This window comes from Ranitomeya imitator, chromosome 3, assembly GCF_032444005.1.
Source record: "Ranitomeya imitator isolate aRanImi1 chromosome 3, aRanImi1.pri, whole genome shotgun sequence".
NCBI classification, from domain to species: Eukaryota; Metazoa; Chordata; class Amphibia; order Anura; family Dendrobatidae; genus Ranitomeya; species Ranitomeya imitator.
Genome location: NC_091284.1, coordinates 707,521,784 through 707,810,141, shown reverse-complemented (window position 1 = coordinate 707,810,141; position 288,358 = coordinate 707,521,784). Strand labels below are relative to the sequence as shown.

The following is a 288,358-nucleotide window of genomic DNA, read 5'->3' as shown; positions in this document are numbered from 1 at the left end:
TCAAAAGGTTACAAATATTAAAAGCCAGGAATAAATTTATAATCAGAACAATACAGATGTTGATTATCAGACAATTCAGTGGATTTACAGCTTTAAAGAGTTATTTCAATCTTCACAAGGGTGTGGCCATTTAGGCAACTCAAAGACAATGAATAGAGGTGTGGAGTCCATATGGGGCTACCCTTCCATTCTAACACGGCATTTCAGAGCCCAATTCTTAGGATTAGTGAGTGTCCCAGCAGTCAGACCTCCAGCAATCAGCAAGTTGTCACCTATCCTACAGATATGTGTAGAGATGAACAGATCTTTTAAAGTTTGAACTCTCCAACTTCACCAAATTTTACCCCCAAATTTGATTTGGGACACATATCTGCATGAATTTCAATGCTGGAAATACAGGTGAGGGAGGGAAGAGAGAGAAAACCCCACTTATTATAAGATCTTACACTCTGCAGAAGAGAAAAGAAGGACCCTGCTGACCATAAGAGCTTACACTCTACAAGCAAGAGAGGACCTCACTGATCATAAAGTGTTTACACTCCACAGGAGAGAGAAAGAACCCCCATGACCATAAGAGCTTAAACTGTACAAAAGAGAAGACCCTGGTGACCAGGGCCGGACCCTAACAGCTTGGGGCCCTTGTGCAAGAAATGTGTCTGGGGCCCCCTCCTTCTATGGTGACAAAGCTATAGATATATATGGATATATATATATATATTGCTAGATAGATAGATATAGATAGAGTCTCCTTTATTATGTATATTGCCATCCCATATTACACAATGCCCTCTCTTGTTATGTACAGCTCTGTCTCTTACATATCGGATTACATAGAGCCCTATTTTTTTATTACAAGCTGTCCTCTCTTGTTAGATATATAATGCAATGGCTGCTGATGGAGCAGGGGAAAGCTTCTTTTCTAATGGAGGAGCTGATGAATAGGTCTTCTGGTCTATATTTTAAGATAGGGGACTATGTAATAAGAGAGGGCTCTGTGAATAACAAAAATAACAAGAATACGCTATGTAAGAGACAGTGGTGTACATAAAAGCAGAAGAAGCTATATAATAAAGAATGTCATCATATATAACTAGAGAGGATGGTACTTAATAAGGGATGGTGTTATGCATAATAAAAGAGGAAACTATGCAACTAAGGACTGTGCTATACATAATAAGTGAGTACACTATATACTAAGGGACTGTGCTATACATAATATGTGAGTACACTATATACTATCGGACTGTGCTATACATAATAAGGCTACATTCCTGTATCAGTGTGCAGTGTCGGTGTGCTGTCCACTTTTACTGACGCAATGAGAATGTCCTATTCTGATCCTCAAAATTGGATCACGACAGCACATTCTCTGACCCTCACGGATCTCATTCTCAGATCTATGATTTTCACGGATGTGTGAATGGACCTATAAAACTTTACAAGTTGATGTGCCGTCCGATAAAAAAATCTGGAAGCACACAGACATTTCACACAAATGTGAGCATGTAGAATAAGGGATTATACAGATAACATTATTACTCCAAGTCACAAAGTGCAGATACAGAGTAATATTTACATCCAGGCACTTACCGCTGATGTCTCGTCTGATTGGAGCCGTTTTCTGCTGTTTCTTCTCCATATGGGAAAGAAAGGAGAGGTTTGTGAATGATTTCCACACTTGCTGATCAATGATGAGACGTATATGCCAGATTGTTAAATGGATAGTGGTTTATTCTACGTGTTTCAAAGTACAAAAGACTTCTTCATCAGGAAAGACCATAAGACCGCCTTGATCAGCAAGCACGGAAATCATCCACAAACCTTTCCTTTCATTCCTGGATATCATTTGGTCATTTACTGACCCATGGATATGCTGCAGCTGATGTGCTTTATTACATGCTTTATAGATACTCATAATAGGGGAGTGAAATTTTGATTTTATCACCTGCTATACTCTTCGGATAAGACCCTATGTTGCGATGATCTCTCCTACAGCTCTGCGACGATCTTCTTCATCTGGTCAGACCTTCATGTCGACATCTCCCAGCCACGTCTTGTCTTGTCACAATGATTGCTGCAGCCCTGAAAATAACAAGGTCACATATAATGTATACATACTTGTGTCTCCACTCTGAATACAGATATGTACCCCACCATTAAAAATATAAAGTGATAAGCAGCACTGTGTCCCCCATTAACTATAATGTCTGCCTCTGACTTTTAAATAGTTTGTAGCATCTAGTGTGTTATAGAGGCCTGATACAGAGGTCACCAAAAATTATTCTGTGCCTTGTGTCATACAGTAGGGGACCTGACATTAAAATAGTTTGTAGCATCTAGTGTGTTATAGAGGCCTGATCCAAAGGCACAAAAAATTATTCTGTGCCTTGTGTCATACAGTAGAGTGTTGTGAATTCTGTGGCAGAGCTCCCTCCTATGGTCACAAGTGGTACTTCGGCTGATTCTCTCTATGAGCTTCCGTTGGTGGAGGAGAGTGGTACTGCGGCTTCTGAGTTTCCTTCCTCAGGTAATGTGGTGAAGTCGTTAGGTGCTGCTCTATTTAACTCCACCTAGTGTTTTGATCCTGGCCTCCAGTCAATGTTCTAGTATTGGACTTGTTTCCTCCTGGATCGTTCCTGTGGCCTGCTGCTCTGCATAGCTAAGTTCTGCTTTTGTTATTTTGTTTGCTGTTTTTTTCTGTCCAGCTTGCTTATTTGTTTTTTCTTGCTTGCTGGAAGCTCTGGGACGCAGAGGGTGTACCTCCGTGCCGTTAGTCAGTACGGAGGGTCTTTTTGCCCCCTTTGCGTGGTTGTTTGTAGGGTTTTGTGTTGACCGCAAAGTTACCTTTCCTATCCTCGCTCTGTTCAGAAAGTCGGGCCTCACTTTGCTAAATCTATTTCATCTCTACGTTTGTCTTTTCATCTTAACTCACAGTCATTATATGTGGGGGCTGCCTTTTCCTTTGGGGTATTTCTCTGAGGCAAGGTAGGCTTATTTTCTATCTTCAGGTTAGCTAGTTTCTCAGGCTGTGCCGAGTTGCATAGGGAGCGTTAGGCGCAATCCACGGCTGCCTCTAGTGTGGTTGGAGAGGATTAGGGATTGCGGTCAGCAGAGTTCCCACGTCTCAGAGCTCGTTCTATGTTTTTGGGTTATTGTCAGGTCACTGTATGTGCTCTGACTTCTATGTTCATTGTGGTACTGAATTACCTAATCATAACAGTACTGGAGGCCCAAAGTACTAATGATTCTCAATAGAGGGAAAAAAGAAGTTCTGAGACCATTTTTTTCTTCTCTGCACTGTGTTTTGCTTTTTTTTTCCCCTAGACATTTGGGTGGTTCAGGACACAGGTGTAGCAATGGACATTAAAGGTCTGTCTTCATGTGTGGATCAGCTCACGGCAAGAGTACAAAATATTCAAGACTTTGTGGTTCAGAATTCTATGTTAGAACCAAGAATTCCTATTCCTGATTTGTTTTTTGGAGATAGAACTAAATTTCTGAGTTTCAAAAATAATTGTAAACTATTTCTGGCTTTGAAACCTCGCTCCTCTGGTGACCCAGTTCAACAAGTTAGGATCATTATTTCTTTTTTACGTGGCGACCCTCAGGACTGGGCATTTTCTCTTGCGCCAGGAGATCCTGCATTAAGTAATATCGATGCGTTTTTCCTGGCGCTCGGATTGCTGTACGATGAACCTAATTCAGTGGATCAGGCAGAGAAAAATTTGCTGGCTCTGTGTCAGGGTCAGGATGAGATAGAGGTATATTGTCAGAAATTTAGAAAGTGGTCCGTACTCACTCAGTGGAATGAAGGTGCGCTCGCAGCTATTTTCAGAAAGGGTCTCTCTGAAGCCCTTAAGGATGTCATGGTGGGATTTCCTATGCCTGCTGGTCTGAATGAGTCTATGTCTTTGGCCATTCAGATCGGTCGACGCTTGCGTGAGCGTAAATCTGTGGACCATTTGGCGGTATTATCTGAGCGTAAACCTGAGCCTATGCAGTGCGATAGGACTTTGACCAGAGTTGAACGGCAAGAACACAGACGTCAGAATGGGCTGTGTTTCTACTGTGGTGATTCCACTCATGCTATCTTTGATTGTCCTAAGCGCACTAAGCGGTTCGCTAGGTCTGCCACCATTGGTACGGTACAGTCAAAATTTCTTTTGTCCGTTACCTTGATCTGCTCTTTGTCATCTTATTCTGTCATGGCATTTGTGGATTCAGGCGCTGCCCTGAATTTGATGGACTTGGAGTATGCTAGGCGTTGTGGGTTTTTCTTGGAGCCCTTGCAGTGTCCTATTCCATTGAGAGGAATTGATGCTACGCCTTTGGCCAAGAATAAGCCTCAGTACTGGACCCAGCTGACCATGTGCATGGCTCCTGCACATCAGGAGGTTATTCGCTTTCTGGTGTTGCATAATCTGCATGATGTGATCGTGTTGGGGTTGCCATGGCTACAAGTCCATAATCCAGTATTAGATTGGAAATCCATGTCTGTGTCCAGCTGGGGTTGTCAGGGGGTACATGGTAATGTTCCATTTCTGTCTATTTTGTCATCCACCCCTTCTGAGGTTCCAGAGTTCTTGTCTGATTACCGGGATGTATTTGATGAGCCCAAGTCCGATACCCTACCTCCGCATAGGGATTGTGATTGTGCTATCGATTTGATTCCTGGTAGTAAATTCCCAAAAGGTCAACTGTTTAATTTATCTGTGCCTGAGCACGCCGCTATGCGGAGTTACGTGAAGGAGTCCTTGGAGAAGGGGCATATTCGCCCGTCATCGTCGCCATTAGGAGCAGGGTTCTTTTTTGTGGCCAAGAAGGATGGTTCACTGAGACCTTGTATAGATTACCGCCTTCTAAATAAGATCACGGTTAAATTTCAGTACCCCTTGCCGTTGTTATCTGATTTGTTTGCTCGGATTAAGGGGGCTAGTTGGTTCACCAAGATAGATCTTCGTGGTGCGTATAATCTTGTGCGTATTAAGCGAGGCGATGAATGGAAAACTGCATTTAATACGCCCGAGGGCCATTTTGAGTATCTAGTAATGCCATTCGGACTTGCCAATGCTCCATCAGTGTTTCAGTCCTTTATGCATGACATCTTCCGAGAGTACCTGGATAAATTCCTGATTGTATACTTGGATGATATATTGATCTTCTCGGATGATTGGGAGTCTCATGTGAAGCAGATCAGAACGGTGTTTCAGGTCCTGCGTGCTAATTCTTTGTTTGTGAAGGGATCAAAGTGTCTCTTTGGTGTTCAGAAGGTTTCATTTTTGGGGTTCATTTTTTCCCCTTCTACTATAGAGATGGACCCTGTTAAGGTCCAAGCCATCCATGATTGGACTCAGCCGACATCTCTGAAAAGTCTGCAAAAGTTCCTGGGCTTTGCTAATTTTTATCGTCGCTTCATCTGCAATTTTTCTAGTATTGCTAAACCATTTACCGATTTGACCAAGAAGGGTGCTGATGTGGTCAATTGGTCTTCTGCTGCTGTGGAAGCTTTTCTAGAGTTGAAGTGTCGTTTTTCTTCTGCCCCTGTGTTGTGTCAACCAGATGTTTCGCTTCCATTCCAGGTCGAGGTTGATGCTTCTGAGATTGGAGCAGGGGCTGTTTTGTCGCAGAGAAGTTCTGATTGCTCGGTGATGAAACCATGCGCCTTCTTTTCCAGGAAGTTTTCGCCTGCTGAGCGAAATTATGATGTTGGCAATCGAGAGTTGCTGGCCATGAAGTGGGCATTCGAGGAGTGGCGTCATTGGCTTGAAGGAGCTAAGCATCGCGTGGTGGTCTTGACTGATCATAAGAACTTGACTTATCTCGAGTCTGCCAAGTGGTTGAATCCTAGACAGGCTCATTGGTCGCTGTTTTTTGCCCGTTTTGACTTTGTGGTTTCGTACCTTCCGGGCTCTAAAAATGTGAAGGCGGATGCCCTGTCTAGGAGTTTTGTGCCCGACTCTCCGGGTTTATCTGAGCCGGCGGGTATTCTCAAAGAGGGAGTAATTGTGTCTGTCATCTCCCCTGATTTGCGGCGGGTGCTGCAAAAATTTCAGGCTAATAAACCTGATCGTTGCCCAGCGGAGAGACTGTTTGTCTCTGATAGGTGGACGAATAAAGTTATCTCTGAGGTTCATTGTTCGGTGTTGCCTTGTCATCCTGGAATCTTTGGTACCAGAGAGTTGGTGGCTAGATCCTTTTGGTGGCTGTCTCTGTCGCGGAATGTGCGTTCTTTGTGCAGTCCTGTGGGATTTGTGCTCGGGCTAAGCCCTGCTGTTCTCGTGCAAGTGGGTTGCTTTTGCCCTTGCCGGTCCCGAAGAGGCCTTGGACACATATCTCTATGGATTTTATTTCAGATCTTCCCGTCTCTCAAAAAATGTCAGTCATTTGGGTGGTTTGTGATTGTTTCTCTAAGATGGTCCATTTGGTACCCTTTTCTAAATTACCTTCCTCCTCTGATTTGGTGCCATTGTTCTTCCAGCATGTGGTTCGTTTACATGGCATTCCAGAGAATATCGTTTCTGACAGAGGTTCCCAGTTTGTTTCGAGGTTTTGGCGAGCGTTTTGTACAAGGATGGGCATTGACTTGTCTTTTTCCTCGGCTTTCCATCCTCAGACTAATGGCCAGACCGATCGAACCAATCAGACCTTGGAAACATATCTGAGATGCTTTGTTTCTGCTGATCAGGATGACTGGGTGTCCTTTTTGCCTTTGGCTGAGTTCGCCCTTAATAATCGGGCCAGCTCGGCTACCTTGGTTTCGCCGTTTTTCTGCAACTCTGGGTTCCATCCTCGTTTCTCTTCAGGGCAGGTTGAGTCTTCGGACTGTCCTGGTGTGGATACTGTGGTGGACAGGTTGCAGCAGATTTGGACTCATGTAGTGGACAATTTGACCTTGTCCCAGGAGAAGGCTCAACGTTTCGCTAATCGCAGACGCTGTGTGGGTCCCCGACTTCGTGTTGGGGATTTGGTTTGGTTGTCTTCTCGTCATATTCCTATGAAGGTTTCCTCTCCTAAGCTTAAACCTCGTTTCATTGGTCCGTATAGGATTTCTGAGGTTGTTAATCCTGTGTCTTTTCGTCTGACCCTTCCAGATTCTTTTTCCATTCATAACGTATTCCATAGGTCATTGTTGCGGAGATACGTGGCACCTATGGTTCCATCTGTTGATCCTCCTGCCCCGGTTTTGGTGGAGGGGGAGTTGGAGTATATTGTGGAGAAGATTTTGGATTCTCGTGTTTCAAGACGGAAACTCCAGTATCTGGTTAAGTGGAAGGGTTATGCTCAGGAAGATAATTCCTGGGTCTTTGCCTCTGATGTCCATGCTCCCGATCTTGTTCGTGCCTTTCATATGTCTCATCCTGGTCGTCCTGGGGGCTCTGGTGAGGGTTCGGTGACCCCTCCTCAAGGGGGGGGTACTGTTGTGAATTCTGTGGCAGAGCTCCCTCCTGTGGTCACAAGTGGTACTTCGGCTGATTCTCTCTATGAGCTTCCGTTGGTGGAGGAGAGTGGTACTGCGGCTTCTGAGTTTCCTTCCTCAGGTAATGTGGTGAAGTCGTTAGGTGCTGCTCTATTTAACTCCACCTAGTGTTTTGATCCTGGCCTCCAGTCAATGTTCTAGTATTGGACTTGTTTCCTCCTGGATCGTTCCTGTGGCCTGCTGCTCTGCATAGCTAAGTTCTGCTTTTGTTATTTTGTTTGCTGTTTTTTTCTGTCCAGCTTGCTTATTTGTTTTTTCTTGCTTGCTGGAAGCTCTGGGACGCAGAGGGTGTACCTCCGTGCCGTTAGTCAGTACGGAGGGTCTTTTTGCCCCCTTTGCGTGGTTGTTTGTAGGGTTTTGTGTTGACCGCAAAGTTACCTTTCCTATCCTCGCTCTGTTCAGAAAGTCGGGCCTCACTTTGCTAAATCTATTTCATCTCTACGTTTGTCTTTTCATCTTAACTCACAGTCATTATATGTGGGGGCTGCCTTTTCCTTTGGGGTATTTCTCTGAGGCAAGGTAGGCTTATTTTCTATCTTCAGGCTAGCTAGTTTCTCAGGCTGTGCCGAGTTGCATAGGGAGCGTTAGGCGCAATCCACGGCTGCGTCTAGTGTGGTTGGAGAGGATTAGGGATTGCGGTCAGCAGAGTTCCCTCGTCTCAGAGCTCGTTCTATGTTTTTGGGTTATTGTCAGGTCACTGTATGTGCTCTGACTTCTATGTCCATTGTGGTACTGAATTACCTAATCATAACAGTAGAGGGCCTGGCATTAAAATAGTTTGTAGCGTCTAGTGTGCTATAGAGGCCTGATCCAGAGGCCACAAAACAATTAATCTGTTCCTACTGTCATATAGTAGGGGACCTGACATTACAATAGTTTGTAGCATCTAGGGTTTTATAGAGGCTTGATCCAAAGGCCACAAAAAAAAATTATTTCTGTTCCTAGTTTCATACAGCAGGGGACCTGACTTTAAAATAGTTTGTAGCATCTAGTGTGTTAAAGAGGCTTGATCCAAAGGCTACCCAAAATTCATCTGTTTCTAGTGTCATACAGTAGGAAAACTGATTTTAAAATAGTTTGTAGCACCTAGTGTGTTATAGAGGCCTGATCCAGAGGCCACAAAAAAATTCTTCTGTTCTTAGTGTCATACAGTAGGGAAACTGATTTTAAAATAGTTTGTAGCATCTAGTGTGTTTTAGAAGCCTGATCCAGAAGCCACAAAAAATCTTGCATTTCTAACATCACACAGTAGGGGACCTGACTTTAAAATAGTTTGTAGCGTCTAGTGTGCTATAGAGGCCTGATCCAGAGGCCACAAAACAATTAATCTGTTCCTACTGTCATATAGTAGGGGACCTGACATTACAATAGTTTGTAGCATCTAGGGTTTTATAGAGGCTTGATCCAAAGGCCACAAAAAAAAATTATTTCTGTTCCTAGTTTCATACAGCAGGGGACCTGACTTTAAAATAGTTTGTAGCATCTAGTGTGTTAAAGAGGCTTGATCCAAAGGCTACCCAAAATTCATCTGTTTCTAGTGTCATACAGTAGGAAAACTGATTTTAAAATAGTTTGTAGCACCTAGTGTGTTATAGAGGCCTGATCCAGAGGCCACAAAAAAATTCTTCTGTTCTTAGTGTCATACAGTAGGGAAACTGATTTTAAAATAGTTTGTAGCATCTAGTGTGTTTTAGAAGCCTGATCCAGAAGCCACAAAAAATCTTGCATTTCTAACATCACACAGTAGGGGACCTGACTTTAAAATAGTTTGTAGCGTCTAGTGTGCTATAGAGGCCTGATCCAGAGGCCACTAAAATTCTTCTGTTCCTACTGTCATACAGTAGGGGGCCTGACATTACAATAGTTTGTAGCATCTAGTGTGTTATAGAGGCCTGATCCAGAGGCCACCAAAAATGTCTTCTGTTCCTAGTGTCATACAGTAGGGGACCTGATGTAAAAATAGTTTGTAGCATCTAGTGAATTATAGAAGGCTGATCCAGAGGCCACTAAAACTCTTCTGTTCCTAGGGTCATACAGTAGGGGGCCTGACATTACAATAGTTTGTAGCATCTAGTGTGTTATAGAGGCCTGATCCAGAGGCCAAAAAAAATTAATCTGTTCCTACTGTCATACAGTAAGGGACCTAACTTTAAAATAGTTTAAAGCATCTAGTATTTTATAGAGACTTGATCCAAAGGCCACAAAAAATCTTCTATTCCTAGTTTCATACAGTAGGGGACCTGACATTAAAATAGGTTGTAGCATCTAGTGTGTACTCAAAAGCTTCACAGAGTCAAAAGGAGGAAATCTGCACTGATGCCCAAAAATTTTTTAGCTTGGATCTGGGCAGGACGAAGTAGGGCCTGAACAGCATCCTGACCTTTGTCATCAGATTATAACCTCTTGGGGGAGATGATCCTGATGAGACTCAGATTTCTGAGGCTCATGCAGACTGTACGGTGCTGTCAAGGCAGAAAGAGTAGGAGGGTGACTCAAAGGGTGAAGAATGTGATAACACAGAGGATGAAGATGATGAAGTGGCAGATCCCAGTTGGCGTTAATATTGAGGCACACAGCTGAGTAGGTCATCTGATGAGGTAGATGAGGAGGTTATGTTACGCTGTATGTTGCAGACACATAGTGATGCAGCAAAGAAGAGCAATGCATCAGCCACAACTATGGCTGTGACCAGCAGCGTCTGCGGGGCTGCAGCTCACAGGGATGGCAAAGGTTGCCTAGCTTGGGCCTTTTTTGATGCTGCATAGGATGAGCCAACTCATGTAATCTGCCAACATTGCAAAAAAAACTGAGTAGAGGTAAAATGTACAATAATTTGACTACTACATGTATGAACCTTCACATGTGCAATCAACATGCATTACTGTGGGAATCCCACTGTGCAAAAATGGGGACCAACGGACCTCAACAACCATCAGCCATGCCATCAATCACATCTGCTGCTTCTTTCTCCTCCTCTATTACCGTGCCAACCGTTGAAAAGCAGGTCTTCAACCGCAGAACCTCAAGCTATTTATCTGCTCCAGTTACGCTGACAGAGAGACCGCCGTCAGCTGTAATGGAAGCGGACATGCCTGCTGTTTTTGACCGATCTCAGAGAACAAGGACACCCCAACTTTCTCAATCCACCATAACATCTCTGCCTGCACGTCTCTCACGGTCCAGCAGTTTGTCCGATTCACCATACTTCGCCCTATCACAGCACTGCAGCCAATCCACGGTACCGCAGTTGTGGTCACATAAAAGATTTTTTCCTCCTACGCATGACAAAGCTAAGAGGTTGAACTCTAACATCTCCAATCTGCTGGCCACAGAAATGCTGCTTTTCGCCCTGGTAGATATACATGGTTTCTAAAAGCTGATAGCCGTTGCAGTCCCCCAGTACCAATTGCCCCGTCGCCATTACTTTTTTAAGAAAGCTGTGCCTGCACTACACCAGCATGTCGCAGACAACGTCACCCATTCCTTGACTAAATCTATGTCTGCCAGGATGCATTTTACCACAAACACTTGGATAAGTAAGCATGGCTAAGGGCGTTAGACTTCACTGACTGAGCACTGGGTGACCCTGGTGGCTGTGGGGGCAGGCGCTGCTCCACAAGTCTTGTAATCCCCAAGGCTTGCAGGACAAATCTCTACATTTAACACTTTCTCCACTGATTCTGCCTCCTCCTCTATCTCCTCTAGGGCCTCCACCTGCGCCCTCAACCTCTGCCTTAACCCCTCTGTGACCTTAGACGTACTATCCCGTCGAGGTGCCCTGGGCTTATCTGACCCTGGACGGGATAGTACGTCATAGCCGATCGGCCGCGCTCACGGGGGGAGCGCGGCCGATCGCGGCCGGGTGTCAGCTGCTTATCGCAGCTGACATCCGGCACTATGTGCCAGGAGCGGTCACGGACCGCCCCCGGCACATTAACCCCTGGCACACCGCGATCAAAGATGACCGCGATGTGCCGGCGGTGCAGGGAAGCACCGCGCAGGGAGGGGGCTCCCTGCGGGCTTCCCTGAGACCCCCGGAGCAACGCGATGTGATCGCGTTGCTGCGAGGGTCTCACCTCCCTCCCTGCTCCCTCCAGCCCCGGATCCAAGATGGCCGCGGATCCGGGTCCTGCAGGGAGGGAGGTGGCTTCACAGAGCCTGCTCAGAGCAGGCACTGTGAAGCCTGCAGCGCTGCATGTCAGATCAGTGATCTGACAGAGTGCTGTGCAAACTGTCAGATCACTGATCTGTGATGTCCCCCCCTGGGACAAAGTAAAAAAGTAAAAAAAAATTTTTCCAAATGTGTAAAAAAAATAAAAAAAAATATTCCAAAATAATGAAAATAAAAAAAAATATTATTCCTATAAATACATTTCTTCATCTAAATAAAAAAAAAAACCAATAAAAGTACACATATTTAGTATCGCCGCGTCCGTAACGACCCGACCTATAAAACTGTCCCACTAGTTAACCCCTTCAGTAAACACCGTAAGAAAAAAAAAAAAAAAACGAGGCAAAATACAACGCTTTATTATCATACCGCCGAACAAAAAGTGGAATAACACGCGATCAAAAGGACAGATATAAATAACCATGGTACCGCTGAAAGTGTCATATTGTCCCGCAAAAAAAGAGCCGCCATACAGCATCATCAGCAAAAAAATAAAAAAGTTATAGTCCTGAGAATAAAGCGATGCAAAAATAATTATTTTTTCTGTAAAATAGTTTTTATCGTATAAAAGCACCAAACCATAAAAAAATGATATAAATGAGGTATCGCTGTAATCGTACTGACCCGAAGAATAAAACTGATTTATCAATTTTACCAAATGCGGAACGGTATAAACGCCTCCCCCAATAGAAATTCATGAATAGCTGGCTTTTGGTCATTCTTCCTCACAAAAATCGGAATAAAAAGCGATAAAAAAATGTCAAGTGCCCAAAAATGTTTTCAATAAAAACGTCAACTCGTCCCGCAAAAAACAAGACCTCACATGACTCTGTGGGCCAAAATATGGAAAAATTATAGCTCTCAAAATGTGGTATTGCAAAAAATATTTTTTGCAATAAAAAGGGTCTTTCAGTGTGTGACGGCTGCCAATCATAAAAATCCGCTAAAAAACTCGCTATAAAAGTAAATCAAACCCCCCTTCATCACCCCCTTAGTTAGGGAAAAATAAAAAAAAATGTATTTATTTCCATTTTCCCATTAGGGCTAGGGTTAGGGCTAGGGTTAGGGCTAGGGCTAGGGCTAGGGTTAGGGCTAGGGTTAGGGCTAGGGTTAGGGCTAGGGCTAGGGTTAGGGCTAGGGTTAGGGCTAGGGCTAGGGTTAGGGCTAGGGTTAGGGCTAGGGTTAGGGCTAGGGTTAGGGCTAGGGTTAGGGTTAGGGTTGGGGCTACAGTTAGGGTTGGGGCTAAAGTTAGGGTTAGGGTTTAGATTACATTTACAGTTGGGAATAGGGTTAGGGGTGTGTCAGGGTTAGAGGTGTGGTTAGGGTTACCGTTGGAATTAGGGTTAGGGGTGTGTTTAGATTAGGGTTTCAGTTATAATTGGGGGGTTTCCACTGTTTCGGCACATCAGGGGCTCTCCAAACACGACATGGCGTCCGATCTCAATTCCAGCCAATTCTGCGTTGAAAAAGTAAAACAGTGCTCCTTCCCTTCCGAGCTCTCCTGTGTGCCCAAACAGGGGTTTACCCCAACATATGGGGTATCAGCATACTCAGGACAAATTGGACAACAACTTTTGTGGACCAATTTCTCCTGTTACCCTTGGAAAAATACAAAACTGGGGGCTAAAATATAATTTTTTGTGGAAAAAAAAATATTTTTTATTTTCACGGCTCTGCGTTATAAACTGTAGTGAAATACTTGGGGGTTCAAAGTTCTCACAACACATCTAGATAAGTTCATTGAGGGGTCTAGTTTCCAATATGGGGTCACTTGTGGGGGGTTTCTACTGTTTAGGTACATTAGGGGCTCTGCAAACGCAATGTGACGCCTGCAGACCAATCCATCTAAGTCTGCATTCCAAATGATGCTCCTTCCCTTCCGAGCCCTCCCATGCGCCCAAACGGTGGTTCCCCCCCACATATCGGGTATCAGCGTACTCAGGACAAATTGGACAACAACATTTAGGGTCCAATTTCTCCTGTTACCCTAGGGAAAATACAAAACTGGGGGCTAAAAAATAATTTTTGTGGGAAAAACATTTTGTTTTATTTTTATGGCTCTGCATTATAAACTTCTGTGAAGCCCTTGGTGGGTCAAAGTGCTCACCACACATCCAGATAAGTTCCTTAGGGGGTCTACTTTCCAAAATGGTGTCACTTGTGGGGGGTTTCAATGTTTAGGCACATCAGTGGCTCTCCAAACGCAACATGGCGTCCCATCTCAATTCCTGTCAATTTTGCATTGAAAAGTCAAACGGCGCTCCTTCCCTTCCGAGCTCTCCCATGCGCCCAAACAGTGGTTTACTGCCACATATGGGGTATCAGCGTACTCGGGACAAATTGGACAACAACTTTTGAGGTCCAATTTCTTCTCTTACCCTTGGAAAAATAAAAAATTGGGGGCAAAAATATAATTTTTGTGAAAAAATATGATTTTTTATTTTTACGGTTCTGCATTATAAACTTCTGTGAAGCACTTGGTGGGTCAAAGTGCTCTCCACACCTCTAGATAAGTTCCTTAGGGGGTCTACTTTCCAAAATGGTGTCACTTGTGGGGGGTTTCAATGTTTAGGCACATCAGTGGCTCTCCAAACGCAACATGGCGTCCCATCTCAATTCCTGTCAATTTTGCATTGAAAAGTCAAATAGCGCTCCTTCCCTTCCGAGCTCTCCCATGCGCCCAAACAGTGGTTTACTGCCACATATGGGGTATCAGCGTACTCAGGACAAATTGGACAACAACTTTTTGGGTCCAATTTCTCCTGTTACCCTTGGTAAAATAAAACAAATTGGAGCTGAAGTAAATTTTTTGTGTAAAAAAGTTAAATGTTCATTTTTATTTAAACATTCCAAAAATTCCTATTAAACACCTGAAGGGTTAATAAACTTCTTGAATGTGGTTTTGAGCACCTTGAGGGGTGTAGTTTTTAGAATGGTGTCACACTTGGGCATTTTCTATCATATAGACCCCTCAAAATGACTTCAAATGAGACGTGGTCCCTAAAAAAAAATGGTGTTGTAAAAATGAGAAATTGCTGGTCAACTTTTAACCCTTATAACTCCCTAACAAAAAAAAAAATTGGTTCCAAAATTATGCTGATGTAAAGGAGACATGTGGGAAATGTTACTTATTAAGTATTTTGTGTGACATATCTCTGTGATTTAATTGCATAAAAATTCAAAGTTTGAAAATTGCGAAATTTTCAAAATTTTCGCCAAATTTCCGTTTTTTTCACAAATAAACGCAGGTACTATCAAAGAAATTTTACCACTATCATGAAGTACAATATGTCACGAGAAAACAATGTCAGAATCACCAGGATCCGTTGAAGCGTTTCGGAGTTATAACCTCATAAAGGGACAGTGGTCAGAATTGTAAAAATTGGCCTGGTCATTAAGGTGCAAACCACCCTTGGGGGTAAAGGGGTTAATGAGGCACGCCTTCCAACAGTGAAGAGCGAATCCCCACCACCTCAATACTGTACGCCCAGGGCTCACTGCAATCAGGAAGGACAGCTCTGCAGGCTGAGTTTGATCAATGGCTGAACCTGCATCTAGAAAAGGCTGTCTGATAACGGTGCAAACCTGGTGGCAACCCTACGGTGAGGCAAGCTCACACACGTGCCTTGCATGCCTCACGTCCTCTACCTGGTGGTACAGCATTTTCTTTGCTACTGTCCTGGTCTTGGTCAGGTGCTCTAGAAATCACGTAAGCTGTGTGCTCATTTCGCACCCCTCAGGTCATCAACTTGCATCGATACAGAGGTATTTGTCCATGCAAGTTAACAAGTTGTTTTGTGATGTGCTGACATGGTGGAATTCCATTCGTTCCAGCAACTGTGGCAGCAGCAACAAGCCATGACACAGTATGTCATGTCGTATAGCCTGGGCCAACGCAGTACAGACGTGGAACATATAATGTTTACGGAGTGGGAGATGGTGGTCTGTTATGACCTGGTGGTAAGGACAATAATGGACCTGGTGGTTAAGAGCACACGGAATGACCTGATAGTTACTAATAATATAGGACGAGCTCTGAGACGTGGGAACTCTGCTGACCGCAATCCCTAATCCTATCACACACACTAGAAATAGCCGTGGATTGCTCCTAACGCTCCCTATGCAACTCGACACAGCCTAAGAAACTAGCTAGCCCTAAAGATAGAAAAATAAAGCCTACCTTGCCTCAGAGAAATTCCCCAAAGGAAAAGGCAGCCCCCCACATATAATGACTGTGAGTAAAGATGAAAATTACAAACACAGAGATGAAATAGATTTAGCAAAGTGAGGCCCGACTTACTTCCAATACTGGAACATTGACAGGTGGCATGGAGCAATGATCTAAGTGGAGTTAAATAAAGCAGCCAGCTAACTAATTAACCTCGTCACCTGTGGAAGGAAACTCAGAAGTAGCAGCTCCACTCACAACCACCAGAGGAAGCCCATGGACAGAACCAGCCGAAGTACCATTCATGACCACAGGAGTTAGCTTGACAACAGAATTCACAACAGTACCCCCTACTTGAGGAGGGGTCACCGAACCCTCACCAGAGCCCCCAGGCCGACCAGGACGAGACAAATGAAAGGCACGAACCAGATCGGCAGCATGAACATCGGAGGCAAAGACCCAGGAATTATCTTCCTGACCATAAAGTTCGTTCGGTTTGGCCATTTGTCTGAGGATGGAAAGCCGAGGAAAAAGACAAATCAATGCCCATCCTAGCACAAAAGGCTCGCCAAAACCTCGAAACAAACTGGGAATCTCTGTCCGAAACGATGTTCTCCGGAATGCCATGTAAACGAACCACATGCTGGAAAAACAATGGCACCAAATCAGAGGAGGAAGGCAATTTAGACAAGGGTACCAAATGGACCATCTTAGAGAAGCGATCACAAACCACCCAAATGACCGACATCTTTTGAGAGTCAGGGAGATCCGAAATAAAATCCATAGAGATATGCGTCCAGGGCCTCTTCGGGACCGGCAAGGGCAAAAGCAACCCACTGGCACGAGAACAGCAGGGCTTAGCCCGAGCACAAGTCCCACAGGACTGCACAAAAGAACACACATCCCGCGACAAAGACGGCCACCAAAAGGATCTAGCCACCAAATCTCTGGTACCAAAGATTCCAGGATGACCAGCCAACACCGAACAATGAACCTCAGAGATAACTCTACTAGTCCATTTATCAGGGACAAACAGTTTCTCCGCTGGGCAACGGTCAGGTCTATCAGCCTGAAATTTTTGCAGCACCCACCGCAAATCAGGGGAGATGGCAGACAAAATTACCCCCTTTTTGAGAATACCCGCCGGCTCAGGAAAACCCGGAGAGTCGGGCACAAAACTCCTTGACAGGGCATCAGCCTTCACATTCTTAGAGCCTGGAAGGTACGAAACCACAAAATCAAAACGGGAGAAAAATAGCGACCAACGAGCCTGTCTAGGATTCAACCGTTTGGCAGACTCGAGATAAGTCAAATTCTTGTGATCTGTCAAGACCACCACGCGATGCTTGGCTCCTTCAAGCCAATGACGCCACTCCTCGAATGCCCACTTCATGGCCAACAACTCTCGATTGCCAACATCATAATTGCGCTCAGCAGGCGAAAACTTTCTAGAAAAGAAGGCACATGGTTTCATCACTGAGCCATCAGAACTTCTTTGCGACAAAACAGCCCCTGCTCCAATCTCAGAAGCATCAACCTCGACCTGAAACGGAAGCGAAATATCTGGCTGGCACAACACAGGGGCAGAAGAAAAACGACGCTTCAACTCCTGAAAAGCCTCTACAGCCGCAGAAGACCAATTGACCACATCAGCACCCTTCTTGGTCAAATCAGTCAACGGTTTAGCAACAGTAGAAAAATTATTGATGAAGCGACGATAAAAATTAGCAAAGCCCAGGAACTTTTGCAGACTCTTCACAGATGTCGGCTGAGTCCAATCATAAATAGCCTGGACTTTAACAGGGTCCATCTCGATAGTAGAAGGGGAAAAAATGAAACCCAAAAATGAAACCTTCTGAACTCCAAAGAGACACTTTGACCCCTTCACAAACAAAGAATTCACATGAAGGACCTGTAACACCATTCTGACCTGCTTCATGTGAGACTCCCAATCATCCGAGAAGACCAAAATATCATCCAAATATACAATCAGGAATTTATCCAGGTACTCTCGGAAGATGTCATGCATAAAGGACTGAAATACTGATGGAGCATTGGAAAGCCCAAATGGCATAACCAGGTACTCAAAATGGCCCTCGGGCATATTAAATGCTGTTTTCCATTCATCGCCCTGTTTAATACGCACAAGATTATACGCACCACGAAGATCTATCTTGGTGAACCAACTAGCCCCCTTAATCCGAGCAAACAAATCAAACAGCAGCGGCAAAGGGTACTGAAATTTGACTGTGATCTTATTAAGAAGGCAGTAATCAATACAAGGTCTCAAAGAATCATCCTTCTTGGCAACAAAAAAGAACCCTGCTCCCAATGGTGACGACGACGGGCGAATATGACCCTTCTCCAAGGATTCCTTTACATAACTCCGCATAGCGGCGTGCTCTGGCACAGATAAATTAAACAGACGGCCCTTAGGAAACTTACTACCAGGAATCAAATTGATAGCACAATCGCTATCCCTATGAGGAGGTAGGGCACTGGATTTGGGCTCATCAAATACATCCCGGTAATCCGACAAAAACTCCGGGACTTCAGAAGGGGTGAATGACAAAATAGATAAAAATGGAACATCACCATGTACCCCCTGACAACCCCAGCTGGACACAGACATAGATTTCCAATCCAATACTGGATTATGGACCTGTAGCCATGGCAACCCCAAAACGACCACATCATGCAGATTATGCAACACCAAAAGCGAATATCCTCCTGATGTGCAGGAGCCATACACATGGTCAATTGGGTCCAGTACTGAGGCTTATTCTTGGCCAAAGGCGTAGCATCAATTCCTCTCAATGGAATAGGATACTGCAAGGGCTCCAAGAAAAAACCACAGCGCCTGGCAAACTCCAAGTCCATCAAATTCAGGGCAGCGCCTGAATCCACAAATGCCATAACAGAATAGGATGACAAAGAGCAAATCAGAGTAACGGACAAAAGAAATTTCGACTGTACCATACCAATGGTAGCAGACCTAGCGAACCGCTTAGTGCGCTTAGGACAATCGGAGATAGCATGAGTGGAATCACCACAGTAAAAACACAGCTCATTCCGACGTCTGTGTTCTTGCCGTTCAGCTCTGGTCAAAGTCCTATCACATTGCATAGGCTCAGGTCTATGCTCAGATAATACCGCCAAATGGTGCACAGCTTTACGCTCACGCAAGCGTCGATCGATCTGAATGGCCAAAGACATAGACTCATTCAGACCAGCAGGCATGGTAAATCCCACCATGACATCCTTAAGGGCTTCAGAGAGACCCTTTCTGAAAATTGCTGCCAGGGCACATTCATTCCACTGAGTGAGGACAGACCACTTCCTAAACTTCTGACAATATATTTCTACCTCATCCTGACCCTGACACGGAGCCAGCAACATTTTCTCTGCCTGATCCACTGAATTAGGTTCATCATAAAGTAATCCGAGCGCCAGAAAAAACGCATCAACATCACGCAATGCCGGATCTCCTGGCGCAAGGGAAAATGCCCAGTCTTGAGGGTCGCCACGTAACAAAGAAATAATGATTTTCACTTGTTGAACAGGGTCACCTGAGGAGCGAGGTTTCAAAGCAAGAAACAATTTACAATTATTTTTGAAATTCAGAAACTTAGATCTATCCCCAAAAAACAAATCAGGAATAGGAATCCTAGGCTCTAACATCGGATTCTGAACCACAAAATCTTGAATGTTTTGTACCCTTGCAGTGAGATTATCCATACAAGAGGACAGACCTTGAATGTCCATATCTACCCCTGTATCCTGAACCACCCAGAGGTAAAGGGGAAAAGAGAGACAAAACACACTGCAAAGAAAAAAAAATGGTCTCAGAACTTCTCTTATCCCTCTATTGAGATGCATTAATACTTTGGGCCACCTGTACTGTTATGACCTGGTGGTAAGGACAATAATGGACCTGGTGGTTAAGAGCACACGGAATGACCTGATAGTTACTAATAATATAGGACGAGCTTTGAGACGTGGGAACTCTGCTGACCGCAATCCCTAATCCTATCACACACACTAGAAATAGCCGTGGATTGCTCCTAACGCTCCCTATGCAACTCGACACAGCCTAAGAAACTAGCTAGCCCTAAAGATAGAAAAATAAAGCCTACCTTGCCTCAGAGAAATTCCCCAAAGGAAAAGGCAGCCCCCCACATATAATGACTGTGAGTAAAGATGAAAATTACAAACACAGAGATGAAATAGATTTAGCAAAGTGAGGCCCGACTTACTGAACAGACAGAGGATAGGAAAGGTAACTTTGCGGTCAACACAAAAAACTACAAAAAGACCACGCAGAGGGCGCAAGAAGACCCTCCGCACCGACTCACGGTGCGGAGGCGCTCCCTCTGCGTCCCAGAGCTTCCAGCAAGCAAGACAAAAATCAAAATAGCAAGCTGGACAGAAAAATAGCAAAACAGAGAAAAACAAGCAGGAACTTAGCTTCTGCTGGGAAGACAGGTCACAAGAACGATCCAGGAGAGAACTGTTGTGAATTCTGTTGTCGGGCTCCCTCCTGTGGTCATGAATGGTACTTCGGCTGGTTCTGTCCATGGACTTCCTCTGGTGGGTGTTTCTGAGTTTCCTTCCACAGGTGACGACGAGGTTAATTCGTTAGCAGGCTGCTCTATTTAACTCCACTTAGATCTTTGCTCCATGCCACCTGTCAATGTTCCAGTATTGGTCTAGTTCACTTCTGGATCGTTCTTGTGACCTGTCTTCCCAGCAGAAGCTAAGTTCCAGCTTGTATTTCTTTGGTTTGCTATTTTTCTGTCCAGCTTGCTATTTTTATTGTTGTCTTGCTTGCTGGAAGCTCTGGGACGCAGAGGGAGCGCCTCCGCACCGTGAGTCGGTGCGGAGGGTCTTTTTGCGCCCTCTGCGTGGTCTTTTTGTAGGTTTTTGTGCTGACCGCAAAGTAACATTTCCTATCCTCGGTCTGTTCAGTAAGTCGGGCCTCACTTTGCTAAATCTATTTCATCTCTGTGTTTGTATTTTCATCTTTACTCACAGTCATTATATGTGGGGGGCTGCCTTTTCCTTTGGGGAATTTCTCTGAGGCAAGGTAGGCTTTATTTTTCTTTCTTCAGGGCTTGCTAGTTCCTTAGGCTGTGCCGAGTTGCATAGGGAGCGTTAGGCGCAATCCACGGCTATTTCTAGTGTGTTTGATAGGATTAGGGATTGCGGTCAGCAGAGTTCCCACGTCCCAGAGCTCGTCCTTTATTATCAGTAACTATCAGGTCATTCCGTGTGCTCTTAACCACCAGGTCCATTATTGTCCTGACCACCAGGTCATAACAGAGAACTAGACCAATACTGGAACATTGACAGGTGGCATGGAGCAATGATCTAAGTGGAGTTAAATAGAGCAGCCAGCTAACGAATTAACCTCGTCACCTGTGGAAGGAAACTCAGAAGCAGCAGCTCCACTCACAACCACCAGAGGAAGCCCATGGACAGAACCAGCCGAAGTACCATTCATGACCACAGGAGGGAGCTTGACAACAGAATTCACAACAGTGGTCGCAGAAAAAGAGGAGGAAGCAGAGGAGGATGCGGAAGGGATTTGTCTATAAGTTCCATACTGTCGTCACACATGCATGTGCCAATGGATGGTGGATTACTGCAAACTAGGTGGGCTGGTGATAAAAGACAAACTGTTATCGAAGGCGCAAGATACGTGGAACAAGAGGTGATGGGTGAGCAACTGTCAGATGACAAGGATTATCCTCCCTTCTCTGTTGCTTGTGGCTGGCGGGAGGGGACGGAGGAAACAAGCATCATTGTTACCCAGCCACCAATACAGCATGGGCTTGGAACTCATGGTAGAGCAAGCATATAAGTGCCTTCTTGCTGCATTATCTGCAACATGATCCCCGTATAGTTATGATTAGTAATACTGCTGACTACTGGATTGCCACTCTGTTAGATCCATGCTATAAAACCAAATTTTGCCAGATGCTTCCTGCCCTGGAAAGGGACCCACAAATGCTGGAGTATCGAAACATGCTTTTACACAACCTTAAGAGAGCTTTTCCCCAAGACAAAAGTGAAGCACACAGTTCGCATCGCAGCTCTAGACTTCCAACCTCCGGCACATCAATTCGTTAATGCCAAAACATTAGCAGCAGTAATGTAAGTGGAAGAAGCAATTTCTGTCCTTTCACACTTTTTTTAGACCAGCTCATGCACCAGCACAACAGAGTCCAAGTCTTACAAGTGGTAAATGAATGGAGAGGATGGTGCAGGAGTATCTATAACTGAATATCAATACCATCAGGGAGGGCTTGAACCCTTTCACATTTTGGTCTTCCAAAATGGATGAGTGGCCTGAGGTCGCTTCACATGCCTTGGAGGTTTTATCATGCCCAGAGCCAGCGTTCTCTCAGAATGTGTCTTCAGCGCTGCTGGTGGTGTCCTGATGGATAAGCGCAGCTGTCTGTCCCCTGAAAGTGTACACCACCTAACTTTCATCAAGATGAACAAGTCATCGATCTCCAAGGACTTTTGCACCCCGATTGCAGATCGTATAGACTAGGTGATGTTGCCATTTTTAATGTGCTGCATTAATGTCACGTACCTGCACTCTGTGATATCTTTAGTTTGGTTTCTGTATCTGCTGTGGCTGCTGCGGCTGCTGATTTTAACACAAATTTGTGGAAATGTGAACAGTCATGGTTGGTCTCCATCTGCTGGGTTGGCTGTAATGGAAGACTTGTCGGTCCCTATTATACTATTTCTACCCTCATGAAATGTATGTATGTATGTGGTATAAGGCCCTCATTTGTTTAAATGTGAATACTCCTGGTTGGGTTTCCATCTGCTGGATTGGGTGTAGTGTAAGACACTTTGGTAGTGTCTACCATTAATTTTTGAAAAAGTGTAGACTACTGGTTGGGTCTCCTTCATGTGTGTTGCCTGTAGCAGTATACCTCTGAGACAGTCAGGCCTTCACTACCTTGGACTCAACTACCCATGTTACTATCCTTACATTTTTCTGTCAATGGTAATCTACGAAACTGATATTTGTGCCACCTGAGCATGGCTCATCATGAAAGCAGGTAGAGGTGTTGCATGTGTTATCAGGGCTCACAGCAAAGGAGGCCTACACTGATCCCACACCCACCTTGTTTTATTTACTGTGAGGTTCAATTGAAAGCTGTAAATGCTGTCCCAGACCCCGATACCTCATGCCTGGCTGATTGCTGCAGTGACATGCTACAATTTGTACTATGGGTGAATTGAGGCCACTTTCCTGGTGTCTGTCCCTCATTTGATGTGTTTTAGCAGTCTTTCGGGCCATTATAAGGTGTTGTGCATGCGTTTGTTTTTGCCTCCAATTGACATGAATGGCATTCAGTTATGTTCGACGAATATTCATCGAATTAATCAGCGAATATTGCAAATTTGGCGATCGTAATCCGAACAGAACATTGAAATATTCACACATCTCTAGTCCTGGGTTCAAATCCATCCAAGAACAACATCTCCAAGTAGTCTGTATGTTCTTCCCGCTTTTGCGTTGGTTTCCTCTGGGTTCTCCAGTTTCCTCCCACACTCCAAAGACATACTGATAGGAAATTTAGATTGTGAGACCCATTGGAAACAGTGAAAATAATGTCTGTAAAGCGCTGTGGAATTAATGCAGGAAAGAAATATATCTTGGTACCGTGTTAGCCAGTGGATAGAAAAATATTTAGAATTGAGAGTCCTCAGTGGTTAATACCTTTTAATGGCTAACTGAAAAGATGGTAACAAATTGCAAGCTTTCGAGACTACACAGGTCTCTTCATCAGGCAAAGACTAAAACAAATTCTGAAGAATCACATATTTATGCACAACATAGTATAGGGAAAAAAAAAAAAATGGAATTAATGGTGATGTATAAGTGAGTAAAATAAACAAATAATAAATATAAATCAGATGGGAAAATGAATAAATACAGCAAATTATAGAAGTCAACTTGAATTTACATGATCTGCAATTATTTTAGCATGTAAGAAGTATAGACCTTTTTCGATGTGATTTTAATTTTATTTTTTTACTGACATTTCCCAACTAAAAACCATGAAGTCTTCACCACTATAACTTCAATTCAAGAAATTACTTACATCTCTTTATTTACATAAGTAACATAAATCCATTTGCACAGATTTATGTATAGGATACAAAGTCGTGGTTATTTTTATATATATCTATATTTTTAATTGGGTAAATCAGATTGGAGAAGCTCGTTGAACTCTATATGACCTCCTAAATTGCAGGTCAAGGATTTAGCAGAGCAGTCTTTTCTTTTCCTTATCTAGTAAAATAGTCCATCTGAATAACCCTCTTGGAGAAGATTTGGCTCCCCTGAACTGTGCAGATGTCTGAATGATTTTCTATTACTTGAAGCTGGTAAAATATGATGGTTATTCCAGGGTCTGCACAGAAACAGAGACAATTTATGGGGTTTGTTGTCCGGACTATATGTTCACAGGTTCTTTCTTTCATCGAGGCTCCGCTCTGCGTTTATTACATATTCTCTTCTATCAGTCTCCAGAGACAATTACATTAATGCTCCTTCTGCTAACCCCCAGGACTAGAGGTTTAAGGGTTTTTTTTCAAGATGCAATAAAGAAAACATAAAAAAGAACATAAATGCACACAGAAGGTTGGACGTGAGGGAAACTTACAATTTCTGGCTTTTGTATATTTATAGGGCACTTATTGCACAGAAGAAATAAATATTTTGTGCAATATCGTAAACCAACCAATTTATGTAAAATAAGCCTTACCAAAATTTTAGTAACCACCATGAATATTTCTTTTTCTAGAACATAAAAGTGCAGAATACTACAAAAAGTGAAAATGTTTTAAATATTTTTAAATTGCAATTTCCCTTTTTACAGACAATTTAAACTGATTTGTACTTAGACTGAAAATTAAATATACTGATATTTTATATTCAGTCTGCAGTCATTTGCACATGATCTCAACATCTAACTGGCTACAAGATTCTAAGGCTATGTTCTCATGATGAGCTTTTGGTGACTTTTTGATATTGCAGATTTTTTGCGCCATTTCTGCACCTTGTAAGTATAATAGGTTACCAAAAACTCATTGTGTGAACATATCCTAATAATATGATAATAGTAATATGACTACAGGTTATCTGTATAGTTTACATAAAGGGTTTATTCTTCTTATTTATTATTAGTATGCTTTTCTTATATAACGCTATTGTATTTCATGGCCCTTTACAAATATTGTTGCCATTGAGGAGCACAATCTAAATTCCCTTTCACTATGTCTTTTTAATGTGGGAGAAAACTGGAGCAAACCCACGGAGAAAACACAAACTCCTTGCATATATTGTCCTTGGTGGGATTTGAACCCACCACAGCAGTGCTGCAAAGCAACAGAGTTAACAACTGAGCCCCCGTGTTGCCCTAAATTCAACATTCATGAGATATAAGATATCCACAAGATACACCAAAATGTCTGATATATGAGGGTCCAAATTCTGGGACCTGCCTGTCACGGTTCCACCCCTCAGTGTGTCTGGGATGCAGTTACTGACAGCTCGGCCATCCAATCTGGTATAGGGGTGAGCTGAAGCTGTCAGAACTTTGATTTACAGCTTGGCAATTCAATCTGGTACAGAGGCGTGCTGAGCTGTCAGTGTGTTGATTGACAGCTTGACTATCCAATCTGAGACTGTGAGGTATCGGCTGTCTCCAAGTGTTCATTATTCCAGGTAATTGCCATGCTACTTAACTGAGCTGTGTTTCCCAGAATTCTGCTAGACTTACATTCAGCTTGTGAGGTTTGTTCTCCTGTGCCTTGAGTTCTGAATCCTTGATCTTTGCTTGACCTTGGACTTTGTTCTAACCATCCGCCTGTTTAACACCTTCAGCTCTGATCTGTTATCCTCCCGGTATTCTGACCTTGGAACGTTATCTGACTATGCCTTTGTCTCTTCCTTCTGTTTATGACATACCCTCCAGGCTTCTGACCTTGGATTCCTTCACCATTCTGACTCACGACTTGGCCATGAGAAGTGACTAGCGTCACACTGCACCTATCTCTAGAATTAGGGTCTCCAACCAGCGCCTTGTGATTGCTGTGAATATGCAATTCTCCATTCATTCCCATGAAACTTCTGAGAATGGTTAGAGACACACACTCATGGCCAATTCTCCAATTATAGTGGCCATGAGATTGGGATCTAAGGTTTGAAAGATAAATGAGGGTCCCAGATTTAGGATGCACATCTAACAGATAGTTATTGCATATTTCGTGGATACACTACAAATGTCTAATAGGGGAAAACCCTTTAAACAGTATCAGTCACATGACAAAACTTGTGACGCTAAGGCATGTAAACATGTATAAGTCTAGGTAACATGTAGGCTCTGAATTTGCAGCATACATTGGGAAATTAACCCAATACAGCTTTGTATTGACTGTATAAAAACTGTTGTGAATTCTGCTTTTTGGCTCCCTCCGGTGGTTGTAGATGGTAATGCAGTTGTGCCTGGACTGCAGGATTGGACAGGTGTAACTGCTAATTGCAAGGCTGACTGGGGTATTTAGCTTTGCAGGACTCTTTAGTCCCTGCCAGTTGTCAATGTTCCTTGTTAAGTGTTGGATCACTTTCTGGCTTCTCCTGCTCGCTGCCAATTTCAGCAAAGATAAGTGTTTGTTTTTTTTTGTTTCTGTGGCACACTGCCGGTGTGCTTGTTTCGGTTTTATTCCTGCTCTGATTGTAGGATTCACTGGAGTTGCAGATATACGCTCCTGCATCTTTTAGTAGATGTAGGAAGTTTTGGTATATTCTGCTGTGGATGTTTTGAAGGGTTTTATACTGACCGCACAGAACTCTGTCCTATCCTGTCCTATCTAGCTAGAGTGGCCTCCTGTGCTAATCCTGTTTTTCTGCCTGTGTATGTTTTTTCCTCTCCGACTCACCGCCAATATTTGTGGAGGACTGTCTATCCTTTGGGGATTTTCTCTGAGGTAAGATAGTATTCCTATTTCCATCTTTAGGGGTATTTAGTTCTCCGGCTGTGACGAGGTGTCTAGGTGTGTTAGGTACACTCCACGGCTACTTCTAGTGCGGTGTTAAGTTCAGGATTGCAGTCAGTACAGTGGCCACTTTCTCCAGTGAAAGTTCTCATGCAGTTCCTAGGTCACCGGATCATAACAAAAAACATATACTGCATTGCCTTTTCAGTGTCAGATATATGCAATTTTGTAGGTACACACATGGACAAAATTGTTGTTACACTTCTGTTAAAGTGAGAAGAACCAACAATGGTCACTTAAATGATAATTTTCAATTTAAGTTCTCTGAATATTAACTGATGAGAATCAGACATTGCTTTTCAGTCATGGTTCAACAGAAAAATGTTGAAAATGTCTAGGGTATATGCTCAGTGGCAACAGTTCCACCAAAGATAGAGTGAGAATGTGAAGTTAACGAGTGCCGATGAACCCACTGAAAGGCCAAATGTGTTTAAAGGCAACTTTGACCTACGTAAAGTTATCTATAATGGGTAACCATTTTATTTTTAAGGAATTCCATTGATGTACTAAAATAACAAAATCTCTCATGTCAAAATTGTTTTGTAAATACAGCTCTCTTATAATGAAAAAAAACCTCAAAACCTAAATGAACAGCAGAGGAGAGCATTAGTTCTTGCCCCATTTATACCAGTGAATACTATCCTGTTTTCTGATTCTCTCTAGCGACCTACCTAGTTATCCATCCTGTCTGACCTCTCCGCTCCTGACCACAGCTATTCATACTGATCATGTGATGTCTGCCCTGACCTCGGACCGTTTGATTATGCTTTGTCTTTGCCCCCTGTACCATGCCTCTGACCCTCTGGTCAGGTTTTGCAGACCCAGGGACTGCCCTTGAGTGGTACCTGGTGACTACGTGTGGCCAAGCCTAAGCCTAAACTCACCACCACTGGTGTTTTCTAATTTTCTAGTGAATGCCAGGTAGTCACATAGTCACTTAGTCACTCCTCCCCTTCAGGGTAAATCCAGCCCGTGGCACAGTGGGTCCACACCCATCAGTGTTACACAGTAAGGCCGGTGTCCCACTTGCAACTGCAATGCGAGAAACTCCCGCGAGTCTCTCGCCTCAATACCTGGCATTGCCGCCAGCAGTTCGGACCAGAACGTTTAGCTGCATAGAAATACATGAACCTGCACACTTCGGTCACCAGTATTGAAGCGAGAGACTGGCATTGCAGTTGCAAGTGGGACACTGGCTTAAGGGCTCATATTCATCTGCGAGGAAAATAGATGAGTGCAATCTAACCAATGTTAAGCTATGAAAATCACAGCATGCTGAGATTGTCCTCGGAATACCCCGATCATCCGCTCCTGCTTTTACTGTTATTAGCAGCAGCAAGTGTCGGATGAATAGAGTAATAGTCCCAAAAGGCCCCACCTGCTGTCATCATTCTGACTCAAATATAAGCCCATTCTCTTCTGCTTGCGCTGATCACCGGCAGAGCAGGGGAGAATGATGAGAGCCGTCTTCAGCACCGACTGCAGGGGAACAGCGCTTACTGTAGCGCTTCTTCCCCTGCACCGTCCGTGTGGTACTGATTCGGCACACAGGCGGCGTACGGTTGCCACACATGTGCCGTAAGTATTACATACAAGGACACATATCTCCTGTACTGGTTTTTCCAGTAACGGAAATATCAGGACATGTGAAAGGGGCCTTACTGAGAGAGTTTTAATATCACAAATTTTGGATCTGGGATTTAGGAGTGACCAAAAGAGCCTGGGTGGGAAATGTCGATCCCATACTCCAATCCGGGTCTTACAGACTTAATAATTGCAGCTGGGTTAGCTCAACAGAGTGGAATTGTGCTAAAAGTGAACAGAGGTGTGTTTGTTTTGAGAACATGTTTAAAATTGCTTGAACTGCTACTGCTTGGAATACCAAGATTGATGAGGCTACTACATTTACTTAGTTTCATTGTGAGTCAAGAAAGGACGGTTTATGTTACTCATTTGTACTTGAGATGAGCTGTTTTAATTTTGGAACTGTAAAGTTTATGATGAACAATAAACTTTATGCTGTTTTGAAACCCTGTGCCGGTCTGTATCCAAGCAGTTACCAGAGGGCTGAAACGCTACAGGAGCCATGGCATATTGTGTGACTTTTGCTAGAAAGTCTAGTCTTTAGGGACTATTATGATTTTTTTTTTTTAACAAAGGCTTGTTCACATGCTGTGTTTTTTTCTTAGCATTTTTCAAGAGTAAAACCCTTCTCTTTACATACCAGCAAAGTGAGTGAGATTTCTGATTTCAAATCTGCATGCAAGTTGTCAATTCTTTCAGTGTTTTTGCAATGTTTTTCACCCATTCAAATGAATATGAAAAACGCATAAAAATCTACCAAAAAAAGTGTTTTACATAGCATTTTTCCTGCCAAAACTCATTTTTTTTATAAAAACAATCTGCTGCAACTACTGAACGTGTGTACAATCCCTAAATACTATTTAGCAAAATCAGCTGCCACTGCTTTCTTAAATACAAAGGACAGCCTGACAGACATAGATAGGTACTCCTTTAATGTGTAATTTCATGTGGAATTGTTCCTGTAATATATTCTGGTAGGAATATATTCTTGTTCTGCTTGGTGCCTCTAAGGCTATATATCCTCCCTCAACCCCATAAAACCATTGATTCATAAAGCAACACCAGTAGCAGCATTTTAGCATACTCCGCTTTTTGTTTTGGAAAAATAATGGACATAATGCTAGAATCCAGTTAGACCCCATGGTCTAGCAAAGAGTGAGGTTCTTTTGGGTCCATTTGCATCAGTTATGTAAAGAATTTGCACTGCAAATGGAACAGGGTAAATCAAAAACACACATCATCTATATATATATAATTGTCTAAGGGTCTGTTTGTCTGTAACCAAAATCCCACGTCACTGATTGGTCGCGCCCGGCCGGCCTTGACCAATCATCGTTCATAAATAAACTACATACATATACTAGAACGAGAATAACATGAAGGACAGTCTGTGAGGGCGAGAATAACATGAAGGACAGTCTGTGAGGGAGAGAATAACATGGAGGACAGTCTGTGAGGGAGAGAATAACATGGAGGACAGTCTGTGAGGGAGAAAATAACATGGAGGACAGTCTGTGAGGGAGAGAATAACATGGAGGACAGTCTGTGAGGGACAGAATAACATGGAGGACATTCTGTGTGGGAGAGAATAACATGGAGGACAGTCTGTGAAGGATAGAATAATATGGAGGACAGTCTGTGAGGGAAAGAATAACATGGAGGACAGTGTGTGAGGGAGAGAATAACATGGAGGACAGTCTTTGAGGGAGAGAACAACCTGGAGGACAGTGTGTAAGGGAGAGAATAAAACCTTTCCCCGTTTTTAAGTTTATCATATGGTAAAATAAATGGTGTCTTTGAAAACTATAAGTCATCCTGTAGAAAACAAGCTGTCATACAGTGATAGATGACTAATAAAGTTTTGACTCTTAAAATGAAGACTATATAATCGTCTAATTCTGTCTGTCTGTACCGGAAATCCCGCGTCGCTGATTGGTCTCGCCAGCTGCCCGCGACCAATCAGAGACAGGCGCAGTCCGGCCGCGAATTGGCGCAGGATTTGAACCATGCTTCGCTGATTGGTCGTGCCCGGCTGGCCGCGACCAATCAGCGATATTGGCTCGAGATTTAAACCCAATTAGTGATATTGGCATGGGATTTAAACACTGCTTCACTGATAATGTATATATTTTACCTGGAAAATCCTGTGTATTCATTGCATTATTCTTAAATTTTCATAAATAAACTACATACATATTCTAGAATACCCGATGCGTTAGAATCGAGCCACCATCTAGTGTTATTAAAAGCACCTAATGTTGTACCAGCAAATCAATTAAGACCTGGATAGTCATTGACTCAACAATTCCACTGAAGGGGCTCTTTGGTGTTTGACACTTAGATGTTAGCACAAAAAGAAAAAAAAGAGCATGAACCGCACATCCCAAAATCATACGTTGATCTAAAGCCGCTAGGCAAAAATTTATATACTGAACATGAGGTTTTCAGTTTAACAGTCTGATCAGACTGTATGAAGCCCACTGCCACTTCACGGCAAACCCCGTAGTGGGTCCTACCGCCCTAACGGAGCGGACCTGTGCGGCGACCACCGTCACAGCGGCCATGCACCAGCAGGTCGGACAGCCTGTTGCCCCACAGCACCCATGCTGCGAGACTGAGCCCCCATGACTTAGATGTTAGCAGCAGATGTTTACATCTTATAAATTGTGAGTTGGAGCCTCCATAGACTAAACTTACATTTATCAGCACATCCCATTAAAATTGTGATTTTGGATCCCAAGTCCACATCTTGAATTTGTAATCATGTTTCTCAAACTATTCCTGAAGTTTACAGTGTGGGAGGGTGCATAGTGCTGAAGAAAGAGGCCACTGCCATTAGGAAATTACATTGCCATGAATGGTGTACTTGACCTGCAGCAATGTTTAGGTAGGAACACACCACAAGACCTGCTGTTTTAGAGATGTTCTGGTCCAATCATCAAGCCATCATAAATTGGTTCTTATCTAAGCTGCCAAATTTTTTGGATGCTTAATACATCCAATCCTTCTTCTTGGTAGATGATTTACTTTACCTGTCCCATTAGTGGGCCTCTGGGTAGAAGGATTCAGATGATCACAGTGCGACTGTCCTTTTCTGTCCAGGTCTGCTCAGTTCACCATAGAGAACAGAGCGATATATATGAATTCAAACCACTATGACATCTCACAAGTTTTCTTTTTAATTACTCGTACCCTATGATATGACTCACTTCTGTATGTATGACACCTATTTTTAAGTTGATCCTTACTATTGTTTAGCATACTTCATATGCAGTCTACTACTTTTATGCTACACATATCTATCTATTTACTGACTATAAAGCCGTTTCATGCATTTTCTCTTACACTATTTCCCATTGCACTGCATGGATGTATAAAATATGGCCTTATAAAATAGCTGTTTTTATCTGTAGGGTGATTTTCCTTTTTAATTAAATCAGATATTTCAGAACTTTATTTGCATGCTTAGTAATCAATGCAAGCTTTACGTGATGCAATAGTCAATAGTATTGATTCCTTTTTTTCAATTGTCTTGATTATGTGCACAAAATCCACCATAAATATACCACATGGCAATTGCCAATTAACTAGAGTGTTGGGTTTTTTGTTTCCTTGCAAAGTCCAGTACAGGTTTCTCATGTCCTTTTTAAGATACATTTGTTGATTCGGTATCTTATATCTTTCCTTGATGTGATAATTGGCATTGTGAATTGTTCAAATTTGTTATGGTTGCTTTATTTTCTTGGGATGCCCATGAAGTGGAACTATATGAGGTACAGGGATTCCATGTGACAAGACCAAAACTGTTATAGAACCATGATAACTGATGGCCCTGAAGTAGATTTTGCATTGAAGCCCAAGGACTTCCTGTAAGGCTACATTCACACTTCTGTGTGACATGTCCTGTCCTAGTGATTTCCATTTTTTTTCTCGGACAGTCCACTGACCCATATTTTCAATGAGCCATGCACACATCAGTTTTAAAGACTGGTCCATGTCTCCATCCAGGAGACTCATAGCCTGTACTATTTTCATCAAATTTTGTGGCTCAGACTCGGCCGCTAAAGTCTAAAGGAATCTGTGAAATATAAAGTTGGCTTGAGGCACATTTCAGAATCAGTTGCTTAAAGCAGCTGTCCACTTCTAGGACAACCCTTTCTCATTCCTCATGTTTGGCTCCGTTAAAACAAAAAACACTTATATTCACCTCCAGCATCGGTGCCTTTCCAGCCATGAGTCTGCATTTGCATTCCGGGGGCTCTTGTGAGGTTGTTCTGTCACGTGAGCCCTGTGCCCAAACAGCGCTGGCGTCACTGTCCTTGCCTACCGATGTATTGAACATCAACAGGAATCCAGGTCTGCGGCTACTCTCTGACTTCCTCTTGTTGTTTGATTTGTCATGGCATGAGCCTGGGGAACACAAGTGCCAACTCTGCCGGAATGGCACCAGAGGTGAGTATAGGTATTTTTATTTTAATGGGGTCAAACATGGCGAATGAGAAAGAATTGTCCAACGCCTTTAATACTTTATTTGATTAAATGCTCCTCAACACTTTACCAATTTGTTTGAAAAATAAATAAATAAACACACATCCATGGTAGTGCAGTAATGTTACTGACATCACCATTCTTCAAAGTTGCCGGTTACAGAGATGATAATAATAGTATTTTTATTTGTATGGGAACTAGTTATCCCAGAACTCCAGAAGAAGGTCATCGGCTATTCATACTCGTATATTTTCAAAAATATTTTTCCAATATTGATTCCTTCCGCATATTGGCCAAGTTATGAAGAGTTTTGGTCTATTATTATTATTATTATTATTTATATAGTACCATTGATTCCATGGTTCTGTACATGAGAAGGGGTTACGTACAAATTACAGATATCACTTACAGTAAGCAAACTAGCAATTACAGACTGATACAGAGGAGAGAGGACCTTGCCCTTGCGGACTTACATTCTACAGGATGGTGGGGAAGGAGACAATAGGTTGAGGATTGCAGGAGCTCCGGTGTTGGTGAGGCGGTAGCTTTGGTAGTGGTGAGGAGGCACTGGGGTCAGTGAAGGCTGTAGGCTTTCCTGAAGAGGTGGGTTTTCAAGTTCTGTCTGAAGGATCTGAATGTGGTTGATAGTTGGACATGTTGGGGCAAAGAATTCCAGAAGATGGGGGATATTCAGAAGAAGTCTTGGAGGCGGATGGGTGAGGAGCGAATAAGTGAGGAGTGAAGGAGGTCTTGGGAGGACCAGAGATTACCTGTGGGAAGATATCGGGAGATTAGTTCAGACATATATGGAGGACACAGGTTATGGATGCCTTTGTAGGTTAATATGAGCAATCTGAACTGGATACGCTGAGGGAATGGGAGCTAGTGAAGAGATTTGCAGATGGGGAAGCAGAGGAGTAGCGATGAGGAAGATGAATTAGTTGGGCAGCAGAGTTAAGGATGGACTGGAGAGGTGCAAGGGTGATAGCAGGGAGGCTACAGAAAAGGATGTTGCAGTAGTCAAGGCTGGAGATGATGAGGGCATGCACAAGCATTTTAGTAGATTGACGGTTGAGGAAAGGATGGATTCTGGAGATATTTTTGAGCTGGAGGTGAAAGGAGGAGGAGAGAGCTTGGATGTGCGGTTTCAAGGACAGGGTAGAGTCAAGGGTTACTCCAAGGCAGCGGACTTCCGGTACTGGGGAAAGCGTGATGTCGTTAATTGAGATAGATAGGTCAGGTAAGGAAGATCTATGAGATGGAGGAAAAATGATGAGTTCAGCTTTGTCCACATTGAGTTTGAGGAAGCGAGAGGAGAAGAAGGAGGATATGGCTGATAGACCCTCCAGGATTCTCGACAGCAGAGAGCTGACGTCTGGTCCAGAAAAGTATATCTGAGTGTCATCAGCATAAAGGTGGTACTGGAATCCATGAGACTTTATGAGTTTTCCCAGGCCAAGTGTATAGATTGAGAAGAGTAGGGGTCCTAGAACAGAGCCTTTATGGATTCCAACAGAGAGAGGGTGAGATGAGGAGGTAGTGTGGGACTGGGAGACGCTGAATGTGCGGTTGGAAAGGTATGAGGAGATACAGGATAGGCCGAGGTCTATGATGACAAAGGAGGAGAGGATCTGTAGTAGGAGGCAGTGATCAACTGTGTCGAAATCAGAGGACAGGTCTAGAAGGAGAAGTACAGAGTATTGTCCATTAGCTTTGGCTGTAAGTAGGTCCAGTACAAACCAGATTGTAGATTGTCAAAGAGCAAGTTAGATGAGAGGTGGGAGGAAAGTTCAGCATGGACGTGCTGCTCCAGGAGTATGAAAGTGAATGGGAGCAGCGATATTGGGCGATAGATGGACATAGCAGTTGGATCAACGGTTCGCTTTTTAAGGATAGGCGTGATTGTGGCATGTTTGAAAGAAGAAGGGAAGGTGCCAGAAGTTAGTGATAGGTTGAAGAGGTGGGTTATGGATGGGATAAGAGTGGTGGTGAGGTTGGGAAGGAGGTGGGATGGGATCGAGCACACAGGTGGTGAAGTGCGATTTGGAGAGGAGACAATTAAGCCCCCTTCAGTGATGTTGAAAAGGGAGGTTATGGGGTTTGCGCATTGGTCTGGTATACAAAGGGGTTGTGGTGGTTGAACAATGAAGACCTGCCTTGTCTGGTCGATCTTATTTTTAAAGTGTGTGGCAAAGTCCTCAGCAAAGATGAGGGAGGTTGGAGGGGGCAGTAGGGGGCGGAGGAGGGAGTTAAAGGTTTTAAATAACTGTTTGGGGTTGTAGGATAGGGAAGATACAAGGGTTGTGAAGTAGCCCTGTTTAGCAGAGGTGAGAGCAGATTTAAAAGCGAGTGTTGCCTGTTTGAATGCAGTGAAGTCATCTTGCAAATGTGTTTTCTTCCAATGCCGCTCTGCAACCCTGGACACTTGAAGACACAAAAGAGAATAGTAAAACCAAAAACACTCAGTTTGAAAAAATGTTGCAGTAATCCGCAAGTGCTAGTAAAAGATGTAAAAAACAGGGTATTTGGTTGATACGTTTTTTGCAAAAAATGTATACTAAGCTGCTCTACCAATCTTCACGGTATACCCTTATCAGAGCAGTCCTAACTAATGTATGCAATCCCTATCTGATGTATTTAAAAACCTGATCATCTGTATATAACCTGTGTGAACAGGGTTCAGAGAGGAAAAATCCATGTGTGCATACAGGGTAGAACAGCTTTTGTGCAGATAGCCCAAGAGGAGTGGTGGAACTCCCCAGTCTTGTAGACACAAGAGAACAATTATGGAAACAGGAACACATGGGCTACTTGCACAGTGAACAAGTCTGTATGATCATGTTCACACACCACCAAGAAACCTGAAGACACAAAAGAGAATAGTAAAACCAAAAACACTCAGTTTGAAAAAATGTTGCAGTAATCCGTAAGTGCTAGTAAAAGATGTAAAAAACAGGGTATTTGGTTGATACGTTTTTTGCAAAAAATGTATACTAAGCTGCTCTACCAATCTTCACGGTATACCCTTATCAGAGCAGTCCTAACTAATGTATGCAATCCCTATCTGATGTATTTAAAAACCTGATCATCTGTATATAACCTGTGTGAACAGGGTTCAGAGAGGAAAAATCCATGTGTGCATACAGGGTAGAACAGCTTTTGTGCAGATAGCCCAAGAGGAGTGGTGGAACTCCCCAGTCTTGTAGACACAAGAGAACAATTATGGAAACAGGAACACATGGGCTACTTGCACAGTGAACAAGTCTGTATGATCATGTTCACACACCACCAAGAAACCTGAAGACACAAAAGAGAATAGTAAAACCAAAAACACTCAGTTTGAAAAAATGTTGCAGTAATCCGCAAGTGCTAGTAAAAGATGTAAAAAACAGGGTATTTGGTTGATACGTTTTTTGCAAAAAATGTATACTAAGCTGCTCTACCAATCTTCACGGTATACCCTTATCAGAGCAGTCCTAACTAATGTATGCAATCCCTATCTGATGTATTTAAAAACCTGATCATCTGTATATAACCTGTGTGAACAGGGTTCAGAGAGGAAAAATCCATGTGTGCATACAGGGTAGAACAGCTTTTGTGCAGATAGCCCAAGAGGAGTGGTGGAACTCCCCAGTCTTGTAGACACAAGAGAACAATTATGGAAACAGGAACACATGGGCTACTTGCACAGTGAACAAGTCTGTATGATCATGTTCACACACCACCAAGAAACCTGAAGACACAAAAGAGAATAGTAAAACCAAAAACACTCAGTTTGAAAAAATGTTGCAGTAATCCGCAAGTGCTAGTAAAAGATGTAAAAAACAGGGTATTTGGTTGATACGTTTTTTGCAAAAAATGTATACTAAGCTGCTCTACCAATCTTCACGGTATACCCTTATCAGAGCAGTCCTAACTAATGTATGCAATCCCTATCTGATGTATTTAAAAACCTGATCATCTGTATATAACCTGTGTGAACAGGGTTCAGAGAGGAAAAATCCATGTGTGCATACAGGGTAGAACAGCTTTTGTGCAGATAGCCCAAGAGGAGTGGTGGAACTCCCCAGTCTTGTAGACACAAGAGAACAATTATGGAAACAGGAACACATGGGCTACTTGCACAGTGAACAAGTCTGTATGATCATGTTCACACACCACCAAGAAACCTGAAGACACAAAAGAGAATAGTAAAACCAAAAACACTCAGTTTGAAAAAATGTTGCAGTAATCCGCAAGTGCTAGTAAAAGATGTAAAAAACAGGGTATTTGGTTGATACGTTTTTTGCAAAAAATGTATACTAAGCTGCTCTACCAATCTTCACGGTATACCCTTATCAGAGCAGTCCTAACTAATGTATGCAATCCCTATCTGATGTATTTAAAAACCTGATCATCTGTATATAACCTGTGTGAACAGGGTTCAGAGAGGAAAAATCCATGTGTGCATACAGGGTAGAATAGCTTTTGTGCAGATAGCCCAAGAGGAGTGGTGGAACTCCCCAGTCTTGTAGACACAAGAGAACAATTATGGAAACAGGAACACATGGGCTACTTGCACAGTGAACAAGTCTGTATGATCATGTTCACACACCACCAAGAAACCTGAAGACACAAAAGAGAATAGTAAAACCAAAAACACTCAGTTTGAAAAAATGTTGCAGTAATCCGCAAGTGCTAGTAAAAGATGTAAAAAACAGGGTATTTGGTTGATACGTTTTTTGCAAAAAATGTATACTAAGCTGCTCTACCAATCTTCACGGTATACCCTTATCAGAGCAGTCCTAACTAATGTATGCAATCCCTATCTGATGTATTTAAAAACCTGATCATCTGTATATAACCTGTGTGAACAGGGTTCAGAGAGGAAAAATCCATGTGTGCATACAGGGTAGAACAGCTTTTGTGCAGATAGCCCAAGAGGAGTGGTGGAACTCCCCAGTCTTGTAGACACAAGAGAACAATTATGGAAACAGGAACACATGGGCTACTTGCACAGTGAACAAGTCTGTATGATCATGTTCACACACCACCAAGAAACCTGAAGACACAAAAGAGAATAGTAAAACCAAAAACACTCAGTTTGAAAAAATGTTGCAGTAATCCGCAAGTGCTAGTAAAAGATGTAAAAAACAGGGTATTTGGTTGATACGTTTTTTGCAAAAAATGTATACTAAGCTGCTCTACCAATCTTCACGGTATACCCTTATCAGAGCAGTCCTAACTAATGTATGCAATCCCTATCTGATGTATTTAAAAACCTGATCATCTGTATATAACCTGTGTGAACAGGGTTCAGAGAGGAAAAATCCATGTGTGCATACAGGGTAGAACAGCTTTTGTGCAGATAGCCCAAGAGGAGTGGTGGAACTCCCCAGTCTTGTAGACACAAGAGAACAATTATGGAAACAGGAACACATGGGCTACTTGCACAGTGAACAAGTCTGTATGATCATGTTCACACACCACCAAGAAACCTGAAGACACAAAAGAGAATAGTAAAACCAAAAACACTCAGTTTGAAAAAATGTTGCAGTAATCCGCAAGTGCTAGTAAAAGATGTAAAAAACAGGGTATTTGGTTGATACGTTTTTTGCAAAAAATGTATACTAAGCTGCTCTACCAATCTTCACGGTATACCCTTATCAGAGCAGTCCTAACTAATGTATGCAATCCCTATCTGATGTATTTAAAAACCTGATCATCTGTATATAACCTGTGTGAACAGGGTTCAGAGAGGAAAAATCCATGTGTGCATACAGGGTAGAACAGCTTTTGTGCAGATAGCCCAAGAGGAGTGGTGGAACTCCCCAGTCTTGTAGACACAAGAGAACAATTATGGAAACAGGAACACATGGGCTACTTGCACAGTGAACAAGTCTGTATGATCATGTTCACACACCACCAAGAAACCTGAAGACACAAAAGAGAATAGTAAAACCAAAAACACTCAGTTTGAAAAAATGTTGCAGTAATCCGCAAGTGCTAGTAAAAGATGTAAAAAACAGGGTATTTGGTTGATACGTTTTTTGCAAAAAATGTATACTAAGCTGCTCTACCAATCTTCACGGTATACCCTTATCAGAGCAGTCCTAACTAATGTATGCAATCCCTATCTGATGTATTTAAAAACCTGATCATCTGTATATAACCTGTGTGAACAGGGTTCAGAGAGGAAAAATCCATGTGTGCATACAGGGTAGAACAGCTTTTGTGCAGATAGCCCAAGAGGAGTGGTGGAACTCCCCAGTCTTGTAGACACAAGAGAACAATTATGGAAACAGGAACACATGGGCTACTTGCACAGTGAACAAGTCTGTATGATCATGTTCACACACCACCAAGAAACCTGAAGACACAAAAGAGAATAGTAAAACCAAAAACACTCAGTTTGAAAAAATGTTGCAGTAATCCGCAAGTGCTAGTAAAAGATGTAAAAAACAGGGTATTTGGTTGATACGTTTTTTGCAAAAAATGTATACTAAGCTGCTCTACCAATCTTCACGGTATACCCTTATCAGAGCAGTCCTAACTAATGTATGCAATCCCTATCTGATGTATTTAAAAACCTGATCATCTGTATATAACCTGTGTGAACAGGGTTCAGAGAGGAAAAATCCATGTGTGCATACAGGGTAGAACAGCTTTTGTGCAGATAGCCCAAGAGGAGTGGTGGAACTCCCCAGTCTTGTAGACACAAGAGAACAATTATGGAAACAGGAACACATGGGCTACTTGCACAGTGAACAAGTCTGTATGATCATGTTCACACACCACCAAGAAACCTGAAGACACAAAAGAGAATAGTAAAACCAAAAACACTCAGTTTGAAAAAATGTTGCAGTAATCCGCAAGTGCTAGTAAAAGATGTAAAAAACAGGGTATTTGGTTGATACGTTTTTTGCAAAAAATGTATACTAAGCTGCTCTACCAATCTTCACGGTATACCCTTATCAGAGCAGTCCTAACTAATGTATGCAATCCCTATCTGATGTATTTAAAAACCTGATCATCTGTATATAACCTGTGTGAACAGGGTTCAGAGAGGAAAAATCCATGTGTGCATACAGGGTAGAACAGCTTTTGTGCAGATAGCCCAAGAGGAGTGGTGGAACTCCCCAGTCTTGTAGACACAAGAGAACAATTATGGAAACAGGAACACATGGGCTACTTGCACAGTGAACAAGTCTGTATGATCATGTTCACACACCACCAAGAAACCTGAAGACACAAAAGAGAATAGTAAAACCAAAAACACTCAGTTTGAAAAAATGTTGCAGTAATCCGCAAGTGCTAGTAAAAGATGTAAAAAACAGGGTATTTGGTTGATACGTTTTTTGCAAAAAATGTATACTAAGCTGCTCTACCAATCTTCACGGTATACCCTTATCAGAGCAGTCCTAACTAATGTATGCAATCCCTATCTGATGTATTTAAAAACCTGATCATCTGTATATAACCTGTGTGAACAGGGTTCAGAGAGGAAAAATCCATGTGTGCATACAGGGTAGAACAGCTTTTGTGCAGATAGCCCAAGAGGAGTGGTGGAACTCCCCAGTCTTGTAGACACAAGAGAACAATTATGGAAACAGGAACACATGGGCTACTTGCACAGTGAACAAGTCTGTATGATCATGTTCACACACCACCAAGAAACCTGAAGACACAAAAGAGAATAGTAAAACCAAAAACACTCAGTTTGAAAAAATGTTGCAGTAATCCGCAAGTGCTAGTAAAAGATGTAAAAAACAGGGTATTTGGTTGATACGTTTTTTGCAAAAAATGTATACTAAGCTGCTCTACCAATCTTCACGGTATACCCTTATCAGAGCAGTCCTAACTAATGTATGCAATCCCTATCTGATGTATTTAAAAACCTGATCATCTGTATATAACCTGTGTGAACAGGGTTCAGAGAGGAAAAATCCATGTGTGCATACAGGGTAGAACAGCTTTTGTGCAGATAGCCCAAGAGGAGTGGTGGAACTCCCCAGTCTTGTAGACACCCTGGACACTTGCCTGAACTTTTTAGTGGTGTTATTGTACCAGGATTGTCTATTGATATGTCGCACTCTGCCATGAATAAGAATGGCAGCCGTGTCAATAGCTGATGCGAGAGTGGCATTGTCGAAACTAGTGGCAGTGTCTGTGTCATGGAGTGAGGATATGGATGCCAGTGGTAGGATAGAGTCAGAGAGTGTGTAGGTGTCTAGGTGTGCAAGAATTCTGTGGGGGTGCACATGTTGCTGGACATGGGTGACCGGTGAGGAGGACAGGGATGTGAAAGTGAGCAGATGGTGGTCTGATAGAGGGAGAGGGGAGGTGGTGAAGTTGGATAGAGAGCAGAGACGGTTGAAGACCAGGTCTAGTGTATGTCCGTGTGTGTGGGTGGCTGCAGAGGACCACTGAGTAAGTCCAAAAGATGAAGTAAGGGACAGAAGTTTGGAGGCTGTTGACTGAAGTGTATCAGTGGGGATGTTGAAGTCACCCATGATGATGGTGAGAATGTCAGCAGAGAGAAAGTGAAGAAGCCAGGTGGAGATTTGTCAATAAAGGCAGTGGCCGGGCCCAGAGGTCGGTATATGACGGCCACTAGGAGGTTGGAGGGAGAGTAGATGCGGACAGAGTGGACTTCAAAAGAGGGGAGGATAAGAGAGGGTAGAGGTGGGATTGGGTTAAATGTGCAGTTTGAAGAAAGGAGAAGACCCACTCCTCCACCATGTCTGTTGCCGGGGCGAGTGGTGTGGGTGAAGTGGAAGCCACCGTAACACAGCGCAGCAGGGGAGACGGTGTCAGAGGGTGTTAGCCATGTTTCTGTGAGGCCGAGGAAGGCAAGCTTGTGTGAGAGAAAAAGGTTATGAATCACATGAAGCTTATTGCAGATTGACCGGGCATTCCAGAGTGCTCCAGAGAGAGTGAGCAGGGGTTGGGCATCACGGGCACTGGTTTTATGTTGGAAAGATTGTGGTAGTTCATATTAGATAGGGAGCAGTAGGAGGGGGTAGTAATGGGAGGTGATCACACCGAAACGCGCGTCGGGGTGGGTGCACTCGGCGGATACGCTCCTTTCCAGCTTTACTCAGGTATAGTGTCTGTTGCATTCTACTCTGCCATTATTTATTACTAGTTTGATATAGTGACTATGATATTCATTTTATGGCGGATTATGTGGGATGGGTACACGTTATATATATATGTCTATGATTGTATTTACTGGTAATGGGTATTTTCCCAATACTTTATGGACATTGCCTTTATATATTGTATCCTCAGTAGTGCCCCCTTGCGTTTCCTACGTGCACATTGTTACTTACAATCCTCCACTCCTCATTGGTCTCTTGGCCAAATATCCTGGTATTATTGTATTTAATTAATAAAATTATATTTATATATTTTTGAATATATGTATTCTGAGATATGTCACCAGCAGTGAGGAGAAGCAGAGAAAGGAGGAGCAGGTGGGAGAAGGAGAGTGGCCGGCTTGTTTTATGTTTTATTAGGACAGATTTGAGGTTGAGGAGCAGGTCAGCAGAGGAGGACAGGTGGGTAGGTAAGAGGGAACGGGTGATGATAATTTGGTTAGAGGGTGCTGGAGTTTGTGGATATCGAAGGAGAGAGAGGATTAGTGGAGCAAACACTGTAAGGGCACATGTAAACATGGTGAAGGAGTCAGATGGGTTAATAGAAAAGCTAGATACATGTAATTAGAAGTGCTTATTCAGCAGACATACCCAAAAGAGACAGATACATAGAGTGGGGTCCTGACTCCTGCCGTGACTAACTGCCGTTGAAATAACTGCACTTCATCCTCCCTCCTTATGTACCCGTGTGCCTGTTATCTGCTCATGTTTAATGTATTTGTCTATATTTGCCTCGTATTCACATGTAAAGCGCCATGGAATAAATGGCGCTATAAAAATGTATAATAATAATAATAATGATACTTAGCTGCCGTGATACTTTGCTTCTGGGAGACGCGTGCCTGACCCACACGCGTGCCCCCCTAGAATGCTACTTATTTTATAGGACTAAGTAGAGGATCAGGTGAGAGGGATTGTGGGACCTTATTTGGGATGAATTAGCAATTGGCCAACACACCAGGGGAGGTTACATGATGAAAGGCACTGGGCCTGGCTACAACCATGTGCTGTAACACCTTGCACCAGATAAAATCTCCTGTGACCCAAGCATGGATGTACAGCAGTAAGTATTGTATACAAAGCAACAAATGAATTTAGCAAACATTCAGCAGGCACATTAAAGGAATTGTTGCAGAATGATAAGCAGCAGATGAGAGCAAGCAGAGATTGTACCTGTGTGAAGAGAGGAGATGGATGGATGTATAAGCCAACATGTACACCTTTATTCCAAAGAGAACAACACAAAATCAATTAGCGAGTGAAAAGCTGTGGCATGAATGCTAAATTCCATAGTATAAATATCAAGCATTGTATTCCACAGGAATGCAGCATCCTGGAGTCTAAAATTAAAGAGAAGAGCTGATTCTCAGATTACCAGAAACAAGACGCCATTGTGACTCCCAGTGGACATTGGAGTGTTGGAGTGAAATGTTACTTTTTGGGATGGTTAGATCTTGTGGAAAGATTTACTCACTAAAAGCAAAATTAATAGATGTAACATTGTGTACTGTTTGTTATTTATGTTTCTATCCATATAGATTTTCAGAGCTTCTTTTGTACATTGACCACATGTGAAAGGCTTGTCCTATTATAAAATAATGGAACAGTGTCCTCAATGGTCAAATCACTACAATGGCAGCACAGATCCATTCAAATTTAGGAGATTATTATTCTGGTTATAGTTAGAAGGACAACTTCAGAACATATGAGCTTTGCTATATGCAATTAATATGTAACATGCTTACTGCTCTTGAGTGCAAGTTGATTATTAGGGAGCCACCTCTATTGAGCTCATGTTTTAGCCCTGACTAATCAGAATTTTTTTTCTGCAGAGTAATACAATTTGCTTTTGTAACATTTATTTGCTTTACCGTAGCATGGTGATTTGGAGGACACCAGAAGTTGCTCATGTAAGATCACCAACAGGAGAATGGCATCGATTTGAAAGCCATATTCCCCAAATGGTCAAGATCAGGGAAAATTAACCCTTTTCCAATGTTGGGCATAATAGTACGCCCACATTGGAATGCTTCTCTCATATCAATAAAAATGTCAGCCCAGCGCACAAAAAATAAGCCCTCACCCATCCCCAAATCATGAAAAAACTCTCACAGTGCTAGTGGGGATCTCACCGCGGTCACGGCAGTTCAGCCTAGCTTGGAACGCAGCCTCAGTGACTGGAGGTAACCTCGATGACGTCACCGCTGGTCACTGATGCTCCGCTCGCAGCAGCTTATTCACCAGTGGTTCTCAGTGTGGATAGTCGCATCTTGGCACCGTCCAGGTTAAAAACTGTTTATTCCTCAGACATGGATTACGGCGTGGGACAGAATGACAAAGTAGTGAGGGATATTGTTGTTTTTTTATTTTAGTTTTATTACAGGAGATGAGTGATTCAGTGGAATTAGGCGTTAGGTAAGTACAGTATAATTGTGTTTGTTATTTTTAAATACAAAAGTAAAAGTGTGTTTTATTTTATTTCAAATAAAATACTTTATTCTGGGTGTGTGTTTATTTACCTTACAACTATAGGATTAGTAATGAATAGGTGTCTTATAGACACCTCTCCATCAGTAATCCGTGAGCTTGATGTCACCGGACAATACAAGGGTGACATCAACCCCATAAATATTAATCCCACTTGCCACAGTTACAGGACAAGTGGGAAGAGCCGGGCAAAGCACCAGAATTGGCGCATCTAATAGATGTGCCTTTTCTGGGCAGCTGCGGGCTGCTATTTTTAGACTGGTGGGGGCCAATATCCATGGCCCCTTACCATCCTGAGAATACCAGCCCCCAGCTGTCTGATATAGCAAGGCTGGTTGTCAAAAATGGGGTGACCCCACGCTGTTTTTTTAAAAATTTATTTAAATAATTAAAAAACACAATGTGGGGACCCCTCTATCTATATATATAATTGTCTAAGGGTCACTTCCGTCTGTCTGTCTGTCCTTCTGTCACGGTTATTCATTCGCTGATTGGTCTTGGCAGCTGCCTGTCATGGCTGCCGCGACCAATCAGCAACGGGCACAGTCTGATTAGTCCCTCCCCACTCACTGCCCGGCGCCCGCTCCGTAATCCCCTCCACTCACCGCTCACACAGGGTTAATGGCAGTGGTAACGGCCCGCGGTGTAACGCACTCCTTTACCGCTGCTATTAACCCTGTGTGTCCCCAACTATTTACTATTGATGCTGCCTACGCAGCATCAATAGTAAAAATATGTCATGTTAAAAATAATATTAAAAAAAAAAAAAAACCTGCTATACTCACCCTCCGCCGCCTTTCCCGCTGCTCGCCACGCTCCCGGGACCGCTCCATTGCAAGCAGCAGCTTCCGGTCCCAGGGCTGGTGTGCGACAAGGACCTGCCGTGATGTCACGGTCATCATAGGTCCTGCTCACACCAGCCCTGGGACCGGAAGCTGCCGCTTGCAATGGAGCGGTCCCGGGAGCGTGGCGAGGAGCGGCAAAGGCGGCGGATGGTGAGTATAGCAGGACTTCCAACGTCTCTATACTATGTGGCTCTGTGCTGGGCAATATACTACGTGCCTGGGCAATATACTACGTGGCTCTGCTATATACTATGTGGCTGGCCAATATACTACGTGACTGGGCAATATACCATACTACATGGCTCTGCTATATACTACGTGGCTGGGCAATATACTACGTCACTGGGCAATATACTACGTGGCTGGGCAATATACTAGGTGACTGGGCAATATACTATGTGACTGGGCAATATACTACATGGCAGGGCAATATACTACGTGACTGGGCAATATATTATGTGACTGGGCAATATACTATGTAGCTGGGCAATATACTACGTGGCTGGGCAATATACTACATCACTGGGCAATATACTATGTGGCTGGGCAATATACTACATCACTGGGCAATATACTACGTGACTGGCCAATATACTATGTCACTGGGCAATATACTACGTGACTGGGAAATATACTATGCGACTGGGCAACATACTACGTGACTGGGCAACATACTACGTGACTGGGCAATATACTACGTGGCTGGGCAATATACTACGTCACTGGGCAATATACTACGTGGACATGCATATTCTAGAATACCCGATGCGTTAGAATCGGGCCACCATCTAGTTCTTGATAATCAGCCTTGCTGAAGCTGACAGCTGAGGGTTGCAGCCCCCAGCTGTGAGTTTTGCCAGTCTGGTTATCAAAAAAAAATGGGGAACCAAGATTTATTTTTATTATTAGCAGTGCAGGACCCGGCGGATGAATACTCCCATCAGCCGCTCCTGCTCTCGTTGTTAACAGCTGCAGTAGGCTTCGAATGATGGAAGCAGTAGTCCCATCAGATGACACCAGTGATTGGAAGTAAACTTTATACCTCCGATTGCAACTGAGTGCTCACACTGTTTTTTGACAGTGAGGGAACTGTGGCTGTCTGACCAGCGGGGATGACTTCACCATCTATCAGAATCAGTATTTGCCATGCTGTCATGCAGTGGATGTTTGGGCCTCCCATTCAAGTGAATGGGGTCCAGGTACTGTTCTGGTATCCAAACCCGAACTTTTTGTAACTTTTCGACTGAATCCAAACATCCCGGTGTCCGCTCTTCTCTAGTCTTGGGCCATAAAGATTGTCCTGTGATAGGTCTTCAGTCCTGACACACAAACTAAAGGTAACATGTTATGATTGGCAAATAATCAAGTAAAAATTAATAAACTATGGCAAAATTGCTTCTCGTATTCCCTTTTTTAAAAAAAAAAAAAAATGGTGGAAACTAAACACAAACTTACTTGTACACAAAATAATAATAAAAAAAAATTAAAAACAGATGTAATTTAGTTGTGTGGTCATTCAAGACCACTGTTTGAATGATAGAGAAGGTGAAAGGTTCCCAGCAGCCTTACATTTTATCGATGATATATTACTTTTTTTGGACATACCCTTGTAAAATCAAATATGGCTTGGTGATCTAGGATTCAAAGGGATCGTCCTTAATTAGTTATAATCAATGTTTTCCATATTGCTCTAATAAAAGTCAAGAGTACTACTAATACTCTAAAGTTGTTTCTCTCTTATTTCTGAACTGCATTTTTTTCTTTTTGTATTTTTTTTTAGTTTAAAGGGTGTTTCTTAGAGAAGAGCATACATATTCAAATGAATTGAATTGTACTTGAATATTACAAAATTCCAAAGATGTGTTTTTTCTTCTTTTTTTTAATTTGCTTTAGCGCTGATTCAGCAAGATTGCGGCCAACGGCTGCTATGTTGCTGAGCTATAAATGGCCATCAAAAGGTTCAAAAGTAAAAAAAAAAAAAACATTTATACTTACCTTGCCACTCATCTTTCTGGTTCCCCTGCTCCACAGTCACCCATCTGGTTCTCATCGCATGTTCTTATTACTGCCACGAGCACCAGGACATTTTTTCTCGGACGGAATATCACAGCGCTTGTCATGACATCATAAGTTAAGTGACGAGTATGTTTATTCACAATTGCACAGAACAATCCTGGGCTTCATCAGAGCTGGAAATTCCAGCCTATAGAGAAAAAAGGATTCAGCACTCATGGTGGGGATAAGATGTGCTGAGGACAAGACGGGAGATGGTGAAGAGTGGAGGTTCAAGAGGAGTGAACAGTAAGTATGAGTAGTTATCTTATATTTTGCATATTGCATACATTAGGTTCTGGGGTGTATAGAAACCCCAGGTCAATTTTCAATTTGCAGAGAATAACTTCTCTGGAAATTGAATTTACCGGGAAAATCTGGGCAAACAGGTGAACTCGAATTTTGCCTGATCGTCTAACCTCTAGTGTTTCTAAATCATTTGAAAAGCATTTCTTAACATTAATAAGTATGGTTTATACATATACATTATTGACCCGTAAATAACACAGGCTCCCATTGTTATCTGTCTGCTTACACCAGCAATATACTCTGGGTAAACAATGCTTCAATAAATGGAAAGCAATCGATAATGCCTCTGAAACATAATACTTCTCTGTAGTTCCTCTGTAGTTAATTAGTACATAATAAACTTCAGGAAAACGACAGGAAGCCGCTAAAATATCCTGTTGTGTGACACTCGATCATGCGTCTTTATTATTATTTTTGCATGTGTGGAGTGTGCGGGACTGATATTAAGTGATGATGTATTTGTGCGGAGGATCTGTGCATTGTTAAAGTGTGCCATGTATTTCCATTCTGTTAGACTCCTTTCCTTTTCCTGTCTGCCTTAGTACAACTGTTTTAAATCTTTCCTTGGATCATATGACAAAGGCTGAACTTCAATTGAAAGCCATAGAGTACTAGAGATTTCATCCCACTTTGTTCATTTTATTTCCTGTTATTTTCATAACACTAATATATTCCATAGCATTATACATGTATATTTATACCCTGGTACAGTCACTACCAACCCCATAATAACAAAAAGAACCACTAGCTGCTACCACCAATTGTATAAAAAAAGGCCAATTGCACGCCCGTTACAGGTCATGGCTTCAGGGGTGCAATTTACAGAGCAAGAGGAGCAGAGTTATTTATTTTAATATATTTAATCCGGAAAGGTACAGTAGGCAGTGTTTATGAAAAAAATATTCAAAGATGATACAAATTTGGGAAAAAACAATACGCTATATAGAATTACACATTGTGCATGCCCGCACGTCAATAGTTAACAGCCGCCAGCCAATTGGAAGCTGGCAGCTTAAGTTTTTTATTGTAAACGGCAGTTGGGGGGCTCGGGCCAGAATGCTGGACACACTGGCCAGAATGCTGTACACACTGGGGGCAGAGATGCTGGACTCACTGGGGGCAATATGCTGGACATACTGGGGGCAATATGCTGGACACACTGGGGGCAATATGCTGGACACACTGTGGGCAATATGCTGGACACACTGGGAGCAGGATGCTGGACACAGTGGGGGAAGGATGCTGGACACACTGGGGGCAGAATGCTTCACAAACTGGGGGCAATATGCTGGACACACTGGGGCAGAATGCTGGACACACTGGGGACAATATGCTGGAGACACTGGGGCAGATTGCTGGACACACTAGGGGCAATATGCTGGACACACTGGGGCAGGATGCTGGACACACGGGGGCAGTATGCTGAAGACACTGGGGCAGATTGCTGGATACACTGGGGGCAATATGCTGGACACACTGGGGGCAGGATGCTGGACACATTGGGGCAGAGATGCTGGACACTGGGGGCAGAGATGCTGGACAGTGGGGGCAGAGATGCTGGACACTGGGGGCAGAGATGCTGGACACTGGGGGCAGAGATGCTGGACACTGGGGTGTTATGATCTGGTGGCCTAGGAGCAGCATGAGACGGACTCTGGAGAAGGTGGTCACTGTACTGACCGCAAACCCTGAACCTAGCAGCGCAACTAGAAGTAGCCTTGGGGGGTACCTAACACTCCCTAGACCCCTCGGCACAGCCTAAGATCTAACTACCCCTAAAGACAGAAACAGGAAACCTATCTTGCCTCAGAGAAAATCCCCAAAGGATAGATAGCCCCCCACAAATATTGACTGTGAGAGGAGAGGGAAATAACATACGCAGATATGAAATCAGATTTTAGCATAGGAGACCATACTAGCTAAAAAGAAAGAAAAGAACAGAGTACTATGCGGTCAGTATAAAAACACTAGAAAATATCCACCACAGAAAATATGAATCACCACATCTGACTAAAGACATGGGGGGTATATCTGTATCTCCAGAGAAATAGCTAGGCTGCAAAAAAATCCTTCACAGACTAAGCTGGACAAGACAAAAGCATGAAAATGCACAGAACTATAAGGTCCACAGCAGGTGGACAGCAAAAACAAAGCCAGGACTTATCTTTGTAGAAAAGCACAGCAAACTGGAGAGACCAGCAGGGAAGTGAATCCTTCAAAAACAATGGACAACTGGCACTGACTAAAGGATCCTGCAAAGCTATATACCCCAGTCAGTTTTGCAATTAGTAGATACACCTGTCCACTCCTGCAGTCCAGGAACAACTGCATTACCCTCTACAACCACCGGAGGGAGCCCAAAAGCTGAGTTCACAACAGTAACCCCCCCTTGAGGAGGGGTCACCGAACCCTCACCAGAGCCCCCAGGCCGATCAGGATGAGCCCGATGAAAGGCACGAACCAAATCAACGGCATGGACATCAGAGGCAGAAACCCAAGAATTATTCTCCTGGCCATAACCCTTCCACTTGACAAGGTACTGACGCTTCCGCCTGGAAAAATGAGAATCCAAAATCTTCTGAACAACATATTCCAACTCCCCATCGACCAATACAGGGGCCGGAGGATCAACAGAGGGAACAACGGGCTCCACATATTTCCGCAACAAAGATCTATGGAAGACATTATGAATAGCAAAAGAGGCCGGAAGCGCCAGGCGAAAGGACACCGGATTAATAATCTCAGAAATCCTATAAGGACCAATAAATCGAAGCTTAAACTTAGGGGAAGAAACCTTCATAGGAACATGACGGGAAGATAACCAAACCAGATCACCAACCCGAAGCCGGGAACCAACACACCGACGACGATTAGCAAAACGCTGAGCCTCCTCCTGAGACAGCACCAAATTGTCCACCACATAAGCCCAAATCTGCTGCAACCTGTCGACCACAGAATCCACACCAGGAAGGTCAGAAGGCTCAACCTGCCCAGAAGAAAAACGAGGATGAAAAACAAAATTACAAAAAAAAGGCGAAACCAAAGTAGCCGAACTAGCCCGATTATTAAGGGCAAACTCGGCCAATGGCAAAAAAGCCACCCAATCATCCTGATCAGCAGACACAAAGCATCTCAAATAGGTCTCCAAGGTCTGATTAGTTCGCTCAGTCTGGCCATTTGTCTGAGGATGAAATGCAGAGGAAAAAGACAAATCAATGCCCAGCTTGGCACAAAAGGCCCGCCAAAACCTAGAAACAAACTGGGAACCTCTGTCGGACACAATATTCTCCGGAATACCATGCAAACGTACCACATGCTGAAAAAACAACGGAACCAAATCAGAAGAAGGCAATTTAGGCAAAGGCACCAAATGAACCATCTTAGAAAATCGGTCACACACAACCCAGATAACCGACATTCTTTGGGAAACAGGAAGATCGGAAATAAAATCCATATAAATATGCGTCCAAGGTCTCTCAGGGACCGGCAATGGCAAAAGCAACCCACTAGCGCGGGAACAGCAAGGCTTAGCCCACGCACAAATCCCACAGGACTGCACAAAAGAACGCACATCCCGTGACAAAGAACGCCACCAAAAGGACCTACTAACCAAGTCTCTGGTACCAAAAATCCCAGGATGGCCAGCCAACACAGAACAATGAACCTCTGAAATCACTTTACTAGTCCATCTATCAGGAACAAACAGTTTCCCCACAGGACAGCGGTCAGGCTTATCAGCCTGAAATTCCTGAAGAACCCGTCGCAAATCAGGGGAGATGGCAGAAAGAATCACCCCTTCCTTCAAAATGCCAACCGGCTCAAGAACCCCAGGGGAATCAGGAAAAAAACTCCTAGAGAGGGCATCGGCCTTAACATTCTTAGTACCAGGAATGTACGAGACCACAAAATCAAAACGGGAGAAAAACAGGGACCATCGAGCCTGTCTAGGATTCAGCCGTTTGGCAGACTCGAGGTAAATCAGATTCTTATGATCGGTCAGGACCACAATACGGTGCTTGACCCCCTCAAGCCAATGTCGCCACTCCTCAAATGCCCACTTCATAGCCAACAACTCCCAATTGCCGACATCATAATTGCGTTCCGCAGGCGAAAACTTCCGAGAAAAGAAGGCACACGGTTTCATCAAGGAACCATCAGAATTCCTCTGAGACAAAACGGCCCCTGCCCTAATCTCAGACACGTCAACCTCAACCTGAAATGGAAGAGAAACATCTGGCTGACGCAACACAGGGGCAGAAGTAAATCGGCGTTTAAGCTCCTGAAAGGCAGAAACAGCCGCGGAGGACCAATTCGTCACATCAGCGCCTTTCTTGGTCAAATCGGTTAGAGGTTTAACCACACTGGAGAAGTTGGCAATGAAACGACGATAAAATTTAGCAAAGCCCAAGAATTTCTGAAGGCTCTTCACAGATGTGGGCTGAATCCAATCATGAATGGCCTGAACCTTAACCGGATCCATTTCTATAGATGAGGGAGAAAAAAATGAAACCCAAAAAAGAAACCTTCTGCACTCCAAAGAGGCACTTTGACCCCTTCACAAATAAAGCATTATTACAGAGGATCTGAAATACCATCCTGACCTGTTTCACATGAGACTCCCAATCATTGGAAAAAATCAAAATATCATCCAAATATACAACCATGAATTTATCAAGATAACTCCGAAAGATATCATGCATGAAGGATTGGAACACAGATGGGGCATTAGAGAGTCCAAATGGCATCACAAGGTATTCAAAATGGCCTTTGGGCGTATTAAATGCAGTTTTCCATTCGTCACCCTGCTTGATACGAATAAGATTATATGCCCCTCGAAGGTCAATCTTAGTAAACCAGCTAGCCCCCTTAATCCTTGCAAACAAATCAGTAAGCAAAGGCAAGGGGTATTGAAATTTAACCGTGATCTTATTCAAGAGGCGATAATCAATACAGGGTCTCAAGGAGCCATCCTTCTTGGCAACAAAAAAGAACCCCGCTCCCAATGGTGAAGAAGATGGCCGAATATGCCCTTTCTCCAAAGACTCCTTAATATAGCTCCGCATGGCGGTATGTTCAGGCACAGACAGGTTGAAAAGTCGGCCCTTAGGGAACTTACAACCTGGAATCAAGTCAATAGCACAATCACAGTCCCTATGCGGTGGAAGGGAACTAGATTTGGGCTCATCGAATACATCCTGGAAGTCAGACAAAAACTCAGGAACTTCAGAAGAGGGGGAAGAGGAAATTGACATCAAAGGAACCTGATCATGAACCCCCTGACAACCTCAACTAGTCACAGACATGGATTTCCAATCTAACACCGGATTATGTAGCTGCAACCATGGAAAACCCAGCACAATATCATCATGCAAATTATGCAACACCAGAAAACGACAATCTTCCTGATGGGCTGGCGCCATGCGCATGGTCAGCTGTGTCCAAAACTGAGGTTTATTTTTAGCCAACGGTGTAGCATCAATGCCCCTCAAAGGAATAGGGTTCTGCAAAGGCTGCAAGGGAAAACCACAACGTCTGGCAAATTCTAAGTCCATTAAGTTCAGAGCGGCGCCTGAATCCACAAATGCCATGACAGAAAATGATGATAATGAGCAGATCAAGGTCACAGATAACAGAAATTTAGGTTGTATAGTACTGATGGCAACAGAACTAGCGATTCTCTTTGTACGCTTAGGGCAATCAGAAATAACATGAGCAGAATCGCCGCAGTAAAAACACAACCTATTCTGATGCCTGAATGTTTGACGTTCAGCTCTGGACAAAATCCTATCACACTGCATAGGCTCAGGGCTCTGCTCAGAGGACAACGCCACAGTGTGCACAACTCTGCGCTCACGCAAGCGCCGATCAATCTGAATGGCCAGAGACATAGAATCACTCAGACCAGCAGGCGTGGGGAACCCCACCATAACATCTTTAACGGATTCAGAAAGACCCTTTCTGAAAATTACCGCCAAGGCATCCTCATTCCATTTAGTCAGTACAGACCATTTTCTAAATTTCTGGCAATACGATTCTGCCGCTTCTTGACCTTGACCTTCTTGCCAGGGCTAACAAGATTTTCTCAGCCTGATCCACAGAATTAGGCTCATCATACAACAACCCCAATGCCTGAAAGAACGAATCAACATTAAGCAAAGCAGGATTGCCAGATTCCAGGGAAAATGCCCAATCCTGTGGGTCACCACGCAGCAGAGATATGATGACTTTAACCTGCTAAATAGGATCACCAGAAGATCGGGGTCTTAATGCAAAAAACAGTTTACAGTTATTTTTGAAACTCAAAAATTTGGATCTGTCACCAAAGAATAAATCAGGAGTGGGAATCTTAGGTTCTAAGGCAGGAGTCTGAAATACCCTGTACCCTAGCAGCAAGCTGATCTACCCGAGAAAATAACTCCTGAACATTCATGTTAATACTAGATTCCGTAGCCACCCAGAGGTAAAGAGGGAGGAAAATACCAAACAGGCAAAGGAAAAAAAATGGCTCAAAAGCTTCCCTCCCTTCTTCTGAGATTCAATTAACTCATTGTTGGCCAGTTGTACTGTTATGATCTGGTGGCCTAGGAGCAGCATGAGACAGACTCTGGAGAAGGTGGTCCCTGTACTGACCGCAAACCCTGAACCTAGCAGCACAACTAGAAGTAGCCGTGGGGGGTACCTGTTATGAAAGGTAATTCAGTACCACAATGGACATAGAGGTCAGCGCACATACAGTGACCTGGCAATAACCCAAAAAACAAGAACGAGCTCTGAGACGTGGGAACTCTGTTGACCGCAATCCCTAATCCTCTCCAACCACACTAAAGGCAGCCGTGGATTGCGCCTAACGCTCCCTATGCAACTCGGCACGGCCTGAGAAACTAGCTAGCCTGAAGATAGAAAATAAGCCTACCTTGCCTCAGAGAAATACCCCAAAGGAAAAGGCAGCCCCCACATATAATGACTGTGAGTTAAGATGAAAAGACAAACGTAGAGATGAAATAGATTTAGCAAAGTGAGGCCCAACTTTCTGAACAGAGCGAGGATAGGAAAGGTAACTTTGCGGTCAACACAAAACCCTACAAAAACCACGCAAAGGGGGCAAAAAGACCCTACGTACCGAACTAACGGCACGGAGGTACACCCTCTGCGTCCCAGAGCTTCCAGCAAGCAGTAAAAAACAAATTGACAAGCTGGACAGAAAAAAACAGCAAACAAATAGCAAAGAGGAACTTAGCTATGCAGAGCAGCAGGCCACAGGAACGATCCAGGAGGAAACAGGTCCAATACTAGAACATTGACTGGAGGCCAGGATCAAAGCACTAGGTGGAGTTAAATAGAGCAGCACCTAACGACTTCACCACATCACCTGAGGAAGGAAACTCAGAAGCCGCAGTACCACTTTCCTCCACCAACGGAAGCTCACAGAGAGAACCAGTCGAAGTACCACTTGTGACCACAGGAGGGAGCTCTGCCACAGAATTCACAACAGGTACCTAACACTCCCTAGACCCCTCGGCACAGCCTAAGATCTAACTAACCCTAAAGACAGAAACAGGAAACCTATCTTGCCTCAGAGAAAATCCCCAAAGGATAGATAGCCCCCCACAAATATTGACTGTGAGAGGAGAGGGAAATAACATACGCAGATATGAAATCAGATTTTAGCATAGGAGGCCATACTAGTTAAAAATAAAGAATAGAACAGAGTACTATGCGGTCAGTATAAAAACACTAGAAAATATCCACCACAGAAAATACGAATCACCACATCTGACTAAAGACATGGGGAGTATATCTGCATCTCCAGAGAAATAGCTAGGCTGCAAAAAAATCCTTCACAGACTAAGCTGGACAAGACAAAAACATGAAAATGCACAGAACTATAAGGTCCACAGCAGGTGGACAGCAAAAACAAAGCCAGGACTTATCTTTGTAGAAAATCACAGCATACTGGAGAGACCAGCAGGGAAGTGAATCCTTCAAAAACAATGGACAACTGGCACTGACTAAAGGATCCTGCAAAGTTATATACCCCAGTCAGTTTTGGAATTAGTAGATACACCTGTCCACTCCTGCAGTCCAGGCACAACTGCATTACCCTCTACAACCACCAGAGGGAGCCAAAAAGCTGAATTCACAACACTGGGGGCAGAGATGCTGGACACACTGGGGGCAGAGATGCTGGACACACTGGAGGCAGGATGCTGGACACATTGGGGGCAGGATGCTGGACACATTGGGGGCAGGATGCTGGACACATTGGGGCAGAGATGCTGGACACATTGGGGCAGAGATCAGGGCCGGCGTCAGCACCCGGCGCACCTGGGCAAATGCCGGGGCCCTAGAGAGAGAGGGGGGCCCACTCACGCTGTCATAGATACAGCTGGGAGAGCAGAGCAGGAGAACATGCTCTCTCCGCCCACAAAGTCACTGCTGGCTGTGTTCTCTTAACCCCTATGTGCCAGCTCTGACACAAGCATCTTCTCACTCAATCAGTGCAGCCAGGCAGGCACACATAGGGGTTAAGAGAAGGCAGCCAGTGTGACATTGTTTGTGGGCGGAGAGAGCACATTCTCCTGCTCTGATCTCTGCCCCTGGCTGGCTGCAGTGCTGCTGAACTTATGAGGCAGATTCCGGAGGAGCTCCTACCAGTGCCTGAGTGAGTGGCGCTGCTAATATACTACATGGGCAGCTGGGCTGCTATATACTACGTGGGCTGGGCTGCTATATACTACGTGGGCTGGGCTGCTATATACTACATGGGCTGCGCTGCTATATACTACGTGGGCTGGGCTGCTATATACTACGTGGGCTGCTATATACTACAAGGGCTGCTATATACTACATGGGCCAGGCTGCTATATACTACGTGGGCTGGGCTTCTATATACTACGTGGGCTGCTATATACTATGTGGGCTGTGTTATATACTACGTGGGCAGTGTTATATACTACGTTGGCAGTGTTATATACTACGTGGGCTGCTATATACTACGTGGGCAGTGCTGTATACTACTATGTGGGCAGTGCTGTATACTACTGTGTGGCTGTGCTATATACTATGTGGGCAGTGCTGTATACTACTATGTGGGCAGTGCTGTATACTACTGTGTGGGCTGTGCTATATACTACTGTGTGGGCTGTGCTATATGCTACTGTGTGGGCTGTGCTATATACTACTGTGTGGGCTGTGCTGTATACTACTGTGTGGGCAGTGCTGTATACTACTCTGTGGGCTGTGCTGTATACTACATGGCTGTTCTATAAACTACGTGGGACGTGTTATATACTATGTGGCTGTGCTATATACTTTATGGGCTGTTATATGATACGTGGGCTGTGCTATATACTACGTGGCTGTGTTACATTCTACATGGGCTGTTATATACTACATGGCTGTGTTATATACTACGTGGGCTGTGTTATATACTACATGGCTGTGTTTATATGCGATCATGAATCGTGGTATGTGTTAAAGGGGGGGCCCACTGAGACTCTTTCGCCCGGGGCCCTCAAAAACCTGAAGCTGGCCCTGGCAGAGATGATGGACACTGGGGGCAGAGATGCTGAACACTGCGGGCAGAGATGCTGGATATTGGGGGCAGAAATGCTGGACACACTGGGGGCAGGACTGGAGGCAGATGAGGCAGGATTGGAGACATGGACAGAATGTAGATATAGGGCATGATTGGAGACACGGGGCAGAATAAAAGACATGGGGCAGGATTGGAGACAGATCGTGCAGGATCATGGGGCAGGATGGATACGATGGAGACTGATGGGGCAGGATGGGGTGATCATATGGGGCAGGATGGGGAGATCATATGGGGCAGAATGGATAATCATCAGGGCAGGTGTTATGACCAGGTGACCTTGGAGCAGCATGAAAACTTTCACTGGAGTAGGTGGTACCTATACTGACCGCAAACCCTGATCTTATCACCGCAACTAGAAGTAGCCGTGGGGTGTGCCTAACAAAACCTAGACACCTCGACACAGCCGGAGGACTAAATACCCCTATAGATGGAAATAGGAATTTCTACCTTGCCTCAGAGCAGAACCCCAAAGGATAGGCAGCCCCCCACAAATATTGACTGTGAGTAGTTGAGGAAGAGACACACGTAGGCAGGAAACAGGATTTAGCAAATGAGGCACACACTAGCTAAATAGGAAAGGATAGGACACGATACTAAGCGGTCAGTATTAAAAATCCTTCCAAAAAATCCACAGCAGAAAATACAAAAACTCCACCATCCAACTAAAGATGTGGAGCGTATATCTGCATCTCCAGAGAATCCAACAAGACTGAGAAAAAACTGACACAGTCTAAGCTGGACAAGAGAAAAACAAATGAATAGCACAGAATATAAGCACACTGCATGTGTGCCACAGAAACAAAAACCAGACACTTATCTTTGCTGAATTGACAGCTGAGCAGGAGAAGCCAGAAAGAGATCCAACACTTCAGAAGAAACATTGCCAACTGGCAAGGACTAATGAATCCTGCACACCTAAATATCCCAGTCAGAACTGCAATCAGCAGAAACACCTGGCCAGGACTGTGAGTCAGAGACAACTGCATTCCCACCTACAACCACTGGAGGGAACCCAAGAGCAGAATTCACAACAGGCAGGATGGGAGAACATATGGCTGAAGCCAGGAATGAGATACACGGGGCCAGGATAGGGGATATTATTACCATAGGGGCTAATTAAGGAATATTATTAATGCAGTGATGTATTTATTTTATTTTTTGAGGACACTGTTTTAAATGGGGGCGGTCCTGTTACTGTGTAGAGGGACACTATGTCGCCTCTTTTTCTTCATGTGGTGTAATGTAGAAGTTGTGAAAAATTAAGTAATGTGTTCTGCAAGCGGAGCTCGAGATAACTGTGTTATTTCCTGCAGAGACGAGTCCTGGCTGGATGAAGTGATTGTGGTCTGTGCTGGATGAAAGATGAAGGACTTCACCTAGAGACGTCACTGGTGAGTCAGTGTAACCTATACACTGACAATATACACTGTATACTATATACAGAGGTCCTATGTATAATGTGATCACTGTATTACCTCTACACAGACACTGCATACTAAGTACAGATCTCCTGTGAATACTGGCACTTATGGTGATAGTATTGTGTTGTTTTTTTCTTCCTAACTGAAGAGTAAATTGACTAGATCAATGGGTGTTTGACAGGTTATAGTTTCACACAGCAACTATTTTTCTGTAATAATCTGGTTAATTTATATGATGACCCCGTCACATGACCCCGTCGCATGACTCCGTCACATGACCCCGTCACAGGACCGGGGGGCCCACAGTGTCTGAACAGCCCGGGGCCCTGGCTACCCTTAACCCACCCCTGATTGTAACTATGATGGTTGGTAAGGGGCCAATGACCATTGTTGGCCAGGGGTCAAACCCAACACTTTCTAAACTCCTGTGTTAAAAAAATGACTTAATATATTGTAAAGCCATTTTTCCCCTTTGAAAGAATCCTGATCACCAATCTACGCTATCAGGTAGTTTTTAATCTTTTGGCTAATTTTTGTGAACATCTTACTATTCATAAAGGATTTAATTCAGATCTTATGTCGCTCAGAAGCTCTATCTATATTTCTTTCTGTTCTATGACATATAATGTTGAGTCCAGTCACAGAGAATATTTATGGCTCCTTAGATTTCTGCTGGGAAAAATAACTTTTTTCCCTCTTGCCCACAATGACAGTAGAGGTTGTGTGATTTAGAGAATGGGCTAAATGACAAGGTGACCTCATCCTCGTTGCTCTCATCTTAATCAAGCTCCAACATTTTATATTTTACATTGGTATTCTTCTTCATATCTTCATCCCCATCACATTGTTTCTACCTCTGCTAACACCTACTTCACATTTCCTACACATTTGATACAGAATAGCAATCTTTTTGATGTTACTTTGTTTGATACGTATATATTACCTTGAAAAAATTATTGTTGCGGTTGTAGTAATGTTATATACTACTATATAGGTAAAAAAAAATTCTGACACAGAAAACTAGGTTTTTCCTATATACTAATAGCTCTGTTTCTATTCATTAACGCTGATTGAATATGTCAAGATTTAAATTCACCAAACCCCCCCATTTTTACTGAGAAATTCGATTTACATCAAAATTATTTGTCGCAGATTGAATTTTCCTTATACTTTATTAATGTACTATATAATGTTCCTTATACTATATTATATGTAGATTGTGAGCCCTCGCGGGCAGTGTCCTCGCTCCTCCTGTACCAGTCGTGACTTGTATTGTTTAAGATTACTGTACTTGTACATGTAAAGCACCATGGAAAAAATGGTGCTATATTAATAATAATTATACTCTTCTGACTCCAGAGCATAATAAATGTAGTATATTAAAAAAAAGAATATTCAGCTCAGACTGAAACTGCCGCTCACCTCCCGATTCTCAGGTCCTCTCCTGTTCACCTTCCCCGGTCACATGAATCCTCTTCAGCGTGCTTCAATCTGAGCCTGAACTTTCAGCTCGATTGGTCATTCATTGGATGTCATATTGTATACATTGCCATTTCGGTGCACATAGTGAAGTCATAATGTTACAATGTTCACCTCCCGAGGCCTAGTAAGTGTCTAGGGATGCATGCTAGTCATGTCAGAGGCCTGGTCTACTCTGAAACCCTGGCCAAAATTAAAGATGGCCAAAGATGTGCACAGTCATGGAAAGAAGAGGCGCGGAAGACCAAATAGAGGGTTGCAGGGGTGAGCAATAAGGTGAATATTATTGTTTTGTTTGTTTTGTTTGTTTATTTTCTTTTTGCCAGCCCTCTACGGTTTAGAAAAATGATGGCCACGGAAATTGTGAACGAATTGCAAATAAAACATATCCTGGAGAATATGAATTTTTGCAAGATTCAAGTAGAATTCAGTTAGTTCATTTCTACAGTACATCCATCTTATCATACTCATGATATTCTTCATATTTTCCTATAATCACTGATTTATAAAGATAATCCCTTCCCAAAAAATAGCCACTCTGTCAATCAGGCAATTACAACCACCACCTGGAACCAGCAACCCATTGCCACACTTTTCTTCTGTGGTAGCTACTATGGGGAAAAAGCATAACAAACTGAAAAGTTATTAGAAAAGCCAGGAGAACCAGAATGGAAGCTACACTTTATAAGTGACTTCTCACATTTTCTCACAACATGAGCTTTAAGAGACATCATTAATGTTTTTTTGCGGCAAAAAAACGTATTGCTGTCTATGTAAACGCATGCGTTTTTAAGCACATGCGTTTGCTTGTGTTTTTAAACGCATGCGTTTCAATAGAAAATCACGAGAATACACACTGATAAGCCACCCCCCAACCCTAACCCTAAAGGGATCATAACCCTAACCCTAACCCTAGGGATCCTAACCCTAACCCTAGGGATCCTAACCCTAACCCTAACCCTAGGGATCCTAATCCTAACCCTAGCTATTTCTGTTTATAGTGGGTTTTCTAGTTGATTTTGATGATTGGCAGCTATCACACACTTCTCATCATGCGTTTCAAAAACGCAAAACGCAGGAAAAACGCATGTAAACGCGTCAAAACGCCGCGTTTTTTTTACCACATGCAAAAACGCATGCGTCTAAAAAACGCAGCGTTTGCACGCGTTTACATTCGGTTTTTTTTTCACCACCTGCGTTTGCATTTAAAACGCTGCGTTTTTAAACGCAAATGTGAAACTAGCCTAAAAGAGGTTATATGGTTCCTATAGAGATAACAAGGTCTTGGACTTGCGATATTCAATTGACATTAAAGTTAACAAAGAGAAACTTTAAAAAAAAATAGATCATGATAAATAAAACATTTTTTTGTACTGCTGCAATTGCAATAAAATTACGTTGCTATTTTTATTTCATGGTTAAAAAAATAAAGTGGTGGTGAAATTGCAATTTTGTAAATTTCCCCCAAAAGATTATTATAACTAAAATAGAGAGAGAAATTATATGTACTCCAAACTAGTACCAATAAAAAATAAACTTTTCTTACAAAAAAAAACCATGACATCATGCAGCTACAGTGGCATCTAAAAGTTTGGGCACCCCTGGTCAAAATTACTGGTATTGTCACCAGTTGAACAAGTTGAAGATTAAATGATCGTTAAAAGGCATAAAGTTAAAGATGACACATTTCCTTTGTATTTTAGGCTAACAAAATGACATGTTTTACATTTTAAAAATTACGAAAAGGAAAATGGGCTGATGCAACAGTTTAGCCACCCTTGGAGATTTGTGTGAGCAGATAACTTTGACCAAGGTTTCAGGCCTTAATTAGCCTTTTCAGGTTATGGTTTGTTCAGTATCATCGTTAGGAAACGTCAGGTGATACAAATTTCTCAGTTTTAAAAGAACCTAGCCACCTCTAACCTTGTGCCAAAAAACAGCAGCCCTGGTTTCTTCCTTGCCGCTACCTAGCTCTCTGAAAATGAAAAAAGTGAAGGCCCACAAAGCAGGAGAAGGCTATAAGAAGATAGCAATGTGTTTTGCAGTTGTCCTTTCCTCAGTTTGAAATGTAATTAAGAAATGGAAGTTATCAGGAACAGTGGAGTTCAAGTTACAGTCTGGAAGACCAAGCAAAATTTCAGTGAGAGCTGCTCGTAGGATTGCTGGAAAGTCAAATCAGAGCCCTGCATGAATGCAAAAGACCTTTAGAAAGATTTAGCAGACTCCAGAGTTTTTGTATATTGTTCTACTGTTCAGGGACACTTATTGGAAGAGACATCTAAACAAGCCTGGTGCATTTTGGAAACAAGTCTTGTGGACTGTTGAAGTTAAAATTAAACTCTTTGGCCACAATGATAAAAGGTATGTGTGGAGAAAAAAGGACACACAATTTCAAGAAAAGAACATCTCACCAACCATTGATCAATCATGCTTTGGGGTTGGATAATGATCTTAAAAACAAGTCAAAATCCACTATAGACTACCTCAAAAGGCACAAGCTTAAGGTTTTTACAATGGCCCCCACAGTCCCCTAATCTGACCGCCATTGAAAATCTGTGGCTAGACCTCAAAATAGCAGTGAATGCAAGACGATCCAGGAGTATCACAGAACTGAAAGAATTTTCCAAGGAAGAATGGATGAAATTCACTTAAACAAGGATTGAACTACTTTTGGCTGGCTACAAAAAGCATTTACAAGCTGTGATATTTGTAAAACGGAGGTCAACTAGGTACTAACCATACAGAGTGCACAAATGTTTGCATTGAATCGGCTCACCTTACTTTCTGCATTTTTTAAAATGCAATAAATGACTAAAATACAAAGGAAATGTGTCATCTTCAACTTTAGCCCTTTTCGAGATAATTTAATCTTCAACTTGTTTAACGGTTCACAATAACAGTAATTTTGACCAGGGGTGCCCAAACTTTTACATGCCACTGACTGTATAGTGATGGAAAAATCTAACAGCTCTATAAATACAGAGACACATAAATGACTTTTTCCAAACAAATGTGAGTTTTATTGTGCAAAAATGATCCCGCTTCGCTGATTGCTCGCGCCCAGCCGGCGCGACCAATCGTTGACATTGCCGTGTGATTTAAATCCCGCTTCGCTGATTGCTCGCGCCCAGCCGGTGCGACCAATCAGTGACATTGGTGCGGGATTTAAATCACGCTTCGCTGATTGGTCGCGCCCAGCCGGCGTGACCAATCAGCGACATTGGTGCGGGATCTAATGTTAAAAATAATTAAAAAAATAAAAAAGCATTATATACTCACTTGCCGGATCCAGCCCAGGCCTTTCCTGCTCCTTGTGACGCTCCGGTGACCGGTCCATGTATTGCGGTCTCACGAGATGATGACGTAGCGGTCCCGCAATGCACTCTTGGGATCGGACCGTCGCGAGAAGAATCGGTTAACTCCTCGGCTGGATCTGGGGGCCGAAGGAGGGTGAGTGTTGTGAATTCTGTGGCTGAATTCACTCCTGTGGTCACAAGTGGTACTGCAGCTTCTGAGCTTCCTCCCTCAGGTGTTCTGGTGAGCTCGTTGGCTGCTTTGTTATTTAACTCCACCTGATTCTGTCTTCCTTGCTCCTTGTCAATGTTCCAGTGTTGGACCTGAGCTTCTGGATCTTTCCTGTGGCCTGCTGATCTGCTTAGATAAGTGCTTCTTTGCTTTTGTTGCTTTTTTTTCTGTCCAGCTTGTCTATTCGTTTTTGCTGGAAGCTCTGAGACGCAAAGGGTGCACCGCCGTGCCGTTAGTTCGGCACGGAGGGTCTTTTGCCCCCTTTGCGTGGTTTCCTTTAGGGTTTTGTGTAGACTGCAAAGTTACCTTTTCTATCCTCGCTCTGTTAAGAAAGTCGGGCCTCACTTTGCTGAATCTATTTCATCCCTACGTTTGTCTTTTCATCTTGCTAACAGTCATTATATGTGGGGGGCTGCCTTTTCCTTTGGGGTATTTCTCTGAGGCAAGTCAGGCTTGTTTTTCTATCTTCAGGCTAGTCAGCTCCTCAGGCTGTGCCGAGTTGCATAGGTAGTGACAGGCGCAATCCACAGCTGCCTTTAGTTGTGTTCAGGATAGGTTCAGGTATTGCGGTCTACAGAGATTCCACGTCTCAGAGCTCGTTCTATGATTTTGGGTTATTGTCAGATCACTGTATGTGCTCTGACCGCTATGTCCATTGTGGTACTGAATTGCCTTTCATAACAGTACAGGAAGCCCAAAGTACTAATGATTCTCAATAGAGGGAAAAAAGAAGTTCTGAGACCATTTTTTTTTCTTTGCACTGTGTTTTGCCTTTTTTTTCCCCTAGACATTTGGGTGGTTCAGTACACAGGTGTAGCGATGGACATTAGAAGTCTGTCTTCATTTGTGCATCAGCTCTCGGCAAGAGTACAAAAGATTCAAGATACTATTGATCAGAAATCTATGCTAGAACCAAGAATTCCTATTCCTGATTTGTTTTTTGGTGATAGAACTAAGTTTCTGAGCTTCAAAAATAATTGTAAGCTATTTCTGGCCTTGAAACCTCATTCTTCTGGTAATTCAGTTCAACAGGTTTTGATTATTATTTCTCTTTTGCGCGGCGACCCTCAGGACTGGGCATTTTCTCTTGCGCCAGGAGACCCTGCATTGAGTAGTGTCGATGCGTTTTTCCTGGCGCTCGGATTACTGTACGATGAGCCTAATTCAGTGGATCAGGCTGAGAAAAATTTGCTGGCTTTGTGCCAGGGTCAGGATGATATAGAAGTATATTGTCAGAAATTTAGGAAGTGGTCAGTACTCACTCTGTGGAATGAATCTGCGCTGGCAGCTTTGTTCAGAAAGGGTCTCTCTGAGGCTCTTAAGGATGTCATGGTGGGTTTTCCTATGTCTGCTGGGTTGAATGAGTCTATGTCTTTGGCCATTCAGATCGGTCGATGCTTGCGTGAGCGTAAATCTGTGCACCATCTGGCGGTATTGTCTGAGATTAAACCTGAGCCTATGCAGTGCGATAGGACTATGATCAGAGTTGAACGGCAAGAACACAGACGTCTGAATGGGCTGTGTTTCTACTGTGGTGATTCCACTCATGCTATCTCTGATTGTCCTAAGCGCACTAAGCGGTTCGCTAGGTCTGCCACCATTGGTACGGTACAGTCAAAATTTCTTCTGTCCATTACCTTGCTCTGTTCTTTGTCATCGTATTCTGTCATGGCATTTGTGGATTCAGGCGCTGCCCTGAATTTGATGGACTTGGAGTATGCTAAGCATTGTGGGTTTCTCTTAGAGCCCTTGCAGTGTCCTATTCCATTGAGAGGAATTGATGCCACGCCTTTGGCCAAGAATAAGCCTCAATACTGGACCCAGTGGACCATGTGCATGGCTCCTGCACATCAGGAGGTTATTCGCTTTCTGGTGTTGCATAATCTGCATGATATGGTCGTGTTGGGGTTGCCATGGCTACAAGCCCATAATCCAGTATTAGATTGGAAATCCATGTCGGTGTCCAGCTGGGGTTGTCAGGGGGTACATGGTGATGTTCCATTTCTGTCAATTTCGTCATCCACCCCTTCTGAGGTTCCAGAGTTCTTGTCTGATTACCGGGATGTATTTGATGAGCCCAAGTCCGATACCCTACCTCCGCATAGGGATTGTGATTGTGCTATCAATTTGATTCCTGGTAGTAAATTCCCAAAAGGTCGACTGTTTAATTTATCCGTGCCTGAGCACGCCGCTATGCGCAGTTATGTGAAGGAATCCCTGGAGAAGGGGCATATTCGCCCGTCATCGTCACCATTAGGAGCAGGGTTCTTTTTTGTAGCCAAGAAGGATGGTTCGCTGAGACCTTGTATAGATTACCGCCTTCTAAATAAGATCACGGTTAAATTTCAGTACCCCTTGCCATTGTTATCTGATTTGTTTGCTCGGATTAAGGGGGCTAGTTGGTTCACCAAGATAGATCTTCGTGGTGCGTATAATCTGGTGCGAATCAGGCGAGGAGATGAATGGAAAACTGCATTTAATACGCCCGAGGGTCATTTTGAGTATCTAGTGATGCCATTCGGACTTGCCAATACTCCATCAGTGTTTCAGTCCTTTATGCATGACATCTTCCGATAGTACCTGGATAAATTCCTGATTGTGTACTTGGATGACATTTTGATCTTCTCGGATGATTGGGAGTCTCATGTGAAGCAGGTCAGAACGGTTTTTCAGGTCCTGCGTGCTAATTCTTTGTTTGTGAAGGGATCAAAGTGTCTCTTTGGTGTGCAGAAGGTTTCATTTTTGGGGTTCATCTTTTCCCCTTCTACTATCGAGATGGATCCTGTTAAGGTCCAAGCCATCCATGATTGGACTCAGCCGACATCTCTGAAAAGTCTGCAAAAGTTCCTGGGCTTTGCTTATTTTTATCGTCGCTTCATCTGCAATTTTTCTAGTATTGCCAAACCATTGACCGATTTGACCAAGAAGGATGCTGATTTGGTCAATTGGTCTTCTGCTGCTGTGGAAGCTTTTCAAGAGTTGAAGCGTCGTTTTTCTTCTGCCCCTGTGTTGTGTCAACCAGATGTTTCTCTTCCGTTCCAGGTCGAGGTTGATGCTTCTGAGATTGGAGCAGGGGCTGTTTTGTCGCAGAGAGGTTGTGATTGCTCAGTGATGAAACCATGCGCCTTTTTTTCCAGGAAGTTTTCGCCTGCTGAGCGTAATTATGATGTTGGCAATCGAGAGTTGCTGGCCATGAAGTGGGCATTCGAGGAGTGGCGTCATTGGCTTGAAGGAGCTAAGCATCGCGTGGTGGTATTGACTGATCATAAGAACTTGACTTATCTTGAGTCTGCTAAGCGGTTGAATCCTAGACAGGCTTGTTGGTCGCTGTTTTTTGCCCGTTTTGACTTTGTGATTTCGTACCTTCCGGGCTCTAAAAATGTGAAGGCGGATGCTCTGTCTAGGAGTTTTGTGCCTGACTCTCCGGGTTTGTCTGAGCCGGCGGGTATCCTCAAGGAAGGAGTAATTATGTCTGCCATCTCCCCTGATTTGCGGCGGGTGCTGCAAAAATTTCAGGCTAATAAACCTGATCGTTGTCCAGCGGAGAGACTGTTTGTCCCTGATAGGTGGACCAATAAAGTTATCTCTGAGGTTCATTGTTCGGTGTTGGCTGGTCATCCTGGAATCTTTGGTACCAGAGAGTTAGTGCCTAGATCCTTTTGGTGGTCGTCTCTGTCGCGGGATGTGCGTGCTTTTGTGCAGTCCTGTGGGATTTGTGCTCGGGCTAAGCCCTGCTGTTCTCGTGCCAGTGGGTTTCTTTTGCCCTTGCCGGTCCCGAAGAGGCCTTGGACACATATCTCTATGGATTTTATTTCTGATCTTCCCGTTTCTCAAAAGATGTCAGTCATCTGGGTGGTCTGTGATCGCTTTTCTAAGATGGTCCATCTGGTACCCTTGTCTAAATTGCCTTCCTCCTCTGATTTGGTGCCATTGTTCTTCCAGCATGTGGTTCGTTTACATGGCATTCCAGAGAATATCGTTTCTGACAGAGGTTCCCAGTTTGTTTCAAGGTTTTGGCGAGCCTTTTGTGGTAGGATGGGCATTGACTTGTCTTTTTCCTCGGATTTCCATCCTCAGACTAATGGCCAGACCGAATGAACCAATCAGACCTTGGAAACATATCTGAGATGCTTTGTTTCTGCCGATCAGGATGACTGGGTGTCCTTTTTGCCTTTGGCTGAGTTCGCCCTTAATAATCGGGCCAGCTCGGCTACCTTGGTTTCGCCATTTTTCTGCAATTCTGGGTTCCATCCTCGTTTCTCTTCAGGACAGGTTGAGTCTTCGGACTGTCCTGGTGTGGATACTGTGGTGGACAGGTTGCAGCAGATTTGGACTCATGTAGTGGACAATTTGACCTTGTCCCAGGAGAAGGCTCAACGTTTCGCTAATCGCAGACGCCGTGTGGGACCCCGACTTCGTGTTGGGGATCTGGTTTGGTTATCTTCTCGTCATATTCCTATGAAGGTTTCCTCTCCTAAGTTTAAACCTCGTTTCATTGGTCCGTATAGGATTTCTGAGGTTCTTAATCCTGTGTCTTTTCGTCTGACCCTTCCAGATTCTTTTTCCATACATAACGTATTCCATAGGTCATTGTTGCGGAGATACGTGGCACCTATGGTTCCATCTGTTGATCCTCCTGCCCCGCTTTTGGTGGAGGGGGAATTGGAGTATATTGTGGAGAAGATTTTGGATTCTCGTGTTTCTAGACAGAAACTCCAGTATCTGGTTAAATGGAAGGGTTATGCTCAGGAAGATTATTCCTGGGTTTTTGCCTCTGATGTCCATGCTCCCGATCTTGTTCGTGCCTTTCATGTGGCTCATCCTGGTCGGCCTGGGGGCTCTGGTGAGGGTTCGGTGACCCCTCCTCAAGGGGGGGGTACTGTTGTGAATTCTGTGGCAGAGCTCCCTCCTGTGGTCACAAGTGGTACTTCGGCTGATTCTCTCTGTGAGCTTCTGTTGGTGGAGGGAAGTGGTACTGCGGCTTCTGAGTTTCCTCCCTCAGGTGATCTGGTGAGGTCGTTAGGTGCTTCTCTACTTAACTCCACCTAATGCTTTGATCCTGGCTTCCTGTCAATGTTCCAGTGTTGGACTTGCTTTTCCCTGGATCATTCCTGTGGCCTGCTGCTCTGCATAGCTAAGTTCTTCTTTGCTATTTGTTTGCTATTTTTTCTGTCCAGCTTGTCTAATTTGTTGCTGGAAGCTCTGGGACGCAAAGGGTGTACCTCCGTGCCGTTAGTTCGGTACGGAGGGTCTTTTTGCCCCCTTTGCGTGGTTTTCTTTAGGGTTTTGTGTAGACCGCAAAGTTACCTTTTCTATCCTCGCTCTGTTAAGAAAGTCGGGCCTCACTTTGCTGAATCTATTTCATCTCTACGTTTGTCTTTTCATCTTAACTCACAGTCATTATATGTGGGGGGCTGCCTTTTCCTTTGGGGTATTTCTCTGAGGCAAGGTAGGCTTATTTTCTATCTTCAGGCTAGTTAGTTTCTTAGGCTGTGCTGAGTTGCATAGGCAGAGTTAGGCGCAATCCACGGCTGCCTCTAGTGTTGTTTGGAGAGGATTAGGGATTGCGGTCTGCAGAGTTCCCACGTCTCAGAGCTCGTTCTATGATTTTGGGTTATTGTCAGATCACTGTATGTGCTCTGACCGCTATGTCCATTGTGGTACTGAATTGCCTTTCATAACACAGGGCGCCCAAGAAAGACCAGCAAGCGCCAGGACCGTATCTTAAAACTGTTTCAGCTGTGGGATCGGACTACCAGCAGTGCCGAGCTTGCTCAGAAATGGCTGCAGGCTGGTGTGAGTGCTTCTGCACGCACTGTGAGGCGGAGACTCTTTGAGCAAGGCCTGGTTTCAAGGAGGGCAGCAAAGAAGCCACTTCTCTCCAGAAAAAACATCAGGGACCGACTGATATTCTGCAAAAGGTACAGGGAGTGCACTGCTGAGGACTGGGGCAAAGTCATTTTCTCTGATGAATCCCCTTTTCGATTGTTTTGGACATCTGGAAAACAGCTTATTCGGAGAAGAAGAGGTGAGCGCTACCACCAGTCTTGTCTCATGCCAACTGTAAAGCATCCTGAAACCATTCATGTGTGGGGTTGCTTCTCAGCCAAGGGAATTGGCTCACTCACAGTCTTGCCTAAAAACACAGCCATGAATAAAGAATGGTACCAGAATGTCCTCCAAGAGCAACTTCTCCCAACCGTCCAAGAGCAGTTTGGCGCCCAACAATGCCTTTTCCAGCATGATGGAGCACCTTGCCATAAAGCAAAGGTGATAACTAAATGGCTCATGGAACAAAACATAGAGATTTTGTGTCCATGGCCTGGAAACTCCCCAGTTCTTAATCCCATTGAGAACTTGTGGTCAATCATCAAGAGATGGGTGGACAAACAAAATCCAACAAATTCTGGCAAAATGCAAGCATTGATAATGCAAGAATGGACTGCTATCAGTCAGGATTTGGTCCAGAAGTTGATTGAGAGCATGCCAGGGAGAATTGCAGAGGTCTTGAAGAAGAAGGGTCAACACTGCAAATATTGACTCACTGCATTAACTCATTCTAACTGTCAATATAACCTATTGGTACTCATAATATGATTGCAATTATATGTCTGTATGTGATATAAACATCAGACAAACACTAATAAAAACCAGAGGGCAGCAGATCATGTGAAAATATAAATTTGGTGTCATTCTCAAAAATTTTGGCCATGACTGTACTACGTGGCAATTTTAACCACGCCTCGATTTGCTCGCGGCCAGCCGAATCCTGTGTGTAAATTGCATTATTCTGAAAACTTTGTAAATAAACTACTTACAGATTCTAGAATACCCGATGCGATAGAATCGGGCTACCATCTAGTTATATATAATTTTGTATCGGTGTTATATAATATTGTCCTAAAGATATACGGTATATTTCTTCCAATGTACAGTTATATGAAAAAGTTTGGGCACCCCTATTAATCTTAAGCTTAATGTTTTATAAAAATTGTTTTTTTTGCAACAGCTATTTCAGTTTCATATATCTAATAACTGTTGGACGCAGTAATGTTTCTGCCTTGAAATGAGATTTATTGTACTAACAGAAAATGTGCAATCTGCATTCAAACTAAATCCCTTATGTCAAATTAATCATTCTATGATTGTTTCATATGTTTAACCCCTTAGTGACAGAGCCAATTTGGTACTTAATGACCGAGCCAATTTTTACAATTCTGACCACTGTCACTTTATGAGGTTATAACTCTGGAACGCTTCAACGGATCCCGCTGATTCTGAGATTGTTTTTTCGTGACATACTGTACTTCATGTTATTGGTAACATTTCTTCGATATTACTTGCGATTATTTATGAAAAAAACGGAAATATGGCGAAAATTTTTACATTTTTGCAATTTTCAAACTTTGTATTTTTATGCCCTTAAATCAGAGAGATATGTCACGAAAAATAGTTAATAAATAACATTTCCCACATGTCTACTTTACATCAGCACAATTTTGGAAACAATTTTTTTTTTGTTAGGGAGTTATAAGGGTTAAAAGTTGACCAGCAATTTCTCATTTTTATAACACCATTTTTTTTAGGGACCACATCACATTTGAAGTCATTTTGAGGGGTGTATATGATAGAAAATAACGAAGTGTGACACCATTCTAAAAACTACACCCCTCAAGGTTCTCAAAACCACATTTAAGAAGTTTATTAACCCTTTACGTGCTTCACAGGAACTGAAACAATGTGGAAGGAAAAAATGAACATTTAAACTTTTTTTGCAAACATCTTAATTCAGAACCATTTTTTTTATTTTCACATGTGTAAAAACAGAAATGTAACCATAAATTTTGTTATGCAATTTCTCCTGAATACGCCAATACCCCATATGTGGGGGTAAACCACTTTTTGGGCGCACCGCAGAACTTGGAAGTGAAGGAGCGCCGTTCGACTTTTTCAATGCAGAATTGGCTGGAATTGAGATCGGACGCCATGTCACGTTTAGAGAGTCCCTGATGTACCTAAACAGTGGAAACTCCCCACATGTGACACCATTTTGGAAACTAGACCCCTTAAGGAACTTATCTAGATGTGTGGTGAGCACTTTGAACCCCCAAGAGCTTCACAGACGTTTATAACGTAGAGCCGTGAAAATAAAAAATCGCTTTTGTTTACACAAAAATGATCTTTTCGCCCACAAATTCTTATTTTCACAAGGGTAACAGGAGAAATTAGACCACAAAAGTTGTTGTGCGATTTCTCCTGAATACGTCGATACCCTATATGTGAGGGTAAACCACTGTTTGGGCGCACCGCAGAACTTGGAAGAGAAGGAGTGCCGTTTTACTTTTTCAATGTAAAATTGGCTGGAATTGAGATTGGACGCCATGTCGCGTTTGGAGAGCCCCTAATGTGCCTAAACAGTGGAAACCCCCCACAAGTGACACCATTTTGGAAACTAGACCCCTTAAGGAACTTATCTAGATGTGTAGTGAGCACTTTGAACTCCCATGTGCTTCACAGACGTTTATAACGTAGAGCCGTGAAAAAAAAAAATCGCAGTTTTTCTACAAAAATTATCTTTTTGCCCCCAAATTTTTATTTTCACAAGGGTAACAGGAGAAATTAGACCACAAAAGTTGTTGTGCGATTTCTCCTGAGTATGTCGATACCCAATATGTGGGGGTAAACCACTGTTTGGGCGCAACGCAGAGCTTGGAAGAGAAGGAGTGCCGTTTTACTTTTTCAATGTAGAATTGTCTGGAATTGAGATCGGACGCCATGTCGCGTTTGGAGAGCCCCTTATGTGCCTAAACAGTAGAAATCCCCCACAAGTGACCCCATTTTGGAAACTAGACCACCCATGGAACTTATCTAGATGTGTGGTGAGAACTTTGAATGCCCAAGTGCTTCACAAAAGTTTAGAATGCAGAGTCGTGAAAATAAAAAATATTTTTTTTTCCACAAAAAAGATTTTTTAGCCCCCAAGTTTTTTTTTCACAAGGGTAACAAGAGAAATTGGACCCCAAAAGTTGTTGTCCAATTTGTACTGAGTATGCTGGTACCCCATATGTGGGGGTAAACCACTGTTTGGGCGCACGGCAGAGCTCGGAAGGAAGGAGCGCCGTTTTGGAATGCAGACTTTGATAGAATGGTCTGCGGGCGTTATGTTGCGTTTGCAGAGCCCCTGATGTACCTAACCAGTAGACACCCTCCACAAGTGACCCCATTTTGGAAACTAGACCACCCAAGGAACTTATCTAGATGTGTGGTGAGAACTTTGAATGCCCAAGTGCTTCACAGAAGTTTAGATTGCAGAGTCGTGAAAAAACAAAATATTTTTTTTTCACAAAAAAGATATTGTAGCCCCCAAGTTTTTATTTTCACAAGGGTAACAGGAGAAATTGGACCACTAAAGTTGTTGTTCAATTTATCATGAGTACGCTGATGCCCAATATGTGGGGGTAAACCACTGTTTGGGCGCACGGCAGAGCTCGGAAGGGAAGGAGCGCCGTTTTGGAATGCAGATTTAGATAGAATGGCCTGTGGGCGTTATGTTGCGTTTGCAGAGCCCCTGATGTACCTAAACAGTAGTAACCCCTCACAAGTGACCCTGTTTTGGAAACTAGACCCCCCAAGGAACTTATATAGATGTGTGGTGAGAACTTTGAATGCCCAAGTGCTTCACAGAAGTTTATAATGCAGAGTCATAAAAATAAAAAATATTTTTTTTCCACAAAAAAGATTTTGTAGCCCCCAAGTTTTTATTTTCACAAGGGTAACAGGAGAAATTGGACCCCAGAAGTTGTTGTCCAATTTATCCCGAGTACGCTGATGCCCCATATGTGGGGGTAACCCACTGTTTGGGCGCACGGCAGAGCTCAGAAGGGAGGGAGCACCATTTGACTTTTTGAGCGCAAAAATGTACCTAATCAGTGGAAACCCCCCAATTCTAGCTCCAACCCTAACCCCAACACACCCCTAACCCTAATCCCAACCTGATCCATAATCCTAATCACTAACCCTAACGATAATCACAACCCTTACCCCAAAACAACCCTAATGTCAACCATAACCCTAATCAAAACCCTAAATCCAACACACCCCTAATCCTAATCTCAACCCTAACCTCAAACCTAACCCTAATCCCAATATACCCCTAATCACAGCCCTAACCTTAACCCTAATCCCAAACCTAACCCTAATCCCAAGCATAACCCTAATGCCAACCCTAACCCTAATACCAACCCTAATCCAAACCCTAACCCTAATCCCAACTCTAACCCTAACTTTAGCCCCAATCCTAGCCCTAACTTTAGCCCCAACCCTAACCCTAGCCCTAAGGCTACTTTCACACTTGTGTCGTTTGGCATCCGTCGCAATCCGTCGTTTTAGACAAGAAACGGATCCTGCAAATGTGCCTGCAGGATGCGTTTTTTGCCCATAGACTTGTATTGCCGATGGATCGTGACGGATAGCCACACGTCGCGTCCGTCATGCACTTGGTCAGTGTTTTGGCGGACCGTCAGCACAAAAAAAGTTCAATGTAACGTTTTTTTGTACGTCGCATCTGCCATTTCTGACCGCGCATGCGTGGCCGTAACTCCGCCCCCTCCTCCCCAGGACATAGATTGGGCAGCGGATGCGTTGAAAAACTACATCCGCTGCCCACGTTGTGCACAATTTTCACAACGTGCGTCGGTATGTCGGGCCGATGCATTGCGACGGCCCCGTACCGACGTAAGTGTGAAAGAAGCCTAACCCTAAATTTAGCGCCAACCCTAACCCTAAATTTAGCCACAACCCTAACCCTAAATTTAGCCCTAACCCTAACCCTAGCCCTAACCCTAACCCTAACCCTAGCCCTAGCCCTAACCCTAACCCTAACCCTAGCCCTAACCCTAACCCTAACCCTAACCCTAGCCCTAACCCTAACCCTAGCCCTAACCCTAGCCCTAACCCTAGCCCTAACCCTAACCCTAGACCTAACCCTAACCCTAATTTTAGCCCCAACTGCTCTTCTCCTGCCGGCCGGCAGATGGAGACAGATGGCGGGCGCACTGTGCATGCGCCCGCCATTTTCTTTTCCCCAGAAGACGCCGGTGGCCAGGAGGAGCAGCAGGAGGACCCAGGGACACCGGTAAGTATAATAGGGTCCCCGAATCCCCCTATTTCTCTGTCCTCTGATGTGCGATCACATCAGAGGACAGAGAATTACACTTTGCTTTTTTTTTTTTTTGCGGTCGCCGGTAAACAGTTAATTACCGGCGATCGCAAAACAGGGGTCGGTATAACCGACCCCGATCATGCTCTTTGGGGTCTCGGCTACCCCCGGTAGCCGAGACCCCAAAGATTCTCCCGGGGCCGGCCGGCGGGCGCACTGCGCATGCGCCCGCCATTTTGAAGATCGCGGCGCCCATCGGGAGCCACGAGGAGCACTGGGGGAGATAGGTGAGTATCGGGGGGCAATCGGGGACCCCTTTTCTCTGTCCTCTGATATGCGATCACATCGGAGGAGAGAGAAATTAAAAAGAAATCGCGTTGTTTTTTTTGCGATTGCCGGTAAACGGTTAATTACCGGCGATCGCAAAAGCGGGGTCGGTAAAAAAAAACCTGAATCATGTTCTCTGGGGTCTCGGCTACCCCCGGCAGCCGAGACCCCGGAGAAAAGCCAACTCTGGGGGGCGCTATTTACTTTTTCCACAGCGCCGTTAATTAACGGCGCTGTGGTTTAAGTACCCTTAGCGGCCGCCGTTAAAAGGCGTATCGGCGGTCGCTAAGGGGTTAAGGCTGGTTTCACATTTGCGTCTGTGTACGCAGTGTTTCATCCGCATACATCCGCATGCGTCCTGCTTACATATCTTTAACATGGTGTACGCAGGGACATGTGTTTGCATGCGTCGTTTCGCGGTGTGCGTCGGACGCAGCTAACACAACATGTTGTATTTTTTGAGGCGTCAAATATGCGCGGCCGTACGCATGCGGATACTTGCGGATGGAGTGCTTCAAAACAACGCATTACAGCCTATGGGAATATACACATAAGAATGAAAATATGCGGCACTCACCCCAATTCAGCAGTGGAAAGCGTTAATTTTAATGGAAAACATAAACAGATAAAAATCCGTTACAACATCCCTGCTTACCTGATGTTGTAACGGATTTTTATCTGTTTATGTTTTCCATTAAAATTCACGCTTTCCACTGCTGAATTGGGGTGAGTGCCGCATATTTTCTTTCTTATGTGTATATACGAACTATTGGATTTCATTTAGTATACTGAGCACCAATACCCCCTAGCATGCGTGACTCCTAGCGCTCTGGATCCTACATTTTTTGTCCTGGTTGCTGAAAGCGGTATCGCTCTAGTGCGGTCCTGCTCTACAGTTCTATGCGGTATATCAGCCTATGGGAATGCATATGTATACAAGTACATGCATACTTTTGCGTATGCATGCGTATTTAAGAGTAAACATGTCGAGGAACTGGTTTAAGCCAAACCCCCCCCACACACACACACACACACACACACACACACACACAAAGCTTTTGGGCACTGAAGACTCTGGAAGGGATTAGAAGCCATTGCATCTTCTTTGAAGACTCTGAATTATCAAAATGTGAGTATGCAAGTTAATGTCTGTCTGTCTGTCTGTTTTTCTCCCTGCAGTGTGAATCACTTATGTGTCTCTTGCAGCATTCCTCATCATGTCCTCCAGTGCAGAGCAGATCTCACAGAGTGGGCAGGAGACAGAAGTGAGTACATTTGCTACTGAATGGTAAGTGTTGACTGTCAATATGACACATGTGGCAAAATCATGTTTTTTCTTTACAGAACCATTTTAGTGCAGATGAGCAGGAGCAGCAGACTCAGGCCCAAGCTCCCGTGGCAAGACGGCGTGTAAGTATTCTTGACCGTGGTTATTCTTGACTGTTTTTAGTTATTCTTGAATGTTTTGGTTTAAGTGTTTTATCTTTACAACATTAATGTCTTTCTTTCATTTCTAGGTTCCAAAACGGGAGGAAGAAGATTCCATTGACAATGACCTCCTCATCACATTGGTGCAGGAGTGAGTTCCTTTGTGGGACACCCGGGATCAGCAGCACTAGGGCACTGTGGTGATTCGGCGGCTGTGCAATGACGTGGCCCAATCACTGGTGGATGACTGGGACAACGCCATGCCACAAGTCTGAAAGGATTTTCATAAGTATTGCACTGTGGTCGGCAGTGAACCTGTAAGGCCGGGATCACACAACCGTGTGTGATGCGAGAAATTCCTATGAGTCTCTCGCATCACACACGGTTGTGTGATCCCAGACTAAAGTTTAACTATTTCTTTTTTTCTCCCTTCACAGTGAACAAAGTTAGAACCCATTGGCGTCCGATGAAAGATTGCTTCAATAAGGACCTGAGACAGGAGATCCAAGTTCAAAGTGGTGCTGCTCAAAAGATCTGGGAATAAAAGTCCCATAGGATGCTGTCTTTCCTGAGGCCTGTGCTTGCTCAGCAAACGTAAGTATTTTTGTGTTGTATTCCATTGTGTTGTATTCCAATCTGAATTTTTCTATTCCACAGGATTTGTTGGCACTTTTTCAATTGTTATTTTTTGTAGTAATGTTTTTCATTGGATTGTCCTCTGTTGAAGCGGCTACTCAACGAACAGCCACCGAACAGTCCCTGTCATCTACCAGTGATGCAGCAAGTGGGCAGGCTTCACAGGCTGGAGAACAGGCAGCTGGTCCTTCAGGTGATCCCCTGTTCCTGTCCTCTGCCACAGTTTTTTTTGGGTCTTACTGCCAGCGGCAGAAGGCCTTTGACAGGTCACTCATGCCTGAGTTTGCTCACTTGAGCTCGGTCTTCCAGAATGGCCTGAAGGCACTCGGAGATAGACTGGAAAGTGGTTTTGCCCATGTAAACACACTTTTCCAGGATATCAACCGACGCCTTGACCACCTGGAAGAAGACCTTCAGAGACCGGCAGGAAATTTTTAAATGCTATAGAGCGGGGCATGTTGGAACACCTTACGCCTGATCTCCAGCTGAATGTGATGCAGGCCTGCAATGCTGCTTATGTTCAGGCTATGCAGCAGCCCCGGTGCTTCCAGCAGCCACACATGGCATTTCTGCCTGTGCCACCACTAACCCACATCACATAATTACCTAGTTTTGCTGCATGCCACTATACCGCCTGTCCTGCTGCTGAAGGCCAGTCCACCGCCACCACCATGCTGGTTCCGGCTCCTACACGCCCGTCCACATCCACGTTGATGAGTCCTGCTCCTGCATGCCCATCCACATTGCCGAGTCCTGCTCCTGCAAGCCTGTCTACCTCCACGATGCAGAGTCCTGGTACTGCATGCCATCCTCAACCCACCACTCCCACCCTCCCAAAGAGACACAGAAGAAGCAAGCTGCCTAATACCAGCTCTGGACAGAGCTCTCTACAGAAATAAAAAAAGAAGAAGCATGGCCCCAAACCTGTCCTACCACCTCCATCCTCACCTCCCAATGTGTCTCTGTTGTCCAATATGTCTCTCCCTTCCAGTGTGTCTCGCCCATCCCATGCTTCCACTCCTAATGTCTCTACTCCCATCCCTGACCCCACACTTTTAGTAGTCCCTTCCCCTGGAACCCCTTCATCATCCACACATAGCCAATCATCCCAGCTCCACACCCCCCAGGTCCATAACATATTGCCCTCGCACTTTCGCAAAAGTTAATTTTTGTTGTTAAAAGAAATTGTGTTTTTTCCCAATCACTGCTTGTTCATTGTCTCTTTTTGCAACATCGCCGTCAGCACACACTGTGCGCCATCAACACACACTGTGTGCCGTTGCCGGAAAAACACTTACACATTGTCGCCGCTATAGAAGTGTTCACTCAAGAAGCAAAGCTGCAGTGTAAAGCAAAGAAAGAAAAGGAGGAGCAGATTGTATCTGTCATGGATCTATGAGGTGGCAAAAGCACAAACAGGACTGAAAATCTTCCAAAAAAGCAGAATTAATACAGCACAAAGGGTCAGGGGTCAGCAATGCTCACTTGCCCAGGTGTCAGCACTCCTCAGGATGCAGCAAACCCATGAAGTAAAGATGGCAGAAAAACACTGATGAGACCACAGCTCAGAACTGACACTGAGCAATCACACCTCCATGAATTGGCAGACTATGAGCGGTCGGGTCATCAGTATTTTCCACCTGTGTTGCAGCCATCTTTACTACATAGGTTTGCTGCATCCTGAGTGCACTAGTTCTGACACACGGGCAGGTAGTAAAGATATAAGATGGACTATAGATTAATGCAGCCTGAAAGAGACGATGGAGCTAATCTGACGTCAATGCTATGGTAGAGAAGAGGTGTAGTGTAAAGCATGGGTGACATAACCCAATCTGCATGAGATAGGGAGGGAATTTATAAAGACTTAAGTTGTGAATCGGTGAGCACCTTATAAAAAAAGTATTGTAATGTTGAGGGCACTTGGAACAGGTGTTTAACTAGAGGTGTTTTATTATTTCAGTCAGCAAACATAACAGCTACATTTTAACATTCCAGGTACATAACATTCCAGGTACATAACATTACAGGAACATTTTACTGGCTTAAATTATTTCATCTTGCCATGCCAGATGTCCACTATCCGAAACAAAGTAGGCAGCAAATGTATCCCTCATTTGGGCAACTTCCACTGTTGTCCTCAGAGGGTGATGTTGCTAATCTGGCAATGGAGTAGAAACAGGTTCATCAAGTTCTACGTTGGGTCGCTCTTTAGCCATGATGTAGTTGTGCAAAATCACATACGCTTTGACAATCTCATCGATTGTCTTAATTATTAGGTTAATGGCTGTTCCCAAAACCTGCCATTGGAAACTCCAATCTGGACTTGAAAATGGAGCGATGATACACTCTCGGTAGCCAGGAATCTGCTGAAAAGAGAAAAGAAAAAAACATTAAGTACATGGCTTATTGAACAATACACTATGTTCCAAATTATTATGCAGATGACATTTTTCTCGGATTTTCCTAAAAGGTAGGTGCAAATGACAGTCAGTCTAATAAAAGTCATCACCCATTAGAGTATACATCGAATTTTATTGAAGAAACCTCCCAATGATAACAGTATAATCTCCAAAATGAATAAAACTCAAAATGCACTGTTCCAAATTATTAGGCACAGTAGAATTTCTAAACATTTGATATGTTTTAAAGAACTGAAAATGCTCATTTGTGGAATTTGCAGCATTAGGAGGTCACATTGACTGAACAAAACAGCTATTTAACTCCAAAACATTCTAATAGGCCAAGTTACATTACATAGGACCCCTTCTTTAATATCACCTTCACAATTCTTGTATTCTTGAGTTTTTGGAGAGTTTCTGCTTGTACGTCTTTGCATGAAGTCAGAATAGCTTCCCAGAGCTGCTGTTTTGATGTGAACTGCCTCCCACCCTCATAGATCTTGTGCTGGATGATACTCCAAAGGTTTTCTATAGGGTTGAGGTCAGGGGAAGATGGTGGCCACACCATGAGTTTAACTCCTTTTATGCCCATAGCAGCCAATGACTCAGAGGTATTATTTGCAGCATGAGATGGGGCATTGTCATGCATGAAGATGATTTTGCTCCTGAAGGCACGTTTCTGCTTTTAGACCATGGAAAAAGTTGTCAGTCAGAAACGCTATTTACTTTACAGAGGTCATTTTCAAATCTTCAGGAACCTTAAAGGGCCCCACCAGCTGTTTCCCCATGATTCCGGCCAAAACATGATTTCTCCACCTCCTTGCTGACGTTGCAGCCTTGTTGCGACATGGTGGCCATCCATCAGCCATACACTACTCCATCCATCCGGACCATCCAGGGTTGCTCGACACTCATCAGTAAACAAGACTGTTTGAAAATTAGTCTTCATGTATGTCTGGGCCCACTGCTCATGAACACTGTTTAGGGGTGGCCGAATAGTAGGTTTATGCACCATAGCAAGCCTTTGAAGGATCATACACCTTGAGGTTCGAGGGACTCCAGAGGCACCAGCAGCTTCAAATAACTGTTTGCTGCTTTGTAATGGTATTTTGGCAGCTGCTCTCTTAATCCAATGAATTTGTCTGGCAGAAGCCTTCCTCATTATGCCTTTATCTGAACTCTGTCTGTGCTCTGTTTCAGTCACAAATCTCTTCACAGTATGATGATCACAAGGTTTTTGTGAAGTATCTAATTTTTTCATACCTTGTCCAAGGCATTGCACTATTTAACGCATTTCAGCAGCAGAGAGATCCTTTTTATTTCTCATATTGCTTGAAACCTTTGGCCTGCTTAATAATGTGGAACATCATTTTTAAGTAGTTTTCCTAATTCCTTAATTAGAATCACCTGGAAAACTAATTATCACATGTGTTTAAGATTGATTTCAGTTATCTATTGAGCCCTGAGACAAAATACCATCCACAATTTTATTTGAAAAACAAAACAATTAAATCTTTATGACACTTAAATCCAATTTGCATAATAATTTGGAACACAGTGTAATATTTATGACAGGTGTTTTGCCGAAGAGAAAAGGGAAGAAAAAATTAAGAACATGGCAGAACAATAATATTTATGACAGGCGTTTCTTTTTAAAAATTGTGTACCTTAGGGTCACCAGCAGAATTGCTCTACGCAGCTGTGTGTCCTGTCTGCTGATGGCTCCTTGTACACGTAACAGCAAATTACTGAAGCTCTGTTGAGACATCCTCATGTACTCAAAATATTTATCCGGGTTTTCACGGAGCTCACTGTATAAGGAGTGGTAGGCTCCACAGCTCTCTTGGACTTCAACAATGAGGTGTTGCCAAAAGTGACAACGTCTTCTTCGTCTTTGTCTTTTCCTTTCTTGTTCACAAGCAAATGCCAAGGCAAGAAACAAGTTCACATCCAAATCCAGATTCAGATAGAAACTCTCCATGCAAAGATCCATCTTGGAGCTGGATACAGCAGCAAAATATGAGGATTTCATCTGTGCAAGGATCTGTATACAGAATTTCCATGAGGAATACCCATTGGGCATGGCTTGTGTCAAGGAAATTCTCCTTGAAAAACATTTTCGTATTGAACACATGCGCATAAAAAGCGAGAACGTTGCGTTTTTTTGCCATCATGTGTATGGTGATGTGGATAAAAAGCGATGCGTTTGCATGCATTTTTTGCATGCGTTTGCGATTGCAGATGATACGCTGCACACATAGACACAAATGTGAAACTAGCCTTAGCTATATGCCCTTTGGCTTCCATCTATCTGCTACATACATTAGTAGCCCTGCTGTGGGCAGCACGCATTCTCTGCCATCCCCACTGGCTTGCTGTGTTTTTATGTAGCTCGGGGCATCAGGTCACATTTGATTACGTGTTCCTGATGCCTCCTGCTGCATGACGCGAGCGCCGGCTGGTGTCGCGGTTGCCGAGGTGATGGATGCCTCACCTCCGATTGGCGGCAGCGATACTTCCAGGATGCACTTGTACATAAAGTCTGGCATTTTAAAATGTATTATACCCCCTGACGAAGGTGCCATCCGAAAGTGCATAGGGGCAGACAGGCGGGCCCCTTAGGCCTCTGCTGGTGCTATCTAATAGGTATTGAGCTGATAATGTCTATCTAATTATCCTTTGCTCTGTATATATGGTATATTGTTTGATACAGCTACCAGATTAATGCTGTCCATATGCCATATATTGAGGAGATTTTTACCTGCACCAGATGGCAGTAATATTGCATTTTTATGGCACAAGTTCTATTGATAAACTATGATGTTATTTTGATGCCACATTCTTACTATACAATAGCGCTTATTATGTGCCTCTGTACATATCCAAAGTAGGGTTGAGCGACCTTTACTTTTATAGGATCGGGTCGGGTTTCACGAAACCCGACTTTTTCAAATGTCGGGTCGAGTGAAATCGGCCGATCCTATAAAAAAGTCGGGGTCGGGGTCGGCCGAAACTCGAAACCCAATGCAGTGCATTGGGTTTCCAATGGTTCCCAGGGTCTGAAGGAGCGGAAACTCTCCTTCAGGCCCTGGGATCCATATTTAAGTGTAAAATAAAGAATTAAAATAAAAAATATCGCTATACTTACCCTCTGACGCGCCCTGGTACTAACCGGGAACCTTCCTTCCTTCGAATCAGCGCTTCCAGGACCTTGCGGTGACGTCGCGGCTTGTGATTGGTCGCGCGGCCGCCCATGTGACCGCTCGCGCGACCAATCACAAGCCGCGACGTCACTGTGACGTCACGCAAGGTCCTGCAAGCGCTGATTCTTAGGAAGGAAGGCTGCCGGAAAGAAGCAGGGCGCGTCCGAGGGTGAGTATATTCCTATTAGGTATATTAGGTATATTCCTATTAGGTATATACTCACCCTCGGATGCGCCCTGCTTCTTTCCGGCAGCCTTCCTTCCTAAGAATCAGCTCTTGCAGGACCTTGCGTGACGTCGCGGTGACGTCGCGGCTTGTGATTGGTCGCGCGAGCGGTCACATGGGCGGCCGCGCGACCAATCACAAGCCGCAACGTCACCGCGACGTCACCGCAAGGTCCTGCAAGCGCTGATTCGAAGGAAGGAAGGTTTCCGGTTAGTACCAGGGCGCGTCAGAGGGTAAGTATAGCGATATTTTTTATTTTAATTCTTTATTTTACATTAAATATGGATTCCGATACCGATTTCCGATATTGCAAACATATCGGAAATCGGGATCGGAATTCCGATACCACATTCAGAAGATCGCCGACTTCATGGCCAACCCCACACAGGGGTCGGGTCGGGTTTCATGAAACCCGACTTTGCCAAAAGTCGGCGACTTCTGAAAGTGGCTGACCCGTTTCGCTCAACCCTAATCCAAAGTACTCTTACTGCCTTATTCATTGTCCTATTGGATCTTGCCTGTCCTTAGTGTTTTAATATCTATGTGTGTGCTTTACGGTCGTTGTAAATTCCCTTTATATATTTTGTAAAATAAAGTTGACATAATTGTTTCCACTATTGGCAGTGACTTTGGCAAGAATCGCTGATATGAAAGTAGCCTTTTGCAGCAGATCAGGCAGTTTTTCTGCACCTGCCGCGTAACAGATCACTTACAGCAACACTGCGTTTGGTCTCATTAATTCCCTATAGGATTTGCCGCACTTGTCGTGATCTGGCAAATGCGGTACCATACCTCCCAACTTTTGAAGAAGCGAAAGAGGTATAAAATTTGCGGCGCGCGTAGTGCGCTGCAGCAAATTTTAAACCACGCCTCTGACCACACCCATTTCACAACTAGTCACACCCATATCCACATCCCAACCACACCCATTTAGCACGGCTGATCACACTGTTTCATAAACAATAATTATAAACATAAAAAATGGCCACACAGTGCTCCATACTGTATAAAGGCCACACATGATGCTCAATACTCTATAATGGCCACATATGATGCTCAATACTGTATAACGGCCACCACACATGATGCTTCATACTGTATAATGGCCGCACACAGTTTTCCTTACTGTATAATGACCCCACATGATGCTCAATACTGTATAATGGCCACACATGATGCTTCATACTGTATAATGGCCACGCAGTGCTCCATACTGTATAATGGCCACACATGATGCTCAATACTGTATAATGGCCACACATGATGCTCTATACTGTATAATGGCCACACATGATGCTCCATACTGTATAATGGCCACACATGATGCACCATACTGTATAATGGCCCCACATAATGCTCAATACTGTATAATGGCCACACATGATTCTCAATACTGTATAATGGCCACACATGATGCTCAATACTGTATAATGGCCACACATGATGCTCAATACTGTATAATGGCCACACATGATGCTCAATACTGAATAATGACCCCACATGATGCTCCATACTGTATAATGACCCCACATGATGCTCAATACTGTATAATGGCCCCACATGATACTCAACACTGTATAATGCCACACATGATGCTCAATAATGTATAATGGCCACACATGATGCTCCATACTGTATAATGGCCACACATGATGCTCCATACTGTATAATGGTCACACATGATGCTCAATACTGTATGATGCCCCCCTTTCATCTTGTATGCATGGCTCATCTCCCCCCATCCTGTATGCATGGCTCATATCCCCCCTCCTGTATGCATGGCTCATCTCCCTCCCATCCCATATGCATGGCTCATATTCCCCCCCTCCTGTATGCATGGCTCATATTCCCCCCTCCTGTATGCATGGCTCATATTCCCCCTCCTGTATGCATACATAGTTACATAGTTTTTAAGGTTGAAGGAAGACTACAAGTCCATCTAGTTCAACCCATTGCCTAACCTAACATGCCCTAACATGTTGATCCAGAGGAAGGCAAAAAAAAAACCATGTGGCAAAGAGTAAGCTCCACACTGGGGAAAAAAATTCCTTCCCGACTCCACATACGGCAATCAAACTAGTTCCCTGGATCAACGCCCTAAAAAGGAATCTAGTGTATATACCCTGTAACATTATACTTTTCCAGAAAGGTATCCAGTCCCCTCTTAAATTTAAGTAATGAATCACTCATTACAACATCATACGGCAGAGAGTTCCATAGTCTCACTGCTCTTACAGTAAAGAATTTGCATCTGTTATTATGCTTAAACCTTTTTTCCTCCAAACGTAGAGGATGCCCCCTTGTCCCTGTTTCAGGTCTATGATTAAAAAGATCATCAGAAAGGTCTTTGTACTGTCCCCTCATATATTTATACTAGCTATTGAACCCGTTCTACGCCCGGGTGGCGAGCATTTATATTGGTATATGGTCTCCATCATGTGCTGCTGCCATCCTGCGCCCGTTCTGTCATGTGCTGCTGCCATCCTGCGCCCGTTCTGTCATGTGCTGCTGCCATCCTGTGCCCGTTCTGTCATGTGCTGCTGCCATCCTGCGCCCGTTCTGTCATGTGCTGCTGCCATCCTGCGCCCGTTCTGTCATGTGCTGCTGCCATCCTGCGCCCGTTCTGTCATGTGCTGCTGCCATCCTGCGCCCGTTCTGTCATGTGCTGCTGCCATCCTGCACCCGTTCTGTCATGTGCTGCTGCCATCCTGCACCCGTTCTGTCATGCGCTGCTGCCATCCTGCGCCCGTTCTGTCATGCGCTGCTGCCATCCTGCGCCCGTTCTGTCATGTGCTGCTCCCATCCTGCGCCCGTTCTGTCATGTGCTGCTCCCATCCTGCGCCTGTTCTGTCATGTGCTGCTGCCATCCTGCGCCCGTTCTGTCATGTGCTGCTGCCATCCTGCACCCGTTCTGTCATGTGCTGCTGCCATCCTGCGCCCGTTCTGTCATGTGCTGCTGCCATCCTGCGCCCGTTCTGTCATGCCCTGCTGCCATCCTGCGCCCGTTCTGTCATGTGCTGCTGCCATCCTGCGCCCGTTCTGTCATGTGCTGCTGCCATCCTGCGCCCGTTCTGTCATGTGCTGCTGCCATCCTGCGCCCGTTCTGTCATGTGCTGCTGCCATCCTGCGACCGTTCTGTCATGTGCTGCTGCCATCCTGCGCCAGTTCTGTCATGCGCTGCTGCCATCCTGCGCCCGTTCTGTCATGCGCTGCTGCCATCCTGCGCCCGTTCTGTCATGCGCTGCTGCCATCCTGCGCCCGTTCTGTCATGTGCTGCTGCCATCCTGCGCCCGTTCTGTCATGTGCTGCTCCCATCCTGCGCCACTATTGTATTATGTGCCCCCCCATAAGACGCTCCAGTGTGTATGCCCCCATATGCTGCTGCCATATAAAAAAAAAAAAATACCATACTCACCTATCGTCCGGCTCCACTGCAGGTGTGTCTTCAAGAAAATGGCGCCGGAAAGCGCGGACTGCGCAGGCGCCGATTCCGGCAGCAGGAATCGGCGCCTGCGCAGTCCGCGCTTTCCGGCGCCATTTTCTTGAACACACACTCCGGCTCCTCTGCCTGTGACTGGACTCTGTCACAGCAGAGGAGCCGGAGACGGAGCCGCACGCAGCGCTGGAACGGAGGACAGGTGAATATACTTACTCTCCCTCCTGGCGCGTCCACGGTCCCTGACTCTCCGGTGGAGATCGCGGTGTGCGTTCAGTGCTTACGCATACCGCGATCTCCTGGGAGCGTCACTCTGTGGGGGCCGGACTGCGCCGGCACTTGCGCCTGCGCAGTCTATAAAGGCTTCGGACAGAGTGACGCTCCCAGCGTTATATTATAGATATTAAAAAGAGCACCCCTTAGTCTTCGTTTTTCCAAACTAAATAGCCCCAAGTGTAATAACCTATCTTGGTATTGCAGACCCCCCAGTCCTCTAATAACCTTGGTCGCTCTTCTCTGCACCCGCTCCAGTTCAGCTATGTCTTTCTTATACACCGGAGACCAGAGCTGTGCACAGTATTCTAAGTGTGGTCGAACTAGTGACTTGTATAGAGGTAAAATTATGTTCTCCTCATGAGCATCTATGCCTCTTTTAATGCATCCCATTATTTTATTTGCCTTTGTAGCAGCTGCCTGACGCTGGCCACTGAATATGAGTTTGTCATCCACCCATACACCCAGGTCTTTTTCATTGACGGTTTTGCCCAGAGTTTTAGAATTAAGCACATAATTATACATCTTATTATGGCTCATCTCCCTCCCATTCCATATGCATGGCTCATATTTCCACCCTCCTGTATGCATGGCTCATATCCCCCCCCCCCTCCTGTATGCATGGCTCATATTCGCCCCTCCTGTTTGCATGGCTCATATTCCCCCCTCCTGTATGCATGGCTCATATCCCCCCTCCTATATGCACGGCTCATCTCCTTTCCATCCCATATGCATGGCTCATATTCCCCCCTCCTGTATGCATGGCTCATCTCTCAACCCCCCCGCTCCCGCTGCTGCTCCCGCTCCCATTTTGCATGGCTCAACTCCCCGTCCTCCTTTATCCCCCCTGCCCCCGTCCCTCATACTCACCTTTCCCACACCGCGCGGCCATGCCGAACATTCCTCTAGCTCTGTCCCAATTCCCAGCGCAGCACCATCTTCCTGCGTGAGCGGTCATGTGGTACCGCTCATTAAGGTCATAAATATGCCCATATTCATGACCTTAATGAGCGGTACCACGTGACCGCTCACTCAGGATGAGCTGCAGGTGCTGAGACCAGGCATCGCTGGAGCAGGGTGGGTATGACGTCTTCAAGGAGGGTGGGAGGCAGGCAGGCAGGCGGCTGGGGGGGCGGTCAGATGGGAGGTGACCGAGGACTTAAATTTAAAAAAAAAAATTGCTCAGGTGCCACCCTCGCATCGTCCCACCCTAGGCACGTGCCCTCAAGTGCCTAATGGCAAAAACAGCCCTGGGTGTGGCATTTGCTATATACTAAGCTTTAGAAGATTTCATTTGAGGATAACCAATGTTATCCATAAGCTTAACCCCTTCACGACATGCCCCGTACTAGTACGGCACATGTCGTGTCTCCCCCTTTGATGTGGGCTCCGGCGGTGAGCCCACATCAAAGTCGCGACATGTCAGCTGTTTTGTACAGCTGACATGTGCACGCAATAGTGGTAGGTGAAATCGTGATTCACCGCCGCTATTAACCAGTAAATGCCGTTGTCAAACGCTGACAGCGACATTTAACCGGCGCTTACGGCCGCGCAGCCAGAAATGTTCGCATCGCCGACCCCCATCACATGATCGGGGGTCAGCGATGCGTCAGGATAGTAACCATAGAGGTGCTTGAGACCTCTATGGTTACTGATGCTGGCTTGCTGTGAGCGCCACCCTGTGGTCGGCGCTCATAGGAAGCCTGCAATTCAGCTACATAGCAGCGATCTGATGATCGCTGCTATGTAGCACAGCCGATCAGGCTATGCCAGCTTCTAGCCTCCCATGGAGGCTATTGAAATATGGCAAAAGTTAAAAAAATGTTTTAAAAAATCTGAAAAAAAAAAAAATATATAAAAGTTTAAATCACCCTTTTGCCCCATCCAAAATAAAACAATAAAAAAAATCAAACATACACATATTTGGTATCCGCCGCGTTCAGAATCGCCCGATCTATCAATAAAAAAAAAGCATTAACCTGATCGCTAAACATCGTAGTGAGAAAAAAAGACAAAACTCCAGAATTACCTTTTTTTGGTCGCAGTGACATTGCATTAAAATGCAATAACGGGCGATCAAAAGAATGTATGTGCACAAAAGTGGTATCATTAAAGACGTCAGCTCGGCACGCAAAAAATAAGCCCTCACCTGACCCGAGATCCTAAAAAATGGAGACGTTATGGGTATCGGAAAATGGCGTAATTTTTTTTTTATAGCAAAGTTTTGAATTTTTTTTCACCACTTAGATAAAAAATAACCTAGGCATGTTTGGTGTCTATGATCTCGTAATGACCTGGAGAATCATAATGGCAGGTGAGTTTTAGCATTTAGTGAACCTAGCAAAAAAGACGAACAAAAAACAAGTGTGGGATTGCACTTTTTTTGCAATTTTACCACACTTGGAATTTTTTTCCCATTTTCTAGTACAAGACATGGTAAAGCCAATGGTGTTGTTCAAAAGTACAACTCGTCCCGCAAAAAATAAGCCCTCACATGGCCATATTAACAGAAAAAAAAAGTTATGGCTCTGGGAAGGAGGGGAGCAAAAAACGAAAATGCAAAAACGAAAAAGGGCTGCGGCGTGAAGGGGTTAAATATAAAGTTAGGGGAAAAAAATTACTATTTACAAGAACGCAGTGCCTCTGAGCTCTGCAAACTACCTCCCCTCATCAAACACGTGCCAAACGCTCATGATACAACACCATTATCATTGCTAAAGTGCTGAAAATACTTTTGCGGCAACACAAATATTTTCCCGCACTTTTTACCGAATGCTACCGATTTTATAAAATTTAACTCGTGTTTCCGATCATGAATCCGAAAGTGCCATATTCGTGCGGAATTTATGTTTGGCGATCATTTTACGAACAGATTTGCTCATCACTAACCCTTACACAGGACCATGGCTATTACAGTAGCATGTAGTAGTACATACACTTTATAATACAATGTGTATGTGATACATGCATAAAAAATAGGTTATATGAATGTGTACCTTCTACAGCATAGGCGTGCTTCATCTATGATCTCTAGGTAATGTTCAATAATATTGACATGATTTTTGTTACCTCGACTCCTGTTCCTGGCGCTCCCCCTGCTGCCGCCGAGTCCAGGTCAGCTGATGTTATTGCTGCGTCCTCCTCACTCCGGGGCTCGGTGCTTGCATCCCGGCGCGCGTCCTCCCTGCACTCAGCTGCGCGCTCCTGTGGGTTGCGAAGGCGCAGTAGGTTCTGACCGCGCACGCTCCCTCTGCTCTTCTATCCCTCCATGACCTGACCCGGAAGTACTTCCTGCCAATCAGTGTCTGGCCTCAGGTATTTCTGGTCCTCCTCCCTTTGTGGAGGTGCCTGATTATTGTGTTTTTTCCTGCTTTAGTTAGATCGCATAATTTTCTGTGCTTTACCAGTCCTGTGCATTCCCAGTCTTGTTCCTTGCCAGCCCTGTGTTGTTTAACCTCTTGTTCTCCTTTTTTCCTTTCAGTTCCTGCTCCCGTGTTCCACAGTACCTGTGTTTTCCCTTTTCTCAGTCCGATCCTCAGCTCCTTTACTTCTCACCCAGGTTTTCCTCCGTCACCTTCTTCCTTTTCTGTTTTTCCCCGTTTTTCTCCCTGTTTCCTTTTCCTAGAGCCGATCCCTGGTCCTGGCCTCCGTGGTACTAGTTTTCCCTGTGCTTGCCTTCTAACAGTCCATGTATAGGGGTTGGTTCCACTCTGGAGTGCTCGCTCAGGGGAGGTTCGGTGCCACGGTCCAGTGGGTCCACTCTTTGTTCCTGTCACATTCGGCGTAACAGATTGCACTCGGACGACATCTGAGTGCAGCCTAATTCTAACAATTTTGTTGCAGTCAATAGCTAGATGTGTAGTCAGTCTATATGAATATTTTGCCATATCTCTATACCAGTGAAACAATTGTGCAAAAGGAAACTGTGAAAAAAAACTACAAAGTACGAATACTTTAAAACATATTAGTTTATTTTTTATCAATTAACAAAATGCAAAGTAAATGGACAAAAAAAGAAATCTAACTCAAATGCAATATTTGGTGTGAATACACTTTTGCTTTAAAACAGCATTGATGTATTCATTCTTGTAGGTACACTTGCACACAGTTTTTTAAAGAACTTGGCAGGAAATTGTTCCAAACATCTTGGAGAACTAACCACAGATTTTCTGTGGATGTTGCTTGCGCAAATACTTCTGTCTCTTAATGTAATCCCAGAGAGATTTGAAGAGGTTGAGAAAGCTCTATGGGAGTCATATCATCACTTCCAGGATGCCGTTTTTTTTATGTATAAGAAAGTTCTTAATGACATTGGCTGTATGTTTGGGGTCATTGTCCTGCCTTGATGATATTGCATAATTTGTAAAGTATGATAGATGAAAGAGTCATCATGCTTACTTCCCTTTAAAGTTGAAAGATGTCCAGTAGTGCCATCAGTTCAACTGGCAGCCACTAATGGAATCCAGCTACACCCAACTACTGTTTGGAGCAGTCTGACTAGAAGTGATCTTCATTGAAGAATGGCGAATAAAAACAATACCTTCGACATGGAAACAAAGCATAACAACATGCACAAAAATATAGGAACTGGAATGAATAAAAATGGCAGCAAGTGCTCTGATTTGATGAGTCAAAATGTGAGATATTTGGCTGCAACAGAAGAGGAGTACAGTAATGAATGTCTGCAGACAACAGTTAAGCATGGTGGAGGTCCCTTGCTAGTTTGGGGCTGCATTTCAGCAAACGGAATTAGAGATTTTGTCAATAGTAATTGTGTTATCAATACTGAGACATATAGACACATACTTATCCATCATGCAATACCAGGCATCTAATTGGCTCCAAATATATTCTACAACAGGACAACAACTCCAAATAAACAGCCAATGACATTAAAGAACCAGTTCAATTAACATTTTTATTCGTACGCCGATACCACATATGTGGAGGAAAACTATTTGGGCGCACGGCAGGGCTTGGAAGGGAAGGAGCGCCATTTGAGTTTTGGAATACAAAATTGGCTTGAATCAATAGCTGACGTCATGTCGCATTTGGAGAGAATCTCAGGTACCTAAACAGTAGAAACCCCCACAATTTTGGAAAGTAGACCCCTCAAGGACTTTATCTAGATGTGTGGGGAGCACTTTGAACCTTCAGGGGCTTCACAGAATTTTGATACGTGAAAATTAACAAACACATTTCCCAACAAAAATGTTGTTTCAGCCCCATTTATTTTAATTTTCACAATCTTAACAGGAGAAAAGATTTTTCAAAATTTGTTGTGCAATTTTTCCAATGTACGCAGGTATTCCATAATTGTTGAAAAGCGACTGCTTGGGCACATGTTAGGGCTGGAAAGAGAATGAGCACTATTTTGGCTGCAATAGGTTGCGGATACCATGTCACATTTGACATGCCTCTGAAATGCCAAAACAGCAGAAACACCCACAGGTGATCCAATTTTGTAAACTACACCTCTCAAGGAATTCATCTAGGGGAGTAGTGAGTATGTTTAACCCTCAGTTGATTCACAAACTTGTATAAAATTGGGCTGAGTAAATTAAATATTACTATTTTTTCCAATAAAATGTTGCTTTGACCCTAAGTTTGCAATTTTCAAAAGGGGTAATAGGTGAAAACAAACAGTACAATTTGTTATGCAATTTCTCCTGAGTACATTAATACCCCATAACTGGTCGAAAACTACTTTTCAGGCACAGTGCAAAGCTCAAAAGGGAAGGAGCGCCATACTACAGTGCAGATTTTACTGCACTGGTTTGATTGTGCCGTGTCACATTGGCAGAGCTCCTGAGCTGCCAGGACAGCATAAACCCCCATAAGTGACCGCATTTTACAAACTATACCTCTCAATGAGTTCATCTAGGGGTGCAGTTATCATATTGACACCGCAAGTGTGTCACAGAATTTTATACCATTGGGCAGTGAAGAAAAAAGTCTTTCTGCGCTGGCTCTCGCCCTCCTGCCTTGCGCCTGCTTCACATTGTCCCAAGCCAGCAGCCACGGATTCCACCGGACGGTGAGTGCTAATTCCTCCCTGAATCCATTATGGCTGCCTTTTCAGCGAATGTGTGCAGATGTGACTGTGCTTCTTGAAAATGCCACAGCCTCCAGTTATCTAGCTGAGTTCTTAGTTTCTCCACTAGTTTGAGGGCCGGTCCCTCACTGTGACCTGGTCCCTACACCTGGCGATGGTCAGCGTGGATACGAGCCCCACAGGTGGACTTCTCACTACCCATGCCTCTAGGACCCCTTCCTTCAGTTCTTTCTGTCGTGTTCCTTTCCTTCAGTTCTCTCACTTTCTGGGAACTCCTTTCTGTCTGTTTCAGTCTTTTCTGTCTCACAGGAGCTGCAGACTACTCTACCTACCCCACCCACTCCTCCAACACCCTTTCCTACCCAGCCGGGCCCTGACTGAATTGTCTGAGTTGAATCTAGGTGTAGGGTTCTGTGCCGTGCCCCCTCCTTACCTGAGAGAGGAATCCCACACCTTTGGGTGAGGTGCAATACTCTGTGGTGACTGGACCCTCAGGGGCGCCACAGTTGCACAGACAGATCGCTTGATAGACTCAGCTGCAGGTTGAGTCTAACAAGCCACTATAGCAGGCAGACCCGGAAGTCATCACATGACCTCTGACTGATCCCTGTGATGTGATAGGAACTCATCATGGGAGGGGCGGCAAAGAGGTGAGTACAGCATTGGTCTCCCTCTGCTATCTTCTAAATGCCGTGATCGCAGCATCGAGCAGATAACAAAAGGTTAACATCATTGGGACCTGATCTAATCAGGTCCCAATGATGTCACCTGTTGGAGCTACCACTCTGCACAGGAATCGCAGCACTTGCAGGACCCTGGGGGTCCTGAGCGCGGCCAGACCACCGACCACTTATAAATGTTGAGCTGCACAGAGCCCAGCAAGCGCCAATGTACCGTGGGCGGTCAGGAAGCGGTTAAAGAAATCTCAGTAAATTTGTTTTCCCTAAACCCTCCTTGTCATATATGTAATGTAGTGCAAGTGTATTAAAATACTTCTCGATCACCATTTTTCCTGGTTGCCAGCGCCACTCCAGTCCTCATCTGGCCCATATAACTGTTTTTCAGCTTTTCCAGCTCACAATGTGTGAGGTGGTGCATCTTTTCCAATGTACCATAAGTATATCGGAACCAAAGTGAGGCCTTTAGTCCTACACTGAGAAAGCATTTCCTGCTCCACAAATAAACTCCTGAGCCGAAAAGTCTGTATTCAAGTTTCGTGAGCAAGTAGAGAATCGAAGCAGCGCTGGAAGCCAGATAAACAGTAAGTATTTTAGTACACTTATACTCTAAAACATACATATGTAGGGAGGTTTGGGAAAAAAATTACCGTACTCAGATATCTTCTTTAAATTTCTTTAACTATATTTTGGGAGTTTTTTTGAACAAGGAGTCAAAGGCTAAGAATCCTTGTTAAGGTGTGGAATTTGTGAAGAGAGAATTTTATCTTTTTTAGTGTTTGGTCTAGACTGGACAATCCTGTTATACAGCCTGCACGATGAGCAACAAGATCCATGTCTAGGTTATTAACACACACCCTTTACCAAATGACTTGGTTACCCTTACTGGAAGGTGACAGCATTTAGAAGCCGTGTTGATCTAGCATGTTCAGAATTTACACAAGGAGCTCTCCAGACACACCTAGCCTCAGACCTCCATTCACCTGACAGAGATCAAAAGAGTGTCCTATTTTAATAAAGGCTAAAAAATGGGTCCACTTTATTTTGATTGATCTAAATGATTGTAGCATGTATAGAGGCGGATTCACTAAGACTAGTGTTTTGCACAACAGTTTTGATCTAGAGTTTGCTGGACTAAGATAAATGCACCTTTTAATGGATATGCTGCCATGTGCAAGCATCAGAGATGTACTACTGGCTTGGAAAAGAGTACATTTTTGTCTTAACCCCTTAACCACTGCAGATAGGCCTTTAACTGTGGCATTCAAGGGTACTTATTCCTCAGCTCCCCAAAGCTGAGACCCTGGAGAACGTGATTAGGGACATAATTTACTGTCTCCTGTCTTGTGATCACCGTTATTCACCAAAAATCGTTCATGACAAAAAAGTCTGATTTAAAATTAATTTCTCTCCTCTGATATGATATAACATGTCAGAGAAGAGAGACATGGGTCCCCTGAGCCTCCCCGATACCTCAGCCAACCCCAGGCCCTCTTGCTCAGTCCCCCGGCCCCCCACGTCATCTTCCTGGGAAAAAAATGACGGCGCACACCCGATGCTGCCAGCCGGTATCTGGCAACAATAGGGAAAGTAAATTTGTTGTGAAAAAAGTTAAATGTTCATTTTTTCCTTACACATTGCTTCAGTTCTCAAAGCAATTGAAGGGTTAATAAAGTTCTTGAATTTGGTTTTGAGCACCTTGAGGGCTGCAGTTTTTAGAATGGTGTCATTTTTGGATATTTTCCATCATATAAACCCCTGAAACTCACTTCAAATGTGATGTGGTCCATAAAATAAAAATGGGTTTGTAAATTTTGTTGGAAAAATGAGAAATCGCTACTCAAATTTTAACCCTTCTAACTTCCTAACAAAAAAAAATGTTTACAAAATTTGAATGATGTAAAATAGACATGTGGGAAATGTTATTTATAAACTATTTTGCGTGACACCACTCTCTGATTTAAGGGCACAAAAATTAAAAGTTTCACAATTTTCAAAATTTTTCAAAATTCCATTTTTTTTCTTAAACACAAATCATATAAAATCAGTATCAGTGGGATATCTTAAAGTGTTCCATAGTTATTACCACATAAAGTGACACTGTTCAGAATTATAAAATTTGGCTTGGTCATTAACCTCTTTACCCCCAATGGTGGTTTGCACGTTAATGACCAGGCCAATTTTTACAATTCTGACCACTGTCCCTTTATGAGGTTATAACTCTGGAACGCTTCAATGGATCCCGGTGATTCTGACACTGTTTTCTCATGACATATTGTACTTCATGATAGTGGTAAAATTTCTTTGATATTACCTGCGTTTATTTGTGAAAAAAATGGAAATTTGGCGAAAATTTTGAAAATATCGCAATTTTCCAACTTTGAATTTTCATGCTATTAAATCACAGAGATATGTCACACAAAATACTTAAAAAAGTAACATTTCCCACATGTCTACTTTACATCAGCACAATTTTGGAACCAAATTTTTTTTTGTTAGGGAGTTATAAGGGTTAAAATTTGACCAGCAATTTCTCATTTTTACAACAACAATATTTTTAGGGACCACAACTCATTTGAAGTCATTTTGAGGGGTCTATATGATAGAAAATAACCAAGTGTGACACCATTCTAAAAACTGCACTCCTCAAGGTGCTCAAAACCACATTCAAGAAGTTTATTAACCCTTCAGGTGTTTCATAGGAATTTTTGGAATGTTTAAATAAAAATGAGCATTTAACTTTTTTTCACAAAAAATTTACTTCAGCTCCAATTTGTTCTATTTCACCAAGGGTAAAAGGAGAAAATGGACCCCAAAAGTTGTTGTACAATTTGTCCTGAGTACACCAATACCCCATATGTGGGGGTAAGCCACTATTTAGGCACATAGCAGAGCACGGAAGCGAAGGAGCGCCGTTTGACTTTTCAATGCAAAATTGACTGGAATTGAGATGGGATGCCAAGTTGCGTTTAGAGAGCCGCTGATGTGCCTAAACATTGAATTCCCCCACAAGTGACACCATTTTGGAAAATAGACCCCCTAAGGAACTCATCTTGATGTGTTGTGAGAGCTTTGAACCCCCAAGTGTTTCACTACAGTTTATAACGCTGAGCCGTGAACGTAAAAATTATTTTTTTTTCAAACAAAAATTATTTTTTGGCTCCCAGTTTTGTATTTTCCCAAGGGTAACAGGAGAAATTGGACCCAAAAGTTGTTGTTCAATTTGTTCTCAGTACGCTGATACCCCATATGTGGGGGGGGAACCACCGTTTGGGCGCATGGGAGGGCTTGGAAGGGAAGGAGCACCATTTGGAATGCAGACTTAGATGGAATGGTCTGCAGGCATCACATTGCGTTTGCAGAGCCCCTAATATACAGAGTCCCCAGTTTTGTATTTTCCCAAGGGTAACAGGAGAAATTGGACCCCAAAAGCTGTTGGCCAATGTGTCCTGAGTACGCTGATACCCCATATGTTGGGGTAAACCCCTGTTTGGGTGCACGGGAGAGCTCGGAAGGGAAGAAGCACTGTTTTAATTTTTCAACGCAGATTTGGCTGGAATTGAGATCAGACGCCATGTCACGTTTGGAGAGCCACCGATGTCCCTAAACAGTGGAAACCCCCCAATTATAACTGAAACCCTAATCCAAACACATCCCTAACCCTAATCCCAAAAGTAACCCTAACCATACCCCTAACCCTGACACACCCCTAACCCTAATCCCACCAATATTCCCAACCATAAATGTAATCCAAACACTAACCCTAACTTTAGCCCCAACCCTAACCCTAACTTTAGCCCCAACCCTAACTGTAGCCTTAACCCTAGCCCCAACCCTAACCCTAGCCCTAACCCTAACCCTAGCCCTAACCCTAACCCTAACCCTAGCCCTAACCCTAGCCCTAACCCTAACCCTAGCCCTAGCCCTAACCCTAGCCCTAACCCTAGCCCAAACCCTAATGGGAAAATGGAAATAAATACATTTTTTAAATTTTTCTATTTTTCCTTAACTAAGGGGGTGATGAAGGGGGGTTTGATGTACTTTTAAATCGGGTTTTTTAGCGGATTTTTATGATTGGCAGCCGTCACACACTGAAAGACGCTTTTTATTGCAAAAAATATTTTTTGCGTTACCACATTTTGAAAGCTATAATTTTTCCATATTTGGGTAAACCGAGTCATGTGAGGTCTTGTTTTTTGTGGGACAAGTTGACGTTTTTATTGGTAATATTTTCGGGCACGTGACATTCTTTGATCGCTTTTTATTCCGATTTTTGCGGGGCAGAATTACCAAAAACCAGCTATTCATGAATTTCTTTTGGGGGAGGCATTTATACCGTTCCGCGTTTGGTAAAATGGATAAAGTAGTACGATTACAGCAATACCTCATTTATATCTTTTTTTATGTTTTGGGGCTTTTATACGATAAAAACTATTTTATAGAAAAAAATAATTATTTTTGCATCACTTTATTCTGAGGACTATAACTTTTTCAATTTTTCTTTGATGATGCTATATGGTGGCTCATTTTTTGTGGGACAAGATGACGTTTTCAGTGGTACCATGGTTATTTATATCCATCTTTTTGATTGCGTGTTATTCCACTTTATGTTTGGTGGTATGATAATAAAGCGTTGTTTTTTGCCTCGTTTTTTTTTTTTACGGTGTTCACTGAAGGGGTTAACTAGTGGGACAGTTTTATAGGTCAGATCGCTACGAACGCGTCGATACTAAATATGTGTACTTTTATTGTTTTTTTTATTTAGATAAAGAAATGTATTTATAGGAACAATATATATTTTTTTTAGGAATTTTTTTTATTTTTTTTACACATGTGAATATTTTTTTTTACACTATAACATTGCCCCGGGGGGCATCATGTTATAGTGTAAGATCGCTGATCTGACACTTTGCTGTGCACTGTGTCAGATCAGCGATCTGATGTGCACTCCTGCAGGCTTACCAGCGCTTGCTCTGAGCAGGCGCTGGTAAGCCACCTCCCTGCAGGACCCGGATGCAGCCCCGTGGCCATTTTGGATCTGGGCCTGCTGCAGGGAGGAGGAGGTAAGAGACCCTCGCAGCAACGCGATCACATCGCGTTGCTCCAGGGGTCTCAGGGAAGCCTGCAGGGAGCCCCCTACCTGCGCAATGCTTCCCTATACCGCCGGAACACTGCGATCATGTTTGATCGCAGTGTGCCGGGGGTTAATGTGCCGGGGGCGGTCCGTGACCGCTCCTGGCACATAGTGCCGGATGTCAGCTGCGATAGTCAGCTGACACCCGGCCGCGATTGGCTGCTTTCCCCCCTTGAGCGCGGCCGATCGCATATGACGAACTATTCCGTCGGTGGTCATACGGGCCCACCCCACCTCAACGGGATAGTACATCTAATGTCAGAAAGGGGTTAAGGGGTTAGTTTACACCTTTTCTCTGGTAAATATTATGATGTATTTGTAAGACCAAGCTCTTATCAATTTACTCTAGTTTTATGGCATAATGTATGATAGTCTTACCCCCTCTGGCGAAGCTTTGCTAACTTTTTAAAAAGTTTGGGGTTCTGTCATAAAAGCTACAAAAGTCGCAACTTTTTTGCAAAAATTTGTTGATATTTCAAATAGATTTATACCAGATATCTGTCACAAGCGGTTTGATAAATCAGCCTCATAATCTAATATTTGTGAATTGCATTGCATATGTCTTCAACTACAATAGTTGTCAATCTATATACATAATTGTCTAAGGGGTACTTCCGTCTGTCTGTCTGTCCTTCTGTCACGGATATTCATTGGTCCTGGCCTCTGTTTGTCATGGAAATCCAAGTCGCTGATTGGTCGCCGCAAAACAGCCACGACCAATCAGCGACGGGCACAGTGTGGAAGAAAATGGCCGCTCCATACTCCTCGCAGTCAGTGGCCGGCGCCCGCTCCCCGCAGTCACTGTCCCCGGCGCTCCGCTCCCCATAGTCTGTGTCCCCACCGCTCCGCTCCCCGCACTGTGTCCCCGGTGCTCCGCTCCCCGCACCATGTCCCCGGCGCTCCGCTCCCCACACTGTGTCCCCGGCGCTCCGCTCCCTGCACATACTCCCCTCCGGTCACCGCTAACATAGGGTGATGGCTATGTGGCATCAATAATAAAAATGTCATGTTAAAAATAGTTTTAAAAAAACAAAAAACCTGCTATACTCACCCTCCGCCGCCTTTCTCGCTCCTCTCCACGCTCCCCGGACCGCTCCATTGCAAGCGGCAGGTTCCGCTCCCGTCCCAGGGCTGGTGTGGGACAAGGACCTGCCGTGACGTCACGGTCGGTCATGTGACCGCGACGTTATCATAGGTCCTGCTCACACCAGCCCTGGGACGGGACCGCAAGCTGCCGCTTGCAATGGAGCGATCCCGGGAGCGTGGAGAGGAGCGACAAAGGCGGCGGAGGGTAAGTATAGCAGGACTTCCAACAGGCTATAGGTGAGTATGTTTTTTTTTAAGTCTCTATACTTCATGCCTCTGTGTTGGGCAATATACCATGTGGCTCTGCTATATACTATGTGGCTGGGCAATATACTACGTGGCTGGGCAATATACTATGTGGCTGGGCAATATACTACGACGCTGGGCAATATACTACGTGGCTGGGCAATATACTACGTGGCTGGGCAATATACTACGTGGCTCTGTGCTGAGCAATATACTACGTGACTGGGAAATATACTACATGGCTGGGCAATATACTACGTGGCTGGGCAATATACTACGTGGCTCTGTGCTGGGCAATATACTACGTGACTGGGCAATATACTACGTGGCTCTGGGCTGGGCAATATACTACGTGGCTGGGCAATATACCACGTGGCTGGGCAATATACTACGTGGCTGGGCAATATACTACGTGGCTGGGCAATATACTACCTCACTGGGCAATATACTACGTGGCTGGGCAATATACTATGTTACTGGGCAATATACTACGTGGCTCAGTGCTGGGCAATATACTATGTGGCTGGGCAATATACCACGTGGCTGGGCAATATACTACGTGGTTGGGCAATATACTACATGACTGGGCAATATACTACGTCGCTGGGCAATATACTACGTCGCTGGGCAATATACTACGTGGCTGGGCAATATACTACGTGGCTGGGCAATATACTATGTCACTGGGCAATATACTATGTGGCAGGGCAATATACTATGTGGACATGCATATTCTAGAATACCCGATGCGTTAGAATCGGGCCACCATCTAGTTAACACTATAAACAGACATGTTTTTTTTGGCAGATAATCAAAAGTTTTGGGCAGGTGTGTATACTTAGCAAGTCAATCTCCGCAAGAGAAACGATGCTTCTTGGGCAGGTGTGTAAAAATGCTGCAAAGTAAGAATGCATTCAGAAATAGAAGTGTTAGTATTTTTTTTAATCAATTTACAAAATGCAAAGTGAATGAACAAAAGAAAATCTAAATCAAATCAATATTTGGTATGACCACCCTTTGTCTTTCAAACAGCATCAAAGCACCAATTCTTCTAGGTTAACTACAATATAGATTTTGAAGGAACTCAACAGGGAGGTTGTTCCAAACATCTTGGACAACTAACGACAAATCTTTTGTGGATGTAGGCTTGTGCAAATCTTTCTGTCACTTAATGTAACTTAAGACAGGCTTGATGTTTAGATCAGGGCTCTGTGGGGTCATATCACCACTTTCAAAACTGTTTGATTTTCTTTTAATGACATCAACTGTATATTTGGTGTCGTTGTACTGGTACAAAATATATTTTGAGCCAACTCAGAGGCCTCTCTTGTGATATTGTATAATAGATAGGTAGCTGCCTGTATTTCTAAGCATTGAGAACACCAAGAAATGGGCAATCTTCAGAATCATAGGCATAGTGTTTTGCCAAGGAAAGTTAGTGCAGCAGATGAAACATCATGCTTAGCTCCCTTTGAAATTGGAATATGTCCAGTGGTATCATTAGCTCAGACCTGGCAGCAACCATTAGGACTAAGCTACATCCATCTATTGTTCAGAGAAGTCTGTCCAGAAGTGGTCTACATTGAAGCATTTTGGCGAAAAACCATAGTGTCAACAAGAAAACAAGACCAAGCAACTCAACAATGCGCAAAAACATAGGAACTGTGGTGTCAAAAATGGCAGCAAGTATTCTGAACTGATGATGTGACACTAGTCCCTACACATGGACATGCCGTGAGGTGGGTAAATCAAGGAGTTCAAGGTCAAAAGCTAGGAGTGTACATCATAAAGAGAGGGGTGAGGCAAAGGTGTAGTCACAGTCTGGGGCCAGAATTTCAAGAAGGTAGCAGATCAAGACAAAGGGGCTAGGCAAAAGGATGGTCAAATCGAATCGAAGGTCGGTCAACAAAGATCAAAATACTAGAACTCAAAGCACAGAACAAACACACACACCACTTGAACACAGTTACAACTGACAGATATAAGAGGCAGACATCCAGCTAAATAGTCTGAGAATCATTTCGCAAAAGAGACACCTGTAGGAAACCCAGCACACCCGGCCCTGATTGGGCGACTGGACTGTCACTCACCACATGCCCAAGCCTCAGATTGGATGGCTGAGCTACCTATCATGATACTGACAGCTTAGCACACCCATGCCCCAGATTGGTGGGTTGAGATGCCACTCACTACACTGAGAGGAGGATTCGTGACAGCTGAGTTGAAATGTGAAATATTTGGCTGTAACATAAGTAAGTTTATTTGCTGAAGGGCTGGAGAGACTGTCTGCAGATAACAGTGAAGCATGTTTGAGGTTCCTTGTAAATTTGGGGCAGAATTTGAGTAAATAGAGTTGGGGATTTGTTCAGGATTATTGGTGTGCTCAAAGCTGAGAAATACAGGCATATACTTATCCATCATTCAATACCATCTGGGAGATATTTCATTGGCTCTAATTTTTTTTTCTGCAGTAGGACAACCACCCCAAACAAACAGTCAATATAATTTTTTTTACTTTCTTCAATGTAAAGAAGAACAAGGAGTCTTGGAACTGATGATATTGCCCTAACAGAGCCTTGATCTCAGCATTATTGATTCTGTACGGGATTATATGATATATGAAGAGGCAGAATAGTTTGTACAAGCCTTCATCCAGAGAAGATCTGTGGTTAGTTCTCCAAGATGTTTGGAACAATCTCTCTGCCAAGTTCCTTAAAAAACTGTGTACAAGTGTACCTTGAAGAACTGACACTTTGATGTTGTTTTGAAGGCAAAGGGCAGTCACTCCAAATATTGAATTAATTTACATTTCTGTTTGGCTCATTCACTTTGCATTTTGCTAATTAATAAAAAAAATAAACTATGGACATTTTTGTTTTTTAAAGTATTCTTATAAACTTTTCAACGGTACTATACACAAGGATCATTTTGTTTTAAAAAGCCTACACTTTTCAATACAATTGTATACAAAAATATCTGTATAAAGCACCATATGGTGTATGTTTCTTTTTAATGGGCGTTAATGGGGACACAGTCTGTGGCATATGTCGACAGAACCATTTGAAACAATACAGTTAAATGTAATTGGCAAATGCAGTGTGCTGCTATCCTACTAGACCATTGTAAAACAGTATGTATTTTTTGATAAGCTACAGAGAGGCCAGTGAGAACTTGATTTCCCCCAATGTCCAGGATGTAGTGGCAGATCTCTCCTGCCTGCAGGGAAAACACTGATACTATTATGTTAGTGAATTGTACAGAATGCAGTTCCCTAATATAGTATCTTGTATTTCTCCATTGCTCACTTTACGAATTTCTATATTGGACACCAATCCATAATTCTGCCTGATGCAGGCACCTCCGTAGCTTCATTCACTGTTCATAACACATGCTTTTTCTCATATGCTATGTCCTACCTTTTTATATGCCATGTAACAACTGACAGCTCAGGCTAGCGCAAGGAGAACAGAGTTTAATTCTAATAATATGTTATTGCGCTAGTCTGTGTTCACATCTCATCTACGGGTTTGCATAGTTTTCATACCGCCATTATAATATTGTGTAATATTGGATTTGTAATGTGTTTTTGTACAGGATTCATATTACTACAATGAACTATTTGCTAGAACTATTTCTATAGAAACTACTGGTAGAAAAAAAAATCTATGGATTTCATCTATCCATCAAACCTGACTTAGCAGTTATTGTATATGTTTAATTTAGAGAAACAATGTGATAGTTGTGTGGGTGGGTTTGGGTTAATTGTCTTTTTAATTAACGAGAAACTCCAGTGAAAACCAATGTTTCTCATTGATATTATTGATTTGTGAGCCTTTCTGACATTAATGAATAATTTTCTGAATGTGCTATATTCTTAGAAGAAGCCGAAATAAGTTAGACTAAGCCAGCAGGTAAGGCCATATCCACGCCACCCGATTTAGGATCTATGTCACATTGACACCGAAAATGATGTAATGGCATGTTACTGGAGCCATGAAATCCACCATATACAATTTGGATTCCATTAGAAGCCATAAGTTAGACTGTGTTTTGAAAAAGTCCTTCAAGCCTGAAACCAAGTTATGGAAAAGGAAACAGTACACCAGACGATATGACCAAGGTGCACAGGCTCGTCTGAATGATACAAATTGTCAGCACTCTTCTCTAGGGCAGGCCATACACTTTAGGCTTTTTTCACATGTCCAAGTTGTATCTGTTTTTGTCACGGATACCACGCGTACCCATTATAATCTATGGTGCCATGCACATGTCCGTGTTTTTATACAGACCGTGCATCTCTACAAAACACATGTCCATATTTCTCTGGCAGCACAGATGACAAGGGCCAATACGGGTCTATGGTTCCATGAAAAACATGTACAGCAAACGGATGGCATCAGTGTACCATCTGTGTGCTGTCCGTGTTTAACATTTCAAAGTATAGAAGAAGCTTTGTAATTTATTTTTTTTATTCATACCAGAAAAACACTGATGACACACTGATGGAAAAAAGGACACATGAACCATACACTGGTGACAACACTGATGGTAAAAATGGACTCATAGACCATACACTGGTGACACACTGATGGAAATATTGGACTCATAGACCATACACTGGTGACACACTGATGAAAAAAATGGGCACATGAACCATACACTGGTGACACACTGCTGGAAAAAATGGACTCATAGACCATACACTGTTGACACTGATGGAAAAATTGGACACATGGACCATTCACTGGTGACACACTGATGGAAAAAATGGACACATGGACCACACACTGATGACACACTGATGGAAAAAGTGGACACATGGACCATACCCTGGTGACACACTGATGGTAAAAATGGACACATGGACCATAAACCGATGACATACTGATGGTAAAAATGGACACTCGGCTCATACACTGATGACACACTGATGGAAAAAATGGTCACATGGACCACACAATGATAACACACTGATCCAAAACACTAATTACACCGTTTTTCACGTAGGTGTTTAAACACAGATGTGTGGAGGCCTTAGATCTGACAGTTATTCCTCCCAAAAATATGCAAGTAAGGCCAGTTCTCAGTGGTGATAGGGACATAAGCCTCCACTAGACAAAATTGGTTCATATCCACTGAGAACAAACTAATTACTCAACATGACTGCCCCAACTGATGTTGAGGAATTGTTGGAACAGCCATATACACATTCGATGATCTACTGGTTACACCAAAATTGGTGGGTTCAGCTTCCAAACATATTATTATTATTATTTATTTATATAGCACCATTACGAAACATATGATGTGTATGATTACTGTAACTTCAGAGGGGGCGTTACATAGGAACTTCTGCCCACTAGGAGCAAAGAAACCTTGGTAGCTTAATAATTCTTATTTTTTTTAATTACCGTAAGCAAAGATCACAAAATCTCAAAAAAGCAACAAAAAATGATGTCCCTGTGCAAAAACTATTTACTAGACTAGTTCACTTTTTCTTATACAGTGCCAAAAAATGTCTATTTACTCCTCTTGCACTAACTTTGGACATTGTAGCTGCAGGAAGATCTTTGTTTTCATCCATATAAATAATAATATTGCTATTTATATAGCGCCATCATATTCCGTAGCGCTTTACCTATCAGGCTGGGGGGAATAAACATACTGTATAAAACATTACACAGCAATACATTATTCAGCAATTCAATCGAGAAGAGTGAGGTCGCTGCTCGCAAGCTTACAATCTAGGATTATGATATACCGTACATTGGCCTACAAGCATGTTGCATTGACACTTTCAATACACATCATATGACTTTTTATTTTAATGTGCATACCTCTTTAATGTTTCTTTTTCTTTACTATTGGATTTACATAGAGGTAAAGTTGCATAAAGCCTTGAAGGCCAAAAAACAAATGCAACCTAATGGAGTCATTAAACTCTTGGTAGCCCAGATCTTTTACATTTAATTTTTTTAATATTATGTCATATAATTATTTGATCAAATTTTGTACTGTATTACTTAATGGTGTGAAGAATACATACAGTGGGGCAAAAAAGTATTTAGTCAGTCAGCAATAGTGCAAGTTCCACCACTTAAAAAGATGAGAGGCGTCTGTAATTTACATCATAGGTAGACCTCAACTATGGGAGACAAACTGAGAAAAAAAAATCCAGAAAATCACATTGTCTGTTTTTTTAACATTTTATTTGCATATTATGGTGGAAAATAAGTATTTGGTCAGAAATAGTGTTGAGCATTCCGATACCGCAAGTATCGGGTATCGGCCGATACTTGCGGTATCGGAATTCCGATACCGAGATCCGATACTTTTGTGGTATCGGGTATCGGTATCGGATACATAGAGATGTGTAAAATAAAGAATTAAAATAAAAAATATTGATATATTTACCTCTCCGGCGGCCCCTGGACTCAGCGCGGGTAACCGGCAGGCTTCGTTGTTCAAAATCAGCGCTTTTAGGACCTGAGAATCACGTCCCGGCTTCTGATTGGTCGCGGGCCGCCCATGTGACCGCCACGCGACCAATCACAAGCCGCTACGTCTTTGAAAGTCATTAACGCGCTCATTTTTAAAAATGAGCGCGTTAATAGCTTGCGGTGACGTCGCGGCTTGTGATTGGTCGCGTGGCCGCGACCAATCACAAGCCGCTACGTCTTTGAAAGTCATTACCGCGCTCATTTTTAAAAAATGAGCGCGTTAAGGACCTGCGAATGACGTCACGGCTTGTGATTGGTCGCGTGGCGGTCACATGGGCGGCCCGCGACCAATCAGAAGCCGGGACGTGATTCTCAGGTCCTAAAAGCGCTGATTTTGAACAAAGAAGCCTGCCGGTTACCCGCGCTGAGTTCAGGGGCCGCCGGAGAGGTAAATATATCAATATTTTTTATTTTAATTCTTTATTTTACACATCCCTATGGATCCCAGGGCCTGAAGGAGAGTTTCCTCTCCTTCAGACCCTGGGAACCATGAGAATACCTTCCGATACTTGATGTCCCATTGACTTGTATTGGTATCGGATATCGATATCGGCGATATCCGATATTTTTCGGGTATCGGCCGATACTATCCGATACCGATACTTTCAAGAATCGGACGGTATCGCTCAACACTAGTCAGAAACAAACAATCAAGATTTCTGGCTCTCACAGACCTGTAACTTCTTCTTTAAGAGTCTCCTCTTTCCTCCACTCATTACCTGTAGTAATGGCACCTGTTTAAACTTGTTATCAGTATAAAAAGACACCTGTGCACACCCTCAAACAGTCTGACTCCAAACTCCACTATGGTGAAGACCAAAGAGCTGTCAAAGGACACCAGAAACAAAATTGTAGCCCTGCACCAGGCTGGGAAGACTGAATCTGCAATAGCCAACCAGCTTGGAGTGAAGAAATCAACAGTGGGAGCAATAATTAGAAAATGGAAGACATACAAGACCACTGATAATCTCCCTCGATCTGGGGCTCCACGCAAAATCCCACCCCGTGGGGTCAGAATGATCACAAGAACGGTGAGCAAAAATCCAAGAACCACGTGGGGGGACCTAGTAAATGAACTGCAGAGAGCTGGGACCAATGTAACAAGGCCTACCATAAGTAACACACTATGCCACCATGGACTCAGATCCTGCAGTGCCAGACGTGTCCCACTGCTTAAGCTAGTACATGTCCGGGCCCGTCTGAAGTTTGCTAGAGAGCATTTGGATGATCCAGAGGAGTTTTGGGAGAATGTCCTATGGTCTGATGAAACCAAACTGGAACTGTTTGGTAGAAACACAACTTGTCGTGTTTGGAGGAAAAAGAATACTGAGTTGCATCCATCAAACACCATACCTACTGTAAAGCATGGTGGTGGAAACATCATGCTTTGGGGCTGTTTCTCTGCAAAGGGGCCAGGACGACTGATCCGGGTACATGAAAGAATGAATGGGGCCATGTATCGTGAGATTTTGAGTGCAAACCTCCTTCCATCAGCAAGGGCATTGAAGATGAAACGTGGCTGGGTCTTTCAACATGACAATGATCCAAAGCACACCGCCAGGGCAACAAAGGAGTGGCTTCGTAAGAAGCATTTCAAGGTCCTGGAGTGGCCTAGCCAGTCTCCAGATCTCAACCCTATAGAAAACCTTTGGAGGGAGTTGAAAGTCCGTGTTGCCAAGCGAAAAGCCAAAAACATCACTGCTCTAGAGGAGATCTGCATGGAGGAATGGGCCAACATACCAACAACAGTGTGTGGCAACCTTGTGAAGACTTACAGAAAATGTTTGACCTCTGTCATTGCCAACAAAGGATATATTACAAAGTATTGAGATGAAATTTTGTTTCTGACCAAATACTTATTTTCCACCATAATATGCAAATAAAATGTTAAAAAAACAGACAATGTGATTTTCTGGATTTTTTTTTCTCAGTTTGTCTCCCATAGTTGAGGTCTACCTATGATGTAAATTACAGACGCCTCTCATCTTTTTAAGTGGTGGAACTTGCACTATTGCTGACTGACTAAATACTTTTTTGCCCCACTGTATCTATAGGAAAATATTTAGAATTGAGAGACCTCAGTGGTTGATACCTTTTAATGGCTAACTGAAAAGATGGTAACAAATTGCAAGCTTTCGAGAATACATACGTCTCTTCATCAGGCAAAGACTAAAACAAATTCTGAAGAATTTGCTTTCCTGTATATCTATAGGAAGCATTTATATAACATGAAATCTGTGGATTTCATCACTAGTTAGAAAACATTAGTGTTATACACATTCTGGTCCATCATTTAACTACCTCTCCAAATGGTTAAGTGCTCCTCCTATAATGCTCTTTCCTAAAACAGCACCTCAATTTGGCCTATTGTCCCTCAATTCTCAGAGGCATCATTGAGTGGTAGGGCCCTGTTGGTAACCAAATTAGAAAGCCAAGGAGCTCATTTTGCCTTCAGCATAAGGCAGTTCCTGGACACTGGTGTTAGGTTACTCTCATTTTTTGCAGCTTTGCCTCTTGCTGCCACCCCTCCTCCAATGCTATTTCACCCAGCTACCAGCCCAGCCCCTCCTAACAAAACATGTCCAGTTTTGGAAAGTAGCTGCAGGGGGACTGTCCACTGGATTCCTGAATAGGCAGAATACATTAGGATTCTGCTAATGCTGGGGAGCTGAACAATGTGTTTCATGTGCCTCCATCCATGAAGGCAATATCAGTGCGATCCAACAATGGGTGAAATTAGAGGGAATATTAACATCACACCTGTCCTCGGCTGCATTCATTAGTAGATACTAACCACTGAGCCATTGTGCCACTAAAATAATCATCCATTGTTAAATTACATCCGGAGAGCGATCATTTTGGCCATGATCATCTGTTTTGGATCAACTTGGATCAGGGTACGTATAGTGCTAACCACCGAACCACTGTGCTGCCCAGTCTCAAAATTAAATATTCCTAATCTAATAGGAAAAATATCAAATTATAACAAATTGCACGCTTTGGAGACGACTAAGGTCCCTTCATTAGGCATAGATGCCTGATGAAGGGACCTGAGCAGCCTTGACAGCTTGCAATTTGTTACCATCTTTTCAGTTAGCCATTAAACTGTATCAACCACTCTCAAATTGTAATATCTTTTTAATCCAATAGGTGAACTCTGTAAAATGCTAAATGGGTTCATTTGTGTCCGAATACAAGGCCTACAGATACTTTATATTCTTCTCTATAGATCTGCAGTTTCTCTGTTTTGAAACTATTTATTTCACCAATGGATCACATGATATTCTTAATTATTTTTCATTTTATCTGATGGCTGCTGATGATTTACTATTATGTGATGATAGTATCTGAACAATGTGTTCTTCCAGTAACTATGGACTAAAATATTTCTAATTGATGAAAACAGACAATGAAATACATACATGGCAAACGGCAGCATTTTCTTTGCAAATATTTTAGTTGTGGTTTCACTGAGCATTTACAGTTTTAAAAGGCAATGAATTGTGTGTAGGCAATTAATACACCTAAGAATAGGGGGCATATTATAGACCCATATAGTCAGTGCTTAGCAACCCTAACAACTGTGCCCTGTGATCGATCACATAGTGTAGCCGGTCCCATAGAGGCCATCAGTTACACAAGGATGAGACTATTAGTGATTGTACTCCTTCCATGGGTCACAATCTAGTCCAACTTATCCCACTTATATTCAGCTTTGACTTACACAAGGTATATGAATGGTTTGATTTTCCCGCCACCTATATCATTCGTGTTCCCTTTACATCTCTCCACGTTTTAATTACAAATGGTTTCCATACAATGCTGCACAAGAGGTTTTTTTTTTAAAGAAATCAATTTTAGAACAAGTTTTTCGTTGATTGTCCTTCTGACAGCTATCACATAGAACGTCAGGGAATTGGTCGAATTTTGGAAGCTCTGCCAAGAGAGAAGCTCGTATAGCTCTACCAAAGCCATTCCCTATTATATATTCAATTTTTATATATCACTGATCTTGTTACAAATAGGAAAGAAACAGACCAGTGGCTCACAGGGCTGTGGGGGTCATAAATTCCCTTCTGTCGCCCTACAAATCTGTCACCAGAAAAATTGCCTGTGTCTGCAATCCTCTCTCTCCAGTGCAATTTTCTGGCTTTATTATGGGATGATCGCCCTGATAGTTCAGAGGACACATTAGGACATTCTACAATATATTACTAATAATATGGCATACCACCATCTAGTTACTAATAATATGGCATATTCTTCAGAATTCAAGCAGTTTTGCCAATACATAAATGTCCGAACCTTACATGGTCTTATTTTACCGGGCTCCCTGAAGTTGTTGGATGCCACCGATAATGTGCTCCGAACCTAACTTGTGTTTAGTAGTCGGTGACCCCCCCATTGATTTCTGGTGTCGAAAAAATCACAACTGACCACAGCGACTTGTGCATGCTCAAGGAGGCAGATTTTGCTTCCCTCCCATTCTCCCATAACACTCATTCTTTAAACCTTGCTTTTCCTTGCCCTGAAACCAGTGCTCAATAGGATGCAGATGACCATACTGTAGTAGGGGGACAAGAGACAGGAGCAATGAATGCATGATTAGTCACTTTTTCTCCCCTGCTGGCTAATATAGTTTTGGAAGGAGTCAAAAGCTGGAGGGATGTGGTAGGGGGAGGGGAGGCAGGGGGATGCCCTAGTGATTGCAGTCCAGGCAGCCTGCTGTCACACTCTCCCACTCTCTCACACACACATTGTCACAGTAAGAATGGTGAGTCCCACACAAGGCTTCGCTTTGGTCCTCTTGGCTTGGCACAGTGTGGATTACTAAACAGCACATTTGAAGCAGCATGTTCTCAGAACCAGGAGGTAAGGAGAGGCTTCTATCTGGATACATAAATGGTCTTTTTAAGGTCAGGATGTTCCCTGTTGCTTTAATGTGGAAGCAGCAGCTGTCCTACATCAGCATGATCTGCTTTCAACCCTTTTGTTGCCAATGGGGCTAGCGACGCAAACCCACCAGAGGTCAATAGGCATGATAGCGATTGTGCAAGCTCTGGGATTTTCAAGAATTAACAAAGACCGGATTTCCAGCCATTAGTTTCTGCGCTGTTTATGGTTTGCGACTTTGATTACCTGATTTTTTTTATTTTTTTTTTATTTCTGATTTATATGTAGCATTGATTTTCTATGCGAGGAGTACAGAAAGTTTCAGCGATGGATTCATTCCTATAAGGTTTTCATAGTTACGAATACAACGTGAACATGTAAACCTCCTCTTTGCATTATGTGTCCAATGGAAATGTAGGACTTTGTTGCAATTATATGGTAGGCTGGACTGTGAACATATATGTATGATTTTTGTGAATGAGGGGTTGGCAATAGTTAAGAGGAGTGGCGTCATGGCGTGCAATGTACAGTGAGCATAGCTCGGATCAATATATTTAACTTTTTACATGTATACACAGCAGGAACAGCATGTATGTATGTGTGTGTGTTATATGCAGAGCACTATATACGTGTGTGTATGTTTATATATATGTATATATATGTGTATACATATATAGGAGAAAATGTGCATAATATATATATATACATATATATATATATATATATATATATATATATATATATATATATACACTCTCTCGTTTTTTTAAGCATGTCCCTGTATTGTCATTCTAAAATTGATATTCTGCTATTTTTTTGTGCTGCGTCCTACCAACTCTATAAGCCGCCAGGATTTTAGACTGTAATTCTCCTTTAACTTAATGTATGAGTTATTGTAAGCTGACTGTGTACTTAGCGCATTCATGGACAATGCTTTCTGTGATGTCTGCAGGCTGGTGACTACCCCAGTAGCGGATGGGGCTAGTTGTTATGGAGCCAAAACAGTACAAGTATCAATGAATTAGTGAGAAGTCGTAATTTATATTTTTGCAGCATTTGCAGTTTTGAGCGATTTTCTATTATTTCATTTAATATTACCACTTACTCTTTTGCAACATTTCGAATCACACTTGTGTGTAAAATGTTGCAGATATGTTTTTTCATTTTGCGTTTCAGGATACAATTTGTTAGGGAAAATATTATACAATTGTTTAGCATCCCTGTGGGAGATGTCTATAGTGTAATAGTGGGATATATGCATTTACTCACTGATCCACTAAGGGATGAATATCTATTTTCCCCTTAGTGGATCAATGGATTACTAAATAATAAAGAGGGGCAAAAGCACCTATATTAAACCGCCTGTTCTAGGGCATCAGTGAGATCATCAAAATATGCGTTTACTCACTGATCCACCAAGAGGTGACTATCTATTAGTCCCTTTAGTGGATCAGTGGACTAATAAATTTTAAAGAGGGCCAAAATATATTAAACTAAACTGCCTATTCTAGGACATCGGTGAGATTATTTATTATTATTTATTATTATAGCACCATTTATTCCATGGCGCTTTACATGTGAGGAGGGGTATACATAATAAAAACAGGTACAATAATCTTAAACAATACAAGTCACAACTGGTACAGGAGGAGTGAGGACCCTGCCCGCGAGGGCTCACAGTCTACAAGGGATGGGTGAGGATACAGAAGGTGAGGGTAGAGCTAGCCATGTAGCGGTTTGGTGGTTACGAGATCATCGATATAAGAATTTACTCTCTGATTCACCAAGAGATGAAGTTTTATTAGTCCCTTAGTGGATCAGTGGATTAGTAAAGTATAAAGAGGGCCAAAAGAACCTATATTAAACCGCCTGTTCGAGAGCATCGGCGAAATCATCGACATATCCATGTAGTATTTGGTCTCATTGAAAGCCTACAGCTTTTTCTTTATCTACTAAACATTTGACTTTTACTTGTGAGCAGTGTAACAGACAACGGAAATTTGGGGCTATGGCAAATTTTTTACGGATTTTGGCCAAATTTTTGTAATGTCTCAATGTGGCTTTGGAGCCATGTGTTCAGTAAAGGTTAGGAAGTTGTGTGTGGGAGGAGGATAATACTAAGTAAATCTTTCAATTCTCTAGATGTTTGAGGGATGGCAAGCAATGAAGAACCAGGCTGACTACCTGGTTATAGTGATACAGCACGTGTGGGTAGTATATATATTATTTGTTACCCATTCTTGTGAATTAATATGAGCTCAGCCATGCCTACATCTAAATATAAGGCACAAATCCCAAGCGGAGACTACCTATTACTCACACGAGTCTTCTCAACTGATTGCTTGTGTACGTCATAGTACAATCCTGCAGAACAAACATTAAACATTAGGAAATTGGATCACTTTCATTTACATTCTGAAATTGTCATTCACAACTGTAGTATATAATACTCAACACTAACAACTGATATATATATATGACATATAGTTATTTTTAGGTCTTTTATATATCCTGAGGAAAAGTTTCAGGCTCGGCAGTGTTGATGTTGCAGAGTATGTTCTTGCACGGGAAGAAAACAAATATAATTTCATCACATTACACGTTGGGATCCGGAAGAAATCTTTTTATTCCCTCGGGAGATCTTGTGTTTCATATTAAGTCTCCAATTATTGCACACATGGTAAAATCTATTTATATCAACTCCTGTTAGTAAGGTCCTGTTGGAATTCTGAGGCCCTGTGTCACTGAGATTACGCAGATTCCACACCTCCTGCTGGATTATTTGATGTGGGAAAGGCTCAGGCTGATCGTTTCCATTTCCATTACAGCCTGAGACTGCACAGCTTGCTGTCCATCCGTGTATATAATGCACGAATCTACACCACAAACTCTCTGCTCGCAGTCATCTGGACTATTCCACCCATGTAACATTACCTGTTCTGCAGACAGAGAAGTTGGTTCTATTTGTATGTAACCCCTTCTCATGTACAGCACCATGGAATCAATGGTGCTATATAAATAAATAATATTAATAATAATAATAAGTGGATCATGTATGAGATACGTGCAAATCCATTCGTGAAATGGTGCAATCCTATTACCCGGAGCATGTTTTTTATTGGGGGGATAGCCCTATTAGAAGCCAAAGAGCCAAGGCTGAAAATAATGATACAGTCGTCTCTGACTCCTTGGTAGAATACGTGTAGAAAATCTGTCATCAACATCTAGATAACTTATATATAACGTATATATACAAATATATATGCATATATAGTCAGCTCCAGCTAGACCTAAGGCATGTCCATGCGTTAAGTATTTGCTGCAGGCATTTCTACATCAAAAACATGAAACTGCTTCAACTCTTCAAATGAAACATAAGCAATAAGAGCAGGAGACTTAAGAAGTATCATTCATTCATCATGCTACGTTTTCAAAAATATGAAGTGTGAACATGCTCTAATACTGCTAAATGTTTTCTGTGACTTAAAACTGTAAAATATTAGGGCCTGATTCATCATTTCATTTACCTTGTCTTTCTTTTTGCCCTGTTGAATTTTTCTTCAAATTCATCAAAATAGTAAATGCTTTCTTTTTCTTAAAAGTTGCACGATACTTAAAAAAAAAAAAAAACTACAAAAGATACACCATAGGGATAGAGGAATACTTTAAAAAAAAAATTGCTAATAATGAACTAGCAGGCAGGGTCCTCTCTCCTCCTGTACCAGTCGTGACTTTTATTGGGTAAGATTACTGTACTCGTTTTTAGTTTGTATACCCCTTTTCACATATAAAGCGCCATGGAATAAATGGAGCTATAATAATAATTAGGAGAAAAGTAAAGGAATTGGCGTTGAGCTTAAAAATGCATAAAAAAATGAAGAATCACAGAAAAAGGTGAAAATTAATGTTAAGTCAACCTTTTGGACTCATCGTATGAGAAAGATTGGTTCCAGTGATGAGCGAATGTGTTTGGATATCTGAGCATGCTCGGGTGTTATCCAAGTATCTCAGATGTGCTCGAATAATATGTTCAAATCCCCGCAGCTGCATGATTCATTGCTGTTAGATAGCCGCAAGACATGCAGGGATTGCCTGTTTGTTGGGTCATCTCCACATGCAGCTGTCTAACAGCCGCCAATCATGCAGCTGTGGGGATTCGAACATATTACTTGAGCACACCTGAGATAATTGCATAACACCCAAGCATGCATCTCGGGTGTGCTCGAGTAATATGTTCAAATCCCCGCAGCTGCATGATTCGTGGCTGTTAAACAGCTGCAACACATGCGGAGATTACCCAACAAACAGGCAATCCCCGCATGTCTTGCGGCTGTATAACAGCAATGAATCATGCAGCTGTATGGATTCAAACATATTACTCGAGCACACCCGAGATACTTGGATAGCGCCTGAGGATGATCGGAATACACAATATCCGAGCGTGGTTGCTCATCACTAATGGGATCAAATAATATTTCTGCATATATAAAGGTCTATATTATTGCCAAAACATGCAACCCCCACAGCCTTCAAAAACTAAACCTAGAGAACTATAGGGTTCTACGAGGATTTAAGATTGGTTCAGTAAAACCACAGGAGGTCCTAGGGTTGAGGCTGTCTTAATTACCCCTAAATGTGGCCGTACAATGGTGTGTACTGTGATTTATGGGTTCTTCTTTGATGCATTAATATCCCATTTAGAGTACAATCACATATGTGGGCATGAAGTGGAAACCCACCTTAGATACTGGATGGTTTCCAACCTATAATGATGAGCAGTCCTAGATCTTGTTTTTGGTTGTGAAGGGCTTGATATGAGATATTCATTTTGCCAACTGCTCGGGATGATAATAAAAACGTAACTGAATGGTGCTATTATAGCAGGGAATGTATTTCGGGCACCTCAATAGAGAGGCGCCACTTGCTTTGCATCCCTAATAGTTTCAAGTGGTGAGTGCGGTAGATTTAATATGCTGAGAGTTGAAGTGGAATTAACCCGCACTAGACTACTGAGGGGCATCTGATCTCTTCATTGTTTTGTTTGTTGGTTTGTCTCTTCTGCAATTATTATTTCCTTTGCATGCCTTCCCCTGTGTTATGGCTAATTCATGCATTGCTGTCATCGGGCTTCTGAACTGACGGCAAAGAGAGCTAAATGTAAAGAAGTGTACCAAGTGTTATGTATCAGCTATAGTGCAGACATGATTTGCTATGTTACCGAATGATGCATAGCCATGGGGTTCATCGAAGCTGGATGTTCACCTACAGAAATAGATGTGCTGATGTAGGAGGACTGAGCTTGGCAGATGACGGTATCCAAATACCTTTGGATTTTCATGGGAGATGGGACTGTGCTATGAAGCACAGACAATATATGCCCCGAATTCACAGATTTGGCTCTGGTCCATCAGGGAGTTTTAGTTGAATAGTCTAAACTTCTGATCCAAATTCTTCTGCCCCCCTCTGCCTGGGAAATATCTCTTGTGAACTGATACAAACATTTACTATGTTGTTCCAACATTGGGATGGGGAAAACATTGGGTTTCATTAACGAGTTTCATCTCACATATGGAGACTTTTACTTTACAGGCAAAGGGCCATAGGGAAACAAGTATGCAAATCGGCTCTCCTACAGAAAGAATACTGGTATGGCTGTAAGAGACCATTTTCTTCCTTCTGGAGGGAATCTAATTTACATGCTATATAATAATTATAATAATAATAATTTTATTTATATAGCGCCAACATATTCTGCAGCGCTTTACAAATTATAGAGGGGACTTGTACAGACTATAGACATTACAGCATAACAGGAATACAGTTCAAAATAGATACCAAGAGGAGTGAGGGCCCTGCTCGCAAGCTTACAAACTATGAGGAAAAGGGGAGACACGAGAGGTGGATGGTAACAATTGCTTTAGTTATTCGGACCAGCTAGAGTGTAACAATCTGGTGTTCATGTAAAGCTGCATGAACCAGTTAACTGCCTAAGTATGTAACAGTACAGACACAGTGGGCTATTAACTGCATAAAGTGTATGAGAACATGATGCGAGGAACCTGATTATGTTTTTCTTTTGTTTTGTTTTGTTTTTTTTGAATGGGCCACACAGGGATCGTTAGGTTAATGTGTTGAGGCAGTAGGCCAATCTGAACAAATGAGTTTTTAGGGCACGCTTAAAACTGTGGGGATTGGGGATTAATCATACTAACCTAGGTAGGGCATTCCAAAGAATCGGCGCATCACGCATAAAGTCTTGGAGACGGGAGTGGGAGGTTCTGATTATTGAGGATGCTAACGTGAGGCCCTTTGCGGAGAGGAGGGCACGGGTAGGGTGGTAGACTGAGACCAGAGAGGAGATGTAGGGTGGTGCTGAGCCATAGAGTGCTTTGTGGATGAGGGTAATAGTTTTGTACTGGATTCTGGAGTGGATGGGTAGCCAGTGCAATGACTGGCACAAGGTAGAGGCATCGGTGTAATGGTTGGTGAGGAATATGATCCTGGCTACAGCATTCAGCACAGATTGGAGTGGGGAGAGTTTGGTAAGAGGGAGGCCGATTAGTAGAGAGTTACAATAGTCCAGACGAGAATGAATAAGTGAAACAGTAAGAGTTTTCGCAGAGTCGAAAGTAAGAAAATTATTATTTTATAGTTAGTTTTTAGTTTATTGTATATTATTTTATACTTTCATACCTTTTTGTATGTAGACAGCAGATGTGTGATCCACTCTGCTCCACCGGTGCCACTACTGACACTTTTTCTCACATTTTAACTCCATTTACCCCATAGTATAATATGCTAATAAGAATCAGCAGTTGCTTTTTTTGTTGATATCCCTAGTCACAATGCAGTAATTTTGCACCCAATTCAGTATCTTCACGCAGATTTCAGAATTTTCTTTATATTGAGTATTAATGCAGCTAATTATAATTGTATGAAGCAATTATACAGCCTAATGATAGTTAATAGCAAAATATATAATGGGGAAAGGAAATCTAATACTCTTAAGGCACATGTCTGTATTTTCTGTGTAAGTGCGACCCGACAAAATATCGGAATCTACTCAGACCAATGTTATTCTATGGAGCTGTGCACATGTCCGATGTTTTTCCTCGGACAGAAAATTGCAGCATACCTGAGTTGGATCCAATTATCAGATCGGACGTGGCCACGAAAGTCGATGAGTCCATGGAAACCATCAGATTGCACTCGGATGACGTATGAGTTCAGTCCAATTTCCAATGGACTGATAGAATGGAGAAGACTTTTTTCTCCATCTTCTCCTCATCAGAGAGAATTAGATCAGACTCTGATTAGAGATTGATCAGAGTGTGATTTTGAGAGAAAATACATTTGCGTGACTCAGGCCTAAGAGTTCTGAAATGTTGAAGTGTTGTCCCTCCACTTTATGTTTTCTCTACGTACAGAATATGAATTAGAACCTGGTTGTCTTGCACATTTCCAAATATGACATGTAGGTGTAAAATTAGCACTAAGCAGAGCAACCAATCAGATGCCTGCTCCCATAGTGTACTTAATATTAGACGCACTAACTGTACTTGAAGGTTAGTTGTTATAATTAAGTGCAAACTTCACATTTAACTGCAACTTTTAATTAACTAAAATGTATTAGATTACAAAACAATTCCACGGTTTCTTCACTCGTGGGTGGAAGAGATTCATCTTAGATTCTTATGAATTACCACTTTAGAATATTGCACCAATTGTATAGAGACATACTTGTGATTGTCTCTGACAAGAGCAACAGAAAGGGCAGGACTAAAGCTCCATAAGCCGTGCAGTGTATTTATAAACCGCGGTGATGTAGAAACCCCGAATAATGGTCACATATGGGCTCTCGAGTGGTCCCTAATATCAATGATAATACTTGTTGAACATCATGGGGTATTTTATTGAAAAACATACTTTGGTACATTTTTTTTTACTTCTTTCGAAAAGAGAACACTTGAAGCTTTGTACAATTTGTTCTTTTTGTGTTTCTGACACCAGACACTTGGTACTAAAAAAGGCCAAGACGTCGGGGAAAAAAATGGAAAATGCACTAGCCAGCTTTTTAATGTATATGAATGAGATTTACAAGGAATATTCTTCTAATTTTGCATATTTAAAACACATTTTTGTTTCGTTGCACCAGAATGCATGAATGTCTAAACTTATGCCACCATCTATCCAGAATGACACTTGCTACGTTTCCCATGTCTTGTGTACTTGTATAATCTTGTGGTAATGAAGTGGCAGCCACTGTGATGACTTATGGAACTTATTTAACCTAGCCGTACAGAATCACTTTAATTCACCCTGGAAACACGCTAATAGCGGAGGCTGATGTGTCATTTGGGCTTTTCTCAAAGGAGGCATATGTTATGAGAGCCCATTACAGGAAGCCTGTCCCGAGGGAAAAACACAGAAAGAGAAATTACTGTAAACTATGAGTGTTCTTTCTTTATACTTGAGATAGTAATTAAAAATAATCTAAGGAATGGGATTTTCTGATCCTTTTCCAAATGTACAAATGTGTGTAGAAAGGAAATTAATTTAAAAAAAAATCAGAGAACATGATAGGAATATGTGGAGGACACACCAAAGGACTTGTGGTTTCTTTGGTTTTCATAAGGAGAATATTAAGGCCCCCATACAAATTAGACTAATGTTGGCTGAACCCACCAATATCTATGGGTTTGGCCGACGGTCTACTTTGTATGGGGAAGCTAGCTGACTGATTATTGGGGAAAAATGTTGATCGCGCATGTCCAAGTTTGGACTGCTGATCACATTGATAAACCACCATTCCACGTGTTAGGAAACACAGGAGCTCTCGGCCGAACAAGTGTTCCGGTGTAAGAGAGAGTCAACTATGATGGCTGTCGGACAAATGGTCAACTGAAGAATCATTTGGCCGGCAACTATCCAATGTGTAGGCCTGAATTAGAAGTCAAAGCTTTGGACAATTTCTGCTTGTTAGAAGGATTGCTTTATAATAAGCGGATAACAAAGTGTCCCCCTGCTGGTACTCTCAGTGATGGGCTGTTACCTATTGGAAAACCTAATAATTAGTGTTTTTTTCCCCTTGTTGTGCCACCACAGGAGAAATGAAGCAAAACATAAACCCAATCCAAGTCAATGAAATGTCTGCATATTGCAGAACAGGACTGGTCCTTGAATGTTATATACACTCTTCTTAGCCACTCTCCACTAGTTCAAGAAATGAGGATCTTGAACAGTGTAAAGTAAAGGTATATATCCTATACAAGAAATCCCTGCAATCACTTGATGGAGAGGGGAGACTTTCTTCAGCTAACCCCATCCTGCCCTCTTGTCTGAACAGTTAAAGAAGGAACAGGTCCAACCAAAATTCAACTGTACTTCCTGGATTGGGTAGTGGAGGCCCATTTTAATATTTGGTGACCCCCCCCTCCCTACACTTCGGACACTTCTGCTCCAATGTGAATTTGCAATATAATTGATTAAAAGGTTATTCCTGCTCCACTCACTCCTGCACCGAGATGTGACTGGCAGACACTGTACACCTGTCCTATGCGGAAATAAATGAGTAAGACTAAGCCCATTAATAATAATAGGACAGAATTAACAGTAATTACTATTTCACGTCCAGAAGTAAAGATGAATAAGTCAGCATTTATAGCAAAAATCCATTGGCCCAGGACTTCAGAAGCAGATTTTCAGGGGCGGTAGGACAAATTGATTATTTTACAGTGATACTTCAATGGTCTATGCCTAATTCTGCATTTATTTCATTATTTAAAAACCTTTATATACATTATACATAGCTGAGTATACACAAACTATACTTTCTGATTACTATATTGAAAACAGATCAGTCTGATGCTACATATAATATAACAATAATTGATTAATTCATAAGCTGAAGGCAGCCATAGCTCTGTTTCCACAATCTGCGTATTCTGCGTTTAGCTCCTTATTTGAGTTTGTTCCTGGGTTTTATTTTGCACTTAGTAGACAAACTTCCCTACGCTTCATGCGTCATTCCTGCCTTCCTGTTTCACGTGGCCTTTTATCTCTAAATCTGTTCCAGTTGTCCCTGGAGCTGGGAATGCAGGAGATTACAGAAATGCTCCTGTATTTTCACATTTGTTTGTGTGCCACATACCAGAAAAATGACAATGCTAAGGGTAATCTATATGTGAGCTGCTCACATAGCGCCACATTAAATGATCAAAATCTACATTTCTAGGGAATCTCCTTGCATTTAGCTTTTGTTTTTAATATATATGAATCGGTATTTGATAATAATTGAACACAGTTATATATCTCTCAGGGAGAGCTGGTTACTATCCAATATGGTCACAACTACGATTATCATCTTTCTTGTACTTCTCGGTGGTGAATCTGCCTAGTTAGACCAAGATCCATTATTTGATCTAGTGTTCAATGCTTTTTACATGAGCCAAAAATTGACAAATGGGTATTGGTAGGCATAATTGATCCTGATTCCCGTGTACACATTTGGGCAATTACCCAACAAAAGCGCAAAAAGCTTGTTCTTTGGTTGACTTGATTTTTATACATGCCTAAAAATCATTGGCATCAAATAACCCATACAATACATGCCAGTTAGTGATGAACGAGGTGTTATCCGAGCACGCTAGTGTGCTAGTAGAGTATCTTCGGTGTGCTCGAATCCTATGTTTGAGTCACTGTGGTGGCATGGCTCATGGCTGTTTGACAGCCGCAACACATGTAGGGATTGCCTATCAACCAGACAATCCTTGCATGTATGGCAAACTGTTGAACAGAGGTGAGACATGCAGCCACGGTGACTTGAACATAGTATTCGGGCACACCGAAGATACTCAATTAACACATGAGCATGCTCTGAAAACACCTTATCGGAGCACGCTTGCTCATCACTAATGCCAGTATAACATGTATACACTAGTAAGTTAATTCTGTCCACATCATTGCTCATCGTACTGTGCAAAAAGAATGGTAAACCCTATTAATGTAGTCAATCGGTGCTCATTACTAGCTTGAAATCAGTCAGTTAAATGGGACGTTACTATAAGACTAAGCTCAAATCACAATTGCACTATACTTTGGGCACATGCTCAGGTAAAACTCACAACGCGTGCACCCATAGACATTAATGAGTGTGCCATAGACATGAACAGGTACCTAAATACCAAAAAGGATCATGAAGACCCAATTACATTGCAAGGTATCTTTTTAAAGTCCGCATAAAAAACATAAAAGGCAAATCTACTTTTTTTTTCTTATTGCAGTTAATGAAACTGTAAAGGCATATGATTTCATACTCCTGACTTAGGCTGGTCATAAACATTAGATGGCTGTTGGCCAGTGATGCTTTGGCCAACTCTCCCATACACAGGAGCACTTGCATGGCCAAGCCATCTGCTGTTCTCTATGAGAAAGCCACCAATGTATCAGTTGTTGGCTTGTTTCGTGGAGTACTGTGCGTTCAGCAGTCCAAAAATCGGACATGCGCGATCGATATCTCTCCTGACCATCAGTTGTCTGAACTCTTCGATATTGGTGGGTTCAGCCGACAATGTTCTAATCTGTTTGGGGGCCTTATCTTGGAAGACCTTGGCAGCTTTTATAATGATTATGGTAATTGTCCCACAGCTTTTTTATCTACAGATACTATAGATTTTTTTCATTAACTGGTGCTTCAGTGATCTATAATACGAATATGGTATAATTTCTGTGCTTCGTTCAGCGTTGACATGATGTCAGTGAGGTTTATCAGCAGCTATTAAACCAAGCGTTGTGGGATGGGACAATAGTTTGGCTTTGGTAAAAGTTTTTCTTTGAGTGCGCACATTTCCACATCTCAGTGCTTTCGGTAATGACAGTTAATGAGGCTTTTTTGTTTCGTGGTCTGTTATTGTGAATCCAGGCAGTCACCCCAGCGTTAAAAATAACCTGAGACAGCATCTGAAAGCAGCAGTCCAGCCTCATTTTCTTTTCATTTTTCCACATCAGCGGGTAAAAACTCTTCATCTAACCTCCCCCCTGGAAACCCAGAGCAGAGAATACAGTTAATGCCATGTTTCTCAGCTTTGTATTACATGAGGTTGTGAAGTGCTGTCTCGGGGGTATGGCACCTCTCGGTGTCAGCATGTGACACAAAGTTCAGCTTTCAGTGACATGCTCGTGCTTGACATAGGCATCAGAGGGATTTTTGTAACTGCTGTGCTGCAAATCCCATACACAGTGTGAAGCTTTCTGTCAATTGTTCGGTAAGGCATTGCTGGGCTCCATCCAAGCATTGATGGCGTTATTTGCAGTTGAGGCGCGTTGTGAAATGTCCATAATAAGACATTTTACCATAGAACCACCAAAAACAGATCAGAATCTGTTTTATTCCAGCCTTAAAGTACTTTGACAGTCTGTTTATGTTGGCCAGGCTTTCAGAATGCATTTGACGTCTTGTATATTGTTTAAGTGTCACTAGTGATAAAATAGGGTTAGTACCAAGTCAGGCCTAATTCAACAGAAAGAAAAGCTGGCATTGCCTACAGGAGAGATTTGGCAGATATTCACATTATATTTCTATAAGGCACGCTAACATATGCATGGTTCCTGTATGGCGGGCTTAGTTCCTGTATGGCAGCATACAGTGCCCATATAGTGTTTCTGTGAAGTGCTAGTTCCCCCTTGTGACCATGGGGGTCATATTTTAATAATTGTGGATTAATTTTGGACTGGAACCTCCATCTTCAGATGCAATTCTATGAGCAGCATGATGGCTCATTGGTTAGCAATAGCATTGTAGCGGCGCTGGGGACCTGGGTTCAAATCATACCAAGGACATCTGCAAGGAAATTGTATGTTGCCCTTGTGTTTGCGTGGACTTTTTCTTTTTCTAGGAACTCTTGATTTCCTTCCACATTTGTAGGAAATATACATAGAATTTTGATTGTGATCCCCAATGGGGATAGTGATGATGTTTATAAACTGGTGTGGAATTAATGGTGCTATATAAATGAGTAAAATAAATAAATGCACAATATCTGTTCCTTAAAATCATGAAACTTCTCAATGGATATCACATCAGTAGTGACTTTCAGTTCCCAATGTAAAAATCAGAAATGCTAAATAATCTTTTTAACACTTACTTGGAAATCTGTGGGCGCTACTTTGCTATCATCCGCCCAAAAAGGATTATTTGACTTGCTTCCAATTGTAATTTATTTTTCGATTTTTACGAGAACTCTTTCCATAGAAGTGCAAATTTGTATTTAACGATATGTAATTGTTCTATGTGCATATGGATTTTTTTTTGTCAACTGCTAAATGGTACAATAAATACGTAAAAAAAAAAAAACATGAAAAATGTAGGAGAAAGTATATGCATATTGTTTCTAAAGTAGCTACTTGTCACTTTTTTTCCCCGGCTGACATCCTCCTTTATGAGAGCTGACATAGTTGTTACTTTATCACCCTCATCGTGAAAGTGTGCAGCGGTTTAATATGTTATAGATGTGATTATAGTGATGAAAGACATTTCATGGAAAGATAAACACAAGGTAAAGGCTTAATTCTGAAAACGGCTGTAATGAGCGCTTGATCTGGTGATCGTCAACTAGACTTTTCAATCCCTTTTCATTGGGTTGCCTATTACAGAGGGTTAAAAGTGGACCTGTCGGACTGGATGCAGAGTTGCTAGTCCTGGTTCTACTCACAAACAGCCTGTGAGGATTGACAGCGGAGGGGGAGGGGAGGCCCTATCAAAACTTTTTTGAGATGCTGAGTGTGCATCCTATACTTTTAGAGCTACTATATTATTTAACTTCAGGACTGCTGCAAACAATGAAAGAAAATAGTGTACTGACATATGTAGGAAATGTGTAATCGTTATGTCGTTTCTATATTCGTTGTTTCCTTTCACAGATCCATAAATTCTTTCAGAAGGTTTGTAAGGGATGAGTTTCCTGTATATTCAGCATTTCTGTGTGTGTGACGTGGCTTGTTCACGTGCCCGTATTCAGGTACGGACTGGGGCTGAAATTCAGTCCTGGCATTTGAAATCACACAGGCCCATGTTGTCCTCCTCCCCATGAACTAGATGGGATATATTACAAATATTACCCTGTATGGAGGAAAGGAAGATTTTCTACAAGACCAATATTTCTAATGATGCCCGTGGCCTGCTGGGGTAAGTGACAGAATCAGCAACTTTGTGCTCCATCACAACTCTTAACAACTCTTAACAGAATGGGTATCTTGAGAACACCAATTCTGTTAACAACATAGCAGACAAGGCAACCCATGATTAGACAGGCCCTTCTGGCTTTTGCCAGAATTGCCAGATGGCCAGTCCGGCCCTGCCCGTATTTTAAGTCTCGCTTTAGTTGGTATATTTGTGACCACAAAAGGAAAGATTCCCAGGGAATGGAAATAAGAAAACCTATTGTAACGGCATTCTGTCTGCGTCAGCTCTCAGAACCATAGATATATAATAATGTCACCCATGACCCATATTTAGAGGGATCATATATGTATGTAATGGTGTCCAAAAAACGAAATCGGATATTCTGATGTACAATTATCTTTTAAAGCTACGGTTATACATTCAGTTATAAAGCACAAGTCTTGAATCATTGGGAGAGAACAAGATTGCTGATAATCTACGTAGGGATGAATTTAGATGCCCATTCATGATCATCTGTTTTGATCAACTTGGATCCGGGCACATATAGTGCTAACCACCGAGCCACTGTGCTGTCCATTCTCCAAATTAAATATTACTAATCCAATAGGAAAAATATCAAACTATCAATTTATTCGAAATTGTACGCTTTGGAGGCTACTCAAGTCCCTTCATCAGGCATAGGGGCCTGATGAAGGGACCTGAGTTGTCTCGAAAGCTTGCAATTTGTTAACATCGTTGCAGTTAGCCATTAAAAGGTATCAACCACTGAGGAGTCTCAAATGTTATTATTTTTCTATCTACTGGATATAAAAAGATATTTACTTTTCCTGTCTTGCTAATATAAATTGCTATGAAGCAGGATATTTTCAGTGGTGCGATACAATAAAAATTGCAATAAGTAACACATCAACCCAAATTCAAAATAACCTTCATTAGCAAGGCCGATTAATGGCAAAACTGGCACCAATGAAAGGGGGGAATCTTGCCCTACCAAATAAGAATGAGATGAGTCTATAGAAACCTCTACAAAACTCTAGTAGAATGTTGCATACGTTCTCTTATATAGCGGAAAGGATCAGTTTTATATTTACAATGCAATGTGTAATGTACGCTTCTATTATATAATGCAGTTGTAATGTAGATAGATCGATGATGTATCTGGTAAACGTATCCTTAGCACACACTCAAGCCAAGCTGGAACCCTTCCAGATGCATCTGGTGCTTGAGTGTATATTAAAGACTCATTCATCATGGAAATCCATGATCTCTATGATAATGGCGCTTTAGCTGTATTTACCGGGCAATGAGCATGACTCAATGAAGCGCATGAAAAATGCTTCCAGGGTATGAGAGCTTAGACTGGTAAGTAAAGGGGCTTTATTCCTTTTACAAATATGCCTCTTTATCACTAAGTACTAAAAGTGCCAAACCTTTTGCAGGATGAAATTCATGCCAAGAGTGTGTATCTCAGAGACAGATTCGGAAAGGGGGACACACATCTACGCCATGCAACATTCTTTGTACAATCACAACCCATAAATGAAAAATCTGGAAACAACATAGTAATAGATGAAACGCTGTGCAGATCCGCGGCACTGGTATTACATGATATCTCTCTCGCAGGGATGGCTTCAATGTTACTGGGGGCAGCTTGCCTGGGTCAGCAGCTACTGTACAATTACCCAAGAGCTCCAATAAAGCAGATGAGTTATTGTTCATTAAGGAGATGAATTGGAATAACAAATGTATTCTGTTATATGGATGTCATCCAGTCGGGCTTGAAAGCATGCCTTGCATTATTGTTCCATGGCTGTGGCTGGAAACTAGAGAGATCATATGTGTTTTTTTAATAAGTTAAGTAGCTGCTGATATTTGGAGACTATGCAATGTGCTAATACGGGATTAATTTGCAGCAATTTGCAGTGTTACATAAAATCTATTTTTTTCAATATGAATTTGGACAGTATGCGACACTGTATACAGCCAAATGTTGGCGCTATTCAAATAATACGAGATTGAACTAAATTGACTACATAAAATAGTCAAATAGCCTCTTCAGAGAGAAGAGGACTGGAACTCTAGTGCCACCTATTGGAAGTAGAAATCCTTAAAATCAATATTATAGGGCACTCTTGATTAATATATTATATAATACATTATATTGATTATTATTTTTAAAGCCAAAACAGAAACTTCATTTCCAGACACATATTTCAGGGTGTTTGCACCTCATCAGTGCAAAGCAAAAGGGAGAACTTTCTTACCTAGGTGAGAGGCTTCTGACGGGGTGTAAGCAGTAAAGTTTTTCCTTGTGGAGAGTGCCAAATTGGCATAGGGAGACTTATAGGACATGCAATGCTCCCCTGGGAATGCATATAACCTTTTCAAGAGGAAGACGACTAGAACTCTATATCCACCTATTGGACGTAACAATCCTGAAAGTCAACAGTGACCATTTAAAAAGCCTTGCTACATGACATTAACTGAGAAACCAAACCAGAAACTCTGTTTGCAGACATGTGTTTCAGCATGTTTGCCACTCATCAGTGCAAAGCAGGATAACTGGTTTGGCTGGGTGAGAAGCCTCTGACGGGGTGTAAGCAGTAAAGTTTCTCCTTGTGGAGAGTGCCAAATCAGCATAGGGACTTATAGACCATACAATGTTCCCGATAAATGTGCAAATAGCCTTTTCAGAAAGGAAGACGACTGGAACTTTAGTGGCATCTATTGGAAGTATCAAAATAAAATACTAAAACATGTCCACTGTTTGTCTGCACTTTTATTGCATGTCTATAAACAGTGGCCTTTGTAAAAGCAACCAATCAGAATTGTTCTAGTGTATGTTACGGCATAGAAACAGTGATATGATAGCAGGGGCGGATAAGAGTACCTAGGGCTCAGAGCTGTTTTTAACAGTTGTTTTATTTTTTTTATGGCAATTATTTACTGCTAATTCAATTCTATGCAGATAGGAGGGGTAGCAGGTAGGAGGCGCTGTGCCTCTAGCTCCTCCCTCCCCCTCTCTTCCCCTTTTCCATCCACCATAGTAACTACCATCTTCTATCTCAATAATGTAAGAATCTGTCTGACCTGAATACAGATGTTACCCATGAATTGAGAATTTTTAGAATGATTTATCAGTGCAGGAGGAGAAAGAAGCAGCTTTCCCTGATAAGATATATTACAAAGTTTCTTATTTTCTTGTGTGCCATTGATTTATGTAATGAAAATTTAAAGGACGGTTACCCTTTTAACTAAGCAGGCCCTGTATATGACCCTTAACAAAAAATGTTTCATATTGCACCACAGAATACAAAAATGCACCATTCAATTACACTTTATATAGCCACTGGGTAATTTAGAGGGGAGACGACAGTGGATAATAGAGAGGGAGGTTAAGATATGGAAAGTGGATAATGCGGGGTGAGGGGTGACCGTGGATCATGGAGGGTGAAAGGAGACCGTACATCATCGAAGTGAGAGGAGACAGTGGATTATGGAGGGGAAGAGGAGACAGTGGATTATGGAGGGAGAGAGGAGACAGTGGATTATGGAGGGTGAGAGGAGACAGTGGATTATGGAGGGGGAGAGGAGACAGTGGATTATGGAGGGGGAGAGGAGGCAGTGGATCACGGAGGGTGAGAGGAGACAGTGGATCATGGAGGGGGAGAGGAGACAGTGGATTATGGAGGGGGAGAGGAGACAGTGGATCACAGAGGGTGAGAGGAGACAGTGGAACATGGAGAGGGAGAGAAGACAGTGGATTATGGACGTAGAGAGGAGACAGTGGATTATGGAGGGGGAGAGGAGACAGTGGATCATGGAAGGTAAGAGGAGACAGTGGATCATGGAGGGGGAGAAGAGACAATGGATCAAAGAGGGGGAGAGGAGACATTGGATCTGGAAGGTGAGAGGACAAAGTGGATCATGGAAAGGGAGAGGCGACAGTGGATTATGGAGTTGGAGAGGAGACAGTGGATTATGGAGGGGGAGAGGAGACAGTGGATCATGGAGGATGAGAGGAGACAGTGGAACGTCGAGAGGGAGAGACGACAGTGGATTATGGACGTAGAGTGTAGACAGTGGATTATGGAGGGGGAGAGGAGACAGTGGATCTGGAAGGTGAGAGGAGAAAGTGGATCATGGAAGGGGAGAGGAGACAGTGGATTATGGAGTTGGAAAAGAGACAGTGGATTATGGAGGGGGAGAGGAGACAGTGGATCATGAAGGGGGAGAGGAGACAGTGGATCATGTAGGGGGGAGAGAAGACAGTGGATCACAAAGGGTGAGAGGAGAGAGTGGATAATAAAGGGGGAGAGGAGACAGTGGATCACGGAGGGTGAGAGGAGACACTGGAACGTGGAGAGGGAGAGAAGACAGTGGATTATTGACGTGGAGAAGAGACAGTGGATTATGGAGTGGGAGAGGAGACAGTGGATCATGGAAGGTGAGAGGAGACAGTGGATTATGGAGGGGGAGAGGAGACAGTGGATCGTGGAGGGGGAGAGGAGACAGTGGATCTGGAAGGTGAGAGGAGAAAGTGGATCATGGAAGGGGGTAGGAGACAGTGGATTATGGAGTTGGAAAAGAGACAGTGGATCATGGAGGGGGAGAGGAGACAGTGGATCATGAAGGGGGAGAGGAGACAGTGGATCATGTAGGGGGGAGAGAAGACAGTGGATCAAGGAGGGTGAGAGAAGATAGTGGATCATGAAGGGGAAAGGAGACAGTGGATCATGAAGGGGGAGAGGAGACAGTGGATCATGGAGGGTGAGAGGAGACTAGATTATGGATGGGGAGAGGAGACAGTGGAATATGGAGGGGAAGAGGAGACAGTGGATCATGGAAGTTGAGAGGAGACAGTGGATCATGGAAGGTGAGGGGAGACAGTAGATTATGGAGGGTGAGAGGAGACAGTGGATTATGGAGGGGAGAGGAGACAGTAGATCATGGAGGGGGGAGAGGAGACAGTGGATCACGGAGGGTGAGAGGAGACATTGGATCATGGAAGGTGAGATGAGACAGTGGATTATAGAGGGGGAGAGGAGACAGTAGATCATGGAGGGGGGAGAGGAGACAGTGGATCACAGAGGGTGAGACGAAATCAGTTGGAGAGGTTAGAGTAATTCCTGACTCCCTGCCTCAGACAAGATTGATATGAGCAGTCTGGTTTGGCCCCAATGAGACCTGGGCAGTAGCCCAGATTATAATCCGCAAATGCATTGGTTGTCACAGAAATGCTGCTGAAAATCTGCAACATCAAAAACTCACCAAAAGCTCATTGTGAGAACCTTGCCTAATAGTTTATTATACATGATCACCCCATCATCACTAGGTGTTTGATCGCACTGACATGCTTACAGCCACTGGTTCTGGAATTTTTGATGGCAAGAAGAGTACAGTCTGCAGAGCTACACTTGTCAAAAATATGGAAACTCCAACAGAGATCTGATGAACCCCATTAAATATAAGGGGGGTATGATATAAAGGATTTATTGTTATCTTTATTACAAATCCATTGCCAAAAACTGTTATGGTTCCTGAATAAGTGAAAGCCATGATGCTAATGTGAGCACAGACTCATTTCTTTTTCAATGACTCATTTATACATAGCACCACCATACTCTACAATGCATTCCTTATTATTTTCCTATGAAATATATTCTCTGTGTATAGTATGGTGATCGATTCATGTTATAGGCTAGGTTTCTCCTATAAATACATGCTGCTGTGATCCAGGATACGTGGTACTATACTGCAGACTCCAGGCCAGGCTATCTGCCTTCTGCGGTGGTTGTGTTTTGTGGCTGCAGCTCATGAACAATTTATGGCAGTAATTTGTTATGGAGTGATGGAGCAGGATTGAGCAGCCTCCTTAATGAGTGCACACATGAGAAGATGATTGTTTCATATCCTCCTTTTGGCTGATTACTAGCAGTCATTTATCAGTTTCTTATATCATCACTGGCTGGTGATAAGTCATATTCCGGTTGACTTCATATAGACCAGAAATGATGCCTAGAAGAACATTTCTTTTCTTAAAGCGGGAGCTTTTTGTCCAATTAAAGTGATCACTCTGTCTTGATGACAAAAATGCATGTTACTTTAATTGCCGATATTGAGTCGCTATAACACATGAAGTCCTGTCCTGAAGATCAAGTATTTTCTGTTTAGTTACTTAACACATGGTTAATCTATTAGTTTTATACAGAAGTGAAGGAAAACCGATTCAGAGCATTGTCACTAAGTAGAGATGTCAAAAATGCTAAATGGCACATTTTACCTCTCTGCATCTTTAATAAATATTTCATAATGATTATTTATATGTCCAATGTTGTAAACTCCCATTTCATAGAACAACAAACTATTTTACTACAATGCACATATGGTCCCCATCAACCATTCTAGGTCAAATCAGGGGGTTATCGGGATATCAAACGTGTTTTATGGAGTACAATAGGCTATGCTCCAAAGAAAAGCTTTTGGTGAGGTTTTGATGTTGCAGATTAAGTAACATAGGTTACTTGCATTTTTTTTCAAAAATACACAACGTAAAAAAATTACCAAAAACTTGGATTGGATGTGCTGCAGAATTTCCTCCTGATTTTTCAGGGAAAACAAATCTGCAATGTATTAACAGCATGATGTATGAGATTTATGAAAACCTATCCACACTTTGCCGAATAACTCGACATCTGAAATTAAAGGGACACTGTCACCTGAATTTGGAGGGAACAATCTTCAGCCATGGAGGCGGGGTTTTCGGGTGTTTGATTCACCTTTTCCTTACCCGCTGGCTGCATGCTGGCTGCAATATTGGATTGAAGTTCATTCTCTGTCCTCCATAGTACACGCCTGCACAAGGCAAGATTGCGAATATTGCAGCCAGCGGGTAAGGAAAGGGTGAATCAAACACCCGAAAACCCCGCCTCCATGGCTGAAGATTGTTCCCTCCAAATTCAGGTGACAGTGTCCCTTTAACCTACTTTGTGTTTTGTTTTACTTTTGTTTTTTGATTCCCAGCTGCAGCTTTCATACAGGGTAAAAAGTGCAAATCTGCAATATTTTCACTAAACAATGTACTTAATGTACACACATTATTTATATAGCACCATTAATTTAATCTTAATCATACATGACAGGGGACAGAACATTCAGCTTCATCTACTATATAATTGTCTAAGGGTCACTTCCGTCTTTTTGTCTGTCACGGATATTCATTGGTCGCGGCCTCTGTCTGTCATGAAAATCCAAGTCGCTGATTGGTCGTGGCAAAACGCCCACGACATTTGCTACTACCAATCAGCGATGGGCACAGTCCGGCGGCAAAATGACCGCTCCTTACTCCCCGCAGTCAGTGCCCTCTCCATACTCCCCTCCAGTCAGCCCTCACACAGGGTTAATGGCAGCGCTAATGGACCGCTTTATGCTGCGGTGTAACGCACTCCATTAACGCAGCTATTAACCCTGTGTGACCAACTTTTTACTATTGATGGTGCGTATGCAGCATCAATAGTAAAAAGATCTAATGTTACAAATAATAATAATAAAAAGAGAGGTTATTCTCACCCTCCGACGTGGCGCTGTCCTCGGCAGTACAAGCGGCAGGTTCCGGTGCCAAGGATGCTATGCGAGAAGGACCTTCCATGACGTCACGGTCATGTGACCACGACGTCATCACAGGTCCTGTGCTCATACCAACCCTGGGACCAGAAGCTGCCGCGTGCACCACACAAAAGCGCTAGGACTTCAATTGGCCTTCAGAAGGTGAGCATATGTTTATTTTTTATTTTAAGTCTCTTTTTAACCACGCATATAGTGCCCACATTACTATATACTACGTGGGCTGTATTACATACTGCGTGGGATGCGTTATATACTACATGGCTGCTATGTACTACGTGGGCAGTGTTATATACTATGTGAGCAATGTTATAAACTACATGGGCTGTGTTATATACTACATGGCTGCTATATACTACGTGGGCAGTGTTATATACTGTGTGGGCTGCGTTATATACTACATGGCTTCTATATACTTAGTGGGCAGTGTTATATACTATGTGGGCAGTGTTATATCCTGTGTGGGCTGCATTATATACTACATGGCTGCTACATACTACGTGGCCTGTGTTATATATTATGTGGGCAATGTTATATACTGCGTGGCTGCGTTATATAATGTTTGGCCTGTGTTATATACTGTGTGGCCACTGTTATATACTGCGTGGCCTGTATTAACGCATCAGGTATTAAAGAATATGTCGTGGCCTGTGCTATATACTATGGGGCTGCTATATACATACATATTCTAGAATACCCAATGCGTTAGAATCGGGCCACCATCTAGTGGACAATAGATTTACCCTTAATGGGGCTACACGTCCCCTTTGATTCTCCCCCATTTATTTCTGCTGTTGTGAAATTACACATTATACAGTAGGCCATTGCTTGATATCAGACTTTTAGGATTATAAAATATTAGATGAAACATTATCCATACCATATACCCAGCTGTTGTGTGCATACTGAGCACATCCCATTGGTGCACCCCATTAATTCTATATGCACCCATACAATACTACTTTTTACATAGAAGTGAATGGATCCAGTAAGAAGAATGTGACTGGGGCTCTATCTATTAACCACATGTGCTGTTGCCTCTGTTTTATTGCTGTTTATTTTCTTACAGTGACAGTAAAGCTGACAAATAGCAGGCACTGGGCTGTGAGAAAGTGGAGGAGAATACCTTTAGACAGGGTGCAGCCATGTGGAAAGCAACTTTTGCTGCTTTTTTTTTAACCTACTTTCCCCAACCCCCAGCTTTTCCTCCAATTGCCCTTCCCCCTATTTAGTGCCCCCCTTCCTCTCTTTTCTTTTCCCCCATCTTTTTCTGCAGCTTCAGGGCACAAGCCTTTGTCCTTCCCTCCAGCGCAGAACACTCCCCGCTTTGTTTTACTTTCCCTCTGTATCATTGGAGCTAAATGGCAATGCAAGTGGCACGCCATATGGATCAACTTAGCATTTGCTTATCTTGTAGTATTTTTTCTTTTTATGTGAACCATCTGAACTCATAAACAGGCAGGCAGCAGAGAGTGGGGGAGGGGAATTAGCTGCGGACATTAATTGTGTACGCAAGAAAATGCTTTCCTCAGGGTCGCTATCGCTATACGCTGCGAAGGATAGTCTAAAGATAATTAATAATGCAACATAGTGGCCATATCTGTGTCTATACCGTGCAAGCAATCTGATAGTCTCTTATAATTGCCAAATATTATTATGACATTTTTACTTACCGTAATTGTTATCATGGATATGTGACATGTTTAACTTTTCTCTTGTAAGACAGTGGATCTTCACAATATTAATATAAGATCATTTTCACAACACTGTATTGCGGTATTTTTCTTCAGTATTTCTGGAACATAAACAGAGGAAAACTATAATGCACCTCTCCTGTGTTTTGCACCCACTAAGGGTATTTTCCACAGGCCAGTTTACATCCGGATTAGCTGCGGATTGAACGCTGCATACAGCTGCAGCATTCAATCTGCAGCGTCCAGATGTTACAGTATAGTGGAGGGAATTTTATGAAATCCCGTCTCCACTATGCGTGCAAGCACGCATCCGGCGGCCCTGTGTTTCCGGACATGCGGCGCATCTTTTTAGACTGCAGCATGTCTGTTTACCACGCGGCAATGCTCCATCTCCACAAGGTAAATAACACATTCCTGTGTATAGGGTGCGGCGATTCCGTATGTCTTCAATGAACACATCCGGAATCCCTGCTCGTACAGAAGGGGGTGCCACTTTGGGCGGAGCGGGGTTTCCGGTCCGTCCAAAGCGCTGACAATCCAGCCCGTGGAAACATACCCTAAGGCCGGCCTCACACTCAGCGTTGAAAAATACGGTCCGTATATTACGGCCGTAATACGCTGAAAAGTCCCCAAAATAGTGGTCCGTAGCTCCTCCGTAGGCAGGGTGTGTCAGCGTTTTTTGCGCATGGCATCCTCCGTACGTAATCCGTATGGCATCCGTACTGCGTGTTTTTCTCGCAGGCTTGCAAATCCGACATACGGCTATAGAAGGGATCCATGTGTCACAAAAAAAAATATATATATATATACTGTCTATATATATATATATATGTCAGTAGACACATATATGTATATATATTAATATTTCTTCCAGCGCGAGATAGCTTTAAAGCCGGTAATTCAATTGCCGGCTTTTGCTAACTCCTTCCTAAACCCGACATGATATGAGACATGGTTTACATACAGTAAACCATGTCATATCACCTTTTTTTTTGCATATTTCACACTACTAATGTTAGTAGTGTGTATATGCTAAATTTGGCCGTTCTATCTACTAAATTAAAGGGTTAAATGGCGGAAAAAATTGGCGTGGGCTCCCGCGCAATTTTCTCCGCCAGAGTAGTAAAGCCAGTGACTGAGGGCAGATATTAATAGCCTGGAGAGGGTCCACGGTTATTGGCCCCCCCCTGGCTAAAAACACCTGCCCCCAGCCACCCCAGAAAAGGCACATCTGGAAGATGCGCCTATTCTGGCACTTGGCCACTCTCTTCCCATTCCCGTGTAGCGGTTGGATATGGGGTAATGAAGGGTTAATGCCACCTTGCTATTGTAAGGTGACATTAAGCCAAATTAATAATGGAGAGGCGTCAATTATGACACCTATCCATTATTAATCCAATACTAGTAAAGGGTTAAAAAATACACAAACACATTATTAAAAATTATTTTAATGAAATAAAAACAAAGGTTGTTGTAATATTTTATTCAACGCCCAATCCAATCACTGAAGACCCTCGTTCTGTAACAAAAATAACATAATAAACCAACAATATCCTTACCTTCCGCAGATCTGTAAAGTCCAACGATGTAAATCCATCTGAAGGGGTTAAAATATTTTGCAGCCACGAGCTTTGCTAATGCAACGTTGTTCGTGGCTGCAAAACCCCGGGGAATGAAGGTAAAGTAGGTCAATGACCTATATTTACCTTCATTTGCGGTGAGGCACCCTCTGCTGGTTGTTCCTAGATCGTGGGAATTTTCCTAGAAAGCTCCCAGGCTCGAGTTCATAAGAGGCTCCCTCTGCTGGTTGTCCTCATATGAAGTCGAGCATGGGAGCTTTCTAGGAAAATTCCCACAATCTAGGAACAACCAGCAGAGGGCGCCTCACCGCAAATGAAGGTAAATATAGGTCATTGACCTACTTTACCTTCATTCCCCGGGGTTTTGCAGCCACGAACAACGTTCCATTAGCAAAGCTCCTGGCTGCAAAATATTTTAACCCCTTCAGATGGATTTACATCGTTGGACTTTACAGATCTGCGGAAGGTAAGGATATTGTTGGTTTATTATGTTATTTTTGTTACAGAACGAGGGTCTTCAGTGATTGGATTGGGCGTTGAATAAAATATTACAACAACCTTTGTTTTTATTTCATTAAAATAATTTTTAATAATGTGTTTGTGTATTTTTTTTAACCCTTTACTAGTATTGGATTAATAATGGATAGGTGTCATAATTGACGCCTCTCCATTATTAATTTGGCTTAATGTCACCTTACAATAGCAAGGTGGCATTAACCCTTCATTACCCCATATCCAACCGCTACACGGGAATGGGAAGAGAGTGGCCAAGTGCCAGAATAGGCACATCTTCCAGATGTGCCTTTTCTGGGGTGGCTGGGGGCAGATGTTTTTAGCCAGGGGGGGCCAATAACTGTGGACCCTCTCCAGGCTATTAATATCTGCCCTCAGTCACTGGCTTTACCACTCTGGCGGAGAAAATTGTGCGGGAGCACACGCCAATTTGTTCCTCCATTTAACCCTTTAATTTAGTAGATAGAACGGCCAAATTTTGCATATACACACTACTAACATTAGTAGTGTGGAATATGCAAAAAAAGGGGGATATGACATGGTTTATTGTATGTAAACCATGTCACAAATCATGTCGGGTTTAGGAAGGAGAGAGCAAAAGCCGGTAATTTAATTACCGGCTTTAAAGCTATCTCGCGCTGGAATAAATATTAATATATACATATATGTGTCTCACTGACATATATTTATATATATACCTATTCTATGTGTACACATTTATTCTACCTATTCTTCTGTAAGCTGTCAGTGTGATTTTACTGTACACCGCAATGAATTACCGGCTTTTCTCTCTAACACCGCTGCGTATTTCTCGCAAGTCACACTGCTGGTCCGTGTGTGATCTGTATTTTTCAGGCTTCCATAGACTTTCATTGGCGTATTTCTTGCGCAGTACGGTGACAAACGCAGCATGCTGCGATTTTGTACGGCCGTAGAAAGCCGTATAATACTGATCAGTAAAATACGGCAGATAGGAGCAGGGGCATAGAGAATAATTGTGCCGTTTGTTTTGCGAGTTTTAGGGACGTATTATCTGCGCTCTTACGTCCGTAAAACTCGCTGGTGTGAGGCCGGCCTAAGGCTTAATTCACACATCAGTACTTCATCAGTACTTGTATGCCAAAACCAGGAGTGTCTCCAAAATACAGGTGTCAACCTTTCAATTAGGGCTCATATTCACTTGCGAGAAAAAAAACGGTCTGTAATCTGGACCGAAAAAATTGGATGCAAACTACGCGATTGTCATGCGAGTTCAATGCGATTTTTAATCGCACCATCCGTTTTACATCCGTATGCAATGCGTTTTTTTTCTCTGCAACTATTTTTATACAATCATTTACAGGACCATTTACAGTGTTCTATGCCACAGAATGGTAAGGTATCTGTAAAAAAGGGACGGAAAATGGATGGTCTGTATTCCGTGCATTTTTTTCTCACACCCATTGACTTGCATTGACGAGACTCGCAGCAAATCGCAGCATACTGCGATTTTTTTCTCAGTCCGATTTCGGCTGAAAAAAATATCGCAAATGAGATGTCACCTATTGAATAACATTGGTCCGAGTGCAATCAGATTTTTTATCGCATTGCACTCGTCCATTTTGCTTGCAGGTGAGTATGAGCCCTTATAGTTCTTCTCTGTAAGGCCGGGGTCACACTTGCAACTGCAGTGCGAGTCTCTCTCATCTATTCCCGGCACTGCCACCTGCACTCGGGACCGGAGAGTGCGGCTGCATGTATTTCTATGTAGCGGTACTCTCCGGTCCCAAGTGCCGGCGTCCGTGCTGGATATTGATGTGAGAGATTCATTCCTGGTTTTGGCACACAAAGGCCGCCGTCACACATGCGAGTTTTACGGACGTAAGAGCGCAGAATCTACGTCCGTAAAACTCGCAAAAAATACGGCACAATTATTCTCTATGCCCCTGCTCCTATTTGCCGTATTTTACTGATCAGTATTATACGGCTTTCTACGGCCGTACAAAATCGCAGCATGCTGCGTTTGTCACCGTACTGCGCAAGAAATACGCCAATGAAAGTCTATGGAAGCGTGAAAAATACGGATTACACACGGACAAGCAGTGTGACTTGCGAGAAATACACATCGCTGTTAGAGAGAAAAGCCGGCAATTCAGTGCGGTGTACAGTAAAATCACACTGACAGCTTACAGTCCAATAGGTAGTCCAATGGATGTTCATAGATCGTGGGAAATTACCTAGAAAGCCAGGGAGCTTTCTAGGTAATTTCCCACGATCTATGAACATCCAGCAGAGGGCGCCTCACCGCAAATGAAGCTAAATATAGATCATTGATCTATTTTTAGCCTCATTCCCTGGGGTTTTGCAGCGAGGAGCAGCCTGCATTAGCACAGCTCCTTGCTGCAAAATGTTTTAACCCCTTCAGAAGGATTTATATCGTTGGACGTTACAGATCTGCGGAGGGTAAGTATATTGTTGGTTTATTATGTTTTTTTACTCACAGAACGAGGGTCTTCAGTGACTGGATTGGGCGTTGAATAAAATACTGCAACAACCATTGTTTTTATTTCATTAAAATAATTTTAAATAATGTGTTTGTGTTTTATTTAACCCTTCACTACAATTGGATTAATAATGGATAGGTGTCATAATTGACGCCTCTCCATTATTAATTAGGCTTAATGTCACCTTACAATAGCAAGGTGGCATTAATCCTTCATTACCCCATATCCCACCGCTACACGGGAATGGGAAGAGAGTGGCCAAGTGCCAGAATAGGCGCATCTTCCAGATGTGCCTTTTCTGGGGTGGCTGGGGGCAGATATTTTTAGCCAGGGGGGGCCAATAACCGTGGACCCTCTCCAGGCTATTAATATCTGCCCTCAGTCACTGGCTTTACTACTCTGGCGGAGAAAATTGCGCGGGAGCCCACGCCAATTTTTTCCGCCATTTAACCCTTTATTTTAAGAGCTAGAACGGCCAAATTTTGCAGATACACACTACTGACATTAGTAGTGTGGAATCTGCAAAAAAAATGGAGAGAAGACATGGTTTACTGTATGTAAACCATGTCTCAAATCATGTCGGGTTTTAGGAAGGAGAAGGAAAAAGCCGGTAATTGAATTACCGGCTTTCAAGCTGTATAGCGCTGGAATAAATATTAATATATATACATACATGTGTCTCACTGACATATATATATATATATATACCTATTCTATGTGTACACATTTATTCTACCTATTCTACTGTAAGCTGTCAGTGTGATTTTACTGTACACCGCACTGAATTACCGGCTTTTCTCTCTAATATATGTGTCTACTGACATATATATATATATATATATATATATAGACAGTATATATATATTTTCTTTTCTTTTTGGGACACATGGATCACTTCTATAGCGGTATGTTGGTTTTGCTAGCCTGCGAGAAAACCACGCAGTACGGATGCCATACGGATTACATACGGAGGATGCCATGCGCAAAAAACGCTGACACACCCTGCCTACGGAGGAGCTACGGACCACTTTTTTCGGGACTTTTCAGCGTATTACGGCCGTAATATACGGACCGTATTGTTTTACGCTGTGTGTGACGCCGGCCAAACACTGATGAAAAATACTGGCGTGTGAAAAAAACATTACAGATACCAATGCGAAATACTGACCAAAATACAGCCAAGTAAAGAGACCTTAACTGATTCATTTATGGAGCACAGAGTTCATTTAATACTGATATATACTGTGTAAGATCTTTATCAATATTCTAAAAAAATTCAGGTCACTTTTAGGTCTGATTTCGACATCCATTTTTCACATACGTGTTCTATCCATGGTACATCATAGTCTATGGGGCTGTTCACTTTTCCGTATACTTTTGGATTGTGTGTTTGTGCAAAAATCACAAAGTCATCCATTTTTTACTTGCATCTCGGATGAAAATACTAATACAAGTATACAGGGTTGTGAAAATTGACCGACGGCATCGGTGTGCAGTCAGCACGATATCCGTAACCAACATTGTCATGGATAGGAGAAGCTGTGCCTTTTATTTATCCAGACTTGAAAGTCAATGATGGTAAAAACTGACACTGACGAAACACTCATGAAAGTCCAAAATGCTGATGACACTCAAAACTATTTTATTTGCCTATGTGACCACACAGGAATGTCTGATTGAGGCCATAGAAGTCTTATATTAGGCAATCAGCTTGCGTGGAGGTATACAGAGTTCGAAAGATTACTTACCGTATATGGAATATGAATCAATACAGAATAGATCTATATGTTTGTACATTGTTAGCCAGTAGATAGAAAAATATTTAGAATTAATAATAATAATCTTTATATATAGTGCTAACATATTCTGCAGCTCTTTACAGTTTGCACACATTATCATCACTGGCCCCGAGGGGGCTCAAAATCTAGATTCCCTATCAGTATTTCTTTGGAATATGGGAGGAAACCGGAGAACCTGGAGGAAACCCACGAAAACACGGAGAGAACATACAAACTCTTTGCAGATGTTGTCCTTGGTGGGATTTGAACCCAGGACTCCAGCACTGCAGTGCTAACCACTGAGCCATGAGAGTCCTCAGTGGTTGATACCTTTTAATGGCTAACTGACAAGATGGTAACAAATTGCAAGCTTTTGAGACTACTCAGGTCTCTTCATCTGGGATAGTATAACACAAAATCTGAAGAAACCCGTATTTATTCACAACACAGCAGAGAAATAATGCAATAGATAAGACAAGTGACGTGAAGAAGAACTAAAGAGACAATCCATTACCAGCTCTTTCATATAAATCCTCCCAGCTGTATGGAGCTGTAATAGGGCAACAGGGCCCGGCTTTAAGCCTGCCGTCACACTATCAGTATTTGGTCAGTATTTTACCTCAGTATTTGTAAGCCAAAACCAGGAGTGGGTGAGAAATACAGAAGTGGTGCATATGTTTCTATTATACTTTTCCTCTGATTGTTCCACTCCTGGTTTTGGCTTACAAATACTGAGGTAAAATACTGACCAAATACTGATAGTGTGACGGCAGCCTAATTCTGTATGCCCCAAATCAGTATGGAGGCACAATCGGCTGAAAAAACTGTTGCATGATTCATTGAATGTTGTATTAAATATTTTCCCCTCCAGTCATTGCGGAGAATTTCTCTCACATACAGCAGTGCGTGGAGCAACAAATAATTTGTATATAAAAATATGTTTATTGCAATGTAATTAAAATAACGAAAAAACAACAACTCAGAAATAGTAACGTTTAACTGTACCAATAGTAAGAAGTGTTTTACACAATATATTCCTCTTTTTATTTATTTAATCCACATAAAAAAAATTGCATTTAACTGCAGCACGGTGGCTCAGTGGTTAGCAATGTTGCTTTGCTGCACTGTGGTCAAATCCCACCAAGGACGACATCTGCGAGGAGTTTATATGTTCTCCCCGCGTTTGGGTGGGTTTCCTCCGGGTTCTCCAGAGTCATCCCACACTACAAAGACTTACTGATGGGAAATCTAGATTGTGAGCCCAATGAGAACAGTGATGATAATCTCTGTAAAGCGCTGCGGAATATGATGGCGCTATACAGTATAAGTAAGCATAGTAAATGAATAGTACATAGCGTGAGGGTGTGACACCCGGCACCCTCGCCGATCAGCTGTTCCCGGTGACATCGGCTTCTGGAAGTGCTCAGTTCTCCGTCTACTGAGAGTGGTCGCGGCCGGGTACTGCACATCCGTCCTCTATTCATTTGAAAAGTAGTGGACAACTTTTTTAAATATTATGATTAAATTGAGTGGATTCAATGGAGCTTCTTGTGCTCACTCCAAGGGCATTATTATTATTATTATTATTATTATTTTTATTATTTATTTATATAGTACCATTAATTCCATGGTGCTGTACATGAGAAAGGGGTTACATACAGGGTTATAGATATCGTGTACAGTAAACAGGTTTACAGTGACAGACTGGTACAGAGGGGAGAGGACCCTGTCCTTGAGGACTTACATTCTATGGGGCATACTTAAGATTGCAGGCATATTGCGACATGCTGTGAAAATTTCAGCATAAATTCATTTCATTTCAGGCATATCGTTAGGAGTAAATTAGCTGAACAGCTCAGTGTGTAAGCAGCTTTGGTATCACAACTATTACAGCCTACAAGTGCTTTCCGTAGATACGAGAGCAGGCCCTGACTGCGGCCTTATTCTGGTTCACAAATCTAATCAGGTTGTTGAGAGGTTTTCTGTTGTCCATGTGTTGGCACATGTATCAGATGTCAAAACACAAATTAGCAGAAGAGGCAATTGCCGATAGCTGCTACTGCGCAGGCTCGGCGGCTCCATCTTGAAAAAGGAAATTTTTTTTCTCACCTCAAGTCTCACACAATACCTTTTGGCTGCATTTTTTATGCCAGTTTTAAGCTGTGTTTTACAGTACCAGCAAAAGCTCTGAGACTTCAGAAATCTCATGCACACATTATTTTTCTTTCCTGACTAAACTGGAAAACTGGTGCATTTAAAAAAATTGCAGCATGCACTTATTTCAGTATTTTTTCATCAATAGAATTCAATGAGTATGTGAATCTACACAGCAAAAATGCAGTAAAAAAATGCAGGTATCAGGTTTTGCTATGTTTTAGTGAAAAAAGCAGGTACGGCAGAATGTGAAACCAATTTATTTTTGTGATTTTCCAAAGTTTCAGACATAATGTCTTGGTGTTCTTGTCTGAGAATGGCAGTTAGGATTAGTATGGTTTAATTAAACTAGTGATACATGAAGAGTAGCATGGTGGCTTAGTGGTTAGCACTGCAGTCTTGCAGCGCTGGAGTCCTGGGTTCAAATCCCACCAAGGACAACATCTGCAAGGAGTTTGTATGTTCTCCCTGTGTCTGCGTGGGTTTCCTCCCACATTCCAAAGACATACTGATAGGAAATTTAGATTGTGAGCCCCACTGGGGACCGTGATGAGCGAATATACTCGTTACTTGAGATTTCCCGAGCATGCTCGGGTGTCCTCCGAGTATTTGTAAGTGCTCAGAGATTTAGTTTTCCTTGCAGCAACTGAATGATTTACATCTGTTAGCCAGCTTGATTACATGTGGGGATTCCCTAGCAACCAGGCAACCCCCACATGTGCTTATGCTGGCTAACAGATGTAAATCATTCAGCTGCGGTGATGAAAACGAAATCTCCGAGCACTTACAAATACTCGGAGGACACCCGAGCGTGCTCGAGAAATCATGAGTAACGAGTATATTCACTCATCACTAATGATAATGTGTGCAAAACTGTAAAGCGCTGCGGAATATGTTAGCGCTATATAAAAAGAAAGATTATTATAAGAGTAAACATTGCCAACCAAGGAGTGAAACTGAACAATACTTGATCAACTCAAGGGCAGACTAAAGTGTAAAAGTAAACAATGTCCTACAAACTCAATGCCATGTCAATATCTAGGTAAACTATTCCTGACAAATTCACCTTCCCCCAATGTTACATTTGTAAGGGTGGTTTCACATTTGCGTTTTTGCGGCAAAAAACCGCATGCGTTTTTTTCTCTATATTTAACATTAAAAACGCATGCTATTTTTGTATGCGTTTTGACGCGTTCTTGCAACGCATGCATTTTTTCTGCATGCGTTGTGTTGCAGAAATGCAACATGTAGTATTTTTAGCAGCTTTTTTTTGCCGCAAAAAAATGCATGCGTTTTTTTGCGGCAAAAAAATGTATTGCTGTCTATGTAAACGCATGCGTTTTTAACCACATTCATTTGCATGCGTTAAAAACGCATGCGTTTTTTAAAAAAAAACATAAAAACACACTGATAAACCACCCCACACCATAAAATTGATAAAGGGATCCTACCCCTACCCCTAACCCTACCCCTAACCCTACCCCTAACCCTACCCCTAACCCCTTTAAGGGTAGGGTTAGGGTTAGGGTCAGGGGTAGGGTTAGGGGTAGGGTTAGGGTTAGGATCCCTTTAGGGTTAGGGTTAGGATCCCTTTAGGGTTAGGGTTAGGGTTAGGATCCCTACCCCTAACCCTACCCCTAACTCTAACCCTAGCTCTTTCTGTTTATAGTGGGTTTTTTACTTTATTTTGATGATTGGCAGCTGTCACACATTTATCTGCATGCGTTTTAAAAACGCAAACGCATGAAAAAACGCATGTAAACGCATCAAAACGCCACATTTTTTTCACCACATGCAAAAACGCATGCGTCAAAAAAACGCAGCGTTTGCACGCGTTTACAGTCGTGTTTTCACCATGCGTTTTTTAAAAAAACGCATGCGTTTTGAAACGCAAGTGTGAAACCAGCCTAATTGTGTATTTTTTTTTTATAAACTTATGTGAACTTTTCTATTCAGAATAGTCACTAATTTCAGACATAAAATAGTTTTTCCCCTAAATATTTTGATCAAATTGCCCTTTTTTCCAAAACATTATTTTATGGTTTCACATACAGGTGCTTCTCACAAAATTAGAATATCATCAAAAAGTTAATTTATTTCAGTTCTTCAATGCAAAAAGTGAAACTCGTGTATTATATATAGTCATTACACACAGAATGATCGATTTCAAGTGTTTATTTCTGTTAATGTTGATGATTATGGCTTACAGCCAATGAAAACCCAAAAGTCATTATCTCAGTAAAGTAGAATACTTTATAACACCAGCTTGAAAAATTATTTTAAAAACCAAAATGTTGGCCTACTGAAATGTATATTCAGTAAATGCACTCAATACTTGGTCGGGTCACCTTTTGCATCAATTAGGGCATCAATGCGGCGTGGCATGGAGGCAATCAGCCTGTGGCACTGCTGAGGTGTTATGGAATCCCAGGTTGCTTTGATAGCAGCCTTCAGCTCATCTGCATTGTTGCGTCTCGTGTCTCTTATCTTCCTCTTGACAATACCCCATAGATTCTCTATGGGGTTACGATCAGGAGAATTTGCTGGCTAATCAAGCACAGTGATACTGTTGTTTTTAAACCAGGTATTGGTACCTTTGACAGTGTGGACAGGTGCCAAGTCCTGCTGAAGAATGAAATTTCCATCTTCAAAAAACTTGTCGGCAGAGGGAAGCATGAAGTGCTTTAAAATTTCCTGGTAGACGGCTGCGCTGTTATTCGTCTTGACAAAACACAGTGGACCTACACCAGCAGATGACATGGCTCCCCAAACCATCACTGATTGTGGCACCTTCACACTAGACCTCAAGCAGCTTGGATTGCGGCCTCTCCACTCTTCCTCCAGACTCTGGGACCCTGATTTCCAAATGAAATGCAAAATTTACTTTTATCTGAAAACCATACCTTGGACCACTGTGCAACAGTCCAGTTATTTTTCTCCTTTGCCCAGTTAAGACGCTTCTGACGTTGTTTATTGGTCATGAGTGGCTTGAAACAAAGAATGCGACACTTGTAGCCCATGTCCTGGATCACTCCTTGTGAATCTCCCCCAAATTTTTGAATGGCCTTTTCTTAACAAGCTTTTCAAGGCTGCGGTTATCCTGGTTGCTTGTGCACCTTTTTCTACCACACTTTTTCCTTCAACTTAACTTTCCATGAATATGCTTGGATACAGCACTCTGTGAACAGCCAGCTTCTTTAGCAATGACCTTTTGTGGCTTACCCTCCTTGTGAAGTGTGTCAATGACTGCCTTCTGGACATCTGTTAAGTCAGCAGTCTTCCCTATAAGTGTGGAGTCTACTGAAACAGACTAAGGGATTTTTTTAAAATGCTTAGGAAGCCTTTCCAAGTGTTTTTTGTTAATTATTCTAATTTACTAAGAAAATGACTTGTGTTTTTGTTGGCTGCAAGCCATAATCATCAACATTAACATAAATAAACACTTGAAATAGATCACTTTTTTGTAATAACTCTATATAATATCTGAGTTTCACTTTTTGTATTGAAGAACTGAAATAAATTAACTTTTTGATGATATTCTAATTTTGTGAGAAGCACCTGTATGTCTTACATCGATTACCTGTGTTCAGGCTTCTGTGGTGGAGCAAAGCTGAACTTTGGTATCCTGAAAAACGTAACAAGACATGCTTTCTGTAAGCAGCTTCTTTACTGCCAAGAGAGCAGATTTTGCCTGCAGAAAAAAAGCGCATCAAAAACACAATGTATGAACACAGCTTTAAATTATCCATTAGTAATTTTAAACTATGAAATTCATTAGGTAAGTCCTCGCCATGCAATTTAGCACCTTTGGCACAGGTGGCACATTTGTTATGCCCACTTCTGCTTCAAATACTTCCCCCTTACTCCCTCTTCTTTACTCATTTTCCAGATTAGAGTTAAGTACAGGCTATTTTATAATCATAGACACCAAGAGCTTCAGCAAGGTTTTAAAAGCTGACAGGCATTGGAACGTAGCACAGAATAGCCATGATTTATAGATGTAATCAAGCACTTAAAAACCCTATTACTATTGTGTTGTGCTTATCATGATAATAAGAAGCTGCAGCTGAGGCACTGACCTATGAAACAGTAGACCCAGCTATGCCATCAGCACGAATCTGTGTAACCTGTTTTATCCGATGACCTAGCAACATGACACAGTGTCTTGTTTGCATTAGCTGCCACATTCCTACACAAAAGACACAGAAAGAATGGAAACTTACAGCCAAAACATCGAACCCAACACGTCAGCGTCTGAAAATTCTGCTGGTCAAGAGGCAAAATAAAAAAATCAATTCAAATACAACTGGGATCAGCTAGCGTCACTGCATGAATATGGATTTTAAAGGTCCAAATATGGCAGTAGAAGCATGAGAATTGTAGGGCTGGGGCTTAGGGTATGTGCCCACGATCAGGAACTGCTGCCGGTTTGACTCTGCGTATTTATGTAGCGTCAAACCCGCAGTGGTCAGATGTTACAGCATAGTGGGATTTCCAGATATCCCATGTCCACTATACGTCCACAATTGCCCGACATGCGGCGCGTCTTTCCAGACTGCAGCATGTCAATTTCTCTTGCGGAGATGAAATTACATCAATAGAATGTATTGAACGCAGTTAATCTGCACGGTTCAGTGAACACACACGGATTTACCTGCGTTAAATAGACGCCAGCTCTTTGGACTCAGCAAACATACGCTGCTTCCAAAGCGCTGCTACTTCCGAATAATGGACATCTGACCTTAGACTTCAAAACTGTGCTACTCTTAGTAATGGTAAGGTTATCACCCAAAAAACACATACCAATATTTATATCTCTAGTGGAGAATATTGATTTCTTGGTATAATCTTATCCTACAGAGAAGAAACTCAGTAGGCAAAAGGTAAAGTTGAGAACATATTGCTCATTGTACATAATGGTCAATCTGAAGATTTTGAAATTTCAGCACAGTATTCGGAGCACTCTAACTTTGTGACCCACACATGTGAGTTGCCATGTGGGGAAGACAGTTGAGTACGTTATATGACGGGTCAAGGGTGAACATCCCGGGTTTGCCACTTATGTCTAAGAGGGTCCAACTTTAACCTCCTTAAAGCACCACCCCAGCGTTTTTTTCTTTTTCTTTGCAGCACTGTAGTGGTTCTATTTATATAAGATCCATGCCCTTAACCAGCTGCTGTCTTCATCTTTTATCGGCGCCGGTCTGGTCGGTCTCCAGTAGTTAGTGACCTGCCGGATCGCTCCAGTGCTTGCTGGGAAATCCAGAAATCATGACTCAATGTAAGTCTAGGAGAGTCAGGATGGGGCTCTCATAGACTTACATAGAGAGCTTGTGACCGTTACATCTGACTTCCGGTCAGTCAGAAGTTGCAATCACATGATGACTGCGCAGAATCGGAGCTGCATCGGGAATAGCTGAATCCGGTGGCTTGTAAGTATAAGACTAGGGTCAGGGAACTTATTAGCCACTACTCCTGCATTGAAATTAAAATTCAGCATTTTTTTAAGAGGCTATCCCACAATTACTATCCTAATATCACTATCTACTATCACAGAAAAGGTGATACGTTGCTGATCCCAGCAAGTATGCATCATCAGAAAATTACCTATTGCTTAAATCAAATTTTTGTGTTAAATATATACATATACAGGTCCTTCTCAAAAAATTAGCATATAGTGTTAAATTTCATTATTTACCATAATGTAATGATTACAATTAAACTTTCATATATTATAGATTCATTATCCACCAACTGAAATTTGTCAGGTCTTTTATTGTTTTAATACTGATGATTTTGGCATACAACTCCTGATAACCCAAAAAACCTGTCTCAATAAATTAGCATATTTCACCCATCCAATCAAATAAAAGTGTTTTTTAATAACAAACAAAAAAACCATCAAATAATAATGTTCAGTTATGCACTCAATACTTGGTGGGGAATCCTTTGGCAGAAATGACTGCTTCAATGCGGCGTGGCATGGAGGCAATCAGCCTGTGACACTGCTGAGATGTTATGGAGGCCCAGGATGCTTCAATAGCGGCCTTAAGCTCAACCAGAGTGTTGGGTCTTGCGTCTCTCAACTTTATCTTCACAATATCCCACAGATTCTCTATGGGGTTCAGGTCAGGAGAGTTGGCAGGCCAATTGAGCACAGTAATACCATGGTCATTAAACCATTTACCAGTGGTTTTGGCACTGTGAGCAGGTGCCAGGTCGTGCTGAAAAAATGAAATCTTCATCACCATAAAGCATTGACCCTGCCCTTGATGAAACACAGTGGACCAACACCAGCAGCTGACATGGCACCCCACACCATCACTGACTGTGGGTACTTGACACTGGACTTCAGGCATTTTGGCATTTCCTTCTCCCCAGTCTTCCTCCAGACTCTGGCACCTTGATTTCCGAATGACATGCAAAATTTGCTTTCATGAGAAAAAAGTACTTGGGACCACTTAGCAACAGTCCAGTGCTGCTTCTCTGTAGCCCAGGTCAGGCGCTTCTGCCGCTGTTTATGGTTCAAAAGTGGCTTTACCTGGGGAATGCGGCACCTGTAGCCCATTTCCTGCACACGCCTGTGCACGGTGGCTCTGGATGTTTCCACACCAGACTCAGTCCACTGCTTCCTCAGGTTCCCCAAGGTCTGGAATCGGTCCTTCTCCACAATCTTCCTCAGGGTCCGGTCTCCTCTTCTCGTTGTACAGTGTTTTCTGCCACATTGTTTCCTTCCAACAGACTTACCATTGAGGTGCCTTGATACAGCACTCTGGGAACAGCCTATTTGTTGAGAAATTTCTTTCTGGGTCTTACCCTCTTGCTTGAGGGTGTCAATGATGGCCTTCTTGACATCTGTCAGGTCGCTAGTCTTACCCATGATTGGGGTTTTGAGTAATGAACCCGGCAGGAAGTTTATATAAGCCTCAGGTATCTTTTGCATGTGTTTAGAGTTAATTAGTTGATTCAGAAGATTAGGGTAATAGGTCGTTTAGAGAACCTTTTCTTGATATGCTAATTTATTGAGACAGGTTTTTTGGGTTATCAGGAGTTGTATGCCAAAATCATCAATATTAAAACAATAAAAGACCTGACAAATTTCAGTTGGTGGATAATGAATCTATAATATATGAAAGTTTAATTGTAATCATTACATTATGGTAAATAATGAAATTTAACACTATATGCTAATTTTTTGAGAAGGACCTGTATATGTATATATATATTTATTTTAGCACTGTTTTTATTTTCATATCATAAATATTATTAAAAATAAAAATTAGTCAACTTATAAATTTTCACACTGGCCCCTGGGGATTTTTCAACTTCCTGCTATTTCTTGAAATGCACATGTACATTAACCACAGTGAACAGACTCAGACTCTTATTTTTTGTATTGAAGCATCTAATGAGCGTGTCCAAGCAGCTCTGCTATCCTGGGGTGCACCCAACAATTATGTGATCATCTAATACAGTGTTCCCCAACTCTGGTTCTCAAGAGCCACCTACAGGTCATGTTTTCAGGATTTCCTTAGCATTACACAGGTGATGGAATTATTGCCTGAGCAGGTGATGCAATTATCAGCTGGGCAATACTAAGGAAATCCTGAACTCTGGTGTAATAGAAGCTGTGACATTGCTGCCTATAATGAGCACATAGTGTTCACTGAGACCTAAGTAGAGAGGGAAAGAGAAGACGAAAGAGGGTATAAATTGCTTCTTCCATCTTCTCAAGCTTTCAGCCAGGCACCCCTGATTTTGCAATATTCCAGGACATGGACCATACACTTATAATGTCGCTAACGCCTTAAAATGGTCCTAAACAGATTACAACACCTTCCAGCAGGGTAGATTGCATGTGAGGGTCTTAGCTAATTAATATCATAGTTCACAATTACTGGTGGATTATGGGAGAGGGGAGGTTTTATCACGAGCTATTGGAGAGCAAGGGACCTACATAGTTTTGTTGTGCTTTCTGTGTTGGCCCCTGGGTGCAGTTTTATACAAGTATGTATATTTTTTTATCAACCTTCATCTTGATTTTGAGCCATGGCAACTTAATGGATGAACGATCTTTAGGAAGATCAATCTTGTGGAAGCCTAGATAGGTCTGCCAAAATCTTCTCAACCGTTGCCTTGATAGTATCAAGCTATTGGGGCTGCAGGTCTTTCTCTTCTCCTTGATCCTTCTTTTCCTCCGACCATGATGTCCGTGATTGATCTCTTCGTATCATGTGTCCAAAGTAGGCAAATCGTAGCTTGGTGATCTGTGCTTCGTGTGACGTGATTACACATATAGAAACTTTTATATACATTTACTAGAGGGATTACTAAATTATGGGTGTGTCATTGATCTAGTCTGCATATGTGAAATCATCTCTGCTCTGCACCTAAGATATCGTCACCATAACTTCAAGCTTGTCTAGTTCTGACTCAATGAAAAGTTGTCCATCTGTTGTCACATATGTCAAAAACACACAAGCAAGTACAGGCATTGGAGACCCTGAGATTCACAGGCTAGGCTATGTGAAGGGTGTCTTATGGAATTTTCTCCAGACAAGGGTTGCTCCTTAACCAGGTGTACAAACCTGCTTGTTTCACATATCTCTAAACTCATCAAGATACTGAGGGAACTCTCAGAGGTGGCAAACTTATCCATATCTACATGTCAGCATGAGCGCTACATACCCAAACAAAATATTAACTCCTTATGCAAAGGCCCAAGTTGCATTACTCTGCCTATATAATGACATGATGACTAAGCACTATAGGCTTCTGCCATCATGTAATTTCCAGCTTAGTTTCTGTGCAGATTTCAGACAGTTTTGTTAGTCCCTAAGGCGCTCTCGAGGCCGCTAAGTAGTGACTCCATACCACACTGTGTTTGTCCCCAAGAGCAACGCCTTTAGATAACTATACCTGCATAATATTGCATACAATTGAAAATACTATGTATATTAAATCAGATGTTGGCCTAAAGTATAGTATGGACATATACATATATTGATATACAGTGCCTACAAGTAGTATTCAACCCCCTGCAGATTTAGCAGGTTTACACATTTGGAATTAACTTGGCATTGTGACATTTGGACTGTAGATCAGCCTGGAAGTGTGAAATGCACTGCAGCAAAAAAGAATGTTGTTTCTTTGTTTATTTTTTTTTTAAATTGTGAAAAGTCTTTTCAGAGGGTCATTTATTATTCAACCCCTCAACCCACCAGAATTCTGTTTGGTTCCCCTAAAGTATTAAGAAGTAGTTCAGGCACAAAGAACAATGAGCTTCACATGTTTGGATTAATTATCTCTTTTTCCAGCCTTTTCTGACTATTTAAGACCCTCCCCAAACTTGTGAACAGCACTCATACATGGTCAACATGGGAAAGACAAAGGAGCATTCCAAGGCCATCAGAGACAAGATCGTGGAGGGTCACAAGGCTGGCAAGGGGTACAAAACCCTTTCCAAGGAGTTGGGCCTACCTGTCTCTGCTGTTGGGAGCATCATCCGGAAGTGGAAGGCTTATGGAACTACTGTTAGCCTTCCACGGCCTGGACAGCCTTTGAAAGTTTCCTCCCGTGCCGAGGCCAGGCTTGTCCGAAGAGTCAAGGCTAACCCAAGGATAACAAGGAAGGAGCTCCGGGAAAATCTCATGACAGTGGGGACATTGGTTTCAGTCAATACCATAAGTAACGTACTCCACCGCAATGGTCTCCGTTCCAGATGAGCCCGTAAGGTACCTTTACTTTCAAAGCGTCATGTCAAGGCTCATCTACAGTTTGCTCATGATCACTTGGAGGACTCTGAGACTGACTGGTTCAAGGTTCTCTGGTCTGATGAGACCAAGATCGAGATCTTTGGTGCCAACCACACATGTGACGTTTGGAGACTGGATGGCACTGCATACGACGCCAAGAATACCATCCCTACAGTCAAGCATGGTGGTGGCAGCATCATGCTGTGGGGCTGTTTCTCAGCCAAGGGGCCTGGCCATCTGGTCCGCATCCATGGGAAGATGGATAGCACAGCCTACCTGGAGATTTTGGCCAAGAACCTCCACTCCTCCATCAAGGATCTTAAGATGGGTCGTCATTTCATCTTCCAACAAGACAACGACCCAAAGCGCACACAGCCAAGAAAACCAAGGCCTGGTTCAAGAGGCAAAAAATCAAGGTGTTGCAGTGGCCTAGTCAGTCTCCTGACCTTAACCCAATTGAAAACTTGTGGAAGGAGCTCAAGATTAAAGTCCACATGAGACACCCAAAGAACCTAGATAACTTGGAGAAGATCTGTATGGAGGAGTGGGCCAAGATAACTCCAGAGACCTGTGCCGGCCTGATCAGGTCTTATAAAAGACGATTATTAGCTGTAATTGCAAACAAAGGTTATTCCACAAAATATTAAACCTAGGGGTTGAATAATAATTGACCCACACTTTTATGTTTAAAATTTATAAAAATTTAACTGAGCAACAAAACTTTTTGGTTTGTAAGATTTATGCATCTGTTAATAAATCCTGCTCTTGTTTGAAGGCTCTAACTTATTTGCATCTTATTAAACCTGCTAAATCTGCAGGGGGTTGAATACTACTTGTAGGCACTGTATGCAATATATACAGTAGTTGTTAGTGTGAGCCTTCCAGAAACATCTTTACATTGCAAGTAAAAAAAACGGGTTAAAATAAACATTTAGGTATTGTGTGGTCTTAATATTATTGGACGTAGGCTGGTTTTACATGTCCAAGATTCACAGTATTAGGACCAAGTACAGGTCTCTAGACCAGATCTCCAACAGCCTGCTGTGATCAAGACTCGAGGCCCACAGTAATGGGAAATTTTCATTGTAAGATAATTGTGAATGAACGTTGCTAAAAAACGATCACTCGATGAATGGGCAAAACACTTTTCATTAGGTGACCTAATCGTTTGCACAACATAAAAGATCATCACTCTCGGTGGTGCATCATCCTTCGTAAACAGGACATGCACTTCTGAAAACCATGGCTGATTACGTGCACTGAGCTGCTATAGACTGCTTCGTGTGCATAGTTTGCTTAGGTCTACCTGTGTCGATTAAAGTTTGTCAATCAGTGGCTGCATGGCGCCACCGGTCAATCTGTGTAAACAGATCTTAAGTCTGTGCTTGGACCGTGAATGTCTCGAGAGGGAAATGGCGCTGCTCATTGTTTATAGAAGTGTTCCCCAACTCCAGCCTCCTGAAGAGCCACCAACAGATCAACAGCTTCTAAGGAAATCCTGAAAATATGATCTGTTGGTGGCTCTTGAAGACTGGAGTTTGTGAACACTGGGTTTTAGAGATGTCATTTTAAAAAAATGAGGGAATTTTTAAATTTTACACAAACTATTTTTTTTTAAACCCAAGCAAAAATCACAAACATTGTTCTTAGCATCTTTGGATGTTTATTACTTCATTATGCTTGTAACATACAAGCGTGCTAGAAACAACACATAAAAATAATTTTATTAATACATTAATTTATATAGTACCAACATGATCTTCAGCGTTTTACAATTTAGAAAGTACATATAAAGACAATATCAGACTTTACAGGGTAACACACAATTTACCAATTCAAACAAGAGGAGTGAAAGTCCTGCTCACAAGCTAACAATCTAATGTGTAACAAGCACTGCTCAAACTTCCATAATAAAAAGCACCAAAAGCAAAAACGGGTATAGAATTTTCTAATAAATTGCTGCAGACTTCAAAATAAGGCTCTGTTCATATCACATTTTATACACTTGTCCGTAGCTCTGCCATGGGTTTACGTCTAAAGTCCTGAAAAATTGAATTAGGATGTTTGTGTTGATGGGGCCATTGAACGTAATGTGTCTTGTCGAACGTAAATTTTGGCAGTTTCCACTTATTTCGGGTGGGCACCGAAACACAGATGACCAAGTTTGGGTGTCACCTTGGCTTATCTGGCATTATTTTCAGCATTCTAGATTCATAGCAATTTCTGATTATCACGTTCTGAAAAGAATGACTACATTTCATGCATTCTGTGTAGAACAATTAAGCCACGTTCACATGTTCAGCATTTGGTCAGTATTTCACATCAGTATGTGTAAGCCAAAACCAGGAGTGGAAGAATAAGAGGAAAAGTATAATAGAAACATATGCACCACTTCTGTATTTATCACATAATCCTGGTTTTGGCTGAGAAATACTGAGGTAAAATACTCACCAAATACTGAACATGTGAACATGGCCTTATTGATGGGCTAGGAGAGTCGTGGTGAAATAGGAAAATAATAGAATCACTAAAATATTCAGATTACACCAGAAAAAAATAAATAATCAAACATTTAACCTGGAATTCTTTTCCTTAGATTTCCTTATGCTAATGAAAGAACATTATTTCTGCAGACAGACAAAGGCATTCTTCACCCTGTTCACTAATTAGTGACAGACGACACACACTCAGGCCGGCGTCACACTCAGCGTAAGACAATACGGTCCATATATTACGGCCGTAATATGCTGAAAAGTCCCCAAAATAGTGGTCCGTAGCTCCTCCATAGGCAGGGTGTGTCAGCGTATTTTGCACATGGCATCCTCCGTATGTAATCCACATGGCATCCGTACTGCATGTTTTTCTCGCAGGCTTGCAAAACCGACATACCGCTATACAAGGGATCCATGTGTAAAAAAAAAAAAAACATATATGCTGTCTATATATATATATATATATATATATATATATATATATGTCAGTAGACACATATATGTATATATATTAATATTTCATACAGCGCGAGATAGCTTTAAAGCCGGTAATTCAATTACCGGCTTTTGCTATCTCCTTCCTAAACCGACATGATATGAGATATGGTTTACATACAGTAAACCATCTCATATCACTATTTTTTTGCATATTCCACACTACTAATGTTATTAGTGTGTATATGCAAAATTTGGCCGTTCTAGCTATTAAATTAAAGGGTTAAATGGCGGAAAAAATTGGCGTGGGCTCCCGCGCAATTTTCTCCGCCAGAGTAGTAAAGCCAGTGACTGAGGGCAGATATTAATAGCCTGGAGAGGGTCCATGGTTATTGGCCCCCCCCCTGGCTAAAAACATCTGCCCCCAGCCACCCCAGAAAAGGCACATCTGGAAGATGCGCCTATTCTGCCACTTGGCCACTCTCTTCCCATTCCCGTGTAGCGGTGGGATATGTGGTAATGAAGGGTTAATGCCACCTTGCTATTGTAAGGTGACATTAAGCCAAATTAATAATGGAGAGGCGTCAATTATGACACCTATCCATTATTAATCCAATACTAGTAAAGGGTTAAAAAAACACAAACACATTATTAAAAATCATTTTAATGAAATAAAAACAAAGGTTGTTGTAATAATTTATTCTACGCTCAATCCATCTGAAGACCCTCACTCTGTAACAAAGAAAAAATAATAAACCAACAATATACATACCTTCCGAAGATCTGTAAGGTCCCACAATGTAAATCCATCTGAAGGGGTTAAAATATTTTGCAGCCAGGAGCTCTGTTAATGCAGCGGTGCTCCTGGCTGCAAAACCCAGGGGAATGAAGGTAAAGTAGGTTAATGACCTATATTTACCTTAATTTGCGGTGAGGCGCCCTCTGCTGGTTGTCCTCATATGAACTCGAGCCTGGGAGCTTTCTAGGAAAGTTCCCACGCTCGAGGGACAACCAGCAGAGGGCGCCTCACCGCAAATTAAGGTAAATATAGGTCATTGACCTACTTTACCTTCATTCCCCGGGGTTTTGCAGCCAGGAGCACCGCTGCATTAACAGAGCTCCTGGCTGAGAGTGGCCAAGTGGCAGAATAGGCGCAACTTCCAGATGTGCCTTTTCTGGGGTGGCTGGGGGCAGATGTTTTTAGCCAGGGGGGGGCCAATAACTATGGACCCTCTCCAGGCTATTAATATCTGCCCTCAGTCACTAGCTTTACTACTCTACTAGTGTGGAATATGCAAAAAAAAAGGTGATACGAGATGGTTTACTGTATGTAAACCATGTCTCATATGATGTCGGGTTTAGGAAGGAGATAGCAAAAGCCGGTAATTGAATTACCGGCTTTAAAGCTGTCTAGCGCTGTATGAAGTAATAATATATATACATATATGTGTCTCGCTGACATATATATATATATATATATATATTCTATGTGTACACATTTATTCTACCTATTCTACTGTCAGCTGTCAGTGTGATTTTACTGTACACCGCACTGAATTGCCGGCTTTTCTCTCTAACAGCGCTGCGTATTTCTCGCAAGTCACACTGCTGGTCCGTGTGTAATCCGTATTTTTCTGGCTTCCATAGACTTTCATTGGCGTTTTTTTGCGCAATACGGTGACAAACGCAGCATGCTGCGATTTTCTGCGGCTGTAGAAAGCCGTATAATACTGATCAGTAAAATACGGCAGATAGGAGCAGGGGCATAGAGAATAATTGGGACGTTTGTTAGGCGTGTTTTACGGATGTATTTTATGCGCTCATAGATCCGTAAAACTCGCTAGTGTGACGCCGGCCTCATTGCTATCCAGGTTGGAAAGTGAAATCTATAGAGGCTAATAAAAAAAAGCTGCTAAAAGGGACGATCCATTGAGAATTTAACTTGAAAAGCAAAATAATAAAAGAAAAAATAGTAACAGTGGAAACAAATTATCTACTGTATGTATCTAATTCATGCATTTTATCCGATTATCCATTTAAGGGCTCCTTTCCACTTTCGAGATAAACATCCGTGTCTCGCATGTGAAAACCAAGCTCTGGCGCCGGCACTTGTGAGGGGAACGTGCGGCTCCATGTGTTGCTATGCAGCTGCACTCTCCGCTCTGGAGTGCCGGTGCCAGAGCTTGGTTTTCACATGCGAGACACGGACGTTTATCTCGAAAGTGGAAAGGAGCCCTAATACAGTAAGGGTATGTGCACACGTTGCGGATTCTCTGTGGATCCGCAGCGTTTTTTGCAGTGCAGAAACGCTGCAGATCCACAATTGATTTACAGTACAATGTAAATCAATGAGAAAAAAAAAATGCTGTGCACACTTTGCGGAAAATCTGCTGCGGAAACGCTGCGGTTTAAAAGAAGTAGCACGTCACTTCTTTTTTGTGAATCTGCAGCGTTTTTGTACCCATTCCATTATAGAAAACCGCAGGGGTAGAAAACGCAGCAAATTCGCAAGAAAACCGCAGCAAAAACGCACAAAAAACACTGCGGAACTGCACATAAAAAATGCGACAAATCCGCAGGTGCGTTTTCTGCCAGGAGAGGCAGAATCCGCACCAGAAATTCCTAAGCCTAATCCGCAACATGTGCACATAGCCTTAATAAGAGGAGGAACATGCTGCAATTTTTTTTTTACCATCACTTTTGGGTGGAGAGAAAATGGCTGCACAATGGTTTCTGACATGGTAATTTGGTTCTGCTGGGAAGATAGAGGAGTTGTAAGAGATTTCAATGAAAGCATGGCTACTTTTTTTCCATCAAAAGAATCACCCTTGGGGAAGGTTCACACAACAGTATAAAAATCCGTCAGTTTCATCCAGAAAAGTGGGATGATTTTTTTTCCACTTGTCGTCCGTTTGCAATCCGTTTTTTTACTCAGCAGCTATTTATCATTTTCAAAACCATTTATAGTTTCCTGTGTTACATAATTGCAAGGCATCTGTTAAATCTGTACAGCATCCAATTTTTTTTTAGCACACCCATAGACTTGAATGGGTGAGTCTCATCCGATGTACGGAGGAAAATCATACATGCTGCAATTTTTTTTAAATTCAGATTAAGTCAGTGAAAAAAAATCACTCCTCTGCACTGCCCCAATAACATTGGTCCGAGTGTTATCTGTTTTTTTAACCCCTTCAAGACCTTGCCCTTTTTCCATTTTTTGCGTTTTCCTTTTTCGCTCCCCTCCTTCACCGATCCATAACTTTTTTATTTTTCCATCAATATGGCCATATGAGAGCTTGTTTTTTGCAGGACAAGTTGTACTTTTGAACGACACCATTGGCTTTAGCATGCTGTGCACTAGAAAATGAGAAAAAAATTCCAAGTGCGGTGAAATTGCAAAAAAGTGCGATCCCACACTTGTTTTTTGTTTGGCTTTTTTGCTAGGTTCACTAAATGCTATAACTGACCTGCCATTGTGATTCTCCAGGTCATTACGAGTTCATAGACACCAAACAGGTTATGTTTCATCTAAATTCCAAACTTTGCTAAAAAAATTAAGAAAATTGCGCAATTTTCCGATACCTGTAGTGTCTCTATTTTTCATGATCTGGGGTTGGGTGACGGCTTATTTTTTGTGTGCCGAGCTGATGTCTTTAATGATATCATTTTGGTGCAGATACGTTCTTTTAATCGCCCGTTATTGCATTTTGATGCAATGTTGTGGCGACCAAAAAAACGTAATTCTAGCGTTTCAAATTTGTTCTCGCTACGCCGTTTAGCAATCAGGTTAATCAATTTTTGATAGCTCAGGCATCAACAACCATAGAGGTGTCAAGGAGACCTCTGGTTGTTATGCCAATGCATCACTGACCCCCGATAACGGGGTCAGAGATGCGCTCAATTCCGGCCCGATGGCTGGAAGCGCTAGTTAAATGCTGTCAACATTTGACAGTGGCATTTAGCTAGTTAATAGCGCTGGGTGGATCGCGATTCCACGCTCCACTATTGCGGGCACATGTCAGTTGTTCAAAACAGCTGACATATCCCGGCTTTGATGCGGGCTCACCGCTGGAGCCCGCATCAATGGAAGAGATGCGACCTCCTCATTAGTACGGCGGAGGTCGGTAAGGGTAGAATAGGATTATGACCAAAATACAGACGTATACACAAGCCCTCGTTCATAAGCTTTGTCTACTAATGTAGCACTACCGCTTGTGAAACAGGAGAAGACCCACGTGTTTTCGGGACCCCTCAGGCACCAGGACCTGGAGCAACTGCCATAAGAACTTTTCTCTTAAACGATGTGAAGCACAAAAAACGGAAATTGCAAGAGGTGTTTTCATAATGAGAATATTAATCTGCCTCATATACTGTAGATACGAGGCAGTGATAATGCAATCATTTTCCATAATGTCATCACTTTATATAAGAAAAAAGCTAGAAACTGCAGGCACCTTATCTCCATTCTACACGAGGTGCGTTACATTAAGATCTTTACATTGAAAGCAATTGAGTCAGTTGATGCTTAAGCATTATTGCTGACTTCATTTCGGGAAAATTGGCTTATTTGAGTGTTTTCTGCTCCACTGCTGCCAATTTTGCTCAGCGTCTCCCCTAGTCTCTGGAGCAGTGACAGGGTTGCACTGGTCAGACTTGCAGGCTGATTGAAATCTTTCCCTAGGCTGCCTGCAGTCTGCCCCTCACCTGCATTACCTCTTTTTTATTACTTTATACTTTAACCAGTTGTAGGTTGGCACCCTTTCCGTGTAAAGTTATATCGATGATTCAAGCATCGCTTTTGCTGTTGTATTTTGAGCCTTTGCCTTAACTTTACTATACTACACTCTTATTTAGCACTGGCTTTTATTCCATGATTCTGGCTAAAACTATGTAGACATATTCATTGTGTGTACTGTATACATAGTACAGGAAGATGACCATGTCATAGCAACAGTCCTCTATATAATTGGAAATGGACAGCAGTATCAAGACTTCAAGTGTGTTCCAAAGTAGTAAATAGAAAGTTGCTTTTGTCAGAGTCTCAAATCGCTCAATTTGTATGTTGATTAACAAATTATGTATTAGTAGTCTCAAGCTGACCAAACACATTGGGTAGCTGTCGATCAAACTGCCATTCAGCTCACAAGCATCTCTTCTGACTCCCTCATTCACAGGATCGCTTGACTTGGCCAACTATTCCTGTGTTTTCTATGAGAAAGTGGTCAGAAACATATGGTATTGTGGCTTATCTCCCTGCCACCAGGTACTACTCCTAGGCAGAGCCCAGTACTGCAGCTGCTGACCCCAAGGGTCAGGTACTGATAAAGACTGGGTTTGGAGTTGCTGACAGGACAGGATAACAGAATCAGATACAGTTCAGACTACACAAATTCAGGATCACCGGACAGGACGGACTCAGGGTATAGGATCAGGTTCAGACTGGTCAGGTTTGGGAACACAGGACAGATTCAGGTATAGGTATAAGTTTGCAGTTCAGGCCTAGTTCAGAAAGGCCCACGAAGAGTTCGGTACAGAAAAGACCTGAGAATGGACTTAACAGCTTAAAAGCAAGCTATACACTAAAGTCCCTAGCTGTTGAACAGTCAAGGAACTGCAGGTGAGGACAGGCGGGGAACCGCAGGTGGGGACAGGCGGGGAACCGCAGGTGGGGACAGGCAGGGAACCGCAGGTGGGGACAGGCAGGGAACCGCAGGTGGGGACAGGCAGGGAACCGCAGGTGGGGACAGGCAGGGAACCGCAGGTGGGGACAGGCAGGGAACCGCAGGTGGGGACAGGCAGGGAACCTCAGGTGGGGACAGGCAGGGAACCGCAGGTGGGGACAGGCAGGGAACCGCAGGTGGGGACAGGCAGGGAACCGCAGGTGGGGACAGGCAGGGAACCGCAGGTGGGGACAGGCGGGGAACCATAGGTGAGGACAGGCGGGGAACCGCAGGTGGGGACAGGCAGGGAACCGCAGGTGGGGACAGGCGGGGAACCGCAGGTGAGGACAGGCAGGGAACTGCAGGTGGGGACAGGCAGGGAACCGCAGGTGGGGACAGGCAGGGAACCGCAGTTGCGGATAATGGGAGCACAGGCAATGGCTGCAGATTGTTGGTACTTGTTCAGACACAGCAGGTATAAGAAATGGCAGTGGTTTGGTCACAGCAGGTTTAGCAATAGATAGAAACTCAGACACTCCAGGATTAGTACTGATTCAGACACAGCAGGCTTTAGAGATGGGTACAGATTCAGATACTGCAGGTTTAGAGATGGCTGCAGATTCAGACACAACAGGTCCAAGGATAGCTTCAGATTCTGACACAAAAGATTCAGGGATAGATTCAAATTCAGACACAACAGGTTCAGTGAATATCAGATACAAGGTGCTCACTGCATGGCCCGGGTGGTGAGTATGTTGGCATCCCTGCATTGTGTGGGGTGGGAAGCCATGCAGAGACGCAGGCAGTGGTGTTACAGTATGTCATGGGAAATCTGGGACAGTTGGCAACTATGATAATTCTGTGCACAAAAAAATAGCCATAAACAAACATAATTAGTCTGGAACTTGACTTGCCTGTACAAAGTCCTCACCTTTACCCTTAATTTATCCCGCCATACTGGCTTATGAACAGCTGGTCTTTTATCCAACAACAGTAATAGCCATTGCTTCTAGGTTTAAGCTGAGAAAGAAAAGTGCACAAAGATTTCAATGGATTACCTTACAGAAAAGATTATAAAAAGGGACATTTCAGAATGCATCTATTGGAGCGTCACTGGTGGGGAGGGACAGCTGTAGAAAGTCACTATAAAAGTCCTAATAGGTCACTATAGCTGGAGAGCAGTGGATTATGAAGGGATAGTATGGAAAAATACAATTTAAAGAGAACCTGTCATCAGGATTTTATACTACAAACTTTACCTTGTTTGTAGAAATCCATTTTGCTGTATTAAAGAAATTCATATAATTTATGAGTTGTAAGTACAATGGGTGGGCCCTGCACTGACTGCTCTCCCGCAACTCTCCCTGTTCCCTGCCCACTGCCAGCCTCCTGTCTCTGACTGACAGGTCACTAAATCATGAATGCCGTAGAGACAGGATGCTGGCAGCGATCGAGGAGTATAGAGAGGCAGGAGAGCTGTAAGTGCAGGGCCCACCCACTGCACTTACAACTCACCAGCAACAACTTTAACTATGGACTTCTCTAAAATAGCCAAACCGATTTCTACAAGCAAGGCAAGGATTTTCTCAGCATTAACGTGCCTTTACATACTGTACATGCCATCAGCTTGGGGTATAATATCCTGATGAGTTGTCTTTAAAAGTTGTTGTTATGTGACTTGTTAAACCTAAAAGGTAAATTAGTGATAATAAATAAGTGATATTTGTATTTTGATGTAACCCCGTCTCATGTACAGCACCATGGAATTAATGGTGCTATATAAATAATAATAATAATAATAATAAATTATGGTGCACATAAAAACCGTAAAGGAGAAATTAAGTTGGTCTTTTTTTCTAAAGATACAAAGCTTTTTTGATACATTTTAGAAATAAACAACCCATCCAGGTATGAATTTGTGTGAATTCATAAAAATAAGATTACCATAAGTAATTAATTGCTACAACTATTACCTTTACAGCTCCTATAGCTTATCTAATTGTAGTAAATCACTATCACATTTGACTCTCAAGCTCTGGACCTTATTGATGATATGAGTTGATGAGTTGTATCAAGGCATAGTCACCTAGGTCAGGCATCATCAAAATGCAGCATAGTCTTGCTTGGCTTAGTTATTTATCAGGAACTTGCCATGTGAAAAAACACTATTAAATTGCAGATGTGAGGTTTATCTGCAGGTTAACAGTGTTCTATAACCATGTGGCTGCTGCACTGGAAGCCCAGCTACAGGGAGGAATTTACCTTTATTCCTCCTGACAGCCTCCAGCTTTCAGTCATAGCTTAGTCCATAGTGAGTGGCAGTTATAACCATGCCCCGGCAATGACTGACAGATCACTCTATACTGATGCAGTGAGCCAGCTGCCACTCAGTCAGTCAGTGCCAGTTATGTGGTTACAGGCGCCACTCACTTTGTACTGAGAAGTGACTGAAGTCACGCCTCTATGACTGAAAGCTGGAGGCTGCCAGGTGAATAAAGTTAATTTTCTTCCAGCAGCAGTGCTTTCAGTGCGGTGGCTGCATGACTTAAGAGCGCTATTAACCCACAGATTAACCCCATATCTGCAGGATAATAGCGTTTTTTCACATGACAGGTTCCCTTTAAGAATTAGAGATGCTGGGTATTCCTTGCAGCTGAATACCCTACACTTGTAATACTGTTGAATAGATGGGGCACATATCCATAAAGGAAGTTTCTTTAAAACACAATAACACTAAAAAATGTAAAGTTCTCATTGATATATGTACTGTATGTTTGGATATAATCTAATTTATACATACTTACTGAAATATAAAGATTTTATAAGTTATGTATCAGCAAGTCTTCCAGTACGACCACCATAGGCAAGATTCTAAATGTTTTATTGTTCACAAGATGCATAATAACAGTAATGCAGGTTGGCTTGTTTTGTCAGTGCCAGAGGCATAAACACGAATGGGTATAGTTACATTTTAGATAATTGGCATTTTTGACATTCCATATAGAGTCTGAGCATGTGTCCTTCTTATGTCTGATGATGGTTTGCATTTTTTCAGCTTTACTGATATACACACACATGGTCAGTTGTTTGCTGGTTGATTCATGAATATTTAAAAATGTGTCCGATTATTGGCGTCTACCGGGAACGTCTTGGCAATCAGTCAATTGGCTATATCATAATTGATGACTTGACTTTAGGTCCAGAGCAATTTCACCTAATGTGAGACAAATTCGAATGGTAAATAATTATTTGCCAACTCAAATATTTTCTGTTTAATAAAAATGTATATACATTCCAAACATGTTTTCCTTAGGTCACTGTCTGATTCAGTGGGTTAAAGAGCCTCTAGATACAGGAAACTTTATGGAAGGCTGTAGAGAAGAACAATCTTTCCCTTCATCCCTCCTGTTTGTGTTTTTTTTGCTGCTTGACCTGTGGCTGAGCTCATTATCTTGTCAGAGCCATATTAGAAAATCGTCTATATTTTCCTTGCGCTTTTTGATATAGAGATCACTGCTAACAATCTTATGGCTATTCATAATTAGACCATTATTATCACAAATCTGTTCTCCCTGCAGTCATCCTGCCCAATTAATTAGATTTAACTCCAAGGGACAAGGAAAATCTTTTTGATTTCCTTTTCCATAATATTATTTTTTTAATTATTTTTTTCACGACCTTGGAAATATAGGTACGTCCAAGGTCGTGTTCCTGAATTTGATGGGGGCTCCAGCGCTGAGCCTGCATCTTTCCTTGTCCATAACAGCTTATCTGATCAGTTGTCATGTACATCTAACAGTCACGGGTGGATTCGCGATCCATTTGCGTCTGTTAAGAAGTTAAAAGTAGCTGTCAATCTATGACAGCGGCATTTAACAAGTGCAGAGCAGAAGCACATCGCAACACACGCCCATTGGCGCTCCTGACACGTGATTGGGAGGATCCAATGGGTTGTCATGACAGCCGGGGGTCTGCGGAAGATCCCTGTGCCTGTCATTGTAAATCTTCTATGAACGCAGTGGATGGCGGTACATAGGAGATGATTTGTGCTACAGCCCTGCTAAGTGTATCCAGGAGAGCAGATGATCGCAGTTTCAGGTCTCCTATGGAGACTATTAAAGCAAGTAAAAAGTTAAAGAAAAATGTTTTTACAATATGGAAAACAAATGGAAAAAAAACATAAAAGTTCAAATAACCCCCCATTTGCCCCATTCAAAGTAAAACAACTGAAAAAAAAAATAATACGTATATTTGGAATCGCTGAGTTCATAAATGTCCCTATCAAAATATGAATAGAATGAATCCGATCGGTAAAGGGCGTAACAAGAAAAAATCAGAACACAAAAATTATGATCTATTGATCACAGCAACATTGAGATAAAATGCAATAACAGGTGATCAAAACATTGTATCTCCCCCAAAATGGTATCATTAAAAATGTCAGCTCGGCATACAAAAAATGAGCCCTCACCTGACCCGAGATCATGAAAAATGGAGACGGTACGAGTCTAAGAAAATGGCAACATTTTTTTTCTTACAATCTTTGGATTTTTGTTCACCACTTAAATAATAAAGAACCTATACATGTTTGGTATTTCCGTACTCGTAATGACCTTGAGAATCATATTGCCAGGTCAGTTTTAGCATTTAGTGAACATGGTAAATAAAAAGCGCAGGGAAACCTAAAACATAACATTTAATTAACATTAATTAAAAAACTGAACGACACAACATTCAAAGACAAACTTGTGCATTAACCAAAGTTAATCGGACAAAGTACTGATAAACAGTCCAGAGGAAAATACTCAGTAGACAAATTTGTTCACTGCACAGCCCTTAAGGTTGTTATTCAAACATACACCTTTTCGGTAAAGCAGAGAGACCAAATATATACAAAAGGTGCTACTGTCAATAAAGAAAAATAAACCATCTATAAGGTGATAAATCAACACCACTGATCACCACCAATACAGTGCTTTAAGTACAAGGAGGCACATAAAAAAACTTTTTTAGAACGATCTCACCCAATTATGATGATACTGCATGCTGAAATGTGTCCCCCATGTCTGAACAAGAATCCAATGGGTCAATTTCCATTTCTTGGATTCGTTGAACTCAAAGACCACCTCCTGTGTTCTGGACCACCTCCCTACGCATTTCATCCCAGAGAGGAATCATCAGGAGACAGGGTAGTCAGTCCGCGGTCATAATAATGATGGAGTGCTCAACCGAGATAAAGATCTCTAGGGAGCCTCTCAGGCTGTTTGAAGCCTGTGTTGGAAGACCTGGGAGGAGGCTTCCTGAGGAGCACATGGTGGGGCTTCAGACCTGTTGGCCTGTGGTGTTGGACTGATGTCCTGAACAGCACCTGTACAGGCCACATGCTGGTGTGTTGGGAGGTCCTGGGAGTAGGACCGGATCCCTGAGCAGCACACAGTTAAGCTGTGGACCTGGATAATCTGTGTTAGGGAAGCTATCAACCTGCAGTGGGTCTGGACTAACTAAGGTGTGCCACCAAGGCAAGTTGGTGATCCCCGTGGGCAGCTTTCCCGGAAGAGAGGACTGACAAGGAGTCAGCAGGTGGAGCAGGAGCTCCCATCAGGTACCGATACGGACTAGTGGCGCTTGTGTTATGAACTGTGTGGTAACCCACGGCAACTGGTCAGGAGAGGACCAGCGTGTTTAGTTGCTACAACCGTAATGTCGTATGTTGGTGCCTGTTGCGCTCCATGGGCATTAATGAACTGTATGGCGTGCGGTCACCCACGGTAACTGGACACAGTGGTTCAGCATGTTTAGTGACCGTGTTTCAAAGCCATATACTGTGATGTCCTGATGGAATGTGTAATGGACTGTTCATGAAATGGTTTATGAGTCTTTAATAAACCAAATAGACTGTTTGTTTGTTTTGAAAAAACGTGCCTGTGTACATTAATCCCGCGCCAAGCGAGTGTCCCCCAATACACTCAGTAAGAGCAATCTTACAATATACAGTGGGGCAAAAAAGTATTTAGTCAGTCAGCAATAGTGCAAGTTCCACCACTTAAAAAGATGAGAGGCGTCTGTAATTTACATCATAGGTAGACCTCAACTATGGGAGACAAACTGAGAAAAAAAATCCAGAAAATCACATTGTCTGTTTTTTTAACAATTTATTTGCATATTATGGTGGAAAATAAGTATTTGGTCAGAAACAAACAATCAAGATTTCTGGCTCTCACAGACCTGTAACTTCTTCTTTAAGAGTCTCCTCTTTCCTCCACTCATTACCTGTAGTAATGGCACCTGTTTAAACTTGTTATCAGTATAAAAAGACACCTGTGCACACCCTCAAACAGTCTGACTTCAAACTCCACTATGGTGAAGACCAAAGAGCTGTCAAAGGACACCAGAAACAAAATTGTAGCCCTGCACCAGGCTGGGAAGACTGAATCTGCAATAGCCAACCAGCTTGGAGTGAAGAAATCAACAGTGGGAGCAATAATTAGAAAAGAAGACATACAAGGCCACTGATAATCTCCCTCGATCTGGGGCTCCACGCAAAATCCCACCCCGTGGGGTCAGAATGATCACAAGAACGGTGAGCAAAAATCCCAGAACCACGCGGGGGGACCTAGTGAATGAACTGCAGAGAGCTGGGACCAATGTAACAAGGCCTACCATAAGTAACACACTACGCCACCATGGACTCAGATCCTGCAGTGCCAGACGTGTCCCACTGCTTAAGCCAGTACATGTCTGGGCCCGTCTGAAGTTTGCTAGAGAGCATTTGGATGATCCAGAGGAGTTTTGGGAGAATGTCCTATGGTCTGATGAAACCAAACTGGAACTGTTTGGTAGAAACACAACTTGTCGTGTTTGGAGGAAAAAGAATACTGAGTTGAAACCATCAAACACCATACCTACTGTAAAGCATGGTGGTGGAAACATCATGCTTTGGGGCTGTTTCTCTGCAAAGGGGCCAGGACGACTGATCCGGGTACATGAAAGAATGAATGGGGCCATGTATCGTGAGATTTTGAGTGCAAACCTCCTTCCATCAGCAAGGGCATTGAAGATGAAACGTGGCTGGGTCTTTCAACATGACAATGGTCCAAAGCACACCGCCAGGGCAACGAAGGAGTGGCTTCGTAAGAAGCATTTCAAGGTCCTGGAGTGGCCTAGCCAGTCTCCAGATCCCAACCCTATAGAAAACCTCTGGAGGGAGTTGAAAGTCCGTGTTGCCAAGCGAAAAGCCAAAAACATCACTGCTCTAGAGGAGATCTGCATGGAGGAATGGGCCAACATACCAACAACAGTGTGTGGCAACCTTGTGAAGACTTACAGAAAACGTTTGACCTCTGTCATTGCCAAAAAAGGATATATTACAAAGTATTGAGGTGAAATTTTGTTTCTGACCAAATACTTATTTTCCACCATAATATGCAAATAAATTGTTAAAAAAAACAGACAATGTGATTTTCTGGATTTTTTTTTCTCAGTTTGTCTCCCATAGTTGAGGTCTACCTATGATGTAAATTACAGACGCCTCTCATCTTTCTAAGTGGTGGAACTTGCACTATTGCTGACTGACTAAATACTTTTTTGCCCCACTGTATATTGGCACTTTTCAATTGTGATGCCAGAGAAAAATGGACATGTGAAAAGCACCATAGATTATCATGAGTATGTGTTCAATCTGAGAAAAAATGGATACAACATGCATATGCAACACACATGTCTGAATGAGGCCTTGTTTAGGAGGTTAGTGCAGGATGACGGATGTCAATCTCATTAGAAATAATGTACATATATTTAAAGAACGGTGAAATATACAAAAACTGCCCCAAAAATCTGCGCAGGCCAAACAATACCTGTTAAGGGTGTTATAGGTGTAAAGCAGGAATCAAAATAACCATTTTATGTATTTATTGGATCCATGACTAGTCTGTAGCTAATTATCCACTAATGTAGAGTTAACTTTGGCAGTCAATGATCATTGATATATACAGGCTGGGCCATTTATATGGATAGACCTGGGTGGGGCATTTATATGGATACACCTAAATAAAATGGGAATGGTTGGTGATATCAACTTCCTGTTTGTGGCACATTAGTATATGAGAGGGGGAGCATTTTTCAAGATGGGTGGTGACCATGGTGGCCATTTTGAAGTCTGCCATTTTGGATCCAACTTTATAAATGGCCCACCTAGGTGTATCCACATAAATGGCCCACCCTGTAGATAGGACTAGTGACGAGTTTGCCTAGGGTGCTTGGGTACGTTCAAGCCATGCAGCCACTGTTAGACAGCCACAAAACATGCTGGGATTGCCTGACAACCACGATAGGCAAACTTGAGTAAGTGCTCCTCAATAGATAGGACGCATTCACACACTGAATAGTGATACTTTTGCTCTGTGAGCAGTATTCAGGCAGAAGCCATATACTACATTTGCCTAAGGTCAGTTTCACACGTCCGATCTTCACAGTTTGTGTATAGAGTGTGATTTTCTTACTGAATTCAGGTCTCCCAACCCCAACTCCACAGTACTATGTATTTCTATGAGACGTCTGTGTTTGGGTCAGGAGGGCTACAACCAGTCTGTAAGTCGAGGATTGTGTTCTGACCTGGAAACATGGACGTGTGATTTCTAGAATCCTCATTTAGGACATACTCAATATACACTATACCAGCATGAAAATATATGTCATATATCATAGTAACTGTGATAATATATCGCCAGTATATTTCTGAAGGCGCTGGTTTGTGCCTGTCTTTTCGATGCAATTGTAAATGAACAATTACAGATTCGAGTCATCTTGTCCAAACATGTGTAATTATAACCTTCTTAGTCGCATTATTATATGCTGTTGTAACTAACAGATAAATGGTAATCTATCTGTAATTAAAAGAAACATTAAAGCTGACTGAAAGCTGATCTGTTTTGCTGCCTATAGCAACCAATCACGGCACAGCTTTCATTTTACATAATGCTTTAGAAAAATGAAAGCTGCACTTTGGTTGGTCGCTATGGGCAACTAGAACATTTCTCTGTAAGACAGCTTTATCATCTTGGTTGTGCCCAAAGTTTCTTCAATTTGTGCTGTTAAGAAGGATACAATCCTGTAGTCACATTTTTACTAAACATTGCCTATACAATATCAGTCACTTTACATCTACAAATATGTCTGTAATGTATACAATGTTTCTTTGTGACACAAATATAGAAAAAAATATTTTTCGTTAATTTTTGTTTTATATTTTTTTACTATTCATGTTTCATAACAAATAACCTCTTGAATTAGTTCTCTCAATTATTCTGGTCGTGTGCATACTTATTATGTCTAGGTTTAATTTTTTATGTTATATGTATGTAATCTACTATATAATTGTCTAAGGGTCACTTCCGTCTGTCTATCTGACTGTCTTTCTGTCTGTCTTTCTGTCTGTCTGTCACGGATATTCATTGGTCGCAGCCTCTGTCTGTCATGGAAATCCAAGTCGCTGATTGGTTGTGGCAAAACGCCCACGACCATTGCCACGACCAATCGGCGACGGGCACAGTCCGGCAGCAAAATGGCCGCTCCTTCCTCCCCGCAGTCACTGCCTGCTCCATACTCCTCTCCTGTCAGCGCTGACACAGGGTTAATGGCAGCATTAATGGACCGCATTATGCGACGGTGTAACGCACTCCATTAACGCAGCTATTAACCCTTTGTGACCAACTTTTTACTATTGATGCTGTGTATGCAGCATCAATAGTAAAAAGATCTAATGTTACAAATAATAATAATAAAAAAAAGGTTATTCTCACCCTCCGACGTGGCGCGCTGTCCTCGGCGGTGCAAGCGGCAGGTTCCAGTGCCAAGGATGCTATGCGAGAAGGACCTTCCATGACGTCACAGTCATGTGACCGTGACATCATCACAGGTCCTGCGCTCATACCAACCCTGGGATCAGAAGCTGCCGCGTGCACCGCACACAGGTGCCAGGACTACAAGGGGTCTTCGGAAGGTGAGTATATGTTTATTTTTTATTTTAAGTCTTTTTTAACCACGCATATAGTGCCCACATTGCTATATACTACGTGGGCTGTGTTACATACTGCGTGGGCTGTGTTATATACTACATGGCTGCTATGTACTACATGGGCAGTATTATATACTATGTGGGCAATGTTATATACTGCGTGGGCTGCGTTATATACTAAATGGCTGCTATGTACTACGTGGGCAGTGTTATATACTATGTGGGCAATGTTATATATTGCGTGGACTGCGTTATATACTACACAGCTGCTATATACTATGTGGGCAGTGTTATATACTATGTGGGCAATGTTATATACTGCGTGGGCTGCGTTATATACTACATGGCTGCTATATAATACGTGGGCAGTGTTATATACTATGTTGGCAGTTTTATATACTGTGTGGGCTGCTTTATATACTGCATGGCTGCTATATACTACATGGCCAGTGTTATATACTATGTGGGCAATGTTATATACTGCATGGGCTGTGTTATATACTGTTTGGGCTGTGTTATATACTGCGTGGCCACTGTTATATACTGCATGGCCTGTATTAACGCATCTGGTATTCAAGAATATGTCGTGGCCTGTGCTATATACTATGTGGCTGCTATATACATACATATTCTAGAATACCCGATGCGTTAGAATCGGGCCACCATCTAGTCTAATATATAAAGCTGAATGTGTGTGTGTGTATATGAATGTATGTGTATATGTCCGGGATTGGCATCTGCACCGCCACATCTACAACCACAAAAATTTGCACAGTCGCACGTCTGGACCCCGAGAGCGTCATAGGCTATGTTGTGAGGCGAAATTTTAACCCTGCGCTTTCCAATTCACCAAACAGTTTTGCCCCTATCTGCATAGTGCCCGATGTGAACAAGGGGGACTTAAAGAATGAGAGCAATGGCGCCAAAGAGTATATACCATACAGTTGCTAAGGTGGGGCCCCGACATGGGATACTCACCACATATGGGGATATGAACACACACAAAATGCGCCATACACTACCACGTGCTTGAAAACACATACCACCCTCAGCACACATTTCACCACACATACACCAACCTCGCCACATAAAAGTCGAAACACAAAAGTCACTGCTCAAAACTCGCCATGCGCAAAATTCGCCACATGCAAAACTAGCCACATGCAAAACTAGGCTCACGCAAAACTAGCCACACGTGCAAAACTCACCTCATGGAAAACTCGCCACACGCAAAACTTGCACACGTGGAAAAATTGCCACATGCACAAAAGTTGCAACAAATGCAAAAGTTGCCTCACACAAAACTTGCACATACTCATAACGCACCACACATAAAACTCACCATGCGCAAAACTCGCCATACGCAAAACTTGCTGCACACAACTTGCTACACTAACCTGTGACATGCAGCTCAACACACAAAAAGTTGCTACACGCATGTCGCAACACAAGACTCATCTCACAAAAGTTGCTACATGCATGTCGCCACACGCAACTCAACACACACAACTTGACACATGAAACTCGCCTTAAAACACACTCAAGTCTGGTATTATCCTTCAAAAATAAAAATCTGATTAATAAGCAGACAAACTACAAGAGCAACAAATGTACCATATAGGAAATATGGCAGCTGTCAGTCACATGACCTGTCTATTATGTGTATGGGTGAGCTAAAATATACTGCCAGGGGGAGGGCTTCCTGTTGCCTGGGGATTTATCAGGCTGGCAATTTAGCTTACAAATACTGAGGTAAAAATACTGACCAAATAACGTGTAAACAAGGTCTAATACAGGAGGAGATGACATACAGGTACATACTATATACAGGGGAGATGACACACAGGTACATACTACAGTTAGGTCCATATATATTTGGACAGCGACAACATTTTTCTAATTTTGGTTATAGACATTACCACAATGAATTTTAAACAAAACAATTCAGATGCAGTTGAAGTTCAGACTTTCAGCTTTCATTTGAGGGTATCCACATTAAAATTGGATGAAGGGTTTAGGAGTTTCAGCTCCTTAACATGTGCCAACCTGTTTTTAAAGGGACCAAAAGTAATTGGACAGATTCAATAATTTTAAATAAAATGTTCATTTTTAGTACTTGGTTGAAAACCCTTTGTTGGCAATGACTGCCTGAAGTCTTGAACTCATGGACATCACCAAACGCTGTGTATCCTCCTTTTTGATGCTCTGCCAGGCCTTCACTGCGGTGGTTTTCAGTTGCTGCTTGTTTGTGGGCCTTTCTGTCTGAAGTTTAGTCTTTAACAAGTGAAATGCTGCTCAATTGGGTTGAGATCAGGTGACTGACTTGGCCATTCAAGAATATTCCACTTCTTTGCTTTAATAAACTCCTGGGTTGCTTTGTCTTTATGTTTTGGGTCATTGTCCATCTGTAGTATGAAACGACGACCAATCAGTTTGGCTGCATTTGGCTGGATCTGAGCACACACTATGTCTCTGAATACCTCAGAATTCATTCGGCTGCTTCTGTCCTGTGTCACATCATCAATAAACACTAGTGACCCAGTGCCACTGGCAGCCATGCATGCCCAAGCCATCACACTGCCTCCGCCGTGTTTTACAGATGATGTGGTATGCTTTGGATCATGAGCTGTACCACGCCTTCGCCATACTTTTCTCTTTCCATCATTCTGGTAGAGGTTGATCTTTGTTTCATCTGTCCAAAGAATGTTCTTCCAGAACTGTGCTGGCTTTTTTAGATGTTTTTTAGCAAAGTCCAGTCTAGCCTTTTTATTCTTAATGCTTATGAGTGGCTTGCACCGTGCAGTGAACCCTCTGTATTTACTTTCATGCAGTCTTCTCTTTATGGTAGATTTGGATATGGATACGCCGACCTCCTGGAGAGTGTTGTTCACTTGGTTGGCTGTTGTGAAGGGGTTTCTCTTCATCATGGAGATTTTTCTGGGATCATCCACCACTGTTGTCTTCTGTGGGCGCCCAGGGCTTTTTGCATTGATGAGTTCACCAGTGCTTTTTTTCTTTCTCAGGATGTACCAAACTGTAGATTTTGCCACTCCTAATATTGTAGCAATTTCTCGGATGGGTTTTTTCTGTTTTCGCAGCTTAAGGATGGCTTGTTTCACCTGCATGGAGAGCTCCTTTGACCGAATGTTTACTTCACAGCAAAACCTTCCAAATGCAAGCACCATACCTCAAATCAACTCCAGGCCTTTTATCTGCTTAATTGAGAATGACATAACGAAGGGATTGCCCACACCTGTCCATGAAATAGCCTTGGAGTCAATTGTCCAATTACTTTTGGTCCCTTTAAAAACAGGGTGGCACACGTTAAGGAGCTGAAACTCCTAAACCCTTCATCCAATTTTAATGTGGATACCCTCAAATGAAAGCTGAAAGTCTGAACTTCAACTGCATCTGAATTGTTTAGTTTAAAATTCATTGTGATAATGTCTATTACCAAAATTAGAAAAATGTTGTCTTTGTCCAAATATATATGGACCTAACTGTATATACAGGGGAGATGACACACAGGTGTATACTATATACAGGAGCAGATGACACACAGGTATATACTATATACAGGAGGAGATGACTTACAGGTATATACTATATACAGGAGGAGATGACATACAGGTATATACTATATGTAAGAGGAGATGACATACAGGTATATACTATATACAGAAGGAGATGACACACGTATATACTATATACAGGAGGAGATGACATACAGGTATATACTATATAAAAGAGATGACACATAGGTATATAGAGGAGATGACATACAGCAGGTATATACTATATACAGGGGAGATGACATACAGGTATATACTATATACAGGAGATGACATACAGGTATATACTATATATAGGAGGAGATGAAATACAGGTATATACTATATACAGAAGAGATGACATACAGGTATATACTATATACAGGAGGAGGAAACACATAGGTATATACAATATACAAGAGGAGATGACATACAGCAGGTATATACTATTTACAGGGGAGATGACATACAGGTATATACTATATACAGGGGAGATAACATACAGGTATATTCTATATACAGGAGATGACATACAGGTGTATACTATATATAAGGGAGATGACATACAGGTATATACTATATACAGGAGGAGATGACATACAGCAGGTATATACTATATGCAGGGGAGATGACATACAGGTATATACTATATACAGGAGGAGATGACATACAGGTATATGCTATATACAGGGGAGATGTCATACCGGTATATACTATATGCAGGAGATGACATACAGGTGTATACTATATATAAGGGAGATGACAAATATGCATATACTGAGGGGAAAATGAGAGGTGTGAGGTGAAAGTGAGAGGTGTGAGGTGAAAATGAGAGGTGTGAGGTGAAAATGAAAAGGTGTGAGTGCAAAATGAGAGGAGTGAGGGAAAATAGGGTAGTGATAGGAAAATGACAGACGTGAGGTCGAAATGACAAGTGAGGGGGAAGAGGAGTGAGTGGGAAAATGACAGGTGTGAGGGAGAAAATGAGATATGTGAGGAGGAAAATGAAAGATGTGAGGGGGAAAATGAGAGGCGTGATGGGAACAAAAGAGAAGTGAGGTGCTATAACTAACCACAGATATTTACTATGGCCAGGCAACCCGGGGCTCTTCAGCTAGTAATTAATATATATATATATATATATATATATATATATATACAGTGGGGCAAAAAAGTATTTAGTCAGTCAGCAATAGTGCAAGTTCCACCACTTAAAAAGATGAGAGGCGTCTGTAATTTACATCATAGGTAGACCTCAACTATGGGAGACAAACTGAGAAAAAAAAATCCAGAAAATCACATTGTCTGTTTTTTTTAACATTTTATTTGCATATTATGGTGGAAAATAAGTATTTGGTCACAAACAAAATTTCATCTCAATACTTTGTAATATATCCTTTGTTGGCAATGACAGAGGTCAAACGTTTTCTGTAAGTCTTCACAAGGTTGCCACACACTGTTGTTGGTATGTTGGCCCATTCCTCCATGCAGATCTCCTCTAGAGCAGTGATGTTTTTGGCTTTTCGCTTGGCAACACGGACTTTCAAATCCCTCCAAAGGTTTTCTATAGGGTTGAGATCTGGAGACTGGCTAGGCCACTCCAGGACCTTGAAATGCTTCTTACGAAGCCACTCCTTCGTTGCCCTGGCGGTGTGCTTTGGATCATTGTCATGTTGAAAGACCCAGCCACGTTTCATCTTCAATGCCCTTGCTGATGGAAGGAGGTTTGCACTCAAAATCTCACGATACATGGCCCCATTCATTCTTTCATGTACCCGGATCAGTCATCCTGGCCCCTTTGCAGAGAAACAGCCCCAAAGCATGATGTTTCCACCACCATGCTTTACAGTAGGTATGGTGTTTGATGGATGCAACTCAGTATTCTTTTTCCTCCAAACACGACAAGTTGTGTTTCTACCAAACAGTTCCAGTTTGGTTTCATCAGACCATAGGACATTCTCCCAAAACTCCTCTGGATCATCCAAATGCTCTCTAGCAAACTTCAGACGGGCCCGGACATGTACTGGCTTAAGCAGTGGGACACGTCTGGCACTGCAGGATCTGAGTCAATGGTGGCGTAGTGTGTTACTTATGGTAGGCCTTGTTACATTGGTCCCAGCTCTCTGCAGTTCATTCACTAGGTCCCCCCGCGTGGTTCTGGGATTTTTGCTCACCGTTCTTGTGATCATTCTGACCCCACGGGGTGGGATTTTGCGTGGAGCCCCAGATCGAGGGAGATTATCAGTGGTCTTGTATGTCTTCCATTTTCTAATTATTGCTCCCACTGTTGATTTCTTCACTCCAAGCTGGTTGGCTATTGCAGATTCAGTCTTCCCAGCCTGGTGCAGGGCTACAATTTTGTTTCTGGTGTCCTTTGACAGCTCTTTGGTCTTCACCATAGTGGAGTTTGGAGTCAGACTGTTTGAGGGTGTGCACAGGTGTCTTTTTATACTGATAACAAGTTTAAACGGGTGCCATTACTACAGGTAATGAGTGGAGGAAAGAGGAGACTCTTAAAGAAGAAGTTACAGGTCTGTGAGAGCCAGAAATCTTGATTGTTTGTTTCTGACCAAATACTTATTTTCCACCATAATATGCAAAAAAAATGATAAAAAAACAGACCGTGTGATTTTCTGGATTTTTTTTTCTCAGTTTGTCTCCCATAGTTGAGGTCTACCTATGATGTAAATTACAGACGCCTCTCATCTTTTTAAGTGGTGGAACTTGCACTATTGCTGACTGACTAAATACTTTTTTGCCCCACTGTACATGTCATATACAAAAACTGATATTTTTGTATTTTTTGTTGTGGGGGCTTTAGTTTTTTTTTTCTTTTTTAAATTGCAGATGTTTCATAATTGTGTATATTTCTTACATAATTTGTCTCCCAAGAGGTCAGAGAAAATCTCTGGGGAATAATTTTTTTCTGTTAGTGTTCATTTTTCCTACTGTATCTGGGGCATCCATAAGAGCCATAGTTACAGGGGAAAACAGCCCCCCAGCAGAGCTGATCTGGGTCTTCGGCACCTCTGCCATGCGATTGGCAGGTCATACAAAAGCTTAGTCAGTGACCCTGCTTCTGTCCCCTGCATAGCATTCACTAAGCGTTATACATCTGGCAAAAAAGACGACAGAAGCGGTAATACACCAATTTTTTCATCTCTCCTGGACCCTTTGAGGAAGCCAATGCGAAACACGCAACGGGGTGCTCCTGGTGGCACATACTGCATATTGTATTTCAGGTGGTTCATCATATCCTTTAAATCCTTTTGTTATGACATCTATACTAGTATGCAGTGCATGACGTGCTTTGTGCTACCCCATCTTGGCGAGTTCTTATTGCACTTTTTCTCCATTTGTGTGGCTACTATTATTGTACTTTGTTCCCCTGATTTCAATATGATTTTTATTGTAATCATGTTTTGACATTTTTAAATAATAAACAGTAATTGTGTTTGATGAAAGAGTATTTTTCTATATTGTATACTAGCTGAAGAGCCCGGCGTTGCCTGGGCATAGTAAATATCTGTGGTTAGTTATAGCACCTCACTTCTCTTATTTTCCCATCACGCCTCTCATTTTCCCAATCACATCTTTCATTTTCCCCCTCACAGCTCTCATTTTCTCCCTCACACCTCTCATTTTCTCCCTCACCCCTCTCATTCCCCCCTAACACTTGTCATTTCGACCTCACATCTGTCATTTTCTGATCACTCCACTATTTTCCCTCACTCCTCTCATTTTCACCTCACACCTCTCATTTTCACCTCAGTATGTACATGTTTGTCATCTCCCTTATATATAGTATACACCTGTATGTCAACTCCTGTATATAGCATATACCTGTATGTCATCTCACCTGTATATAGTATATACCTGCTGTGTGTCATCTCCCCTGTATATAGTATATACCTGTATGTCATCATCTCCTATATATAGTATATACCTGTATGTCATCTCCTTCTATATATAGTATGTACCTGTATGTCATCTCCTCTTGTATATAGTATATACCTGTGTCATCTCCCCTGTATATAGTATATATCTGTGTGTCATCTTCTATATATAACATATACCTGTATGTCATCTCCTCCTGTATATAGTATATACCTGTGTGTCATCTCTCCTGTATATAGTATATATCTGTGTGTCAACTCCCCTGTATATAGTATATACCTGTGTGTCATCTCCTCCTGTATTAGACCTCGTTCACACGTTATTTGCTCAGTATTTTTACCTCAGTATTTGTAAGATAAATTGGCAGCCTGATAAATCCCCAGCCAACAGGAAGCCCTCCCCCTGGCAGTATATATTAGCTCACACATACACATAATAGACAGGTCATGTGACTGACAGCTGCCGTATTTCCTATATGGTACATTTGTTGCTCTTGTAGTTTGTCTGCTTATTAATCAGATTTTTATTTTTGAAGGCTAATACCAGACTTGTGTGTGTTTTAGGGCGAGTTTCGTTTGTCAAGTTGTGTGTGGCGACATGCATATAGCGACTTTTGAGAGATGAGTTTTGTGTGGCAACATGCGTGTAGCAACTTTGTGTGTGTCAAGTTGCATGTGACAGGTTAGTGTAGCAAGTTGTGTGCAGCAAGTTTTGCGCATGGCGAGTTTTGCGCGTGGTGAGTTTTATGTCTGGTGCCTTTTGAGTATGTGCAAGTTTTGTGTGAGCCAACTTTTGCATGTGTTGCAAATTTTGTGCATGTGGCAATTTTTCCGCGTGTGCAAGTTTTGCGTGTGGCGAGTTTTCCATGAGGTGAGTTTTGCACTTGTGGCGAGCTTCGCTTGAGCCTAGTTTTTGCATGTGGCGAGTTTTGCGCGTGGTGAGTTTTGAGCGGCGACTTTTGTGTTTCGACTTTTATGTGGCGAGGTTGGTGTATGTGTGGTGAAATGTGTGCTGAGGGTGGTATATGTGTTCAAGCACGTGGTAGTGTGTGGCGCATTTTGTGTGTGTGTTCATATCCCCATGTGTGGTGAGTATCTCATGTCGGGGCCCCACCTTAGCAACTGATCGGTATATACTCTTTGGCGCCATCGCTCTCATTCTTTAAGTCCCCCTTGTTCACATCTGGCAGCTGTAAATTTGCCTCCAACACTTTTCCTTTCACTTTCCCCCTTTATGTAGATAGGGGAAAAATAGTTTGGTGAATTGGAAAGTGCGGAGTTAAAATTTCACCTCACAACATAGCCTATGACGCTCTCAGGGTCCAGACGTGTGACTGTGCAAAATTTTGTTTCTGTAGCTGCGACGCCTCCAACACTTTTCCTTTCACTTTTTTCCCCATTATGTAGATAGGGGCAAAATTGTTTGGTGAATTGGAAAGCGCGGGGTTAAAATTTCACCTCACAACGTAGCCTATGACGCTCTCAGGGTCCAGACGTGTGACTGTGCAAAATTTTGTTGCTGTAGCTGCGACGCTTCCAACACTTTTCCTTTCACTTTTTCCCCATTATGTAGATAGGGGCAAAATTGTTTGGTGAATTGGAACGCGCGGGGTTAAAATTTCGCCTCACAATATAGCCTATGACGCTCTCGGGGTCCAGACGTGTGACTGTGCAAAATTTTGTGGCTGTAGCTGCGACGGTGCAGATGCCAATCCCGGACATATACACATACACACACACACACACATTCAGCTTTATATGGTAGATGAGTGGGTAGATATTGACTCTCATTATCAATAGGGACAGTTTGGTTGATTATTGATGGGGGGAGTTAATATCAATCTGGCATGCCTGATTACAGACTACCGTTTCTTTTTATTCTCTCTCCTAGCGAACGCTGGAGCACTCGGGACAAAAAGGGCTCCTGTATAAACGAGAGCCCAACAAGATAGCTACCAGCTGGACGATCGGCCAAACCAGCCTACATGCATATAATTTGTATGGCTGGCTTAACGGACTGGCCAATTTTAGGTTATTTTACTTTTACATTTTCATCCCTTATTCCAAGAGCTGTGACTTGTTTTCTTTTTTTTCCATCCATATAGCCATACTAGGTCATGTTTTTAGCAAGATGAATTGTAGTTTTGAATGATATCTTCATTTTACCAAAAAAAATTGTATTTGGGTTTTGTTTTTACAGTTACCTAGTATGATGAAAATGACCAGGCAATATGATTTTTCATTTCTGAATGGATAAGGTGACAGCAAATTGCAGAGTTTTTATATTATTATTTTAGCTGCTTAAGAAAATTCAGAACTTTGAAAAAGAAACGACAATTGTTGCCACTTTCTGAGACCCATAACTTTTTTATTTTAAACATATGGGTTAATTACTTGTATATTTTGATAGATGGGACTTTTATGGATGCAGCAATACCAGATATGTTTACTTTTATAATTTTTTATTTCTTTATTTTTTATTACAATTTTTATGTTTTTTAGTCCTCTTAAAGGATTTGAACCGCAATACTTTGATTGATTGTTCTGTAGTATTGCAGTATATAGTGTTATAGTGTAAATGATGGCCAGTTGTTAGGCTTCATAGAACTACTAAGATGGCAGCTGTGGGGGCATTTAGCAGATCCCAAGCTGCCATGCTATCCAATCGGAGCACCAGCGGTCGCTCATTTAATTGCTGCTGTCAGTGATTGATAGTAGAATCTAAATGATTAAACAGCAGTGATCTGATCTAAGTCCAGCCACTGTTCTTATCTTCAGGTACTGGCTTTATAATGCAGCCTGTATCTGCCGTGTGCGGTGCAGGCTCAGCTCCTGAGCTCCCCACACAATTATGAACCCCAGCACAGGTCCAGTGTAGGTTTACCATTACATACATTTCCCCTAAGGGATTTTAAATACTAATGAAAATACTGACCAAAATACTATTTTGTAGCCATAGTTTATACATGCATGGTTATGCACATTCACTACATACATAGATACATTTCATAATCTCGCTAAATGCACTTAAGCATATAGTATATGATGACTTTGCACGTGCACACACATAATAAAAATTGCAACTTTAAAAAAAAAAATAATTGTCTATCTATCATATTAGCATAAGGTAGCACTACTTGTTCCAGTTGTGACTGTCTTTTTTGGCCCCCATTGTCATATTATTAGAATTTTAGCTTTTAATCTTTTTACCACATGGAATCATGTTGCATTCTGATGAAAAAATAAATTGAGTCTCTTTGTCAACATTGTGTTAGCCTCTTCAAGGTCAGCTTCATTCCAGCATATTATCAAGAAGGCCTAGCACAATGATGCATGGATATAATAGCAGAACTGTTTATTACTGGCCTTAATTCCTTCTGGGCCAGTTTTCTGGGGGGAGAACATTATGCTCCGGTAAGACAGATGATACAATATAGGTAGCACATGTGTCCCTAATATTATTGCACAAAATAGGACTTTGTTTTTCTTCTCTGTCATAAAATGTTGTTCTTTCTAGTTTTCAATGGAACATGTTATCAGATCCCAGTTTTTGAGAAACATAAAGTTTTAAGTGTATAACATTTCCAGTTCTAAATTGCCAGATTATCAGATACTGACTGAAAAAGTGAAATATACAGTGTACAGTAGGATCTGTGTTACACCGAGCACTCACCCACCTCCTATGCGCCACCCTAGTCATCGGGTGTTTCTCTCTGGTCCTGACTACCTCTGGTACCTGACCATCGCTCTGCGATGTCTTATGCTTCTATTCCAGCTCTGCTGTTTTTTAAGTCATAACAGGGCAAGGCTGGAATTTGTATCCATTCTGTACTGCAGAGTACTGCTTCCCCTGCTTATCACCTGTCAGCAGGTGATATATCAGGTGACTTCACCCTCCATTTCTCACCTGAACTCAGGTTCTTAGTAGCTCTGTCTCTAGCTCTTGTATTGGATTATTCCTGTTAAGTCCCACCCTTTTCGACCTGGCTTGCCTTCTGGTTTATCCTGATCACTCTGCTCCTGACCTTGGCTACAAAAGTGAACTAGTGCTGCCTGCCCCGACCTCGGACCATCTGACTATGCTTTTGTCTTGCCCACCTGTACCCCCCTACTTGAGTCTGTGACCCTCTGGTAATCTGCTACATTTCCAGGGACTGCTCTAGAGTTGTACCTGATGTCTACCGGAGGCCCAGCCAATCCTGACCATCAGAGGTTCTACTGAATACCCGGTAGACACTTAGTCACGACCCTCCAGGGTAAGCCCAGCTCGTGGCACAGTTGGTCTGCACCAACCAGCGTTATAATCTGAAGATATCACTAGTCTGTTACAATTATTATAGATGAACAAATCTTTTGAAATTTGAATTTGCCAGCCTTGCCAAATTTTCCCCAAAAACGTGATTCTCCATTCCGCAAAGTTTTTGCCTAAAAAAATATGTGTATAATTCCCTGACCCCTGCCAGGACTGTATAGAATCCGTTTTGTGGTTTAATGCAAGATCAGCCTTATTAATGTCCTAGAGACCTCAGCATATCTGACTTGGAGAGAAAGGATGGTAACTGGTGGTAAATAGCAGCCTAGTTACAATTCACTACTGTAACTGACATTTTTTTCGATACTTAAGTTGTAAAAGCAGTCAAAAAATTATCCCTTTGTGGGGGTAGAGGCATTCCTTGCAGGCATTTATACACAGGCATTGCCAACGGGAGAAGCTGTTTACGAAAAAAAGACTCACGTGTCAAAAGCCAGTATCAGCAACAGGCTGCTGTATTTGGGTGGCATGTATGGGTGCAATAATTATACTATTACGACAAGTAAGTATGCAAAAAATATATTTTTTAGAATATGCACATTTGTTCAGGGGGCCTGTTACAAAAAATACAAAAAAGGCAAAAGAAATGTAAAAAAAAATATTGCTTAGGGCTTGTCTATCACACAGGCCAAGAAGCAGATTTTCTCTGATACACAAGCTGTGGTTTAAGTATTTTTTTACTAGCAAAAATGGACAGAGGGGTATTAACCTGCTCTCCTTGATTGCAGTGTGTGAAGAACAAAATACATTCACAGTCACACTGACTGTGCAGATCCAGCACCTCCCTATGTCACTTGAATCTTTGGATTATTATTCACAGACAGAGACTAGCTCTTCCATATTGAATGTGCTTCAGCACTGCAGTAGAATGCCATAATCAGATTAGGCCTTTTTCTACTCCTATGTGTAATGAGCTGTGAGCTCTGACCTCTTATTCCTAGGCTGTAACATCTTAAATTCGCCATTGCATTCCCAGCACTCATCTTTTATAGCCCCTGTAATGGTCCTCCCTGACTGGCTGCACTAGACCACATGATGTGATAGCTGCGAGGTATTATGTGGAAGCCTGTAGTAATGGGCTCTGGCTAATGCAGTCTTCACCAGTGTGTGAAATAGAACTGATCATTTTTACTTTATGATCCCTGCAAATGAAATCACAAATTGTTTGAATTCATTGGGACCTGCAAATTTCAGTAAGTTCAATTTGAAGTAGATGTGTAGCAAATCGATCTGCTCATCTTTAAAGGGGTTGTCCACTAGTAGGTCAACCCCAGCCATAGCTCTCACTTTGTCTTGATTACTTACACATCCAAAGGATGGGACAATGACGCCAAAAGTGATTGGGTGCAGGGCTCACATGACATAACAACCTCAAATGACCCCAGAGAACGTGAGTGTTGACACCGCTGGAATGGTGCCGGCACGGGAGAGAAGAGTATAGGTGTTTTATTTTAACCCCTTAACCTCCTTGCCATTTTCCATTTTTGTTTTTAGCTCCCCCTTCTTCTCAGAGCCATAACTTTTATAATTTTCTGTCCAAATGGCCATGTGAGAGCTTGTTTTTTGCGGGACAAGTTGTACTTTTGAACAACACCATTGGTTTTAGCCATCATGTACCAGAAAATGGGAAAAAAAAATTCCAAGTCGGTGAAATTGTAATAAAAGTGTAATTCCACAGGATTTTTTTTTGTTTGTTTTTTTACCATGTTCACTAAATGCTAAAATTGACCTGCCATTAGGATTCTCCGGGTCATTACGAGTTCATAGGCACCAAAGCTATCTAGGATCTTTTTTATTTAAGTGGTGAAAAAAAAAATTCAAACTTTGGTTAAAAAATAATGGCGCCATTTTCCAAGACCTGTAGCATCTCCATTTTTCATGATTTGGGGCTGGATGTGCTTATTTTTTGTGAGCCAAGCTGACGTTTTTAATAATGCCTTTTTGGTGTAGATACGATCTTTTGATCGCCCGTTATTGCATTTTATTGCAATGTAGCAGCAGCCCAAAAAAATATTTTTGGCGTTTTGACTTTTTTCTCGTTGCGCCGTTTAGCGATCAGGTTAATTCTTTTGTTATGTTGATAGATCAGGCTATTCTGAACACGGAGATACCAAATATGTGCGTGTTTGAATTTTTTTATTGTTTTATTTTGAATGGGGCGAAACGGAAGTGATTTGAACTTTTATATTTTTTATTTTTTTATATTTTTGAAAACATTTTTTGTACTTTTGGCATGCTTCGTTAGTCTTCATGGGAGACTAGAAGCTGCACTTGTTCGATTGGCTCTGCTACAAAGGGGTGATGATCAGATCGCCTGTATGTAGCAGAAATGCTCACTTGCTATGAACGCTGACCACTGGGTGGCACTCATAGTAAACAGCTATGACAACATAGAGGTCTTCAGGAGACCTCTGGTTGTCATGCCAACTCATCGGTGACCCGCAATCACGTGACGGGGTCACCGATGGGCGGGATTTCCAGCACGCTTGCCAGAAGCGTAAGTTAAATGCTGCTGTCAGAGATTGACAGCGGAATTTTACGGCTTAACACAGCTGACATGTGCCGGGAAAGATGTGGGCTCAGGTCCGGAGCCCAACATCAAAATAAGGGAGTCCGACGTGGGAGTATTATTACGCCCAACATCGGAAAGAGGTTTTAACAGAGCCTAACATTCAGAGTGAGAAAGGGTTGTCCAGTAGTGGAAATCCCCTTTATTTGCCACTTCTTAATTACCAGATTATTAGACACTGAATGAAGGAACAAAATACACAGCGCAAAACCTGAAGATGTCACTACACCTTCAGCTTTACCTTCATCTGAAAGTAAGACACTAAATGATAGATAAATAGATAATGATAGATAGATAGATACATAGATAGATAGACGTCATCCACTTACATGCAATGCCGTTAGAAGTTGCAGCATTTAAAGGGACCAGTGCAGCATTTGAAGGGAACAGGGCGATGCTGATCACAATCTGGAGACACCTATCGGACTGGAACACGCAATTTACATGCAGCGCGAGACAAGTATAAACCATTTTTTTTTTATGTATGCAGGGGCATGTCTGAGGATAAAAAGATGTTTCAGGAACTCCATTCACATGATTAAAAGTGATGGGAATAGTTTATAAGCGAAAACACTGGTGACAGGTTCCCTTTAACTTACGGTATATAATATAACACAATATGGGATATCACGGCAAAAAGAGTGTAATTTGAGACCTAAAATGTTGTCGATCAATGGCTTGTGCAATGTTAAAATTATGTTAATCCTCTTAAGCGAGATAACCTGTGAGGAGTTATAACGATGGCGTGTTATTTGTCAAGCTAAACTTTCCTACATCTTTACAAACAAATATCAGATAGATAGACTATATAATACAGACAGATATCATATATAGCTCCAACAAGATGGTATATATATTTAGAATCAATAGCTAGATATTCAATAGAGAAAAAGATTTTAGATAGATAATAGATAGATAGAAGAGATTATTGAATCTTTTGAAATTTGAATTCACCATGTTCAACTAATTTTGCCTAAAAATTTGATTTGCAGTGAGTCACAATGCTGCAAAGCTTCAATTACCCTGGAAGGATATGAGGTCTCCTACAATTTAAATAACCCCTTTCAAACCTTAGTAATGTCAAAGTGACCACACCATAGAAATGGATAGTAAATCAGTAGTAATCTACAGCCTATTTAATAACGCAGTATACTGACGGACTTTCCACGTTTTTGTGCATTAAAAAAGGTCCAAAAGTTATACTTCTTTGGTCATTTGTGATCAAACAGACCATTCTGTGTAGAGCATTGACTTAAACTGTCAGAGGTAACCATCCTGCTGTGACTGAGAGAAGTCATGTACCATTTATTCCCTAATGCCCTCCTTTTGCTCCCCACTAATATGCTAGCTGTAGGCAAAGGAGGACAATTCTGACATGAACTTGGTAGTACTACTGCCTAGATGGCAGGTTCCTGCAGTGGTGGGGCTTGTGCTGCTGCTAGAGGATCCCACATTTTTAGATGTAGATTTAGTGATGTTTTTTCTCTTACACTAACCGGCCATTGCCATTTTTTATTTTACTGTATATTGTGTAACACTATAATTTACTGGTGACAATCTTTTCAGCACCAATCACTGGGGAACACAATTTTTTAAGAGTTAGGTCAGACAACTGTTCTTAATTAATTTTTGGATGTTGAATCCAGAAATGATCTCAGTTTTTCTCTATCACATCAAGTTTTTGAACTATAGGATTTTTGTCTTCTCAAAACTATGTAAACTACTGTACCTAAAAAGTGTTTTTTTTAATTAAATAGTACAAATATGAACAAAAAATGAAATATATAAGAAATAGGCATGACAAAGTTGTGACTACTCTTACAAGTTGCCGCGTAGCTCTATATGAGTCGAATTGCAATCAGATAACAAGTCTTATTACAGATATCAGTGCAGTTCTCTGGCAGGTAAGTTGTGTAAGAAAAACTTGACGTGCTAGAAAAAAACTGACTACATTTTTTGAATCAGCATGCCAATTTTAGTGTAAATCAGCTCAAAAACCTAACTCAACAGAAATTTTTTTTCAAATTGTTCCCCTGTGATATATTCAACCCTTGTCAAAAAGGCCGCGACAAGAAATGCTAGGTAGGTATATACAGAAAAGTATGCTATGTATTGTCAAATTAGACTTGCAAAACAGGTGTGCAAAGACAGAAATGCACAGCTAATGTTCTACATACTTTTACATTTTTTCCCTATTTTTTTTTTTACAAGATCCGAATTTCTTAACATAAGAAGTTGTAGTTAGGTGCACCTGCAAGAGGGCGCTGCATTAGTTTGGAGCACACAGATGTAAAAATTTGACTAGTATAACAAGTGTGTAAAAGAAAAAAAAAATGATTGCGACACACACAACTTGTGAGGTAGAAAGTTACAGTTGAGTATCTGAATTTTCAGGAATTTTCTTATGTGCTTTACAAAACAATTATTCCCCTTTCATAAAATTGTGCAACACATGCGAAAGTCACTTGTGACTTGCAAGTACATGTTGTCTGTATTATTAACAGACTGCTACTATCATCTTCTTCACTGCTGCAGTTATACAACACCTTACCGTCTAGAGAATTCATTCAATGTTTAAGGGCTTTCATTTCCGTTCATCAGTTTTTGCTCTTCGTTTATTCCCCCTCTTACCCTGAGTAATCTAGTTATTGGTTTTTTTTTTCAAACCTGTAGTATGGATCCAGAGATATGGGTCTTTTTATTTAGTGATAATTTTTATGATATTTACCAAGGGGATGTTGCTCACATGATTCTCTATAGGTGTGTCTTTAGGCAGTTCTTCAGTATTACTCTGTGTGCAACACTCCATTGGTAAAGACCATAAAAATTACCACTAAATACAAAAGCCCATATCCCTGTAACTGTAGGGCAGATAAAATAAAAACGGATTACTCAGGGGAACAGTGGGAATCAAATAGAAGCAAAAACTGGCCGCTTTTCACCTGGTGACAGGTTCTCTCTAACTCGGCCTAAAATGACTGCTGAATTCCATACCCAGGCTTTTATACAGGCAGTCATAGTCCCTCTTGTTTGGCTGCTCTATACCATATTATTTGACAACTGTAATGGAAGGCCTACCTAGTCGTACTTCAGGTTTTGTCAGTCTTTTGTGTCTGATACAGTCTTGTGTAAACTGAATTACAAGTTGATCGCATTTGCCAGGACCGGCAAAGTTCATATTTGACTCAAATTTGACTTGCATTGAATCACTTTTCTCATCTTAGATAGATCGATTGATGGATAGATAGATAAAATTATTTATACAGCCACGTAAAGCCATCACAGTGGAGACTTAAAATAATACAGTAGAGAAGTCAGGAGAAATGCACAAAATACTACTTTTGTTAATAGATTAATAGTATTTTTGTTTTTCAGTAATAGTAGCTTGATCACGATGTTGAGTGATATCGATATTCATCTTGCATGTTGCGTACATCATTTATGGTGGTCCCATGGATATCCCAATGTATATTGGTTCCCCAGTACAGATACAGTGGCGTTGGGCACCCCTAGTCCAAACTTCTGTCATTGTGGACAGTTAAGGAAGTTGAATTTAGGATGTAATGATTTCAAAAAGACCAAAAGTTAAAGATGACACATTTCCTTTGTATTTTAGGCAAAAATATATATAGTCTTTTTTTACATTTAAAAATTACAAAAAAGAAAATGGGCTGATGCAAAAGTTTGAAAACCATGGGAGATTTGTGTGCTCAGATAACTTTGACCAAGGTTTCTGAACTTAGTCTGTTAGGGTTATGGCTTATTCACTATCATCATTAGGAAAGGCTAGGTGATGAAAATTTCCTAGCTTTATAAAAACCTTCTCTCCTCTATACTTGTGCCAAAAAACAGCAGCCATGGGTTCTTCAAAGCAGCTACTAGTTAACAAGAAAAGTGGAGGTCAAGATGAAAGCTGGACGACCAAGCAAAATTTTGACTGCAAAAGACCTTCAGAAAGATTTAGCAGACTCTGGAGTTGTGGTGCATTGTTCTACTGTTTAGAGACACCTGCACAAATATGTCCTTCATGGAAAAGTCATCAGAAGAAAATCTCTCCTGCATCTTCGCCATAATATTCAGCGTCTGCAGTATCTAAAAGAACACCTATATAAGCCTGATGCATTTTTTAAAAAAAATCCCGTGGACAAATGAGGTCAAGACTAAGTTCACACTTGGGTGTTTTTACTGTGCTTTTTAAATGCTTTTTTAATGTTAATGTTCAGCTGTATTTGACAGTACCAGCTATGTCTATGAGCTTTCATAAATCTCATGCACACAGCCTGTTTTTTTGTCATCAATATTTTGCTTTGCTTGGCTTTTTGGACATAGACCATATAACTTCTTTCAGCATTTTTTCAGTGTTTTTCACCCATTGAATTGAATGGAAAAAACGCATGAGAAAACGCACCAAAACAGCACCAAAAACGCTGAAAAAAATGCAGTAAAACCAGCATTTTTGCAGCAGATTATTTCCTGCCAAGCACTCAGGTTTTGCTGCAGCACAAAAGCCCAGTGTGAACTTAGCCTAAAATAGATCTCTTTGGCCACAATGATCAAAGGTATGTGTGGAGAAAAAAGGATGCAGAAATTCACGCCAAACATTAAGCATGGGGTGGATCAATCATCCTTTGGGGTTTTGTTGCAGCCAATCTCACTTGAAACATTTCATGGGTAGAGGGAAGAATAGATTTAATGAAACATAAACAAATTTTTGATGCAAACATAACACCATCTGTAAAAAAAAAAGCTGAAGTTAAAAAGAGGATGGCTTCTACAAATTGATAATGTTTGTAAACACACGTCAAAATCCACAATAGAATACCTCAAATGGCTTAAGCTGAAGGTTTTACAATGGCCCTCACAGTCCCCTGAATCATTGAAAATCTATGGCTAGACCTCAAAAGAGCATTGCATGCAAGATGGCCCAGGAATCTCACAAAATTTGAAGAGTTTTCCAAGGAAGAACGGATAAAAATTCCTCAAGCAAGAAAGACTCTTGTCTTGCTCCAAAAAGCGTTTACAAGCTGTGATACTTGCAAAAGGGGGTGCTACTAGATACTAACCCTGCAGAATGCCCAAACTTTTGCTTCGGCCCATTTCCCTTTTTGTAATTTCTAAAATGTGAAAGATGAAAATATATATATTGTTTTGCCTAAAATACAAAGTAAATGTGTCGTCTTTAACTTTAGCCCTTTTAGGCCATGTTCACACAGTGCGTTTTTTACCGCGGAACCGCGGCGGTTTTGCCGCTGCGGTTCCGCAGCTGTTTTCCATGCAGGGTACAGTACACTGTACCCTATGGAAAACAGGACACACTGTGCACATGGTCCGGAAATTGTAAAAAAAAAGACGCGCTGAATAGCTCCCGGAAAAAAGAAGGAGCATGTCAATTCTTTTTCCGGAGCCGCAGCGGTTCTGCACCCATAGACCTCCATTGTGAGGTCCAAACCGCAGTAAAACCCGCAGATCAAAAATATATCTGCGGGTTTTACTGCGGTTTGATGTGCAGAACCGCTGCAGCAGGAAGTGCGGGGAGCGGGCGGAAGTGCGTGGGCGGAGTGTGGCTGCCCCCCCCGTGTTCCGATCCCGCCCCCCCGTGCTCCGATGCCCCCCCCAGTGCTCCGATGCCCCCCCCAGTGCTCTGATGCCCCCCCCGTGCCCTAATCGCCCCCCCTTATACTCACCCGGCGTCCCGGTGTCCGTCCGGCCGTCTTCTCCCTGGGCGCCGCCATCTTGCAAAATGGCGGGCGCATGCGCAGTGCGCCCGCCGAATCTGCCGGCCGGCAGATTCGTTCCAAAGTGCATTTTGATCACTGAGATATAACCTATCTCAGTGATCAAAATAAAAAAATAGTAAATGACACCCCCCCCCCTTTGTCACCCCCATAGGTAGGGACAATAAAAAAAATAAAGAATTTTTTTTTTTTTTTTTCACTAAGGTTAGAATAGGGGTAGGGGTAGGGTTAGGGGTAGGGTTAGGGTTAGGGGTAGGGTTAGGGGTAGGGTTAGGGGTAGGGTTAGGGGTAGGGTTAGGGTTAGGGGTAGGGTTAGGGGTAGGGTTAGGGTTAGGGGTAGGGTTAGGGGTAGGGTTAGGGGTAGGGTTAGGGTTAGGGGTAGGGTTAGGGGTAGGGGTAGGGTTAGGGTATTTTCAGCCATTTTAACCCTAAAAAAATTCCTAGAAAACACACAGACTCTGGCTAGAAAACTGCATCAAAAAAACGCATCAAAAAACGCATCAAAAAACGCATCAAAAACGGACCAAAAAAGGACCAAAAAAAGGACCTGCGTTTTCTGCCAAGAGCTGCAGTTTTTTAAAAAACAGTCAGGAAAAAAAAAGGATGGAAATCCTGAACGTGTGAACATACCCTTAGAGATCATTTCATCTTCAACTTGCTTAACGCTTCACAATAACAGTAAGTTTGACCAGGGGTGTCCAAACTTTTACATGCCGCAGTATAGCCTTATTCCACAGTCATGCATGTTATAAAGCTGAAATGCTCTTGTTTTATGTATAAGTAAATTACAAAACCAAAAATGATGTAAAAATGAATCCATCTTCATACAATAATAATGATATCTTATTTTCCGTCTTTGAAAGTGTTACAAACAATGAGGCAAGGTGAGCTGTCCAATATGTGTAAGGTCATTGATAGTTGAGGACTTCTTTCCAGATCATAAGCTAGCTGAAAACTTGAAGCCATAGCTCTGGGCAGATCTTTCCATTTGTTGTTATAATAGGGGCCTGTAGGGGTCACCAGGCAGAGAGTGTAGAAGCTTCTATGTGTAAGCGGTGCAGGAATTTACCATATGTTATGTACATATTCTACATTCCAGCTATACTTTTTTTTTTAAATGTAGGACATTCCTCATCTCCTTCACACTGGCTTTTACAGCCATGTCCCAGTGTAGCTGCAAAGTTACGACCAGCTAATCCCTTGATGGGGTCCATAAGGCCCCCATTGACACAAAACTTCTCTCCTAGGGAGGATCATTGAAATACCACATGAAGTAAGACTGGGAAACCTTGGAATTTCCATCTCCCAATTTCAGAGCATGACTGAAATAGCAAAGGATCAATGACGGCCTCTATTAGCACTGCATTTAATGGCTTGCATCAAGCTCATATATTCTCCATATCCTATATAAAGCCTAATGATTGCGCACTAAAAGCCTAAAGGCAGTGAATTTATTCACAAGATTTCTAATATTTCACATACCTTGGTATTGAATGTTCCTTTTGCCTTCACACACAGCTTCCTAAATTACAATGATTATGAGACTTATTCCATTTGTGCTCAATACCAAGGGGGATGGTCTAATGTTTTCACCAGCTTGATGTTCTAGGACTTTGATCGTTGGCTTGATCTCTTGATATACTTGTTGTTGTTTTTTGTAAATCCATATTAGAATGGCTGTATAATCCTCTAATAAGACGAATCCAACTATAGAAAAAAATAGCTCATGAGACCAAGTGTATTCAATCTCCACCCATCCAGCCTGACTGAAAGCTGCAGCTTGTAGTGCGCACTGTGAGATTTCAGTGGCAGCAGGGAGGTGGAACACTGAGGAGCTGTCAGTCAGACTAAATGAGCAGAGATTAATTTAAACTTTCATAAAGGACTATACAGCTATTTTGCGCTTTGAGTTTATTGTGAGAAAATCGCAATACAATTGTTTTTGCTGCTGTTATTCTGACATGGATTTTCAAAATACGTACACCGGCCTCATCAATTGTGAGGTGATCTATCCAATAGTGTACTCCGTTTGCATTGTGAAATCTGGTGACAGGTCCGCTCTGAAGACTCTTGGTATCATGGCCTGATGCTTTCGTTTCTACAGAATGGTTCATATACAATGACCGTTAAAACATTAAGTTCCTATTGATAGTTGCAATGTGGAAACAGAACTTTATTGATTTCTTTGGATATGTTTATAGTGTCACTATTGAGACTTTTAGTTTCAACATCTTTTTTTCCAGTGACTTTTTGTATATATTGTAGCTGCAGAATTAAGAAAAATGAACCATGGATAGACGGGAATGTATTACCAGTTTGATTCATGCTTCCAAATGCTGACACAGTTACTTTTATCAATGTTTAGTGCGTGTCTGCAGCACGAGTCTCCTTCGCGTCTCCCTGTATGTCTTCTGCCACAGGGAACAGATGGGGGATGCTCAGCTGTCCTCAGTCAGCTCTGATACATATTAATTTTCCCATCCGCGAACTGTGGTCCTGAAATGGCACAGATGGAGAATGGCCTGTTGGCTGGTCTCTATTTCCTAGTGATGCCCAGCTGCTCAGTATATGATATATGAGTGGACAGAGTGGACATGGATTGCACTGATTTCAGGTTAAGGTTCTTCTATGGGAAAAAAGGCAAAGGACTTTTCTTAGAGGAGAGTGGCTATTCTTAAATCTTGGGGGAGGGTAATGGGCATTTCCCCAGTTGAGCACTGGATTGCATGAACAACATGGCTAAAACCATGTATACCTCTAAACAGCCATATAGTGAAGAAATGGTGGTTCATGAAAAATTCTTTGGATGATCCTAATTACTAATTAGTGTTAATAAATTAGTAATTAATTGCTCAGAGCCTTTTCCAGTCTGGAATATCAGTAGTAATGGATCATTTATGACTTTACCTTTAAGTAAAAAAAAAGTATATTACATGCATCTAAATAATAAGAATAATGATGGCGATAACAAAAATTAGTTAGTAGCACTGGTAAGAAATTAATAATTAATACATAAATATTGCTATATTTGTTATTTTGCTACAATGCTTTTATATTTTTAGGGTATGTTCACACGTTCCTGATTTCCCTCCTTTTTTTTTCAGGACTGAAACCGCAGCTCTTTGCAGAAAACGCAGGTCCTTTTTTTGGTGCTTTTTTGGTGCGTTTTTTTATGCATTTTTTGATGCCTTTTTTGATGCAGTTTTCTATGCAGAGTCTGTGTGTTTTCTATGAAGTTTTTTAGGGTTAAAATGGCTGAAAATACCCTAACCCTACCCCTACCCCTAACCCTACCCCTAACCCTACCCCTAACCCTAACCCTACCCCTAACCCTAACCCTACCCCTAACCCTACCCCTAACCCTACCCCTAACCCTACCCCTACCCCTAACCCTACCCCTAACCCTAACCCTACCCCTAACCCTACCCCTAACCCTAACCCTATTCTAACCTTAGTGGAAAAAAAAAATTCTTAATTTTTTTATTGTCCCTACCTATGGGGGTGACAAGGGGGGGGGTGTCATTCACTTTTTTTTATTTTGATCACTGAGATAGGTTATATCTCAGTGATCAAAATGCACTTTGAAACGAATCTGCCGGCCGGCAGATTCAGCGGGCGCACTGCGCATGCGCCCGCCATTTTGCAAGATGGCGGCGCCCAGGGAGAAGACGGCCGGACGGACACCGGGAGGCCGGGTAAGTATAAGGGGGGGAGATTAGGGCACAGGGGGCATCGGAGCACGGGGGGGGGCATCGGAGCACGGGGGGGCATCGGAGCACGGGGGAGGGGCATCGGAGCACGGGGAGGGCATCGGAGCACGGGGGGGCATCGGAGCATGGGGGGGTGGGATCGGGGCAGCCACACTCCGCCCACGCACTTCCGCCCGCTTCCCCGCACTTCCTGCTGCAGCGGTTCGGCACCACAAACCGCAATAAAACCCGCAGATATATTTTTGATCTGCGGGTTTTACTGCGGGTTTGACCTCACAATGGAGGTCTATGGGTGCAGAACCGCTGCGGCTCCGAAAAAAGAAGTGACATGGTACTTCTTTTTTACCGCGGCTATTCAGCGCGGCTTTTTTTCCCGATTCCCGCATCATGTGCACAGTGGTTCCTGTTTTCCATAGGGTACATTGTACTGTACCCTGCATGGAAAACAGCTGCGGAACCGCAGCGGCAAAAACGCTGCGGTTCCGCAGAAAAAAACGCACTGTGTGAACATGGCCTTAGCGCTACTGTATTTCTGTTTATACTCCATTCGTTGTTAACTTTTACTAGAGTTTTCAATATATATATACACCATGTTCCAAATTATTATGCAAATGATATTTTTCTAGGATTTTTCTAAATGGTCGGTGCAAATGACAGTCAGTCTAATAAAAGTCATCACCCGTTAGAGTATACATCAAATTTTATTGAAGAAACCTCCCAATGATAACAGTATAATCTCCAAAATGAATAAAAACTCAAAATGCACTGTTCCAAATTATTAGGCACAGTAGAATTTCTAAACATTTGATATGTTTTATAGAAATGAAAATGCTCATTTGTGGAATTTGCAGCATTAGGAGGTCACATTCACTGAACAAAAAAGCTATTAAACTCCAAGACATCCTAACAGGCCAAGTTACATGTTAACATAGGAACCATTCTTTGATATCACCTTCACAATTCTTGCATCCATTGAACTTGTGAATTTTTGGAGAGTTTCTGCTTGTATTTCTTTGCATGAAGTCAGAATAGCCTCCCAGAGCTGCTGTTTTGATGTGAACTGCCTCCCACCCTCATAGATCTTTTGCTTGATGATACTCCAAAGGTTCTCTATAGGGTTGAGGTCAGGGGAAGATGGTGGCCACATCATGAGTTTATCTCCTTTTATGCCCATAGCAGCCAATGACTCAGAGGTATTCTTTGCAGCATGAGATGGTGCATTGTCATGCATGAAGATGATTTTGCTTCTGAAGGCACGTTTCTGCTTTTTATACCATGGAAGAAAGTTGTCAGTCAGAAACTCTATATGCTTTGCAGAGGTCTTTTTCACACCTTCAGGAACCTTAAAGGGCCGTACCTGCTGTTTTCCCATGATTCTGGCCCAAAACATGACTCCTCCACCTCCTTGCTGACGTCGCAGCCTTGTTGGGACATGGTGGCCATCCACCAACCATCCACTACTCCATCCATCTGGACCATCCAGGGTTGTTCGACACTCATCAGTAAATAAGACTGTTTTAAAATTAGTCTTCATGTATGCCTGGGCCCACTGCTACCGTTTCTGCTTGTGAACACTGTTTAGGGGTGGCCAAATAGTAGGTTTATGGACCACAGCAAGCCTTTGAAGGATGCTCTCTTAATCCAATGATTATGTCCGGCAGAAACCTTCCTCATTATGCCTTTATCTGCATGAACTCTGTCTGTGCTCTGTTTCAGTCACAAATCTCTTCACAGTGTGATGATCACTCTTAGGTTTTCATGAAATATCTAATTTTTTCATACCTTGTCCAAGGCATTGCACTATTTAACGCTTTTCAGCAGCAGGGAGATCCTTTTTCTTTCCCATATTGCTTGACACCTGTGGCCTGCTTAATAATGTGGTAAATCATTATTAAGTAGTTTTCCTTTAATTATAATCACCTGGCTGGAAAACTAATCACATGTGTTTAAGATTGATTTCAGTGATCCATTGAGCCCTGAGACACAATACCATCCACGAGTTTATTTGGAAAACAAAACAATTAAATCTTTATGACACTTAAATCCAATTTCCATAATAATTTGTAGCATGGTGTATAGAGAGTGTGCAGATACATCTATATATATATATATATAAACTGCTCAAAAAATAAAGGGAACACTTAACAGAATATAACTCCAAGTAAATTAAACTTTTGTGAAATCAAACTGTCCACTTAGAAAGCAACACTGTTTGACAATCAATTTCACATGCTGTTGTGCAAATGGAATAGATAACAGATGGAAATTATTGGCAATTATCAAGACACACTCAATAAAGGAGTAGTTCTGCAGGTGGGGACCACAGACCACATCTCCATACCAATGCTTTCTGGCTGATGTTTTGCTCACTTTTGAATGTTGGTTGTGCTTTTACACTCGTGGTAGCATGAGACAGACTCGCCAACCCACACAAGTGGCTCAGGTAGTGCAGCTCATCCAGGATAGCACATCAATGCGAGCTGTGGCAAGAAGGTTTGCTCTGTCTGTCAGCGTAGTGTCCACAGGCTGGAGACACTACCAGGCAACAGGTCAGTACACCAGGAGACGTGGAGGGGCCGTAGGAGGGCAACAACCCAGCAGCAGGACCGCTACCTCAGCCTTTGTGCAAGGAGGAACAGGAGGACCATTGCCAGAGCCCTGCAAAATGACCTCTAGCAGGTCACAAATGTACATGTGTCTGCACAAACGGTTAGAAACCGACTCCATGAGGATGGTCTGAATGCCCAATGTCCACAGATGTGGTTTGTGCTCACAGCCCAACACCGTGCAGGATGCTTGGCATTTTCCACAGAACACAGGATTGGCAAATTCACCACTGAGCACATGTGACAGAGGTGACAGAGTCTGGAGATGCCGTTGAGAGCAATCTGCTGCCTTTAACATCCTTCAGCATGACCGGTTTGGCAGTGGGTCAGTAATGGTGTGGGGTGGCATTTCCTTGGAGGGCCGCACAGCCCTCCATGTGCTCGACAGAGGTAGCCTGGCTGCCATTAGGTACAATTTTTGGAAAAAAAATTTTAAACTTACGGAAATGAATGAAAATGCAGGTTCTTAGCGCATAAATTGGCCAATTCAGGTATGCCCATCAACCATGGAAAGGTGACCTCCCACTGATGGGGCCCTGCTCTTCTGTACATGCCTTCTCTTGGACTAACAACTAGTGTTGAGCGATACCTTCCAATATTTGAAAGTATCTGTATCGGATTGTGTCGGCCGATATCCGAAAAATATCGGATATCGCCGATACCGATACCCGATACCAATACAAGTCAATGGGTCACAAATATCGGAATATATCCTGGAATGGTTCCCAGGGTCTGAAGGAGAGGAAACTCTCCTTCAGGCCCTGGGATCCATATTCATGTAAAAAAATAAAGAATAAAAATCAAAAATATGGATATACTCACCCCTCCGGCGGACCCTGAACCTTAGCGGAGTAACCGGCAGCCTCCGTTCCTAAGAATGAGCGGGTGAAGGACCTTCGATGACGTCGCGGCTTGTGATTGGTCGTGTGACCGCTCATGTGACCGCTCATGCGACCAATCACAAGCCGCGACGTCATCGCAGGTCCTTCACTTGCTCATTCTTAGGAACGGAGACTGCCGGTTGCAGCGGTTACAACCAGGGCGCGTCCGAGGGTGAGTATATTCATATTTTTTATTTTTATTCTTTATTTTACACATAAATATTCATCCCGATTCCCGATATCGCAAAAATATCGGAACTCGGGATCGGAATTCCGATACCGCAAATATCGGCCGATACCTGCGGTATCGGAATGCTCAACACTACTAACAACCTATAATTTTGGACACTCATGTCTACTCCTGGGTTTAGCCTACAATTTATGGGCAAGTAGAGCGGATTATGGCCACCTGCAGGTCAATGGGAGGAGTGCAGAATCAGGCTGGATGCAGCCAACATCCAATAGTTAAATATATAAAAAAAAACTGACCAGCACCTCCTAAGTGTTAACATGTGCAAGCTGCCAGACTGCATTATATAGAAAAAAGAAAGCACAGCAGCACTATGTATAAGTTTAGGCATGTGAAAACACAGAAAAACATTACAAACTTATTTAAATCTATATATCTCTTAGCAATGTCTCAATTGAGCGAGGCTGGATCTCTTATCTTATCTAGTTATATATATGTATATGTACTGTGAATTCCATTATAAATATATATATATATATACACACACACAGTATATATATGCATAAGTTCATGGTGTATTAGGACTAGACATTATAAGAAATCTAGCCTTGCCCATATGAGCTTACAATCTATATATTGATTGATTGAGACATTGCTGATCCCTTATTCATGACTATCCCTAATTCCACATCTCTGGTTACAGAACTGGTTTCTTAAATGCAGAAGAGCTGCACGCTGAAGTCTTCAAACAGTACGCTCACTTTGTTATAAGACAGAATATGACACCCAAGGGGAAACATGAATTCAAGTCTGACACAAGATTGAAATGTTTTTCTGCCTCGCTGAACGAGCTGTACACTTTTCTTCATAATCAAATTTTGCTATATTTGATGCAGTTTTTTTTACTTTGTTTTCATCATTTGAGAGGACGCGCGGCACAAATAACATTAGTTATAGCAAATTAATAGAGTGTATGGGCTACTCAAGGAGTGCACAATGCGCTTATTGTGTGGTAAGTTACAATTAAACTAATATATATCCGTGATTTATTTTCATCTTTACAGTTGATGTGAATACTTTAATACTTTAATACTTCTGTCATCATTGGGCAGTAAAGTATTCACATCGATTTTTCTGGCTAACATGGTACCACAATACAATTTGTTATTGTACATCTTCTTTAGAGTTAAAATTTGGCAAACATGTCCTCTTTATTTCCAAAATAATCTAAAAAAATAGAAATATATTCATTTTTTTTCACTTATTGTTGTTTTCCAAAATCAAATTACTTTTGGAGTGACCATTCATGCCTTTTTCCAAACCATAGAGACCTTATTGATTTTTCCTTCTCGCATAGCTAGAATGCTGAATTAGCCTCCTACTTTTCATTAACATAACATTGACAGTGGGCATGAAATGACAGCTGGGAAGGGTGCACATAGATTACTTAGTGCTAAATGGCTAAAAAGGGGTGCTGGAGCCACAGACATGGGCAGGAAACAGGAGCAAGAAAGGAGGCCATAGATTAAATAACAGTAGATAACCTAAGAAGTAAGCAGGTCTTCTTTGCTGTCCAGTGACTTGTAAGTGACATCTACTTCACGGTGTCAGCTAAATTAGACTTGGGATATCCCCTGCAAGATAATATATCAGTACAGAAGGAATTGTTTCTATATATATCTGTGGGCAGGACGGTAACATTGCTGTGATTTACAGTAGTATCCTCGGAGTTGTCAACGCTTGTCATCTAAGACGAGTCTGTCCATTAAAAAAACTTCTAATTGCCAACCAATTTTATCTGAAAAAAAAGATTGCCACTTGTAGATGATGTGTGCTTGGAGGTTTGTGGAATAGGGGCTATTCTTTCGAAAACCCAACTACAATGGATATCTGGTATTACGTTTCCTTGGCTGGATAATGGTCTTCTATGTATTGAAAGGCTGTATGTTTGCTTAGCATCAATTGCCCAAAATTACAAGGTTTCCAATTGTTCACATTGAATTGTGATGTATTAGAAATCCTGTCTTTTATATCATCTTTATCTTTTTTAAGCAAAATCCAAATATCAATCCCATAAAATGACATTTAATATCAATGAACAATGAAAAAAACAAAGTACCAAAACTTTCTGATTTGTGACGGGTTAGACATTATTGTGGCAAAAAGCAGCACCAGACAGGGGCAAAGCTAAGGGGATAGGATGACAGGATTTTTAGATATATGGCAGAAAACTAAACCTTTGCGTCAGTGAAGAAACTCCTGGCTAAAGCTTTAGAACCAACAAGGTCCCATTTTGATTTTTTCTATCTGGTCCTCTTTTTTTACCACCTACCCATGTAATATTATGGATTTAACAGACATAAAAAAAACCTTAAGAAGCAGGGTAGAACACGCGTCAGGGTGGCCTGATGTGGGACTGTTACAGTATGCAAACATGAACATTTTATACCATCAGCTAATACTTTGTATCATCTATTGAACACATTACTGACTGCAATCTTATGCAATCTCATTGCAGTGATTATAATTAGTACAGTTGTTAACTATACTTATAGGTTATCATGGATAATCCAATGGATACCTGGTTATAACATCTCTGTTTTAATCTCTGTATTATTATCTAATATACATTCTACCATGTCCCCAGTTGTACATGCACCTTTTCTGAATTTTTTATTTGTTTTTAGTTATTTTTTAATAAAGTATTTAATTTTTTTTATAGCATTCACTTCTTAACTGCTGTATACACTCATGTATACATATGTATTATTATTAATATTATTATTACAAATATAATGTGTGTGCCTATATAAATATATTTACAGTATATGTATGTAAATAAATATATATATATTTGCTAAAAAACAAAGGTAACACTTAAAGAACCCAATGTAACTCCAAGTCAATTGCACATCTGTGAATTCAACCTATCCAATTATGAAGCAACACTCATTGTGAATAAATGTCTCCTGCTCTTGCGCAAATGGAACAGACAAGAGGTTGAAATGATAGGCAATTAGCAAGACAACCCCTATAAAGGAGTGGTTCTGTAGAGGGTGACCACAGACCATGTCTCTTTTCTCATCCTTTTTGGCTGTTGTTTTGGTCACTTGTTGTGAATTCTGCTCTTGGGTTCCCTCCAGTGGTTGTAGCTGGGAATGCAGTTGTCTCCGAGTCACAGTCCTGGCCAGGTGTATCTGCTAATTGCTGTTCTGACTGGGATATTTAAGTGTGCAGGATTCATTAGCCCTGGCCAGTTGTCTATGTTTCTTTGGAAGTATTGGATCTCTGCCTGGCCTCACCTGCTTAGCTGCCAGTTCAGCAAAGATAAGTGTTTATTTCTTTTTCTGAAGCACACTTGCTGTGTGCTTATTTTCAGTGCTGATCTTTTGTTTCTATTTGCTCCAGCTTTGGCTGTGTCATTTGCTTTTCTCAGTCTGGTTGGATTCTCTGGAGTTGCAGTTATACTCTCCACATCTTTAGTTAGGTGGTGGAGTTTTGTATTTTCTGCTGTGGATATTTTTGTAGTATTTTTGTGTTGACTGCTTAGTATCCTGTCCTGTCCTTTTCTATTTAGCTAGAAGTGGCCTCCTTTGCTAAGCCTGTTTTCTGCCTGCGTGTGTCTTTTCCTCTCCAACTCACAGTCATTATTTGTGGGGGGCTGCCTATCCTTTGGGGGTCTACTCTGAGGCAAGATAGTTTTCCTATTTCCATCTTTAGGGGTATTTAGTTCTCCGGCTGTGTCGAGGTGTCTAGGTTTTGTTAGGCACACCCCACGGCTACTTCTAGTTGCGGTGTTAAGATCAGGGTTTGCGGTCCGTATAGTTACCACCTACTCCAGAGAAAGTTTTCATGCTGCTCCAAGGCCACCTGATCATAACAGTCACTTTTGCATTTTGTTCTTACTCTCACTCCTAGATGTATTCTACAGTATCATGAGGCGGTGTCTACAACACACAGAAGGTGCTCAGGTAGTGCAGCTCATCCAGAATGGCACATCAATGCGAGCTGTGGCAAGAAGGGTAGCTGTGTCTGTCAGCACAGTGTCCAGAGCAAGGAGCAGATAACAGGAGACAGGCCAGTAAACTGGGAAATGTGGAGGGGGCATTAGGAGGGCAACAACCGAGTAGCAGGATCACTACCTTCTCCTTTGTGCGAAGAGAAACAGGAGGATCACAGCCAAAGCCCTGCAAAATTACTTCCAGCAGGCCACTAACATCCATGTGTCTGCTCAAATTGTCAGAAACAGACTCCATGAGGGTGATATGAGTACCCGACATCCACAAGTGGGTGTGTGCTTACAGCCCAACTTCATGCAGGGCGATTGGCATTTGCCAGAGAACACCAAGATTGGAAAATTCAACACTGGTGCATGTGCTAGCCAGAGGTACCGGGATGAGACCTTAGACCCATTGTGAGACCATATGCAGGTGCTAGGTCTCATGTGGCTGAAGTGTGTCAGCAGTTCCTGCATGATGAAGGCATTGATGCTATGGACTGGCCTGGACATTCCTAAAAACTGAATCCAATCAATCAGAACTAGGATATCATGTCTCATTTCATCCACCAATGCCTCGTTGCAGCACAGAATGTCCAGAAGGTGACTGATGATTTAATCAGGTCTGAGAGGAGATCCCTCAAGAGAATATCCGCCGCCTTATCAGGAGCATGCCCAGGTATTGTAGGGAGGTCATACAGGCATGTGTAGGCCACACACACTACTGAGCATCATTTCCTTGTCTTAAGGCATTTCCATTGAAGTAGGATCAGCCTGTAATTTGATATTTCACTTTGATTTTGAGTATCATTCCCAATTTAGACCTCCATGGGATATTAATTTTTATTTACATTGATCATTTTCATGTTTTATTGTTCTCAATACATTCCACTATGTAATGAATAAAGATTTGCAAATTAAATTTTAAATACAGTAATATCTAGGATTTGGTATTTTAGTGTCCCCTTTATTTTTTGAGCAGTTTATTTATATTTCAGTTGCAGCACGGTGATATCTTTTCACAGCTGTGGTTTAGTGCTCATTGTAGTCATGGCGAATACCCTTATACTTATGTTACAAGTACACCCAGTAGAGGTGATCTCGTATCCCAGGCGTCCATGACTCTCGCTTTGCTGCAGAGACAAATTGTCAAGAAATCAGATGGTTGTGCATGACTCTTCGGATGCATGCTATCAAGAAGATTAAGTATGTGGGTTAAGGATGCGATTTCCCATTTCTCCTGGGATGCAGGATTTAATCAGTCTGAATTCTGAGGCTGTATAAACAAGCTCTTAGCATTTCTACCTTTTAATCTTCTGACCGTAGTGTCTGGGTGTTCTCCCAATATCAGAGTTATAATAAGGGTGAATATCCGTATGTAACAGTGGACCTTGTTAAAAATGTCAGTCTTTAGTCATCAAAATGACTGGCCTTTTATATCCCCTGGTCATTAGAGAGAAGAGCAATGGACTAGCTGTCCCTGTCAGAAGCCTGACGTTCAGAGTCTATCACCTGTTCTGAAATGCATCTTCTCGACAAGTTGTGCACTGCCAGCCCATATATTTTAGACTACGTATACGTCAACCAGCTGCCATATGGATAATCATTCTGTTCTCCATATTAACCCATTCTCTATTATAGATCTATTGTGTTATTTTGTTAGTAGCAATCCTTGTGGAAACCACTGGATTCCTTAGTAGTGAAATTTTAAAACTTACATGAAATATTAATAAATTGCCTATTCATTTTTTTTTCAATGTGAAATTTTGACTGTGATTTCAAAAGTTGCTATGTTGCTGACATATTACATAGTAATCTACCTTCATTAAGGGATGTACTGTAATATATTATAATATTTTCACAGCCATGTTAAGCAGTAAATGGTCCAAATAGTCACACATGATGTGGTTCACATGAGCCTGAGTTAAAGTGTCAATCATTTCTTGATATTGATGGCTGTGTTTTCCTGAATCTGTCACACTGGGGACACAACAAGCTGTGTGTGCATTGCAATTAACCCATTTACTCTTAATTACAGCAGTTTGGCTGTTGACTATGGTTGCTAAATTTGGACATTCATCCCTATTTAACTATGACTATATGTTTCTCTTAGATATAATTCATCATATTGAATTTTTCTCATATTTTCTGATTTTAGCCACATTTAGGACAATCCAGCAATCCTGCCACCAGAACTGTGAATCCATATGTCTGTATGTAACAAAGTGACTCTTCCTACTTGGGCATCATTGTTTTGGAGCATGAATCGCCGTGGATTACAATGTGAGTAGTACCAACCAATAGTAATATGCATATTGATTTGCGGTATATGCTAGTAGGGGTTTATATATATATATATATTTACATATATATATATATACACACACACATAATAAAAATGACGAAGACAGCACTCCTTTTTAGAAAGAATATGATGGTTTAATAGCTGTAGTGCAGCGGGGCTGGTGCAGAGCGATAGATAGACAGGGACCTCAGAAAGTTCAACATAAACAATGTCTTTATTTTCAAACTCACATACAGGATATCCTCCGGATCGCAGCTGGGTTTCCACAAATATAGTCCGTGTTCAGAACTCGTTGCTGTGGACAGTGACACCACCATGTCTCTTGGGTGCATCAGCCAACTTGAGTTCTCTGTCTCTGTGTTATCTCCACACAGACCTGGGTTTCACAGAGCCTCCTGCTCTGCAGCTTGCAAACTCTAAAACTGACACACCCTAAACAAAACTGACAGACTTTAAATGGAATCGTGGCCATAGAGCCACATCCAAAACCCAGAGGAGAGGGAGGGATTCGCTCCACTACCAAACCTGCAAATCCCTTTAAAAATAAAAGCCCATGACAGGTTTACCTAAAAATCTAACTGGGTCAACTACTTGGACCCAATCCACTCTTTCTTTTATTTTTCATTGTGAATCACAGGCATTCTGCTGTGAACACAAGGCACTCCAGTGGGTCTAATAAGCCTCTGTCCACATCCTGGGGGACACATATCGACCTTCGCATATGATCCCCCCCTCTGTTCAAACTTGTAGGGTTGTTCCAATGTGGAGCTTACACTCCCTGACAGAAGTTATGTCGCTTATCCATGTTATGTAAATAAAAGCTTATAACCTTACGTTAAATTCATCCATTGGTTGTATAAATTATTCTTTTGAAAGCAGAAACCCTCGAAAATGTAGTTTAGGTTAAGAAAATAAATTGGCATCAATGCAGAAATATTGATCAGTTAATGGACACAGAATGGTCAGATTTTGGCAAGACAAAAGTTTTGTCGCCTGGTCATATAATGCACCCAATCCTAGTTTACATCCTCAACTGTGCTCAGTCATCAAGTACAAAGAATTAAAAAAAGATTTGAAGAGACTGGAGGGTTTCAGCTTTCAAAAGAATAATTTATACAACCAATGGATGAATTTAAAGCCAGGTTATAAGCTTTTATTTACATAACATGAATAAGCGACATAACTTCTGTCAGGGAGTGTACTCTTTGCCACATGGGTTTTTTTGCCTTCCTCTGGATCAACATGTTAGGTCATGTTAGGTTAGGCTATGGGTTGAACTAGATGGACTTAAAGTCTTCCTTCAACATTATTAGCTATGTTACTATGTTGCTTGTCATCATACAGGGTGCCTGTGACAGGGCATCCGCATTTTCTTGCACCTTCCCTGCGCAATGTTCCACAGTGAAATTAAAGTTTTGCAGCGACAGGAACCATCTGGTGACCCGAGCATTCCTCTCTTTGGTATTTCTCATCCAGACCAATAGTGAATGATCTGTCACCAAGTAAAACAGATGTAGAGCACTAAGGTGGAACAGTGTAAGGTCACCAGCATCGTAATAGAACCCAAATAGGGTATATTTAATCCTGAAAAAATGGGACCAAAGAAAGGACCATATTGGACCACTGCACTCAAATCGAAAAAAAACCAATAGAAAGGAAGCAGCATAAAGTCCAGATAAATATGTAGAACAAACTTTATTAATGATAATTCCAGGTTTAAAAACGACAGGGGGAAATAATCCCCGTGCTGTACTCAGCACGCACCTAGATGAACAGGGGACAGGTGCCTACAGTATAAATATATCCACATTGTAACCGAGACAGGTATCACAGAAAAATCAAAGTGACTGTGCAAGTAAATAAAGTTCAAACACCTGCATTAAACACACAGGTCCAGAGGATTGTATAAAAGAGCACATACACAATGAGTAAAACTAATATACATACTGGACTGGCACCTCACCCCTGTCCCCCCCGACGCGCGTTACGGCTATTGCCTTTCACCAAGTAAAACAGTCAACCGAGCAAATAATAGCGTAGGGACTCCAAGGCCCACTTAATAGCCAGGCACGCCTTCTCCACTACGCTGTAATTTTTCTTGGCTGGGGTGAGTTTCTTACTCAGGTAGGTGATCGGTTGCTCCTGTCCGTTCTCCTCCTGTGACAGGACCACTTCTAGGTCGACGTTAGATGCATCCGTCTGCACTACAAAGACTTTCTTGAAGTTGGGGCTAATAAGGCTGGGCTGTCCACACAGCGCCAACTTCATAGACTGGTATGCTTCTTCCACCTAAGGCTGGAGTCACACTAGCGTATGGCATCCGATGTGAGATATGCTAATGACCCTCGGCTCCTGCTGTGCTGCGAGCGGGAGCCACGCGTCATACGTGTGTGCTCCGAGCCTCTCGCAAAGAGAGGATCAGAGCAGCTGTGGAGGAGGCAGAGAAATGAATTTTTCCATCTCCTCCATTCAGCTTATATCGCACATCGCGCGGATGATAGCCGAATGATGTGCGTTATCTCACTCGCACCCATAGGCTTATATGGGTGCGAGAGAGCTGAGACTCGGCCGAGTGTCGGTGGCAATTGCAGCATGCTGTAATTTCACTCCCACACTGAAAATGGCAGAGAAAAAACACGGTGAAGTGAGCTGCTCCATAGATGAATACTGGTCTGAGTGCTATGCGATTTTTTTATCACATAGCACTCATCCGTATTCAACAGTACTGTGATTCCGGCCTTAGGGTTCCACCGGACCATGACCGACATCTTTGCCTTTAAGAGATCGGTCAGCGGTGTTATTCTCCCCGGGAAGTTAGATATGAGCCTTCAGTAGTACCCAGTAATGCCGAGGATTGTTCTTACGCGTTTGGTGGTAACAGGCTGACCAGTTCTGTATGGCCTAAATTATATTTATTTAGGGTTTGATAACCCCACAGCCGATCACATACCCTAAGTACCGGGCTTCCTCGAGCCCTATCGCTCATTTTTTGGGATTCGCTGTTACGCCCATGGATCTGAGCGAATTTACTACCACTTCTATCCGGGACAAAAATAAAAGCCCTTGACAGGTTTTCCTTAAAAATCTGACTGGGTCAACTACTTGGACCCAATCCACTCTTTCTTTTATTTTGCTTTGTGATTCACAGGTGTTCTGCTGTGAACACTAGGCACTCCAGCGGGTTTAATAAAACCTGGGGGACACATATCGACCCTCACATATGATCCCCCACACTGCCTCACATAGCCCATGTGAGCTTGGTAAAGGCCCATATGGGCTATTAAACCACCATATTATTTTCTAAAAAAAGGAGTGCTATCTTCATCATTTTTATACTATATTGAGGAACTGACACACATACACTATCCTATACATGCCAATATTAAAAATGCAAACAGTCATTTGATTATTTCATTTTGGAAAAATATTTTGGCCAAATACAAAATTAGACGTGCATGGTTTGTGTCATGTCTGATTAAACTTATTACCCACAAAATGTACCCTTTTCAGTAATCCCATTTCACAGATTGTATTGTCATTTAAAATGTCTGTCAAGCAGAAGACCTACTGCTAACATGGGCACTGCTGCCTCCCACAGAGATATGGAGTCCAGGATGGTGTCTATTACTTGACAGAACAGTCAAATATTTGCAGCCTAAATTTTGTTTTGCTCATTGCATAGAGATAGGAGTTGATGGGTTATATCAAGTCCTTCTGTCCCACATACTGGTGATTTACCAAGACTCTCTTTATATAGCTTTTAGGAGAACCTGGAACAAAAGACCAGTTTAGGACGCTGTTGAATAGATTAACAAGATTTCCATAATTAGGGGCTGCTTGGAACAATGGAATTCACCCCTCCCCATCTTCTAGCGCTCCTTTGTCTTCAGCAGTGAATAATGGACGAGCAGCCAGGGTGGGAATCCGAGATGCCATTTGGCCACTGAGCAGGCATTTTCTCACACTGCCAGGGCAGCGCATTTAAACATCTGGCCTATTCCAAAACTCATTCACTTTTCTTTTCATCATGGGTCTTGCAGCTCTTCATCCACCTGTCAGGCTGCTGTTCTGTTGCATTTAATTTTTCCCTTTTGCTTCTATGCATGAAATACTGCTAATGGCTGTAAACACAGCAGCTAAACAATCACCATCGATACAAAGTAGACATTACTAAGCTTGTCATGGCATAGGCAAAAAACATAACTAAGAAATATAAAGCTGCACTCTCAATTCTTCAGAATGGTACATCAAATTGGAACTGCATTACTGCCATAGAACATTGGTTAAGTGCTATATTACGTACATGTGAAATTTTGAAGAATTGCAAATTCAAAATTTGCTACAGTAAAATTTGCAGTAAAAAGAAGGTACTTAGCACAGAGATTGGCCAATGTAAAGTACAGACCAAAAGTTTCGACACACCTTCTCATTTAAAGATTTTTCTGTATTTTCATGACAATTAAAATTGTACATTCACACTGAAGGCCTCAAAACTATGAATTAACACATGTGGAATTATATACTTAACAAAAAACTGTGAAACAACTGAAATTATGTCTTATATTCAAGGTTCTTCAAAGTAGCCACCTTTTGCTTTGATGACTGCTTTGCCCACTCTTGGCATTCTCTTGATGAGCTTCAAGAGGTAGCCTCCGGGAATGGTTTTCACTTCACATGTGTGCCCTGTCAGGTTTAAAAAGTGGTATTTTTTGCCTTATAAATGGGGTTGGGACCATCAGTTGTGTTGTGCAGAAGTCTGGTGGATACACAGCTGATAGTCCTACTGAATAGACTGTTAGAATTTGTATCATGGCAAGAAAAAAGCAGCTAAGTAAAGAAAAACGAGTGGCCATCATTACTTTAAGAAATGAAGGTCAGTCAGTCCGAAATATTGGGAAAACTTTGAAAGTGTCCCCAAGTGCAGTGGCAAAAACCATCAAGCGCTATAAAGGAACTAGCTCACATGAGGACCGCCCCAGGAAAGGAAGACCAAGAGTCACCTCTGCTTCTGAAGATAAGTTTATCCGAGTCACCAGCCTCAGAAATTGCAGGTTAACAGCAGCTCAGATTAGCGACCAGGTCAATACTACACAGAGTTCTAGCAGCAGACACATCTCTACAACAACTGTTAAGAGGAGACTTTGTGCAGCAGGCCTTCATGGTAAAATAGCTGCTAGGAAGCCACTGCTAAGGACAGGCAACAAGCAGAAGAGACTTGTTTTGGCTAAAGAACACACAAGGAATGGACATTAGAAAAGTGGAAATCTGTGCTTTGGTCTAATGAGTCCAAATTTGAGATCTTTGGTTCCAACCACCGTGTCTTTGTGCGATGCAGAAAAGGTGAACGGATGGATTCTACATGCCTGGTTCCCACCGTGAAGCAGGGAGGAGGAGGAATTCTGATGGTGTGGGGGTGCTTTGCTGGTGTCACTGTTGGGGATGTATTCAAAATTGAAGGCATACTGAACCAGCATGGCTACCACAGCATCTTGCAGTGGCATGCTATTCCATCCGGTTTGCGCTTAGTTGGACCATCATTTATTTTTCAACAGGGCAATGACCCCAAACACACCTCCAGGCTGTGTAAGGGCTATTTGACCAAGAAGGAGAGTGATGGGGTGCTACGCCAGATGACCTGGCCTCCACAGTCACCAGATCTGAACCCAATCGAGATGATTTGGGGTGAGCTGGACCGCAGAGTGAAGGCAAAAGGGCCAACAAGTGCAAAGCATCTCTGGGAACTCCTTCAAGATTGTTGGAAGACCATTCCTGGTGACTACCTCTTGAAGCTCATCAAGAGAATGCCAAGAGTGTGCAAAGCAGTCATCAAATCAAAAGGTGGCTACTTTGAAGAACCTAGAATATAAGACATCATTTCGGTTGTTTCACACTTTTTTGTTAAGTATATATAGTAATTCCACATGTGTTAATTCATAGTTTTGATGCCTTCAGTGTGAATGTACAATTTTCATAGTCATGAAAATACAGAAAAATCTTTAAATAAGAAGGTGTGTCCAAACTTTTGCTCTGTACTGTATATGAGCCCAACTGGAGCATCAATGCGTACCTTATAGTTGGATCCTGTCCTGATAAGACACCTCTCTTTTGGACTAAAAAACCTATAATATATGGGGCAGGAAGGAACCAGCTAGGTAAAACCACCTGAATCTGCTTGAATTGGGCATGGGAGTGCACATGTCACATGAGTTTGCTACAAACAGAAAAAGACTGACCAGCACATCCCTACACATCCCTTGCATTTCCAATTTTTCAAAATTTCATATGGACGTAATATAGCACTTAACCAAAGTTCAATGGCAGTAATGCAGTTCCAATTTTCTAGATGTACCATTCTAAACAATTCAGAGTGCAGCTTTATATTTTTTTCGAATTGTTATGTTAGCTGGCACCTATTCACACTAGTAGGGATGTGAAACAAACTGCCATTTATCCATGTCCTCTTCATCACCAACAAACTCTCCTTCCTCGGCCTCACTGAAACCTGGCTCACCCCCTCTGACTCGGCCTCTCCAGCTGCGCTCTCCTATGGTGGATTCCACCTCTCTCACACCCCTCGCCCCAGCAATAAATGTGGTGGAGGAGTTGGCTTGCTCCTGTCCGACACCTGCTCCTTCACTCCAATCCCGCTACCACCCTCCGCTACTCTTCCCTCGTTTGAAGTGCACTCTGCGTCTATTCCCCCTCCAACCTACAGCTGGCTGTCATCTACGTCCCCCCAGAACTAGCCATCTCCACCTTTCTCGACCATTTCACCACCTGGCTACTTCATTTCCTCTCTGTTGACATCCCCACTATCATCATGGGTGATTTCAATATCCCCATTGACACTTCCACCTCAGCTGCCTCTAAACTTTTATCACTGACTGCCTCTTTTGGCTTCACCCAATGGTCCTCTGAGGCCACTCACAAAGATGGCCACACGCTGGACCTCATCTTCACCTGCCTCTGCTCCCTTACTAATCTCATTAACACACCCCTCCCCCTGTCTGACCACAACCTACTGACATTCTCTTCCCTCTCCTCTCCTAATGTGCAACCCCCACTCCACAAACTCCCATTGCAGAAATCTCAAACATCTCAACTTACAATCAGTCTCGGAGTCCCTTCTCCCTCTCACATACATAGCTTCCCTTCATGACACAGATGCTGCTGACACTTTTTATAACACCACAATAACAGCAACACTCAATTCGGCTGCCCCGCTCATTCATAACAAAACTCGTACACTCAACAGGCAGCCCTGGCTGACCAGCCTGACCAAAGAATTGAGACGGGCTTCCAGGATCGCTGAGCGGAGATGGAAACAATCCCGCTCTGCCGACCACTTCACTGCATACAAGCAGTCCCTCGCCAGCTTCAAGCCTGCGCTCACTACCACAAAACAAACTTACTTCTCATCTCTCATATCCTCCCTGTCTCACAACCCTAAACAGCTTTTCAACACTTTCAATTCTCTACTCCGTCCCCCAGCACCTCCTCCCTCCCCCCTCATTTCTGCTGAAGACTTTGCCTCTTTCTTTAAACAGAAGATCGATACGATCAGAGAAAGCTTTGGCCCACAGCACCCACTGACCCTCTTAGCTGCTCAACCCTGCTCCTCCAAAACCAGCTTCTCCACCATGACAGAAGATCAGCTCTCTACCCTCCAGTCAAGATCACACCTCCCCACCTGCACGCTCGACCCGCTCCCATCCCACCTCATCCCTAACATTTCCACGGTCTTCATCCCAACCCTAACGCACCTCTTCAACCTCTCACTCACAACAGGTGTCTTCCCCTCATCCTTCAAGCATGACAAGATCACACCCATCCTCAAAAAGTCCTCCCTCGACTCATCCTCTGTGTCTAGCTATCGCCCGATATTTCTTCTCCCTTATGCCTCCAAATTGCTGGAGCAACACGTCCATCTTGAACTGTCCTCCCACCTCTCCTCCTGCTCCCTCTTTGATCGGTTACAATCTGGCTTCCATTCCCATCACTCAACTGAAACTGCCCTAACTAAAGTCACCAATGACCTGCTAACTGCCAGGAGCAAGCGACACTACTCTGTCCTCCTTCTCCTGGACCTGTCTTTTGCCTTCAACACTGTAGACCACTCCTTTCTGCTACAAATCCTCTCATCTCTTGGCATCACAGACTTGATCCTTTCCTGGATCTCGTCATTTCTGACAGACAGAACATTCAGTGTCTCCCTCCCCCACACCACCTCCTCACTTCGCCCCTTGTCAGTCGGTGTTCCTCAAGGCTCTGTTCTAGGACAGGAAAGAGAAGGAGATCCAGCTCAACGAAATAGTGAAAAATCCATAGTTTATTTCACTTAAAATATAGTGAAAGGACAAAACATCAGCATACAAAAAAATATTATAAAACCAAGGTCAACGCGTTTCCGGTGACTAAGCACCCTTAATCATGATTAAGGGTGCTTAGTCACCGGAAACGCGTTGACCTTGGTTTTATAATATTTTTTTGTATGCTGATGTTTTGTCCTTTCACTATATTTTAAGTGAAATAAACTATGGATTTTTCACTATTTCGTTGAGCTGGATCTCCTTCTCTTTCCTGTTCGTCTACGCCCTGACACAGCGGTTCCGTGCTCCGAGCTCTTGGGAATGTCGGTATGGTGAGCTGGATTTTGTTTTTTTCTGTTCTAGGACCCCTACTCTTCTCCATTTACACTTTCGGCCTGGGACAGCTCATAGAAACCCACGGGATGCAGTACCATTTCTACGCTGATAACACGCAGATCTACCTATCCGGACCTGACCTCACCTCCTTACTTACCAAAATCCTGCACTGTCTTTCTGCTATTTCAGCCTTCTTTTCTGCTCGCTTTCTACAACTGAGCATGGACAAAACAGAATTTATCATCTTTCCCCCATCTCACTCTACCCCTCCACCAGACCTATCCATCAATGTCAATGGCTGCTCACTTTCCCCAGTCCCACACGCTCGGTGCCTCGGAGTGATCCTCGACTCTGCCCTCTCTTTCAAGCCACATATCCAAGCCTTTGCCTCCTCCTGCCGTCTCAAACTCAAAAATATTTCCCGGATCCGTGCTTTCCTTTACCGTGACACCGCAAAAACGCTAGTGCATGCCCTTATCATCTCCCGCCTCGACTACTGCTACCTCCTACTCTCTGGACTCCCCTCTAGCACTCCGGCACCACTCCAATCCATCCTACACTCTGCTGCCCAACTAATCTACCGGTCTCCCTGCTATTCCCCAGCCTCTCCCCTATGTCAAGCCCTTCACTGGCTTCCTATCGCCCAGAGACTCCAGTTCAAAACCCTCACAATGACATACAAAGCCATCCACAACCTGTCTCCTCCATACATCTGTGACATGGTCTCCCGGTACCTACCTACACGCAACCTCCGATCCTCTCAAGACCTCCTTCTCTACTCCCCTCTCATCTCTTCTTCCCACAACTGCATCCAAGACTTCTCCTGTGCTTCCCCCATACTCTGGAACTCTCTACCCCAACACATCAGACCATCAGACTCTCGCCTACCATAGAAACCTTCAAAAAGAACCTGAAGACTCACCTCTTCTGACAAGCCTACAGCCTGCAGTGATCCTAAACTTACTGAACCGCCGCATGACCTGCCCTACCCTCTCCTAGTGTTTCATCACCCATCCCCTGCAGACTGTGAGCTCTCGCGGGCAGGGTCCTCCCTCCTTATGTACCCGTGTGCCTTGTTATTTGCTCATGTTTAATGTATTTGTCTATATTTTCCCCGTATTCACATGTAAAGCGCCATGAAATAAATGGTGCTATAAAAATGTATAATAATAATGTATAATAATAATAATAATAATGTGCTGGTCAGTCTTTTTCTGTTAGGCCAAAACATGTCCCTTTTGTTGCACTATGTGCTGCAATTTAATATGTTTCCCTAGCTTAGCTCTTGCCTCATCCAACACACATTATCATCATTATATCTCCCAGTGAATGCAAAAAGTGTAAGCTACGAGTATATTAGTGATCAATAAATGATTAGAAAGTGCATTTGCTGCTGTGTTAGTGATGAGCAAATATACTCGTTACTCGAGATTTCCCGAGCACGCTCTGGTGACCTCTGAGTATTTTTTAGTGCTCAGAGATTTAGTTTTCATCACCGCAGCTGAATGATTTACATCTGTTAGCCAGCATAAGTACATGTGGGGGTTGCCTGGTTGCTAGGGAATCCCCACATGTAATCAAGCTGGCTAACAGATGTAAATCAATCAGCTGAGGTGAGGAAAACTAAATCTCCGAGCACTAAAAAATACTCGAAGGACACCCAAGCGTGCTCCGGAAATCTCGAGTAATGAGTATATTCGCTCATAACTAGTTACGATACGTGCACATGGCGTCTTATTCAGGCAGATTCCACTAAAAAAAGGTAAAGAATTAATATATTTACTGCAATCTCAAAACAACATTGTTATGCCAGTTTTCCTTCTTTTGCAACTTCTTCTAACTGCTCCAGGCTTCAAAAACCATGAAGTGGCTAAAAAGTTACCTGTACGTTCTATAGGCAGTTTTCACTTGTAAATCAACACTATTATGTATATAACATACCGTACATGAAAATAGTCACTGGCGGCAAAGACACCGTTAAAACAATTACTAAGATGGCAAGGAAGACGCTTCAGGGTGTTGACATACCCTTAATGAGGTTACAGTATCACAACAAATTGTTTTTCTACAATGCAGTGTCCATAATATTATATATACTTAGAAATAAGGGCAGATATTTTTTTTTTCAAAGATTTTTAGGTTCTTCCCTAGAGATTGCCGGGGACACACAACCGTATTAAAAAATGTCAATTTTATTCAGAAACCTCTGATATTTTTTTCTCACTTGTCATGTGTATGCAATTCTTTTTCACTGCAGCAGCTATTAACAATTTACAAGACCATTTACAGTTTTCTATGTTACAGAATTGCAATATATCGGTAAAAAAACAGTTTTGGTACTATAGCATACAATTTTCTTTACTTAAGCAGCCATAGACTTAAATGGGAAAGAGTAATCTCAGAAGACACTAGTGCATGCTGCTTTATTTTCATGCACAGATTCAATCAGTGAAAAAAATTGCTAATCTGCCCTGCCCCATTGAAAAACGTTGGTCCTAGTGCTGTCTGTTTTTTGTGAATGGGCCCTTAGGGAGAATATGCCAGCCTACAGAGTTCCTAAAGAACTGTAAAAATAACTTATAGGTCTATGTGCCACCATAGAGAGTCATCTTAAAACATATTGCCATGCATATGAGCCCTGGAGGAACTTCATGCCATGTGGCATTATATTCATAACATTTATAACCTCATGGCAATTACAGTTGAAACCAGAAGTTTACATACACTATATATAAAGACACATATGCATGCTTTTCTCAGTATCTGACATGAAATCATCATAAACCTTTCCCGTTTTACGATTGCCATAATTTTTAATATTTGCCAAATGCCAGAATAATGAGAGAGAGAGAATCTTTTAAGACATTTTTATTACTTACTGCAAAGTCAAAAGTTTGCATACACTTCATTAGTATTTGGTACCATTGCCCTTAAACTGGATGACTTGGGTCAAACGTTTGGGATATCCTTCCACAAGCTTCTCACAATAGTTGGTCGAAATTTGGGCCAATTCCTCCTGACAAAACTGATGTAACTGTTCCAGGTTTGTAGGTTGCCTTGCTCGCACCTGCCTTTTCAGCTTTGCCCAAACATTTTCGGTGGGATTGAGATCAGGGCTTTGTGATAGCCACTCCAAAACATTGACTTTGCTATCCGTAAGCCACTTCGTTACCTTTTTGACAGTATACTACGTGTCATTGTCATTTTGGAAGACGCATTTCCGCCCAAGCTTTAACTTCCTGACTGATATCTTGAGATTTTGCTTCAGTAGTGACACATAAGCTTCTTTTCTCATGATTCCATCTATTTTGTGAAGTGCATTAGTCCCTCCTGCAGCAAAACAACCTCTCAACATGGTGCTGTCACCCACGTTTCACAGTTTTGATGGTGTTCTTAGACTTCCAAGCTTCTCCCTTTTTCCTCCAAACGTTAAGATGGGCATTATGCCCTAAAAGTTCAATTTTAGTTTTATCAGACCACAGGACATGTAAATAAAAATGAAGGTCTTTGTTCATGTGTGCATTTGCAAACATTAATCTGGCTTTATTATGTTTCTTTTGGAGTAATGACTTCTTCCTGGCAGAGTGGCCTTTCAGCCCATGTTGATACAGTACTCGTTTCACTGTGGATATTGACACAATCTTACTAGCTTCGACAGCATCTTAACAAGGTCTTTTTCTTTTGTCCTTAGTTTGATATGCACATGTCAGACTAAAGCACTTTCATTTCTTGGACACAGAACCCATCTCCTTCCTGAGTGGTATGATGGCTGGACATTCCCATCTTGTTTGTACTTGCGTATAATTGTTTGTACAGATGAATGAGTCACCTTCAGGTATCTTGAAATTGTACCCAAGGATGAGCCAGACTTGTGCAAGTCCACAATTCCCTCCTGATATCTTGGCTGATTTCTTGAGACGTTCCCATGATGCTACACAAAGAAGCAGTGTGCTTCAGATGTGGATTAAAATACATCCACAGGTGTGTCTCTATTTAACTCAGATGTTGCCAAAAAGATTCACACATGACATCATTATATGGGCAGTCCAGAATTGTTTAAAGGCATAGTAATCTTAGTGTATGCAAACTTTTGACTGCAGTAAGTAATAAAAATTCCTTAAAACATTCTCTCTCTTATTATTCTGGCATTTGGCAAATATTAATAATTATTTTAATTCTAATTGACCTAAAACTGGAAAGGTGTATTCTGATTTCATGTCAGATAATGAGAAAAACATGTATATGTGTCTTTATATATAGTATATGTAAACTTCTGGTTTCACCGGTATGTAATAGGATAGGCCAAGGAATATCATTTCATGTTTATCCGTGGAACTAGTTTCGTGGAAGTGATGAAGCCTATGTGCTGTAATAATCTTGTTAAGGTAGTAGGAGAATATACAGGTATAAAGGATTGTTACATGTTGAGATGCTGAACATATTTCAGAGGGGGAAGATGAGAAATGCTCTTAAAAGGTTCAATGGCATGCAAGAGGTAAAATTCGAGGTTGCTCCTCACATGATCTCAATCTCTTTTAAGAGGAGAAGTCTAAGACACATGGTTGTCTGTTGTAAGTAAAGTCTTTTGTTCAGTTAAATTACTTTACTTTTCCTCATTCACGTCTACATAGAAAGATTGTACCAATTTTCTGGAGTACAATCAATGGAAACTCTTGGGCTATGCAGCCTTGATTCTGCTTTCTACTCTTGTTGAAAGCTCCTTTCATCTTGAACTCTTATGTAGCTTTAAAAAAATGTCTTGTAGTATAAAATTAAAGCCAAACAAAAAGATTAAAGGTGGTTGACTTGGATAAGGAATGGATGTTATCAACAGCCTCATTTTGAGTTGTCTTCAAAAGTTCTCACATAGCATTGTCAGGTCAATTAGAGCAAACAAGAAGCATACTCAAAGGCCTCATAACATTCAATAACTGAATGTCTATATTACTAGTATGGCTCTGACAACCATATTAAAAATAAGTATTGAAAGAGGAATAGTTTTAGTGTATTATTTTTTTTCACAATGTAGATCAGTTAAATCATTTTTTTTATTTTAGATTATAAAAGTCATTTTCTGTATTTTTTTGGACTATAAGATGCACCGGACCATAAGACGCACCTAGGTTTTAGAGAAAGAAATTAGAAAAAAAATTTATGCAAAACATGTGGTCAATTCTGTACTAATATCCCCTATCCTGGTATATATGGTCCCCTCATCCCCATCCTGGTATGCATGGCCCACTCATCCCTATCCTGGTATACAATGCACCCTCATCCTTATCCTGGTATGCATGGCCCACTCATCCCTGTCCTGGTATGCATGGTCTCCTCATCCCTATCCTGGTATGCTTAGCCTCCTCATCCCCATCATGGTATGCTTTGCCTCCTCATCCCCATCATGGTATGCTTGGCCTCCTCATCCCCATCCTGGTATGCATGGCCAACTCATCACCATCCTTGTATGCATGGCCACCTCATCCCCATCCTGGTATTCATGGCCCCCTCATCCCTATTCTAGAATGCTTGGCACCCTTATTCGTAGCCTGGTAGGCATGGCCCCCTCATCCCTATCCTTGTAGGCATGGCCCCCCTCATCCCTATCCTGGTATGTATAACCCCCTCATCCAATTGAGACCCGTTGAAGCACTGGCGTAGGCGAGAAACGGCCGTCTTCACATCCTGCTCACCTCCTTTCATGTTTTACCATCCCGGGCCGTGAACAAGACGGCTTTGTTTTAATGCTTCAATAAAGAATTTGAACCACACCTGGACCGGTGAGTGTTGCCGTATTGTTCTTCATATTCCTTGTTGGTACACTTTTTTCTTACGAGCACCTCTACTGTGGCATCAGGTTCACGTTAACAAGTGGACGGACCGCAGGCAGTTTCTGATCCTGTTGCAGCTGTGCGGTCGTGCTTTTTTGCCTTTTTTGTTTTGGACATAACCCCCTCATCCCAATCCTGGTATGCATGACACCCTCATCCCTATCCTAGTATTCAGGACCCCATCTCTGTCCTGGCAGGGCCGGTGTTAGGGGCAGGCAGACCTGGCAGCCACCTAGGGCCCCTGCTTCTCCAGGGGCCCCCGGCCAGTGGCCTGTATGGGCCCCTGAGTAAGAGGGGCCCAGCACCACCCCCTCCCCTCATTGCGCATTCAACTTATTGGCATCATAGATGCTAATAAAGGTGAAAGCAGTGATGGAGGAGAAAGCATCAGCTGACACTCCCTCTCTCATCACTCCCCTTCTGCCTGTGACTCAGCATGTTTCAGATGAGACGCTGAGGTGCTCTGCAGAAGCCAGAGCAGCAGGGGTACAAGAAGGAGAGGTAACGTGTGTGTGCATTATAGTGTGTGTGGGGGTACTGCACTATACTGTGTGTGGGAGGACTGCACTATTCTGTGTGTATGTGGGGGGCTGCATTGTACTGTGTATGTGGGTGGGCTGCATTGTACTATGTGTGGGGCTGCACTATACTGTTTGTGGGGGCTGCACTGTGTGTGGGAGCTTCACTATACTGTGTGTATGTGGGGGGATTGCACTATACTGTGTGTGGGGGCTGCATTATAATGTGTGGGAGCTGCACTATCATGTGTGTGTCTGTGGGGAGGCTGCATCATACTGTGTGTAGGGCTGAATTATACTCTGAGGGGGCTGCTTTATACTCTGGGGGGTTGCATTATACTCTGAGGGGGTTGAATTATACTCTGGGGGGTTGCCTTATACTCTAGGGGGCTGCTTTATACTCTGAGATGGCTGTTTAAAATCTGGGGGGCTGCATTATACTGTGTGTGTGGGAGGGCTGCATTATACTGTGTGTGAAGGGGGCTGCATTATACTGTGTGTGGGGGCAGAAAAGCTTTCCTCCTAAGTTATTTTTCTGGTGACTTCCATTGGACCAAGATATCCCGTAAGTTGATGTACAACTTTTCAACAAGCCTTAAAATATGACTATGGATATTTAACCAAATCAGGGTTTCCTCCAAAAGACAGAGACACCATAACTGCAGACAGCTGATTTGGAGCTCTTGCCTAACATCAGTGAAGAGCAATGTCAATGTTAGCTGGGTGAAAGGCCTTTGAGGTCAGTCTTGGGAGGTAGTATTTCTCCTTGCAGAGACCGCCAACTGGAGAGCAGAGTCCAGAGAGTGCTCAATATAAAATAACTTACTTGTCCGCTGCCATTACAATGCTGCTTCCCAGGTCCCCTGTCAATCTCTGTAACTTGGTTTTTAGTGATGACATTGCATCATAGACCTATGATCACTGCAATAACTTGCTGCTGTAGGCACCACTGAGATGTCAAGACAAAATCCAAGGAGGCCACTATACGAGGGGCGATCCAAAAGTAATGATAATCAATACTAAACACAATGAATATAGTCAAAAAAAATTTATTTTTCTACATAGTCTCCTAACAAGTCTATACATTTAGTCCATCTCTTTTCTAAGCTTAGAATTCCCTTCGAAAAAAATTCTTGATCTTGACCCTCAAAAAAATCCCCAACAGCTATTGTCATCAAATTTCTTGCCCTGGAGGTGTTCCTTGAGCCGAGGAAAGAGAAAGAAGTCACTGGGGGCTAGATCTAGCGAATAGGGGGGGTGTTCCATCAGTTCAAAGCTCGCTTCTTGAATGGTAGCCATGGCAACTGCAGCTTTGAGAGCCGGCGCGTTATCTTGGGGAAACAGCACTCCAGCCTGCAGTTTGCCGCGCTTTTTCTCCTTGATAGCCCACCGCAATCTTCTTATTTGTTCTGCATAGTAGGAGCCCGTAATAGTGGCTCCCCTCTCCAAATAGTCCACCATAATAATTCCTTCAGTGTCCCAAAAAACGGACGCCATAACCTTCCCTGCTGAGCTTGACACTTTGAATTTCTTCGGCGTCGGTTCGTCGGCTCGTTTCCATGTCATCGATTGTTGTTTAGTTTCGGGATCAAAGTGGTGGATCCAGGTCTCGTCCATGGTCAAAAAACGTGACAAAAAAATTTCCTTGTCTGCTTGGAACTTTTCGAGATTTGCTATTGAAATGTCAACTCGTTTCTTCTTTTGCTCGTCGGTTAACATTTTTAGGACCCAACGCGCGGAGACCTTTCTCATATGCAATTCTTTTGCAAGGATTCTTTGAATACTGCCATATGAGATCCCTGTGACCTCAGCTACATGCCTGATAGTTACTCTTCGATCTGCCAATTCAACTACTTCAACTTTTTTCACGTTTTTTTCATTGAGGGACGTGGATTGGCGTCCTTCACGATGTTCATCTTCCGTCGATGTTCTTCCCAGCTAATATTCCTTGGCCCAGTGTGTAACTGTGGAATATGGAGGAGAAGAGTCCCCTAATGTTTCCACCAAGACGCTGTGTATGTCTTTGGTAGTCATTTTTTTCAAGCAGAGGTATTTGATAACAGCTCTGAGCTTGTTTTTTTTCCATTTTGATGTTCTCTCCTCGGCAGTTCATATTCAAATGAATGTAGCTCCCGGGAATCGTGGTCTATTTAAGTGATTTTTTTCCTGGACTAGTGGGTACCTAAGAGAGAAGAAAACATTTTATTTTAATTTCTGTGTGCAATAGAAATAACCGATTATCATTACTTTTGGATCGCCCCTCGTAAAAGAACCAGTGGGAAATCCAGGAAGAAATAGCACAAGAATGCAGCAGGAAGAGTAAGTAGGAGTATTACCTTACTCCAGTTTGTTATTTTCCACCATTCTAAGCTTTTGATAACACATTTTAAAGAACTGGGCAGCTCTTTAAGTCATATCATGCTGCCAGACATGGACTGAGAATAAATTTAACCCCTTCACCCCAAGCCTATTTTCACCTTCATGACCAGGCCAAAATGTATAATTTATGTGATAATAACTTTGAAACGATTCAATGGATCCCACTGATTCAGAGAATGTTTTTTCGTGATATATTATACTTCATGACAGTGGTAAAATTTGTTTTATGACTTGCATTTATTTGTGAAAAAATAGGAAATTTTGCAATTTTCAAACTCTCAATTTTTATGCCCTTAAGCCAGAGAGTTATGTCACACAAAATAATTAAAAAATAACAATTCCCACATGTCTACTTTGTATCAGCACATTTTTTTAAATATTTTTTTTGTTTTGTTATTTAGTTATAAGGGTTAAAATTTACCAGCGATTTCTCATTTTTCCAACAAAATTTACAAAATAATTTTTTTAGGTACCACATCACATTTGAAGTAACTTTGAGGGGTCTATATGACATACAATACCCCAAAGTGACATCATTCTAAAAACTGCACCCCTCTAGGTACTCAAAACAATATTCAAGAAGATTATTAACCCTTCAGGTGCTTTACAAGAACTTAAAAATTGTGGAAAGAAGAAAATGAACATTTTACTTTTTTAAAATATTTTTTAGATTTTCACAAGGGTAGCAGGAGAAAATGCACTCCAAAAATTGTTCTTCAATTTCCCCTGAGCACGCCAATACTCCATATGTTGGGGTAATATTCTGATTGGATTCACGGCAGGGCTTGGGAGGGAAGGAGTGATGTTTTGGAATGCAGACTTTGATGGAATGGTCTGCAAACCTCAGGTCGCATTTGGAGAACCCCTGATGTGTCTAAACAGTGGAACCCCCCACAAGTGACCTCATTTTAAAAAAAAAACATAAGGGACTTATCTATACCTGTGGCGAGCCACTTGAACCACCAGGTGCTTCACAGAAATGTACAATGTTGAGCCATGAAAATTTTAAAAAATATATTTTTTTTCCACAAAAATGTTTTTAGCCACAATTTTTTCTATTTTCACAAAGGTAACAGGAGAAAATGGATCCTAAAATTTTTTGTGCAATTTTTCTTGAGTTCCTGAGTACGCTGATTCCCCATATATGGGGGGAAACTACTATTTGGGTGCACGGCAGGGATTGGAAGAAGTGAAATTTGGAAATGCAGACTTTGATGGAATGGTCTGCGGGCGTCATGTCACATTTGAAGAGCCCCTGATGTGGCTAAACTGTGGAAACCTCCCACAAGTGATCTTATATTGAAACTGATCTATTGTTTCCTGGTATGTGAATTTCATAATGTAGTGTCATACATGAGTAGTGTAGAGTGCATCAGGTTGGCTTTCGTAAGTTGCATAGTATACATTCGGTTGGCATACATGAGTTTTGTAGAGTGAATGAGGTTGGCATATGTGAGTGGTGTAGAGTGCATCAGGTTGGCATACGTGAGTAGTATAGAGTGCATCAGGTTGGCATACATGAGTAGTATAGAGTGCATCAGGTTGGCATATAAGATTTTGTGTAGTGTACTTCAGGTTGGCATATGCGAGTTAAAAAAAAACCTGCTGTTGCGAAACGCGCGACGGGTGCAGTGGGATATCACTTTTCACCTTGGCGTGGTAATATTATTCCTACTATGTGGGGAAATGATGGATTTAATTATTATTCAATGTTTCTGTGTACCCTTTGGGGCATGTATATTGGTTTATTCATAGTTGATTGGGGCTGTTGATTCCAGATAACTTGTGATCACTGATTTATTCATTCATTCAGCACATCATTATTTTATTCAGGTGTGCTGTTTTATATTATTACATTCTAGAATACTTAATTATTTAGGGTTACTAATTAACTCACACAGCTTATTATTATATAAACCTGGTTTTGTTTTGTTTTTATAAAATGTTGTATTTACGTACTCTGCATCAGTGCCTCATATCCAGCAATATTAGGGGGATTTATTGTAATTGATATATAAATTCTACCTTATCCCTATAATTACCTATTTATCTTCCAACCCATGGTGCACAGTTGATGCTTTTTGTGTATATTCTCTTTGTTGTTTATATTTATTTAGCTAAGTGCCAATTATGCACTTTATTATGCACTTTTTTCTTTTATGGTGAGATCCCCCTGGGTTTTTCAATACCTGTGGTCTCCATTCTTACAGGTATGTGAGTTGTGTAAGTCAGTAGCATTCTTTTATACACAAGACAGGATTGTCGGGTGTTGCATTGAAAGTAATGTCCTTGCATATCCAGTCTGTAACACACTCTGCACTTCTTTTGCAACCTTTCTTTCTTTGTGGTGTAAGGGACCTAACTGGGGAAATGGTACGATGCGAGCACCTTCAGTTCCAGAAGTACTGGGGCTCGCTCCTTCCTGACCTTCAATGATTAGGGCCTTGATTACTGCTTCCTGAAATAGAAGGCACATACCGGTTTGGCCTGCACTTTGTGATTGCACATAAGCATTGTACATTGCTATCTGTACGATGTGCACGGCCAGCTTCTTGTACCACGCTTTGGCTTTTTTTATGGCACTGTATGGCTGGAAGACTTGATCAGAGACATCAACTCCTCCCATGTTCGTATTATACCCTAAAACATAATCTGTTGGTGACCTGTGCAGAAGTACCTCGTACATTGGTGTGGGTGCTGCCATCACCTTGTATAGTGGTCAAGAAAAGGACATCCCTATTGTTCTTGTACTTGACCACCAGAATGTTATTGCTACATTGATCTCTGCTCTCACTCTTTCACAGCAGCTATGCAATTAGCATCTGAGGGTGACATCTGTAATTTTTGCAGACAGTACCGCATGCTGTTGTAGCTCTCACAGAGAGGGATTTGAAGAGTGGTATGCTGGTGTAAAAGTTATCTACATATAGGTGATGACCTTGATCACTCAGTGAGTGCACCTAATCCCACACAATTTTCCCACTCACTGCCATGACAGGGGGACATTCAGGGGGTTCAATCTGGGTGTCCTTCCCTTCATATACTCTAAACTTGTGGTTGTAGCCTGATGTACTCTCACACAGCTTGTAGAGTTTAATTCTGTGCCTGTCCCTCTTACTGGTCAGGTATTGCCAGAATTTGAGTCTCTCCTTGAAATATATTAGGGACTCATCCAAGCAGATGTCCCTTTGGGGACTTGTTGCTGAAGTGATCAATGACCGACCGAACTTTGAAAAGATAGTCAAAGTTTGGGTAATCTCGGGGAAGACAATGTGCATTATCACTATAATGCAAAAATTTGTGGATTACCTCAAATCAAGTACGGGTCATAGACATATGGAACAATTGACTGTTGTATAAAACAACAACACTACAATATTGCCAAAGTTCTGGCTTTTTCACTAACCCCATGTGAAAGACAAGGCTCCAAAACGTCATAATTTCTACTGCGTCTACAGGAGTCCAGTTAGAAAATGATGAATTGCGGTTTTGTGCCAAATATTGCTGGTTGTACAAATTTGTTTGGGCCACCATAAGGTGTACAAAAAAGTCTATTTCTGTGAGGCCAGTGGTGTCAAATTTTTATTCCTGATTGCGCCACAAAATCGTGAATCAGTGGCTCATAATGTTCAGTGGTTAAGGTCCATACGGGGTCAGGGTCATCTGCTAGTTTTGTGCCCTGGGGCGTCTGTATGGTGGTTCAATATCACTTGAAGAAGAGGAGGAGGTTGAAAAATAAAGAAGGTGGCATCCTCTCCGTCACTATCAGTGTTGGAGGCAAAGAAGGCATATGCCTCCTCCATGATTGGTATGAGCCTGATATTTTTTTTTACATATGCAGTGTTTGTGTACAAAATTTTATTCAGGTGTGTTTGTGAGTATTTGAAGTAAACTTCTTTTATTTAGAAGAGAAAAAAAGAAGGAAAGAATCTAGAAAGATAAAGAGAAAAATACAATAAAAGTTTGGTAAAATAAAAAGCAAAATTACTAAATGGATGTCAGTAAAATAAATTACTGAGTGCCCGCAACTATGTGACACTAATCCTGACTATATTCAGTAAAAAATAGTGTAGCAGTTGCCATTTACTACAGTATATTTTTACTGTCTCTAATCTAGTTTTATCAACTAATCTACTTTTTTTAATTATTTTTTCACTCCAATAAAAAAGCAACAATCAGAGGCCAATCAGTGATGTCACTGTGCATCAGTATCAGAAACCAAATAATGGACATTTGATGGGACGTGAGTGCCATTCTTTTCTTCGCCCAGTGTCACTAATCAGCGCTCGGCAGCTGTAGGATGCATGAACGAAAAAAACTGCCAAAAGTCGAGCCATCAAGTACTGATCAGCGATCAAGTACTGATCAGTGCTCAGTAGCAAAAGGGGTTGGCGGAGAGGTGGTTAATAGAGGGGAAAAAGGGAGGAAAGGGAAGAGAAGGGAATTGGGATTAGGAAAATCAGAACTTACGAATGGATGAGGGAAGGATCAGTAACGTCTTCTTTCTTCAACAGCAGCAGGAACACCAGCAGTGATGGCACAGTCTTGAAAAAAATCTGTGGCACAAGGCTCAGGTCAGCAATATAACCACTCTGCACATGTCCGAAGCTAGAATGAGAAAGTGCAGGGAAGTCATAGCAAGGACAGATTGCGTGTGCACTCAATGGTGCTATCAATTTCATCGTACCATTGCACCAATTGGAGCTAGCCCTGTTGATGCTGTCATTGCTCAGCTCTAGCCTATGATCGGTGCTGTTACAGGCTGGACATCAGTGTTTCAGGCAATTTCATTGCCTGAAACGCTGAAAACGCTGTGGTTGGCTGTTCAGAATTGAACAGCCAATCACAGCGATCGTAGTTGGGGGAACGGTGCCACCCGCTGTGATGGCGACTCAATGTGCCCTGCTGCAAGATTCAGCAGGCATCTTAATGTGATCATCATGACTGCGGTTGTGGTGCCACATTAAAGATAGGATGAATCCATATGTTCAAGGTTGGTAAGTACCCATCATCCTGGACATGGTTGTGAAGGGGTTAAGACCTTCCCATATATAACGTAACTTAATATATATATAGTTGTAAAGAGTTGTACACTATGTGAAGCATTAATGCTTTTGACATTTAACATAGGACAGAGGTAAATATTTTTTTTTTATAATTACCCCTCTCTTCCCCTTCTGTATTTTTGGGACACGGTCCTCAATCTATCCTGAAAGAGCTCCTCTTCTGTGCAATGTCCTGGTTTTAGAAGCATTGACGACACTTTCTAAAAGATTTAACTCTCCCTAAATCATCCCATATTTGGAGAGGACGTTTCAATGGGAAAAGCTGGTCTCATTTTCATGAAAAAAGATCTATTGGGTTAGTACTCTTTGCCATCACTAATGACCGTTTACCTATCTGTGGCACTTTCAATAATGGCAAGTAAACGGCGGCAGCGCTGGATAAAGCTTTGCAGAGCTGCTGGTTAAATCCTCTTGTGTAGTTTTGATATCCAAAATGGAAGCTGCGATGCTTCATAAGTCAATTAAAGCATTAGGTAATCTAATTGTGATGCAGCCACAAAGTAGCTTAAAAGCTGTACTGCCAGTGAATAGTACACGGGCCCTTCCCAACCCCCTTTAGTTTGGCTATCCCCCATGGTCTTTATGAAAAAGGCGAATGGAGAAAATACACAGAAGGACAACAATAGGCCCAGAGGGACTTGCTCATGCAGATGTTGGGAAAGCCAGTATTCCTAGCCAGAGGGCAAGAAATACTTTGTGCATAGGGACAGATCTGTATGCCTGTAATATAATCAACAAAGTCAGGGGGGAGGGTCTTGCCAGCACTGAAATTTTGGAATTTGTTTTGCCCTCAGCAAGTCTCTCAATCTTGTCTCTGTTCATTACTTGTAGGGGGGAAAACTGATCAGCAGAAAAATTGTGCAATTAAAGTTACTTATCCTGCAGACATTGACGTGTGATTAACATTCTTCCATATTGCTTTCATTAGCTGCTTTGTTCAGTGAGCGTGGAAAGCAAGAAGGCAAGAATTTCTGGTTGAATTTGGTTTTTCTTTAGTCGGCAATAAAATTCAGAAAATAGAAATAAAAGACATACACTTTCTGCACTTTAGCTCTCATTCAAACGTAATTTTTCTTGTATGCAAAAAATCTGTCGAACTCTCATCACTCATCAGTATATCCCTTTTTCCTTCAGTGATTATCTTGTAAGCAAATTAAAAGTTGCAAAAGTAGGAGTGATCAGAATGGCCAGGCACAGCTGCACTGCTCCGGGACTATGAACAGATGCCGGCTTCGGAACTTTGGGTGCCACTCCGCATAAAGTCCAATAGTAAAACTCCAAATGCAAATATGAGGAAGAAGTGGTACAGGCACTCACAGTCCCATTTATACCCTTTATTTGGAAATCACATAAAAAGAGCAAGGAATTGTGAAGAGGAGATGCAACGGACGACGGCCGTTTCGTGCCGGTGTGCACTTCTCCGGGTCCTAGCCTAAGACCTGTAGAAGGGCACAACGGAGCGAAACTGCAGTCATCCGTTGCGTCTCCTGTTCACACTTCCTTGCTGTTTTTTATGTGATTTTCAAATAAAGCACATAAATGGGACGGTGAGTGCCTGTACCACTTCTTCCTCATATTTGCAAAAAGTTGCAAAGCTTCCCCTGCCCGTTGCAATTTTTAGACTGGAGATCACAAGAATGGTGCACGGATCACATCCCATAGACTTGTATGGATTATTTTGATTTGTAACTCTAAACAAAACAGGTATTATTACTTTACTTTCACCATATTCTACAGCGCTTGACTGACAACATCATCATCCCTATTGGGGCTCAATCTAGATTCCCTATCAGTATGTCTCCGGAGTGTGGGAGGAAATTGGAGAACCTGGAGGAAACCCACGCAAACACGGGGAGAACATACAAACTCCTTGCAGATGTTGTTCTTGGTGGGATTTGAATCCAAGAAGACCCCAGTGCTGCAAAGCCCTATATGTCTCCATGAGTCCAAAGTCCACGGAAAAACACAGACAAGTGAATGGCTTAATGAGCTATACCCTGTACATAGTCTAGCCGTGAAAAACACGAACAGAACATGTATGGGAAAAAATGGATAATGAATAAGGCCTTACTCCACAGTTTGAAGAATGTGTAAATAAAGATTTGTGCCTAAGAGCTGCAAAATGTGCTCATTTTTTTAAAGTCATTCATTTATTTGCTACAAAAAAATTGGTGCTAAGTGCACCACGTATAAGTTAGTGTATGGAATATATATCCAGCTTGTCCATTGGGCTATGGCAAATAAATAATTTTATTTTAATAACTTTGGCTAACACTAGTGATCAATCTGCCTTAGTGCAAAAAAAGGAGTTTATGGGCTCCTAATTTTTCTATATTAAGACACTATCAACAAGTACCTCTGGAATTTTTTTTCTTTTTCTAGATGCACCTTTTTGGCCACCTAATTTTACTGCACTTGTATAACATCCACGAGTTAGGGTAGCATAACACAAGCGTATCAGAAATCATTCAAGATTTCATCCAGAAAAGTGGAACAATTTTTTTCTCCCTTGTCATTGTGTGCAATCCATTTTTTTTTTTACAGCAAAAGCTATTAATCATTTACAGGACGATTTACAGTTTCTATCTTACAGAATTGCTATATATCACTAAAGATTGGATATTATATGGTGTCTCCATATGGCATCTGATTTATTTTTTGCGCACCCATAGACAGGAATGAGTGAATCTTATCTGAGCATGCTGCCATTGTTTTCACACGAAGATTTGCTCATCTGCACTGCTCCATTGAATAACATTGGTCTGTTTTTTTTTTTACAGACAACACGCAAACCAAAAATATGGTCATGTGAATGATTCGTTAACCCCTTAATGACCAGGGGTATTTTTGGTTTTGCATTTTCATTTTTTGCTACCCTTCTTCGCAGACCCGTAACATTTTCAGTTTTTGGTCAAAAAGGCTTGTTTTTTGAGGAATGAATTGTACTTTTGAATGATACCATTGGTTTTACCATATCATGTACTGGGAAACGGGAAAAAAATCCAGGTGCAGTGAAATTGCAAAAAAAAGTGCAATTCCACAATCCTTTTTTGTTTTGCTTTTTTACTATGTTCACTAAATGCTAAAACTGAGCTGCCATTATGATTCTCCAGGTCATTGCAAGATCATAGACACCAAACATGTCTAGGTTCTTTTTTATCTAACTGGTGAAAAAAAATTCCAAATTTTGTTAAAAAATAAATAAATTGCGCCATTTACCGGTACCCGTAGCGTCTCCATTTTTCATGATCTCAAGTTGGGTGAAGGCTTATTTTTTGCATGCCGAGCAGATGTTTTTAAAGATACCATTTTGGTGCAGATACGATCTTTTGATTGCCCATTATTTTATTTTAATGCAATGTTGTGGCGACCAAAAACCTTTATTCTAGCGTTTTGACTCAGAGTTTGACAGAAGCATTTAACAGGTTAACAGCCGCGAATGGTTCGCAATTCCACCTGTGGCTGTTACGGGCACATGGCAGCTGTTTTGAATGGAAAAGATGTAGGCTCACCACTGGAGTCCACATCAAAGTGAGGGTGTCCGACATTGGCATACTATCATGCCCGATGTCAGAAAGGGGTTAAAGATAGAGAATTGCTTCAAAGATGCCTAACAGTTACTGCAGATGCATCCCACGAAACTATTAATACATTTTATCCACTGCGTTAAATTCAAGCTTCACTGTCATTGGTCAATTTGCATTTGCTCTACCATAGAAATCAAAGCAAAAGCAGTAATAAATTGACGTCCTACTTGTTGTATTAACTGTTTCTTGGTAGCCATGAATTATGGTCGTGAACCCTTTTGACTTTGTCTATCTCTATTTGTCATATCATAAGCTTTATCAATTATTTTTATCAAAATATTTAAAAGATGCATCAGGAAGCATTAAAAACTATTTTATCTTCCATTATTTCACAGTAAGAAGGTCATCGTGACCCTTTAGTATTAATCCCGATGACTCCACAACAAAAAAGGAATAAGCCTAGTTTTCCTGGTCACTTTTTATCTACAGATATGTCTGTACTGCGTTTAGATGGGGAGTTGAGTGCTTGTACCTTTTTTTGCAAAAGTCAAATATGTATATTGCAATGTATGCAAAGTGCTGGGTATACTTATTAAATCCATCTATACCTCCCTTCTCTTTTTTCAGATCTGTGGTTTGCAGCTGACGCCAAAGTATATGTGATTTAGGAGCAGATCGTTTTTCTCAGGAAATGCACTTCAACCAGATAAATAAATATTGATTTAATGGGTAAGTGTACTTTTTCAATGCCATTAAGACATGTTAATTATGCATTTTGCAGGGCTTGCTATGACAGTGATGCCTGAGTTTACTAAGCAGGAACTTTCATAATGTTTCCTCATCAAAAACTTTCTCCCGTTTCTATATCCTTCATAATTAGTGTTGAGCATTCCGATACCGCAAGTATCGGGTATCGGCCGATACTTGCGGTATCGGAATTCCGATACCGAGATCCGATATTTTTGTGATATCGGGTATCGGTATCGGAAGTGTAAAATAAAGAATTAAAATAAAAAATATTGTTATATTCACCTCTCCGGCGGCCCCTGGACATCAGCGGGAGGATCCGGCGTCCGGCACGGCTTCTTTCTTCAAAATGCGCGCCTTCAGGACCTGTGGTATGACGTCCCGGCTTCTGATTGGTCGCGTGCCGCCCATGTGACCGCCACGCGACCAATCAGAAGCCGCGACGTCATTCCTCAGCTAAAGTCCTAGAATAAGCGCCTTTTAGGACCTGAGGAATGACGTCGCGGCTTCTGATTGGTCACGTGGCGGTCACATGGGCGGCACGCGACCAATCAGAAGCCGGGACGTCATTCCACAGGTCCTGAAGGCGCGCATTTTGAAGAAAGAAGCCGTGCCGGACGCCGGATCCTCCCGCTGATGTCCAGGGGCCGCCGGAGAGGTGAATATAACAATATTTTTTATTTTAATTCTTTATTTTACACTTTAATATGGATCCCAGGGCCTGAAGGAGAGTTTCCTCTCCTTCAGACCCTGGGATCCATGAGGATACATTCCGATACTTGATGTCCCATTGACTTGTATTGGTATCGGATATCGGTATCGGCAATATCCGATATTTTTCGGGTATCGGCCGATACTATCCGATACCGATACTTTCAAGTATCGGACGGTATCGCTCAACACTATTCATAATATAAACTCTATTATTCTATTATTCTATATCCCAAATTTGTTTTTGTTCTGTATTGATATAAAACAATTGTCAGACTTTGCAAAACTCCAGATTGTTATCACAGGGCTACCGTAACAGAGAGGAGCCAGAAGACCGCAGTATAATTTCTTTTGGCAGAACGGGTTAATCGGCCATGTTGGGAGTTCTGGGAGTCTGAGCTCTCAGCTGAGCTCTGTTAGCCACTCCAATCCCCTTTATAATCTGGATCCTAATTGAAACCCATGTCAGAGCTAGCTTATGCTGCATAGCTTGGGGGACAGGTGTTTATATGAGGAGTTTTGGAGGAGTTATCTGTGACTGTTGCGTGGTTTGTAAATGTGATAATTCCCTTCCCTCCATTTACTTTGGTTATTCCCCCATTCTCCACTGCCTGGTGCATTCCTCTGTTATATTTGAGTGAATATTTGTATGCTTGGTATTTCAGATTACCCTTGTTTGTGTTGCCTTGTTTGTTGGGTTGGTGTACTGCACCAGTAGCGCCCCTCTTCCCTGGGTGAGGGACGTGAACAGAGGGCTAATTCAGGAGATAAGACAAGGATGGCGACCCCAGCATCTTCACCTTCTGCAGTATCCCAGCGGATAAGGAAAGCTATGGCACCCCCTAGTGGTACTGACAGGGAAGGAGCCCCTGGTCTCGGGTCACCCAACAGCTGATATGTGACAATTGTATACTAAATATTGACACACATGACTGTGAAAATCCAGAATGCCAATACTGGCAATCACTGGAGATGTGATTGTGCGCATGTTTAATTATGCTCTGATCTGTCTTCCTAACTCAAGGGCCCAAATATATATAGAGTTATACTGTGAGGTTTAGTGGCATAATATACCACTTATTGGCCAACATTAATTTTTAGCTGCAAGTAATGCTCTTTAGGAGAATCTGTCAGCAGGTTTTTGCTATGTAATCTGAGAGAAGCATGATCTAGGGGCTGAGGCCCCGATTCCAGGGATGTGTCACTTACTGGGATGCTTGTTGCAGTTTCAATAAAACCAGTGTTTTATCAGCAGGAGATTATTACTCGAGGACTAGTTGTCTCATGTTTTGTAGTCCTCCTGTTCTGTGTAGCCACACACCATCACTGATCAGCAGCTTTCTGCCAATTTACAGTGTACACAGAAAGCTGTCAATCAGTGCCGTGGGCAGAGTTATTCAAGGCTCAGCATTCAGAGAACTGGTAGAACTGCAGAAGACAGAGAAAACAGTGACTTTATAAAAATGATAGCTTGCAGCCCAGTAAGTGCTACATCGCTGAAATCAGGGTATCTGCCCATACATCATGCTGAATTCATATTACATAGCAAAAAGTTGATGCTACGTTACCTTTCCGGTATTATAAAAATTATCCTTAAGTAAAGGAGTGCAATAAATAAACACTTACTGCTTGAATCTTCCAACTCTCTAGGTCTGTGGCAGTCTTTGCTGGTACTGACGGTGAATACGTCATCCATCCAGCTATAGCAGTCATGTGCTGTACATGTAAACATCATAGCTGAGACCAATGCCTGGCTGCAGCATTCAGGTGACTGATGGGTGGAATATTGTCACTGTTGGCAGAAGCGGGGACCTAGATTGGTGGATTCATGGAATAAATATATTTTTATTTTTTAATCACTTCTCACCTTAAGCTAATTCCAGGAAAATCCAATGAATATGCATGTTCTCTGTGTAAACTGTAACTACTCGTATTATATGCAGCTATGGGTGTTTAGGAGGGAAATGCTGCTTTACCTGTGTTTTCTTTCCTAAAGCCCGTTTTTCAACTAAAACAGTTGACATTGTGCTCCTAATCCAAAATATGGTACCCAATGTGCATTTTTTTTTTGTTTCAGCTCTCTTGAAGATGCACTGGACACCAGATCATGCCCAGCCCCTGAACCAGTGGCCAGAGCAGCACCTTGATGTGTCTTCAACAACTTCATCTCCAGCACACAAATCTGATGTGTATCAAAGTAGTAGACAAAGACTGAATTACGCCTGGGCAAATGATGACATATCAGCACTGACTGCTTCTAACCTCCTGAAGAGATATGCAGAAAAGTACTCTGGAGTCTTAGATTCACCATATGAGAGAGCACCATTAAGTACCTACTCAGAAGGGGCATTCGGACCTGTTAATGGACAAAAGGGTGACCTTGAACCTTGGCAAATGTCACATGGCTCTGATAGTTCTTATTCTGTAAACTCTATACATGATAGTTTGGCTGGCTCCAAACCAGGCAATGGACACATTGGGTTGGGCAGCCCAACAATTGCATCTGGCAACTTGCCTGAACCACTTTATCCTGGTAGTACATGTGGAGCACCTAATCCTGCAAGTAGTCTTGTGGCACCTCAGGATTATACCTCCACTTATAGTGGTACATACCTCCCATCTGGATATTGTAGTCAACCAACTGCAGCACTTCCAGCAAGCCACCCATCATCTCTTCATAGCTCAGGACTTCAACCTACACATCCTTCACCAGCTTTAGTTCATGGATACAGTTCTTCTGGCACACTATACAATTATAGCTCAAGCAGCTACGCAGCCCAACCTGGATATGGAGGGATGCATCCAGCACATCCTTCTGGTTATCTGCCTTCAGGTATTGCTGCCCCTACACCACTTCCACCTCATACAGCATCCTCAAGACCTACTGTGGTTCCTGGATACACTTACCAAAGTTCTAATTTAGCATCAATCTCAATCACTCCTCTGAGCACCGAGTTGAGTAGTTCCTTAAAACGGAAAGCTTTTGACATGACTGCAGAGGAAAATGAGGGAAAATACAGAAAATATAGCTACGAACAACCAAAGACTACCTCAGATTCATCATTTTCAATGTCTGACAATGTACCAAATGAATGCAGAGGCAATGGCTTCAGTCGCAATGGAGAAACTCCCCAGATGCCCTTTAAACCTGGAAAGCACCCATCAGAAGAAGAACAGATAGGAAAGTACAACAGTCAGTCGATGAAGGCAATGATCTCACCTACATACAACGAAGAGGCCCCTTTAAGATCTGGTGAAGCATTTGGTAAGTTCACGCCTCCAGTAATTAATGGTGAACGGAGGGGGACTGAACAAGGACATGTCTTTACACAGAGAATGCAGATTTCAGGGATTAAACCACCAGGATTTTGTAACCCATCAGAGGATCAGTTAAAAAATATGGATCCTCTTATATTAGAACTTGTCAATGATGAAATTGTGGACTGTGGGCCCCCAGTACAGTGGACTGATATAGCTGGCCATGTATCTGTAAAGGCTGCAATTGAAGAAGAATTAGTGTGGCCTATTTTAAGACCTGGTGCGTACACTGGAGCTAACAGACCTCCAAAAAGTATTTTACTGTTTGGCCCTTCAGGTTCAGGAAAAACCCTTTTGAGCAGGTGCATTGCAACCCAACTGGGGTCTACGTTTTTGAAACTCAACAGCGCTGTACTTGTCTCTAAATGGAAGAACAAGAGTGAAAAAGTTTTGCAGACTGTGTTTTACATGGCGAGCTGTCATCAGCCTACTGTGGTTTTTATTAGTGAAGTTGATCTGCTACTTTCTGCCCATATAAGTGAGGAAAATGCTCACTTGAGTAATCTGAAGTCCCAATTGCTTTCCTTCTTGGATGGCATAGCTACCTCAACTGATGATAGCATTATCTTTATTGGAACTTCACAGCGGCCGGATGATATTGATGAAGCTGCTCACCATAGATTTGCTAAGCGGTTTTACATAGCTCCCCCTGATAATTTAGCAAGAAGGCAAATCCTGCACCACACTTTAGCTCAACAAAACTATTGCCTTAGTGAAAGGGAAATGGCCCTTCTTGTTCAGCACACAGAGGGCTACTCTGGCAATGAGCTCATTCAACTCTGCCAGCAAGCTGGAGCTAATCACCTCCATGGTATTTCAGGTCAACTTCAACCCACATCCTACAAAGACTTTGAGGGGGCATTCTGTAAATTGCGAGCTGGTACTTCCCCAAAACAATTAGACTTATATGTGGAATGGAACAAAATGTACGGCTCAAGACATTAACTGTGGAATGAAATGGGTTTAATACTTTGACATAACACTGGCATTGTTTTTGTTTTTGTTTTTCTTAGGGTGCGCGTGTTGAGTCCTTAACATGAGTGGAGACCTTAAAGAAGTGTTTCTTTCCCTGTAAACGTAAATGTGACAATTTGATGTCAAGCGATGGGCATCTTTTTTACATGGGCGTGTGTACATACATATACATTGACATATTTGTATAGCATTGTTCACACCATTGAATGTTTTTGAGAAAAAAAAAAGATTAGACATTTTTGTTCTTGTTTTCACATTTGGAAACCTGTAAGAGAAAAAGTAGCTCTTCACTGTACTCAGGATATCTTCTATTTATTGCCAAATCATGGCAGTGCCACTGTAGTTTGGTGATTAGAAATTCAGATGTTCTGCAAGTATAACATGATCTCAAGGACTTGTTTCCACTGGCACATCACAGCCGCTCATATGTTATTGCTTTTATCAGCAGAAAATGATAGCCCCTTCATGGCACTTTGGGGAGCCAAGCTCATACTTGTTATAGATTAGGTGACCAGGAACAAGCACTCAATTGCATTGTACAAGGCTCAAGAACCCACAACTAAGAAGGGATGGGAAAAAAGTACACTGCTAGATAAGTATAGGAACCATTTGTAATTTTTTTACTTGTTTTTATGTTCTTCATGTTTATTTCGAAATACTCAGGAAAAGTTTACTTCCAAAACGAATGTTTATAGGACTCATTTTCAGGATCATTTGAATTAGAGACCATAAAAGTACTTGAAGTTATTACCAGGATTGAATGTATTGCCAGTTCTATCACTCCAGTTATCAGGAACACAATGTCCTACAAAGGTTATCATCCGGTTCTAATGTTTTTCTTAATTATTATTATTATTTGATTGTTACTGTAGTGTATATGGAGTAATGTGATTTCAAAATGTCAGTAGCACGGTAGATTGGAACACAATGTCAGTACCACTTTTTGGATAATATTTGCTGTGTTTCATTGGGTTTATATTGGAATTTATCATGTGTCTTTTTGTGTTGGCGATGTTTACAACTGTAATATAGTATCATTTGGTACCTACAAAAGGAATTTATAGTATTATCCGCAATTGATCCAAAAGAAGTGGGTGATCCCACCCGTATAAAAGAATTTAGCCCTTCAGCAAAGTTGCCCTAATATGAAGTGTTTTTGTTCATTACCAACTATAAAGGAAGCAATTTTGTGAGCCTAACCCAATGTTCACATTAATCTGGTCATTAACTCCTAAAATGCCTGCCTCCATCATAAATTGGCATTGGAATAGAATATTCATCCATATGGTTTTTAGTTTTGTTCCTCAACTAATCACAGACCCAATGATTTATATTAAAAAAAGACGAGTGTTTAGAGCAGGTCATTTATGGTTTCATCCAGGTCAAACAACACTCTTGATACCACTTAATACATATGAGCCCTAATATATAATTTGTTGTTGACCCCTGACACTATCCAATGAAATATATAGTTTTTGGTCTGTGCATATGAGGCAAAAGGACCTTGTGGACCCCCTTGAGCTCTCTCTGCACCCACAATAGCTATACTCCTCTTACTGTTGATAAGCATTAATAAATATCTTGTTCAGATTACGCACAGAATACAGTTTATATCTTTTAATTTATTTGTAACATAATAATTCAGTAGTTTACTTGATGAAAGATTTTTAAAAACATCACCTTGTCCAATGACCGTTCAATGACCAAAGATCTCGAAGCTTTTGAGTAAAAAATGAATGTAAAAAACCAAAGTGTTTAGACATAAGGATTACTGTTCATTACACTGAATGCCAAACCACAGTGCTGTCCACCCGTATCTACTATATACAAAGTTCATTCTTCTAACAGATTGTTTACTGATCACTGGTGGTCTTGTATGTCTCTTTATGTATGCCTCATTTTCATGTGAATATATGTTCTCTTTAAACCAAAGTTTGTTAGTGAATAATATTTTGAAATATTGTAATAGAAAGTTCTATTAGTTTTATAGTACATATTTAATCGCTTGCCTCCTGCCTTCTCTGTAACTCAGTCCGGAGTCAAAAATGATTAAAAATTATACTTTGTTTTTCATTTTGATTTAAACCAAAGATGCTAAGAATTTCATTTTGTACAGTTCAACTTTCTAATGAGTTGCGATGTAATGTATGTAATATATTTGGACTAGTGTGGTTAAAAGTTTGCAATGTCCTATGCTGTTCATTCACAAATATCTTGGAATATCTAGGGACTGTGCACAGCTCTTGAGGATTAATAATTTCACGTTAGTAAGCCCATGACTGGCTCCAATGTAATGTGTAGTAGGTTGGCAGTACATCAAATCTAGGTAAGTAGTCTTGTGACATTCACAATCATCCTGACTGTATATTGACGATATCTTGTAGTGCCATTCTTACAAATGTCAATGCCACTTCTTGTATAAATAAAAACCCTCCTTGCTAGAATTCAATAGCATGTAAAGTTTGGGATAGCAAACATACGCATATCTCATATTTGTCTTTGCCCTACTAAATCCTAGTGTATTAATTTCGTAAAGTAATTTTCAATGTAAGGTGGCCATATGGATATATTTTCCCCAGTATATTCAGTCCTCTTTCGGTCTTCTCAATCTCATTATCATAATAACTATCTTACCATCCATCTTGTTGCTAATTGTCCTCTTTCTCTTTTTTTCAACAACTCTTGCAACAATACTCTTTCCCAATGAGCCATGTCTTCAAGGGACCCGTATTAGGTCTACTCAAATGCAAATATGAATTAGTCGAATCAAAATAATCTTCTGATGTGTGAGAAGATGACATTGGTGGACTCTGTGATCTTCGATCACCATTAATTTCTTCAGATATCCAGAAACTTCTGTTTCACATCTCACACCGTTCGTGGGCTTGTAATATTGTCAGAAACCCATGAAGGTGTATGAAATGCAAAAACGGACTTTGCCTCAGTTTGGGCACCAATTCCCTCCAATACTAGTAGTATATGATGTAATAATATTTGCTAAATAAGCACTAGTAAAGGAGATAACAACTATTTTGGTGTCTGCCATTGTTCTTATTCACTTCTTGGATATCTGTGGAATCTGCTATGTAGACACTGAGCATCACCTTGTTTTATATTAAATCACCACCCCCGGATATATGAACACCTAAAATGAAAAATCTGATTAACTATTTGCAGAAGTGCCAGTGAATTGGAACTTTTACCGATCTTGTACCACTGATTTCTATATTGAAAGGATCTGTTGAGCCGTCATGATCATTTGGCTCTGCTAAAAGATTAATTACTGGAAATAATGAAATTCCCCATCTATCTATCTATCTATCTATCTATCTATCTATCTATCTATCTATCTATCTATCTATCCATCTATCTATCTACTCTATCACCCCTGTACATATGCTTTATTAGAATATCATTAAACCCTGGTAGAGAGCCCATTTTCAGCAGCTCTGACTCAACCTATCCATATTTTACATATGCGCCCATTCAGTTGATTACCTTCTATGTATAACATCATTATTACCCCCACCATTGTTTTTTTTGTGAGGAAATGTCTGCATGGTTTCTGCTTTCCTCGACTATAACACATTTTTGTCTTGGGTTTCATGTGCTGAACCAGGGGCAATAAGCTGATTACTGCATGAATCCAATTGTAACTGGGTTATTATAATAAATTACATATTTATGCAAAAGGACAAACAAAGACAGAGAAGGGCCCCTATGCAGGAACACAATATGGACCCTTTTCAGTTTAATAGCTCATCGTAAGGCACAATTCCACCTGCTTTGGAGGTGGTAGTGGATCCCTTTACCTCTTGGGCCCCTGTGCAGCTGCACAGGTTGCACCAATGGTATGCCCGCTTGTTATTCACCAGCTTAATGAATAGACCCATTTGTGGCTCATGAACAGCACAAAAAAAGAAAACACATTAACGTTCACTTTTAAAGTGCTCATAAGGAAGAGAAGATTAGATAAAACATGAGAACATTCTCTCAAACCTTTCTGTGAATCTGATATGCTTTGTACACTGATTTGGCAAAAGAGCATTAGTAAAAGCCTTTTAATCCCAATTTAATGGCTAACGACAGTCACACCAATCCATCTTTAAATCTACTAGAAACCTTTAACTTTCAATATCTGCTTCCTAATACATTCACATGGTTTAATTACGGCACAGTTAAAATTCTTTTAGCGAGCAGACTTACAATTCCTTTGTGCTAATGAATTGCACCCTATGGTAATCCCACAATGTCGAGCCCTCATGTTTTCTCATTAGGATGCCTCAACATAACTGGGTCTGTTCCACATGAAACCCGTTGCTTGTTTTGGTGCAAAAGTCATTTTCTCCTGACTACCTCAAGTAAAGAAATGCTCCTGCAGACTCTCTAATTGTTAATAATGTATCATTGATCCCTGATAAAGACATTGCTTCTTCTCACATCCATTGGACAACTGTTGTGGTTAATCATTAAGGATTTTACGACTTAACGGTATCTTTCAAGACCTTGTAACTCAATAGGGAGGTAAAATAGACGCAGCCTATTTATAGTGGTTTGTGAAAGCCCTTCACAAACTCATGTACAGGAACCCCATGGGGTACTGATATGATAGAGATGGTATTAGTAAGGAAATCTGAATGAAGTGTATTCATTTCATTAATGCCCTTGAAAGTCTGATATCTAGATTACATATCAATAGCATAACTAATTTTTTTATTAAAAGAGGCCAAAAATTAACCATCTCAAAAATTAACAGAATGCACTTACACTTATTTTAATGTCTTCCAAACAAATCCACTATCTAATACGTATAAGACCCCAACAGATGAAGTGATGGGAGGGAAGGATCGACCATGTTGAATTTCAATGACAAATACTTATGATTTACTCTCTCAACTATATTAAACACTTGCATACTCGGACGATTGTGCATGTATATGGATGAGCCGTAGGAGATAACTGTTAGCTGAATAGGTGTTCAGCTCACTACTATCTAAGGTGTTTTGGCACCCTAAGATGGCCAAAGGACAGATTTCTCTATATATTCACCAGATAACTCGCACATTAACTACATATCCTGAGGATAATATTTTTAGCACACTTTTGCCCATTTCTGTTGGAAACAAGTCAATACTCAAAAACAATTTGCATGAATTATTTTCTGAAACTTTTGTTAAACTCTTAATTAATGATTTGTATCTTAATTATTTGCCTCCTGGATTCTTTTTACATCTCAGTGTTAATCATGTAGGAATGAACGAGCAAATGATCGTCATTGATTTTAGGGCAGTCTTAGAAAATAACATGCTACAAATGGCTACATTGAGGCCCTAAAAAAATTACATCTTTCGCATTTGGCAATGACTACTCTTGTAACAGGCCTGTTTCACACTATGTTTTTGTTGTGTAGTTGACGTATGTACTGTAAAAAACGTATTCAAACAGTTTTTATATACTTGGAATATAATAGAGAAAACTTATGGCAGATTGGTATCCGCTTGCCATTACTTTGTACACATATCCATTTCAATTCCATTTTACAAGATGCAAAAAATATAGTCTGAGGCACGCTTTCATTCTTAAAAAAAAAACATAGGAAAATGGAACTATGTTTTTCTCAAAATTCTTTTTTTATTAGGGAGTTTTGACAGTATAAGGGGAAATGGGTCAGGAAAGGAATGAAGGGAAAGAAAGGCAACCAAACAAAGAAGAAGAGGAAAGGGGTTAGGGAGGAAGAGGAGGGAAGGGAAATGAAGATCATCTTAACGTAGTTGCACCACAACAATTAACATACCAAGTGCAAAAAGAACATAAAATAAAGTATAGATTAAAAGAATTCTGGCAAAGTAATAAAGAAGCTTTTCATGCTTGGAGAAAAAATTACATTCCAAGTGGTCCATCTGGAATTATGTTTAGGTAGAGAGTTATCCCTTAAAGTTAAGGACATTTCAAAGGAGTTATGAGAGATCATAATATCAACTATGTCAGAAATAGAGAGAATATCTATTTTTTTATAACATTGTAATCCATGGAAGATGATTGTCATGTGTTTGCATCTGTTTTTTCATCTTTTTCTCTTATGTTTTTATTTAACAGAAATTTAGTTATAATCTAATAGCACTTCTCCATGTCATTTATAAAAATGATCAATTTTTGAATGTATACAATGTATATGTTGAAGAAACGAATATACTTATAAAATGCATAATTTTGCATCAATTTGACAAAAGATACTTTTGGGGGGAGCACAATCTAAAAATGTGATGGCTGTTAAAAATTAGAAAAATGTGGTGTGAAACAGTCCTTACTTTTCTTGCTCTAACCCTGCTGCCTTTGGCCGATGTGGCATACCAGACAGACAACTGGGAATAACGCTTGGGCTATGCACTTGTTCTATAGGCGGCAGTATGTTCTGTTCAGTATGTGGCTGTAGTCCAAGACATTGAACAATTTTTTAAAGTAAATTATATACTTTACTCTAAACCATCAATATGATCAATATTATATAAACATTGGAAAATACTGTTTCAAAAACACATTTCCTAATACTGTAGGTCTCCCCATCTTTCTGATCAAATTAAACCTAATGAAAGAGTGATACACAAGAAGAAAATCCCAGTTGACTCGGTAATAGAGTGGCCTGAGCCATGGATTTGGCTCAGGAAATGAATGCATCAAAATAAAGAATTCTCTACCAACATAAAAAGGCTTATCTAGCACTGAAATACAAGCTTTCTGTGTTACTCATGGGGATGGTGTGTGAAGCATACCACTTACAAACAATACTCTCTTTGTGCATGTAATTATTTCCAACTGTTTTAGGCTAAAGCTACTAAATCTGTTCTAGAGAACCCCCCATGCTCTTCCTTCTGACAATATCACCTTGTTTATTCCCAGATTGGTTTGCATCTTGCATTTTTGCAGAATTTTGACTTCCGTATTTATTCCATGAATGCCATTCTTCTTTTGAGACTTTCAATCCTGACAAGTCGTGACACTGTCTTGGATATTTGACAATGACACTCCACTTATCATACACATCTTTCCTCTTCCTACTTACTAATTGATAGTGAAATAGTAGGTGGCCATATAGTAGGAATTTCAGATGAAATTCTGAAAAAACTTTTCTTTCATGATTGGTTTGTAAAGGTTGAAGTTTTAGGCAAGAATGTAATAAGTTAAAATGACAATGGAGCGGATTTACTAAGCTAAATATAGCAGAAATCTGGGTCTGTTTGTGCCCAAAAAACGTATCTTTCATGGTTTGCGCCATATTGAATATGTGTTTTAGACATGTTTTAGATACATTTTGCACATATTTGATGTTACTTATTGCATAAATGATGGAGTAAGGGTTTGCCTTCAATCTAGGTTCTGTGCACTGAAATTGCATAAAAAAAATATTATAACTTTGTGGACTAAAGTAAGGCAGCTATGACATAGTATAACCTTAGACTAGACAGTGTGCCAGATTTATCAAGCAGTATTAAACACTTTAATAAAGTTGGTGCAATTTAAAGAACCATCAAAGTTTTTATCCTCTTCATATATTGCAATCATCATATTATACGGCACTGAGCACTTACAATTGCTCATTTTGCCTTTCTACCCAGTTAATTCTTCTCTTTTCTCTGCTCTATGTCTAAACTGAAGTCTCTTTTTCCCTGCTCTATGTAGAAACGGAAGTCTCTTTTCCCTGCAGAAATCATTCCCCTCTTCGATGCCTGATCTAGCTGCACCTCTTCTCCCCCTTGCTAGGGTCCTTTGTATTGATGACTCATGTAGGGAAAAGAAAGTTCCTGCTCTTACATAGAGGTTAGAAAGATTCAGCTAGTCAGCTTTTAATCATGTGATGTCACCGACCTAATGGAAAGAAAATAATTCACTGGGTAGAAAGGCAAAATGAGCAATTGTAAGTACACAATTTATTATAATATGATGACTGCAATATATTAAGAGGATACAAATCTTACTGGGGTGCTTTTTTAAGCATGTCTAGTCTATGTTTGTGCTATCCAAAAATTAGACCGCTCTAGTAAATCAGTTCCATTGACTCTCCTGTAATCTGGGTTTCGATTGCTGTAATGAAGATATGATGATTTAAAACATCTAACAACAGCCCCTCAAAAATTCAAGATGGCAGATAAGGTTTTAGAACTGATATTGATGTTGAAAATAGATGACATCTCAATAATGATTTATCAGAATTCAGATATCCAGACTGCTGACATGGAAAAAAAAAGTGTCTATTCTGCCCATACTTCTGACATGGATGTGTATGTATCATAGTATATTGCTGCCATTACTTGATAATAATCTAACCCTGGAATGCTCAGAGGTCATGGTGACAACATTGAGCTAAGAATTGTGGTTTCATATAGCTTAGAGAGTATAGTCTGCTGCTGCCCTGATTAATTCGTATTACTTAAACTGATAAAAAAAACAGAAATATATGATTGAATTGACTGGACAAAGAAATAGTGTACTAAAGACTCCTGGGGTAGGATTGTAGTTATTGTCCATTGTGAAGCTCATACAATAGGTTGATGCACTACGACACTTCAAAGGGATGATGAGTGTGGGTGATGGAAGCTGGATTCCAATGTATTCTGTACTCTTAATATGTAGGGACTTTAAATATCTTCCACAGCATTCTGGGAGTTAAAGTGTACTTACATTTTTTTCTATAGTTATGGTTTGAATAATATAGGGGATGGTTCAATAACTCATCAATCGATTATTCATGGAATAGCATTGGAAGCAATAAAAAAAAATGGACAGGACATCTCTAGGAATTCGAGATTTCGTAATTGCCTTCTATACCATTAATCTCCAACCTTTGGCATGTTGCATTAGTATGCATCAGATCTGTTTAATACACCTAGCAAATACATGATAAGGATAACCCTAACTTCAATTTCTACTTGTGCAGCTTCATTTATGTATTTCTGTGGCCTCATTCAAGCAAAATCTGTTTAGCAAATTATTTTATTTTATAACATGAAAATGAAATGGTGAATTGAGATATGTTCAGTCATAAAATAGCAGTAACTTTTTTAGATTTCACTGTGGCATTTTTTTTTCGGACCACCCCAAAAAGAAAACAAATCAAGGACTCCAAATATAGGGGACACGTTTAGGGTCCCTAGTTTATCGAGGTTCTATATAACCACTCTAGTCTAATGCTACTGTCCAAATTTATCAGGATTTAGATGGAGCCGTGGAAATCACTGTTTCTTCTCATGATTCATCAGTTTTAATGGATTAAGGGATCAGACGAGCGTATTGTATGGATGTTTGCTGTCCAGAGTAACATTCGGCAGCACCCTGACCAATGTAATTCAATAAGGCAGTTTTTTCACAATGATTGAGTAACCATGTGAAAATGCACAAGTCTATGGGTGTACAAAGAAAATCGGATTTCGTGCATATCATCTATGTAGCATCTGATTTTTACTGATATATTGCCATAATTAACCTAGAAAATTGTATGTGATCGAGTACATTTTAAAATGTTGATGCATAAAAAAGGATGCCACATGAATGTCAAACGGATGTAAAAACCGGACACATGAATGTCACACTGATGTAAAAAAAAAAGGAACACAATGGTGGTCCATGTACATACAAATATCCCAGACACACGGGGTGGCCCATGGATGACAATATAAATCAAAATTATCTGTGTTTTCTAGATGAAACTGACACTCGCCTGACCCCAGCTTAAAGGCTAGACCCTTACCATAATTTCTGATTTGTGGTTTCTGGTGACATCTTAAAAGGACAGTGGCAGTCCGGGGTTCGTCTTCGTCTTCGCCACTCCTTTCTGCTGAATGATGGGGATCCAAGGCGTCAGTCCCTAACTGAATAAAGGACAGGCCATAAATGTTATAGTCCTGGTAACAACCTTTATGACTACAGCTACAGGATTTGCACACAAAATTGAAGCACTTCACAAATGACGTAATGCATGCTGTGATTGTGAATTCTAAGAAAAATGCATGCATGTTTGGTCTTTCTGTTGCTAAATCCTGCTTCATTCTCAAAATTGTTGGACGTAGATATTTATGTTGGCGACAATGTCTGCAAGGACACAACACAGAATAAACTACACAGAAACTCGCACGTGTATTTAGCAACCTTATATACTAAACAGTTGAAAAAAAAGTCACTGAGGGTAATAAATATTCCTACCTGTCCTAACGGTATTTTATTACAACATTTGTCTTAGTAATTGCAGGCCTCTACAGCTACTGAAGAAGAGCATTTTCCAAAAAGTGGTACTGTGTTTAACGTAAAGGTTTTCATCTGACCGTGTCACATCTTTTGTAACCATTTCTACCTCATTTTGCAAAGTATTGTACATGAAGTATTTATTTCATGTCCTTTTAATGTTGGGTTACTCTTGAGCTGTGATGGTCTACCTCAAAAATACTGTATTTTAAAAGGAAAAAGTATTACGCAGTATTAAAGAAATTATGTGAACTTTCTCCATGGCTGATGTTGTTCTTTCTTATTTTATATAGATTTTGCACACTTAACACCTTCCCGTAAATGGACGCAACTGTACATTCAGATTCCAGTAGATTTTCCACAATAGGGAGTACAATGATGTCAGATGGATGGTACGGGTGTACAAGATGTGCCCATGGCACCTTCAGCAGGAGCTGCTGTGTGTGAATTCTAGACATAGTGGCGATCCCAGCAGTTTAACCCCATAGATGCCACTGTCAGTAGTGACAGCAGTATTCAAGGTGTTTCATAAGGAGCAATCGCTCCCTTTGTCAGCCCATTGGTACCTTGCAAAGTGATTGTGGGGTGCCAAAATAATGCTTTGCTAACCAGACGTCTGACAATGGTCTGAGAATGGCCTCCGTGTCTGCTATGTTGTACAGTGTATTTGTAACCCCTTTCTGACATGTGAAGTACTATCCCGTCGAGGTAGGGTGGGGCCCACCATATGACCACTGACGGGATAATACGTCATAGTGATTGGCCACGCTCACGGGGGGAGCGCGGCTGATCGTGGCCGGGTGTCAGCTGACTATCGCAGCTGACATCCGGCACTATGTGCCAGCAGCGGTCACGGACCCCCCGGCACATTAACCCCCAGCACACTGCGATCAAACATGATCGCAGTGTTCCGGGTGTATAGGGAAGCATCGTGGAGGGAGGGGGCTCCCTGCGTGCTTTCCTGAGACCCCCGCAGCAACGCGATGCGATCGCGTTGCTGCGAGGGTCTCTTACCTCCTCCTCCTTGTAGCAGGCCCGGATCCAAAATGGCCACGCCATCCGGGTCCTGCAGGGAGGTGGCTTCACAGTGCCTGCTCAGAGAAGGCGCTGGTAAGCCAGCAGAGTGCACGTCAGATCGCTGATCTGACACAGTGCACAGCAAAGTGTCAGATCAGCGATCTTACTCTATAACATGATGCCTTTCCCCCCTTCCCCAGGGCAATGTTATAGTGTAAAAAAAAAAATATTCACATGTGTAAAAAAAATGTAAAAAAAATTCCTAAAAAAAAATATATATATTGTTCCTATAAATACATTTTTTTAATCTAAATTAAAAAAACAATAAAAGTACACATATTTAGTATCGCCGCATCCATAGCAACCCGACCTATAAAACTGTCCCACTTGTTAATCCCTTCAGTGAACACCGTTAAAAAAAAAAAAAAAAAAAACGAGGCAAAAAACAACACTTTACTATCATACCGCCAAACAAAAAGTGGAATAACACGCGATTAAAAAGACAGATATAAATAACCATGGCACCACTGAAAACGTCATCTTGTCCCGCAAAAAATGAGCCACCATACAGCATCATCAAAGAGAAAGTAAAAAAGTTCTAGTCCTCAGAATAAAGCAATACAAAAATAATTATTTTTTCTATAAAACAGTTTTTATCGTATAAAAGCGCCAAAACATAAAAAAATGATATAAATGAGGTATCGCTGTAATCGTACTGACCCGAAGAATAAAACTGCTTTATCCATTTTACCAAACGTGGAACGGTATAAACACGTCCCCCAAAAGAAATTCATGAATAGCTGGTTTTTGGTCATTCTGCCTCACAAAAATTGGAATAAAAAGCGATCAAAAAATGTCACATGCCCGAAAATGTTACCAATAAAAACGTCAACTCGTCGCGCAAAAAACAAGACCTCACATGACTCTGTGGACCCAAATATGGAAAAATTATAGCTCTCAAAATGTGGTAATGCAAAAAATATTTTTTTGCAATAAAAAGCGTCTTTCAGTGTGTGACGGCTGCCAATCATAAAAATCCGCTAAAAAACCCGCTATAAAAGTAAATCAAACCCCCCTTCATCACCCCCTTAGTTAGGGAAAAATAAAAAAAAATTAAAAAATGAATTTATTTCCATTTCCCATTAGGGTTAGGGCTAGGGTAAGGGTTAGGGTTATGGCTAGGATTAGGGCTAGGGTTAGGGCTAGTGTTAGGGTTAGGGCTAGGGTTAGGTCTAGGGCTAGAGATAGGGCTAGGGTTAGGGTTGGGGCTAGGGTTAAGGCTACAGTTAGGGTTGGGGCTAAAGTGAGGTTTAGGGTTGGGGCTAAATTTAGGGTTAGGGTTTGGATTACATTTACAGATGGGAATAGGGTTGGGATTAGGGTTAGGGGTGTGCCAGGGTTAGGGGTGTGGTTAGTGTTACCGTTGGGAATAGGGTTAGGGGTGTGTTTGGGATAGGGTTTCAGTTAGAATTGGGGGTTTCCACTGTTTAGGCACATCAGGGGCTCTCCAAACGCGACATGGCGTCAGATCTCAATTCCAGCCAATTCTGCGTTGAAAAAGTAAAACAGTGCTCCTTCCCTTCCGAGTTCTCCCGTGTGCCCAAACAGGAGTTTACCCCAACATATGGGGTATCAGCATATTTAGGACACATTGGACAATAACTTTTGGGGTCCAATTTCTCCTGAAATACCCTTGGGAAAATACAAAACTGGAGGCTAAAAAATAATTTTTGTGGAAAAAAAAAGATTTTTTATTTTCACGGCTCTGCTTTGTAAACTGTAGTGAAACACTTGGGGGTTCAAAGTTCTCACAACACATCTAGATAAATTCCTTGGGGGGTCTAGTTTCCAATATGGGGTCACTTGTGGGGGATTTCTACTGTTTAGGTACATTAGGGGCTTTGCAAACGCAATGTGACGCCTGCAGACCAATCCATCTAAGTCTGCATTCCAAATGACGCTCCTTCCCTTCCGAGCTCAGCCATGTGCTCAAACGGTGGTTCCCCCCCCACATATAGGGTATCAGCGTACTCAGGACAAATTGGACAACAACTTATGGGGTCCAATTTCAACTCTTACCCTTGGAAAAATACAAAACTAGGGGCTAAAAAATAATTTTTGTGGAAAAAAGAAAGAATTTTTATTTTCACGGCTCTGCGTTATAAACTGTAGTGAAACACTTGGGGGTTCAAAGCTCTCACAACACATCTAGATGAGTTCCTTAGGGGGTCTACTTTCCAAAATGGTGTCACTTGTCGGGGGTATCAATGTTTAGGCACATCAGTGGCTCTCCAAACGCAACATGGCGTCCCATCTCAATTTCTGTCAATTTTGCATTGAAAAGTCAAACGGTGCTCCTTCCCTTCCAAGCTCTGCCATGCGCCCAAAGAGTGGTTTACCCCCACATATGGGGTATCGGCATACTCAGGATAAATTGTACAACAACTTCTGGGGTCCATTTTCTCCTGTTACCCTTGGTAAAATAAAACAAATTGTTCATTTTTATTTAAACATTCAAAAAATTCCTGTGATACACCTAAAGGGTTAATAAACTTCTTGAATGTGGTTTTGAGCACCTTGAGGGGTGCAGTTTTTAGAATGGTGTCACACTTGGTTATTTTCTATCATATAGACCCCTCAAAATGACTTCAAATGAGATGTGGTCCCTAAAAAAAAATGGTGTTGTAAAAATGAGAAATTGCTGATCAACTTTTAACCCTTATAACTCCGTAACAAAAAAAAATTTTGGTTCCAAAATTGTGCTGATGTAAAGTAGACATGTGGGAAATGTTACTAATTTTACGTATTTTGTGTGACATATCTTTGTGATTTAATTGCATAAAAATTCAATGTTGGAAAATTGCGACATTTTCAAAATTTTTGCCAAATTTCCACTTTTTTCACAAATAAATGCAGGTAATATCAAAGAAATTTTACCACTATCATGAAGTACAATATATCACGAGAAAACAATGTCAGAATAGCCAAGATCCGTTGAAGCGTTCCAGAGTTATAACCTCATAAAGGGACAGTGGTCAGAATTGTAAAAAATGGCCTGGTCATTAACGTGCAAACCACCCTTGGGGGTAAAGGGGTTAATGGATCACATGTACATGTCCCTTTGTGGGTCTAGTAAGTAATTAAAAACATTTTTGTTCTTTTTAAAGTGTTATAAAAAAATGTAAAAATAAAGAGCACAATCACAGTTTTAATAATAAAAAATGGTTTATTTTCTAACAAAAATATAACCCCTCCATGCAAAAAAAGACATATATTTGCTATTGACGTATTGCGAACAACCTGTGCTATAAAACTATATCATGTTTTAGCCAATTAAAATAGTGATCAAAAAGCCATATGTAAGAAACTATAAACCTCGCCTCTAAATGGGGCAATAGATGGCAATCTGGTGAAGGGGGTGATATCCACACAATAGCAAAGCAGCAGAAGGTATTATTCACACTTGTCAATAATTCACTCTAAAAGGAATAAAAAAGAATTGATACCCCCACGCTGTGACTGGACCCTATAAAGTAATTCTTCATTGACTAAAGTATTGCAAAAACACGGTATGCAGAAAGCAATATAGATCAAGTGTAAAAAGACACCTGTATTGAACAGTGAAGAAATAAATCATAAAATAGTAATAGCAAGATAGATTAGCAAAAATATGAGACCATTAGTATTGTAGTCTGATAAACATTGGCCATCAGAAGTATACACTTATTAAAACATATTATAATAGGGACCAGTAGTTGGCCAGACTTGTGGTCTGGTAAAGTCTCACTCACCACACACGGATCTGAAGCTAAAAAAAAGTACACCCAGAGGATGAAAATCAGGTGGTGATTGAACATCTGACAATTGCAAGAACAGAGAGGACAATGTGCAGAAGATCGGCCGGTGGTGTCTCTGGCGATGGAAGCAAGTCATTGAGCCTCAGACACCATGTGACATCACACAGTCTTTAGATATGAAAGATGAGAGTCCACACTTCCTAAAGGCTATTTAGAAAGCAATCATACAGTGTGGGATCTAATGTGGGGTCTTTGTACAGTGTTGTTGCCATCAAATCGTTTTGGGGCTATTAAAGGGTCAGTATACTGTGTGGGGCATATTATACAGTGTGGGGGCATTATACTGTGTATAGTAGCGCTGTACAGAGGGAGACTCGGGACACTATTAATTGTTATTGGAGCACTTGTTCTAATAGGGGCACTTTGGCTATTGTGACTGTCAAAGGGGTACACAGAGGGCATTATTACTTTATAGGGGGCAACATGTGGGCACTGTTTACAAGGGCACTTGCACAGGGCATTAATATAATCTGGAAGTTTGTTTTACCATCTAGATGGCACACAGTGCCCTCACAGTGGGTTACCAAACTTCACTAAAAATGTGATAAAAAGCTTTCAAAATGTCTTATGTACCCCAGATTGATATGAATAAAACCATCACAAAAAACAAGCCCTCACATAGCTCCATGACAAAAATTAGAAATGTTACAAGTAGGGTTGAGCGACTTTTAGTTTTTTAGGGTCGAGTCGGGTTTCGCGAAACCCGACTATCTGAAAAGTAGAGTCGAGTGAAATCGCCCGATTATCGCGAAAAGTCGGGGATCGACCGAAACACGAAACCCAATGCAAGTCAATGGGGAAGCATAGTCGGCAGTGAGTGGAGGCCAGGAAAACATGTACAGTGTCCATTTTAATGGCAAAAACATCCATTCTTGTTACTGAAGCTTGTCAATCTTAATTTACCTTATAATAGTAGTAAGGCATTGGAAATTGGGGGTCATTTGGCTAAAGTTGTGGGGGGTAGGGCTGGTTCAAGTATTTAGTGGGCCCAGGAAATCTGGATCACGTCACGGCAGTGGAGCAGGGAGAGGTAAGTATTTCAACTTTGAAAGTGCTGTGACCCTGAGCAAGCAGGGGGCCCACTCGTTGGCATTAGCACTGGCACAGGGCCCCTCAAAGTACGGCGGTGTGTTTGCACGGCGGGGGCGCCTCCCACCGGCAACGACACTTTTGCATACTATGAGGGGCCGTGTGCCAGTGACGTCGTCAACCAGTTTTCCCCCCCTCACCTGATGAAGGAACTTGCATTTTCATCTGCACCTTCCTCTTTGTCCCCGTGTAAGGTGGTATGGTATGCGGGAAGGGGAACCTGACTTTCAGCAGGGTCACAATCTTGCTGTGTAGCGTGCACGGGGAATGTTGCGTTATGTGTCAATGTACCAGCAGACTCATCTATCACTGGCTGGGCAATGGGCAGGATGAGGAGGAAACACAGATGTAGGCCCAAAAAATAAAGTGGGCTAAATGCAGTTCAAAATTGGTAACAGGACTAACCAGGGGGCATTGCTTTGTTCAGTGGAGTACAACTGTAATGAGAGGCTGACACAGTGAGTAGGCCCAAATCAGTAAGTAGGCTAAATGCAGTTCAAAATTGGTAACAGACGTAAACAGGCAGCACTGGTTTGTTCAGTGTAGGAGAACATCAAGGAGCGGCAGACACCATTAGTAGGGCCAACAAAACAAGTAGGCCAAATGCAGTGCTATATTAAAAACAATTTAACGAGAGCCTGAAGATAGAAGCTAGGGAAAGGCAACCTGGAGAACACCTTGGAGCGGCAGACACCGTCTCTACAACCCAGACCTAACTTGTAGGCCTAATGCAGTGTTGTTTCAACAACTACTTAACGAGAGCTTCAAGATCGAAACTAGGGAGAGGCAACCTGGAGAACACCTTGGAGCGGCAGACACCGTCTCTACAACCCAGACCCAACTTGTAGGCCTAATGCAGTGTTGTTTCAACAACTACTTAACGAGAGCTTCAAGATAGAAGCTAGGGAGAGGCAACCTGGAGAACACCTTGGAGCGGCAGACACCGTCTCTACAACCCAGACCCAACTTGTAGGCCTAATGCAGTGTTGTTTCAACAACTACTTAACGAGAGCTTCAAGATAGAAGCTAGGGAGAGGCAACCTGGAGAACATGTTGGAGCGGCAGACACCGTCTCTACAACCCAGACCCAACTTGTAGGCCTAATGTAGTGTTGTTTCAACAACTACTTAACGAGAGCTTCAAGATAGAAGCTAGGGAGAGGCAACCTGGAGAACATCTTGGAGCGGCATACACCATCTCTACAACCCAGACCCAACTTGTAGGCCTAATGCAGTGTGCAGTGTTGTTTCAACAACTACTTAATGAGAGCTTCAAGATAGACCCTAGGGAGAGGCAACCTGGAGAACACCTTGGAGCGGCAGACAACGTCTCTACAACCCAGACCCAACTTGTAGGCCCCATGCAGTGTTGTTTCAACAACTACTTAACGAGAGCTTCAAGATAGAAGCTAAGGAGAGGCAACCTGGAGAACACCTAGGAGCGGCAGACACCGTCTCTACAACCCAGACCCAAATTGTAGGCCTAATGCAGTGTTGTTTCAACAACTACTTAACGAGAGCCTGAAAATGGAATTTCAGGACAGGAAACCATGAGAACAGCACGGAGCGTCATACACCATTAGTAGTCCCCAACTACACTAGTAGGACAAATTCAGTGTAATATTAACAACTACTTAACGAGAGCCTGAAAATGGAATTTCAGGACAGGAAACCAGGAGAACAGCAAGGAGCGGCAGACACCGTTAGTAGGCCCCAACCCAACTAGTAGGCCAAATGCAGTTGTTCCATTTAACAACTATTTAACAAGTGCCTGAAGATAGAAGCTCGGGAAAGGCAACCTGGAGAACACCTTGGAGCGGCAGACACCGTTAGTAGGCCCCAACCAAACTAGTAGCCCCACTGCAGTTGTTCGATTAAAAAACTATTTAACGAGAGCCTGAAGATTGAATAACAGGAAAGGCAACCAGTCGATCACCTTGGAGCGGCAGACACTGTTAGTAGGCCCCAACCAAACTAGTAGCCCCACTGCAGTTGTTCGATTAAAATACTATTTAACAAGAGCCTGAAGATAGAAGCTCAGTAAAGGCAATCAGGAGAACACCTTGGAGCGGAAGACTCAGTTTGTAGACCACAACGAAACTTGTGGCCCCAATGCAGTTTTATAGTTCTGACAGGCTGAAAACCAGCCTTTTTTTTTTTCTTTAGAGGAGTACAGCTGTATTAAGTGGCGCAGACAGACACTGCTAGTAGGTCTTACACCACAAAGTAGGCTCACTGCAGGTTGAAAAAAAGTTACATGGGTACACGGTCGGCATTGGTGTGCTCAGCGGAGGACAAATGGAAGGAGGGACCGCAGACACACTTAGTAGGCCTAAAATTAAAAAAAATAGGCTCAAAGCACCTTCGATTATATGGCAGGGGTACACAGGCAGCATTGGTGTGGTCAGCGGAGGAAGATTGGAAGGAGTGTCTGACACAGTTAGTACTCCCAAAAAATAAATAGATGTTAATGTCTCGCAAAACAACAAAACCAAAAAAAAAAGATTGGCATACAGGGGTGGGCTCCTCTGCTGAGTTTCAGACATAGTAATTTGGCGCTAAGTATTTACTGGTGTCAATATAGGACACTGACCCTGACTATTTTAACTAGCATCATACATGTCAACAAATTGGTATTGTCAGTGCCAGGCATTGAAGGATGTCAGCGCATAGACTAAACATTGTTGGAGCTGTGAGAGATAATTTTGCAAGTGGTAGAGCACTGTTTGAGCTGGGGGGGGGGAAACTCTCTTGTGGCCGGCGGTACAGGCCCAGGGCCCCTCATGTTACAACGGTGTGTCTGACGTTGGGTGCGCGCCACCACCGCCAGAGACACTTTATTTTACTATGAGGGACCCAGTGGCAGTGCCGTCGACCAAAATCGGGCACACCCACCTCTTCAGACAAACGGCACTCTCACGGGTGCTTGTACCAAGTGACGAGACCACGGCCCCGTGGGGGGAGTTAGCCAATTTAGGGAGTTGTAAACATGTCGTAATGAATCTCAAAAATAGAAAAAAAGATAAAGCGCACTCACCGGTGATAATCTCACAGATTTATTCGGACATAATTACATATGTTGCAGGGAGGGTAGTGAAACACACACGGACGACGGCCGTTTCGTGCTGAAAGCACTTCAACAGGACCTGCTTTTACATTTAGCAGTTTCAGAAGAGGAGGCGAAAGAGCTAGAGGCTGAGTCAGCAAGGAAAGCCAAAACTTGTTCTTGCTGCTCCGGCTATAAAAGCGGTTTTCCTACTCCCAGAAAAGGGAGCGTTCGGGGCCTTGTGTAGCCAAACGACGAACCTGGCTCAACAACTCAAGACTTAGGTGCTATATTGCTTTTCCCACGACCACCTGATGCTCCACCACCACTACCATCATTACCAGCTGGCAATGACCGCCCACGGCCACGACCTCTTCCTCCAGACTTCCTCATTGTTTGAAAAACGTAACCAAACTAACGGTATTTGTTACTGTAAAACCAGTTACAAGGTGAACTCAAACTTCTGTTGGATTTATATATCCCTTTATAGGTGGGTCAGACTGCAGGGAAAATCAGGCCCAATGTATAACAGTACACAGCTTCTGTGGCAGACAGATATGCCACCAACAGGACTGACGCAGATGCAGACACTACCAATAAAAATCTCCCCCTTTTTATTTTTTCTGGGAGAATATTGAAGAAATGTGGCCCACTCTTATACAGTATATGTTCTGTGGCATAAAATGAAAGACAGATGCCACACACACGACTGGCACTGAGGCAGAATTGCCAATCTTAATCTCCCACTATTTTTTTTTCCTGGGAGAATTGTCAAAAAATCTGGCACCGTCTTACACACTAGGTTTTATGTGGCACAAAATGAGAGACAGATGGCACACACTGGACTGGCACTGAGGCAAAATTGCCAATCTTAATCTCCCACTTTTTTTCTGGGAGAATTGTCAAAAAATCTGGCACCGTGTTACATACTAGGTTTTATGTGGCACAAAATGAGACACAGATGGCACACACTGGACTGGCACTGAGACAGAAATGCCAATCTTAATCTCCCACTATTTTTTTTTCCTGGGAGAATTGTCAATAAATCTGGCACCGTGTTACACACTAGGTTTTATGTGGCACAAAATGAGAGAGATGGCACACACTGGACTGGCACTGAGGCAGAAATGCCAATCTTAATCTCCCACTATTTTTTTTTATTTATGGGAGAATTGTCAAAAAATCTGGCACCGTGTTACACACTAGGTTTTATGTGGCACAAAATGAGAGACAGATGGCACACACTGGACTGGCACTGAGGCAGAAATGCCAATCTTAATCTCCCACTTTTTTTTTTTCCTGGGAGAATTGTCAAAAAATCTGGCACCGTGTTACACACTAGGTTTTAAGTGGCACAAAATGAGAGAGATGGCACACACTGGACTGGCACTGAGGCAGAAATGCCAATCTTAATCTCCCACTATTTTTTTTATTTATAGGAGAATTGTCAAAAAATCTGGCACCGTGTTACACACTAGGTTTTTTGTGGCACAAAATGAGAGACAGATGGCACACACTGGACTGGCACTGAGGCAGAATTGCCAATCTTAATCTCCCACTTTTTTTTCTGGGAGAATTGTCAAAAATCTGGCACCGTGTTACATACTAGGTTTTATGTGGCACAAAATGAGACACAGATGGCACACACTGGACTGGCACTGAGGCAGAAATGCCAATCTTAATCTCCCACTATTTTTTTTTCCTGGGAGAATTGTCAATAAATCTGGCACCGTGTTACACACTAGGTTTTATGTGGCACAAAATGAGAGAGATGGCACACACTGGACTGGCACTGAGACAGAAATGCCAATCTTAATCTCCCACTATTTTTTTTTATTTATGGGAGAATTGTCAAAAAATCTGGCACCGTGTTACACACTAGGTTTTATGTGGCACAAAATGAGAGACAGATGGCACACACTGGACTGGCACTGAGGCAGAAATGCCAATCTTAATCTCCCATTATTTTTTTTTCCTGGGAGAATTGTCAAAAAATCTGGCACCGTGTTACACACTAGGTTTTAAGTGGCACAAAATGAGAGAGATGGCACACACTGGACTGGCACTGAGGCAGAAATGACAATCTTAATCTCGCACTATTTTTTTTTTCTGGGAGAATTTTAAAAAAATCTGGCCCAGTATTACACACTAGGTTTTCTGTGGTACAGAATTAAAGACAGATGCCACACACACGACTGGCACTGAGGCACAAATGCCAATCTTAATCTCCCACTTTTTTTGTAACTTTATTGTGGGAGAATTGTCAAGAAATCAGGCCCAGTGTTACACACTAGGTTTTCTGTGGCACAAAATAAAAGACAGATGCCACACACATAACTGGCACTGAGGCATAATTGCCAATCTTAATCTCCCACTATTTTTTTTCCTTGGAGAATTTAAAAAAAATCTGGCCCAGTATTACACACTAGGTTTTCTGTGGCACAAAATTAAAGACAGATGCCACACACACGACTGGCACTGAGGCAGAATTGCCAATCTTAATCTCCCACTATTTTTTTTTCCGGGAGAATTTTTAAAAAATCAGGTTTTCTGTGGCACAAAATTAAAGCCAGATGCCACACACACGACTGGCACTGAGGCAGAATTGCCAATCTTAATCTCCCACTTTTTTTTTTTCCTGGGAGAATTTAAAAAAAAAATCTGGCCCAGTATTACGCACTAGGTTTTCTGTGGCACAAAATTAAAGACAGATGCCACACACACGACTGGCACTGAGGCAGAATTGCCAATCTTAATCTCCCACTATTTTTTTTTCTGGGAGAATTTTAAAAAAATCTGGCCCAGTATTACACACTAGGTTTTCTGTGGCACAAAATTAAAGACAGATGCCACACACACGACTGGCACTGAGGCAGAATTGCCAATCTTAATCTCCCACTATTTTTTTTCTGGGAGAATTTAAAAAAAATCAGGCCCAGTATTACACACTAGGTTTTCTGTGGCACAAAATTAAAGACAGATGCCACACACACGACTGGCACTGAGGCAGAATTGCCAATCTTAATCTCCCACTATTTTTTTTTCCGGGAGAATTTTTAAAAAATCAGGTTTTCTGTGGCACAAAATTAAAGCCAGATGCCACACACACGACTGGCACTGAGGCAGAATTGCCAATCTTAATCTCCCACTTTTTTTTTTTTCCTGGGAGAATTTAAAAAAAAAATCTGGCCCAGTATTACGCACTAGGTTTTCTGTGGCACAAAATTAAAGACAGATGCCACACACACGACTGGCACTGAGGCAGAATTGCCAATCTTAATCTCCCACTATTTTTTTTTCTGGGAGAATTTTAAAAAAATCTGGCCCAGTATTACACACTAGGTTTTCTGTGGCACAAAATTAAAGACAGATGCCACACACACGACTGGCACTGAGGCAGAATTGCCAATCTTAATCTCCCACTATTTTTTTTCTGGGAGAATTTAAAAAAAATCAGGCCCAGTATTACACACTAGGTTTTCTGTGGCACAAAATTAAAGACAGATGCCACACACACGACTGGCACTGAGGCAGAATTGCCAATCTTAATCTCCCATTTTTTTTTTTTTATTTATTGGAAAATTGGCAAGAAATCAGGCCCACTGTTAGACTGTATGTTTTCTGTGCCAGAAAATGAGACACAGATGCCACACACAGGACTGCCACTGATGCAGATTTGCCAATTTTAATCTGCACCTTTTTTTTGTTCTTCAGGGAGACTAGTGAATAAATCTGGGCCACTGTATTAGAGTATATTCTCTGTGGCAGAAAGTGGCTTGAAGAGATATAATGAAAAAAAAAGGGAATGGGGACTGTCCTACAATTACTATCTCCCTGCAGTAATCAGTAATCTCAGCAAAGTATGGCAGGCAGCAATAACAAGGAGTGGACTGCTGCACAAAAAAGTCAAAAGTGTGGACAAACAAACAAGATAGTGGTGCAGAAAGGAAGGAGCAACAGGATTTGTGCTTTGAAAAAAGCAGTTGGTTTGCACAGCGGCGTACAAACAGCAATGCAGCTATCAGGGAGCCTTCTAGGGCAGCCCAATGAGCTTCAGCGCTGAGGAAAAAAAAATGTAGCCTCCACTGTCCCTGCAAACAAAAGGTGGTGTTGGACAGTGGAAATCGCTACAGCACAAGCGGTTTGGGGGTTAATGTACCCTGCCTAACGCTATCCCTGCTTCTGACGAAGCGGCAGCAACCTCTCCCTATGCTCAGATCAGCAGCAGTAAGATGGCGGTCGGTGGGAATGCCCCTTTATAGCCCCTGTGATGTCGCAGAAAGCAAGCCAATCACTGCAATGCCCTTCTCTAAGATAGTGGGGACTGAGACCTATGTCATCACGCTGCCCACGCTCTGCGTCCACCTTCATTGGCTGAGAAATGGCGCTTTTCGCGTCATTGAAATGCGACTTTGGCGCGAAAGTCGCGTACCGCGTGGCCGACCCCACACAGGGATCGGATCGGGTTTCATTAAACCAGACTTTGCCTAAAGTCGGCGACTTATGAAAATGACCAATCCGTTTTGCTCAACCCTAGTTACAAGTCATTGAAAAATGGTGACTAGGCTTGAGCGAAATGGATCGGACAAATTCAAAAGTCGCTGACTTTTGGCAAAGTCGGGTTTCATGAAACCCGACCCGATCCTAGTGTGGGATCGGCCATGCGGTCGGCGATCTTCGCGCCAAAGTCGCGTTTCGTATGACGCGCTTGGCACCATTTTTTCAGCCAATGAAGGAGCGTGGGCAGAGTGATGACATAGGTCTTAGGGGCGTGGACGCCTATCGCCATCTTGTCGCTTGTGCGCTGTAGCGATTTGCAATGTGTAACACCAGCTTTTCTGTTCAGGGACGGAGGAGAGAGAGAGAAAAAGAGAGAGAGAGAGAGAGAGAGAAAAAAAATAAAAAAATTAGCCATTGACTTTGCATTGGGTTTCGTGTTTCGGTCGATCCCCGACTTTTCGCCATAATCGGCCGATTTCACTCGACTCGACATTTGAGATAGTCGGGTTTCGCGAAACCCAACTCGACACTAAAAAAGTAAAAGTCGCTCAACCCTAATGGTGACACAATACATTTTTTTTCACCACTTAACCCCTTAACGTCCAATGACGGATATATCCGACTTGGGACGCTCAGCCTGTTTGGTGCAGGCTCCGGCGATTAACCCGCACTTTTTTGCAGCCCATGAAAGCTTATCTGATCTGCTGTCATGTGCCCCTAACAACCGTGGGTGGAATTGCGATTCCCCCGGGGCTAATAATATGTTAAATGCTACTGTCAAATTCTGACAGAGGCATTTAACAGAGGGCATTATTACTTTACAGGGGGCAACATGTGGGCACTGTTTACTAGGGCACTTGCACAGGGCATTAATATCATCTAGAAGTTTGTTTTACCATCTAGATGGCACACAGTGCCCTCACAGTGGGTTACCAAACTTCACTAAAATGTGATAAAAAGCTTTCAAGATGTCTTATGTACCCCAGATTGATATGAATAAAACCATCACAAAAAACAAGCCCTCACATAGCTCCATTGACAAAAATTAGAAATGTTACAAGTCATTGAAAAATGGCGACACAATACATTTTTTTTTCACCACTTAACCCTCTTAACATCCAATGATGGATAAATCCGACTTGGGACGCCTCAGCCTGTTTGGTGCGGGCTACGGCGATTAACCCGCACTTTTTACGGCCCATGAAAGCTTATCTGATCTGCTGTCATGTGCCCCTAACAGCCGTGGGTGGAATCGCGATTCACCCGTGGCTGTTAACATGTTAAATGCTACTGTCAAACTCTGACAGAGGCATTTAACATGAACATGCAGGAAGTGCATCATTAGCTCATCGGTGCCCGTGTCACATGATTGCAGGTTACCGATGAGTTAGCATGACAACCCAGGGTCTGCAGGAGACCCCTGTGGTTTCCATTGTTAATCGCATTTCTGCTACATAGAGCTGGGCTGCAGCCCGGCTCTCTGTAGCAGAAACGATTGGATGATCACAGCTTCTAGTCTATTGAAGCAAGTAAAAAGTAATGAAAAAATAGTTTAAAAAAAAAAATATATATACGGTATATAAACGTTCAAATATTCCCCGTTCTCCCCATTCAAAATAAAACAGTTAAAAACAAAAAATACACATATTTGGTATCGCCGAGTTCAAAATCGCCTGATCTATCAAAATATAAAAATAATTAATCTGATTGGTAAACGGCGTAGCGAGAGAAAAAAATCAAAAAGCTAGAATTAAGTCTACACCAAAATGGTATTTTTTCTGAGTTTTTTCTGTTAGCCGTTTTTTGATATTAGTGGTAGGACTTGCAAGATTATGAGGACCCTTGACGTTGGGTTGAGAGCTTACCTTATTTTGGCCAAAATATTAAACCAATACCTGATATAATGTATGTGTTTATCATATGCATTAATTTGTTGCACTATATCATATCTTTTTTTGCAGGATGTGGCCAGGCCTCTTTTTGTTGGTTAGGGTTTTTGGGTCGTCTGTCACAGTGTGCTGCATGCTATGGCGCTGGGCAGCCCGCCTGTTAATACAAGGGGCGTCATTAATAGGCTGCATACCAGACACTGTGCATCACACTTACCTGTGTGACTGGCGTCATATGTGAGTTATATCAATGTGCATTTTTTCTACTAGGCAGCCAACCCCTCCAATGTTTGGTTGGTGTGGGGGTGGTTGTTTTTATTAAGTAGTTTGCACCTGTGTCTCCCCTTGCCTTTATCAGTGGAGGCCTGCGGTATCCTGCTAAGTGTGCATTTGTCATCAGACAGGGTTTTGGAAAGGCAGTATCTCATGGTATGTATTTTTTCAGAGTTTTTTCTATGTTAGCCGTTTTTTTTACATAAGTTTTAGGACTCGCAAGATTATGAGGACCCTTGACATTGGGTTGCGAGCTTACTTTATTTTGGCCAAAATATTAAACCAATACCTCATATAATGTATGTGTTTATCATATGCATTAATTTGTTGCACTATATCATATCTTTTTTTGCAGGATGTGGCCAGGCCTCTTTTTGTTGGTTAGGGTTTTTGGGTCGTCTGTCACAGTGTGCTGCATGCTATGGTGCTGGGCAGCCCGCCTGTTAATACAAGGGGTGTCATTAATAGGCTGCATACCAGACACTGTGTATCACACTTACCTGTGTGACTGGCGTCATATGTGAGTTATATCAATATGCATTTTTTTACTAGGCAGCCAACCCCTGCAATGTTTGGTTGGTGTGAAGGTGGTTGTTTTTATTAAGTAGTTTGCACCTGTGCCGCCCCTTGCCTTTATCAGTGGAGGCCTGCTGTATCCTGCTAAGTGTGCATTTGTCATCAGACAGGGTTTTGGAAAGGCCATATCTCATGGTATGTATTTTTTCTGAGTTTTTTCCATGTAAGCCGTTTCCACTGTTTAGGCACATCAGGGCTCTCCAAATGCGACATGGCGCCCGATCTCAATTCCAGCCAATTCTGCATTGAAAAAGTAAAACAGTGCTCGTTCCCTTCTGAGCTCTTCCGTGCGCCCAAACAGGGGTTCCCCCCCACATATGGGGTATCAGCGTACTCAGAACAAATTGGACAACAACTTTTGGGGTCCATTTTCTCCTGTTATCCTTGGAAAAATACAAAACTGGGGGCTAAAAATAATTTTTGTGGAAAAAAATGATTTTTTATTTTCACGGCTCTGCCTTATAAACTGTAGTGAAACACTTGGGGGTTCAAAGTTCTCACAACACATCTAGATAAGTTCCTTGGGGAGTCTAGTTTCCAATATGGGGTCACTTGTGGGGGGGTTTTTACTGTTTAGGTACATCAGGGGCTCTGGAAATGCAACGTGACACCTGCAGGACAATCCATCAAAGTCTGCATTCCAAATGGCGCTCTTTCCTTTCTGAGCTCTGCCATGCGCCCAAACGGTGGTTCCTCCCACATACATGGCAACAGCGTACTCAGGACAAATTGGACAACAACTTTTGGGGTCCAATTTCTCCTGTTACCCTTGGGAAAATAGAAAACTGGGGGCTAAAAAAAGAATTTTTGAGGCTCTGCGTTATAAACTGTAGTGTAACACTTGGGGATTGAAAGCTCTCACCACACATCTACATAAGTTCCTTAGGGGCTCTACTTTCCAAAATGGTGTCACTTGTGGTGGTTTCAATGTTTAGGCACGTCAGTGGCTCCAGGGCCGTATTTGCCACTAGGCACTTGAGGGCACGTGCCTAGGGCGGGGACGATGCAGGGGGCAGCACCTGAGCAAGGTTTTCTTTTTTTTTTTAAAGTCCTGGGTCACCTCCCGACTGACCGCCCCTACCCTCCGATCCTGCCCCTGCCCGCCTGCCTGCTTGCCGCCCGCCTGTCTCCCACCCACCCTCCTTGAAGATGATACTCACCCTGCTCCAGCGATGCCTGGTCTCAGCGTCTGTAGCGTCCTGAGTGAGCGGTCATGTGGTACCGCTCATTAAGGTCATGAATATGCACATATTCATGACCTTAATGAGCGGTACCACATGACCGCTCACTCAGGAAGAAGGTGCTGCGTCAGGAGTCGGGACAGAGCCAGAGGGATGTTGACATGGCTGTGCGGTGTGGGACGGACAGGTGAGTATGAAGGAGGACGGTAAGCCGAGCCATGCAAGACGGGAGAAGTTGCGGGAGTGGGAGGGTGGAGAGATGAGCCATGTATACGAGGGGGAATATGAACCATGCATACAAGAGGTGGGGGGGACTTATGAGCCATGCATACACTAGGAGGGGGGATATGAGCCATGCATACAGGAGGGGGGATATGAGCCATGCATACAGGGGGGGAATTATGAGCCATGCATACAGGAGGGGGGAAATGAGCCATGCATACAGGGGTGGGAATTATGAGCCATGCATACAGGAGGAGGGGATATGAACCATGCACACAGGGGGAGAATTATGAGCCATGCATACAGGAGGGGGTGGTGGTGGAATATGAGCCATGCATACAGGAGGGGGTGGTGGTGGAATATGAGCCATGCATACAGGAGGGGGTGGTGGTGGAATATGAGCCATGCATACAGGAGGTGGGGGGGATTATGAGCCATGCATACAGGAGGGGGGATTATGAGCCATGCATACGGGAGGGGATGTGGAATATGAGCCATGCATACAGGAGGAGGGGGGAATTATGAGCCATGCATACAGGGGGGAATTATGAGCCATGCATACAGGAGGGGGATATGAGCCATCATACAGGAGGGGGGATTATGAGCCATTTATACAGGAGGGGGGAATATGAGCCATGCATACAGGAGGAGGGGGGAATATGAGCCATGCATATGGGATGGGAGGGAGATGAGCCATGCATACAAGATGGGAGGGGGGCATTATACAGTATTGAGCATCATGTGGGGTCATTATACAGTATGGAGCATCATCTAGGACCATTATACAGTATAGAGCATCATGTGTGGCCATTATACAGTATTGAGCATCATGTGTGGCTATTATACAGTATTGAGCATCATGTGTGGCCATTATACAGTATGGAGCATCATGTGTGGCCATTATACAGTATGGAGCATCATGTGTGGCCATTATACAGTATGGAGCATCATGTGTGGCCATTATACAGTATTGAGCATCATGTGTGGCCATTATACAGTATGGATCATCATGTGTGGCCATTATACAGTATTGAGCATCATGTGGGGCCATTATACAGTATTGAGCATCATGTGGGGCCATTATACAGTATGGAGCATCATGTGGGGTCATTATACAGTATGGAGCATCATGTGTGGCCATTATACAGTATGGAGCATCATCTAGGGCCATTATACAGTATTGAGCATCATGTGTGGCCATTATACAGTATAGAGCATCATGTGCGGCTGTTTTACAGTATTGAGCATCATGTGTGGCCATTATACAGTATGGAGCATCATGTGTGGCCATTATACAGTATGGAGCATCATGTGTGGCCATTATACAGTATGGAGCATCATGTGTGGCCATTATACAGTATTGAGCATCATGTGTGGCCATTATACAGTATGGAGCATCATGTGTGGCCATTATACAGTATTGAGCATCATGTGTGGCCATTATACAGTATAGAGCATCATGTGCGGCTATTTTACAGTATTGTGAATCATGTGTGGCCATTATACAGTATAGAGCATCATGTGTGGCCATTATACAGTATGGAGCATCATCTAGGGCCATTATACAGTATTGAGCATCATGTGTGGCCATTATACAGTATAGAGCATCATGTGCGGCTATTTTACAGTATTGAGCATCATGTGTGGCCATTATACAGTATAGAGCATCATGTGTGGCCATTATACAGTATGGAGCATCATGTGTGGCCATTATACAGTATGGAGCATCATGTGTGGCCATTACACAGTATTGAGCATCATATGTGGCCATTATACAGTATGGAGCATCATGTGTGGCCATTATACAGTATTGAGCATCATGTGTGGCCATTATACAGTATTGAGCATCATGTGGGGCCATTATACAGTATGGAGCATCATGTGGGGTCATTATACAGTATGGAGCATCATGTGTGGCCATTATACAGTATGGAGCATCATGTGTGGTCAATGGCCATTATACAGTATTAAGCATCATGTGTGGCCATTATACAGTATGGAGCATCATGTGCGGCTATTTTACAGTATTGAGCATCATGTGTGGCCATTATACAGTATAGAGCATCATGTGTGGCCATTATACAGTATGGAGCATCATGTGTGGCCATTATACAGTATGGAGCACTGAGTGGCCATATTTAATTTTGTTTATAATTATTGTATATGAAACAGTGTGATCAGCAGTGCTAAATGGGTGTGGTTGGGACGTGGATATGGGTGTGACTAGTTGTTAAATGGGTGTAGTCAGAGGCGTGGCCTAAAATTTGCCGCGGTGCACTACGCGCGTCGCAAACTTAATACCTCTTTCGCTTCGCTTCTTCAAAAGTTGGGAGGTATGGTACCGCATTTGCCAGATCACGAAAAGTGCGGCAAATCCCATAAGGAATGAATGAGGCCAAACGCAGTGTAGCTGTAAGTGATCCGTTATGCGGCAGATGCAGAAAAACTGCCCGATCTGCTGCAAAAGGCTACTTTCACATCAGTGATTCTTGCCAAAGTCTATGCCGATAGTGTCATACTCACCAATGGAGGAGGCAGCACTATAAGTGCCTAGGGCAGCAGAAACTCTAAATACGGCCCTGAGTGGCTCTCCAAATGCAACATGGTGCCCTATCTCAATTCCTGTCAATTTTGCATTGAAAACTCAAACGGCGCTCCTTCCCTTCCGAGCTCTGCCATGCGCCCAATCAGTGGTTTACCCCCACATATGGGGTATCAGCATACTCAGGACAATTTGTACAACTTTTGGGGTCTAATTTCTTCTCTTACTCTTGGGAAAATAAAAAATTGGGGGCGAAAAGATCATTTTTGTGAAAAAATATGATTTTTTATTTTTACGGCTCTGCATTATAAACTTCTGTGAAGCACTTGGTTGGTCAAAGTGCTCACCACATATCTTGATAAGTTCCTTAGGGGTCTACTTTCCAAAATGGTGTCACTTGTGGGGGGTTTCAATGTTTAGGCACATCAGGGGCTCTCCAAACACAACATGGCATCCCATCTCAATTCCAGTTAATTTTGCATTGAAAAGTCAAACGATGCTCCTTCCCTTCCGAGCTCTGCCATGCACCCAAACAGTGGTTTACCCCCATATATGGGGTATTGGCGTACTCAGAACAAGTTGTACAACAACTTTTGGGGTCCATTTTCTCCTGTTACCCTTGGTAAAATAAAACAAATGGGAGCTGAATTAAATGTTTTGTGAAAAAATTTAAATGTTCATTTATTTTTAAACATTCCAAAAATTCCTGTGAAACACCTGAAGGGTTAATAAACTTCTTGAATGTGGTTTTGAGCACCTTGAGGGGTGCAGTTTGTAGAATGGTGTCACACTTGGCTATTTTCTATCATATAGACCCCTCAAAATGACTTCAAATGTGACGTGGTCCCTAAAAAAATGGTGTTGTAAAAATGAGAAATTGCTGGTCAAATTTTAACCCTTATAACTCCCTAACAAAAAAAAAGTTGGTTCCAAAAATTGTGCTGATGTAAAGTAGACATGTGGGAGATGTTACTTATTAAGTGTTAGGGTTGGCGGAACGCACCAAATATATAATTTATTAAATGGAATTGGTGCGTTCGCAACCCGGGATCCACCGTGCAGGAAAGCACCTGCTGCTAAATAATGGCGGCTCTATATGGCGGTATATACCAACTCTGTTAGCTTCACAGAGTAACCGCGAGAGGAAAGCTCTGTGCCCTGTTAGACTTTCACAGAAGCACAGGCCTACTACCCAGATGTGAGCAGTGAGTGGTCATGCATGCATACAAAACTCCTCGCCGGAGATGCCAGCATTCTAGGGGCTTATTTCAGCCGGGTCCCTGAACACACTTAAACACAATCTCCTCGCCGGAGGTGCCAGCATTCTAGGGGCTTATTTCAGCCGGGTCCCTGAACACATTCAAACACATGACCACATTGGCGCAAAGCAAATAGCATAAGACGATACTAGCGCATGGCCGTGCAGTCATGCGCAGTTTATATAGTTGCAGCACAGGAAGCTGCTACTGAAGTTTTTGCCCTTTCAGGACCTTCCAGAAGGACCAATGGAAAGTGCTGCAGTACCTGAGCATGTTTTGCCCTTTCAGGACCTTCCAGAAGGACCAATGGAATGTACTGCAGCACCTGAGCATGTGACCGAACATGTGGCCCTCGACCTCCAATGGGAGACCCTGCCCTGGGCATGCTCAGTGTGAATAAACAAGGACTTCGTCCCAGAGAGGCTCGCTCGCCGCAGATCAGTGCAGGGTACCATAGGAAAGCCAGAAAAGGCAGTAGTGACCCTATGCACCGAATCAGCCCCAGCGAGACGCTGGGAGCGACGTCTCTGCTGAGCAGAGCCCACTGCGGCCGATACCGAATGGGAGACCGCAGCAGACACGGATCGAGATTCCCACTGTGCAGCAGAGGAAACTCGACTCCTAACATTAAGTATTTTGTGTGACATATTTAATGGCATAAAATTCAAATTTGGATAATTGCGAAATTTTCTAAATTTTTGCCAAATTTCCATTTTTTTCACAAATAAACACAGGTAATATCAAAGAAATTTTACAACTATCATGAAGCCCAATATGTCACGAGAAAACAGTGTCAGAATCACCGGGATCCGTTGAAGCGTTCCAGAGTTATAACCTCATAAAAGGACAGTGGTCAGAATTGTAAAAATTGGCCCGGTCATTAACGTGCACACCACTCTTGGGGCTTAAGGGGTTAAGAGACTTGAATTGAACTGGACGTGCTGAGATATTAAACTACACTGTTCATCTGTTCATGAGGACTCTACCAATTGTGCCTGTGTGAGCAAGAGGATTCATTTTGTGCCTGAGGAAGCTGCAGTACATGGTCGCCCTGGGTAACGGTTCCCCCAGAGTTCCATAGGATTCATGAGACCTGTTCTGCCCCTATCTGAACCTAGTTGCATGCACGTGACATCTACCTATTGCTGTATAGTCTGTTCACTTTTCCTGTATTTTTGTGGATTGAGTTGTCAGTACAAATTGATGGAGACTTGTCCGATTTTGATCCAAGCCATGAATAAAACTTAATAATTCAAGACTTTACGTCCGTGAAAAAAAAATCGGACAGCACTAGGATGCCATTTGTATGCTTTTTTTCCCAGACTGCTTGTTAGGAGATGCTTTTGAATCTTCTACAAGAAAAACTGATGAAACTTTCACTATACCAACGGACACACTGACCAAGCTCTGATGAAAAATGGATCAAAATACTGATGAGAGTTGGACCATTGGACCCTTTTTTTGCATGCAAGAAAAATCACTGGATAAGTCCTTACTCTCAGGTTCTGGCCCAGGATTAGGCTTCGAGATCGGCAGTCTAGCACTACTGATGCACAACATAGAAGGAAACAATCCCAATGCAAACAATGGGAGAAGTTCCTCTTTCAGTTTCAATCTGATGTTTTTGTTAAACACTGGATGGAAACTGTGGCACAGAACAAGAGCCAGTCTTCGATCGAGGTATAGGTGGCAGACACGACATGCTGAATGTATTAATGTTTACATTTCAGAAAAGTGTCCTGCAGATTCTATGTCAGTAGGCAGAATAATGTGCCTTCGCACCACAATCCCCATTAGAGTCAAATATACCAGGATTCAAGGTATATAAAAATGTCATATATACTTTCTAAAAAGACTGAATGGCGAGAGCAGAAATTGTTTTCTTGTCAGTCTGAACCAAACAGCAAAACATCAGTAATAACATACCCTTGTGGAACATAAGCCATTGTCTTCCATGTATTAATGCTGAGCCTCGGGGACAGCTCTTATCTGAGAGTAGAGGTGTCTTATGACCAGGCCAGATGCACAAGCCAAAAACCTGAATGCTTTTGACTCATAGCCATGAGCAAAGCATTGCTATTAGAAGATAATAGCTGGCCCAAGGGCTCATGAAAGCCCATTAATAGAAAGCTAACCACGTATGAGTCTTCTGCATGGGGAAATTGTTCTTGATTGGTTTCTGAAGAAATAATTTTTTTTCAGGGATTCAAGGAATATATCTATATATTATTTTCTGTTAGATACAGAAGGCACATACCTGGCTTAAGATACTGACATTTCATGTGAAGCAAGGGGTTCATTTTTACAGATATGCATTTATAAATGTATGTTACCAACCACTGAGGGAGTCTAGTAATGCCCTAACATAGTGCAATTATCAATTCTCTCCAACAATACACTTGTAGGGTGAAATTCAGATTGTCTCTAGTGATGGGCAAGCACTAAAATGCTCGGCTGTGCGTTACTCAAATCAAGAAAATAGTAATGTTTGCGTGCTCATCTTGAGTATTTGGCATATTGGAAGTCAATGGGAAACTCACGCATTTTTCCAGCAGTCCCTACCAAGAGGTCTGGGGGGCTTGGAAATCACTGAAATGTATAGAAACACTGCTGAAATGGAATGGGAACAGCATGGGGAAGACCTCTGGATGCGTTTCTGACTCCCAGGTAGCTGCTGGCAACAATCTTATCCGAGTATTACACCACTTTTACGGACTGACAATAAAACATACAAAATCAAAGATACCCTCTTTTAACAATTTACTTCCCCCAAAAAAATCACTATCTGGTCCTTCGTGGTTCAATGGCTCCGCCGTAATCCACATCGATGTTCAACAACAAGCCCTGTCCAAAATTACAGCATTCAGAGAATGGGGCTTCATAGACTGTCACAGCAGAACACACTACCATATCTTGCAGTGCTCATTCTCATGTCTCTTAGATGTGGCTGTAAGCCAGTTCAGCTAACACTGCGCATTTGACCTGACACAGGTCCAGGTGATGACTCCTCCTCTGCCCTGGCCTCAGGGGCTTTTAATATTTTCTAACTGTGATACAGATTGTCGCATGACCTTGTGCCTCTTGATTCTTCTTCCTAACCTGACAACACACATTTTCTTTTTAGTTTCTGCTTTATTTTTGTTCCTATTCTTAAACTCTCTGGTCACTAGATGGTAAGATTTGCTTACTTAAGCTCCATGGTGCCTTCAGCTACATAAGTCTTTCACCCCCTTACATTATGCTATGGGACAGTGCACATGTCCGGAAAAAAAATTGCAGCCAGAGTTTGATCCGATATTCGGATCATACTCGGCCATGCAAGTCAATGAGTCTGTGGAAAACATCGGACTACACTCAGATTACAGTTGAATGCAGTTTGATTTCCACATACTGACAGAATGGAGAAGATGGAGACATTTTTTCTCCATCTTCTTTCCATCTGAGAGAATCGGATCACACTATCATTACATACTGATCAAAGTTTGATCAGAGTGTGACTTGAATCCTCTCAGATGAGAGAATATATATTTGTGTGACCCTAGCGTTAAAGATAACAAAAAGGAGGGTGTTAAACATACAGTACATCTCCATTGAAAAGGTAAGAAAGCATGAGAAGAAAGCATGTGTAGTCTCAGGAAATGCAGAGGAAACAGACTACAGAGTAAAGATGGCAGACTGAAATTTAGATTAGTTTTATTAAGTAAACGTAACCAATTTCTATATCAAAGGTGTCTATAGCCTTTAATCTTGTATTTAAGAATAAACTAAAGGCATATAGAATAAATAGATATACAGAATGTCAGTGACACATACACACACATATATATATATATATACATATATATATATATATGTGTGTATATACAGTACAGACCAATAGTTTGGACACACCTTCTCATTTAAAGATTTTTCTGTATTTTCATGACTATGAAAATTGTACATTCACACTGAAGGCATCAAAACTATGAATTAACACACATGGAATTATATACTTAACAAAAAAGAGTGGAACAACTGAAACTATGTCTTATATTCTAGGTTCTTCAAAGTAGCCACCTTTTGCCTTGATGACTGCTTTGCACACTCTTGGCATTCTCTTGAAGAGCTTCAAGGGGTAGTTATTTATAAATGTTACTTATTAATGTTTTTCTGTGGTATGACTATCTGGATTAAAGGGATAATCATAAAACATTTGAAAATTGCAATTTGTTTACAGTTTTCTGATTTTTTTTATACATAAACACAAAACATATCGACCTAAATTTTCCATTATCACAAATTATAATGTGACACGAACAAACAGTCTCCAAATCAGTAGGATTTGTTTAAGCATTCCAGAGGTATTAGCACATAAAATTAGACTAGTCAGATTTTAAAAATTTGGCCCGGTCACCAAGAGGTTAATGAATATAAAGCTGTTTATTATTACAGAATGCATGATATAACAGGTCTAATTTTGTTTATATATAATGAACTCCTCTACAAGTTCCCATGTTTCCTGGTCCCTTCCCTTGGATTTCCTCTTCACAAGTTGCTGTTCGACTGCCATATATGCCTATCTCTATACAAGTTCCTATAGCCCCTTGAAAAACACTGTGGAATCCATGTAACGCCCGTGAAATGCACTTTCCACTCATGGAGTGCACTCTTCCGGTCCTTGGAATACACACTCACGTCACTTCCTTTGATTTCACAACCAGTTTCACAGGCCGAGTGCTATACGATTGGCAGCGCTTATCCGCACATATCCTGCCTCTGATCATCTTATACTTATTATAGGGCAGCACGGTGGCTTAGTGATTAGCACTGCAGCCTTGCAGCGCTGGAGTCCTGGGTTCAAATCCCACCTAGGACAACATCTGCAAAGAGTTTGTATGTTCTGTTCTCTCTGTGTTTGCGTGGGTTTCCTCCGAGCACTCCGGTTTCTTCCCACATTCCAAAGACATACTGATAGGGAATTTAGATTGCGAGCCCCATTGTGGACAGTGATGATAATGTCTGTAAAGCGCTGTGGAATATGTTAGCGCTATATAAAAAGAAAGATTATTATTATTATCGCAGGTACACGGACATCCCCTGGAAATAGCGGTGGATACCGTGATCGGGGGTCAGAGGTCTTCTGAAGACCTCTATGGTTGTTGATGCCAGATTGCTGTGAGTGCCATCATGTTGTTGGCTCTCATAGCAATGCAGTAATTCTACTACATAGAGGTGATCAGAGCATCGTTCCTATGTAGAAAAGCCGATCAGGCTATGCCAGCTTCTAGCCTCCCATGGAGGCTATTGAAGCATGGCAAAAGTTAAAAAAAATTAAAAAAAATATGAGAAAAATAAAAAAAATATTAACCCCTTCCTGACCTGTGACACAGCGTATGTGTCATGAAAGTCAGTGCCAATCCGACCTGTGACGCATATGCTGTGTCACAGAATGATTGAGCTCCTGCAGGTTGGGTGAAAGGGTTAACTGAAATCTGACCTGCAGGAACAGGAGGAGTTGTACCTGAACCCACCCCTCCTCCCCTCCGTCCTGTCCTCCGCTGCCCTCCTCTCCCCTCTGACCACCCCTCCGCTCCCCCTGTGGTCCGATCTCACCCCCCATACCTATTGAGTCCCGGTGTCCCTCCTGGTGTCCGTCCGTTTTCTCCATGGGCGCCGCCATCTTCCAAAATGGCGGGCGCATGCGTAGTGCGCCCGCCGAATCTGCTGGCCGGCAGATTCATTCCAGGTATATTTTGATCACTGTGATAGAACCTATCACATTGATCAAAATATAAAAATTAGTAAATAATCCCCCCTTATTACCCACATAGGTAGGGAAAATAATGAAATAAAGAAAATATATTTATTTTTATTTTTCCACTAGGGTTAGGGTTAGAATTAGGGTTAGGGTTGCGATTAGGGTTAGGGTTGCAATTAGGGTTAGGGTTAGAATTAAAGTTAGGGTTGCAATTAGGGTTAGGGCTAGAATTAGGGTTAGGGCTGCAATTAGGGTTAGGGTTAGAATTAGGGTTAGGATTAGGGTTGCAATTAGGGTTAAGGTTAGGGTTGCAATTAGGGTTAGGGTTAGAATTAGGGTTAGGGTTGCAATTAGGGTTAGGGTTGCAAATAGGGTCAGGGTTAGAATTAGGGTTAGGGCTAGAATTAGGGTTAGGGTTGCAATTAGGGTTAGCGTTAGAATTAGGGTTAGCATTAGGGTTAGGGTTAGAATTAGGCTATGTGCACACGGTGCAGATTTGGCTGCGGATCCGCAGTGGATTGGCCACTGCGGATTCGTGGCAGTTTTCTATCATGTTTACAGTACCATGTAAACTTATGGAAAACTAAATCTGATGTGCCCATGGTGCTGAAAATACCTCGCGAAAATGCTGCTTTGTATTTTCTGCAGCATGTAAATTCTTTGTGCAGATTCTGCAGCGTTTTACACCTGTTCCTCAATAGGAATCCACAGGTGAAATCCGCACAAAGAACAATGGAAATCCGCTGTAAATCCACAGGTAAAACACAGTGCATTTTACCTGCGGATTTTTAAAAAACGGTGTGGAAAAATCCAAATACGAATCCGCAACGTGGGCACATTGCCTTAGGGTTAGGGTTGGAATTAGAGTTAGGGTTGGAATTAGAGTTAGGGTTGGAATTAGGGATAGGGTTGGAATTAGGGTTAAGATTAGGCTTAGGGGTGTGATGGGGTTTGGGTTAGTCTTGTGGTTAGGGTTACGGTTAGGGTTGGGATTAGGGTTAGGGGTGTGTTGGGGTTAGGGTTGTGGTTAGGGTTAAAGTTGGGATTAGGGTTAGGGGTGTGTTGGGGTTAGGGTTGTGGTTAGGAGTGTGTTGGGGATAGGGTTGTGATTATGTTTTATGGTTAGAGTTGGGATTATTGTTAGGGGTGTGCTGGGGTTAGTGTTGAAGTTAGAATTGAGGGGTTTCCACTGTTTAGGCACAACAGGGGGTCTCAAAATGCGACATGGCGCCATCATTGATTCCAGCCAATCTTGCGTTCAAAAAGTAAAATGGTGCTCCCTCTCTTCCAAGCCCCGACGTGCGCCCAAACAGTGATTTACCCAATCATATGGGGCATAGGCATACTCAGGAAAAATTGCACAACTTTATGGTTCTAATTTCTCCTGTTACCCTTAGGAAAATTAAAAATGGGGCTAAAAAATTATTTTTGTGCGGAAAAAAAGATTTTTTATTTTCACGGCTCTGCGTTATAAAATTCTGTGAAGCACTTAGGGGTTCAAAGTACTCACCACACATCTAGATAGGTTCCTTTGGGGGCCTAGTTTCCAAAATGGGGTCACTTGTGGGGGGTTTCTACTGTTTAGGCACATCAGGGGCTTTGCAAAAGCAACGTGATGCCCGCAGACCATTCCATCAAAGTCTGCATTTCAAAACGTCACTACTTCCCTTCCGAGCCCCGACATGTGCCAAAACAGTGGTTCTCCAGCACATATGGGGTATCAGCGTACTCAGGACAAACTGGAAAATAACTTTTGGAGTCCAATTTCTCCTGTTACCCTTGTGAAAAAAAATTGGGGCTAAAAATAATTTTTGAGGAAAGAAAAATTATTTTTTATTTTCACGGCTCTGCGTTATAAACTTCTGTGAAGCACTTGGGGGTTCAAAGTGCTCACTGTAAATCTAGATTAGTTCCTTGGGAGGTCTAGTTTCCAAAATGGGGTCACTTCTGGGGGAGCTCCAATGTTTAGGCACACAGGGGCTCTCCAAACGCGATATAGTGTCCGCTAACGAGCTAATTTTCCGTTCAAAAAGTCAAATGGCGCTCCTTCCCTTCCGAGCCTTTCCGTGTGCCCAAACAGTGGTATACCCCCACATGTGAGGTATCGGTGTACTCAGAAGAAATTGCCCAACACATTTTAGAATACATTTTATCCTGTTGCCCATGTGAAAATAAAAAATTAAGGGTAAAACAAATTTTTTGTGAAAAAAAAGTACTTTTTCATTTTTATGGATCAACTAGACGGTGGCCCGATTCTAACGCATCGGGTATTCTAGAATATGTATGTAGTTTATTTATGAAGTTTTCAGAATAATGCAATTTATACACAGGATTCGGCCGGCCGGGCGCGACCAATTAGCGGAACGTGGTTCACATTCCATCCCAATTTGCGGCCGGACGGCGCCTGTCGCTGATTGATCACGCCCGGCAGCAAACAATCAGTGAAGCTAGGGCCAACTCCAGGTTTTTGAGGGCCCCAGGTGAAAGAGTCTCAGTGGGCCCCCCTCTTTAACACATACCACGATTCATGATGCACAGATACAGCAGAGAAATATGGCACAGCCAAGTAGCATATAACACAGCCCACATAGTATATAACACAGCCCACATAGTATATAACACAGCCCATGTAGTATATAACACAGCCCAAGTAGTATATAGCACAGCCCGGTAGTATATTGCACAGACACGTAGTATATTGCCCAGCCACATAATATATATTGCCAAGCCACATAATATATTGCACAGCCATGTAATATATTGCACAGTCACGTAATATGTAGCACAGCCACGTAGTATATAGCACAGAGATGTAGTATATAGCACAGCCCATGCAGTATATAACACAGGCCACGTAGTATAGAGCACAGCGATGTAGTATATTTCTCAGTCACGTAATTGCCCAGTATATAACACAGCCCACACAGTATATAACACAGCCCATGTAGTATATAGCACAGAGACGCAGTATATAACACAGCTCATGCAGTATATAACACAGCCCACGTAGTATATAGAACAGCGATGCAGTATATAGCACAGTTCACGTAGTAAACAGCACAGAGACGTAGTATATAACACAGCCCACGCAGTATATAACACAGACCACGTAGTATCTAACACATCCCACGTAGTATATAGCAATGTGGGCACCATATCCCTGTTAAAAAAAAAGAATTAAATTAAAAAATAGTTATATACTCACCTTCCGTCTGCCCCCGAATCCAGCCCAGGCGTTTACCGATGCTCCTCGCGACGTTCCGGTCCCAAGAATGCATTGCGGTCTTGCGAGATGATGACATAGCGGTCCTGCGAGACCGCTACATCATCATCTCGTGAGACCGCAATGCATGAACCAAAGCATCGCGAGGAGCAAGAAACGCGACGGAAGGTGATTATATAATGATTTTTTATTTTGTTTATTATTTTTAACCCCTTCAAGTCGCGGCCCTTTTTCGTTTTTGCGTTTTCATTTTTTACTTCCCTCCTTCCCAGAGCCATAACTTTTTTATTTTTCCATCAATATGGTCATGTGAGGGCTTATTTTTTGCGGGACGAGTTGTACTTTTGAACAACAACATTGGTTTTACCATGTCTTTTACTAGAAAATGGGAAAAAAATTCCAAGTGCGGTGAAATTGCAAAAAAAGTGCAATCGCACACTTGTTTTTTGTTTGGCTTTTTTGCTAGGTTCATTAAATGCTAAAACTAACCTGCCATTGTGATTCTCTAGGTCATTATGATTTCATAGACATCTAACATGTCTAGGCTATTTTTTATCCAAGTGGTGAAAAAACATTCAAAACTTTGCTTTAAAAAAAAAAGTGCCATTTTCCGATACCTGAAGCGTCTCCATTTTTCATGATCTGGGGTCGGGTGAGGGCTTATTTTTTGCGTACTGAGCTGCCGTTTTTAATGATACAATTTCGGTGCAGATACATTCTTTTGATCGCCCGTTATTGCATTTTAATGCAATGTCACGGCGACCAAAAAAACGTAATTCTGGGGTTTCGGATTTTTTTCTCGCTACGCTGTTTAGCGATCAGGTGAATGCTATTTTTTATTGATAGATCGGGTGATTCTGAACGCAATGATACCAAATACGTGTAGGTTTTTTTTTTTAATTGTTTTATTTAGGATGGGGCGAAAGGGGGGTGATTTAAACTTTTATATTTTTTATATTTTTTTCATATTTTTAAAAACATTTTTTTTTACTTGTGCCATGCTTCAATAGCCTCCATGGGAGGCTAGAAGCTGGCATAGCCTGATCGGCTCTGCTACATAGCAGCGATCATCAGATCGCTGCTATGTAGCTGAAATGTAGGTGTGCTGTGAGTGCCGACCACAGGTGGGCGCTCACAGCAGGCCGGCATCAACAACCATAGAGGTCTCAAGGACCTCTATGGTTACCTTCCTGATGCATCGCCGACCCCCGATCATGTGACGGGGGTCGGCGATGACATAATTTCCGGCCGCCCGGCCGTAAGCGCCGGTTAAATGCCGCTCTCTGCGTTTGACAGCGGCATTTAACAGGTTAATAGTGGCGGGTGAATAGCGATTTCACCCGCCGCTATTGCGCGCACATGTCAGCTGTACAAAACAGCTGACATGTCGCGACTTTGATGTAGGCTCACCGCCGGAGCCCACATCAAAGGGGGTGACACGGCATGCGCAGTAATAGTATGGCGCATGTCGTGAAAGGGTTACATTAGATCTTTTTACTATTGATGCTGCATATGCAGCATCAATAGTAAAAAAGTTGGTCACAAAGGGTTAATAGCAGCGTTAATGGAGTGTGTTACACCGTGGCATAACGCGGTCCATTAGCGCTGCCATTAACCCTGTGTGAGCGCTGACTGGAGGGGAATATGGAGCGGGCACTGACTGCGGGGAGGAAGGAGCGGCCATGTTGCCGCCGGACTGCGCCCATCGCTGATTGGTCGTGGCAATGGTTGTGGGCATTTTGCCACGACCAATCAGCGACTTGGATTCAATGACAGAGGCCGCGACAAATGAATATCTGTGACAGACAGACAGAAGGACAGACAGAATGACGGAAGTGACCCTTAGACAATTATATAGTAGATGAGTTATGGTTGAAACTGTTAAACCAGGGTTCACATCTGCATTAGGAATTAGAATTTACTGTTGAACAAAATGAATGCCTGACTAACCCTATTGACTATCATTGGCTTTTTGATTCACATTGAGTGCCAAGTTTATTCATCTTTAATAGTAAAAAGTTGCATAACGCGGTGTAACGCAGCCATTAACCCTGTGTGAGCGCTGACTGGAGGGGGCACCGACAGCGAGTAGGAAGGGGCGAATTCGCAGCCGGACATTGCCCGTCGTTGATTGGGCCTGTCACCAATCAGCGACGCGGGATTTCTGTGACAAACAGACAGACAGACGGAAGTGCCCCTTAGACGATTATATAGTAGATGTGACACTGATTGCAACTTATGGGACTCTTGTCGTACTAACTATTTGCTGTATTATGGGCATTATTCAATAGAATTTTATTATGATACTAGATGGCAGCCCGATTCTAAAGAATCTGGAGTCTAGAATCCATATATACTTTATTTATTCAAATGTAAGAATAATACAATTAATAAATAATAGTAAGAAAGAACAAAAATAATAGGCAGTATATGGAGAAAACACCAAACAAAAGTTCAAAATTGGTGTGAAAATGTCACTGAACCACTTCACAACTAAATATATATAGTTTTGGTAAATGGTATTATCATTTTTTTGACGAAATTCGGCAGGAGCTTGAAGAGCAACGTCACTGGGCCCGCCTCCACGCAGTAGAAACTTGCTGTGAGGTAAAAATTCAAAAATCACACCAAAATGGCGGGCGGAGTGTGTCACAGTACGGCACGTTTCTGATTGGTCGCTCGCAGCAGGCGGCAACCAATCAGACACTGGACACTGTTGACGTCACTTATCTCCGGACATTAGCTCCGGACATTAGCTCCGGACATTAGCTCCGGATATTATCTCCGCACATTAGCTCCGGACATTAGCTCCAGACATTAGCTCCGGACAAAGCCACGGAAGTTGGCACAAATTGCAGGAAGTAGTATTCTAGGCAATTATATATTAGATACTGTTTACTTATTTGTAGTGTGGTTCTACCGGCTCCTTGCATGGATGCTGGTTCTGTGTGTACATTTTAGCCCCTTCTCTTGCCTTTTTTCTGATTATTATCAATAAAGATTTTGTAAATTGATTATACCATCTTGGATTTCAGGACTGTCTTTTGTGTTCTGCTCTCTTATTCAGTTAATGTTATGCAGTTGGCCCACATTTAGTCCTTATTGATACTATGGGTGATATAGCTATATTTATATTTATTTGATTTGGTTACCCATATGTATTATAATATGCTCGCAACTACTTTTTGTGATGATTGCATAAAAGTAATTTGTGTTAGATGTTTGCATAATTTATCCCATCCTATGAAGTGAGTCTACTTTATATCCATGACTTTTTAGCCAGTTGTATGAAAAGTAGTGATAGCAGCTGCCAGAGAGTTGCACCTAAAGAACAATAATAAAGCAGTAAATATTGCAGATTTTATGCCTTTGTGCTCTACAATGAAGGACTGAATACTTTGTATAGGCAAAGCCATGAACTCGGAATCTTGGAGTGTCTTGATGGACCTCACTGCTAAGAAAACATGTTTCATGATGTGGGGATGATGTTACCCCTCCCGGACACCCTAAAAAGCAATAAATAAAAAATAAGAAGAAGAAACTATGGATATGTGGTATAATTATGAGACTCTGTCTGTTACTCTACGTTGATAGGGGATTAAATAGTATTTTTAATGGTTAACTCGTCTTTAAAGCAGCTGATGCTGATATTAGAAAACAGACGAGAGTTCAGAAGAACATTTCTCTCAATAATCGGTGTACCACACATGACAGGTCACTTTTATTAGAACAATATATCCAATGATTTCCATGTCACAAGTGAGCAGATCTGCTTGTGGTTACAGGCACCAAAACATTACTATATTGTAGAACACAGCTCAAGAGGTAAAAAGTTCACAAGCGCAGGGAGCCAGCTAATTGTAGGATTTATGTGTGCAAAAAAAAGGTAACTCATTTCTGGGAAAATCTGGAAATTTGGTAGCAGGAACTGTTTTCTTGCAGTCAGTGTTGTGGGGAAATTAAATCAATGTGTATTTTACAATCCACTTCACAGTCAACGATTTTCAGGAGAGATTAATACAGTGAGGAGAGATGTTTAATTACATTCCCAAAAATCATGTAACTAGGTTATAAATACTAAGGGTACCTGGGTATTCCATTGAAAATGGCTGGTCAAGTGGCAGCAAATTAGGGTAAGCATTCTCTATATATTCTTTCTAAGTTGATAAAGTCTGATCCTGTCTTTTAATCTCGGTACTTAGATATAGGTGGTTGCACATCTGAGCCTCTTATCATTTTTGTATATGATTGTGGATTTTTACCGAAAACAACTAGTTTGAAGCAATTATCAATGAGTACTAGCAATAGTTAATAAAAAATAAAGTCATTGACGGTAATACAGTTGAGGACTCTAACATTCTGAATGAAGATGTTGAAAAATCTCTTCCTAGAAGTCTAGATAATCATAAATCCATAATCATACCAGCCTATAGCAATAACCAACCTCCACCTTAGTGGCATCTGAGTTGAAGTGGAGGTTTGTGCCCGTTACTGAACCAGCCACAGGCCAGTCTGTCATCTGGTCAATCAAGAGTAATTTTCATCTCACCAGTCCAGAAATCCTTTGAATAATCTATCTTCAGATATTTCGTGGTCCAGTCTTTATGTTTCACCTTCTGTGTCTTGTTGAGTGGTGGTCAGGTTTCACAGCCTTCCTTACTTTGTCCATGTCTCTGAGCACTGAACACCTTATACTTCTGGGCACTAGAGGGAGGTTGTAGTTCTTGAATATGACAGCACTGGAGGATAATGGGTTCCTGATCAATTTGTAAGAGTGGTGGACTGTTCCGCTGTGTTCCTACCCCTGAAGAAACCAATCGCGTAAATAATGCATAATGTGTATAATGTTATGCTAGTGGCGTATCTAGGGGGACAGCCGGGGCATGTGCCCGGGCGCAGCCGGCAGGGAGGCGCAGTCGGGCCGTCTAATGCGGCGGTTCGCAGTGTCTCCCCCCGGCGGCTGCATTCTGCCTCTGACTCGCAGTGGATACTGCATCTTCTACCCCTGGATTTCCTACTGCCGTGATCGGCTAGCTTAGCCCTCTAATAACAAGCCCATCCTGAGTTATCTCCTGTGCTCGACCGGCTAGCGTCAGCCCTCTACCTTCTAAGTAGCTTATTCTACCTTTACTCCGATAAGTGGTGCAATTTCTATATTATACAGGTGTACAATATACGCCCCTTTTGGCTCAAATTAATAGAGCACACTGATGAAGGTCTTTGCAGACCAAAACGTTTGTGAATGTAATTACTGTATGTATTAAACACCCCCCTTTTGCATCAGACATCTTGGAGTGTGCTGAGTATATTCTATATCACGTTTAAGATCTGGGCACCTACTTTCATGCACCTCCACCCTGGGCTGTGCTGAACATCAATTCTACTAGCTGTTCTCTGTGCCGACTGTCAAGCTGACAGCCGGCACACAGAAGCTGCAGCGCGCCGGCTCCCAGTGTTCAATTGTACTGCATCTGAGTCGAGATGTGGGTACAATTGAAGCCCTGACTGCCGGGTCAGAGTGACGCCAGCAGCGTGATCAGGTCAGGTAATCACGCTGCTGACGTCACTCGCCCACGCTGCAGAGCAGAGGCAGAGCAGCAGAGGCACTGAGACACAGATCGGTGGTAAGTGCTCCAGTGGAGCTGAAGACACCGAAGGTGCAGGGGGGGATTTAATGTGAGTGGGAATGGGGGGATATATTGTGGGGGGGATTTAATGTGAGTGGGGATGGTAGGATTTATTATTGGATGGGGGAGATTTAATATGAGTGGAGATGGGGGTGTTTAATGTGTGGGGTGATATTTGGAGTGGGGATGGGGGATTTAATGTGTGGGGGAGATTTGAGGACACAAAATGAAGAGCACAGGGGGAGATGGGGGGGCAAGTATGAGGAAACAATACCAGGGAATATATGAGGGAACAGTATGGGGGATGGGTGCAGACAGTTTTGGGAGCAAACAGGGGAATGTATGCAGACACAGTATGAGTAGCGATGTGAAAAATGTATGTGGACAGAGTACGGGGAGTGAGGGTGTTGGGATGTGTGCATGCGTAGCATGGGGGGACAGTGTAAGGACACAGCCAGGAGGGGACAGTATACCAAGGAGAGGGAGTATGATCAGAGAGTACAGTATAAATACTAGGCCCTATAGGGGGGGACACAATGTGAGAGGACAGTGAGAAAATGGGGGCCGGTATGGAAAGGGTAGGTCCATGTAAAGAGCATGTACCATAAGAGGGACAGTGTGGGGGTCATATTTTATGCAGACAATATAGTGAGTGGCAATTTTTCATTCAGGAGCATTATAATGACACTTGTATCTTTAAGGGCATCATGTGGAGATTTTCTGCAAAAGAGCGGAGAAGATGGAAGTCTGCAGAGACGGCTGTGGATGAGAAAACTCATCATGGGGTCTGGACAAGATGAAGAAAAGGAGAACGGCTCGCGAGACAATGGCATCTATAAGGTACCTGGATGTAAATGTTATTTGTGATACTGACTAACTCTCATGTTTTTATTTATGTTAGGAGCATTAAAGGGGATGTCCAGGTTTGTAATGAGTCTGCAGTGATTCTTTGTGACTGCAGACTTCTGACTTCTCATAGTGCGCACTGCAAGCTGTCAGAATTCTCTGGTGCTGGTGATTTACGTACCTGCGATCATGTGCCGCCTAGACATGTGTGGCCTCGCTCAATGAAAATGAACTCAGCGAGGTCCGGCATGTCTAGTCGGAATGTGGTCGGAAGTATACAAATCACATGCTTGTGCTGACATGACTGTCCACCAGCCAGGGAAAACCCTAAAAGTGTGCAGTGCATTAGTTGTGAGAATTCAGTAGCTGCGATGTCAGGATTCAGCTCTGCAGGTTCCAGTAGTCGTCACATGGACACTTCACTCATATGCGATTTTCATACTTGTGGTCCTGTGATAACGAGATTCTCTTCTTGCTTCTCTCAGTTTTTCACTGAACATTGAGAGCATTAGGGAGAGGAGCTCGTTGGTACATGACTAAGTGTGCAAATCGTATATGTCCTGGCGGGGGTGCCAAAATGAATTCTTGCCCCGGGTGCCAGAAACCCTAGATACGCCTCTGTGTTATGTGCTTTATATATGTACATGGTGTCATGTTAAATGTTAACTATGTACCATGGCTTTAGTGCAGATTGTAAATAGACTGTGATATGGGGCAGTATAAGTAATGTTAATATACTAATGTGAAGAATAATATGCGTAGTATGGTGCAGCGGTATAGGACTTAAGAACAGGCTTAGTACATAAAGTTATAGGATAATAATTGTAGATAGCTTAGGCCGGGTTCACATTTGCATTAGGCAGGGTTGCAGAGGGCTGCATACTTCCTCGTACTTCCTCTGTTAAGCCCCACCCACTGCCGCACCCCTTCCATTCAGCTCGACCTACATCTGCATGCGTCCTGCGTTCCTATCTTTAACATTGGGTACACAGGCCTTGCGGATGTATGCGGTTGCATCTGCATGCGTTGTTTTGACGCTGCGCCGAACTGCGTCGAATGCAACATGTTACATTTTGTTGTGGTCGGCGCAGTTTTTAAACGACACCTGAACAGGCATCCGCATACATCCGCATAGCCTGCATACCCAATGTTAAAGATAAGTATGCAGGACGCATGCAGATGTAGGCGGAGCTGAATGGAAGAGGTGCGGCAGTGGACGGGGCTTAACGGAGGACATACGAGGGAGTCTTCCGCAGCTCTGCCCAACGCAAATATGAACTTAGCCGTAAGTTACAGGTAAAAGATACAGTTAATGTTTGGGGACTATCCCACAGTGGGAGGGGGTTACTAAGGTTCGAAAAGGAACTCATTTCCTGATGGTTGTCAGATAGGGAAGTGCAGTAACAAGTCAAGTTCAAGTGCAGAGGGCTTCTAGGCACAGCATGTTCCAATCGTTCAAGGTAGTGAGAGGCCGTAATAGAATCCAGTGTGGGCATTCTGGCAATGTCAGAGAACCAAGGCCTGGCATAGGGGCTGATGGGCGCATCGTGCTCTCTGGCACACAATGGAAGATTGATGTGGATCTGTGTGAACAGTAGGTGGCCTATCACGCGTGCACTGCAGAACTACACAGGAAATCCCTGGGGTTGTCAGAGCTTGTGGGCATATGGATAGTCCAAAAGGAATGAATAGTAGGGTTGAAGATGTGATGTGCTGAGGAAGTAAAGAATCCACATGTCACAATCTGATAAATTTGAACTGACAAATTAACTTCCGTTTGTAGAAATGAACTTGGTTGTGTGCGGCGGTTCCTGAAGATGGAGGCCTGGAGACAGCAGAGGAGACAGCACATTGGGACTGGGATATGGTTTTCCTGTAAAGTGCCAGAGAGTTACCAGAGAGCAACTCGGTCATGACTACTGCTCTCTATCCTTTTACAGCTTCACATTTGGTTCTTATCAAATCTTTGGCAGTTAATGTCCATCTTTTATTCTTAACCCTTTTTACTACTTGCAACAAATCTTTGGGTGGTTCTGTGATCACAGCCCAATACCTTTCCACCGAAATACCGACAATTCATAAATGAGCTTTGCTGCCATTTACTGGCCAATGTGTGTATATGAAAGTTAAGTGATTATTCTCATAACAAGCTGCCATAGAAACAGCTGGGAGGAGCCTCCCAGCCCATGGCTCTCGCCCTTCCTGAACACTGGTGCAAACCAGTTCGGTTCGGTTCAAGCTGCCTAAGGAAGGTAGAGAAGCAGATACTACTGCTCCCAGGATTGTTTTTCTTGTTCCATGCCAGTCTTTACTGGGGGGGGGGCATTTTTCTCCACATAATCTCCACCACAAAGGAGTGAAGCCTCATCCAGTCAGGAGAGCTAATGCTGCACATGTGCTGTCCTGCATGCTAGCCAGGACCAGATCCACATAGCTGCCACACCACTGACTTTGTTTAACCTACCCCCCACGAAAGGGAACGTAGGCTCAAAACTGTGAGTGCTTCCACATTTTAGTGTGTTCCCACAGAGAGCCAATCTCTGAAGGTCCCTCCATCAGTGTAAAATTTTTTGGATTGTGCATAGCATTTCCTTTAATAGCAAGTAAAGAGAACTTTGCTCCAGCCACCCTGAGAGGCCATAACCTCGCTTGTCTCATGAGGAAAGAACCATTGCTTTCATATACACAATACACGGTGAACTTTGCCTTTAAGAGAGAGACTGTACCCCGTTACCTCTTTCAGTAAAATTGTTATGTATACCTGCATGTCTGACTACTTGAGATTGCACAAATACCACGGGCACTCCAAAAACCTGCACCCAGACACCACTGCTACAGGGGTGCCCCTGGAGGGTCCTATACCATTCTCAAGTGCCACCTCCCGCTATTCACAATTGTTGTGGACACAAGGGAAGTGTTGGGGGGTCCAGCGATCCACTTCAGCTGCCATGATATCATTATCTGCTGCCAGTGGGACTACATGCTCCAGCTGGCCCTTCTGCAACATCTGGCGCCTCCCCAGTGGCCCACAACAATTACAGTATATAGCACTGGTGATAATATTTTATCTGCCAGCGCAAAATCCATGCAAAATATCAACAGATGTCACAAAACAACAACTATCAAAATGGCCATCCCCTCATGTGTTGCGGTTATATAACAGCAGCCAAACATGGGGCCGCAGGGACTCGACCATATTATCCGAGCACGCTCAAGATACTTGGAGAACAGCCGAGCACGTTCGCTCATCACTCATTGTAGACTATTCTTGCTGATTTTTTCAGCCACTCTCTCAGCAACTTAATCTTTCTTTTCTGAGACCCATACCATAAGATTCTTCAGTTATAATTGGCTTTATCGCAAGTTCTTTGATTCCGATGTAGCAATAACTAACTTAAGAAAGGGCGTGTTACATACCAGGATATTGCAAAATAACCATTAAAAACTTTTTTTCCAGCATCATGGAATAATATGTTATGTGTTAAGTTAATGTCTGATACATTTATAGATTAATTGGTTGGTTGCTTCATTTGAGCAAAGTTTTAAGTGAACGTTGTTTGTAAACCTCCATTCTCTAAAAATGTTAATAATAGAGGTAAAGTATTTGACAGAAAGGAGATCATTTTGTAGGAGAAAATGTGCATTTATAAAAATAAAGGAACACAAAAACATAGTTCCCAGTCGCATCATGTCTTTTTTTTGTCTCCATTCAGTGTAAATGGCGGGAAAATCTAAATATATTTTTTGAAAAAAGGCTGTGAAAGATGCCTAAGGCTGTGTTCATGTCTTTATACACATCTGTATTCACATCCCAGATTGCATAATTTTTAACAGAAATAATAGCATAGGATGCTACACAATTTTTTCTAGCAAAACGGTGCAGACATGATGGAAACACCTCTTACCCAA

The 288,358-nt window shown here is 42.2% G+C and overlaps 1 protein-coding gene and 1 long non-coding RNA gene across 2 annotated transcripts; both read left to right on the top strand.

The window, feature by feature from the left end:
- Positions 1 to 111,366: 111,366 nt before the first annotated feature.
- On the top strand, positions 111,367 to 232,289 carry LOC138672286 (uncharacterized). The gene is made up of 3 exons (XR_011319690.1): positions 111,367 to 111,491; positions 205,476 to 205,600; positions 232,210 to 232,289. It is a non-coding gene; the product is annotated as an uncharacterized lncRNA (long non-coding RNA).
- A 2,833-nt stretch (positions 232,290 to 235,122) lies between these two features.
- LOC138670890 (fidgetin-like protein 2) lies at positions 235,123 to 239,399 on the top strand. The gene has a single exon (XM_069758641.1). It carries the CDS (start codon positions 235,129 to 235,131, stop codon positions 237,301 to 237,303), a length of 2,175 nt encoding a protein of 724 aa, XP_069614742.1. The 5' UTR covers positions 235,123 to 235,128; the 3' UTR covers positions 237,304 to 239,399.
- The last annotated feature ends 48,959 nt before the right edge of the window (positions 239,400 to 288,358 follow it).

What these genes read in the sequence shown, in the direction of transcription:
- LOC138670890 (XM_069758641.1), top strand. Translation starts at nt 235,129, where the DNA reads ATGCACTGGACACCAGATCATGCCCAGCCCCTGAACCAGTGGCCAGAG.